This window comes from Callithrix jacchus, chromosome 13 (assembly GCF_049354715.1).
Source record: "Callithrix jacchus isolate 240 chromosome 13, calJac240_pri, whole genome shotgun sequence".
NCBI classification, from domain to species: domain Eukaryota; kingdom Metazoa; phylum Chordata; class Mammalia; order Primates; family Cebidae; genus Callithrix; species Callithrix jacchus.
This window is the reverse complement of record NC_133514.1, coordinates 75,046,706-75,327,708: the sequence shown is the minus strand read 5'-3', so window position 1 is coordinate 75,327,708 and position 281,003 is coordinate 75,046,706. Positions and strand designations below refer to the sequence as shown.

The following is a 281,003-nucleotide window of genomic DNA, read 5'->3' as shown; positions in this document are numbered from 1 at the left end:
CCAGGCCTGTTGGTGTATGCCTATAGTCCCAGCTACTTGGGAGGCTGAGGCAGAAGAATGACTCAAACCCAGGAAGTGGAGGTTGCAGTGAGCCAAGGCTGCACCATTGCACTCCAGCCTGGGTGACAGAGTGAAACTCTATCTCAAAAAAAAACTTGTATTTTTTTCGACCATGGCTTTGAATATGCTAATATGTTCAACTCAATTTCACAAATATTTACTGAGTAATCCCAGGCCTTTGGGGTAATGGGAGCTGGGTTTCAGGTGAAGTTAGGTATGTAGGTATGTAAAGATGAATAAGAGCCTCAAGAATCCTAAAACCTAGTATCTTCCTATGAGTTCTAGAATATTTTTATACAAACATCTCATGCTTAAAGGAGAATTTGGCCAGGCAAGGTGGCTTATGCCTGTAATCCCAGAACTTTGGGAGGCTGAGATGGATGTATCACTTAAGCTCAGGAGTTCAAGACCAGCCTGGGCAACATGGTGAAAGCCCACCTCTACCAAAAATACAAAAAATTAGCTGGGCATGATGGTGTACACCTGTGGTCCTAGCTACTCAGGAGGCCGAGGTGCGAAGATTGCTTGAGCCTGGGAAGCAGAGGTTGCAGTGAGCCGAGATCACACCACTGCACTCTAACGTGGGTGACAGAGTGAGACCCCGTCTCAAAAATAAAAATAAAAGAACATGCCTCTCTTCACTTTGTATTTTCAATGTTCAAAGTGGAAACGAAGTCAGAGAAAGCTACACCGCAGTAGCAGAAGCCCATGCTAGTGGTACAGACTCCCCCAGCCCCCAAAACTGCCATGGTTCTAGTTTTCCTGGTTGTCTTCTCCATGGAAAAATTAGGAGAGCATCTGTTGCTCTGAGCTCAGAAACAAAAACGTGCTCTGCTGCTTTAAGAGATAGCATCCACAGAAGGCTGAAAATTAAACTAAACAGAGGGCTGCAGATTGTTCAAATTAGCCCACATGAAAGCCAGGGGAACAGCCAGTCATTTAACTGTTAAATTAGACTGTGGCTGCAGCTGATTTGAAAGTACAGATGACTGAATGGCAAGTGTTAATAAACCCAGGAAAAGGTGTAAAGTAAGCCACAGGGAAGCACGGGAATGCAAAGCAGATGGACAATTGGATTTCAACAGAAGGACAGAAACTGAATTTTTAGACTGAATTTTTTTAAAAGATAGCAATAACCTATATTTCCACAGATGCACTCTTTTTCTTTCTGAAAGATTTCCAAGTCCTTCTTTTTCCATTTACTGTCAAAAAGGAAGGGACAGGGGCTGCCAATAAAATGATTCAGATAAGAAATACCTGAGTAAGAATGTTGGATACTTACTATAAACCTCCAAAAGCATTGCATCACCTCATATGTTGTTACATACATAGGCATGCTATGAGATTCTAAACCCAAATACAGGCCAGTGAAATCAGTCAGTCAATTAGCATAGTCTCTTTTCAGTAGGTTGAGATATAAAAGAACTATTCTTTCACTGCCATTTTAAAATGAATGATCTAGGTGACAAGGCTTGCCATTTTAAGAACCAAAACTTGCCACTTTAAGAACTAAAACAAATGTATGAATAAAACTTTTTGTTGAATGGATATATTAATAAAATCTTGTTGAATAAATGGAGGAATGAGTGAATGAAATGGATTATGCAATTGCTTTCAGCAGTAGACACTGAAAATAATTTCTTGGTAACGTTGTAAACAAGTTATACTGCAGTCCCATCATACAAGAACAACCTTGAGAGCTCAAATGTGAGTTGCGATTACAGCTTCCCTTGGGTAGTTCTCATTTAGGGAATCGAACTTAATGGAGCAAGTCTAGAATGTCAGTGGGATTGGCCCAGCAGAAGACTGCCAGTGATGGTCACTGGGGCACCTACTGAGGGAACACTACCTGACAGGCAAATGATCATACCTCACAATTGTTAAAAGAGCAGTACCAGGTTCCTTGGAGATGAGGTGAAATTTTGCGTTCTGCACATCATTAGTGAGTCTGATATTTTTCCTCTAGGCAGCTTTCATGGACTCATATCTAAGTCTTAGGGAAACAGTGAAATGTAAGGGGAGAAGCAAAGAAATTACTCTTATATAAGCTCTCCATGCAATAGTGGTAATACCACTTTGAAGAAACAAGTTCTCTTCCATTTGTCACAAAAGCTAGCATCGTTTCAGGGAACACGGGACAGCTCCAGCATACCAGCTGCATCCAGCAGCACCCAGCTTCATCTAGGCTGTGGCCACCAACAGCAGCAGCACAAGCAGTAGTGACCCTCCACTGAAGGACACTCTCACGACAGCGATGTCCCTGGCACAATTGCAGCCTATCCACCGTGACACAGCTGCACTGCCAGATCTGTGGGCACTGGCCCCAGGAGAAGATGAGGCTATTGTTAGCTATTAAGGCTGACTGAGCACAGTATGTCAGACTCTGGGCTAAACTCTGGTGACACAGTGACAAATAAGATACACTTTGTGTCTGCCCTTGTGGCACTTGCATTTTGGAAAGGTCTTGGCAGGTGTCTTAGTTTCCTAGGGCTGCTGTAACAAAATGCTGCAAACCGGGTGGCTCACACAACAGGAATTTACTGTCTCTCAGTTCTGGGTGCCAGAAGACCAAGATTAAGGTGTTGAGATTAAGGGTTGGCTCCTTCTGAGGGTTGTGAGAATCTGTTCCATGCCTCTCACCCATGGTGCTTGCTTTAGTCTTTGGTGTCCCTTGGCATGCAGAAGCATCACCCTGATCTCTCCATCTTCACAGGTTCCCCTCGTCTGTGTCCCAATGCCTCCTTCTATAAGACACCACTCATATTAAATTAGGGCCCCACACTACTCTAGTATGACCTCATCTTAATTAATTAAATCTACAAAGACTATTTCCAAGTAAGGTCACATTCTGAGGTACTAGAGGCTAAGACTTCAGCATTTGAATTTGGGGAGACACAGTTATAGTAGAGAAAATTTTTTTATTTACCCTTCTGAGTTCTCAGCTGGGACCCCTGCAACAAAACACTGATTAACAGGAGAAAAACCAGCAGAAGTTTATGAACATGTATATTTCATATGTACATGGAAGAAAACAAGAACAGAATAACCCTCAGAGAGGTAGCTTAGAACTCCAACTTATATAGCATCTTCAACAAAGAATTAGTAAATTTTTAGAAAAGTGACACTGCAAAAAGAAAGGACATTAATTAAGTCTGTAAGTGCAGCAGTTGTGGGAAGGCAGCAATATGGGAAACTCATGGTAAATAGAGACTAATTAGTAAAGTTTGTTATGTAGATTTCTCTGGTGCCCTCCCCAGGCTGCTAAGGGTGTAACTTTCTCTGCAATGACCAACGTTTGCCCTTCCTGGTAGAGAGGGAAGGAGAGACACCTTTGTTAATTTATGTCCTGCTTTTAGACTAATAGGGGGAGGGCACAGAGCTCTTCTTGTATCTGCTTCTTCTGCACTGTCTTTAGCTCAAGATGATCCTTATACCAACGTGGCACATGTTGGGGTGGCATATTCTGCTTCATTCACTGTGCCACCCAAAAGAGCAGAGAAACACTGATAGGAGCTGAGCCACAGAAGGGAATGGTGGGCGTCACATGTAGCTGAGAGGACATGTTTTTGAACTTACGTGAAAAAACTCTAGAAATTTCAAAAACTATGATGGAGCCCTGGAGAGTGGTGGGTGGTCCCACAGAGCAGATGGAGGCAAAGGACAGAAAAACATTATTTAATACTCTAAAACCTCAATTTTACGGCCTAGGCTAAGGAAACATAAGTTCATATGTTATTCTGTTTTCACATATTTTTAAATGCTTAACCATCTGAACAGTTTCAAATTTGTCATGGCATATAGAGTAAGTATACATCTAATTAATTTTTCTCTCTCCTGATATCCACTTACCCCAATCATCTTTATTAAGCAATGACTCGAGAAGATTGTGCAGTGAGTTTTTATTGTATTATAGTTGTAAACCAAAAAGTTGTTGGACACAGATCTCAATTGATTTTGAGGTTTACTTTGCCAAAGCTGAGAACATGCCTGGGAAAAAGAAACACAAGTCACAGTAGGATCTGTAGCTTGTGCTTTTTCCAGTGAGGGTTTTGAGGACTCCAATATTTAAGGAGAAAGAGCAGGCAGAAAGGGAAAAAAGAAAGAAAAAAGGGAGAGAGCCAATAATGAAGCAAGTGGTCCCGTTCTTGTAAAGCTTTGATTAATGCTCACTGAATTCACATTTTACATGTGAAAAGAGAGGAGTGGGGGAAAGTCAATTAGACATTTGTTTCATAATTAGTAGATCTACATTTTAGGTAAGTGTGTGAAATTACAGCTCTTTGTTTAGAAACAAACAGAAGGCAGTTTGCGTGACCCAGTTCCCAAGCTTAACTTTTCACTTTGGCTTAGCCAGTTTGGGGTCCCGAGATTTTATTTTCCTTTCACATAGTTAAGAAAGCAACTGAAGCCCATTGCCCTATAATCAAATGATTATTCTAATCTATTATAAAACACATCTTAAGGTTCATAAAACTCTGTAAAAGGATGCTTTTCTAGTGTTATTTTGGAGGAGCTACAACGATACAGCAACACTGAACCATTTTAATAAAAGTTGAGAGTTAGATCACTAAAAGGAAAAAAAGGTCAAGCAAGCAACTCTGTCAGCCATATCCATCCAAGCCTTCCCTTCTGCCTGAGACTCCCAAAAAATTTGCTACAAGAAGTAGCAAATGAGAAAGTACTGGTTTGTTAGGACTGAGTTGGTGCCCAATAACCCCAGTGCAACCCTGTGATGAAGCTGAGCTGGAGCATGAACTGGGCCTGACAATCAAAGCCTGCTCCAAAATCCTGAGATCGTACCATTCTCCAGCTAGATTCAAGATCCAGAAACACACTGATCTGCGCCTTTAGACGTGTGTGTAGAGAAGACAGAAACCTGGCAGGCCCTGAGTTCTCTTAGCACCCTAGCGCATGAAAGCAGCTCAGACCCCGAGGCAGAGAGGCAGAGGCAAGTTGAGTGCCATAGCCTTTCTCTCCGGTTGTCATACTGCTTCAGTTTGGCCTTACATTCATTTTCTAATACATGTACAGTAGAATAGACTCCTCTGGTCAGTTTATCCTCTTTTAACCCAATGCTATACTGTTTTGGTTTTTATTACTTTTTAAAATGTTTCAAATTTGATAGAGCAATTTTACATAAATATATACATATTTATGATTTCATATGGAGTCCTTCAGTCTTCCACATGAGTATCAGATTGTCAAGTTCTATTTTCTGTTCTACTATATGTCAACTGGTGCATTAATGAAGCAAAAACCTGTGTGTCATATTTCATTAAGAATTACTGTCTTCTTTACTTAAAATTCTCGGCATGTATCTGTCCATTTCTTGTCCTTTATCTTTCATGTTAGGATTTTACAATTTCCTTAAATGTTGTGTGTCCTAAGTTAATTGTCAGTAATTCAATATTTGCACTAACAAAAAAAAGAAATCTTTTCTTATTAACTGGTGCATTAATGATGCAAAAACCTGTGTGTCATATTTCATTAAGAATTACTGTCTTCTTTACTTAAAATTCTCAGCATGTATCTGTCCATTTCTTGTCCTTTATCTTTCATGTTAGGATTTTACAATTTCCTTAAATGTTGTGTGTCCTAAGTTAATTGTCAGTAATTCAATATTTGCACTAAGAAAAAAAAGAAATCTTTTCATATTATTGTATATTTTAGCATTATGGCATTCACGTGTACAAATAATAAATCTCACAGATTTATTTTGTATATGCATTTAGGAAAATTTATTACCTCTGGTAATTTTTTATAGATCCCTTGGAATTTTCCAATGATAGACTCATAAAATCTATAAAAAGTACAATATTTCTTTATTTCATTTGTCATTATTTTTTCCTTCTCAACTATCATTAGAATTTTTGAATAATTAGGGTTTTTTTTCTGTCTGGGTATAATCTTTCTGTCTACTAAGTCTACCTGCTACATTAAGTAATTTTTTTATTTCTACAAATCTTAACATATGCTGTTTTTGAGATCCAGTGGGCCAGGCATGGTGGCATACACCTATAGTCCCAGCTTTTTCAGAGATTTAGGCAGGAGGATCACCTGAGCCCAGGAGTTCAAGGCCACAGTGCGCTATGTTTGTGCCTGTGAGTAGCCACTGCACTCCAGCCTGGGCAACATAGCAAGACCCTTTATCTGTTTAAAAAAAAATCACTTGGAAGGAGCAATTTGTGATTAAGCATAAGAAATTCAAGTCCTAAGTAGAGGAGCAGTTTTTCATTTCCTTTAATGAGTTAGGAAAATATCTCTAAAGAATATTTGGGGCACATCTCAGAAATCCCTAACTTTTGGGGGTCGTTAATTGTTTTCTCTTTCCCTGAAGTCTTCAAGAATAATGCAGCCTTGAGTGAGGGTTTGGGGGGAAAGCAAAAGGATGGGATTCTACTAGTCAGGGCTGACCGTGTCTAGTACCAGGGAGAAAGTTACTCTCCCAGCTCTAATCGTAATGCTCATGGGTTTTTCAAATAGAAAAGAGGATAGTGAGTCTAGTTCCACAGGCAGCTGGTTAAGGGATGGAATCTGCCTTCTAGCATAACTGCTTTAAAACACTATTTTATTCTTTTAAATATCATTTTTAAAAAATCATTCCAACATTAGTTATTTGTAGCTGACACAAAATACAGTGTCTTCTCAATCTTGATTTCCAAAGGCCATGTTTCCATCCCTCTCCTTGGCCACAGAGGTGAGTACTTGAGCCAAACTGACCCAATCATGACACCTCATCCCTAGCCACAAGAAATTGGCAAATAACTAAGTCAGGGCAAGCAAAATCTTTCCCCACAATGCTCCACAATGGAGCCGGGGGTAAAAAGAACCATGTCCTGTCTGTGGCAGAGCTGTTAGGACCTCAGTCTGGCACCACCTGCAGCCGCATCCCCTGCCACAGAGACAGAACTGGTTGGATAGGACAAAGCCATACACAGAGAGAGATGGAGGTGGGAGAGCAGAGGACAAGAGGAAATTCTGGCGGCATGCAAGTTTCTGATTCCTGTCATTCCTGGGGCCAGCTGGAACCGAGTTTCGAACTTCCAAGCTATTAAGTCCCCATCTGCTTAAGTTAACTTAAAATTTTTTATTTATAACCCAGAGTCTTGAAGGTGTTCCTAGATATTTTTTTCTCCCTTCTCTGGATTCCATTGGGATATCTATCATTAACCAACAGTGACTGCACTGTCTTTAAAGGCAGCTACAATTTCTCTCTCATTTCTTACATACTCTGCAGCTAAATATAAGGACTCTTGAGTTACGAATCTCCCTTAGTCTTCCCTACTCCCCACCTGGTAGTCAAATCCCAGCTCCAGCACTTATTAGCTGAAAGACCTAAGAACCTAATGGACACCGGGAGAAAGTGGTCTGTTTCGCTGGACCCTATTTAATGGGGATTCTTTCTTTTCTGTGGGCTGCTTTGTAGGTTGGCAATCACATAGCTTATGAACGTCACTAATCCAGGGGCTCCCGGTGCATTATCTCAAGTATACATTCCCATTTGGTCATTTGGAGCCATCACTCTTTAGCTTCCCTTTTCTTCACAACTCATAATGCATTGTCATTATAAATGATCCAAGAAGCTAAAGCCAGAAGAAAAAAATAACATACAGGCAGTGCCTGCCAAAAGACACAAATGGGAGGGAGACTCAGAGCAGAAAATGGATGTTTCTTGGGACTGTTAGAGCTTCCAAGGAGTTCTATTCTTTTCTTTTTTTGATGTTAACTTTTATTTCTTTTTTTTCTTTGAGAGAGAGATGAGGGTTTCACGATATTGGCCAGGATGGTCGTGAACTCCTGGCCTCATGTGATCTGCCAGCCTCAGCCTCCCAAAGTGCTAGGATTACTGGCATGAGCCACCATGCCCAGCCAGTACTATCTTTTTTATTTATTTTATTTTTCTTTCTTTCTTTTTGTTTTTAGAGGCAGTGTCTCTCTTGCTTAGGCTGGAGTGCAGTGGTATGATCACAGCTCACCACAGCCTCTAACTCCTGGGCTCAAGGGATCCTCCCACCTCAGCCTCCTGGGTGGCTGCAGTCACAGGCACACACCACCATGCCAAAAGATAGAATCTCTCTATGTTGCCCAGGCTGGTCTCAAACTCTTGGCCTCAAACAACCCTCCCACCTTGGCCTCCCAAAACGGTGGAATTACAAGCATAAGGCTTGGTGCCCAGCCAACTGCCTTTTTTATATTTACCCCAATATTGGCTTAGAAGCTTTCAGAAGAGACTATGAGAATTAATTCATGAAATACTACCAAACTGGAAACCAAGAATTCCCTCATGAGGAGGGTGCTGCTGTGGCTAAGGTTTACAGATAAGCCAGTGTTTGCTACTGACGGTACGGGAGCTGCCTAATCAGCTGATGCATTATCACCACCATCCTGACAATTCCACATATTTATTACATGCAATCATTTTCCAAGGCGCCATCTAAAATGAAATGTTTCATAATCCTAGCTGCTTTGAGGTGTACCAAATGACTGTCATTAAGGTTTATAACAACTGAGTCATCTTCCAGGAAGGGGAAACCTTTGCCCTCAAACTTTTCATCCAGAGAAGGTAAGTTCTTGAGAACATGGGATATATTTTGTTTTGCTTTGTTCGTTATACAATTATCAAAACAATGACAAAATATTAAATCTTTTTATTATGGTCATTAGAGGAAGAACACAAGAAAACCCCAAAAGAATAATATTTTAAAGTACTTGGGAAATGAAAATTTTAAAGCCTAGATAGCTAACTCAGCATAGTATCTAAGTTATAGACACTTGAGGCAGTTATATGAAAGATATAGAAATCAGATCCTTTAAAACAAATTCCCCTCACAGAATAGATGTTCTAATTGTAGTTGTTGGGAAAATATGTTAAAAATGTAATCATTTTTAAAATTTTTAAAGGGAAATGTTGTACTTCTCTTTCTCCTTCTCCTGTGTGTACCTTTCCTAGGCCCTAGGAGATCTGTTCAGGTACATATACATGTGTGGGTGGAACTGTAGCAGGAAGAGGACTTCAAGCTCTCCTTCTGGAAACTGCTAAGGCCATCAGCTCCTGGGCAGATAGGGCTTACTAAATTTTGAAACCTGGAAAGTAGGCTTAAGTCTTAGGGAGGTCAAAATCAGTTAAAAGCAGAGATAAGAAAAGGCCTTAGGTCAGAGGACTAATCCTTTTATTGGCAGGTCAAGTAAGCTCCCTAGCACAGCAGGCTGCTGAGTCTGAGGGACAGCTTTGTGGTCACAGTCAAACTGCAAATCAGATTTTTACCTCCATTCTCACACTTACTGTTCTAATTTCCTTTCCATTGGTTTTGGAGGTAGAGCATAGATTTGTTTGGGCTCTTTTGGTAATTTACCACCTTAAAGATCTCGATGTAGGTTCTGTATAAGTTGCAGTTAAAGAGGAGACAGGTTGCACCCTCTTCCCCTCCTGAGATATGATGGGACCTTCCTGCAGTGGCATGTGCTGCCTGGGGACCGTGTGGTGACCACACAGAGGGCATGACTTGATGGCTGGACTGACCGAATTCCAAACCTAGTGTTTCTCCTCTACCAAATAAGGATTAACAATGTCCTCTATCAGAAAAGACTGTTTGGAGGATTAAATAAGATCATATATAAAATACCTGACACAGAGGCTAGACCTGAGTACCGTGTCCCTTCCCCCAGAACCAAATTATTCCCTCTGAACAGGCAGTGATGATCTCTAAGATCCCAAAATTCATGCATAAGCACCTTCAGGGGTCTGTTTCCGCCTCCCAAAATAGTCTGAAATAAAATCTCACAGCTATTTAAATGGCCAGTGATTAACTATATCTTTCCAAAACTGCTTTTCCCAGTTTTGGAAAGATATAGTTGTGGGAATGCTGAAGAAACTTCTTGTAATCAGCAACTCTACAGATGGCATGCCCTTGATTTCTAATGTAAAATACATCTCACACTGGAGTTAATGTTATAGAAGCTTCTAATATGATGACTCTAGCAGTCAGACTTGACTTCAGTGGTGAAATTTGGTTTTATGTTAACACTGTAGATACCAAAAGATAATTGTCTTTCCTGCAGTCCACACAGTTGTTTAAATACAATTAGTGATACAAAAGATGATCTGAATGGATTTCTATTTTTTCCAGGGCCTAACTAGTGATATCAGTAGAAATGCAGGAACTTTAAGGCTGTTTTGAGCCCACAGATCAAATAAAGTTCGATCTCTCTCCAGTATTTAAGAAAATAGACTAATTCATAAATTTCCCCAGGTACCAATAGGCCCAAAAAAAGAGAATGAGTGTATATGCTTCCCTGAGTAATCAACTACTAGAGGATAATTTTGCCTATGAAATGTGATGTGGCAAAATTCTATGCAAAATGTAGAACTTTAAATTTGAAATAACACTATTAAATGCAGTCATAAAGTCTCTGTACAAAATTTAAAATAATGTGAAACATCCCAAATTAAAAATTCTTCAAGAAACCCATCATTTTAAAGCTAGTAGTCCACACGAATTGAAAACTAATTATCTTACCTCCATAAAGCAGTCCACTTTAGCGGGTTTCTACAAATATCTATTGTTCCCTGTCAGTCAAAACTGGTAGAACTCAATGGCTTCACAAACTTGCAATGAACCATCTAAGGCTAGAAGGGAACCAGATCTGGAGATTAGCAAAGCCAATCCCCTCTTTCTACGGCATTGAGACCTTCCATGGAGGAACCTATTTTCTGCTTTGAAATGATACTGAAAATTCCTCAACTCCCACTTGGGAAGCCGTTAATTATTACCTTAAAACATGTATCCCTTTTTTTTTTTTTTTTTTTTTTTTTGAGATGGAGTCTCGCTCTGTCACCAGGCTGGAGTACAGTGACACAGTCTCAGCTCACTGCAACCTCCATCTCCCGGGTTCAAACAATTCTCCTGCCTCAGCCCCAGTAGCTGGGCCTACAGGTGCATGCCACCACACCCAGCTAATTTTTTGTGTTTTTAGTAAAGACAGGGTTTCACCATGTTGGCCAGGATGGTCTCAATCTCCTGACCTCGTGATCCACCTGCATTGGCCTCCCAAAGTGCTGGGATTACAGGTATGAGCCACCGCACCTGGGCTAGGACATGTGTCCTAAATAATCACAGGGAACCATGGAAAAAGTAATCAAATGAAAGTCTCCTGTTACTACTATCATTGCAGGTACAGGGCCATGACAGACTGAGATGGTTCCATTTCCCCCTCTTACTTTAAAGATAACTGGATATGGGACGAGAGTGCTCCTATAATTGAAAAAGAGGAAACATTTGTTACCAATTATGTGTGACTCAGTAAACTGTTATATGCTCAAGTCATAATCTTTAAAAACAACTATAAAACAAAAATCCACATACTATCAAAAAACAAAGTCTGAAACTAACAAGTTACTAAAATTTGGACCAAATATAGCTATTTGATATTAATAAATGTCATTTGACTGAAGTGTATAGATACCTGCTCATTGGTTTGTCCTTATAATATATTCTTATACTATATATGAGTAATACGATTAAAATCCCATATAAGAAATTGACATTTTTTTCTTCTGTTGACCCTAGAGTAAAATATGAAATTCTCAAAAATTTACCTTGATCTCAATTTAAGAATTTTTTTTATTACAGAGCAGTAACAGTTTACCCATAACTTGGTGGTGTTAACCACCCAAGAGATCCATAGAACTTGTGGCTCAAATGGCCATGACTCTACATAGAAAATGATGATGAGATCAACCTTCAAAGGACTGACTTTTCTTAATCAGGATTTTTATTGTAAACTATTGTGAACACATACTGCAAGAAAAGCCACATATGCTGTTGCTTTTGCTAATCAGCTGCTTCTTAGTCCATTTTCACTCTGCTATAAAGAAATACCAGAGACTGGATAATTTATAAAGGAAAAAAGTTTAATTGACTAACAGTTCTAGATGGCTGGAGAGACCTCGTGAAACTTACAGTCATGATGGAAGGGAAAGCAGGCACATCTTACATGGCAGCAGGAGAGAGAGGAGAAAGCAAAGCAAGAGAGCCTCTTATAAAACCATCAGATCTCATGGCAGCTCACTATCAGGAGAACAGCATGGGGAAAACCGCCCACATAATCCATCACCTCTCTCCCTTGGCATGTGGGGATTACAGGTCCCTCCCTCCACACGTGAGGATTACAATTTGAGGTGAGATTTGGGTGGGAACACAGAGCCAAACTATATCACCTGTTGAAAAACTACTTTTATTTTTATTTTTTTGAGACGGAGTCTTGCTCTGTTGCCAGGCTGGAGTGCAGTGGCACAATCTCGGCTCACTGCAACTCCACCTCCTGGGTTCAAGCGATTCTTCTGCCTAGCCTCCCAAGTAGCTGGGACCACAGGCACGTGCCACCACACCCGGCTAATTTTTGTATTTTTAGTAGAGACGGGGTTTCACCATGTTGGCCAGGATGGTCTCAATTTCTTGACCTCATGATCCTCCCACCTCAGCCTCCCTAAGTGCTGGGTTCACAGGTGTGAGCCACTGTGCCTGGCCTTGAAAAACTACTTTTAATTAGTTCCCCCACCTCCTCCTCCTCCTCCCTTTCTTATTCTCCTGAGAATGATCTGTTTTTCTCTAAGGTTCTTCCTCCTGCTTTTTTACCACCACCCCCCTTCTGTCATCCTCTCATATTCCCTGTTCTAGCACTAGCCATTCTTACTTACACAGAGCTTATGATGTGCCAAGCACTGTTCTAAGCACTTTACATGTGTTATGTAATTTAATTCTTGCAATATTACAAGATGTGTATTTTCATGACTCATTATAGAGATGAGATAATTAAGGCGTACAGACATTAAATAACTTGTCTAAATGCACACAACTAGTGTGTGGCTGGGATTCAAACCCAAGCCATCTGGCTCCAGAGTCTGCACCTTCACCACCAGCATGTGGGCCATAATTATTCTTCTGTCACTAAAGTGACTTGCTGCAACTTCCTTTTATTGGAGTAACCACACGTCTGGGTTTGCTGGAGACAGGGAAAGTCTGCCGTCCACAGTTCTTTTTTTCTTTCTTTTTTTTGGACAAAGAGTTACTCTGTCACCCAGGCTGGAGTGCAGTGGCATGGCCTTGGCTCACTGAAGCCTCCATTTCCCAGGTTCAAGCGATTCTCCTGCCTCAGCCTCCCAAGTAGCTGGGACTACAGGCATGCACTACCACACCCAGCTAATTTTTGTATTTTTAGTAGAGACTGGATTTCGCCATGGTGGCCAGGCTGGTTTCAAACACCTGTCCTTAGGCAATCTGCCCACCATGGCCTCCCAAAGAGCTGGGATTACAGGCTCGAGGCACTGTGTCCAGCCCACAGTCATTTTGACATCACCTTTTTCACCCTCAAAATTGTTTCTGTTTAGATAATAAATTATATCACACTTTTAAAGCTACCTACTTTTCAGGCCAGGCACACCTGTAATCCCAGCACTTTGGGAGACCTAGGCAGGTGGATCACCTGAGGTCAGGAGTTCAAAACCAGCCTGACCAACATGGAGAAACCCATCTCTACTAAAAATAGAAAATTAGCTGACTATGGTGGCGCATGCCTGTGATCCCAGCTACTTGGGAGGCTGATGCAGGAGAATCGCTTGAACCCAGGAGGCAGAGGTTGCAGTGAGCCAAGATAGCGCCATTGCACTCCAACCTGGGCAACAAGAGCAAAACTCCGTCCAGAAAAAAAAAAATTACCTACTTTTCATATCTACCACTTGTTGAATGCCTGCAACATAACAAAAACTATGTACTTATTATTTTACTTAACATCATAGAAATTTCATGGTGCAGTGATTATTGTTCCCATTATATGACTGAGGAAATTGAGGCTCAGAGATATTAGGAAACCTCCCAAAATTGCAAAATAGTAATTACTGGCCCAGGATTGATATTTAAGTCTATGTGATGCAAAAGCTTATGGTCTTAACCACTACCCCCATATTGACCCCTTATGAAAGGCAAAATCATCTGAAATGTCACTAGCCAGGTAAAGAAAGGTCTACCATTACTGCCTGCATAGAATTCAACTAGGGCAGTTATTTTGGAAGGGTGGTTCACAGAGCCTGGCAACCTCTGAGATCCTTCTATGTGTTGTTAAGATTCAAAATATTTTCCTATTACTACTAAGATGTTATTTGCCTCTTTCACCGTGTTGACATTTGAACTCCTGGTGCAAAAGTAATAGTGAGCCCATGACAAGATGTTACTTCACAGCCATTAGGGTGGTTACAAGTTTTAAAAATAGAAAAGAAAATAATATTGGTAAGAATATGGTGAATTTGAACTCTCATACATTGATGGTGTGAATGTAAAATGGTTCAGCTGCTATGGGAAATAATTTCATGATTCTTGAAAAAGTTAACACAAAATTATTATACAGCCCAGCAATTCCACTCCTAGCTATACCCAAAATACTACGAACTACAGTACATACATAAATTGAACAGCTTAGAAAAAGTTGATCAGATTTTTGAAAAACAGCCACTATAACCTTCATGAAATATGAAATAGATAATTTGACTAGCCCTCTAACTATTTTTAAAAAGTTGAATTCGGGGAGGACTCAAGATGGCGCTGTGAGAACAACCCAGGATTGGAGCTCTCCTTGAATCTGCGGAGAGGTGAGTCAGAGCTGCATTTCCAGACTGATCTTTGTTGCCCACAGAACGGGGAAATTTCCAAGTATAAAGGAGACGTGGGACGCCTGGCAGTAACTCTGCCTGGCGAAGCCAGCAGCCGGGGTAGCGGCGGCCGGCCATACCCATCGCTCCCCATAGGGCGCGCTTGACCGGGTGCCCTGTTGAACCGGCAACCTGAGACTTGAGAGGGCTGGACTTGAGACTGAACGAGACTTGGACAGTGGGCCACCCCAGGGGATTGCAGGGACAGAGCGTTTGGGCTAGCCCAGTGGGATGAAAAAAACCACGATTTCAAATGATCCCCGTGCAGTCGGTCTGAGATGCTCTGTGGGGGAGGGGCGTCCACCATTACCGAGGCAACCCACCCCAACTGAGATACACGCCCACTGCTGACGCAGCCTGCTGTTGCCGAGGCAACCCACTACAAAGGAGAGACTCCACCTCAGGGCGTGGCGGAGACCACAGCAGAACAGCAGAGCCTGCCCCAACAGGGCGAGCCTCACAACAGCAGGGCAGAGCCTCGGCAGGCAAACAGTGGCTAGTCTGCCTCCTAGCTGGGCAGGACACCTCAATGAACATCCAAAAATAAAGCCCGAACCCCCCAACACAGAGCATTTGAGAAAAAAAGGGTTTTTTTAATGAGCTCTGTTGCAGCAGAATCAAACATAGCAGCCTAACAGCCCTGAATGAACAACAGAGATCACAGCTCAGCAATTGAGCTCCTATAAAGTATAGACTGTCTCTTCAAGCAGCTCCCTGACCCCTCTATATTCAAAAGACTGACATTAGGCAGCATCATCCTGGGACAAAGATAGCAGAAAAAGAAACTGGTAGCATCCCTCACTGTGCCACAGCTGCTAGAGGTGCACCCCAGACAAGCAGGGCCTGGAGTGGACCTCAGCAGTCGTACAGCAAAGGGGCTAGACTGGTAGAAGGAAAACCAAGTAACAGAAATACTTCATCATCAACAATCTGGGTGTCCACTTAGAGACCCAATCGAAAAGTCAGCAACTCTGCAGACGACAAGCAGATAAATCCACAAAGATGGGAAGAAACCAGCAAAAAAAGGAGGAAAACACCCAAAACCAGAACACCTCGCCTCCTAGAAAGGACCAAAACTACTCACCAGCAAGGGAACAAATCTGGACGGAGAATGACTGTGAAGAAATGACGGAATTAGACTTCAGAAGGTGGATAATGAGAAACTTTTGTGAGCTAAAAGAACATGTATTAAATCAATGCAAAGAAACTAAGGAACTTGAAAAAAGATATGAGGAAATGATAATAAGAATGGATAACTTAGAGAAGAATATGAATGAATTAAAGGAGCTAAAAAACACAATACGAGAACTTCGCAAAGCATGCACAAGTTTCAATAGCCGAATTGACCGAGCAGAAGAAAGAATATCTGAAGTCGAAGACCAACTCAATGAAATAAAACGAGAAACCAAGATCAGAGAAAAAAGCGCAAAAAGGAATGAACAAAGTCTCCAAGAAATGTGGGACTATGTGAAAAGACCTAACCTACGTTTGATAGGTGTACCAGAAGGGGACGAAGAGAATGAATCCCAGCTGGAAAATACTCTTCAGGACATCATCCAGGAAAATTTCCCCCACCTAGCAAGACAGGCCAACACTCAAATACAGGAAATACAGAGAACACCACAAAGATATTCCGCAAGAAGAGCAACCCCAAGGCACATAATCGTCAGATTCAACAAGGTTGAAATAAAGGAGAAAATACTAAGGGCAGCCAGAGAGAAAGGTCGGGTCACCCACAAAGGGAAGCCCATCAGACTCACAGCAGATCTCTCGGCAGAAACACTACAAGCCAGAAGAGAGTGGGGGCCAATATTCAACATTCCTAAAGAAAAGAACTTTCAACCCAGAATTTCATATCCAGCCAAACTGAGCTTCAGAAGTGAAGGAAAAATAAAATCCTTTGCGAACAAGCAACTACTCAGAGATTTTGTCACCACCAGGCCTGCTTTACAAGAGCTCCTGAAAGAGGCACTACACATAGAAAGGAACAACCAATAGCAGCCATTCCAAAATCACACTAAATGCTAAAGAGCATCAACATAATGAAGAATCTACAACAACTAACAGGCAAAACAGCCACTTAGCATCAAAATGGCAGTATCAAATTCACACATAACAATATTAACCCTAAATGTAAATGGACTAAATGCACCAATCAAAAGACACAGACTGGCAAATTGGATAAAAATCCAAAACCCATCACTGTGCTGTATCCAGGAAACCCATCTCACATGCAAGGATACACAAAGGCTCAAAATAAAGGGATGGAGGAAGATTTACCAAGCAAATGGAGAGCAAAAAAAAGCAGGAGTTGCAATTCTCATCTCTGATAAAATAGACTTTAAAGCAACAAAGATCAAAAAAGACAAAGAAGGCCATTACATAATGATAAAAGGATCGATACAACAAGAAGAGCTAACGATCCTGAACATATACGGACCCAATGTAGGAGCACCCAGATACATATGGCAAGATCTTAATGACTTACAAAGAGACTTAGACTCCCACACAATAATAGTGGGAGACTTTAACACTCCACTGTCAATATTAGACAGATCAACCAGATAGAAAATCAACAAGGATATCCAGGGCTTGAACTCAGACCTGGAGCAAGCAAACCTGATAGACATTTACAGAACTCTCCACCCCAAATCCACAGAATACACATTCTTCTCAGCACCACATCACACCTACTCTAAAATTGACCACATAATTGGAAGTAAAGCACTGCTCAACAAATGCAAAACAACTGAAATCATTACAAACAGCCTCTCAGACCATAGTGCAATCAAGTTAGAACTCAGAATACAGAAACCAACCCAGAACCGCACAGCTTCATGGAAACTGAACAACTGGCTCTTGAATGTTGACTGGGTAAACAATGAAATGAAGACAGAAATAAAGAAGTTCTTCGAAACCAATGAGAACGAAGACACAACGTGCCAGAACCTCTGGGACACATTTAAAGCAGTCTCTAGAGGAAAGTATATAGCAATAAGTGCCCATATGAGGAGAATGGAGAGATCCAAAATTGACACCCTATCGTCAAAATTGAAAGAGCTAGAGGAGCAAGATCAAAAAAACTCAAAACCCAGCAGAAGACAAGAAATAACTAAGATCAGAGCTGAACTGAAGGAGATTGAGACACGAAAAACCCTTCAAAAAATCAATAAATCCAAGAGCTGGTTTTTTGAAAAGATCAACAAAATAGACAGACCACTAGCCAGATTGATTAAAAATAAAAGAGAGAACAACCAAATAGATGCAATAAAAAATGATAAAGGGGAAATCACCACAGACTCCACAGAAATTCAAACCATCATCAGAGAATATTACAAACAACTCTATGCACATAAACTAGTAAACCTGGAAGAAATGGATAAATTCCTGGACTCCTGTGTCCTCCCAAGCCTAAATCAGGAGGAAGCTGAAACTATGAATAGACCAATAACAAGGTCAGAAGTCGAGGCAGCAATTAAGAGCCTACCACTCAAAAAAAGCCCAGGTCCAGACGGATTCACAGCCGAATTCTACCAGACACACAAAGAGGAGCTGGTACCATTCCTTCTAAAACTATTTCAAACAATACAAAAAGAGGGAAGCCTTCCCAAATCATTTTACGAGACCAACATCATTCTGATACCAAAACCCGGCAGAGACCCAACAAGAAAAGAAAACTTCAGGCCAATATCCATGATGAACATAGATGCAAAAATCTTCAATAAAATATTGGCAAGCCGACTGCAACAGCAAATCAAAAAACTTATTCATCATGATCAAGTAGGATTCATCCCGGGGATGCAAGGCTGGTTCAACATACGCAAGTCTGTCAACGTAATTCACCACATAAACAGAACCAAAAACAAAAACCACATGATTATCTCAATTGATGCAGAGAAGGCATTTGACAAAATTCAACAGCCCTTTATGCTAAAAACCCTCAAAAAACTCGGTATTGATGGAACGTATCTCAAAGTAATAAAAGCTATTTATGACAAACCAACAGCCAATATCATACTGAATGGGCAAAAACTGGAAGCATTCCCTTTGAAATCTGGCACTAGACAAGGATGCCCTCTCTCACCACTCCTATTCAATATAGTACTGGAAGTTCTAGCCAGAGCAATCAGGCAAGAAAAAGAAATAAAGGGTATTCAAATAGGAAAGGTGGAAGCCAAATTGTCTCTATTTGCAGATGACATGATAGTATACCTAGAAGACCCCATTGCCTCTGCCCCAAAATTCCTGAAACTGATAAGCAACTTCAGCAAAGTCTCAGGATATAAAATCAATATGCAAAAATCACAAGCATTCGTCTACACCAATAACAGACTTAAAGAAAGCCAAATCAAGAACGAACTACCATTCACAATTGCTACAAAAAGAATAAAATACCTTGGAATACAACTCAAAAGGAACGTAAGGGACCTCTTCAGGGAGAACTACAAACCACTGCTCAACGAAATCAGAGAGGACACAAACAGATGGAGATACATTCCGTGTTCATGGTTAGGAAGAATCAATATCATGAAAATGGCTATACTGCCCAAAGTAACTTACAGAATCAACGCTATCCGCATCAAGCTACCATCAACTTTCTTCACAGAACTGGAAAAAACCACCATGAACTTCATATGGAACCAAAAGAGAGCCCGCATAGCCAAGTCAATTCTAAGCAAAAAGAACACAGCAGGGGGCATCACACTACCGGATTTCAAACTATACTACAAGGCTACAGTAATCAAAACAGCATGATACTGGTACCAAAACAGAGATATAGACCAATGGAACAAAACAGAGACACCGGAGGCAACACAACATACATACAACTATACAATCTTTGATAAACCTGACAAAAACCAGCAATGGGGAAAGGATTCCCTGTTTAACAAATGGTGTTGGGAAAACTGGCTAGCCATGTGCAGAAAGCAGAAACTGGACCCCTTCCTGACACCTCACACTAAAATTAACTCCAGATGGATTAAAGACTTAAACATAAGACCTGGCACCATAAAAACCCTAGAAGGAAATCTAGGCAAAACTATCCAGGACATAGGAGTAGGCAAGGACTTCATGAACAAAACACCAAAAGCATTGGCAACAAAAGCCAAAATAGACAAATGGGACCTAATGAAACTCCACAGCTTCTGCACGGCAAAAGAAACAGTCACTAGAGTGAATCGGCAACCAACAGAATGGGAAAAAATTTTTGCAGTTTACCCATCTGACAAAGGGCTGATATCCAGAATTTACAAAGAACTCAAACAGATTTACAGGAAAAAAACAAACAAGCCCATTCAAAAGTGGGCAAAGGATATGAACAGACACTTTACGAAAGAAGACATATATGAGGCCAACATCATATGAAAAAATGCTCATCGTCACTGGTCATCAGAGAGATGCAAATCAAAACCACATTGAGATACCATCTCACGCCAGTTAGAATGGCGATCATTAAAAAATCTGGAGACAACAGATGCTGGAGAGGATGTGGAGAAAAAGGAACACTTTTACACTGTTGGTGGGAGTGTAAATTAGTTCAACCATTGTGGAAGAAAGTGTGGCGATTCCTCAAGGCCTTAGAAATAGAAATTCCATTTGACCCAGCAATCCCATTACTGGGTATATATCCAAAAGACTATAAATCGTTCTACTATAAGGACACATGTACACGAATGTTCATTGCAGCACTGTTTACAATAGCAAAGACCTGGAATCAACCCAAATGCCCACTGATAATAGACTGGATTGGAAAAATGTGGCACATATACACCATGGAATATTATGCAGCAATCAGAAATGATGAGTTTGTGTCGTTTGTAGGGACATGGATGAATCTGGAGAACATCATCCTCAGCAAACTGACACAAGAACAGAAAATGAAACACCGCATATTCTCACTCATAGGCGGGTGATGAAAAATGAGAACACATGGACATAGAAAGGGGAGTACTAAACACTGGGGTCTATTGGGGGGAAAAGAGGAGGGCCAGTGGGAGGGGTGGTGGGGAGGGATAGCCTGGGGAGAAATGCCAAATGTGGGTGAAGGGGAGAAGGAAAGCAAAGCACACTGCCATGTGCGTACCTACGCAACTGTCTTTCACGCTCTGCTCAGGTACCCCAAAACCTAAAATCCAATAAAAAATTTTTTAAAAAGTTGAATTCATAATTTTTAAACTTCCTGGAAAGAAATTCCAGGCCCAAATTGTTTTACTGAAAATTCCACTAAACATTTAAAGAATTAACATCAATTCTACACAATCTCTTCCCTCCCCCCACCCAAAAAATAGAAGAGAATGGAACATCTTCCTATTCATTTTAAAAAGCTAGTAGTATCCAGATATCAAAACCATGTAAAGACAGTACGAAAAAAGAAAACCTGACTGGGTGCAGTGGCTCACACCTGTAATCCCAGCACTTTGGGAGACAGAGGCAAGCAGATTCCTTGAGGCCAGGAGTTTGAGACCAGGCTGGCCAACATGGCAAAACCTCATCTCTACTAAAAATATGAAAATTAGCTGGGTGTGGTGGTGGGTGCCTGTAATCCCAGTTACTTGGGAGGCTGAGGCATAATAATTGCTTGAACCTGGAAGGCCGAGGTTACAGTGAGCCAAGATCATGCTATTGCACTCCAGCCTGGGTGACAAGAGTGAGATTCTGTCTCAAAAAAAGAAAAGAAAACCCAACAGACCAATATTCCCTTATGAATTTAGAGGCAAAAATCTTTAACAAAATGTAAACAAATATAATTCAGCAATATATAAAAAGAATCATACATCATGACCAAGTATGGTTTGTTCCAGGGAGTAAGAGGCGGGTTCAATATTCAGAATCAATCAATGTAGTCCACAGTATTAACAAGTTAAAGAAGAAAAATCTCATGATTATGTAGATTGATATAGAAAAAGCATTTAGCACAATTCTACATTCATTTATGATTTTAAAAAATCCAGAAAAATAGAAATGAAGAACTTTCTCAACTTGATAAAGTGCTTTTCCAAGACTAAGAACTAGGCAAGAATGTCCACTTTCATCACTCTATTTAGTATAATACTGGAAGTTCTGGTCCAACAGGCAAGAAAAGGAAAGACATACAGATTAGAAAACATAAAATAAAACTGTCCCTATTTGTGAATAGCATGATTGTCTAAGTATAAAAACAACTCAAAGAATCTACAAAAAAAAAACCTCCTAGAATTAAGTGAGCTCAGGACACAAGTTCAATATACAAAAATCAGTTACGTTACTGTATACTAGCAATAAGTACATGGGTACTTATGAGCATGATCAAAAGACGTGAAGAGATATTTCACTGAAGAGAATATACAGATGGGAAATAAGAAAATTTAAAATACGATAGCATTTATAATAGTTTCCCTGCTGGGCACGGTGGCTCACTCCTATAATACCAGCACTTTGGAAGGCAGAAGCAGCGGATCACCTGAGGTCAGAATTTTGAGATCAGCCTGGCCAACATGGTGAAACCACTGTCTCTACAAAAATACAAAATTATTAGCTGGGCGTGGTGGTGGGCACCCATGATACCAGCTACTTGAGAGGCTGAGGCAGGAGAATCACTTGAACCTGGAAGGCAGAGGTCGCAGTGAGCCACGATCACACCACTGCACTCCAGTCTGGGCGACAGAGTGAGACTCTGTCTCAAAATAAATAAATACTTACATATATAAATATAGTTTCTCCTAAAATGAGATACACAGATGTAAATCTAACAGAGCATGCACAGGACTTGTTGCTGAAACCTAGACAATGCTGAAGAAAGGAGTCAAAAACAAACATGAGAAAGAGAGAGAGAAACTAAGCTTATGGATTGGAAGACTCAACATAGTAAAGAGGTGTCAATTCTCCCAAAATTTATTTTCAGATTTAACTCAATTCTTGTCAAAATCTCAGCAAGAATTTTTTTCAGATAGAGACAAGATTATTCTGAAATTTATGTAGAAAGGCAAAGGAACTAGTATAACTAAAACAATTCTGAAAACAATAATAAAGTGGGAGAAATCAGCCTACCCAATTTCAAAACTTACAATATAGCTATAGTATATGTATGGTAATCAAGACTGTATGGTATTGGCAGAGAAAGACTATACAATCAAGACTAAATTGGAATCAAAAGTATGTGGTATTGGTGGAAGAATACATACATAGATTAATGAAATATAATAGCGAATCTAGAAATAGACCCACACAAATATGTCAAACAGAAATGCAAAAATAAATCAATAGAGGAAACATAGTTTTTCAAAAAATACTGCTGTAGGAATCACCCATAAGCCAAAAAAAAAAAAAAAATGAACCTTAACCTAAACCTCACACCTTATACAAAAATTACCTCAAAAGATATTACTGAATTAAATGTAAAACATAAAATTATAAAACTTTGTCTAAGCTGTAGGAGAAAATCCTCAGGATCTAGGGCTAGGCAGAGAGTTCTTAGGCTTTACACCAAAAGAACAATCCATTAAAAAGAAAAATTGATAATTGGATTTCATCAAAATTTAAAACTTTTGCTCTGCTAAACACCTCATTAAGAGAATAAAAGGTCAAGCTACAGAGAGGGAAAATGCATTTCTAAATGACATATCTGACAAAGGAATAGTATATAGAATATGTAAAACTCTCAAAATACAATAATATAAGAACAAAGAATCTTGGAGCTGGAAGCGGTGGCTCACAGCTGTAATCTCAGCTACTCAAGAGGCTGAGGTCAAGAACTGCTTGAACCAGGGGGGCTGAAGTTGCAGTGAGCCAAGATTGTGCCAGTGCACTCTAGCCTGGGCAATGGAGTGAGATGGTCTCAAAAAAAAAAAGAAAGAAAGAAAAAGAACAAAAAAGTCTGATTAGATGATTAGAGCATGAGCAAAAGACATGAAGAGGTAGATATTCCCTGAAGAGAATAGGCAGGTGGGAAACAAATAGGTTCAATATTTTCAGTTATTAGGAACTGCAAATGAAAACCACATGCCATCACCACATATTTATCAGAATGGCTAAAATTTTTTAAAAAGAGTGATGATAAGTGAAAAAAGTTCATCTAAAAATGCTACATAGCATATTGTCCCAATTCTGTGATATTCTAGAAAAGGCACATCTATGAAGACAGTCAGACTCAGTGGTTGCCAGTGATTGGTGGGTAGGGAAGGATGAATAGGCAGAGTACAGAGGTTTTTTTAGAAAAGTGAAACTATGTTGTATGACACTAGCATGGCAGATACAAGTCATTACACACTTGTCAAACCTATAGAATGTACAACTCCAGGAATGAGCCTAATGTAAATGATGGACTTTCAGTGATAATGATGTGTCAATGTTCATCAGTTGTAACAAACGGACCACTCTGGTGTAGGATGTTGATAGTGGGGGAGGCTGCATATCTGTGGGGACAGAGGTATACGTACCTTCTGTTCAATTTCATTGTGAATCTAAAACTGCTCTAAAAAAATAAACTCTATTTTTTTAAAAAATGACAACACCAAGAACTGGAGAAAATGAAGAAACTGGACCATGCATCTATTGCTGGTGAGAATGTAAAATGGTAGAGCACTCTGCAAGTCATGTTGGTAGTTTCTTTAAAAATGAAACATGCAATATACCAGAGAAATGAAGACTCAAAAACTTGTACACAAATATTTACAACAGTTTTATTTGTAATAGTCAAAAAGCTGGTAACAATCCAGATGTCCTTCAACAATGAATTATTCAACAAACTTTAATACAGCCATATCATGGACTACTATTCACCAATAAAAAGAAACAAACTACTGATAGGCACAATAACCTGGATGAATCTGCAAAGAATTATGTTGAGAGGACGGGGGTAGCAAATCCCAAAATGTTCCATACCGAATGGTTCTATTAATAGAATGTTTTAAAAATAACAAAATGATATCGAGAACATATTAATGGTTGCCAGAGGATAAACAGGAGGTGGGAACAAAAGGGAAATGGATGTGGCTCTATAAAGGCAACTTTAGGGATTCCTCTGGGGATGGAAATGTTCTGCGTCTTGATTGCATTAATGTCAATATCCTGATTATGTTATTGGAGTGTATATAGTTCTGCAAGATGTTACCATTAGGGGAAACTGAGTAGAGAGTAGAGGGGATCTCTCTGAATTATTTCTTATTACTGCATTTGACTACAATTATCTCAAAATAAAATTTGAATTTAAAAAATTGAGTAAAGTGTGCCTGATGCTGCCAGAAAGATGGAATTTGTTGCTAAGGATAAAATTGAATCTTTCAAACAAAAGTTAAAATTTTGGAAAATTTGTTTCTGCCACAATGAGCATAACAACTTCCCAAGACTTAAATGCTTTAAAATATTTGGGGGTTTTTAGTCATTTATTTATTTATTTGTTTGTTTGTTTATTTTGACACATGGTCTTGCTCTGTCACCCAGGCTGGAGTGCAGTGGTGTAATCACAGCTCACTGCAGCCTTGCCCTCCTGGGCCCAAGCAATCCTCCCACCTCAGCCTCCCAAGTAGCTGGGACCACAAGCATGTGCCAACATGCCCAGATAATTTTTTATATAGAGAGAGACAGAGTCTCCCTATGTTGTCCAGGTTGGTCTCAAACTCCTGGACTCAAGTGATCCACCTGCCTCAGCCTCCCAAAATGCTGGGGTTACAGGCATGAAAGACTTTAAAATGAAATCAGTAGTTCAAATAACTGATGTTTTCATACTGTATAATGAAATCTGTCAAATGTTCACTAACAGCTGCATAATTCAGTGAACCGATATCTTCTAAATGATCAATGAACAATGTTGCAAAATCATACATAGCTGAAAACCTCAAAATACAAGATAGACTAATGGATTTTACCGAATGGAATATAAAAGTTCATTGATACGGTTTCAGATTTTGATTGCAACTAACCTCTAAGTTATCATTGTCAACTTTTAACAAAAGTATTTCAAAAGAATATTCATATTTACCTGAAAAAGCTATTCAAATATGCCTCCCTTTTTCAAGTAAATATTTGTGTGAAGTTAGATAGTCTTTACATTCTTCAAACACATTAATATATCACAACAGAATAAATGCAAAAGCATCTATGAGAACTCAGCTGTCTGCTATTGAACTAGGCATTAGAGATTTTCCAAAATATGTAAATCAATGCCCCTTTCTTTGCTAAATATTCTCCTGTTTTGAAAAATGTAGCTATTTTTCATAAAAATATTTATGTTAGCCTATAAAGTGCTTATTATTCTTTTGTAATTAATAAATACATACTTTAAATTTTTCCTGGTTTGAATTTCTAATAAAGTATATATTTAAATCAATGAACTCATAAGCAAAAGCTCTTGGAGATCCTCAGTAATTTTTTTCTTTTTTTTTAATTTGTCAATACCTATTAATTAATTTATTTTTTTATTGCATTTTAGGTTTGGGGGTACATGTGAAGAACATGCAATATTGTTGCCTAGGTACACACATGGCAGTGCGATTTGCTGCCTTCCTCCCCATCACCTATATCTGGCATTTCTCCGCATGCTCTCTCCCCAACTCCCCACCCCACGCTGTCCCTCCCCTAGTTCCCTGCAACAGACCCCAGTGTGTGATGCTCCTCACCCTGTGTCAATGTGTCCTCATTGTTGAACACCTACCTATGAGTGAGAATATGCAGGGTTTGATTAGAACCTCAGTAATTTTTAAAGTGTAAAGACTCCTGAGATTTAAATTTTTGAGATGTGCTGCTCAAAGAGTGAAAGGTTTTCTTGCTGATTATAGTCATATGCTCAAATTCTAAACCAAGCTCATGTACCAAAGGGATTATATAAGAAAACAGAGAGTAGCCAGTTTTGGAGAAGAATGTATGTTGACAGAGTGGGGAGCTATCCCATTACCCTTCTCAATACTGGGAAAGGATAGCACTGAAATTGCTGCAATTCGGCATGAGGATCATTCCCATAGGGTGTTTCCTGGTTTCTAAGGAATCACTTGTGAGGACACCACACTTGGCCCCCACATGGAAGGAACAGTAATATGAAAAGCTACCTCTAACTGTTGCTTTACTTTTTTTTTTTTTTTGAGATTGAGTTTTGCTTTGTCACCCAGGCTGGAGTGCAGTAGTGGGATCTCAGCTCACTGCCACCTCTGCCTCCCGGTTCAATTCTCCTGCCTCAGCCTCCTGAGTAGCTGGGACTACAGGTGCCCACCACCATGGCCAGCTAATTTTTGTCTTTTTAGTAGAGATGGGCTTTCACCATCTTGGCCAAGACGGTCTTGTCCTGACCTCGTGATCTGCCTGCCTCTGTCTCCCAAAGTGCTGCGATTATAGGCATGAGACACTGTGCTCAGCTTGGTGTCCTTTTTTATAGACAATATTATTTATACTTCCTGAAGAGCCTGAATTGCTTTTCTCTCATTTAAAAGAAGGGTACACAAACAGCATTTCACCAATTGACTTTGATCAAAATAGTGATTTATGTAGTTTCAGCTATTTACAGAAAAGATCCCTTTTTAGAAGAATGAGGTGGTTGTAATATCGCTTAGGTGAAATCCATGATGAAGGATCCTTTTTAATTCCATTTGCTGGCCATATTGTGGAGTTAATCTTCAAAAACCATGCTCCTAAAAGGGGAAAGAACAATTGATGATTTAGTTTCTAAATTTAAAAACTGTTATTTAAATGAATCACAATAAAATGATCGAGTCTTTAAATGAAGTCCCCATCAGCAGTCCCCTGGCCTCTCTCTTAGCTGGCAAGTGGCTCCTGCTCCCAGTCTCCATTTAAAGCCCTAGCTTTTTGGGCCCACATTATTCAGATGCTAAAACATTAGGGTGAACACATACCTTGGCCTCAGCAAAAAGGTCATGCTGATTTAAGATCTAAATTACATCTGGGAGATATGTTATCAGTGACTTAACTGTACAAATGCTTAGCCCAAGATAATGTAAGTCAACTGCCTTGTCCTTGGGAATGTGTTTAAATGACCCAGACACAAAACAGTTCTGTTGTAACATTATGGAGTGTGTGTGTGTTTCCACTTAATATCCTCACCATGTCCCTGATATTCTCATGGTTTCCCTCCTTTATTGACTTAGCTTCCTTCTTTCTCTTCTCTTTGGGTTTTGTCATTTTTCTTTAACTCCTTCCAGTTTTACTTGCTAAGTTAGAGCCCTTATAACAGCTGTTACACTTCCCATTGTCAGGGAACTATCCTGGCAATCCCATCCATCCAGTTAACTTGTCCGCTCCTCCCCTGCCACTCTTCCACCTTCCCTGCACCAACTCCTGGCTCATCCTGCTGGCCCAGAGGACTGATCTTGCAGGCACATCTGCCATTAGGTTGACCTACCAGGCCAGTATTGGCTGATCTTTTCCTTTTAAGTCATAAAATAAGCTGAAAGCTCTCTTAAAACAAAACAACCTATTTACATTTTAAGTATTTTTCTAATAATTTGGTTAAGTAATTGATCTATTGCCTTATGATTAGCATAAAACATCTTACTGATGTTGAGGAAATAGGACAAAGATAATACAACCATTATCATGTAGCCTATGATAATACAATGATTTGCTTTCAGTTCATTATCATTGTCCATGTTTTGACTGACTTGGCAAAAAAATAATAATAATATCTTGATACTAGGCTGTCCCTTTTAAAAACTCATAACTTTAAATATAGTATGTCTTGAATAATCATTTTTCTTGAGAAAATATACTCTTGCTTCAGCCAATTGCAGTATTTTTATTTTTGGAGATATTCTAATTGGGCATCTTTTCTGACTAGATTCAGTAGCAATTTTAGAGACTCCAATTGGAATGAAATAGAACTGAAAGAATTTTAGGGCTTCACTTTGAAGTAATGTTCAGATTTTATGACACTTTCTCTGTGCTCTTTTGTGAGGAAGAATATGATTCTGCATGTAAAACTCCATGCTCTACTGCTGGAGTATGTAGTGGATGCCAGGGCCCTGCTGCTCAGTATTGCCCTTTGAATGAAGGCAGGATACAAAAATTGCCCTCCCCCAAAGACCATTGCCTTGCTCAATCTTATGCTCCCTCCTTGGAGGGAGCCCCAATCCAGTGATGTGGGAGTACAAAGACCTGCCTCTTAGACAGGACATGTCTAAGAGGGAGTCATCCCCACTCCAGAGCTCCCTGGCGGATGAGCTGAGCGCTTAGCTGCAACATCACAGTCCAACTTCACCCTCTGCCCAGGTCAGGCCAGCTCCCTTAGCCTATTATACATTTTCCAGGAGCCCTCCCCAATATACCTCCTGCATATAAATATCCATCTCAGAGTCAGCTTCCCAAGGGACCCACTAGAAACAAGGTAGTTTCAGGAGTCTATTAGCATTTTAGAGATTTTTTTAAGGCAAGACTTTTAAATCTTCTAGTTGAAAACTTGTCTTAGACTAAGTTATTCCACATGAAGCTAGAATTAACTGGAACCTTCTTTCATAAAAAATCTTCCCCAAACATGCCTGCATCCCCTTCCTACGGGCCTCAGCTCAGCACCACTACAAGGCCTTTAGAACAAAAACACTTGCAGGCCACCTCTCCCCTTTACCAGGAAGGTTTGAGCTTGCAGGCAAAATCTGTTGTGCCTTTGAAGTCACAGACCACCCCACACTCCAGAAAACAAAACCCACACAAACAACTGTACACAATGTTGGATACAATTCCAGGAGGATGATGAACCTCCATAAATCCCAATTTAAGAATCGTTGACAGTGAAAGTAATAGGAACTTTTAGCGTCTGAAATCAGTTGTCCCAGCACAGGAAATGAAGAGAAGACAGCAAGAACCAAAGTATAGCAAAAATGTCCTAATTCCTCTCCATATGATTTCACCAGTAGGTTGTGAACAATCAAACATCAGCCTAAACTTACATTTCGCAGAGTCGAATTAGCTGTATTTGAACTTATCTTTTTACGATATTTCTTCCTGGTGCAATAGACACTGACAAGAGTGACGATCAGCATCAAGGCAAACACAGCGACAGTAGATGAAACGGCAATAACGATGGTGTCTCGGGAGGAGCCTCTCTTTTCACACCTTTCTCCCATGTACCACCAGTCTTCCCCTGACCGGCACCTGACATTGAGAGAGTGACTCAGAGTTATGAGTTGATAACTAGCTCTGGAAATGTTTACCGTTAAAGACGTGGATCACCTTTAGTCTACTTGATCACCAATAGATCATTGCTATATGGTATTATTTTACCCACTCTGGACTGGAGTGAGACTAGTACCTAGAGCACAGGTAGAAGCAATGGAAAGAAAAAATGAAATTGCTTCTAAGCTGATACTAAAACAGCATCTCCAAGTTAGAAAAGGCCAATAGCACAGATAAAAGCGAAAGGTTAGTTCTCGGTGTCCCACGCCTGCCACCCTTCAGCTGCACATCTTGGCCAAGCGCTCCACTGAATGTCAGTATCTTCATCTAGAATATGGAGGCAGCTACACTTAAAATGACTGAACTGTTATGAGGACTTTTTCAGACAATTAGAATACAGTGCGCTTTTGTTTTTCATAAAAAATTTTTGTTGTCTATCACAAAGATAGTTCTTGTGGCTATCCAAAGCCCCAAAAGGAAAACGAAAAAAATAAATATTCTATGAATGGCTTTAAGATGAAAACTAACTGATTTCATTCATATGAACTATCAGAAGTACTCAATCCTATGTTACGGGAATAAAATTTCTAACCAAAGAATGGAGAGATCTCTTCCAAATGATTCTTACCTGCACTCAGCTTTGCCATCTCGAACAGTGCAGACACCATCATTTTCACAGGTGGTTTTTGAGCAGAGGTCTTGGATGCTTGAGTTTGGTGATAGCTGGATTTGTGTAAAACTGAGGTGAAGTGTTGGTGATGGCTGGATTTGTGTAGAATTGAGGTGAGATATGTCTAGGAATATGGGGAAGAGTGTGGATGGAAGTCAGCTTTTGTTTAATAAATGTTTGATCTTTAAGATTCTTTTTCTTTTTTCCTTTTTTTAGCAGTAGGATCTTGCCATGTTGCCCAGGCTGGTCTTGGCTCCTGGGCTCAGGCAGTCTTTCTACCTCGGCCTCCCAAAGTGCTGAGATGATAGGCATGAGCCACCATGGCCAGCCCAGTCTTAAGTTTCAAAATAGACTTAAGATTTTAGGCTTAAGATTTTAGGCTTCTGAGAAATTCAGGTAACCTTGAAGCACAGTCTAGCAACATTCATAGGCAGTGAGATAAGAACTAGGCAAAGGGAAACTGGACCAGCCTCCTGGCTCCAATTCAACCACGTGCTAGCCTGGGTCAGTATATGCCCCTGATACCAACCTTTAAAAGACAGATGAAGAAACCAAAACTCAGATATTTAAAGGAATTGAGGACATTGCCCAAGGTTACAGTAGAGCAAGTTGGTGGAGATTTGGAGCAAGACACAAAGTGCCCTGACAACCAGTGTTATGTTCTTTGCAGTATTTGTTATTGCTTCTCCTTGAAATCACCATGGTCAAAGAGAATTGATGCATATCTGATTTTTTTTCCCTCTGCTACACAAAATGTTTTCTCTCTTAACAAAAGTTATTTCTGAATAATTTTTCCAAGAGGTATCATCTAGATTTAGTCTAATGGACACTGGGTCAAAATTTTGTGGGTTTTAATTGCACCACCTTTCATCACAAACAAGAATCTGATTTACTGAGATGCAGCTGGGCCTTTTAAAATTCTGCCCTGCATAAAAAATGGCAACCACCAGCATTGCTGCAAAATGTATTTATCGGCTGCCACAAGTAAGAAATTTACCATTAATCTAACACTAGATTAATGTCATTTCTGCCAAGATATATATGTATAATTATATATAGCTTCTCATTTATATCTTGTCAAGATATATATATATATAATTATATATATTAATGTCATTTCTTCCAAGATATATATATGCATATATAGATAGATAGATGTATGTACATTTGAAACAGATAAGACACAGTCATTTCCAGTTTAATTTCATGTGCTTGTGTGGTATTTTTATTTTAGGAATCCAAGAGTATAATGGTTCTATTTTAACTTATTTCTAAAAAATTTCCCAACCTAAAGGTTTCTACTATAGCTTCATGTAGTGGTAATTAAATTCTTTATTCCACAATCCTCACTGTTCCAAATTAAATTATTTTCATATTGTTAATAATTCATATTCCCCCCAAATCCCACACATGCCCATTTTACCCACATCTCTGTATAATACACCTAAAAATGGAATGCAGAAAAACATGGATAAAAATCAATGGTCACAACAAAACTAGCTTACATAAAACTATTTTTATTGACATACCTTCCACTGTCAGTAGGATATAAACATCATTTCCTTTTATAAAATCTCTGCTTTTCAGCCTCTCATGGGTTATAAAGGCACTGGTTCCATAGCCCCTACCTCTTCTAAACTCAGTTCCATTAGGGAAAAAAGCCACTGCTCCCACTTTGGAAGGCCTGTCCCAAAAATAGTTTCCATTATCTGAAAAAGCAATTTATATTAATGGAGTGTGTTTAGCATCATCGTAGCTTTTGGTGGTAGGAAAGAACCGGCAATGTGAAACACAATTAGGATGGAACTCAAAATAATTAAATGATGCCATTGACCTGTGATGTATTTCCTGGCAAATCACTGAGGCTTGTTCATTTATACTGTCCTAGAGGAAATGAGATTGCCTGGCAGGGAGGACCACACTCTGGAATAAGAGTGGAGAGATACCAGAAGTTTCCTAGGTACCAGAGATATGATATTCCTGAGAATATCATGTCTCTACTTATTGGCCAGTATAGAAACCCTCCTATATATTAGAATAATTTCTTAGTAGCCTTCTGAGGCTACTAATAGAATCCTTTTAAGAAAGTTACAGAAGCAAAGGATTATTAAAATTAGAAATGTGATCATTGGTTTTCAGCGGGTTGCATCTTTTTGAGATGGGAAAGATGGGGAATGATGTCACGATTAGCAAGTCCTCTGTAACTTTTTACTAAAAAATTATGAAGCATTCTCACACCCTTCCCACCAACACTTTAATGCACCTGCTCAATATCTTCCTTCTGGTCAAAAACTATCCCCATTTCAAACGCTGAATTGTTTCAGACAATTCCAGTGGCGTGAACAAGGTAGCATGAGTTAGGAGAATCCAGCATGTGAGGGCCCCTCCACCGCAGGCCTTTCCGCAGCTTCCACAGCAAATCTGTGGGACTGTTACTACAGCCCTGGCTTTACAGCTGAGGGCACTGGGACCTTAGGAGATTATTTGCTCAAAGTCACATAGCTAATGAGAAGCAAACATTGGACTTGAATGTCAGACTTGAAAACCAACACTCCTTGCACAGAAGTGGAAATTTGGGGAGGGTCATCAAGTCTCAGGAATATAGTCAGTATCTTCTCTGTTTGTTGTGGGTCCTTGCTGACAGTTCTGATGAACTCTGTCTGAGAAACTCTGTCTACAATTCTTGAAACCTTTCCCCTAAATATCTGTTCTTAAGATTTGGGGCTCAAAATTCCCTAGTTAACTAAATGTGCAATCTCTCATTCCCAAAATTATCCATCCCTCCTAGAGCAATGATTGTTTATTAGCAATAAAGAAAATGAGTTACAAACCAGTGGTCATAAATGGATCCGTAGTTATACTCCGCTGATTGGACATACGCTGTCGAATGTCAGGATTTTGATCCAAAAGTGTCATTGTGGCTTGTTGCCAAGGACATGGCCACTCTAATTGATCATCATTGGCTCCAGAGATCAAGTGGAAATATATGCCTGCATTAGTCACATCAGTTAGATTTAAGAAAATCTGAAAGGCATAACCTTTAGAAGAGTAAAATGGAGGGCTATACAGAGTTCCATTTGGGCTGCCAATGAACTCTGTGAAATTCCTTATATGCCATGTATGATGAGGGCACCGTGTTTCCGAAAGATTGATGTCATCAATAGAGAGACCACCCAGTGATGCGCCAGAGCCTTTGCGTCCTTCAAACACCACTCTAAACTTCTTGGCCACTTGCAACGTTACGTGATAAAGTTGCCAGCTCCCAATGGGTATTTCTATAAAAAAGTCATTATTATTTCAAAGGCAAAGAACTTTAAATCATGCACATGTCAACATTCGATTTCTAGCCTTCTTAGACAAAGGATCATCCAAAACTGATTTATTTCTACAGATCAGAGGTATGATTTTTTCAAAACTCCAGCCTAGAATTATTTACTTTAAGGTGCTTCTGTGGTGTCAGACTGTTCTCTGGAATAGCTGAATGTTTGTCTAGCTGTTTCTCAAATAGATCACCCTTTCCTAGAGATGGGTGAGTTAACAACAATATCTAGCTCATGAGTATTTCATGCCCTATTCTATGAGTTACCTGCCATTCTCCATTAGTTAAACATTCAGCAAGCCCAACACTTGTAACACTTCTACCCAAGATTTCTGTGATACTCAGGCAAAGCCTTCTTTAAAATATTTATAATTTGATTGGAATACTTCCCTCACATGCAAAATATTCAGTCAACTTTTCGGTAATAGTAAACAAGAATTCACCAAACTCTAGAAAGCCCACATCCTGCAATCTACTCTTTAGATCACTTACCAGTGACTCAGCATTTTAAGCATTTATCTGATATTTGGTACTACCTCCTTTCTTCCCAACCTACATTTCCTCCCCAACTATTAGCCCATACCACTTGCTAGCAGCACACGATATACCATTTTGTCTGGTTTTCTTATATCACACACTAAAATAAGAAGCAGCAGGGGGTCAGGCGCAGTGGCTCACGCCTGTAATCCCAGCACTTTGGGAGGCCGAGGCGGGTGGATCACGAGGTCAAGAGATCGAGACCATCCTGGTCAACATGGTGAAACCCCGTCTCTACTAAAAATACGAAAAATTAGCTGGGCATGGTGGCGCATGCCTGTAATCCCAGCTACTCGGGAGGCTGAGGCAGGAGAATTGGCTGAACCCAGGAGGCGGAGGTTGCGGTGAGCTGAGATCCCGCCATTATTGCACTCCAGCCTGGGTAACAAGAATGAAACTCCGTCTCAAAAAAAAAAAAAGAAGCAGTATACTGAATAATCTGCAGAAGCCCTCAAATGGACAACAGCTGAGAAATTCATGTCTAACTAGTGGTTAACACAAAGTCTTAAAAATACGTTGGCACTTAATGTGAAACACAACTACTTGAAAGTAAGTTAGACATACCCAAATAACAGAAAATAAGCAAGCTTCTAAAGTGGCTTTTTGTGTTATTGTGTATCAATGACACACCTACAGATTGCTAATAGAAAGGATTCCCCTTCCAATCCTGGACAATTTTATATATTATAAACATATTATATCAATATTTGTATTAATTTCTATATAATACATAATATCTAATATAGTAATATATATATGGCTTATATATATATATGAGGCTTTTATGTATGCAATATATAATTTGTATTATAGTTATACGTTATATATTTATATTGTTACATAAATAATATATATGTATAATGTGTGTATATTCTTAGTGATATTAAGAACCTTACTGCTCATAGGTGTTCACAAAGAAAAATATCATCTGTATTTCATATTGTTTCTCATTGTTAAAAACAGGAGGAAAATGGCATACTATATTGCATAATATGTACCCAATTGTGGAACAAACTGAATTACTCAGTTCATTCAAGCCATGAGATGATTATGTGGAGTAGACAGTAATATATTTGCCAGCCCACAACCCCTCCCTTTCTCAGGCCACCCCCTTAAGAATCTACTAGCATAGGTAGTCAACATGGCTCTCCTCTCTGACACATCATTGGTATGAAGAGTGGGTACCCACTTCCCACTCATGAATTGCTCCAGAAGTTGTGTTTAACTTAAGTCGTAAGCATCCCAGTTCTTCACTGGATTTATTTTTTAAGATCGATAGTAGAGGAAGAGTCCTTTTTTCAGACTGGTAGCAAATTCGGTCAAATGTAAGCTAGGAAGTGAAAAAAACCAAAGTACCAGTCTTATAAACAAAGCATTCTGAGATAAAACAAGAGGTCTCCAGCAATGTTCAGAGACAGATCTATTAATAATTCTCCCTCAAGCCAGTGTCTCCCTCATCTGTCCCACAGGCTGTAACTAGCCTTCAGCCAAGAGCCCGTCCTATTTTGCCTAAGCTAGTTCACATTGTATTTTTATTGTATATTTTATTTTATTATTTTATCAGAGACAGTCATGATCTGTTGCACAGGCTGGAATGCAGTGGCGCAATCTCAGCTCACTGCCATCTCCACCTCCTGGGTTCAAGCCAGTCTCCTGCCTCAGCCTCCCAAGTACCTGAGACGACAGGCATGCATGCACCACCACACCCAGCTAATTTTTGTAACTTTTTAGTAGAGACAAGGTCTCCCTATATATTGACCAATCTGATCTGAAACTCTTGACCTCAGGTGATCGGCCTGCCTTGGACTCCCAAAGTGCTGGGATTACAGGCATGAACCACTGCACCCAGCCTTGTATTTTTATTATTCACCAAGAACTAACCTCCACAGTACCAGTGTTACATGACAGAGCACTCAGAAAGAATCTTCATTTTAGCTTCCTTGCCACAGCTTAAAACAAGAAGAATCTAGGTCTTAATTGAAGAGTAGTGACTCGGTAGCCCCTAACCTATAGTAAATGGTTGCATTAACTAAAGAAAAGACCTAAGACTGACTCACTTTAAACCCAAACAATAAAGATGTAGACACTGTACCTTTTATTTCTTCCACAAGGATTAAATTACCATCCACATTGTCTGCAGAATACTCCCTGGTGTAGATGTTCAGTTGATCACTTTCACTTCCACTGTTGTATAAGTAAAATTGCAAGCACTGAAATCCTCTTTTAGGGTACAGCGTTCTACTTTCTAGCACTGCTGTGTTCCCCACGTTTACAGAACTGGTATCAAAATGCATGAAGAAACCAGAACCTGTTAAAGAAAAGCAGAATTGATAGAAAACAGATACTGGGTATAGGAATGTGTGTTTGTTAGTGGTGGCAGCTAGATTCTTTACACAAGGCATAAGTAACATCCATATATAAATGGCAAGGGAGAAACAACAGAAGCCTAAGCTATATAACTGGCACTTACAAAAGCTAGCAGATTGACATAACATTATAAAACTTGAACCTCTCTATTATTTATAAAACGTTTACTTACAATAGTAGTTTTCCGTGGGCACTGATCCTTGCTTATCTTCATTTGCTATGAGCTATAACGATATAGCAAGTTTAAGTATCAAATGCTCATTTTTTTAAAAAGCCACTGTAAGGCTTCAGATCATGCCCAGACAGCAGGGCTAAAGGATAGAGTTTACACGGGACGCCTTTCCAGTGTCCACAGCCCTGGTCCAGCTCCAAGTGGGAAGAGCTACCATTGGAAAAGATGCTAAAGAAGGTTGTTCCCCCTCTGAGAATATAAAAAAGGAACATGGAAATTAAAGTCAAAAAAAGGGTTTGAAACTTGGGTAGGTAGTTGTAGTATCTGTGTCTCCCAAGGCTAATTCAACATGAACTTGTAGTCTTTCTGGAGAGGTGAACACATGCTGCAGACAGGAGCGAGAGTCCAGCCAGGAAACCAGGGCCTTGGCTGACCTGCCCCCACCCACCCTTTTTTTTAAAACACTTTCTAAACAGAAAAAAGTGAGAACCACCTGGTCTGGATTCTTCTTCCTTTCCTCCCTCCCTCCCTATCTACTTTCCTCTGGTCTAAGTAGGACCACTAGCCTCTATCCAAATGTGCATTTAAAAAGAAAAATAAAAGGAAAAGCACCTTTTTGCCATTAGAGGCCTCCAATTCCTGCCTAGATCATCTGAGCTATTAAGCACTTGCCCGAAGTTCTGACATCTAGTTTTACATATTTGTTGCCAGAATAAGCGAATAAGTAAAAATTTGGTGCTTGTAGCTAAATGACTACTTAATGCAGAACAAAACAAAGATGGAAAAGGATATGCATCTGAAGAAAATTAAATAAACTGTGCTTTTTAGATATTTTTGTAACAGGAGCATATAATCACATCCAGCTACAGTTCTGAAACAATAATTCACAGCCTAGTGCTGTCCACTTGAAAGAGTCTCTTGAATTCTGCAAACTTCTAGAAAACAAGAATACTGCCCCTGAGATTAGAGTTCGTTCAGGAGGCTCAGTCTGGTATACGCTCCTATGGGAACACACTGGTAAAGGCATCACAGAGCCCAGCTCTGACTTATGGAAAGAAAAATAAACTCAGGAAGGAAAAGCAAAGAAATTAACAATGTCTTTATAAGGTGTAAGTCCTACTTCTTAGTAGCAATCTAAAGAATAATTATTAATAATTCTGGTAGAAATCAGAGGTAAAATCCCAGTCTTTCATAGAGAAGTACATGGCTGTTGCCACTCAGTAGACAATCTAAGAGCATCTCACTCCTGTTACCTTGGCACTGGCCCATGTTGGAGTGATCGCTCTCTGGCCCCCTGGGAACCTGCGAAACCCGTTGCCAGTCAGCATTATCCCCTGAACTTTGGATCATACCACACACATTTTCCAGTTCAAAATTGCACGAGTCCATAAAACTCAAGGAGGAGGCTACAAAAGCAAAAAACAATTATTGACACTCATACAACATGATAATCTAAGTAATAGAAACTGAACTGATCACAATGTTAGAAATGCTAGGATGGTATTACAGGGGACACCTAGCGGATTCTGGGTGATGGTGGCTTAAAGATCACTCTTTACCTGCAGAACCCCTATGAAGAAAATAATTAATTCTGTAGATCTGAATAAGCTCCCTGCCCCAAGTCTTTTTACAAAAATTATGTGATTTGTAGAAACCTGAGTCTACACTCCCTTAGTTATTTGAATCATTAAACCACAATCCAGGTGATTTGATCCTGTTCATATTACAACTATACATATCATTTTAGCTAAGAAGTGTGAGTATCAATCTGATCCACATTTGAATTAGTAACAGCCTTAAAAACCTGCCTGAGGCATATTTCTACAGGACCCAATTTATTTTTAGATCTCAACAGCAGATGTGGTGAAAAGAAAAATGCTGCTTCCAAGTTGTAGATGGAGATCTGAGTGCTATTCTGTTTACTTCCTGAACATCACATTTCTATAATTTCAGAACCCCCACCAATGCTTGACAAAATGGCACAGATCATCATTTTTTCTACATAACAGAGGGAAATATAAGTCATTTCAAAGAACCTGTCACATACAGCAGTTATACAGTCGATTCAGTTTTAGGAGATCAGCGTCACTGAAATCCATTCGTTGTCCAATCACATCCTCGAAGTCTGAGATTCTTGTGACAATTGTTGGCTCTGTTCCATTTTGGAATGCAGTTTTGCTGTAGTGCATTACTGAAGTGTAATCATAGGCAACGTTCAGGGAATCTGTTACGTTGTCACTATAGGCGTTAAAATTGTGCTCTCTGCCTAAAGGATAAATAAAAAATATTTACTTGATGTTCACAAAATTTAGCTTATCTTACTCCAAGTATTGCTCACTTAGAAATGGAAAACATAATTAACACAAGCAATTTTTGCTACAACTAACAGCAGTTTCATTATTCCCATCTTACAATATAATATTCAAGCTTAGAACTGTGAGACCTTAGTCTAAGGCTGTAAGAACTGCTTGTGAAAAGGAGGATTCTAAAAAGTGTTGTTAACCAGCCTTGGCAACAAAGTGAGACCTCATCTCTAATAAATTGTTTAAAAATTAGCCAGGCATGGTGGGGCATGCCTGGAGACTCAGCTACTTAGGAGGCTGAGGTGGGAGGATTGCCTGAGCCTGGGAAGTTGAGGCTGCAGTGAGCCGTAATGCCACTGCACTCCAGCTGGGTGACAGAGTAAGATCCTGTCTCAAAAAAAAAAGTTGTTGAACCAGTCGGGGCATTGGTCAACAATGATGGGAGGCTGAGGATATTCACAGCAGATGAAGATGGGAGTAAGAAGACTTTGTAGGGATGGTGAGATGAAACTTGAGAATGATAACCTTCTAGTTACCCCAGAAAGGAGTCATTAGAAAGCACTGACGTGGTTATTGACTGACCATAATTCATGGTTACTGGAATATGTGCAGATGTATTTAAAGCGTGGTGAACCAGCCAGGCCAACATGTTGAAACTCCATCTCTATGAAAAATACAAAAATTAGCCAGGCATGGTGCCAGGCACTTGCAATCCCAGCTACCCAGGAGGCTGAGGCAGGAGAATCGTGCAGTGAGCTGAGATCGTGCCACTGCACTCCAGCCTGGGTGGAGATTCTGTCTCAAATAAAGAAATAAATAAAGCATAATGAATATAGTTAATAACAGTGTATTGTATATTTCAAAATTGCTAAAAGAAGGAATCTCAAATGTCTCATGATAAGTGAAGTGATGACTATGCTAATTAGCTTGTTTTAGTCATACCACATTATGTACACATGTTAAAATACCACTGTTCCCCATAAGTATATACAATTACAATTTGTCAATTTAAAATAATAATAAAAAACAAAAATAAATACATTTAGAGAAGATGCCAGACTATTTAGCATATACCAATGGGCAACTGATTCCAACTTGAAATGGAATGATTCTATGGGCACAGTGAGGTGGTTCTAATCTCCAAAATATAAAGATGTGTTATCAAATGTGGGCAAAAGTTTTGATTAAAATAAGACTTTGGGAATCCTAAAGAGTGTGGCTGTGGATTAAAGCTAAACACCGCTTTTTCTCAAGAAATCTTTTAGTTTGCTGCTATGCCTGACCCCATTCGAGATAACCAGAGGTGGGGGATGAAGAGCAAGAACTGTAATTTCAAGAACTGTGGTGTCAGGGGATCTTGTATAGGGCACTCCTCACAGTGCCTCGGACATAATAGCAATGCCCTTTCCTCTGCCTCACCCCATACAGGCAGGACAGATGAGGAAGCTGAGTGTCACTATGGAATGTGGAAAACATGAGCTCTAGTCAGACATGGTTATTAAGACTTTGTGACTTTGAACACAAAATCACCAACAGTTCAGGCTATTCAACTATTACTGAAAATTGTTCCATGAAACAATAAATCCAAATACTCCACAAGCTACTCTGTAAAAAGAAGAAAGAAGACCATGATCAAATCATTTTGGGAAATGCTCATTTTCTTAGAGATTTACAATTCCTGTCCACCTAATAAAGACTCTGAGCAGTATGGCAGGATAAATAAGTCTAATTTCTTTTAACCTAGATGCTATGGTTTGAATGTGTCCTCCTAAAAGCATGTATTGGAAACCTAATCCCCACTGTAACAGTGTTGGAGGTGGCGCCTAATGAGAGGTAATTAGTCGATGAGGGCTCTTTCTCATAAATGGATTAATCCCATTGCTGTAGGAGTAGGTTTGCTACTGCAGGACTGGATTCCTTGTAAAGACAGGTTTGGCCCTGTTTTTTCTCTCTGATTCTCCCTTGCCCTTCTGCCCACTGCCATGGTATGAGACACAGCAAGAAGGCCCTCATCAAATGTCCACCCCTTGATTTTGTACTTTCCCACCACCAGAACAATGAGGGATAAATTTCAGTTTTTTATAAATGACTCAGTCTGTAGTGTTTTGTTATAGCAGCGCAAGGTGGACTCAGACTTGAGGATTTGCCAAATTGGGCCACAGACCCCTTTCCACAGAACACTCATGAACATATTGTGGGACCGAATGTGCTTTAAGAACCACAAAACCACTTTCTAAGGGTATATCTACCTCATCTGAGTTCTGGAATACTGGTGCTCTAATAGCTCAGAATGAGTTAGAGCTGAATGGAATAAGACATCAAAACATCAAAGCCTTAAAATCGTTAACAGTTGCCACAGATGACAGAGGGGACACATGCTTAGAAATTCAGTCCTTAACTAAAAACGTAGGAAAACAAGAGAAATGTACCTGACAGAATTCTGTCCCACATTATCCTGACATAGTCATCCCGGTCAGAACGTGACTGCTCATGCCAGAATCCCAGAGCGTGGAGGAACTCATGTTGAACCGTTGCTATTCGGTCACAGTTCGCCCCGATGGAAAGTTCTTGCCTCCCAACTCGCCTATTTCCTACTGAAGACCAGCAGCTTACAGAAGAGTTTACAAGAAAGGAGGAAGAAGACGTTACAATTTGGGATCTCAGGACAGAATTCCCACTGCCTAGTCCACTTCATTATCCACCTAATCCTTTACTCTGCTATCTGAACACTGTGCATTTCTCTCTTAACACAGGTGATATAGTTTGGATAATTGTCCTTACTCAAATCTTATGTTGAATTGTAATCCCCAGTGCTGGAGGTGGGACCTGGTGGGAGGTATTTGGGTCATGAGGACAAATCCCTCAGGGCTTGGTGCTGTCTTCACAATCGTGACTTTTCATGAGATCTGGTCACTTAAAAATGTGTGGCACCTTCCCCTCCCCACTATCTCTCTGGCTCCTGCTTTTGCCATGTGACACACCTGCTCTACCTTCACCTTCCACCATGATTGTAAGCTCTGGAGGCCTCCCCAGAAGCTGAGCAGATGTCAACACCATGCTTCCTGTAAAACCTGCAGAGCTGTGAGCCAGTTAAACCTCTTTTCTGTACAAATTACCCAGTCTCTGGTATTTCTGTATAGCAATGCAAGAACCATCTAATATACCAGTTATTATATAATATGAAAAAAGCCTTACAGACCAGGTGATCTTTAAGGAAGTTCCCCTAATGCCAAATATTACATAGGAGCAAATCATCCCCCTAGTACTGGTTTTTCCTGTGAATTTCAAAGTTTTTGAGATCCTCCTGGGTGTGCCTGTGCCCATTAACAAGGGCTTTACAGGGACAGCAACCACTCAGAATTGCTGAGCTCAAGACAAATAATACTGTCGCCTTCTTAACTCAAGAAATGAGTGGTTAGGTTAAAGTAAATTTAAATACAGACATGGACATGCCTACATACCCATTTTTTTACTTGAAAGGGATAAACAGTATGTAAATTAGAAAGAGGCTGAAATTCACATGGTTGTGGGTCTGATGGCATGCAATCCCATCCACCTTCTCTAAACGTGGTTGTATGTATGAAAATATAATTTCTATGTCTACGAAAACTAGATCCAGTTGTCTTTTACTCTCCAGCCACTGGCAAAAAAGTCCCCACCCCTTCCTAAAGGTCAGAGCCTAGGACGATTGCTATAATGTAATGTCCCAGGCACTAGAGTTCTCCTTAGAAGCCTTAGAAGACTAAGTCTTCAACTTACCCACTGCCCTTGATCACTGATATATAGTTCGTTTCTCCAGTCCAAGGCTTAAAGTCAATACAGGTTTTTAGGCGATAGCGTTCAAATGCATTGAGGATAACTCCCTTAGCATTCATTTCTGAAGGAAGAAAACAAACAAAAATATACTTATTAATACAATCACCATTGAAAAATCTACCATGAAAGCAGGCCATGCAATATATTGCTTATCATGAGTTAGTTCCTTCATGAATGTTGGAGTCTTTCATTTTTACAAAAATTAAAGTTCATTATCCATTGAATATCATACACAGTATTGGCTTATCCTTCAGATTCCTTATTTGGCTTTATGTTTCTCTAGCACTCATTAATGGTGCATTACTAAACAATAAAAATGCATTTCTTTACCTCAGAGAACATATCCATTGTATCACAGGCAATCAAAATAAATAATCACTATCACATACTTCATCTGAGTAGCCATAATACGTATTTAAAGCCTCACAGCTGGGCTTTTAATCTGAGGATCTTGAGATGGGAAGGTCTATGAACACCCTGAAATGGTATGCAAAGTGTGTGTGTGTGTGTGTGTGTGTGTGTGTGTGTGTGTGTGTACATATCTACATATGCAAAGTGCATTTTCTAGAGAGAGCTTTCATGAGGTCTGCAAGTGAGTTCAGGGCCCAAAATATGGGTAAGAGCCAATGCTTTGGAGATAAGAATGATGTGGATATGGAGCTCAAAGAAGGCAGAGGCTTAGAAGAACCAACATGCAGGAAAATAAACTTGTGAGTGACCAGGAGGAAGGGGATATATCAGATGCACATGGAGAAGCATCTCATGGGCAAGGGTCTAGTAAAGTGAAAGATGGTATCCTGCCAGGAGGTGGGAGACAGTATGGCAGAGGGAAGAGTGCTTGGACTTTGGAGCCAGACACACCTGTTTTTCCCTATCTTCACCACTTACTTTTAACATAAACTTCGGCCATCAACCTTTGGAGTTTTGGTGTTATTATCAGTTCAGTGAGGAAATAAAATCAACTTTTCAGGGTATTGTGAATATAATAAGAGAAAGTAAAGGTGAAATTCCAAGTGAAATTAGCATCTGTCAGACGTTCATTTCCTTTCTCCCTTCTTGAGTAACCATTGCATAGACGTTCAAGGAAGATTACTTGGTATGCCTCTGTCAAGGCAGGTCTAAGAAGATCAAGAACAGGATTCACATAGGGAAGACCCTAAAATCCGTTAAGTTGTAAAAGGCACTAAGTTCAGACTTTTACAATACCACACAAATAATACACTATTACTATAAATAAGTTAAAAATTGATATGAATAAAAAGAAATTTAAAATCCTATCATTTTGCCTTTGAGTGCATATATCACATACATATATTAATATTTCTATTAAAAATAAAGTCAGCTACATAGCATTTTACCAACTGTTTTTTCTCTAAATACTATATCATCAAAATCTTTTTTCATCATTGAGTATTGTTTTTATCATTTTAAAGAATGGAGCATTAAAAATTGTATCCATTAGGCATTGGATCACAGGCAATCAAAATAAATTACCACCACATACTTAATCTGAGAAGCTACAATACTCATTTAAGTCCTCACAGCTGGGCTTATAATCTGAAGACCTCGAGATGGGAAGGTCTATGAACACCCTGAAAAAGTATGCAAAGTGTGAGTGTGTGTGTGTGTGTGTGTGTATCTACATATGGCTGTAGCATTCAAAATGTTCTGTCCTCTAAGTATCATATTTGGGTTATTATTTCAAATGTAATGTTTCCTTCAATTAAGGTATGATCATTCTGACCACCATATCACTGGTTTAAACAAAATGTAAAATGATAATACTAGTCTAGGTCACTTATCAATACTTAATGAAGATACTTTCTTCCCTGTGTTGAATTAATAAATAAAGTAACATGTGAAAGCTTGACAAACACTGAGGCCCTCAACCAAGATAAGATCTTTATTTTCCATATGCCTTTATTTACCAAAGGCCTTAGTTAACCTTACGTCATTGAGGCAGAAAGCTCCACTTGAAACCATGTCATAGAAATCCCCAGGCTTTGGAAAATGAGGCCAGTTGCTGGCAATCCTAGGGGTTTAGTAAGCAGCTGTTCCGGATTGTTTCTCCTTAGTAGGCCCTTCCAGTTTCTAGCAGCTTCCCCTTCATTTCCATCCCCAATTCTTTACCCTCAGCATCCCCCACTGCTTTTTCTTCCTTGGCACAAAGGCAAGGAATTATAACTTAGGCCCTGGAAAGAATAAATGTCTGTGAACACCTTTCAAGGAATTTGTATCTACAAGCCAGGTAACATCTGAAGTTCAGGCTCAAAGACTACAGCCCTACTGGTAGAATTTCACAGGTTGACCTACTAGAATCTGAGCAATAGGGCCTTCCAGACTCAACCCTTCATAGGTATTTACTTTTACTACCTGTAAGAGTGGCCTTACTTAGTAATTTTCTTAGTCTGAGTCATTTGAAGATGGTACACATTTCTGAAACGTAAGGATACTTTTCTTACATAGAAAATAAGTTGAATTCTACAACATTAAACAAAGGTATTTTTTAAACAAGAAATAATCAAAATCATATAATTTTTAAAAATGGGTCTATAAAAATTTGAAGTTTGATTCTAGTAAAAAGACCATACAATACAAAAACAAATGCAATAACATTAAGTGAACAAAATTAGAACAAAAAACTTAAGACATCATAGTTATAACTATGTAAAAATGTGCACAGTTTTTGGATAGTAGGATGTAGGCTGAATTTTTACCTAACATATTTCATACACACACACACACACACACACACACATGCTTACCAATTTATTTCAAAAATGTCATTAACTACATACAATATGCCAGAGACTATGGTAATCCTCCAGTTTGCTAGATGAAAAATAGCTCCTGTCCTCAAGGTATTCATTATGTTGTTATAATGTTGTTTAAAAAATAAATAAAGTTCATAAGTTTAGAGGGCTTTGGTTAAAATACATGGGGAAAAATGTCCTAAGAGATATATAAAATTAAAGCTCCCTAATCTTTCATGGAACATAATTAGAAGAATGAATTTTAAAATATATATATATATAGCTGGATGTGGTGGCTCACGCCTGTAATCCCAACGCTTTGGGAGGACAAGGCAGGTGGATTGCTTGAGTTCAGGAATTCAAGACCAGCCTGGGCAACATGGTGAAACTCCATCTCTACCAAAAATACAAAAAATAGCCAGGTATGGTGGCATGCACCTGTGGTCCCAGATACTTGGGAGGCTGAGGTGGGAGGATCACTTGAGCCTGGGAGGCACAGGTTGCAGTGAGCCAAGATCACACCACTGCACTCCAGCCTGGGTGACAGAGTGGGGAGGAAGGATGGAAGGAAGGAAGGAAGGAAGGAAGGAAGGAAGGAAGGAAGGAAGGAAGGAAGGAAGGGTTTAAAACAAAAGAACTTAAACATTTTTTAATCAAAACACTAAGCCAAAAAATATATATATTCAAAATGTTTCAGGTTCCTGATTCCAAAAGTCAATGAATGTCTTTCTTTCCTCATGTTCCATGTGCTCTTTATATCTTCCAACCCTGTTAACTACTCTTGCCTTGGCTTTCCCTACCCTACTGTTGGTTTTTCATCTATCTCTCTGGCCAATTCCCCTTCTTAATAACTTCCACCAGATGTTCCTTCTATATCAGTTTCAAAAAATGGCACTGAGTTTCATTCTTGACCATCATCTTACTTATTCCACATAACCTTCCAGGATAAATCAATAAAATTCAGTTATCTATGGAGCATCTGTTATAAGCAAGGCACTGTGTAAAATGCTCATCCATAACTATGGCTTCAACCATCTCTTACATCCTAATGACTCCGAAACATTTCTCAATCTTGAATGACCAGGTCGTATACCACACTTTATTTGGTATTGCCACCACAGTGACCCTGATGCATTTCAAATTCTGCATGTCAAAAACAAATTTCCACCATACTTCTCTGTCTCATGCTCCTCAAGGTCAAATTCTCCATGCTGGTTAAAGACATTACCACCTACTCAATTACCCAAACCTGAATCCCGGACTAGAATCTCTTTACCTAGGCCCACCTTCTTCTTGACCTCTTACAGTCAGTCACCAAATCTAACAAATGCCTCCTAAATAGCTTTTAGATTTATCTACTCTTGTCTGTCCCTATTGAGAGAGTCTTGGTTAGGAATCTCTTTATTCTGTCTCTGAATTTACTCAGTAGTCTTCTAGCTGGTCTCCCTACCTTCTTTTTACCTCACTAATGACACATCTTCTATACTTCAACCAGAGTGATTATTTTAAATGCAATTTTAACAATCTCACTGCCACAATAATACTTCTGGTGGTTTCATGTTATTAGTATACACAACAAGTTCTCTAACATAGGAAAGACCCAGGTCCTTCCCCATCTGGGTTCTGCCTACCTGCTCAACTTCCTACCTCCTCACTCTCAATCTAAATTCCAGCTCAGGGTTTTCTCCCTTCTCCAAGCCTTAGTGGATCATGGTCCATCTGGCTAAAGCACCTTCCCTTGCTATCAGAGGCCACACTAGCCCACATGGTGTGCCGATTAGAAAGAGGCACTACATCTGAGCAGGTGCTGCAGTTGCTGGCTGGCCAGATGAGTGAACAGCACTTTCACACAAGAAAATAAATGCCTCCTGGTGATCAGAAAGAACGTAAACCTGATATCAGCTCTACTTGTTTCCTGACCCGGCCACCTGAGAGCAGCATCTTGAAGCAGCTCTACATCATCAGTGGCATTCTCTTCATTCATTCCTTTCAGTCACAAAGACTTAGAGAATCTGAAAGCCAAGGTGGCATGATGGCACCAGCTTTAGGAGGCCATGTCAGTTGTATGGTATACAACTTACACAACCTTCATGTCAGTCCTGCAATCTAGTGCCATTTGCTTATAATGAATATGTTTTCTATCCAGGTTGAGTTTAATGCCCCTCCAATGTGCTCCCATAGCTTTGTGAACATATCACTAATCATAATGTTTATTCCATTCTATTATAATTCACTTGTTTTATGTGGATATCCACTGAAATGCATGATCTTTAAGGAAAATAGCAGGGTTTTCAAATACTGTATGTTCTCCTATAAGTGGAAGCTAAATATTACGTATACATGGATGTAAAAATAAGAACGACACTGGGGACTATAAGAAGGGGAAGGGAGGGAGGAAAGGGTTGGGGAAGCTACCCATTGGGTACTATGCTCAACTCCTGGGTGATGGGTTCATTTGTACCCCTAACCTCAACATCATGCAACACACTCATGTAACAAACCTGCACACGCATCCCCTAAATCTAAAATAAAATTGAAAATTTTAAAACCTATAGCAGGCCAGGTGCAGTGGCTCATACCTGTAATCCCAGCACTTTGGGAAGCTGAGGCAGGCGGATCACTTGAGGCCAGGAATTCGAGACCAGCCTGGCTGACATGGTGAAACCTCATCTTTACTAAAAATTCAAAAATTAGCCAGGTGTGGTAGCACATTCCTGTAATCCTAGCTCCTCAGGAAGCTGGGCAGGAGAATCACTGAAACCTGGGTGGTAGAGGCTGCAGTGAGCCTAGATTGTGCCACTGCACTCCAGCCTGAGATAATGCCACTGCATTCCAGAGCAATTCTCTGTCTCAAAATAATAATAATAATAATAATAATAAAATTAAATTAAATTAAAAATTGAAAAACTATAGCAGAATTTCTACCCAAACTTTTCCCAAATAGCAATTTCTAAACTAATCCTGGTCAGGGACATCATTGTCACTGGTCCACAGATAAAATGAAAACCATGTTTAGAGTTTTCCAACACAATTAAATTTCTTCTATAGATACCTGTCCTTAGTTTTGGATTTGATTCTTCTGACTTTTTAACATTTTAATACTAAACTAATAACATTATTTATTGTATGCAAAGAGGATGATAAAAGCTAGTGGGTTGTTATTGTTTAAGTTCCTGACCTGGCAAAATAAAATGTTGATAAAAGAATGCCAGTTCCTCAAGTTGTATTTAGTTAGTAATTTTACACATTGTCTCATATGTATAACTGATCATAGAGGAAACCTCAAAATAAAGACTGGTTCCCTGCACCTGTTTAACAAAGTATATGGAGCAGTGCACGTGGAGCTATGTGCCTGCCTGTGCCCCTCGCCTGCCTCCACTACATCATGAGTGAGTGCGCAGAGGCCCTGAGCCAGCAGGATGCAGTGCTGATGAGCACGTGGGTGATGGGCATCAAGCACCCCAACACCATCCAGGAAAACATGCACCTGGCCCTGCACTGCTTCATCAGCAGGCAGCTGTCCCTGGTCCTGAGCCTGCTGCATGGCGCCCGCTACCTCACACGACAGGTGCTACCTCATGTGCACTGCTTCGTACACTTTGTTAAACAGGTGCAGGGCCACACTGATGGGCTCACAGGGAGCCATTCTTTATTTTAAGGTTTACCCTATGATCAATTATATATATGAGAAAACTCATTTAAAAAAAAAAGACACCCGAGGTGGAGCTGCTGGACAACATCGGGTGGATACTGCACAGGGTGATGGCATACGACCTGTCACCATGCTTCCTGGACAGCATGTTGGCCGTCAGCACCACGTACCATGGGCCCGAGACCCTCAAGGTGGCCCTTGGTCACCACCTTGTCACCTGGGTCTGTGAGAGCAAAGCTGAGTTCTGGTTGGCCCTGCAGCACGAGAAGGAAGGCTGCACACCCTCCATAAGACCCACCTAAGTGAGGACCAGGGGAAGAAGACCAAGTACTTCAAGTGCCTGACCCAGCTGGCCATGGCCCTGCAGCACGCCATCAATGAGATCTACCTCGACGGCTCCAGCAACAACATCCCACCCCTCAACTTCACAGCCCCTGGCATGGCCAGCGTCTTGGAGCAGCTCAAAGGCATCAATGGCACCCTCTTCATTCCTCTCAGCCAAAAAGATTTGGAGAATCTGAATGCCAAGGTGGCATGGTGACACCAGCTCCAGGAGGCCAACAGAAACAGGGATAAGGCCGAGGAACCCGTGGCCACTGAGCCCGAGTCAGTGGGGGCACAAGAGAACCTGGGCTCCCAGCCCCTGACTTCCAAGGACCCTTCTTCCCTGAGCTTGTAGGGATACAAAGGGACACTCACCAGGAATCCAGAATCCAGGAGAAGGGGCGTACCTGCCGTCAGAAGAGGAAGCAAGTCTCTCTTCTTCCATGTTTTACCCCACCACACCCCCAGCATCCTCCCGGGACCCTGGCCTGGCATGCCTGCTCCCCTAAAGATGTTTTTGCACTGGTTCAATGAATATGTGACTCAGAGCCCCTCCCCCCCAAAAAAGACTGGCTCCTTAATCGTTATGTCCTCAGCATAACAGAGTAGGCTCTCCATAAATGTTGGTTGAACTAATTGCTATATTGGTCAAGATACTGTAAATATTTCAGACAGAATCGTTTAGGTTATTTTTATTGTTCATTTTGCTTATTTTTTAAAGTAAATGCACATAGCCACACAAAAGAGCAAACAAACAAAACCTTAAAGACTATATAAGCCCACCCTTTGAAACACTGTCATCATATTCTGTCAGAAATATACGTTAGTTATGGATACTCCAAGGTGCATACTAACCCAAGCTATCTTCTAGAACATATGGAATTGTATGAGGCCATCTATAATTTTCTCCAATGATGGAATTTCTAACCTGTGCCTGTCAAAAATAAATGGGAAAGGTCTAGTTAAACAAATAAGACAAAAACTTAGGAAACAATTAGTTAATCTAGAAATAAATGAAGTTTAAAGCTCTCTCAGCACAAATTGTGTGTGTTTGTGTGTGTGTGTAGCCCTACTTTTATCATAATATATAACAAAGTTTCTAGGAAGAAATTACTAATTTCTATCATTAATTTTGTCAATATAGTTGAAGAAGGAATAATGTAGAAAACAACTGGTGGAAATCTGAACTACAAATATTGGTAGATTTATAGGTTAGTACCTTACACTTAAAGATTAAAAATACGCAAGAAAAAAGTGATATCAATACCTTGATAATCTGGATCGCACAATATCAGAAAAAGTCACACATGAGCTGGGCCAAAGTTTTGAGAAATTTTTAAGGGATTTTAAACTGTATGCTAGAAAATGAATAATATTTTACTAATGTATTTACCCAGTCAATACATTGAATATTGTTCTAGAGAATAGAGGTTCCTTGGTAATAAAAGTATCTGGCTTCATGGAGCTTTTATCTAGTGGAGGAGAGAAAGAGTATGGGAAAAAAATGTTTAAAGGGGATAATAGGAAGGAAATTAGAAAGAGAGGTGTGAACAAGGGCACAGGGATGAGGGAGTATATGAGATGGAGTGATCAAGACAGACCTCTCTGAACGGATGACATTTAAGGGGAAATAGGAATCGCAAGAAAGAGCCAGCATCGAAAGGGGTCCTGGGAAGGTGGTTCAAGGCAGAGGGAACATTAGTTGCTCTGGTTCTGGGGTAGGAATATGCCTGGTATGTTTTGAATATGTATTGAGACAAGTAGCCTAATGAGTTAAGAGACAGTGTACCATGAGACTTGCCTACCATGAGATACTCACTGATAGACAAAGTGTCTCTTTTAAAAAAAAAAAAGAAAGAAAGAAAAGAAAAGCTTGCTGAGGCCAGAGTACTAGTTGAGGGATATTGGCCTCCTGCTACTTTAGAAAAAGAAAAAAAGAAAAAAGAAAAAAAAAGAGAGAGCATGGATGAGACAAGAGGAGAGGAAAAGAGAGGAGAGGGGTGGGAGGGGAGGGAAGCAGGAGCTAAGTGATGCTAGGCTTAGAGGGCTAGGGCTAAATCTGGAGATGATTCTAAACCCATAGGCAGCTATGGAAGAGTTTCAAGCCAGGAGGTGGAATGAAGTCATTGCCTGTTTGAAAAATGATTTTGCTGTAGGAGATGAGGGCAAGTAACAGGGTGGAAAAGATTATAGGGTAACAATATATGAAATAGAAAGACAAATTAGGAGGCTAATGGGAAAAGCCAGGCAAGAGATGATGGGACCTGAATTAGAGACAGAGAAAAGTGGATGATTTACACTGTGTGTTAGAGCTAGAAATGACAGAACTTGCTGACGGGCAGGATGGGAAGTGAAGGAGAAAGGAGAAGCAAAGGTGACTTTTAAAAGTTTTTATGTGTTCAGCTGAGTGGAGTCAGGGAGTGAGGATGACTTTACAAGGAGGGGAGAGTGGGGAGGGACAGTTTGGAGGCAAGATCAGAGTTTACCTGATCAGAGGCCATCTTAGGTTTGAGGTGTCTTGTAGACATTCAAATGGAGATGGCAAATTAGTGTTTGGATAAACCAGTCTGGAGCTCAGGGAAAGGAGAGGACCAGAGATAGGCCTTTGGAGTCACTGGCATGAGGATGACATTTAAATCCCTGGCCCAAGATGAGATCAAGAGAGAATAGAGATAGAACAGTAGGCTCAGGACTAAGCCTGGGACACTGTAGCTCTGTTTCCTGAGGGTGGGAGGACTGTGAGGGATGTTGGTGCTTATGATATAGGAAGTAAGGGACTGACTCAGGCCTGTGTTGGAAGAGCAGAATTTTAAAGGAAAAGATCTATTGGATAATTTCTAGGTCATATGGTGTACATATTTTAAATTATGATGGCTCTTGTCAAATTGTCTTCTCTTTTTTTCAAGTTTATATGCTGTCCAATGTAACAACATGTTATAAACACATTCCAAAACAAGCATCCCGATTTCTCTTTATCATCACTAAAAGGGATATTAAGTATTAAGTTTCTTAATCATTTTCAATCTAGTTGACAATAAATTATATCTTGCCTTTTAAAAAATAGTGCTTATTTCCATTCTATGAGAGAACGCTGAAAAAAAAATAGTGCTTTTATGATAGTGAACTTTTTAGTCCCCCTAATCTACGTGTAAGATACCTGTGTTTAACTGTATGGCATGATGACTTAGATGAGAATCAGCACTCTTTATGAATAGGTTTGGGAGGGTCTTTACTTGGCAACATTATTTTTAGCTAACGCCAGGGTAGAAGTCACAAAATCTATTCATTGTGGTAAAAAGCCTGATTCATTGAAGATGTTTACAAATTCAGTTTAATTTTGCTTCCACTAGATTGAATCTGTGAGGTCCTATTTTAAAATGAAAATGTCATATGGCTCGAATGAAAATCAGTCAAATCAATAAGACTAAGACCTATGTAATGAGTTATGGTGGCTTGAACCACACAGAAATCTGAGTAATGAAAGATGAAGACAAAATTGTATGCATTTCTTCTAGTATAATGCATTCATTGAATAAATGTGTCAACATGATTCTGTGCCCTTAGAGATAGTTGGACTTAACAAAATTCATGCTATCTAATCTTTCTCAGTTACTCTGAATTTGGCTTCCAGTAGTTAATGGAAGATTCTTCTTCACACTGTTTCAACTCACCCCATCTACTCTGATGTCACCCTCAAAAAGGTCCAGTCCCAAACCTAAGTGTGAAGATAAAAATTCATGTTAGCAAATTGGATTCAAACTCTCTGCTTAAGAGATGATGTAAAAAAAAGTCCACAAACCTTCATTGATATCGAATATGTCCTGGTCCATTCCACCATCTATGTCTTTGATAAAAACAGCAACAAAAAAACACATTCAACATCATGTTTATAAAAAGAGAAAATCTTTATCATTTACATAATCAGAACTAAGGGAGTGGAGTCTCTTTTTGCCCTCAGGTGACTACTAGATTCTGACTCAACATACATTGATTGATTGATTGATTGATCGATTGATTAAGAATCTCCTATGAGCCAGGTTGGGGTCTAAAGAGGTTTTGTGTATGTATTCTGTCCTATCCATATTTCTGGAATGTCAGATGACTTCAGGAATAAGAAATTGGTTGCTCAGTATATTATTCAGTGTAATTTGAAAGACTAGAGAACTAGAATAAATAGGAAACAAATGAATAAATTTGGTCAAATTAGCCCAATCTACTCATACATGTTTATCACTTGCTAGTAATATACCTTGGAACTTTCAAGCAAAATTTTTAAGTTAAACTGGAATTATTATTTTAAGTTGCAAAGGGATATATAATATAGCCAAACCTCTGAGTATGCAAGTGAATACTGAGTAGATTGTATCATTACGTCCATCCACAAAATAAAAAAATCAGTAATAACAAGCATTTATGGGATGTCGATGTGTTAGTCGCTGTTCTTGGCCTTTCCCATACCACCTTCTACTTTTCTGTTGGGTATATGAATCCTGGAACATGGACAATAAAATATCCCTTCGTAAATCAAAAGAATCCAGTGTCAGATCAAAGTTCAATGCAATTATGCATCAATTATGCATATGTAATTATGTATGATACTTGGCATTAAATATGTCCAAGGTTCTCTACAACCTAGAGCAAAACTCAAAATAGACTCACCAAAGTTTTCTGGAGTTGGCTGAGAAACAAACACATAAACAAAAGATATTATTATAATGCCTAAGAATGGCCTTCTTGGATTCAGTTTATATCTAACCATTTATTTTTTGTTTATTTTGTCATTAATATTATGGATTAATTTCTGACATGTATTTAGGATCGCTAAATTGAAGTCTAATATGACTTTTTGATCAAAAGGGCTTCTCATTTCATATGGAAAATGGAACTGCCTGTTAAATCAATTTGAAGGTGAAGGAAACAAGAAACCAACTTCAAAACTTGGGGAAGGAAGGTAGAATATAAGACTCTAGCTCTCAAATAAGTGCTCAGTTTATACATGATTTTCTAAAGCATTTATGGAGCAATGTTTGAAAAACCTAATAATTTATTCCCAATGTTGAAATAATATTGTAAATTTTTTTGAGATGGAGTCTCACTCTGTCACCTAGACTGGAGTGCAGTGGCACAATCTTGGCTCACTGCAACCTCCACCTGCCACGTTCAGGCAATTCTCCTGCCTCAGCCTCCCAAGTAGCTGGGACTACAGGTGTCTGCCACCACGCCCAGCTAATTTTTGTATTTTTAGTAGAGACACGGTTTCACAATGTTGGCCAGGCTGGACTCGAACTCCTGACCTCATGATCAGCTCCCCTAAGCCTCCCAAAGTGCTGGGATTACAGGCGTGAGCCACCGTGCCCAGCAATAATTTATAACAATACTTTAAAAATAAATTTTATTCAAAACTCATTAATCAGGTTAGTTACTTTACTTTCATGTGTCTCCCAGAATAATTCTGTCTTCAAAGACAACACCAAATATTTAAGAAAAAAACAATGGTTACATTTTGTGATTAATTTTTTTTCTGAAAATAGATTCTCCACAAATGGTCAATGAAATTCAGACTTCATGTCCAAAGGAGAAAAAAAAAAAGAAGCAAACCTGAGAAATGTCTTAGTGTGATTGAATAAAAAAGTTCATAGGACTGTCTGGGTTATGTTCCCAGTTCTACTAACTGAGATTAATTCAGTTCACCTTCCAGGCACTCAGACTATCTATAAAATATGGTCAGTTCCTGCTTTGCATGGGTATTGTGAGGGTTACAGGATATAATGTGAAAGAAAGCACGTTGTAAGCTGTAATAAATTGTCACAAAAGTGTAAAGTACAATTTTATTCAAATACAGCTTACATTTGTAAATACTAGAATCGTTTGGAGTGTTTAACAAAATGTGGGAATGAACTGGATGGTTGGGGTTACCATTATTTTTGACAGTAACAAGTGTTCTGCATGTTTCACACTGTAACAACACACAGACACACACTCATAGAGGAATGCCAGTGCACCTACAGAACAAAGTTATTAAGGATTTATTCCTAATTACAGTTTAACATGTATTTATCAGTATCTCTTGTTTGCAATGCCCTAGTTCCTATTCAGAGAATATCAGCCCAATATAATAATTTTTATTTTAAAATAACAACTGAAGATTTTCCACCAGCCATTTGAAACTTCATTTAAAACATTGGGTTGGGTTGTGACACAAACTACATGATAGAAAAGATTAGTCTCAATTGATGAAGAAGTAGAAGAGAAATACCATGTTACAAAACTTTACTGATGGTGCCTGTGACACCCATTCATGTCTCCAGTTACTGCACAGCAACCTGCATTTCATTCAGCAGTAAAAATGGTATGATTTTCAAAACTCACATTTATAATCTTATCAAAAGAAAAATTGTTACACAATGTGAAACTAAAAGGAAAATATAACCTTATGTCAACGTCTCTACTCTGGTGCGGCTATTTGTCACTCCCTATACCCTATTCACCCCTACTCTTCAAAAAGAAACACTATTTGAGATCAACACTCTGAGATGTATAAAAAGACAAAAAATTAACAAACCGTTGTTCTTTAACAATTAATATCAACTGTCCCAAAATTTTTAAATTCTTTTCTATATATTGTTTCCTTACCAAGCCAGAAATCATGAGAAGAGCATCCAAGAACAGAAACCAAGACAGATTCCATAAATCCATGTTGTAGCTTCCAGTTGCAAGTTGCTAACTGTGACCTACAGGGTTGAATTGACTTTTTTAAAGGCAAACATTATAACTTATAGCCTTTGATCTCAATGATCCATATTGCAGGCCAGCTTGATGCTGTAGTAATACCTCTAATCAAGGGATGAAAGTCCAAAATCTTTAACACAGCTCTGCAGAGTTGATTTGTTGGGTTGTTTCTGTTTCCTGTGTCAATAGTTAAGTGCCTGCCTGAGACTTGTTAATGAAATGCATTCTGTAATGTATATGTACTGGTCCCCAAAACTAGTAAAAACCACTTGAGCAAAAAATATATATATCAAATTAATTTTTAATGTTAATCTTATGAAACTCCTCCCTGCTCATATAGCCCCATGCTGTTTTATATATCCAGTTAATGTCCACTGCTTTTTATCATTCATTCATTTAATAAAATTTTATTAAGTGCCTATAATTTATTGAAGTATAAAATCCATTAATGTGCTAAAAATCAGACATACCCACTATTCAGATGTAGAATAGTAAGATAGCAATGTACCTCATTCCTAAAACTTCCCATCAAGCAAACACGGGTGGGACATGGGTCATAAAGGTAGGAATGGTCACCGATTTTCTAATAAAATAATGTTCACAATTCATCTCTTAATTCTTTCTCACTTCTTCCTCCTTTTCTTGGGATAATTTCTCTTTAGAAACAGCTTTCTCTCTCAGTTTCCATGGCTTCATATTTAACTTACTCATGATGCAGGATAATATTTTTCAAATCCTGATTTTTGGCCGCGGTGGCTCAGGTCTGTAATTCCAGCATTTTGGGAGGTTAAGGCAAGTGGATCACCTGAGATCAGGAGTTTGAGACCAGCCTGGCCAACACAACAAAACCCCATCTCACCTAAAAATACAAAAATTAGCTGGGCATGGTGGTGCATGTCTGTAATCCCAGCTACTCAGGAGGCTGGGGCAGGAGAATCACTTGAACCTGGAAGGCAGAGGTTGCAGTGAGCCAAGATCACACCACTGCACTCCAGCCTGAGCGACAGGTGCACTCCATCTCAAAAAAATAAAAAAACCTATTTTTTTATTTTTCCCTTCCCCTCTCCAGCTTAGCCTTCACCCCATTTTGTGCTAATAGGAAGGCTATCAAGAGACGTGTAGCTATCAGGGTTAAGAAAGAAAAAAAAAGAGAGAGACATGTAGCATAGACAAGGGATTTGAGAGGTTGCTTCTTGAGTACAAGCCAGCCCTTCCCACCCTATAAGGATAGGATGAGAGCTAAAAGGAAAAATTGAAAACTGCAGTTATAAATCAGTTCTTTACTTGATCCCTGAAATCCCCCAGATACATTGCAGGATCCAAAATTAAATGGGCTTGTTTCTTCACTAGAGCTACAAGGAAGCAAAGGGACTCTACAGAATAAGGCACATCTTGAAAAGAGGAGAATAACTCCTGAGGCCAAAGGAAGCAGAGAAGTATCAGAGAAAGCTGTCATGCCTGAAGGGCCATGTGGGTAGGAATAAGGATGTCTCCAAAGCAGGCTGCACAGAATCACAAATAAGGACAAGACAGAGGGACTGATGTTTCTGAGGATGCCTGTGAGGATAGATGACATCAGAGATCAGAAGGGATCTTCTCAATGTAGTGGGACTATTAACTAAGGGTAGGCACAACCTAAGATTAAAAATATGAATCCTGAATTGGCTGCAATTACGTTTTTGCCACCTATGTGAATGGGAACCTAAAATATTAATTATTATAACAGACAAGTGGAACAGAGTAGAGAACCCAGAGAAACCACGTGTCAAGAACTTACACTGGGGAAAGGACAGTCTCTTTAATAAATGGTGCTGAGAAACTGGATATCCATATATGGAAAAATAAAACTAGATCTCTGTCTTTCACCATATATAAAAATCAACCCCAAATGGATTAAAGATTTAAATGTAAGACCTGAAATTGTGAAACTATTCAATGAAAACATTGTAGAAATGCTCTAGGACATTGTTCTGGGCAAAGATTTTTGGGGGATAAGACCTCAAAAACACAGGCAACAAAGCAAAAAATAGACAAATGGGATTATATCAAGCCAAAAACCTTCTACATCTTAAAGGAAACACTCAACAAAGAGAAGAAACAACTCACAGAATGTGAGAAAATGTTTGCAAACTATCCATCTGACAAGGGATTAACAACTGTAATTAAATAAAGAACTGAAACAACTCAATACCGAAAAACAAATAATCTGATTTTTAAATGACCAAAAGACCTGAACAGACATTTCTCAAAAAAGTCATACAAATTGCTAATAGGTATATGAAAAAATGCTCAACACCACTAATCATCAGGGAAATGTAAATCAAAACCACAATGAGATATCATCTTACCTTAGTTAGAATGGTTATTACCAAAAGAACAAAAGATAAAAAATTCTAGAAAGGATATGGAGGAACAGGAAGGCTTGTACACTGTGAAAATGTAAAGTAGTAGAGATATTATGGAACACAGTATAAAGGTTCCTCAAAAAACTAAAAATAGGACCACCATATCATACAGCAGTTCCATTGCTGAGGATATATCCAAGAGAAAGGAAATCAGTACATTGAAGGGATATCTGCACTCCCATGTTTACTGCAGCATTATTTGCAATACCCAAGATATAGAATCAGCCTAAGTAGTTGTCAACATATGAATGGATAAAGAAAATGTGGTCTAGGCTGGGTGTGGTGGATCACGCCTGTAATCCAAGCACTTTGGAGGCCAAGGTGGGAGGACCACCTGAGGTCGGGAGTTCAAGACCAGCCTGACCAACATGGTGAAACCCCGTCTTTAAAAAAAAAAAAAAAGTAAAAAAAAAAAGAAAAGGTGTACCAGAAGGGGACGAAAAGAATGAATCCAAGCTGGAAAACACTCTTCAGGACATCATCCAGGAAAATTTCCCCACCTAGCAAGACAGGCCAACACTCAATTGCAGGAAATACAGAGAACACCACAAAGATATTCCGCAAGAAGAGCAACCCCAAGGCACATAATCGTCAGATTCAACAGGGTTGAAATAAAGGAGAGAATACTAAGGGCAGCCAGAGAGAAAGGTCAGGTCACCCACAAAGGGAAGCCCATCAGACTCACAGCAGATCTCTCGGCAGAAACACTACAAGCCAGAAGAGAGTGGGGGCCAATATTCAACATTCTTAAAGAAAAGAACTTTCAACCCAGAATTTCATATCCAGCCAAACTGAGCTTCAGAAGTGAAGGAAAAATAAAATCCTTTGCGAACAAGCAACTACTCAGAGATTTTGTCACCACCAGGCCTGCTTTACAAGAGCTCCTAAAAGAGGCACTACACATAGAAAGGATCAACCAGTACCAGCCATTCCAAAATCACAATGAATGCTAAAGAGCTTCAACATAATGAAGAATCTACAACAACTAACAGGCAAAACAGCCACTTAGCATCAAAATGGCAGTATCAAATTCACACATAACAATATTAACCCTAAATGTAAATGGACTAAATGCACCAATCAAAAGACACAGACTGGCAAATTGGATAAAAATCCAAAACCCATCAGTGTGCTGTATCCAGGAAACCCATCTCACATGCAAGGATACACAAAGGCTCAAAATAAAGGGATGGAGGAAGATTTACCAAGCTAATGGAAAGCAAAAAGAAGCAGGAGTTGCAATTCTCATCTCTGATAAAATAGACTTTAAAGCAACAAAGATCAAAAGAGACAAAGAAGGCCATTACATAATGGTAAAAGGATCGATACAACAAGAAGAGCTAACGATCCTGAACATATATGGACCCAATGTAGGAGCACCCAGATACATAAGGCAAGTTCTTAATGACTTACAAAGAGACTTAGACTCCCACACAATAATAGTGGGAGACTTCAACACTCCACTGTCAATACTAGACAGATCAACCAGATAGAAAATCAACAAGGATATCCAGGGCTTGAACTCAGACCTGGAGCAAGCAAACCTGATAGACATTTACAGAACTCTCCACCCCAAATCCACAGAACACACATTCTTCTCAGCACCACATCACAGCTACTCTAAAATTGACCACATAATTGGAAGTAAAGCACTGCTCAACAAATGCAGAACAACTGAAATCATAACAAACAGCCTCTCAGACCATAGTGCAATCAAGTTAGAACTCAGAATTCAGAAACCGACCCAGAACCGCACAGCTTCATGGAAACTGAACAACTGGCTCTTGAATGTTGACTGGGTAAACAACGAAATGAAGGCAGAAATAAAGAAGTTCTTCGAAACCAATGAGAACGAAGACACAACGTGCCAGAACCTCTGGGACACATTTAAAGCAGTCTCTAGAGGAAAGCATATAGCAATAAGTGCCCATATGAGGAGAATGGAGAGATCCAAAATTGACACCCTATCGTCAAAATTGAAAGAGCTAGAGGAGCAAGATCAAAAAAACTCAAAATCCAGCAGAAGACAAGAAATAACTAAGATCAGAGCTGAGCTGAAGGAGATTGAGACACGAAAAACCCTTCAAAAAATCAATAAATCCAAGAGCTGGTTTTTTGAAAAGATCAACAAAATAGACAGACCACTAGCCAGATTGATTAAAAATAAAAGAGAGAACAACCAAATAGATGCAATAAAAAATGATAAAGGGGAAATCACCACAGGTTCCACAGAAATTCAAACCATCATCAGAGAATATTACAAACAACTCTATGCGCATAAACTAGTAAACCTGGAAGAAATGGATAAATTCCTGGACTCCTGTGTCCTCCCAAGCCTAAACCAGGAGGAAGCTGAAACTATGAATAGACCAATAACAAGGTCTGAAGTTGAGGCAGCAATTAAGAGCCTACCACACAAAAAAAGCCCAGGTCCAGACGGGTTCACAGCCGAATTCTACCAGACACACAAGGAGGAGCTGGTACCATTCCTTCTAAAACTATTTCAAACAATCCAAAAAGAGGGAATCCTTTCCAAATCACTTTATGAGACCAACATCATCCTGATACCAAAACCCGGCAGAGACTCAACGAGAAAAGAAAACTTCAGGCCAATATCCATGATGAACATAGATGCAAAAATCTTCAATAAAATATTGGCAAGCTGATTGCAACAGCAAATCAAAAAACTTATTCATCATGATCAAGTAGGATTCATCCCAGGGATGCAAGGCTGGTTCAACATACACAAGTCTATCAACGTAATTCACCACATAAACAGAACCAAAAACAAAAACCACATGATTATCTCAATTGACGCAGAGAAGGCATTTGACAAAATTCAACAGCCCTTTATGCTAAAAACCCTCAATACACTCGGTATCGATGGAACGTATCTCAAAGTAATAAAAGCTATTTATGACAAACCAACAGCCAATATCATACTGAATGGGCAAAAACTGGAAGCATTCCCTTTAAAATCTGGCACTAGACAAGGATGCCCTCTCTCACCACTCCTATTCAATATAGTACTGGAAGTTCTAGCCAGAGCAATCAGGCAAGAAAAAGAAATAAAGGGTATTCAAATAGGAAAGGTGGAAGCCAAATTGTCTCTATTTGTTGACGACATGATAGTATACCTAGAAGACCCCATTGCCTCAGCCCAAAAACTCCTGAAACTGATAAGCAACTTCAGCAAAGTCTCAGGATATAAAATCAATGTGCAAAAATCACAAGCATTCATCTACACCAAGAATAGACTTAAAGAAAGACAAATCAAGAGCGAACTGCCATTCGCAATTGCTACAAAAAGAATAAAATACCTTGGAATACAACTCACAAGGAACGTAAGAGACCTCTACAAGGAGAACTACAAACCACTGCTCAGCGAAATCAGAGAGGACACAAACAGATGGAGAAACATTCCATGTTCATGGTTAGGAAGAATTAATATCGTGAAAATGGCTATACTGCCCAAAGTAATTTACAGAATCAACGCTATCACCATCAAGCTACCATTGACTTTCTTCACAGAACTGGAAAAAACCACCATGAACTTCTTATGGAACCAAAAGAGAGCCCGCATAGCCAAGTCAATTCTAAGCAAAAAGAACACAGTGGGGGGCATCACACTACCGGATTTCAAACTATACTACAAGGCTACAGTAATCAAAACAGCATGGTACTGGTACCAAAACAGAGATATAGACCAATGGAACAAAACAGAGGCACCGGAGGCAACACAACATACATACAACTATACAATCTTTGATAAACCTGACAAAAACCAGCAATGGGGAAAGGATTCCCTGTTTAACAAATGGTGTTGGGAAAACTGGCTAGCCATGTGCAGAAAGCAGAAACTGGACCCCTTCCTGACACCTTACACTAAAATTAACTCCAGATGGATTAAAGACTTAAACATAAGACCTGGCACCATAAAAACCCTAGAAGGAAATCTAGGCAAAACCATCCAGGACATAGGAGTAGGCAAGGACTTCATGAACAAAACACCAAAAGCATTGGCAACAAAAGCCAAAATAGACAAATGGGACCTAATGAAACTCCACAGCTTCTGCACGGCAAAAGAAACAGTCACTAGAGTGGATCGGCAACCAACAGAATGGGAAAAAATTTTCGCAGTCTACCCATCTGACAAAGGGCTGATATCCAGAATTTACAAAGAACTCAAACAGATTTACAGGAAAAAAACAAACAAGCCCATTCAAAAGTGGTCAAAGGATATGAACAGATACTTTACGAAAGAAGACATATATGAGGCCAACAATCATATGAAAAAATGCTCACCATCACTGGTCATCAGAGAGATGCAAATCAAAACCACATTGAGATACCATCTCACGCCAGTTAGAATGGCGATCATTAAAAAATCTGGAGACAACAGATGCTGGAGAGGATGTGGAGAAAAAGGAACACTTTTACACTGTTGGTGGGAGTGTAAATTAGTTCAACCATTGTGGAAGAAAGTGTGGCGATTCCTCAAGGCCTTAGAAATAGAAATTCCATTTGACCCAGCAATCCCATTACTGGGTATATATCCAAAGAAATATAAATCGTTCTACTATAAGGACACATGTACACGAATGTTCATTGCAGCACTGTTTACAATAGCAAAGACCTGGAATCAACCCAAATGCCCATTGATAATAGACTGGATTGGAAAAATGTGGCACATATACACCATGGAATATTATGCAGCAATCAGAAATGATGAGTTTGTGTCGTTTGTAGGGACATGGATGAATCTGGAAAACATCATCCTCAGCAAACTGACACAAGAACAGAAAATGAAACACCGCATATTCTCACTCAGGTGGGTGATGAAAAATGAGAACACATGGACACAGAAAGGGGAGTACTAAACACTGGGGTCTATTGGGGGGGAAAAGGGGAGGGCCAGTGGGAGGGGGAGGTGGGGTGGGATAGCCTGGGGAGAAATGCCAAATGTGGGTGAAGGGGAGAAGAAAAGCAAAGCACACTGCCATGTGTGTACCTACGCAACTGTCTTGCATGCTCTGCTCATGTACCCCAAAACCTATAATCCAATAAAAAATTAAAAAAAAAAAAAGAAAGAAAGAAAATGTGGTCTATATAAACAATGGAATATTATTCAACCATAAAGAATAAATCTTGTCATTTTCAGCAACATGAATGGAACTGGAGGTCATTAAGTGAAATAAGCCAGGAACAGAAAGACAAATATCAAATGTTCTTACTCATATCTGGGAACTAAAAAAATAAGATCTCATGGAAGTAGAAAGTAGATTGGTAGTTACCAGAGGCTAGGAAGGGAAGGGGAGGAGAAGGAGATGAAAAGAAGTTGGTTAATGGGTACAAAAGTACAGTTAGATTTAAAAGATGTTTTAGAGCTGGAGGACTGCTTGGGTCTAGGAGTTTGAGTCCAGCCTAAGCAACATAGCTAGATCCTGTCTCTAAAATAATAATAAAATAACAATTTTTAAAAAGCAAAAAAGAAATGTTTTAGTATTTGATAGTACAGTACGTAAATTGTAACTATTTATTATATATTTTTAAATAACAAGAAAAGATTACTTGAAATGTTCCCAACACAAAGAAAAAAGAAATGTTTGAACTGATGGATATCCTAATCACCCTGATTTGACTATTACACATCGTATGCAGGTATCAAGTCACGATATGTACCCTCAAAATAGTAACAATTATATATCAGTAAAAATTTTAAAAGGAAAAAAAGTATTATGGAAAATAAAAACAGGATGGGCACGATGGCTCAAGTATGTAATACCAGCACTTTGGGAGGCCATGGCAGGGCGGATCACTTGAGGTCAAGAGTTCAAGACCAGCCTGGCCAACATGGTGAAACCTCGTCTCTACTAAAAACATAAAAATTGGCCAGGTGCAGTGGCTTACACCTGTAATCCTAGCACTTTGGGAGGCCAAGATGGGTGGATACGAGGTCAGGAGATCAAAACCATCCTGGCTAACATGGTGAAACCCTGTCTCTACTGAAAATACAAAAAATTAGCCAGGTGTGGTGGCACATGCCTGTCATCTCAGCTACTTGGGAGGCTAAGGCAGGAGAATCACTTGAACCGGGTTGCAGTGAGCCGAGATTGCACCACTGCACTCCAGCCTGGGTGACAGACTGAGACTCTGTCTCAGAAACAAAACAAACAAACAAAAAAAGTATATATGCACACACACACACACACACACACACACACACACACACACACATATATATATATATATATAAACTGGCCACAGTGGCAGGTGCCTATAATCCCAGCTACTCATGAGGCTAAGACAGGAGAATTGTTTGCACCTGGGAGGTGGAGGTTGCAGTGAGCTGAGATCCCACGATTGCACTCCAAACTGGGTGAAAAGAGCGAAACTCCATCTCAAAAAAAAAAAAAGAGAGAGAAGAAGAAAGACACTGAGTTGTTTCTGTGAGCTAAGATTTGTAATTGAAACACCTGAGTGAATTCTCTGTGTTAATAAAGACAGTTCATTTTTGAAATTAGAGAAAGCGGAATCCAGAAGAACAGGAAGCAATCATTCCCAGGATGTTGGAGTCTGTTTTGAACCCTAATTACAGGACATGGGCAGAGCCTCACTAGGAATCTCATGAAAGCCATTGAGGCATGGCTGAAATCCAATTCCAAAACGTTTATTTTGCCTACAATAAACAGATATCTTTTATAGTTTGTTCTTTTCTGAGGTTGTCAGTGAAGCTCTGCTGTGGAAGCTACACTTGGCTAGTCTAACATACCTCCAGCTTCCGTCACTTGTATTCTGCCCCTAGGAAGCCTTTACAAGCTTCATCACGTCATTTGGAATCTGATCCCAGGAACCTGTCTTTGCCTTTGGTCATTGTCCACCACTGGTGTTCATTTCTCCCCAGGCAATATTATCAACAGGAAACCCAATACTGAGATGATAGGACTTATATACTGTTCTGAGTTCCCCTGGCACCATCAGGAAAGCATATTTCTCTTAGAAATTTGATTTTTAAAAAGTTTTTGTAAGTTATGTCATGAATTTCCCAATAGTAGCTCTTTATGAAATTTTGCAAACATTTCCCTAACATATTAGAAAGGTACATATATTTGAATTTCAATTCAATTCAATTCAATTGGAGCTCAGCCAACTAAGGGGCAGAAGGGCTCATAAGACATCTTCCCAAGACATCTGCATTGCCTGGTATTGAGTAGACTAAATCACATATCTTATGCAGATCTTCCAAGTCCTTCCCCTAAATTACCATCTTTTACCCCATTTTTCAAAATTGTAGTATGTTACTATATTAGTCAACGTTTACCAAAGAAACAGAACCAATAAGATGTGTGTATAGATTGGCTTGGCTCAGACGATTGTGGACACTATTAAGTCCAAAATCTGCAGAGTAGGCAGCAGGTTAAAGACCCAGGCAGGAGTTGATGTTGCAGCTAGGGTTCCATGGCAGTTTGCTTCTTCTTTCTCTAGAGACCTAGAAGAAGAAAATGAAACTCTTTTCTTGGCTTTCAACCATTTGGATGAGCCCTCCCCACATTTGGATGGAGAGTAATCTAAACATTAATCTCATCATTAGGAAAAAAAAATACATTCACAATTATGTTTAGACTGCTGTTTGACCAAACATCTGGGTAGCATAGCCTAGCCAAGTTGACACATAAAATTAATCATCACAGTTACCTTTTCTTGCTGCTTTTCTTGTGTTTCCCAAGGATTGGATCGTGTGTAACTGACACTAACTTGGTTTAAAAAGTCATTCATGGGATTTCCAGTTTCCAGTCTGGCATGTAAGAAGTCACCACTCTGCCGTAACAGTAAGTAAAAATGTGAACAAACTGAAAAATCACCAGTTCTTCTTAGATTTATAAAAGAGGTTTGGTTAGAGGACAAACTGCCGCTGCTGAAGTGGGAGATGAACAGGTGAATACACAACAGAATCACAACAGAGCAGAAACTGCCGTAGGCAACCATCCCTGGGTTAAGGAAACCTAAGTATAACTGACAAGTTCCTGGAGGGTCAATGTGGACAAATCTGAGTGATAAAAACTCCAAGGGAAGCTGTCATGGGGAAGGGGAGGGCAGCATGCTTTTCCAAGTTTTACCTCCAGGAGCTGCATTGGGTCTTCACAGTGAACAGTAGAGAAAAATTCCCTCATGATTACATCAAGGGCAGAGGAAAGAAACTATTTTGAAAACCATAAAAGCACTATGTTCTTCTTAACAAGGAGAATCTAGTTAACCACAGCCTCACCTGCTGGGGTTTTATCAGAGCCTACTTAGCTGAGGGAAGGAAAACGCCCAATTCCATCTGACTCTACCCTTCCATGTGGAGGAACTACCCAACTCCAGTCCACTGTAGCCATCCTGACCCACCTATGGGGGTGGGGTGGGAGGTCTGAGAAGCACATGTGGAGTTCACGGTCCAGAGGCACAGGCTTACTAAAACACTGAGACCTAATCATAAGAGTATAGAGTACTCCCCCTCCCCCCCACACCTTACCAACACATTAATAAAGACCTAGTTACAGCAATTCCTTTTACCTGGTACATTATGTCCAGCTATCAAGAAAAAATATATATACAAGACATACTCAAAAGCACAAACACAGTATGAAGAGACAAAGCAACAGAACAAGACTCAAATATGGCAGAGATGTTGAAATTATCGACCAGAAATGTAAAACAACTATAATTGATATGCTAAGGGTTCTAATAGGTAAAGTAGACAGCATGCAAGGGGACATGGGTAATATAAGCAGAGAGATGGAAATTCTAAGAAAGAACCAAAAAGAAATGCTAGAAATAAAAAACACTGTAACAGAAATGAAGGATCCCTTTGAGAGATTTATTAGTAGACTGGACACAGCTGAAAGGAATTTCACAGCTGGAGGCTATCTCAACAGAAACCTCCAAAACTGAAAAGAGAGAAAAAAAACACTGAGGCAAAAAAAACAAATCAGAATAATCCAAGAACTATGGGCCAACTACAAAAGATATAACATACACATAATGAGAACATCAGAGAAGAAGAAAAAGAGAAATGAACAGAAGAAATATGTGCATCAGTGACTCATAATTTCCCCCCAAGTTAGTGTCAAAGACCATCCAGGAAGCTTGGAGAATACCAAGCAGAATAAATGCCAAAAATCGACACCCGAACACATCATTTTCAAATAAGAGAAAATCAAAGTTAATTTTTAAAAATCCTGAAAGAAGACAGAGGGAAAAGAACATCTTACCTATATAGAAACAAAGATAAGGATTACATTAGAATTCTCAGAAATTATGCAAGCAGAGAGAGAGAGTGAAGAAATATTTTAAGTGTTCAGAGAAAACAAAAATACTAGCCAAGAATTCTTTACTTTAGGAAATTATCCTTCAAAAGTGAAGGAGAAATAAAAGCTTTCTTGAACAAACAAAAATTGGTGAGATTTTTTGCCACTAAACCTGCCTTGCAAGCAATGTTAAGAGAAGCTCTTTAGAAAGAAAATAATATAGATCAGAAACTCAGATCTACATAAAGAAAGAAACAGCAAGGGAGAAGAGATAAGTGAAAGTAAGATACAACCTTTCATTTTACATATTCTTAATTGATCTAATAGATAACAGTTTGCTCAAAAAATAGTATCACAGTGCATTTGATTATATATGCACATATACATGTCTATATATGTTTTTATATAAGTGAAATGAATAACAGCAATGATATAAGGATCGGGAGGAGGAACTGGGATTATTTTGTTACTGTAAGGTGCTCACGCTGCCCATGAAGTCATATAGTTTTATTTGAAAGCAGAGTTGGATTAGTTGTAAATGTATACTGCACACTGTAGGACGCCACTAAAAAAAGTTTATAAGGCAGTACAACTGATATGCTAAGAAATGAGAGAAAATTCAAATCATATAAAATGCTCGACAAAAGCCACAAAAGGCAGAAAAGAGTGAAAGATAAAAATAGAAACATAGAAAAGGGCAACAAATAGAAAACAGTATATGGTAGATATTAATCCAAATATATAATCACTTAAAATATCAATGGCCAAGGCGCAATGGCTCATTCCTGTAATCCCAGCACTTTGGGAGGGCAAGGCAGGTGGATCACAAGGTCAGGAGATCAAGACCATCTGGCTAACATGGTGAAACCTCGTCTCTACTAAAAATACAAAAAAACTAGCCAGATGTGGTGGTACGCACCTGTATCCCAGCTACTCGGAGGCTGAGGCAGGAGAATCACTTGAACCTGGGAGGTGGAGGTTGCAGTGAGCCAAGATCACACCACTGCACTCCAGCCTGGGTGACAGTGCAAGACTCCATCTCAAAAAAAAAAAAAAAAAAAAAATCAGTGGCCTAAATGCACCAATAAAAAAACACAGATCGTCCCAGTAGATCAAAAAACAAGACCCACTTATATGTTGTCTATAAGAAATCACCTTTTTTTTTCTGAGACAGGGTCTTGTTCTGTCACCCAGGCCAAAGTGCAGTGGCACGATCACAGCTTACTGCAGCCTCAAACTTTTGGGCTCAAGTAATCCTCTTGCCTCAGCCTCCCAAGTAGCTGGGATTACAGGCATGCGCCACCACACCCAGCTAATTTTTTATTTTTATTTTTGTAGAGACAGGGTCCCACTATGTTGCCTTGGCTGGTCTCCAACTCCTGGGTTCGTGCAATCCCCACCCTCAGCCTTGCAAAGTGCTAGGATTACACGTATGAGATACTACATCTGGCCAAGAAACTCGCTTTAAATATAAAGACACAAAAAGATGCAAAGGGATAAAGCATGTCAAACCCAACTATGTATAAAAAGAACTATACACCACAAACAAGTGGGATTTACCTAGATATGCAATGCTGGTTCAACATTCAAAACACTCTTGCAAAAACTCTTGAAACTTAACAATAAGAAAACAACAACCAATTAAAATATGGGCCAAAGACCTTAACAGATACCTCACCAAAGAAGATATACGGATGGTGAAGAAGCATATAAAAAGATGCCCTGCATCATATGCCATCCAGGAAATGAAAATCAAAACAATAACGAGATACCATCACAAACCTAATTAGAATGGCCGAAATCCAAAACACTGACAACACCAAAAGCTGAGGAGGATGTGGAGCAACAAGAACTCTTTTATTGCTGGTAGGAAAGCAAAATGGTACAGCCACTTTGGAAGACAGTTTGGCAGTTTTTTACAAAACTAAACATAGGCTTATTATGCTCTGGTTTCTCGTCAGAGCATATAAATCTTTCACCTCTTAAATATATCCTTACCATATGATTCAGCATTTGTGTTCCTTGGTATTTACCCAAAGGAGTTGGAAACCTATGGCCACACAAAAACCTGCACATGAATGATTGTAGCAGCTTTATTCCTAATTACCAAAACTTAAAAGTGACAAATATATACTTGAGTAGGTGAGTGGATAAATAAACTGTCACCTCCAAACAATGGAATGTTATTCTGCACTAAAAAGTAATGAGCTAGCAGGCTATGAAAAGCCATGGAGAAAACTTAAGTGTATATTTCTAAGTGAAAGAAGCCAATCTGAAAAGGCTACACACTGTGTGATTCCAACTACATCACATCTGGAAAAGGCTAAATTAAGAAAACACTGACAAGTTCAGCGATTGCCAAGGAGTAGAGAACAGGAAGGAATGAATAGGCAGAGCATAAAGGATTTTTAGAAGAGTGAAACTATTCTGTACATAGCAGTTGTGAATACATGTCTGTATACATTTGTCAAAATAAAATGTACAAAACCAAGCGTGAACCCTAATGTAAATTATGAACTCTGGGTGAGAAAGATGTGTCAATGCAGGTTCCAAATGTACCGCACTTGTTGGGGATGTTGATATGGGGAAGCCATGCATCTGTTAAAGGAGAGGGTATATGAGATATTTCTGTACCCTCCACCCAACTTTGCCATGAATCTAAAATAAAGTCTCTAAAAAATAAAGTCCAAGAAAAAAAATTTAATCTGAGAAACAAAAGCCATTCAGTATTTTAACGAAAACACGTAAGCTCAATGTATCAGGTGTATGTGTTATAGACCCCTGATATAGGATCACCAAGATTCAATTAATCAAGTTTAACCACTAGCAGGTGGCATCTTCTGTGTACCCAACACTGTGCATCATCTTGCTTCTGCTCTACTGCACTGAGTTTTTGTTTTGTTTTGGTTTACAGTGTGTGCCTTCTGAGGAAACTACTAGAATGACAAACATTTCCCAAAGGATGTAAATGACAGTATCTGAGTGCAACAACAGAAAGAGGCCAAAAAGTAAACAGGGCCACACACTCAGTACGAGATGACGCTGTTGCCTTGGAGACTCCACTACAACGTGTTCTTGAAGTGGGAGGAGGTCAGTGGCACTGTTTAAGCATTCGCTGTACCTCGAAGTAGAAAATGTCCTGCACAAAAGCAAAAAAAAAAAAGGTGAATGAAGCATGGTTTTCTTTCTTTCTTCTCTGGGCTTCAGCTTTTAACTCACAGCAACACTCAACCTGGACCACTTTAACTACAAAAATTATTAGGAAAGAAAAGATTGAATGTATGGTTCATTTTACTGTAGTGTAAGTGAATAGAAAACGTTCCTAAATATTCAGCTCTATGGGTTTGGCTTCTGTCCCTTCCTCTCATTTGTGCACTCCTCTGTCATAGCCAATAACTTATAGTGACAGTCCCCAAACTTTTTTGACTTGACAGCCCTTTTCATTCTAAAAAATAGTTGAATAATAAAATAAAATAAATTTTAGTTTGAGTTTAAATTTTATTACCAATTTACAATTTTGACCTCATTAGAAATTAAAACACAAAAATTTTAAATATTTATGAATCCATTTAAAAGCAATTGTAATCCTATGATGCATTAACATATATAGCAAATTAGTGAAAAATGGAGTACATATTCAAAAACAAAAATAATGAGAAAGATGGCATTGTTTTACACTTTTGCAAATCTCTTAATGTCTGACTTAATTGAAGACAAGTAGCTTCTCACAGCTGCTTCTGCATTCAATCCATTGCAACATGGTGGCATGATTAAAGTATATGAAAATGTAATGACACTACCTCAGTGCAACAACAAAAAGACGCCAAAAAGTAAACAGGGTCAACACACTTAGTACAAGACAACGCAGTTGCCTTGGAGACTCAACTACAAGGTGTTCCTAAAGTGGGAGGGGGTCAATGGCATTGTTTAAGCATTTGCTGTACCTTGCAGTAGAAAATATCCTGCAAGGGATGGGGTGTAGGGCAAAAAGCAAAAAAGAAAAGAAAATATCCTGCACAAAAGCAAAAAAAAATAAAAAATAAAAAAACTTGTGACTCACCCTTGGGTAGATGGGTAAATGGATGACAGCATCTCCTGTCCTGTGCTCAGTCGGACTTCAAAGAGAAATGTAGTTGAAAAAGGGAGGAATACTTTAGTAGCCTTTTAGATAATTGTGGCTGTTCTACTTAAGTACTACACCCAAACTCAACAAGCTGTAGTTTCTTAAACTACATCAATGAACTTTCCATATTCTGTTATATTTAAGTTTATTTCTTATGCTGTTAAATTCAAATCTATTGGTCTACCTACATTTGAATGGATCCTTTAGCTTTGCATGATTTTCTAACATCATTTTTTAGAAAATCTGGGTTCACTGAATTATGCAGATCTTCCAAATGTTGACACATTTAGTTATACTTTATCAGATAAATCACTTTGTTAATATCACCACCAATCTCACCAGAAAACTTTAGAAGTATCTGGGAAACTGTCAAGTTCACAGTAGCAGATACAAGTTTTCCAAAATTCCAACTTTCTCTTGAAAGCTTAATTTTAATCATTGCCAATAAATACCATCAATTGATTTCCTGGATGTTTTAGGCTCACTCCATTCACTTGAGACAGAGTCCCACTCTGTCGTCCAGGCTGGTGGCACGATCTCAGCTCACTGCAACCTCTGCCTCCCAGGTTCAAACAATTCTCCTGCCTCAGCCTCCCAAGTAGCTGGGACTAAAGTCTCACACCACCACGCCCAGCTAACTTTTGTATTTTTAGTAGAGATGGGGTTTCACCATGTTGGCCAGGATGGTCTCAATCTCTTGACCTTGTAATCTGCCCACCTTGGCCTCCCAAACTGCTGGGATTACAGGCATGAGCCACCACGCCTGTCCCCTCTACTTTCTTATGTTTTATATATAAAACATAAGAAGTAATAAAAGGACAGGATTAGCATATTAAATTATATTATTAAGCAAATATTATAATTATATTGTTAAATAAATATTTTATATAGAATAAAAAACAGGATTAGTATATTAAATTATATATGTTATAAAAATTATACATGTAAAATAAATACCTGGAACATATACCAAACACTACAGTATGGACCAGAGACATGTATGTAAGGAAGTTCATGTACAAGGGAATTGTTAGAGAAAACTAAAGTGTTCTTTAATTAATATATTCATGCAATCATTCAAAAATATTTATGGAGAGCCACAGCCTTGTGCCCTGTGCTAGATAATGGGGACATATAAACAATTGTCATGATCCCTGCTCTTAAATAGTTTACAGGGGCACAGGCATTGTTAGACTGTGAAGGCTTCGTCTGATCAGTTATAAGAAAGGTATCCACGAAATACCAAGATCAAGCAGTGAAATACTTGCTCATAGTCTATATCTGGACCTCAGAAGCCAATTTAAAAGGGAAGATGGACTCTTGGGTCAGTCCAAGTAGAGAAGAGAACAGAGAGCCTAGTTTGGGCAGGGTTTACTGAGTCACCAAAGGGCCTGATGGCCTGAGTGGGAGAGAGGGGGCCACACCATTCTAAACTGCAAACTGTGCACTTGGATGGGGAAGTGGGTCAAGGTGAGAGTGTCACGAGTACTGGGTTTTCAGATCCTCACCATGGTGGTGAGAAGAAGCTGCTTCCCCTACATGTACACTGTGGCAACCCTAGGTCTATGAAAATACTCAGCTGCTCAATGACTGAAGACTTCTGCTTTGACAGCTGCTGCTGCATGTGCTGGGCCTTGGTTGTTGACTTTGCTCCATGTGGCCAGAAGGGCCAGGTGAGCATGGAGTGGGTGATGTGACTCACTGAAGGTTTTGGTTAGAATAAAAGGGAAAGAAAAACATTTGCTTTCCAGTTCAAATGTCTTAATTTAAACCACAGATAAGTGTTTCCATAGAGTCAGCTACCAGATGAGAATTCTGAAGGGGGATACCAAGGCCCACAACACAAAAGAACAGCATCGCACAGAAGCAGAATATTAGGTTATCATTTTTTAGTGACAAAACAAACAGGAAGTGCAAGCTTCTGTTCTATCTTCATCTGAGAGAGGAAAGAGGAAAAACAAAGAGATGCAATAAACAATATTGGAAATCATGACCACACTTACATGTGGGATAGGCAATTTTACCAGCAGTATTAGACATTCCAGGTCTGAGGACCAGAAGCCAAGAATAACCACCAGTTTTCACAAATTGGCCCAAAAACTGCATAGTGCAATGACTTGATTTGCTTCAGTTATGCTAGAAACATCTGAGGATGGCTTTATCGTACTCAATCCTTTGCACTAATATAGATATTTCTCACTATGAGGTTATGAAAAAGGGGAGAATTTGAAAAGAGAGGTAAGTTACACTTTTATACCTTTATGGCATGGGCTCATTACTGGATGGATGGATGGATGGATGGATGGGAAGGTGGGTTAGTGAGTGGTTTAGTGTGAAGTATGAACTTTAGAGTACATAAATTTTACAGTGAAATTAAAAGCTTCCAAGGTAGGGTGCCTCAGGAGAGCTTTGTGGGGCCATTTGGTGAGAGAATAGGAGGCACACTTGAGAGTCATAATGTTGGCCTTGAAGAGGAGATTAGAAATCCTGTGTAAATGTCTAATACTCTGTATCAGCAAAGTCACTTACTTTCTGTTCCACTGGTAATACATCAGGAGAATTCAAGACAGTGTTTCTGGGGGCTGAGAGATCCATAGACTCTGCTTCAGAATCTCAGCCTTGAGAGTCATGTGGTAGCTATAATTCTCTCACCATAATAACTCACTATAGTGGGGATGTTCTTCACCTCCGTTGATTTTAATTTGGGGCCCACAGCCATAGACAGAAATCACAGGTTTTGAGAATCAAATAGAAAAAAAAAAGTCACCTTAATTTCATTAGCTTGTAATTAAAGTGTAACATTTCTCTCCATTGTGAAAATAGACATCTATATCCTTACCACCCTGAATCCACCCAATCTCATTTGATTTCAGAAGCTAAGAAGGGTCAGTCCCAGTTAGTATTTGAATGAGAACCAGCCTGGGAATACTGGGTGCTGTAGGCTTCAAAAATAGATAGCTAGATAGATGGATGGATGGATAGATAGACAGATATACATACATACATATGTAGATACATACATACATAGAAGTTAGAGAAAGAGAGAGATGACAGTTTTAAAAAGAAAATAGGCAACAAGTTATATTCATGGTATAAGTGCCTGTGACTTTGTCATAAATAGAAATGTAAAGTATTTTCATATCAGATTACACTAAGAACCTATATCTCAAAATAGTGTGTATACTCATTGCTACTTTGAAATTACCATAGTTCTTAAGCCCACAGCTAGATCTTATCATTTAATAGCTTAAAAAAGAAATGTGTGTATTACTGTATCACAGATTTATTCTTTTTGCTAACAGTATTTCAATAAGAATTGATTTCCTCTGTAATCCTATGTATATTTTATTTGCACTTTTTAAAACACTGTTCTGAGAAGGGATCCATGAGCTTCATTAGACTAGCAAGGCCATGGCTCAAAAATGTTAGAATGGGAGCTGTCTCTCAATTGTCCCCGCTGTCCCTGCATAGACATTGCACTGAATTCTCATGAAGGGACAGGCAGTTTTTTAATGACATTTCCAGGAAGCAGCCCAAACCATCAAGTCAGAGGACTGTCAGCAAGCTGTTTTATCCATTAGGAACCATAGAAACAGGGCCTAGGGCCAATGAGCTCGAACAATGCTGTCTACAAACATGCTTGAGACAGACCTAGGGGAAAAATTATTTGCTACTAACTGAAAAAACTACAGATGTGAAATAAATAAATGTCTAATTAAACATTCTACCAAATGATATGTCAAACTCATCTGTCATTAAATTTAATATTCGTAAATATTTTTGCATTTTAAAAAAATGACATATCAGATTGTCTCACTTTGTAAGAAGCCTGAAGTTAAGATGAGTATGAAGAAAGACTATAAAAGAGTAAAAGTTACTCATAGTCAAATATTTTCAAAGGCAGAATTATAAAAATATGCCCAATATTATAGGAAGAAGAACCTATTTATGTGATGTAGAATGTCTGCATTTTAATGTTTGGCAAGGTGTGAGGTGGGCTCCAAAACAAGACAGGGAAGGGGGTTAGGTCTTCTCAGGTCTCAAAATCATGCTGACTACAAGTTTTGACTTGTCTCGGGCGGGCGCAGTGGCTTGTGCCTGTAATCCCAGCACTTTGAGAGGCTGAGGCACATGGATCACCTGAGGGTAGGGAGTTCAAGACCAGCCTGACCAACATGGAGAAACCCCATCTCTACTAAAAACACAAAAAAATTAGCCAGGTGTGGTGTTTCATGCCTGTAATCGCAGCTACTCGAGAGGCTGGGGCAGGAGAATCACTTGAACCCAGGAGGCAGAGGTTTCGGTGAACTGAGTGCCATTGCACTCTAGCCTGGGCAACAAGAGTGAAACTCCATCTCAAAAAAAAAAGTTGTGACTTGTCCTCTTGGCTCCTGTAAAGAGCACAGTCTCAGAGTTTAGGCCTTGGGAAGATTTCCAGCATTTACATACCTTTACCCTTCCTCTCATGGGCTTCTCAATCCTCCCGCTGCCATCCAGAAGCCCTCACTTTCAGCCTCACTGCCCTTCCCAGGGCACTTCACTCTGAGAAAATAAGCCCCAGTTTAGTGAAAAGTCAGGCATGTGGCTCGCTTCTGTAATCCCAGCACTTTGGGAGGCCAAGATGGGAAGATCGCTTGAGCCCAGGAGTTCAAGACCAGTCTGGAGAACATAGTGAGACCCTGTCTCTACATATCAAAAATTAAAAGAAGAAGAAACATTTGAAAAGTATTTGAAATTTGATACATTTATTTAAAGGCACCAAAGAAGACAGGGAAAAATCAGAATGTTAATATTCTTTGTCACACTTAGACTAACATATAAGATTTGTGTAAACAAAATTGTCCCAAGCCTGGACTTGGAAAAAACCTCTTCCTGGGAAGAAATTAGCATTCCTGATAAAACTCATGAGCCATTTTCTAAGGAGTTGTTTGTTTTGTTTGTTTGTTTGAGACCAAGTCTCACTCTGTCACCCAGGCTGGGGTGCAGTAGTGCAATCTCGGCTCACTGCAGTCTGCGCCTCCCAGATTCATGTGATTCTCCTGCCTCCGTGTCCGGAGTAGCTGGGATTACAGGCACCTGCCACCATGCTCTGGTTTTTTGGGTTTTTTGTTGTTGTTGTTGTTGTATTTTTAGTAGAGATGGGGTTTCCCCATGTTGGCCAGGCTGATCTCAAACTCCTGACAGATGATCCACCCACCTCTGCCTCCCAGAGTGCTGGGATTATGGGTGTGAGCCACTCCCATTAATGCCTAGCAGAAAAATGTTGAGAGACAAGGGGGCAGAGTGGTCAGGAACCAGCCATGTCAGCCGAGGATGCCATTCTAAAACGGCTTGAACTTGATCCTAAAAAAGATGGGAAGCCTCTGAAGTTTTTAAGTAGGAAACTGTCTCGATCAGGTGTTCCTTTTAGGTTGATTACTCTGCTGTCTGTTTAGCTAATGGATTCCAAAGGTTAAGATCATGACAATGATATGGTTCGGCTGTGTCCCCACCCACATCTTATCTTGAATTGTAGTTCCCATAATCTTCGAAACTTTGAAACAGGTGGAGATAATTGAATCATGGGGGCAGCTTCCCCCATCCTGTTCCTGTAATAGTGAATGAGTTCTTGCAAGATCTGATGGTTTTATAAGGGGCCTCCCCCTTCACTAGGTACTCATTTCTCTCTCCTGCTGCCAAGTAGAAAAGGATGTGTTTGCTTCCCTTTCTGCTGTGATGGTAAGTTTCCTGAGGCCTCCCAAGCCCTCTGGAACTGTGAGTCAATTAAACTTCTTTCCTTTATAGGTTTCCCAGTCTTGGGCAGTTCCTTACAGCAGCATGATACAGATGGAATGCAGAGAGACCGTTTAGGATAGAGTTACATAAGAAGGAGGTTCTCCAGAAATATCTAGGAATAGGAGCCAAATTGTAAAAGTTTAAGGGAGGAATTGATGGAAAGAAAAGAGAGTTATCAGCACTGTCCTCAAGATTTAGGATTTGGGTGGTGAGAGAAAGGAGAAAGGTAGGATAGTAACTAAGGGACCAGCAGGTTCTAACAACGCTTAGACCTAGCCTTGGCCATGCTGGCGGCAAAGCAGGAGCCAGTGGAGACAGGGGAGAGGAGAAGACAAAAGGGAGGTCTGGGGAGGGTGGGGAGGAGCGGAGCAGGGAAGGGGCGGGGCACAGCCCAAGATCCATCTATTTGACTTAACAAAAAGGTGAAAGGGGCTAACTTGGGGAATGGGCTAGTGCCATGCACCACACAAGCCTCATACTCAGCCCTTATGTTCTTGTCTTTACCAGTTCCTGGAAGGTGATTCTAAAAGGATAATATGCCTAGTAAAAAGGACAAATCAACTTATTGCCCTAGAAAGCTCATAATTTTCCATTCAACTTAATTCCTGTAATTATTTTATGCAGGTGGTGGTCTCAGTCCTGGAGATGAGGCAGTAAACTAAACAGATAAAGCCCCTGCCCTCGTGGAGCTTACATGGCCATGGGAGAGAAGACAATTACCAATTAGTTACCACGGAGCACAATGTAAGGGAGTCATAAGTGCAGGGAAGAAATAGAACTCAAGGAAAGGAGGTAGAGAGGCTGAGGAGGGGAATTATTTTATATGATGTAATCAGAGGAGGACGCTCCAGACAGATGACATTTTTCTTAGACCAGAAGAGCATAATTTAGTCAATGGTGGGCATAGTAATCAAAGTTCCAGGATTGGCCTCACTTCTACCTGGGACATGACTTCTTATTAAATGTTATATCCCTATTGTATGTTTCTATTAAATGTCACTTTCTGGGAGAAAAAAAAAAGAACCTTTCAGGATTAGAAATCCTATAAAATACAACCTTCTAAGAAAATAAGTAAAAGAAATCCAGGCTAGTTATCAATTATACAGTGGCATTTCCCAACTAAAGATTTATTTGGGCCTCAAATCAACCTTCCCTTAATCACAAATATGACTTGTTTCATTATAAACTGCTACTTAATATTTATTTCTGGTTCCAAAACCAGAATTTTGGAGAACTAAAGGATACAGTTGGTATCATAATAATTTCAATTTCTGAAACATTTCCATGGAAAACAATGGGGAAAAACTAAGAAAAGCCTGAAATGAATAGCTGGAATGTCTAAAATGTTTTAAATGTCTTTGTAATGTAATTGTTGATCAAACATCTTCAAGTGCAGAGCACTGACCTGGGCACCAAGGGTAAGAGTTTTTAACAGCCCTGTCCCTAAGATTCCACTGCCAGCCTTGGCACAGGGCTCACACCTGTAATTCCAGCACTTTGGGAGGCCAAGGTAGGCAGGTCACTTGAGGTCAGGAGTTCAAAACCAGCCTGGCCAACATGGTGAAACTTCATCTCCACTAAAAATATAAAAATTAGCCATATGTGGTGGCACACACCTGTAATCTCAGCTACTCCAAAGGCTGAGGCAGGAGAATTGCTTGAGTGCTGGAGGCAGAGGTTACAGTAAGCTGAGATCGTAACACTACTCTAGCGTGGGTAACAGAGTGAGATTCTGTCTCGAAAACAAAACAAAACTATAACTCGATCAAGACAGTTGAAGGTGAGCAAAAAAAAAAAAAAGAAAGAAAACAAAACAAAACAAAAACAACCACCAAAAAAAAAAAAAAAAAAAAAAAAAAGATCCCACTGCCAAAAGGCCAAAAGGGATGGCTGTTGTAAAAATAAATCACATCCCATGGCTACAACAGAACATGGCCAAAGTGTTTGAGAATATAACATCCAGAGAAAATAGTGTGTCTCAGAGAATATCCGATGTAACTTTCCTACTTGCTCTGTAAAGCAGACACTTCTCAATCTCTTTCTTAACCATCCATTATGCTCCCTTTAGCTCTATTGAATATTGCTTCATTTTAGAAACTCTCTCTGTCCTGCTTATCCTGAAACCTTTCTCCCTTTTTCTCTAACCTGGCTGAGTTCAGCCAGATTCTTTTTATGGTCTTTTTCTTTTTATAGTCTTTTTATAATTAAGACCATATTCTTTTTATGATCTCAGAAGCTAGCAAAATATCTGATATATGGTAGGTACTCAACAAATATTTCCTGAACTAAACCAAACCAGGTCACACTTTGACAAAGCTCCAAGAATTCTTACTCAGGTTCTTCCTCTGCCAGACCCAGGGTTCTATTCTTGCCACATCTTCCCACACTACATTCATTTACTCAGTAAATATATGTGGAATGGCTATGAAGTGCCAAGATCTGCCCTGATATGATAGAAATCTACAGGAAAGTCTTCTTTAAAAAAAAAAAAAAAATTGGGCTGGGCGCAGTGGCTCGCACCTATAATCCCAGCACTTTGGGAGGCTGAAGTGGGTGGATCACTTGAGGCCAGGAGTTCGAAACCCGCCTGGCCTACGTGGTGAAACCCTGTCTCTACTAAAAATACAAAATTAGCCAGTGGAGCACACCTGTAATCCCAGCTGCTTGGGAGGCTGAGGCATGAGAATTGCTTGAACCGAGGAGGTAGGAGTTGCTGTGACCTGAGATGGCACTATTTTTTTTCTTTATTTTTTTTATTTTTCTGAGATGGCACTATTGCACTCCAGTCTGGGCGACAGATTGAGACTCTGTCTCAAAAAATAAATATAATTTAAAAAAAACAATATTAACATATATAGAGGCTACCATAAAGAAGCTACTCTACATGCTTATTTTTTGAGATCAAATGTACTTGATAAACTTAATGTTATGATTATATAAAAGGAAAAAAAAAAGATCTGGTCTGAGAGCCAAGAAAACAGGTAAAAATCCCTGCTTTGACAGAATTTGCATTTCAAAGTAGAACACAGATAACTAAAACACAGAGCATGGGAGAAGGTGCTAAGAGGTGTGGGGGAAAAAAATAATGTATTAGGATTTGACCAGAGAAATGAGACCATTAAGAGGTCTTCACAGTGGTGGGCTGGAACTGGCTAGGACTGGCCTGAAAGAGCTATTAGCATCTTCTGTTTCCTCCCCATTCAGTGATGTCACATTGGTGGCTTGAAATTGACCATGTGGGAATATTTATACCAGGGAAATGGACAAATACTACAAATTAGGGTGCTTTTTCTTTTTCCAGGAAGCTTTTTGTTAAACTTTTATTCACATACCACACACAAAACATGGAATAGTGTATTATAGGGCCTTATTATATGGATTTGCCCTTATGCAAATGTGGGTGCTGATTAAACAGTCCATATGGTGGCTGTTGCTTCTACGTCAGGCACTGGTACCTGAAATCAACAGAGCAGGTAGTCAGGAAGGGAAGATGGACCTAAAGTAAGGGAAACAAGATGGAACCTATGCAGCTGAGTGGGAAACCAAGAGGATTAACTAGAATTCTATGGATTTCTCACCATCTCTAAGCCTCCAACTTTGGTGATAATGGAGGGTAGGAGGAGGAGTATTGAGGGAGAAGCTGGCCTCCTTCACCGTGGAGCTAAACACATCCCTCACCTAAGAGTCTGAAAAATTAAAGGAAGATCCAGTTAAAGCTAGAGGAGTTGTCAAGGGTCCAGCCACTGCCCTGTGCCAGGCAGGCAAGCCACCAGGTAGCAACAATGCCCTCAGCTGCACAAGTGCTTTGCACCCTATGCCAGTCTTCTGAGTGTAAAACAAGATGATATTTCCTTCAACTCTGCCTTCTAAGCCTGTGAGACACATGTCTGTGGCCTATGTGACTTCGGAGCTCTCCAGGGAAGAGAATCTGGGAATTATAACTCCAGTCTAGCTGAGTTAGCACAGTACTCATCCACCATAAGGTTAAGAGAGGGAATAAGGAGTGTCAGGGGAGGGGTAGAAATATTCACTGGGATTGTCAGGGAAGGACTTACCAACAAGGTGACATCTGAGTAATCGTGTGAAGGAAGTGAGGGAGCAAGCTCTGGGGATTTTTATGGGAAGAGAGTTCCAGTCATAGGAGATGGCAAATACAAGGCCCTGAGTTTTGACACAACCAACATGTTCAAAGAACAGCAGGGATAACAGTGTGGCTGGAGGGAGTGAATGAAGAAAGTAGCAAGAGGGACGTCAAATTGTTTAGGGAGCAAGGTAGACAGAGGGAAAGGCTTATAGGACATTCCAAGACTCTGTCTCCTACTCACTGTGGCGTAAGGATCCACTGGATGATTTTGAGCAGGGGAATAAACAAGAGCAAATGATTCTTGGCAGGATGATTCTGGCTGCTCTATTGGGAATACATTGAAAGATAGGCAAATGCGGATTATGAGGTTATTGCAGAAATCCACAGGGGAACTGAGGACAGCTTAGACCAGGGGAGCAGCAGTGGGGATGATACAAAGAGGTGGGATCCCGGGAATGTGTTGAAGGTGGAGTCTGTAGAAATTTGGACCAAATATGGAGTATCAGAAAAAAACTGGGATCCAAGATGAATCCAAGTTTTAGAGCTGAGCAACTTTAATGATAACATTACTATTAAACAAACTTGGAAAAACATAAGGACACCTAAGCTTGGGTGGGATTGGAGGAGATCAGGAGTTCAGTTTAGTCAAACTGAGTTTGAATTTTCTCTTATGACATCCTATTTTGGGGGAAGCATAAAAAAATTAAAAAAGAATTTTCTCTTAGACACCAAATTTGAGATGAAAATTGGATCTATGAAGGGATAGGTAGAGGCTAAAGATACAAATTTGGGAGTAACAGCGTGCAGTGAGATGCTGCCACAAGATTGGATGAGATCACCCAGGCATTAACAGAAGAGAAGAGGTAAAAGGACTGGTCCCTAGAATACCAGGTACCTTAGGTACAAGGACTGGTCACCACTCAAAGTTCAGGAACATGAGGAGGAACAAGCAAAAAAAACTAAGGGAGTGAGCAGAGAGATAAGAAAAGAACCAAGAGCTTAGTAGCCTCCGACTCAAGGGAGGAGTTGATCAGCTGAGTCAGGGTGCTGCAGAAAGTCAAATTAGACAGGAACTGAGAGCCGATTGTTGGATTTAGCAAAATGGAGGTCTTCGGCTACCTTGTTAAGGATAATTTAGACAGACTAGAAGCAGTAAAAGCCATATCAGCATGAGTTCACGTGAGAATGGAATAGAGAAGTTAGAGACGATGAGTACAGATGATTTTTGTGAGGTGTAAAAGGAAGGACAAAAATAGAACATGAGCTAGAAGGCAGAATGGGGCCAAGAGTTCTGGTTGTGGTTTTGTTCAAATTGGGAGAAATAATAATATGTTTGTATACTGATAGGAATGATCCACAGAGAGGTTCAATTTTATGAAGGACAGAGGGAGAGGACAATTGCTGAAACAATGTTATTGTAGTAGGTGAAAGAGAATGAGATCTATGACACTGGAGGGGTTGCACTGTGAGAAAAGTTACTTACATCCATAGAAGACCAAGAACTTGAGGTCTGCAGATTGAGGTGGGTAGGTAGGTTGGTGTCAGGGTAGGGAGATTATGAAAGTTCTCTTACTATTTCTAACCTCTCATTTCTACATAAATATGGTAAAAGTATCAACTGAATAGGGTTTTGGGAGAATTAAGTCAGTTAATACATACAAACACATAGGAGGGGTGTAGTAAATGTTAACAACTATTAGATATTATTACATTAGTCTGGGTGATTGAATCTGTTCTCATGGTTTCCATGACCTCCTATCCTTATGCTTCACATTCAAAATCAATTCCTCCTAGACATGTCTCAAAATCAGCTCATTTAGAACTCAACTCACTCTGTTCCTCTCTTGGAAAATCTGTCTCCTGCAAGCTTGTATCGGTCAATAGCTCCTCCCTCTACCTGGGTACATCAACAGGAACACCTGAGTTTTCCGGATCTCATCCTGTCCTTCATATTCACACCTAAGCCATATCAAGCATGGCTCATTTTTCCTCCTCAACATGTTGGAAACCCCCATCTCTCTTCCCCACCCACCAGCCCTACCACATTATCCTTTCAGACTCTCAGCATGTCTCTCTTCTGGGCTTCAGTTTCCTAACAAGCTGCTTCTGCCAATGTGGCCCCCTCTTCCATATGTACAGTGGTCTGTCCAAAATGCAAGACACAATGCCACTTTCTGGGTTCATCCCTTCAGCGGTAGCCTACATGCTGCAAGAGTAAATGCAATCTAGACATCATGGCACTGGAGGCTTTCCATCTGTATTTACAACTTTGGCTAGTTGTAGCTCTCTTGTCCTCTTCAAACTTGTACTCAATATGCCAATCATACAAGGTGTTTACAGCTTCTTTGTACAGCTACATCCCCCAAACTGTTTTGTTTTGAGACAGAGTCTGACTCTGTCACCCAGGCTGGAGTGAAGTAGTGTGATCACAGCTCACTGCAGCCTTGACCTCCTGGGCACAAGAGATCATCCTGTATCAGCCTCCCAAGTAATTGGAATCACAGTTGTGCACCACCATACCCAGCTAATTTTTTTTTAAGAAATGAAGTTTCTCTGTGTTGCCCAGGCTGGCCTCAAACTCCTGAGCTCAAGGAATCCTCCTACCTCAACCTCCCAAAGTGCTGGGAGCCCAGCCCCTCAAGTTGTTTAGTGCCACCAAGCTAATGCCTAGTTATCCTTTAACTCTTGGCTTAGGTACCATCTCCTCTGGGAATTCTCCCTGACTTCCAGCTTGAGCCATGTGCCCTTCCTCAGGCTCTCACAATATCACATCCAAAACCCAGCACATGAGGGCTCCATGACTTAAGTGACATATATGAACTACATTTAAGTGATTAAACCATGTTAGATGACATCTTGAAGTCCTTTCCAGTACTATGATGTTACAACAGATATTTCTCTTTTGGTAACAGTTTTATTTAGATATAATATGCATACCATATAAATCAGCCTTTTGACATGTACAATGAAGAGTGGCTTTTAGTATATTCACAACATTAACCATCACCACAACAATTTTAGAGCATTTCATTACAACCCTCCCAAATCCTTCTACCATTTAGCAGTCCCTCCCACTTTCTTCACAACCTCTCCAGTGCTATGCAGCCCTAATCTACTGTCTGTCTCTAAGGATTTGCCTATTGTGGACATTTCATTTAAATAGAATCATACAATATATGGTCTTTTGTATCTAGTGCATTTCACTTAGCATAATGTTTTCAAGATCCGTCTATCTCGTAGCATATATCAGTACTTCATTTTTTTGCTAGATAATATTCCATTGTATGATACGCCACATTTTATTTCTTCATCAGTTGATGGACTTTCAGGTGGATTTCAATGTTTGGGTATTGTGAATAATGCTATTATGAATATTCTCATGCAAGTTTTTGTGTGAATACATGTTTTCATTTCTCTTGGCTGTATATCTAAGAGTACAATTACTGCGTCATATTGAAATTCCATGTTTAAACTTTTGACTACAGCAAATATATTTTTGTTAGCTAAATGAAACTGTGTATACCTGAGTGAAATTTACATTGTTTTTTAAGACCAGGCCTCACTATGTTGCCCAGGCTGGTCTCAAGCTACTGGGCTTTTGATCCTCCCACCTCAGCCTCAGTGGCTGAGACTACAGGCACGCTCCACCAGACCCAGCCCATTTGTCTTTACAGAAGGTTTGTGCTGCAGTTGGCTAGCAATCCTCGTAGAGATAACTTTTGATTCGGGTTAGCTGGTTCTCTGAAGGGCCGCCATGCATAGCAAACCACTGCCCAACTGACTGCAAAGAGCCCCTTTCAAAAGCAAGGCCCTTGGCACTTTAGGTGGGGTTTGCTTCTAAATAAAGTCATTAGTCATTCTCCTCTTCATTCATCATCCACTCCCCACCTACATCTTTAAAAATCAGTCTACTTATGAGAAGTGTGGGCCATTATTTGTACTTTGTTCATAAAAAAATATTTAAACAGAAAACAAAAATATTACATGAGATTTGTACTTCTGTCATTTTCTTATATGATAAATCTTCTGGCTATCATGTGAATATTTATATATGTACAGTAGCTACAGGTTGTATTTTATGGCATTTTTTTGGTTTGTTTTGAGACAGGGTCTTGCTGTGTTACCCAGGCTGGAGTGCAGTGGCATAATCATGGCTCACTGCAGCTGTGATCTCTAGGGCTCAAGCAATCCTCCCACCTCAGCCTCCCCAGTAACCAGGACTATGGGCGCACCACTATGCCAGGTAATTTTTTTTTATTTTGATTTTTTTGTAGAGACAGTGTCTCACTATGTTGTCCAAACTGGTCTCAAACTCCTAATATCAGGTGATCCTTCTGCCTCAGCCTCCCAAAGCACTGGGATTGCAGGTATGAGCTGCTGTTCCCAACTTGTCTGGATGACTTTTAGAAAACAAAATAAAATAACACTTAAGTCTCTAATTATACCCATACCAATAGAACCTGCATAATCTTTCAAAGGCTTAGCCTCCACCAGATCATTACCCTGTTCAAAGACCTGCAGTGCCTTTGGGGTAAAGGACAGACTCTTGAAGGACAGACTCCCCAGTGTCCTCAGGATCTGTCACCTCTGCATCTCAGGCTTATCTCCCCCTCCACACCCTCCTGAACTTCTGCTCAGGAGACCCTGTTCTCTGTTTGCAACTCTCTCCTGAACACACCCTCCTGAGCTTCTGCCCCAAGAATGCTTCCCCCTCCTGTTATTATGTAGGTATGATTCACCTTCCAAAGTCCAGGCCATGCTAATCCCTTCCTTGATGCCTTCCTCCTTCCTCTGAACATCTACAGCATTTATTTTTGCCATATGTTGTTGAACGTGTATTGATAGATATGTTATCATTTTCCAGTAAGTTGTAAGTTCCTAGAGACAAGATTATATCACACCCTTTGCCCTATATCCATAGCTTTTATCCTACTGCTGGTAGGGAAAAAATAGGATTTTATTAAAATATAATTTTGATTTGTTAGAAATTTAACAAAAATTGCTGTTAAAAGAAAGTCACTAAGGTTGGGGGGAACACACACACACACAAAAAAAAATTTAACAAAAGCTACATTTTAGGTAGTATCTAGGTGGTTTACTATAAATAACATTTCCTATTTTTAAAATTAATACATTTATTTATTTTTTCCATTAAAAAAATAAGTTCCCTGACTGGGAAATGAATCCAGGCCTTGGCAGTGAAAGCCCTGAATCCTAGTCACTAGACCACCAGGAAATAACATTTCTTTTTAATTACTTCAGTAATTTCTCACATTCATGTGTTTCAGTGCTTAGCTTTGGGACTTCTTATTGGGTAGGTTAATTTTTGTTTTTTTGAAGACGGAGTCTCACTCTTTCGTCAGGCTGGAATGCAATGGTATGATATCGGCTCACTGCAACCTTCGACTCTCTGGCTCAAGCTATTCTCCTGCCTCACCCTCCTAAGTAGCTGGGATTACAGGTATGTGCCACCATGCCCAGCTAATTTTGTATTTTTAGTAGAGACAGGGTTTCATCATGTTGGCCAGGATGGTCTCAATCTCCTAACCTCGTGATCCACCCACATTAGCCTCCCCAAGTGCTGGGATTACAGGCATGAGGCACTGCGCCTGGCTCTTATGGGTAGGTTAAATTTATAACCAATCTTTATTAAATGCCTACTCAGGGCAAGGTATGGAAATGTGATCATTCAGACAAGATGTTGACTCTATGATATTTGCCTTCTAGAAACCTAAAGTTTCATAATTATGTTATAAAAACTGGTGTTCAAATCACTAGAAAGATATGTAGACATGGTGACAGCATGAATCAAAACAAGGAAGAAGACTGGGTGCAGTGCCTCACTCCTGTAATCCCAACACTTTGGAAAGCCGAGACAGGTGGATCACCTAGGTCAGGAGTTCGAGACCAGCCTGGCCAACAAGGTGAAACCCTGTCTCTACTAAAAATACAAAAAAATTAACCAGGTGTGGTGGTGGGCACCTGTAATCCCAGCTACTCAGGAGGCTGAGGCAGGAGAATTGCTTGAACCCAGGGGGCGGAGGTTGCAGTGAGCTGAGATCAAGCTACTGCCCTCCAGCCTGGGCAACAGAGCAAGACTCCGTTTCAAGATAAAATAAATAATAAAAACACAAAAATTAGGGCAGGGCAAGGTGGCTCACACCTGTAATCCCAGCATTTTCAGAGGCCGAGGTGGGTAGATCACCTGAGGTCAGGAGTTCAAGACCAGGCTGACCAACATGGTGAAACCCTGTCTTTACTAAAAATACAAAAATTAGCCAGGTATGATGGCATGTGCCTGCAGTCCCAGCTACTCAGGAGCTGAAGCACAAGAATCACTTGAACCCAGGAAGTGGAGATTGCAGTGACCCAAAATTGAGCTACTGCACTCCAGCTTGGGCAACAGAGCAAGACTCAGACTCAAAAAAAAAAAAAAATTAGCTGTGTTTTGTGGTTTATACTTGTAATTCCAGCTACTTGGGAGGCTAAGGCAGGAGAATGGCTTGAACATGGGAGGTGGAGGTTGCAGTGAACAGAGGTCACGCCATTGTACTACAGCCTGGGCAGCAGAGTGAGGCTCCATCTCAATAAAAGAAAAAAAAATAGGTAAGGGACCCTGAATTTTATGAACCCCTGAGTAAAATGGTTTGCTCTGAGAAGTGGCAGAGAGGTGGGCATTCTCTTCTCTTTTGCCCCTTTGTGATCTTCTACATTGTGCTGAAATATTCCTCTGCTACTGTGCCCACACCTTCTATTTTCCAAGATACATATTCTGTTTCCCTTCAGTTCAGCAGACATATATTGAGCACCTACTATTTCAAAGGCATGGTAGAAAGCACTGGTTTTCTGATTCATCAATTAATGTGAAATTATAACATAAAATAAATCTATATAGTCTATAATATATGGATTTCTATATGTATATTTTTATAAGCAGAATAGAGTAGCAATTTATAAGAAAGTGAAGTTCTAAAGCAAATATGTTACACGAAACCCAATGAAAGTAAAAGTATTCTTAAGAAGTCCTGGCCAGCACAGTGGCTCACGCCTGTAATCCCGGCACTTTGGGAGGCCAAGGCAGGTGGATCACCTGAAGTCAGGAGTTTGAGACCAGCCTAGCCAACATGGTGAAACCCCATCTCTACCAAAACAATATATAAAAATTAGCTGGGCATTGTGGCAGGCACCTGTAATCCCACCTACTCAGGAGGCTGAGGCAGGAGAATCTCTTGAACCTGTGAGGCAGAGGTTGCAGTGAGCTGAGATCACGACACTGCACTCCAGCCTGGGCAACAAGAACAAAACTTCATCTCAAAAAAAAAAAAAAAAAAAAAAGTTCTTAGCCTATAAAAGCATCCCATAAGAGGTAGGAAGTCCGTGGGGCCACCTCAGGAAACAGCCAGCTTTCTGGGGTTAACGCTTCTTAAGACTGAGACTCACGAATTGTGAAATTGAGAGTCTTTCCTGTGTATATGCACTTAAGTGTGTGTGCCTGTGTTTTTTTCTAGAGCAGACAATATTTTAAAGATGTACACAGCAAGTACAATAAATCACGGTCTCTTTCTTTTTTTCTCGGTTCTAATTGCCCCAATAAACCCACTCTCCACTCTCCAGCCAGCTGTATTCCCCGCTGTTGGGTCTTTGAATAGGGATGCATAATGTCACAGTTCTAAGCTGCCACCTTGTGGCTGTCCCACGTATGTGTTTTAAGCAGCCTCTTCGACATGCCGCTTGCCTAGTTACACTAATTTGATGCGGTTCCTTTTGCCTTCTGCGTTTTGTGCTTCCTTCCCCAGAGTTGCTAGTTGTCCTGTCATAGAGTCACAAAACTGGATTAAAATACTTGACATCATTTGGGATAAGAAGTGTACTAAGGGCTTAAAATCATGGCAGAGTTGCACATTGCTTTGGACTTAGTAGACACAATTATATTTTTCTCCCAAAATACTTTGTAATCTTCATTTTAAAGCCCCAGTATCAAAAAAGCAACAACACATTCCTTCCCCAAGCCTTTATTGAGCACCTATTAGCCACAGCCTTTGTGAGTTCCCAGCCTCATGATGCAACATGTAAGGCCATATGGCAATTGCAAATAATGCAGGTGGATCTTTGTACAATGGGGGCCTGGGAAAGAACTCTAGAATCTATCTGAAGGAGTCAGCAATGTCTTCACAGAAGAGTCCAGGCCGAAGCTTAAGCCTGCAGGTCAGAGGACCAAGGTTGGAGACAGGTTAGACATCTCAGACAGAAGGAAAAGAACACTATTTTGGTGAGGAAGTCACACATCATTCTGGGATTTGATCCCCAGAGCTTTGCCAGCCCTAACAGCACTCCAGGTGCTTTTAAGAATATGTTTACGCCAGGCACAGTGGCTCACACCTGCAATCCCAGTGCTTTGGGAGGCCAAGACAGGAAGCCCACTTGAGCCCAGGAGTCTGAGACCAGCCTAGGCAATATAGTAAGACCCTGTCTCTATTAAAAATTTAAAAAATTGGCCAGGCATAGTAGCACATTTCTGTAGTCTCAGCTACTTGGGACGCTGAGGCGAGAGGATGGCTGAAGCCCAGGAGTTTTAGGCTGCTGTGAGCTATGAATGAGCCACTGCGCTCCAGCCTGGGCAATAGAGTGGGACTTTGTGTTTCAAGTTTTTTTAAATAATGTATTTAAACATTCTTAAGAGAACCCCTCCCTTTTTACTCAAATAAAATATACTGAACCATAAGGACTTTCTGTATTACAGTTTGACCAACTACTGCATTACCCAATATTTTTGTTCTCTTCCCTTAATAGAGTTTTTCCATTTCACAATTATTCTAAAGCAATACATAGGGATTTTCACAGCCCGTTCACCCTTGAAGCTGATCTGCAAATTGGCTGACACTGTTGTCTCCAAGAAGCCACTGAAAAAATGCACTTTTGGTACCTAGTAGTGGAGGGAAAAGGAGAGGAAAGGTCCTGTTTTCTCTTGTCTCAACAGTACATACTCACAAATTAGCTCACAGAGGGATAACTTATGGGCAGCAAACTCTTAGGAGCCTTAGAAATTATAAGGGGGCCACACATTGTAGCAAGTGTTATCTGCATAGTAATAAATAACATCCTGTCTGGGCAAGGTGGCTCACACCTGTAATCCCAGCATTTTGGGAGGCTGAGGTAGGTGGATCACCTGATGTCAGGAGTTTGAGACCAGCCTGGCCAACATGGTGAAACGCTGTCTCTGCTAAAACTACAAAAATTGGCCAGGCATGGTGGTGGGCACCTGTAATCCCAGCTCTTCAGGAGGCTGAGGCAGTAGAATCACTTGAACCTGGGAGGTGGAGGCTGCAGTGAGCCAAGATGGTACCACTGCACTCCAACCTGAGCGACATATTTTTTTGTCACAAAAAAATAAAAAATAAATAACATCCCACAAAAATAGGAAATATGGTCCAAATGTACCTAAAGGTTGGGTGATTAATAAATTATAAATCCATTTAGAGTTGTTAGTGGAGTCATAGGACTGTATATTTGCCCAAATGTTAAAAATCAGCTACTCTGAGACTTTCTTCTTTTTTTTTCTTTTAAAGACGGGATTTCACCATGTTGGTTAGGCTGGTCTTTTTTTTTTTTAATTTTTTATTGGATTTTAGGTTTTGGGGTACATGAGCAGAGCATGCAAGACAGTTGCGTAGGTACACACATGGCAGTGTGCTTTGCTTTTCTTCTCCCCTTCACCCACATTTGGCATTTCTCCCCAGGCTATCCCTCCCCACCTCCCCCTCCCACTGGCCCTCCCCTTTTCCCCCCAATAGACCCCAGTGTTTAGTACTCCCCTTTCTATGTCCATGTGTTCTCATTTTTCATCACCCACCTATGAGTGAGAATATGCGGTGTTTCATTTTCTGTTCTTGTGTCAGTTTGCTGAGGATGATGTTCTCCAGATTCATCCATGTCCCTACAAACGACACAAACTCATCATTTCTGATTGCTGCATAATATTCCATGGTGACACCTTACACCCAAATTAACTCCAGATGGATTAAAGACTTAAACATAAGACCTGGCACCATAAAAACCCTAGAAGGAAATCTAGGCAAAACTATCCAGGACATAGGAGTAGGCAAGGACTTCATGAACAAAACACCAAAAGCATTGGCAACAAAAGCCAAAATAGACAAATGGGACCTAACGAAACTCCACAGCTTCTGCACGGCAAAAGAAACAGTCACTAGAGTGGATCGGCAACCAACAGAATGGGAAAAAATTTTTGCAGTTTACCCATCTGACAAAGGGCTGATATCCAGAATTTACAAAGAACTCAAACAGATTTACAGGAAAAAAACAAACAAGCCCATTCAAAAGTGGGTAAAGGATATGAACAGATACTTTACGAAAGAAGACATATATGAGGCCAACAATCATATGAAAAAATGCTCATCGTCACTGGTCATCAGAGAGATGCAAATCAAAACCACATTGAGGTTAGGCTGGTCTTAAACTCCCGACCTCAGGTGATCCCCCCACCATGGCCTCCAAAGTGCTTGGATTACAGGCGTGAGCCACCATGCCCAGCCTACTCTGAGCTTTCCACGGAAGACGATTAAAAAAAAAAAAAAAATCAGCTACTCATGTAGAGAGGTCTCAGAAATTTATTGAGCTTCAAAATTTTACCATGCTGGACAAGACTGGAAGCACTAGTTTAGTTTTGTACAACATTTTTGTCTAGTTAAAGCCTCCTTTTCCCTCAGATCTGGTTTTAACTGAGATCTTTTCTGTGACCTCCCGACATAATCAAATTGTGCTATTATGTGCTCTCATGGCATCATAGCACTTAACACAGCTGGAGTTTTCAAGTTGAGTGTGGATATAGAATGCTCTCTCCCGCTACTGTAAAATGTCATACAGGCAGGGCTTATGTCTTTCTGCTAAATATTGTCTGTCTAGGGTTCAGCACAGTTTCTAGAACACACTAATAACTCATTCAATGAATAAGTACAATAAGCTAAAAGGTCCTGTGTCCCAGTCCTGGGAGATAAATCTAGGGATGACATGTCAAAGTAAACCATCTAAAGGTCTTGATAGCTGGTAGATCTCTACAGAGACCTAGACCCAGAAGTAGGTCTCCTAGGAAGGAGACCTAGATATGTAGAAGAAGGGAAATGTGGAGTTCATAAACTTATACCGTTTGACAGCAAAAATCAAGGGCAATTCCACATTTTATGGACAGCTCTGTGTGTTAGAGCTTTAGATTAGGAACTATGTAGTAGATTCAAGTTCTGGAACTACCTACCATCAATATGACATATAACCTTGGAGTAGACATCTAACTTTATCTACCATGAATTAGATTCTTGATATGTAAAATGGAGATGATATCTGCCCTATCTACATCATTGTGAAAATCAGACAAAATGATGGACCCAAAAGTACAGTGAAATTATAGAGTATTTGATAAATGTAAGGGGGGCATTTTTTTTCTAAATACAATTAAGTCCTCACTTAACATCATCAATAAATTCTTAGAAACTTCAACTTTAAGCAAAACAAAATATTTAAAAACCAATTTTACCATAGGCAAATTGACATAAACAATAGTTTCTTGTGACAAAGTTCTGGTCACAAAAACATCACCAACTTCTAAATAAAGACCCAAAACACTTCTAATATTACACATTGAAATAAATGTGAGGTATACCTACCTTTAAGAAAGATTAATAAAAACAAGTAATATAAGTATCCAACTTTTGGTGAATCGGTGAGTGATGGGGGTTGCAGTAGCTGTTGATTAAATCAAGGAATAAGTGGTTGCAAAGCAGAAAATATCGGAGCACTTCCTACCACCAAGCAGCTCAAAAACAATCACAAACGTGGCAGGCTCATTATGCACTTTTATCTTGCATTGTTTATTTTCACACATGTATTAGTCTGTTCTCACGCTGCTATAAAGAATTGCCTGGCCAGGCATGGTGGCTCATGCCTGTAATCCAAGCAACTTTAGAGGCCAAGGCAGGAGGATCACCTGAGGTTGGGAGTTCAAGACCAGCCTGACCAACATGGTGAAACCCCGTCTTAAAAAAATAATAATAATAATTTAATTTAAAAAAAAAAAAAACTGCCCAAGACTGGGCAATTTATAAAGGCAAGAGGCTTAATTGACTCACAGTTCCACAGGGCTGGGGAGGCCTCAGGAAACTTACAATTATATCAGAAGGGAAAGCAAGCGCATCCTTCTTCACAGGGCAGCAGGAAGAAGTGCCAAAGGGGGAAGCCCCTCATAAAACCCATCCGATCTCATGAGAACTCACTATCACAAGAACAGGATGGGGGAACTGCCCCCATGATTTAATTATCACCACCTGGTCCTGTCCTTGATATGTGGGGATTATTACAATCCAAGGTGAGATTTAGGCGGGGACACAGTCAAATCATATCAGTGCAGTCACATGATTTTTATATATCTTGTGAATTTTTTTTACTATCATATGTATTCATTCCTTTATTCATTTTTCATGCTCTTATTTCTGTTCTGGCTCACATATGGCTGGATTCTCTTCCAGAAGCTTGGGGTGCAAGGTGGGAACCAACCGTGGAGTGAATGTCATTCCATCACAGGACACACTCATAAATACCCACATACTCACTCCAAGGGGGACCACGTAGAAACACCAATTAACCTAATGTGTACAGCTTTGAGATTTGGGAGGAAACTAGAGTATTCAAAGAAAACCCACACAGACATGAGGAGGATGCGGAAACCATACACAGATGGTAGTCCCCATTGGGAATCCATTTTTTCAACATTACAACAAAACCATGTTAACAAAGTCATGGTATTTGAAGCCCTGCTATACTTCATTTTTATTATTCTCCTCTTCAGCTTCTCATAATTTATAAAACATTCTTTATCTTTCCTTTCTAAACCTTCAGTTTTTTCCCATTTCTCTATTTTGTGTGTGTGTGTTTGTGTGTGTGTGTGTGTGTGTGTGTGTGTGTGTGTGCTGCATGATCACAGCTCACTGCAGCCTCAACCTCCTGGGCTAAAGCAATCCTCCCACCTTAGCCTCCTGAAAAGCTAGGAAGCTAGGACCACAGGCACATATCACCATACCTGGCTAATTTTTTAAAAATTTTGTCTGAACAGTGTTTGAGGGGGATTCTCACACAAAAAGAAATTTGTAAAGACAGGATCTTGCCATGTTGCCCAGGCTGCTTTAGTTTCTATAGTTTTTCTGAATATTGTCTACCTGTTAACTGTCATCAATTATGCATCTTAATAATGACCTAAAATGAACCCAATTTCTCAATGGTCCCATAAAGACTATTCATTTTAATGCTTAGTAGCTCAGTGAAAAAAAAAAAAGAAAGAAAATATGCCATCAAAGAAGTAAAAGGAAAAAGAATGAAAAGGAATGAAGACCACCCACAAGATATAGAAAATTAGCTCAAAATATCAAATCTAAGGATTTTTGGCATTCAAGAGGGAGCTGAACACAAGCAAGAGATAGAAAGCTTATTCAAATAAATAAGAGAAAACTCTCATGGTAACCACAGTACAAAAACCTATAATAGATTTACTAAAAACAGGGCGTGGTGGCTCATGCCTGTAAATCTAAGCACTTTGGAGGCCAAGGTGGGTGGATCACCTGAGGTCAGGAGTTCAAGACCAGCCTGACCAACATGGTGAAACCCCGTCTTAAAAAAAAAAATTTACTAAAAATAAAATACAAAAAATTAAAATATACTACCAGAGAGAATCACTTAGCCACAAAGAAAGAAAATAAGTAAGGAAAAGGGGAAGAGAGGAATCTTAACCAGAAAACAAGCAATGAAATGGCAGTTATAAACCCCTATTTATCAATAATAGTGCTGAATGTGAATGGTCTAAAATAAAGGGTGTAGAGTGCCTGCATAGATAAAGGAATATATAGATATCCAGGTACAGGAAAGCCTTAGAACAAATCTATTGATTTAACCCATATAAGACTAACCCAAGGCATATAACAATCCAAATCTCAAAGGTCAAAGGCAAAGAAAGGATCTAAAAGCAGCAAAAGGAAAGGAGCAAATAACATACAAAGGAGCTCCAATTCATCAACAGACCTCTAACAGAAATCACACAGGCCAGGAGGGAATGGAATGAAATTTTCAAAGTGCTCAAATTAAAAAAAAACAACATTATTGCATAAAGCAAAATTTCTCATTCAAATATGAAGAAGAAATAAAGTCTTTTCTAGACAAACAAAAGTTGCCAGAATTGATTAACACCAGACCCATCATGCAAGAAATGCTAAAGGAAGCTCTTCAATCTGCAAGGAAAACAAAAACACACTAATATGACAAAGGAAACATTTCAAGGCATAAACCATGTTAAAATTAAGTACACAAACAAACCCAGAATGCTTTATTAGTGAGTTTGTGGTGTGCAATCCACTCAGAACTCTATTATGAAGCCCAAAAGATAAATATATTCAAAAACAATAATAGCTACAGCAACCTGTTAAGAGATAGGTAATATAAAAATATATAAATTGAGACAAATAAATCAAAATGGAGGAGGGGATAGAGTTTAAGAACAGAATTATGTGTATGTGCTTTTCTTGGCCTTTGTTTGCTTCTATTTTTTTATTTGTAACCTCAGATAAGTTATCAACTCTTTAAAATAACTTGTTACATTTTCTGTAAGCCTCATGGTAACCACAGTACAAAAACCTATAATAGATTTACTAAAAATAAAATACAAAAATTAAAACATGCTACTAGAGAGAATCGCTTAGCCACAAAGAAAGAAAAGGAAGGAAAAGGGGAAGAGAGGAGTCTCAAAACAACCAGAAAACAAGCAACAAAACTGCAGTTAAAAGCCCCTGTGTATTAATAATAGCGTCGAATGTGAATGGTGTAAATTCTCCAATTAAAGGGTATAAAGTGCCTGCATGGATAAAGAAACATGACCCAACTACATTCTGCCTTCAAGAAACCCACTTTACCTAGAAAGACATACACAGATTGAAACTGAAAGGGTGAAAAAATATGTTCCATGCATTACAAACCCAAAAAGAGCAGGAATAGCAATTATACCAGATAAAATCAGATGAAATACTTACATGACACAAATCAAATACTACAAAAAAAAAAAGACAAAGAAGGTTACTATTTAATGACAAAGGGGTCAGTTCAGCAAGAGAATATAACAGTTATAAATATTTATGCCAACTAACACCAGAGCCTCCAGGTATATAAAGCAAACACTAATAGATCTAAAGGAAGGGCCAGCCATAGTGGCTCATGCATGTAATTCAACACTTTGGGAGGCAGAGGTGGGAGGATTGCTTGAGGCCAAGAGAGTTCAAGAGCAGCTTGGGCTGAGCATGGTGGCATGTATGTGCCTATAAATCCTAGCAACTTGGGAGGCTCAGGTGGGAAGATCACTTGAGCCCAGGAGTTTGAGGCTGCAGTTAGCTATGATCATGCTACTGCACAACAGCCTGGGTGACAGAGCAAGACCCTGTCTCAAAAAATAAGAAACAGATCTAAAGGGAGAGATAAACTGCAATATAACAATAGTAGGGAACTTTAATACCCAATCTCTGTAATGGACAGACCATCCACATTATCTACAAAGAACCAGTGGAGTTAAACTTCACACTAGATCTAATAGGCCTAACTAATGTTTACAGAACATTTCACTCAATGGCTGCAGAATACAGGAATATTCTCCAGAATAGATCATCTTTTAGGCCACAAAACAACAAATTTTTAAAAATACAGATCTTGTCAAGTATCTCTTCTGATCACAGTGGAATAAAACTAGAAACCAATAACAAAAGGAACCTTGGAAAATCCACAAAAACATGGGAATTAAATAACATGCTACTGAACAACCAATGGGTCAATGAAAAAATTAAGAAGAAAATTAAAAATTTTCTTGAAACAAAAGAAAATGGAAATACCACATACCAAAATCTGTGAGATATGGAAAAAGTAGTACTAAGGAGGTAAGATTACAGCAATAAATGCCTATCTTAAAAAAAAATAGAGGCTGGACGCGGTGGCTCATGCCTTGAATCCCAACACTTTGGGAGGTGGAGGCAGGAAGATCACCTGAGGTCAGGAGTTCAAGACCAGCCTGACCAAAAAGGAGAAACCCCATCTCAACTAAAGATACAAAATTAGATAGGTGCGGTGGCATATGCCTGTAACCCCAGCTACTTGGGAGACTGAGGCAGGAGAATCACTTGAACCTGGGAGGCAGAGGTTACAGTGAGCCAAGATCACACCACTGCACTCCAGCCTGGGCAACAAAAGCAAAACTCCGTCTTAAAAACAAAAAGGTAGAAGACTTCAAATAAATAACAGTGCACCTCAAGGAACTAGAAAAGCAAGAGCAAACCAAACCTAAAAGTAGAAGTAATAAAGATCAGAGCAGAATAAATGAAATTGACACTAAAGAAAATACAGAAGGTCAACAAAACAAAAAGTTGTTTTCTGAAGATAAGCAAAATCAATGAACCTTTAGCTAGACTAAAAAAAAGAGAGAAGATCCAAATAAACAAAATCAGAAACAAAAAAGGGGACATAACAACTGAGAACTCAGAAATAGAATCATTAGAGACTATTATGAACAACTATATGCCAACAATTGAAAAGCCTAGAAGAAATGAATAAATTCCTGGACACATATATAACTTATCAAGAATGAATCAAGTAGAAATAGAAAACTTCAACAAACCAATAACAAGTAATAAGACTGGCCCGGCGCAGTGGCTCACAACTGTAATCTCAGCACTTTGGGAGGCCGAGGCGGGTGGATGACTTGGGGTCAGCAGTTCAAGACCAGCCTGGCTAACATGATAAAACCCCATCTGTACTAAAAATACAAAAAAAAAAAAAAATTAACTAGGCATGGTGACATGTGCCTGCAATCCCAGCTACTCCGGAAGCTGAAGAATGAGAATCACTTGAACCCAGAAGGTGGAGGTTGCAGTGAGCCAAGATCATGCCACCACACTCCAGCCTGGGTGACACAGTAAAACTCTGTCTCAAAAAGAATTAAAAAATAAAATTTTGACCCTTAAGTACAAGTCTTTTTTTACTATTCTGGAAAACAAAATGGGAAAGACACACAAAGCACATTTCCTGCATAAGGAGATACAATGGTTGTCTCAAGAAAATATGCTTGTGCAAATTATATTGAGTTAGGAGCTCAACCAACTTGTTTTATCTCATGGCATGGCCACTTTTACTTAAAAGAGTGACTGGCAAAATATTTAGATGTGCGTATTTGGAGGGAGGAAATCATCATGACACTTCAAGGCAACAACCATTTGTCGTCAAAGATAAAATTTGAGATTTTAAGCAAAAATCACAATTTTGTAAGCTTCCTGGCTTCCCAATTTTTAAAGACTGATGAGATCAATGGTGATATTAAAATAATTGCTATAGGCCGGGCATGGTGGCTCACGCCTATAATCCCAGCACTTTGGGAGGCCGAGGTGAGTGGATCACGAGGTCAAGAGATCGAGACCATCCTGGTCAACGAGGTGAAACCCTGTCTCTACTAAAAATACAAAAATTAGCTGGGTATGGTGGTGCGTGCCTGTAGTCCCAGCTACTCGGGAGGCTGAGGCAGGAGAATTGCTTGAACCCAGAAGGCGGAGGTTGCAGTGAGCCAAGATCGTGCCATCGCACTCCAGTCTGGGTAACAACAGCGAAACTCCGTCTCAAAAAAAAAAAAATTGCTATAGTATAAAAAGTGAGTCAATATTTAGAAGATCTCCATAACTCAGTGCACCATCTTTTGACCGACCACTACATAATGCTATGCAATCATGCTAAAAGATTCATTCAAATACAAGATCTATGGATTTTCCTGTTAAGTGTACACAAAGTTTGATATGGTTCAGATTAAAACCAACTTTTAAGAAGTTACTATTTGTTCAGGAGGTTGTGGTTTTGATGTAGTATGTAAGAATATCCAGCCAACCCTCTTTTCTTTTAAAGAGATGGGGTTTCACCATGTTGGCCAGGATGGTCTCGATCTCCTGACCTTGCGATCTGCCTGCCTCAGCCTCCCAAAGTGCTGGGATTACAGGTGTGAGCCACTGGGCCCAGCCCCAGCCAACATTTTCTGGAATTTTTTTGGTTGTCTTTTGTTGTTGTTTTGTTTAAGACAGGGTTTTGCTCCGTCACCCAGGTTGGAGACTAAGTAGCACAATCATAGTTGACTGCAACCTTGACCTCACTGGGCTCAAGAGAACCTCCCACTTCAGCCACCTTAGGTAGCTGGGACTACAGGCACACACCACCATACCCATTTAATTTTTGTATATTTTTTGTAGAGACAAGGTCTTATCACATTACTCAGACTGGTTTCAAACTCCTGAGCGCAAACCATTTGCTCACCTCGGTTCCCAAAGTGCTGGGATTACAGGTGTAAACCACCATTCTGGGCCTGTTATCTTTTTTTAAAGGTTACTAAAATATTCCTGCCTCTTCCAACAACATTATCTGTATAAGATTAGATTATCTTCATATCCTTCAAGCAAAATAACCTACAATAGATTCAATGCCAATGCAGATATGAACAACCTAGCTGTCTTCCCTTAATCTAGACATTTGAGAGATCTACTGAATATTTTTGCAAGTTATTCTCCATTACAAATGTTAATGAGTAGCAACCAGAATCATCAAAACCAGACTGTCTGGTCCAAGAAAGTAGGCTCAGTTGTTTTAATGCTTGGTCTTCTGGTAAAGATCTATCCAAACCCCTTCTGTATATCTGCTGCAACCTCTTTGTTTCTATTGGTGGCTTCAGACCCTATCCCAGAAAAGAGTCTTTAAATACTTATTAAAATCTCATACTTCCCATTATTTGAAGGAGCCTAGCAAAAAATAAAATAGAAAAATGTTATGCTTACAAAAAATGCCTTGAAAAGAAAACATCCAGGCTGAGGCAGGTGACTGGTGACTCATGTCTATAATTCCTGCTCTTTGGGAGGCCAGGGTGGGCAGATTACCTGAGGTCAGGAGTTTGAGACCAGCGTGGCCAACATGTCAAAACCCCATCTCTACTAAAATACAAAAATTACCTAGGTGTGGTGGCATGTGCCCGTAATCCTAGCTACTCAGGAGGCTCAGGCAGGAGAATCGCTTGAACCTGGGAGGCAGGGGTTGAAGTGAGCCAAAGTCACGCCACTGTACTCCAGACTGGGCAATGGAGCAAGACTCCATCTCAAAAAATGTAAAACAAAAATCCATCCAGGCCCGGCATGATGGCTCACGCCTGTAATCCCTGCACTGTGGGAAGCCAAGGCAGGCAGATCACTTAGGGCCAGGAGTTTGAGACCAGCCTGACCAACATGGTGAAACCCATCTCTACTAAGAATATAAAAATTAGCTGAGTGTGGAGGTACACGCCTGTAATCCCAGCTACTCAGGAGGCTGAGGCAGGAGAATCACTTGAACCAGGATTTGGAGGTTGCAGTGAGCAGAGACTGCACCACTGCAGAGACTGCACCAGCCTGAGTAATAGTGAAACACTGTCTGAAAAAAAAAAAAAAAAAAAAGATAAAACATCCCATACACAGCTCATGGAAAGTCAGGTAAGAGCAGCGGAAGGCCATATGGCTACTCTTCACTTCCTTCCTGTTATAAGGGGAAGACCAGCCTGTTTTGTTTTTACATACATTTGGCATCCCTAGGTGCCAACATACACAAAATAATCACTTGTAATACATTTAATAAAACTTTTACAAATATTAAAATGTAACTTTAGAAGACTAAGCTTTTCTGTTCTGGACAAAAGACAAGTCACTGCTGCTGTAAACACAAGAAAAAAAAAACAAAACAAAAATCTCAAAACGTTATAAAAGCCAGACATAAACTAGTATTTACTCTGTGCTTCCACTTACCACAAATCCATGTGTGGTACTAGAAGTTACATAGTGATAGTAGTTAGCTGTGACTGGAAGTAGAAACAAGAGGATTTAAGGAGATTCTAGTAATGTTTTTTCTTGATCTGAGCATGGATTATTACTTCAGGTTTTTGTTCACTTTGTGCACTTTCAGTAACATGTACCATTATTGCCCATTTAGACAAATATGAAATCTCCCTCACATCCTATTGTCTCCCTCTGTTTCCTCCACCAAATGGCTGACTCATCTGATTACCAGTCTTCCATATTTATTCCCCTGCCTTGCTTGTCTTAAATTCTACAGTACATCTTTCACTATTACAATCTTAAGAATTCCTGTTTTTTTGTTTTGTTTTGTTCAGACTCTTACTCTGTCACCCAGGCTGGAGTTCAGTGGTATAGTAATGGCTCACTGCAGCCTCAACCTCCCCAGTTCAAGCCATCCTCCCACCTCAGCCTTCTGAATAGCTGGCACTACAGGTACACACCACCACACCAGCCCAATTTCTTGATTACTTGTAGAGATGGGGGTATATGTTGCCCAGGCTGGAAGAATTCGTTGTACAGGACATTGTACAATATAGTTTAAATGGTTAGTCAATAAAGTACATAACATAATACACCCATTTTACTCACCTTGGGGGAAGAATGAAGCATATTTCATCTTTCTCAATCCCAGGACAGGACCACTGCTGTTCAAGTGGGGAGACAGGCTGTAACACCCATTTTCCTTAGATTCCTGTATCCCTTTTTTGTTAAATTGAGAAATGCCAAGTGTATGATCCTGTATCCATCTTTAATTCACCTTTCTTCCCCATCTTTCTTCAAAACTGTATGGCACAGAGAATTACATTACACACTAAGTGGTATCATGGAATGAGAGCTTTACTTTTATGTCTGAATTTTATAATATGTGTATTTATGTTTTCTGGGTCACACCTTTTCTACATAGTACGCTAAAAAGTCACGTTTCTACAAAGGGTTTGAGTAGCAGCTGTAAGGAGTTTCTGTAAAAGTTATGATGTACTGAAGATAATTAATACTTACCAAGCAGCCCGTAGGTATATGACAATACATTTGGCAATATAGTCTTATAACCCTGATATCTTACTTAAAAGTAATTTCTCCATATTAAAGTGTCTATTAAGCAACTCTATTGCTATTAAAAAATTCTGCCTAGCTGCTAACAGGGCTTGAAAATCTCGTTACATGGACACTTCATAAAATTGTTTCATAAAGTGATTAACATTTGAAATGGATAAAATAGGTTTATAAAGTTAAATCTGACATATAGCACCAGTATGTGGTAGCTTTTTCATATCCCTTTTTTAAATGCAAAATAATGGGTTATCTCCTACATGTCTTTCAGGGTGAGTTATGAGAGTTAAATGTTTGCCTACAGACAAAATTTTAATTAGACACACAAGTAGGAGAAAACCACTTTTAATTGAAAAATAAAGCAATACATCTCAAATAAGACTGTTTAACAACATAAACTGTAATTTGTTGAAATAGTTTTCCTAAGTGGTACTGTGAAATTAAGGTATTGGAATATCAATACAGTTTCCCTCCTTTAATCCTGATTCAGCTATAAGCAATATTAAAAATAAGAACTTCTCCCCGTAAATTTAATTTCCATAAATTAAATCTGTAAAGTCTATCCCTATTCCCAACTCACTAACAAAAGGAGGAGAAATTTTAAACAATCATTTCCATATTGAGAAATTCCCAGATAAAAGCAAATAGAGTCAGTATTTTCCTTATGAAAAAGCTGATATGTGAGACACACAAGACTACCAGTGATACTTAACTCATTCACAAAACTTCAAAATACAATTCTATCAAGATGACCTCTACTACAATTTTCCTTTAAAGAAGTTCCCAAATCCCAGAATGGTTTAACTTAACATATTGGATGTATTAAACTGTGAAAGAAACTATGAAAGTTATTGCTTTAAACTGGAAAAAACTATGGTCTTAAAAAGAGCTTGTTTTGAAAATTACACCCATGTAACTGCAGAGAAAATGCTCAAGCACATACATAGTAAACATCACCCTATAAAATGACAAAACAAAGGCATATGTTCATTAAGACATATGGCTTTTTTTGTGGTTATTATAATCCATAAATAAAGTCATTACTGTTTGATTGAAAAAGGTTTTTACAAAACTCCACTTCCAAAATTAACATTTTTATTAAATCAAGTTAAAAAAATGTTCAGTGTAAAAAAGTCAAGAAGGGTTTTAACAAAACCAAAATATACCTTTTTTATACAATATGTATATATTAGCAGCAAACTACTTCTGAAATTCTTTTATGTTCTTTTAGTAATTTTAAAGAGAGCATAAACAATTTATTATTAGTATGGAATGTCAGTGAATCTACTTTTCGTCCTTTATTCTGTGATTTGGGCCTTCTACAAAATATGATTCTCATTAATGAATACTAAGAACAAACCCAGTTTTGACTAAAAAGTAGTGAAACAGAATGGTTGGTAGAATCTTTCTCACTACATCACAGTCACACATTATATTTGAGAATAACAAATGAGCACCATATAAACAGGTAATTGTGTGTGTGTAAACTCAACTTTTAAGGTGTAATAGCAGCCAACTAGATCATTTAGCAATGTGACTGTTATTTTGTAAAAATTTGGTGATATACAAAATTTTAACAAATCAGGTAAACACTTCAACCCCCTATTGCTTGTCCATTTAAAAAATCCTTAATAGAAATTCTATATATAACCTGACAAACTGCATACACACATATATGTGTATGTATGCATACATATAACATCTTTAGCTTTGAATAAATTTCTAAACTAAGATGAAGCCAAATCTCTCATTTGTATCTTGTAGAATACAGTAATACAGTATCACCAACTGAAAATTTCTAATAAAAGTTTCAACTTAATCAGAAATACTGGCTATTGAAAATTCTGAGGCTAATGAGCTGTTATTCAGCTTAGCAAACTTATAAATCAGTCAAAGTAAGACTGAAATTACCAAATGCCCATGAGAGAAATAAATTTTTCTGTTCGTATTTCCTTCTAATAACAAAAACAAAATATCTTTACAAGCTTTCGCTTTTTAAAGAATTAAAATTATTACAGAACTCTCACTAGTCTTCAAAAAATAGTAAATGTTATATAAATACAATTTTCTTATAGTTGAATTTTTCAGCTAGAATCTGCATTTTAAAAATTTCCTTTGGATTATTCCATTTAGCACTTCAAGTTTCTACTCTGCAACTCTAATAACTGGCTCAGATTTGTTAGGTTTATATCAATCACATTGTTCAAAATTTGCTACTGTGTGTTATCTGTGTACAATAATAAAGTAAATGGGAGGAATGCACCAAATTTCAAAAGCAACATAATGAAAAATTCAAGAATATTTAGTATTACAAAAAGATAAAGTACAACAGGGATTCTCTTTCACCGTTACATTAGTGAAATATCTTTTTTTATGCTTTTAAAGCTAATGTCATAACTTTCATTTTTTAACTTATCAAGAGGATGAAGTTTTTAGAAGCCTCGCCTTTATTTTCAATCAAAACCTAAAACGACTGAATTACTTTTATTAATATACACATCAAGCAACTGAAACGGTGACTTCATATAGTTTTCCCTTAAAGATGGCACTTGCAGGTACAAAGATGCAGAGATGTCTTCAGCCTTCAGATGTTTACTTGAAAAGATTCTTCAACAGCAGTTTGATACTGGGTTTCTTCATCTAGCTGAAGATTCTAAAAACAGTAACATTACATGTCAACAGAAAAAACAAACATACTCAACTACTCAATATTTTGCCCAATACATTAGATATCTTGATACACATTACACACACTTAGGTCAGTTATGTACAACATACATAATGGTATCTTTTAAAATACAAGATTTGAATATCTGAAATTTAATAAAAAATTAAGTTCAGTTGTAAATGTTCAGGAATAACAAACAATAGAGAGATCAGTAGGGAACAAAATCTGAGCTGTTATAATGCCTTCTAAGTGACTAATAAAAACTGCGGTTAATTGTAAAGCTAGAAAGAACGATCCAAGATGGCTGATCGCTAACATCTCGGGATTGCAGCTCACAGTGAAAGGGCAGAGAAGGAGAGGACACCACACTTTCAAATTTTTGTCGCTCACGGAGCATAAGATTCCCAATGGAGGAGCCCCACGGGTCACCAGCGCGACTCTTGTGGCCAGCGCAGCGGTTTTGCCGGCACCTCAGTGCAGCAGCTCTTGGTGCAGAGTAAACAGGACTGGTTCCCCTTCTGACCAACGTTTGGAGCTCCGGGAAGGCACAGTCGCCTATTACGGACTCAAGAAGGAAGCCAGACTGGAGATTCCCGGGCAGAAAAGCACCATCAGTCTTAACGCCGCTGTTTTGGCCGGCACAGCGGGTTGCTCATATTTCGGCCCTGGGAATTCTTGGACGTACACTCAGAGACCTAATTTGAAAGTTGGTAATTACAAAGATGATAGGTGGATAAATTTACAATGATGGGAAGAAACCAGTGTAAAAAGGTTGAGAATACTCAAACTCAGAATGCCTCTCCCTCTAAAGAGGATCACAGTTCCTCATCAACAAGGGAACAAGGCTTGATGGAGAGAATGAATGCATCCCATTAACAGAATCAGGCTTCAGAACATGGATAATAAGAAACTTCTGTGAGTTAAAAGAACATGTTGTAGCCCAATGTAAAGAAACTAAGAACTTTGAAAAAAGGTTTGACGAAATCCTAATGAGAACAGACAATTTAGAGAGGAATATAAGTGAATTAATGGAACTGAAGAATACAATATGGGAACTCCGAGAAGTATGCACAGGTTTAAACACTCAAATTGATCAAGCAGAAGAAAGGATATCAGAGGTCGAAGACCAACTTAATGAAATAAAACGAGAAGACAAAAATAGAGAAAAAAGGATAAAAAGGAATGAGCAAAGTCTCCAAGAAATATGGGACTATGTGAAAAGACCTAATTTACGTTTGATAAGTGTACCTGAATGCGATGGAGAGAATGAATCCAAGCTGGAAAATATTCTTCAGGATATTATTCAGGAAAATTTTCCTAACCTAGCAAAGCAGGACAATATTCAACCCCAGGTAATACAGAGAACACCACAAAGATATTCTCAAGAAGAGCAACCCCAAGGCACATAGTCGTTAGATTCACCAGGGTTGAAACGAAGGGGAAAATACTAAGGGCTCAGAGAGAAAGGTCAGGTTACCCACAAAGGGAAGCCTATCAGACTTACAGCAGATCTCTCAGCAGAAACTCTACAAGCCAGAAGAGAGTGGGGGCCAATATTCAACATCCTTAAAGAACAGAACTTTCAGCCCAGAATTTCATATCCAGACAAACTAAGCTTCACAACTGAAGGAAAAATAAAATCTTTTATGAACAAACAAGTACTCAGATTTTAATACCACCAGGCCTGCTTTACAAGAGCTTCTGAAAGAAGCATTATACATAGAAAGGAACAACCAGTATTAGCCTTTCTAAAAATATACCAAAAAGTAAAGAGCATCAACATAAAGAATTTACATCAACGAATGGATAAAACAGCCAGTTAACATCAAATGGCAGTAATCCTAAATTTAAATCGACTAAATCCCCCAATCAAAAGATACAGTCAAAACCCAACGGTATGCTATATCCAGACCCATTTCACATGCAAGGATACACAAAGACTCAAAGGGATGGAGAAAGATTTACCAACCAAATGGAGAGCAAAAATAAATAAATAAATAAAAAGCAGGAGTTGCAATTCTCACATCTGATAAAATACATTTTAAAGCAACAAAGATATAGTGGTAAAAGGATCAATGCAACAATAAGAGCTAACGATCCTGACACCCAGATACATAAGACCTATAAAGAGACTTAGACTCAACGAGACAGAAAATTAATAAGGATATCCAGGACTTGAACTCAGATCTGGAACAAGTAAACTTAATAAATATTTATAGAGCTCTCCACTTTAAATACACAAAATATACATTTTTGTAAATACCACATCACACCTACTCAGAGGTTTAAATGAAATATTGATTGGCCATTATTAATACCCATTTTTTAGAATAAAGCAACATTTCCGTTCTCTCTCCCTCTTTTTCTTCCTTTCTTCCTCTCCCTTCACTCCTTTTTTCTTTCATTCTCTCAAAAAAAAAAGAAAAGTAAAGACACACTTCTAAATAACCAGTGGATCAAAGGAGAACTCAAAAGGGAAATCAGAAAATACTTGGAGATATATGAAAATGAAGATAAAACACTACAATCTTATGGAATCCAGTGAAAGCAGGGCTTAGAGGACAATTTATAGCTGTAAATGTTTATATCAAGAAGGAAAAAAATAAATCAATAGCTAACCTTCCACTTAAAGACACTAGATAAAGAAGAGCAAACTAAATCTAAAGCAAGCAAAACGAAGAAAATACAAGATTAAAATAAAAATTAATGAAATAGAGAATAAAAGTCAATAGAGAAAATCAATGAAATAAAAAACTGGTTACTTGAAGAAAATCCAACAAAACTGACAATCCTATAGTGAGATTGGCCAAGAAAATGAGAAAATTCACATTACTAGCATCAGAAATAAGAGATATTACTTCTGACCTTGACAGAAGGAATACTATGACAGCAACTGCACATCAACAAACTAAATGACTTAGATAACATGGAAGATTTCTAGAAAGATATAAACTACCAAAACTAATTTAAGAAAATATCAAAAGTCTAAAAAGAACTATAATAATCAATGAGATTGAATAGTTAAGCAAAAATCTACCCATAAAATAAAGCCCTGTATCAAATGATTTCACCACTGAAATTTTTTTTTAATTAACACCAATTCTTTACAAACTTCCCCCAAAAAGAGGAGGGAATACTTTCAAAAAAAAAGAAAACAAAAAAAAAAAAATTGTAAAGCTGGGTAAGCATGTGCCTGTAGTTACAGCTATTCAGGAAGCTAAGGCAGAAGACAGTTTGAGACTGAGTTTGAGGTCAGCCTAGGCAACACAGGGAGACCCTGTCTCTTCAAAAAATAAAGATAAAAAATGAAAAATACAACTGAAGTTAATCATCACACACAATCATAAATGTGTCATCTCTAGAAAATAATGCCAAATATCTGACAGTAAACTGATTTTAAGAAAATATGCATTTATTGAATTATGAGTTGAATAATAAATTCTCTTTTTTTTTTTGTGATGGTGTTTGGCTCTCACCCATGCTGAAGTGCAGTGGGGCAATCTTGGCTCACCACAACCTCCACCTCCCAGTCTCAAGTGATTCTCATGCCTCACCTCCTGAGTAGCTGGGATTACAGGCACCTACCACCACACCCAGCTGATTTTTGTATAATTAGTAGAGACATGGTTTCGCCATGTTGGCCAGGCTGGTCTCAAACTCTTGACCTCAGGTGATCCGCCTGCCTCGGCCTCCCAAAATGCTGGGATTACAGGTGTGAGCCATCGCATCCAGCCAAGTAATAAATTGTTAACTATAACATGAAGTTATAAAACTTATCCTTAATTTTAAAGACTGTATTTGCTATCAATTTTATGCCCCATGAGTTTTGCTTTAAAGGCCTCAATTTGGCAATCTCAAATAATTTGATGACCTACTTCTCTATGGCAAGGAAAAACAATTTGACAATTAGATCAAAAGTGGTTTACAAATCTTTGTGTTTCCAAATACATTTGTCTAGACATAGAAATCTGTCTCACAATGAGAATTTAATAATAATCTAAAACTACTTCTTAAAATTGCTAAAACAATAAAGCACACCTAAATTTTACATATATTTTAATTATTTTGAAATAGGCTAAATAATGCAAATTCTAAAAAATTTTAAAACCATTTAACAAGAATGATGTAATTCCAACAATGGAAGGCAGACAAAAATGTAGATTTTGTTCATATCACTGTGCTTACCTAAACTGGAAAACAAATAGCCATTCTTTATCAGGACTAATTTTAAATAGGGTTTTTGATTAAACTAAAGTTGAATAATATGCAATTTCAGAATTAATTAAGTTTTCACCTAATTAAAAAACTATATCACACACATTTGGAAGTAGAAATTAATCTATTTTGCTTTACGAATTCATTTTTACATTATATAACTTCCCTTACACTCTTAAATATTCTCCTTTGTAACCTGGCTTTGCCTGATAACTAAGCTTCCTCATTTTTAAAAAGGATGTATCTTACATTTTAGATGTGAGAAATCTAAGATTTCTAGCATAGATACAAGCAACTTACACTACATGAGAAATATATCCTCCATATGTTCTACCAATTTCACTTTTCTTGTAGGTACAATTTTCTCTTAAATCTAGACAGTATATTCATGTAAATCATCATTTTGTTAATCTAGGTGCTTGCTGTTCCACTGTTAACTCTCTCTCTAGTACAGAGAGAGAGTTAATAAATAAACTCAATTTTTACCGTTTCTACAAGCTAAAGTTCACCAATATTATTAAAAACCAAAGAACTTGCACTAAATCCATCAAGTAAGACAAAATAGCTTGCCACAAAATTCAAAGTTAGATTCCAAAAAGTTACTTAACTTGAATAGTTAAACGGTACTTTCCTAATCTTGAAGAATTCACTTACCACAAATTCTCCATAATCAAACTGATGTCTTTGATTTAGATGACTAACAAAATTTCTAGTTATCTGGCGAGGATCTCCCCAAGGAAGAGACACACAAATGGGACATGTCTATAAGAAACAGATTGTTTTAAACAAAAAATAAGAAAAACAAAATATAATACAATTGAGAGTATTAAAATAACACAGACGTACATTACCAAAAACACCTATGTGAGAAATTTTTTTTTTTTTAAGATGGGGTTTCACCATGTTGGTCAGGCTGGTCTTGAACTCCTGACCTTAGGTGATCCACCCACCTTGGCCTCCAAAGTGCTTGGATTACAGGCGTGAGCCACCACGCCCAGCCGAGAAGCATTTTTAAAAGCCAAATTCCATTACTAGATAATTTCCCAATCAATTACTTTAAATAAATGACATTAACACAGTAAGAGAGATCTTAGGACATTCTATTCCTTAAATCTCTCTGTTTTTTTAATCCCACCTGTGGTATTTCAGGATATTCCTTAAATCTCTTATTACACAAATGTTTCAACAGAAACAGCACATCTAGCTTTTAATAATACTAACTGTAATGACAGTTATCACTGGCTGCCTGCAACATACCCAATATATTATCTCATTTTGATCTGTACAATAATCATATAATTATTATGAGCTTTATTTCATTTATAAGTAAAATAAAAATGAAGTAAACTGGAAAATTAAATATTAGTTTTTCATTATTTTTAATTTATTTTTTTGAGACAGAGTCTCGCAGGCTGGAATGCAGTGGCAGGATCTCGGCTCACTTCAACCTCCACCTCCCAGGTTCAAGCAATTCTCCTGCCTCAGCCTTCCAAGTAGCTGGTACTACAGGCGCATGCCACCACGCCCAGCTAATCTTTGAATTTTTAGTAGAGGTGGGGTTTCACTATGTTGACCAGGACGGTCTCGATCTCTTGACCTCATGATCCGCCTGCTCAGCCTCCCAAAGTGCTGGGATTCCAGGCGTGAGCCAATGTACCTGGTTTCATTTTTTAAAAATAGAGACAAGGTCTCGCTGTTGTCTAGGCTGGGTCTCAAACTCCTAGGCTCAAGCAATCCTCGCACCTTGGCCTCCCAAAGTGCTGAGATTAAAGGCGTGTGCCACCATACCCAGCCATATCCTTAATTTTAAATGAAATACATCTTAAAAAGTGAATGTAAGGCCGGGCGAGGTGGCTCACGCCTATAATCCCAGCACTTTGGGAGACCAAGGCGGGCAGATCACGAGGTCAAGAGATCGAGACCATCCTGGTCAACATGGTGAAACACTGTCTCTACTAAAAATACAAAAATTAGCTGGGCATAGTGGTGCATGTCTGTAGTCCCAGCTACTCAGGAGGCTAAGGCAGGAGAATTGCTTGAACCCAGGAAGCAGAGGTTGCAGTGAGCCGAGACTGCGCCATTGCAATTGCACTCCAGCCTGGGCAATAAGAGCAAAACTCCGTCTCAAAAAAAAATGTGAATGTCTTACATAACTAAAATCACAGACACACAAACACACACACACACACTTTAGTAACTGAACTCTGGCCAAAGTATGACATATCAAATATTATGCAGAAATGAGTAAGAATTTGGTAATCTAATATAAAAGTAAATAAAATCTTTTTTTTAATATCTTAAATTTTTTTTTTATAAATAAAGACGGGGTTTCACCATGTTGGTCAGGCTGATCTTGAACTCCCGACCTCAGGTGATCCGCCCGCCTTGGCCTCCAGAGTACTTGGATTACAGGCATGAGCCACCACGCCTGGCCAATAAAATCTTAAATATGAGAGAGATTTCCCAGAGACTTCTTTGGCATTGTACTTGTTTATTAAGTATAACTGAACCCATTCTATGTGGTATGTGAGAGTTTAAGGTCATCCTTAAGGGTTACTGAAGCATATTCTTTTTTTTTTTTTTAAATAGACAGGGTCTCACCATGTTGGCCAGGTTGGTCTCAAACTCCTGAGGTCAAGTGATCCCCCAACCTCGGCCGCCCAAAGGGCTGGAATTATAGCTGTGAGCCATTGTACCTGGTCTTGAAGCATATTCTTTCACAACTTTTCCTAGCATATTCAATAAAATAGCTTAGAAATATCTATAGTTCTTATTGATAACATTTCTCTTCCTATTTTTCCTTCCGAAAACAATATTTATATAACAAAATGTTCAGCTGAAAGGGAAATCTCTCCCAGCTCAGTTTCTCCTGTTCCATTCATTTCAAATAACTTACCTGTGAAACGCTTCTAGGATCATTAAATATTGGAATACTGCATTCTGTTCTTTCTCCCTCATTATCAAAAAGCTCTCACCATTTTCTTTTTCTTTTTTTTTTTTTGAGACAGGGTTTCACCATGTTAGCCAGGCTGGTCTCAAACTCCTGACCTCAAGTGATCCGCCTGCCTCTGCCTCCCAAAGTGCTGGGATTACAGGCGTGCACCACGGCACCCGGCCTGCTCTCACCGTTTTCTTACATAACCTCAAAATGTTATGAAAAATATGCACGCATCAAAAAACAAAGTCTGAGTCTTTTCTTTCCTTGCTTTATGTATTCACATACTAGATTCTGCAAGAATACAATAAAAATACCTACTGACTTCATTCTGACTTATAGGTATTTTCACCTAAAGCAATCTACCTGACTAGATCCACTTGTCTGCCATCTACAGAGCAAGAAACTGAGGCCCCAACAGATAGGTTCCGCTACTACTCAGGAATGAGTTCCCAGTTCATCTTTCATTACTTCACTCTTCTCCAGACTATGCTATATTACTTCACACTATACATCTCCCTTTTTATAATGAGACTGTGCTATATTATCTCACAATATGCATCTCTCTTTTTATAATGAGATATTTAATTATTTTAAATATCTCATTTTGCATCACAGTCATAAATCCTTTGTTGACAAAAATCTACCTTACTGATAATGTCCCAACCACATATAAATCAACTACTTTCCCTTGTACACATGAAGTGAAATAAATGGAACACCATGTTTTAATCTAAGCAGAAGACATTAAACAGATGTACTTACCACAGGAATTATCTGAAATAGGTGATTACTGTTACAGTGATCCAGTAAACGCTGCCTGGTAAAATTTGATTCTTGACACAGGGGACACTTAAAAGTGGGATGACCAGAAGAACTGTGGAACAATTTTAAGTGAAACATCCTTATTGCAAAATCATAACATAAAATAATGCTCTCCTATTTTTTGAGGAATCACTATAAATTTTTTTTAAAGTTAGAGTTATTAGACTATTCAAAGAGTCTCTCATTTTGAACATACGTTCAGCAAATGATGCATTACAGAGGTTCCCAATCTCATTTTACAGTACTCTTGGTGTCCTCAGTACTATTTTTTCATGGTGCCTCTAGGCCAAAACAAAAAACCAAAAACCTAGCTGGCTCCATTTATTATGTAGTTAGGTACAAACTTAATTGTAGTCGTTTGTGTGATGCCAATAGCTTTCATTATAAGTTCACTGAAAATTTTAAATATTCTGTGATGTTCTACATTTTGCAAACCTTATTATCTAGGAACTTAAAACTTCTGAAAGACTCCCATCAATATCATCTCTAAAATATACCAGGCCCTAGGAATCCAACATCCAGAATTCAAAGGAAAAGCAAAAAACAAAAGCACTGATCACGTGAATGAAATACTCAAAAACACTGAGGATCAACAGATTTTTTTTTTCTTTTTGCAACAGAGTCTCATTGTTGCCAGGCTTAAGTGCAGTGGTGCGATCTCGGCTCACTGCAACCCCCACCACCTCCATGGTTCAAGCGATTCTCCTGCCCAAGCCTCCTGAGTAATTGGGATTACAGGCATGTGCCACCATGCCCACCTAATTTTTGTATTTTTAGTAGAGACAGGGTTTCACCATGTTGGCCAGGCTAGCCTCGAAACTGAGTTCTAATACTTCTGAATTTCAGGAAAGGACAGTTCAACATGGACAACTTTACCTGTATCATGTATGGAAGAAACCTGACCACTGTGAAAGAGAACAGCTAAACTGTTTTAATCTAATGTGATTCTTAAAAGCAGTAACTGCATTTTCTATTTCTAAACTGCTAACTTCAAACACCACGCCTAGTGATTTAACTGAAATTTTTTAAAAAGCTTAATTTACAGCCAGGGGTGATGGCTCACACCTGTAATCCCAGCACTTTGGGACGCCAAAGCGGGTAGACCATCTGAGGTCAGGAATTTGAGACCAGCCTGGCTAACATGGTGAAACCCCATCTCCACTAAAAATACAAAAATTATCCGGGCATGGTGGCAGGCACCTGTAATCCCAGATACTCAGAAGGCTGAAGCAGGATAATCACTTGAACCTAGGAGGCAGAGGTTGCAGTGAGCTGAGATCGTACCACAGCACTCCAGCCTGGGCAACAAAGCAACACTTCGTCTCAAAAACAAGAAAAAAAAAAAAGAAAAAAAGAAAGTTTCATTTAAAACGGATTTGATAAAGTGATAAATATAATATTTTACTAAAGTGGCAGGATTTTTTAAAAGCTTACCTTGTATTCTCTTGGTAAGTTTCCGTGTTATCAGATGTAGATGTTTCACTCCTATTACTTAAGCACAGGGGAAAAAAGTTAATACCTCAAAGTAACGAAAACACATTAAAGGTTAATTATCTTGAACCATTAATGAAGAAGACTAGTCTGAATTTGTTTTAAAAGTCTGAACTTCGGTACTCCTTTTTCCTGTGGGTGCTTGAAAAACAAAATCTGAACATCAAATAGTTCTGAACTATGAAATAATTATGACATTAATTACTTTTAAATAAATTCACTGTTTACTACATTCTTATTCATGTTCTTTAAAATTAACTTATGCACAGTCACAGATGTATAGAGAATTATGCAGAATTACCTTAAGTCCCATTCCTCTATCTTTACATAGACTAGAGTAAGGTTGTAAATGCTAGGGTAGACTCAAGAATTTGTTAACTTTTTTATTTGAAATTAGGACATGGTTTAAGGTTATGACCTCCAAAGTGGAGTAATTTAAGAAAATATGTGACTATTCATCACGTTTATATCTTACTTCCAAAAAGAAAGAAAGCAGGCTTCACTAACATTTAATATACAGAACAACCTGACATCTCCACTTTTACCCTATACCAGAGTCATGTGTCATATGGAGTATCAGAGGAACCCTAAGTATTCCATACAGGGTTGTAGTCACTTGTGTGCTACAGAATTTAATCAATGTGATCAATTTTATTTATTTATTTTTTTGAGACAGAATCTAACTCTGTCGCCCAGGCTGGAGTGCAGTGGCGCAATCTTGGCTTGCTGCAACCTCCACCCTCCTGGATTCAAGCAATTTTTCTGTCTTACCCTCCGAAGTAGTTGAGATTACAGTCATGAGCCACCATGCTCAGCTGATTTTTGTATTTTTAGTAGAGATGGGGTTTCATCATGTTGGCCAGGCTGGTCTTGAACTCCTGAACTCAGGTGACTTGCCCACCTCAGCCTCCCAAAGTGTTGGGATTACAGGTGTGAGCCACCGAGCCTGGCCCAATGTGGTCAATTTTATAAAAGCAATGTTTTTCAATAGCAGAAATCTTTTTCTTTTTTTTTTTTTTTGAGACGGTCTCGCGCCAAGCTGGAATGCAGTGGTGGGATCTCGGCTCACTGCAACCTCCGCCTCTCAGGTTCAAGCAATCCTCCTGCCTCAGCCTCCTGAGTAGCTGGGACTACAGGTGCACGCCACCACGCCCAGCTAATTTTTGTATTTTTAGTAGTGACAGGGTTTCACCATGTTGGCCAGGATGGTCTTGATCTCTTGACCTCGTGATCTGCCTGCCTCGGCCTCCCAAAGTGCTGGGATTACAGGCATGAGACATCACGCCCAGCCTAATAGCAGAAATCTTAACACGGTAATAAAGATAGGTAGTGGCAAAAAAAATTGTACAACACAGGTTGGCTCTATATCTCAATGCCAGAGTTTAAAAAGCCAAACTTAAACTGGTTATTGATTTTTCCTTTATAAAAAGACAAGCAGTACTATATCATCTACTTAGCAGCTGGTCTTTCTTTTCTATTTATTTCAAAATAAATGTATATACAACAATGTGTACACAGCGAAAAGGCACCATTCCAATGACACCCAGTTATCTTCTATGATAATAACAATATTATCTCTCCATATATGGCCCAAGCAAGCAAGCAAACTTGGCTGTTAAGATACATAACCCAAATAGAAGACTATTAAACTACTATTTTCACCTTTCTGCAACTAAAAACTTGCTCTTTAAAATAAAGTCAAATTGGCAGGGCATGGTGGCTCGTGCCTATAATCCCAGCACTTTGGAAGGCCAAGGCTGGTGGATCACGAGGTCAGGAGTTCAAGACCAGCCTGGCCAAGATGTTGAAACCCCGTCTCTACTAAAACTACAAAAATTAGCTGGGTGGAGTGGCACGTGCCTGTAATCCCAGCTACTCAGGAGGCTGAGGCAGGAGAATTGCCTAAACCTAGGAGGTGGAGGTTGCGGTGAGCCAAGATCGCGCCATTGCACTCCAGCCTGGGTAACAAGAGCGAAACTCTATCTCAAAAAAAAAATAACAACTTGGCCAGACACTGTGGCTGACGCCTGTAATCCCAGCACTTTGGGAGGCTGAGGCGGGTGGATCACAAGGTCAAGAGATCGAGACCATCCTGGTCAACATGGTGAAACCCCGTCTCTACTAAAAATACAAAAAATTAGCTGGGCATGGTGGCACGTGCCTGTAATCCCAGCTACTCAGGAGGCTGAGGCAGGAGAATTGCCTAAACCTAGGAGGTGGAGGTTGCGGTGAGCCAAGATCGCGCCATTGCACTCCAGCCTGGGTAACAAGAGCGAAACTCTATCTCAAAAAAAAAATAACAACTTGGCCAGACACTGTGGCTGACGCCTGTAATCCCAGCACTTTGGGAGGCTGAGGCGGGTGGATCACAAGGTCAAGAGATCGAGACCATCCTGGTCAACATGGTGAAACCCCGTCTCTACTAAAAATACAAAAAATTAGCTGGGCATGGTGGCACGTGCCTGTAATACCAGCTACTCAGGAGGCTGAGGCAGGAGAAGTGCCTGAACCCAGGAGGCAGAGGTTGCGGTGAGCCGAGATCATGCCATTGCACTGCAGCCTGGGTAACAAGAGTGAAACTCCATCTCAAAAAATAAAAAATAAAATAACAGCTCATATCTATACATTTAAACTTGGTAGCAGATTTTCTATCCAGCTTTAAAAATCTTCTAAATTAATATAAACACTGGGTTTTGAAAATAAAATAAATACACTGGGTTTTGGATGTGCCCTTTTAAAATACTATAACAACTTCTGACTGGTTTATAGAACTATAATATTATCAGGGAAGATGAAAATTTCAGCAACACTCCTTTTTAAATTTAGAAAATAGGATTGAGTTTTTGTTTTGTTTTGAGACTAAGTTTCCCTCTTGTTGACCAGGCTAGAGTTCAATGGCTCAATCTTGGCTCACTGCAACCTCTTCCTCACAGGTTCAAATGATTCTCCTGCCTGAGCCTCCTGAGTAGCTGGGATTACAGGCATATGTCACCACGCCTGGCTAGTTTTGTATTTTTAGTAGGGAAGGGTTTCTCCATATTGGTCAGGCTGGTCTCGAACTCCTGACCTCAGTTGATCTGCCCACCTTGGCCTCCCAAAGTATTGATAATAAAGGCATAAGCCACCATGTCCAATAAGGATTGAAGTTTGTTTTTCTTTTTTAAATTATACTTTAAGTTCTGTGGTACATGGGCAGAATGCCCAGGTTTGTTACTTAGGTATACATGTGCTATGATGATTTGCTGCACCTATCAACCCATTATCTACATTAGGTACTTCTCCTAATGCTATCCCTCTCCTCGCCCCCCCCACCTCCAACAGACCCCAGTGTGTGATATTTCTCTCCTGTGTCCTCATTGTTCAACTCCTGCTTATGAGTGAGAACATGGTATATGCTTTTCTGTTCTTGTGTTAGTTTGCTGAGAATGATGGTTTCCAGCTTCATCCATGTCCCTGCAAAGGACATGAACTCATCCTTTTTTATGGCTGCAAAGTATTCCATGGTGTATATGTGCCACATTTTCTTTATCCAGTCTATCACTGATGGGCATTTGGGTTGGTTCCAAGTCTTTGTTATTGTGAACAGTGCTGCAATAAACATGTATGTGTATGAGTCTTTAAAGTGGAATGATTTATAATCCTTTGGGTATATACTCACTAATAGGATTTCTGGGTCAAATGGTATTTCTGGTTCTAGATCCTTGAGGAATGACCAGACTGTCTTCCACAATGGCCGAACTAATTTACACTCCCACCAACAGTATATAAGTGTTCCTGTTTCTCCACATCCTCTCCAGCATGTTGTTTCCTGACATTTTTATGATCGCCATTCTATCTGGCATGAGATGGTACCTCATTGTGGTTTTGATTTGCACTTCTCTAATGACCAGTGATGATGAGCTTTTTTTCATGTTTTTTGGTCATACTAATGTCTTCTGAAAAGTGTCTGTTCATATCATTCGCCAATGAAAATTTTTATCTTATGGCATACATCTTCCATTTGGATCTATATTTCTTTTTCCTTTTTTGAGACAGAGTCTTACTCTGTTACCCAGGCTGCAGTGCAGTGGCACTATCTTGGCTCACTGAAAACTCCATCTCCCAGGTTCAACTAATTCTCATGCCTTAGCTTCCCAATCAGCTGGGACTATAGGCGCATGCCACCATGCCTGGCTAATTTTTGTATTTTTAGTAGAGATGGTGTTTCACCATGTTGGCTGGGTTAGTCTCAAACTCCTGACCTCAAGTGAACTGCCCACCTCGGCCTCCCACATCGCTGTAATTACAGGGGTTGAGCCACTGCACCTGGCCTGGATCTGCGTTATTTTTTTGTGTTTTTAGTAGAGACAGGGTCTCACCATGTTAGCCAGGATGGTCTTAATCTCCTGACCTCGTGATCCGCCTGCCTCAGCCTCCCAAAGTGCTGGGATTACAGGCATGAGCCACCACACCCAGTCCTTTTTTTTTTTTTTAAGTCTTAAATTTATTTTGTTTGTTTGTTCTGTTTTGTTTTTAGACAGGGTCTCACTCTGTCATCCTGGAGTGCAATGGCGTGAACATGGCTCACTGTAGTCTCAACCTCTTGGGCACAAGCATTCCTTCTGCCTTATCCTTCCATGTAACTAGCACCACAGGAACATGCTACCACAACCATCTAATTTTTTTTTTTTTTTTTTTTGGTAGAGATGGGAGTGTCAATTTGTTGCACAGGCTGATCTCAAACTCCTGTGCTCAAGCAGTTCTCCCGCCTTGGCTTCCCAAAGTGCTGGGTTATAGGCGTTAGCTACCAGGCCTGGACAGAAATGTTCATTTTTATTTATTTACTTATGTATTTTTAGGCAGAGTTTTGCTCTTGTCACCCAGGCTGGATTGCAATGACATGATCTCGGTTTACTGCAACCTCCGCCTCCTGGGTTCAAGTGATTCTCCTGCCTCAGCCTCCCGAGTAGCTGGGATTACAAGTGGGATTACAGGGATTATACCACCATGCCCTGCTAATTTTTGTATTTTTAGTAGAGCTGGGGTTTTGCCATGCTGGTTAGGCTGGTCTCAAACTCCTGACCTCAGGTGATCCGCCTGCCTTAACCTCCCAAAGAGCTGGGATTATAGCCGTGAGCCACCACACCCAGCCTATTTTTATTTTTATTCTGTTTTTTTTGAGATGGAGTCTCACTCTGTCGCACAGGTTGGAGTGCAGTGCCATGATCTCGACTCACTGCAACCTCTGCCTCGTGGTTCAAGCAATTCTCCTGCCTCAGCCTCCTGAGTAGCTGGGAATACAGGCATGTGCCACCATGCCTGGCTCATTTTTGTATTTTTAGTAAAGTTTTGCCATGTTGGCCAGGCTGGTCTTGAACTCCTGACCTCAGGTGGATTACAGGTATGAACACTGGGATTACAGGTATGAACACTGTAACCGACCATAACAAGGCATTATTATCCAGACTACATGAAGAATGCCTATAAATAAGAAAAAGAACATTTTAATACTATGCCAGATTCCTTCATAGTTATTTAGCCACTTAAAATGTTGAACAACCTGGAGAGAAATTTATTAGGAACAATAAAAGACTGCTGGCAGCTGGGCGCAATAGCTCACGCCTGTAATCCCAGCACTTTGGGAGACTGAGGTGGAAGAATCAACCTGAGGTTGGAAGTTTGAGACAAGGCTGACCAACACGGAGAAACTCATCTCTACTAAAAATACAAAATTAGCCAAGTGTGGTGGTGCTTGCCTGTAATCCCAGCTACTCAGGAGGCTGAGGTAGGAAAATCACTTGAACCCAGGAGGTGGAGGTTGTAGCGAGCTGAGATCGCACCACTGTACTCCAGCCTGGGCAACAAGAATGAAACTCCATCTTAAAAAAAAGACTGCTGGCAATTTTCTTCTTTGTGAAGAGCTGTATTTGAAATAAACTGTATCAGCCTACTGATATCAAGTTATTAATATTTACAAAGAGTCCAGATTAGTAGGAACAGCCTGCAAACAGACCAAATGATTTCCAAGGAAAGTAAAATGGAAATGTCGTCTGTATCTTAATGATTACATTCATCTTCCCTCCTCCTCCCTACTTCCTGTGGCTAAAAAAAACAAAAAGATGCAATCTTATGTTAGAAGCAGAATTGTTATGAAATAGAAATGGCCTTAATTAAATTAGCACTACTATTTAAGTATTATGAGAAACTACCCCACACCAATGCAATACTTTTGCTAAAACATCCTCTAATATTTAGTCATTTATAGTAAACAGTACTTCTCAGAATGACATGAATGAAAGCACCAGATTATTTTAGATGGCTCAACTTAAAGTTATAGCTTATAGTTAGATATATGGAAAAAATAACAGTGTCTGTTTTACCAATCCCTGTATATTCAATAACATGTAGAGTGTGTCCTACACTTTAGAAGGTATAATAAATGTATACTGAATTACGGAAATGATCTATGCATTTACTTTGCAACTTATTTATTTTTTTTTTACTACTCAGGTACATACAAATGCCACTTTATGAATTTCCTTAGCCATGCTCTATTCAGCTCTCTTCTCCAGGTTCAGGTTATCTATTTCTTCCTCCTATTTCTTTCCACCTGCTTTCAGTAGACCCAGAACCCACCATTATTCCTTGTGGCTTCCTATACCCTACTTATATAGTGTACCTAGTACACTACTCTTTGAAAATAGTCGCATTACTCAATTCTCCTCAAATTGCATAATTAGAGCCCACTATCTGTTTCCTGCTCAGACCTTGAGCATACTATGGATCATATCTTATTTTACCTACTATTTAGAAAAAAATCACAGCACTCTCGGAGGCCACGGCGGGCAGATCACGAGGTCAAGAGATGAGACCATCCTGACCAACATGGTGAAACGCCATCTCTACTAAAAAATACAAAAATCAGCTGGGCATGTGGGGTACGCCTGTAGTCCCCGCTACTCGGGAGGCTAAGGCAGGAGAATTGCTTGAACCCAGGAGGCGGAGATTGCAGTGAGCCGAGATTGGGCCACTGCACTCCAGCCCGGAGCCTGGCAACAGAGTAAGACTCTGTCTCAAAAAAAAAAGGAAAAAAAAACGACAACAACATTTCTGGCTGGATGTGGTGGCTTACACCTGTAATCCCAACAATTTGGGAGGCTGAAGGCAGGTAGATCACCAGAGGTCAGGAATCAAAGACCAGCCTGGCCAACATGGTGAAACCCCATCTCTACAAAAATAGCCAGGCATGATGGTGGGCACCTATAATCCCAGCTACTAGGGAGGCTGAGGCAGAAGAATCACTTGAACTTGGGAGGCGGAGGTTGCAGTGAGTCGAGATCATGGCACTGCACTCCAACCTGTGCAACACAGTGAGACTCAAAAAAAATAGAATAAAAATAAAAATAGGCTGGGTGTGGTGGCTCACGGCTATAATCCCAGCACTTTGGGAGGCCAAGGCAGGCGGATCACCTGAGGTCAGGAGTTTGAGACCAGCCTAACCAGCATGGCAAAACCCCGTCTCTACTAAAAATACAAAAATTAGCAGGGCATGGTGGTGAGCACTTGTAATCCCAGCTACTCGGGAGGCTGAGGCAGGAGAATCACTTGAACCCAGGAGGCGGAGGTTGCAGTAAACCGAGAACATACCATTGCAATCCAGCCTGGGTGACAAGAGCAAAACTCTGCCTAAAAATACATAAGTAAATAAATAAAAATGAACATTTCTGTCCAGGCATGGTAGCTAACACCTATAACCCAGCACTTTGGGAAGCCAAGGCGGGAGAACTGCTTGAGCACAGGAGTTTGAGATCAGCCTGTGCAACAAATTGACACTCCCATCTCTACCAAAAAAAAAAAAAAATTAGATGGATGTGGTAGCATGTTCCTGTGGTGCTAGTTACATGGAAGGATAAGGCAGAAGGAATGCTTGTGCCCAAGAGGTTGAGACTACAGTGAGCCATTTCACGCCATTGCACTCCCAGATGATAGGGCGAGACCCTGTCTAAAAACAGAACAGAACAAACAAACAAACTAAATTTAAGACTAAAAAAAAAAAAAAAAAAGGACTGGGTGTGGTGGCTAACGCCTGTAATCCCAGCACTTTGGGAGGCTGAGGCAGGCGCATCATGAGATCAGGAGATCAAGACCATTCTGGCTAACATGGTGAGACCCTGTCTCTACTAAAAATACAAAAAAATTAGCCGGGGCATGTAGTCAGTCCCAGCTACTCAGGAGGCTGAGGCAGGAGAATCACTTGAACCCAGGAGGCAGAGGTTGCAGTGAGTCAAAATTGCACCACTGCACTCCAGCCTGGGCTACAGAGTGAGACTCTGTCCCAAAAAAGAAAAAAATCTTTTCCTTCCTTTGCCAATTTTCTTACTGATTAAACATCCATATACAAACTCAATTCCTTCATTGCAATCAGAAATCTGCATAGGATATTGAAATAAATAAGACTAAAAAGCTCATTCTAGGTAAGGAGAAAGGCTGAAATAAATAAATAAATACAATAAAGTTTAGAGGTCTAATTGCATGAAGAACAGTTCTACCAAGAAAATACTCTAGAGGTCAGGAAGGATTTTACCGAGTAGCTAACACTTGGTCTAAGTCTTTAAGAAGAAAAAAGTCAACCAGCTGGCAAAGTGCAGGTTGTGATATTACTGGTAAAAGTGTGGAGGTGAGGGAGTGATAGTGATGATGAAGAGGAAAAACTAACATTCACCAAAGTACTATTCAAGTTTCTTTGCCTGTATTAACTCACTTATTAACTTCAACCCAGTGAGGTCCTAATATTATCATCGCCTCTCATACATTTCCTTAAACAGATTAAGACAACTGAGGCAGTTTCTTGCCAATGTAATACAATCAGTAAGTGATAGCTGAAATTTTAACCCAACACTCCGGCTCCAAGCCTTCGTTTTTAACCACGGTCATATTATTTTTCAAGAATGGCAAAGATAACGGAAGAAAAAATTCAACATGGCTAAGGCACATGATGCAATGATGCAAGAAAAAGGCTATAAAAAGAGGGAAAGGGCCAGATCAGAAAGGGCTTTGGAATACGAAATTTTGTCTTTTATAGCTCATTAATATTACTTGGCCACAGATTGTAAAACAGATTAGAGGGTAACTACCAACTAGACTATTATAATAGTTTGAGTGAAAGATGAGGGCCTGAGGTAGGGAAGTGACAGATGAGGAATATTGCTATTAGGAATCAAGTATCTATGAGCAAGTGGATCTAAGCAATAAGAGGGAGGAAGGCCTGTCTGCTGACAAGAAAATTTGGTCATTAAAAGCAGTGATTACAGTCATGTATACTAAGAACTTCACTAAAACCTGGAGATATCCTCAACAAGACAAATGCCATCCCCTCAATTAAGAACAATCTATTGGGTAAAAAAGCAGATAGGAAATTACAATAAAGAAGTACAACAATAAGGAAAACACAGAAATGAAGAAACCCAGAAGGACTAAAAATAAACTACAAGAGCAACAAATTTCTTTTTTTTTTTTTTTTGAGACGGAGTTTCGCTCTTGTGACCCAGGCTGGAGTGCAATGGCGCAATCTCGGCTCACTGCAACCTCCGCCTCCTGGGTTCAGGCAATTCTCCTGCCTCAGCCTCCCGAGCAGCCGGGATAACAGGTACGCGCCACCATGCCCAGCTAAATTTTTTTTTGTATTTTTAGTAGAGACAGGGTTTCACCATGTTGACCAGGATGGTCTCGATCTCCTGACCTCGCGATCCACCCACCTCGGCCTCCCAAAGTGCTGGGATTACAGGAGTGAGCCACCGCGCCCGGCCCAAGGAGCAACAAATTTCAACCAAATTTCCTTGACACTAACAAGTCATATAAAATGAGAACCTGAAAAGTTTTTGCAGATTAGGCAATCTACAAATTACAATTACTACAGATTTTTATCAGAAAATCACGAAAGACCTTTACCAGAAATTTTCACTGAGCAGGGAAGACACCTAATATTGTATGATAAACATGAAGTGCTTAAGTGCAGTTAAGTTACTAAAAATTAGCAACATGTAAAATGAAAAGATACTAAAATAAAATCTCAGAGACTACTAACATACTATATATACTGTCTCCTGGGAACCTTTCTACAATAGTGGCAATATTGTCTTTCCTTACACAGTTATGTGTATCCCTACTATTGAAGTTTTTAAAAGTAACAATGCATTGTTTAGGGATATATGCATGGGTGATGATACATAAAGAAAAGCAAAGGAATGAATAATCTAAATAAGAGACTAGTGGTCGCATCTAGGAGTATAGGGTTCAAATGGGCAACAGCTCACATAGATTCTAAAATTCTGAAAAATGTTCTATTTCTTGACCTGGAACTGGATGTTTATCATTATTTTTTTAAACCACAAGTGCATTTTGGCCATTTGTCTGTGTAAAATACATTTCATAAAAATGTTTAATGTACATAAATCTAAGAGAAGATACAAATCAATCCAAATCTAGTTGTTTAATAGAATTGAGACTCAAATAGAACTGCATTGCACCTAGTTTCACTCTAACATGACATTTTAGAATAAATATTTCAAAATCTAAGTCTATCCCTTAGATAGCAAAGAAAAAAATAGGTTGTTTGCAAATACATTACTAACAAGAATTTTCTATAGTTTTCAAATCATTTCAGTTGCAAAATCAGTAAGAGAATAATCTCCAATTTATTTTTTATTCAAAAAAATACAGATTCTTAGAATGATTTTAAATAACATAAGCTTAAGTTCATAAAGTTCTGCCTGGAAACTGGAAAAAAAAAAAAAAGTTCATGAAGTTCATCTCCCAGATGAGATCTTATATGTGCCAAATAGACTTTGAAGGCAAATGCTGTAGTTCTGATACTTGGCAATTCACTTTAAAAACACATGCACACATACACACACACATCTCCCAAAATACTTTATCATAAAGTTCCCACATCAATTTCCATTTCAATTATGAAAATTCTCTATTTAGGAATAAGTATTGCTTACCTGTTCCCTACTGAATCTTGAGAGATCTGAAAGTTTGGAATGATAGAAGAAACACCATATTCATCCTGATACTTCTTACAAGATTTGTAATGATGTCTCATGCGATAGAATTTAATCTGTAAATTATTGATTAAAATGTGACTTTTAATTTAAAATAGAACTCATAAGATTTGAGATACTATCAAAAAGAAGAAAAAAATTAAAATAAGTAACTAAATACTCCATTTAAACAAGAGTTTGATTTTTTTTTTAATTATTTCATCCTTAAGCAGGAGTTAAAAATAGGTAATACATTTCTGTTCATTAAATGTAGAGATGGAGAAGAGTCCATCTGTCCATAAACTCACTACAAAAAATAGCAAATAACTTCATACTTGAAAAGACACTACTAGGCCGGGTGTGGTGGCTCATGCCTATAATCCAAGCACTTTGGAGGCCAAGGAGGATCACCTGAGGTCGGGAGTTCAAGACCAGCCTGACCAAGACGGTGAAACCCTGTCTTTAAATAAATAAAGAAAGAAAAGGCACTACTAGTACTAGACAAAAAAACTTAAAGTACTAAGATGATGCCAGATGCTATCAGGCATGTCTTATTATTTAACATCTGCAGCCTAGCACTTTAAAAAAAGTAAGTTTCTAGCTAAGCGTGGTGGCTCATATTTGTAATCCCAGCCCTTCGGGAGGTTAAGGCGGGTGGATTGCTTGTGTTCAGGGGTTTGAAATCAGCCTAAGCAACATGACAACACTCTGTTCATACCAAAAATACAAAAATTAGTGAGGTATAGTGTGCACCTGTAGTCTCAGCTACCTGAGGAGCTGAGGCAGGAGGATCCCTTAAAATCTGGAAAGTCAAGGCTGCAGTGAGCCGAGATTGTGCTACTGTACTCCTCCAGCCTAGGTGACGAAGTGAAACCCTGTCTCAAAAAAAGAAAAAAAAAAGAAAGAAAGAAAGAAAATTAAGTTCCCAGGTTAATAATTGGAACATTTTTCAGTTTCTCACTGAGAGGAACAGCCAAAATCCCTTAAGTGTGTTTTCTAGCTTCACTTCATCTCCCTGTCAGTTACACACTTTTTTCAAAAAGATGGAAAAGCAGATATGACTTGTGTGAATGCATGAAATAGCAACCAGTTTTGCTCACTGACTTCATTAGCTGTTAGAAAAAATGTTGGTGATAAATCTATACATATGGATATACTCAAAGCAAAACCGCCCCTCACTATTTTATTCCTTCTCCAAATGAGAGAATAACATCCAGATTAGAGAATTAATGCTGGTTATTTGTTAACATCTAATTTTCCTACATGTTCCTTAAAATTAACCAAATATTTTGTGATTTTTTTTTTTTTAAGACGGAGTTTTGCTCTTGTTGCCCAGTCTGAAGTGTAATGACGAGATCTTGGCTCACTGCAACCTCTGCCTCCTAGTTCAAGCAATTCTGCCTCAGCCTCTCAACTGGCTAGGATTATAGGCATGTGCCACCACACCTGGCTAATTTTTGTATTTTTTGTAGAGATGGGGTTTCCCCACATTGGTCAGACTGGTCTCGAACTCCTGACCTCAGGTGATCCACCCACCTCAGCCTCCCAAAGTGCTGGGATTATAAGCGTGAGTCACCATGCCCACCCCTTGTGATTTCTTTAATAGATAAACACATAAGTAAAGTAAGCAGCTAGAAAGTTCCTTAACTACATAAATACATGTGACCAAACTAGTAACATTTCTATGTGCAAAGCTGCAATAACGATGCTACCATGAGAAAAACTTAAGGGTTGAATTTGTACCAGAATGGGATTTAAAGAAGCTAAATGCCAGCTTGCTCATTTAGTTAATTTACTAAGTAATCAATGAGAAATTACTTTTAGAAAAATGCTATGCTAAATATGAAATTTGGTAATTTTTTTCAATCTCATTCCTCTATAAGTTTATAATCTAGTAAGATCTATAACCACAGTTTTTTTTGGCCTTTTCTATCCAATTCCCAATCTACCTTCCTTCTTTTCAAAACAGCACCCACCAAGAAAATTCAAACAAGAATTTCAGAGTAGAAACTTGGCTTCCAAAGAAGAGATATGTCACTTTTACTCTACCTGTTTTGCACAGCATCTGCAGCTACCAGAAAACTTCCTCATGATATTTTCAAGGTCTAAAGCCCGTTCGGGACATGCTCTCTCTCTTCTAGTCACATTTCCACGACATAGGGGACAATGTGCTCCGCTTTCCCTCATTGCAGTCAGGAAACATTTTCTACAGAAACTAAACCAAACATTGTGACACATTAATTACAGAAAAATATTACTCTTTTCATTGCTATAATTAACTACAAACAAGCGATTATGGATATGCATTCATGTTAAATAAGTTAGGCTACTCATATGCACGTAAATCTTAAAAGTTTAAGAACTGTATATGTATTTATCAGAGAGTAAGACTGATAGGCGGACTAGATGGGAATATTTTAAAAATTACACTCAAGTCTGCTTTACAACTTCTTAACACAGTATATGATAAATAAATACTAATATTACATATTAATAATATTACTAGAGGAAGCAAAGTACAAAGGAAGAACTGGATCCTGGCTCTGTCATTTAGTAGCTGTGTGATCTTAGGCAACACATTAACCCATACTGGATCTCCATTTCCTCCCCCTACAAAATAAAAGGATGAATGACAAGTTTTTGTCTCAAACTGATGTATATCAACATATTGTTCCAAAGACATAAACAGGTCTACGATAAAAGAGCACACGAACTGATTTGGGAAGTTCTAGGATAAAGTCAATAGATTTTACCCAAAGTTAGGTGTTTCTCAAAGTTATCTGCATGTTCATAGGTGTTACTCAAAGTTACTTGGTCAGGAAATAGGAAAATTTTCCAAACAGTGTGCAATGGAACATAATTTGAGAAATATTTAATACTTCCAGCTTTAAACATGTATAACCAACTTTCTAATTAGAATCAAACTAAAATCTTCTCTAGCCCCACCAAATACCTTATTTGATCATTCTGCTTTCAAAAGAACCAGTTAAACTACAGACATAACTATCTGGGATCTAAAATATGTATACATTTAATCCACTCTCCTGTAAACATGTACAAGTATTCCTCATCTATACCAACAAAAGTTGAGAGGTTATGGTGCAGTAAGAGATCACAGAACCTGAGTTTCCTAACTATGTAGCACTGTTAAACAAGTCAGTTTTCCCCCTCTAAAATGTTTCCTCCTTCATGAAATAATAAAAGTATCTACAATTGATTGGGCTGTTCAGAAAATTAAAATAGATAACACATATAAAATGTCTAGCCAGGTGTGGTGGCTCACACCTGTAATCCCAGCACTTTGGGAGGCTGAGGCAGGTGGATCACAAAGTCAGGAGATCAAGACTATCCTGGCCAACATGGTGAAACCCCTCTCTACTAAAAATACAAAAATTAGGTGGGCATGGTGGCATATGCCTGTAGTCCCAGCTACTTGGGAGGCTGAGGCAGGAGAATCGCTTGAACCTGATAGGCAAGAGGTTGCAGTGAGCAGAGATCGCGCAACTGCACTCAGCCTGGTGACAGAGTTAAAAAACAAAAACGTTTAATAAAGTATTTGTGATTGTCAGGAAAGTGCTAAAAAAATAGTAGCTAGTATCATTAAAGCAGCACTAGAAGTCATTACCAATTAAGACCATTAACCAAACTATAAGTCAGTGTGCAGTGGCTCATGCCTATAGTTCCAGTGCTTTGGGAGGTAAAGGCAGGAGAATGGCTTGAGGCAAGGACTTAAAGACCAGCTTGGGCAACACAGCAAGACCCTGTCTCTACAAAAAATAAAAACTAAAAAATTAGCTGGGTGTGGTAGCATGTACGTGCAGTCCCAGCTACTCAGGAGGCTAAGGTAAAGGATCACTTGAGCCCAGGAGGCCGAAGCAGAGCTATGAAGGTGCCACCCCATTCCAGCCTGGTGACAGAGCAATACCATCTCTCAAAAAACAATGATAATTAAAAATATTTACCATAACCAGAAACCAAAATAAAGCAAAGTAAATAAGAGACCAGTCAAACTAAAAACTAGTTTTATGGCTGGGCGTGGTGGCTCAAGCCTGTAATCCCAGCACTTCGGGAGGCCGAGGCTGGTGGATCATGAGCTCAAGATATCGAGACCATCCTGGTCAACATGGTGAAACCCCATCTCTACTAAAAATACAAAAAATTAGTTGGGCATGGTGGTGCGTGCCTGTAATCCCAGCTACTCAGGAGGCTGAGGCAGGAGAATTGCCTGAACCCAGGAGGCAGAGGTTGTGGTGAGCTGAGATCATACCATTGCACTCCAGCCTGGGTAACAAGAGTGAAACTCCTTCTAAAAAAAAAAACAAAAAACTAGTTTTATGTATTTGTTTTTTATTTTTTGAGACTCTGTCCCCCAGGCTAGAGTGTACTGGTGCCATCTTGGCTCACTGCAACCTCTGCCTCCCGGGCTCAAGCAATTTTCCTGCCTCAGCCTCCCCGGTAGGTGGAACTAGAGGCATGTACCACTGCAACGGCTAATTTTTGTACTTTTTGTAGAGATGGGATTTCACCAGTTGCCCAGGCTAGTCTTGGAACTCCTGAGCTCAAGTGATTCAGCCGTCTCGGCCTCCCAAAGTGTTGGGATTAGAGACATGAGCCATGGTGCCCAGCAAAACTAGTTTTAAAAATAGTAAAAATAACCAAAGCTGGGGACAGCAGCATATACCTGTAGTCTTAGCCACTTAGGAGGCTGAGGTGGGAGGGTCCCTTGAGCCAAAACATTCAAGGCCAGCCTGGGTGACACAGCATGACCCCTTCACTAAAAAAAATAGTAATAATAAAATAATGGGTTGGGCGCAGTGGCTCACACCCATAATCCCAGCACTTCGGGAGGCCAAAGCGAGCAGATCACTTGAGGCCGGGAGTTTGGGACCAGCCTGACCAACATGGAGAAACACCATATCTACTAATAATACGAAAACTAGCTGGGCATGGTGGCACATACCTATAATCCCAGCTACTTGGGAGGCTAAGGCAAGAGAATCACTTGAACCCAGGAGGCAGAGGTTGCAGTGAGCCGAGATCATGCCATTGCACTCCAGCCTGGGCAACAAGAGCGAAACTCCATCTCAAAAGAAATTAAAAAAATAAAAAATAATAAAACAATGGCCAGGTGCAGTGGCTCACACCTGTAATCCTGCAGTTTGAGAAGCTGAGTGGGGCAAATGGCTTGAGCTCACAAGACCAGCCTAGGCAACATGGGAAAACCCTGTCTCTACTAGGCTGGCGTGGTAGCGTATGCCCGTAGTCCCAGCTACTCGGGAGGCTGAGGTGGAAGATCACTTGAACCCAAGAGGCGGAGGTTGAGGTGAGCCAAAATCGCACCATTGTACTTCAACCTCAGCCAAAGGGAGACCCTGTCACAAAAAAACAAAGAAAATGGGCCGGGTACGGTGGCTCACGCCTGTAATCCCAGTACTTTGGGAGGCCAAGACGGGCGGATCACAAGGTCAAGAGATCAAGATCATCCTGGCCAACATAGTGAAACCCTGTCTCTACTAAAATATAAAAATTAGCTGGGCATGGGTGGCTCGCATCTGTAGTCCCAGCTACTCGGGAAGCTGAGGCAAGAGAACTGCTTGAACCCGGGAGGCGGAGGTTGCAGTGGCGCTCCAGCCTGGCGCCTGGCGACAGAGTAAGACTCTGTGTCAAAAAAAATAAATACAAAAATGAAAAAAGTGTGAAGTACCAAGAGTTAGGGAGGATATGAACCAACCTAAACTCACTGGATGCTATGGGAGTGTAAACTTTTACAACCATTCGGGAAACTGGGTGGCAGTATCTATTAGAGCCCATAAATTCCACTCTGAAGTATATACCCATCAAACCTATATATATAAAACCAGGGGCAGTGGGTTATGCCTGTAATCCCAGCACTTTCAGAGGCCAAGGTGGGAGCATTACTTGAGGCCAGGAGTTTGAGGCCAGCCTGAACAACATAGTGAGAATCTGCTCCTATAAAAAATTAAAAATTAAAATTAAATTTAAAAACTAGCTGGACATGGTGGTGCACGCCTGTAGTCCTAGCTACTTGGAAGACTAAAGCAGGAGGATTGCTTGAGCCCAGTGGGTCAAGGCTGCAGTGAGCTATGATCACTCCATTGCACTCCAGCCTGAGCAAGAGTGAGACTCTGTATCTATTAAAAAAAAAAAAATTTTAAAACTACATACATTATCAGAAAAAAATTTGCTAGAAAGTTCATAGCCATACTGTTTATAACAGCTCCAAACTGAAAACTATACATAGGTCCACCAACAGAAGAATGCATAATTAATTATGGTATATTCACAAAATGAAAACTACAATATGATGTATTGAGAATGAAAATGCTACAGCTACAAGCAACAATATGAATATAATGATATAATGTTGAGCTAAACAAGCCGGATTTTACAAACTTTATGATATTTCTATAGTGTACAAAAAGCAGTTAAACTATGTTAAAAGACAGGATAAAAGTATCCTGAAGGAGGTGGGATATGTTCCCTTGGAGAAGGGAATATTAGGGGAGCTTCTGGGATGCTCATGTTCTGCTGCTTGACATAGGTGCTAAATGGTTATTTGATATGGGTGTACTCAATTTGGGAAAATTCACTGAGCTATACATTTCTGACACGTCTCTATATGCATTTTATACTTAAATTTTTAAAAACTGGCCAGGCATGGTGGTCCACGCCTGTAATCCCGGCACTTTAGGAGACTGAGGCAGGTGGATCACCTGGGGTCAGGAGTTTGAGACCAGCCTGGCCAACGTGGCAAAACCCCATTTATACTAAAAAGACAAAAATTAGCCAGGCATGGTAGCAGGCACCCGTAATCCGAGTTACTCAGGAGGCTGGGGTAGGAGAATCAATTGAACCTGGGAGGCGGAGGCTGCAGTGAGCCGAGATCACACCACTACTCTCCAGCCAAAAAAAAAAAAAAAATTTGGAGTCCCTTTTAAACAAGGGTAGTTATATTAAAACTTAATTTAATATAACTTAATTTAAAAGATAATCTTAAAGATTATCTTCTAACTGGACTTTAAAAACCTGCTAAAATTTTAAAAATAATTACTAGAAAAAAAGGAAAGTGGGCCTGGTGCAGTGGCTCATGCCTGTAATCCCTAACACTTTGGGAGGCCGAGGCGACACACTGCCTGAGCTCAGGAGTTCGAAACCAGCCTGGGCAACATGGTGAAACCCCATCTCTGCTAAAATACAAAAAAATTAGCCAGGTGTGGCAGCGCGCGCCTATAGTCCCAGCTACTTGGGAGGCTGAAGCAGGAGATTGCTTGAACCTGGGAGGTGGAGGTTGTAGTGAGCTGAGGTCGAGCCACTGCACTCCAGCCTGGGTGACACAGCGAAACTCCGTCTCCAAAAAAAAAAAAAAAGAACAAAAGGAAAGTGAATTAAACCAGAGACAGTTAACACATTGAGAGCCCTAATCCAGTGGCCCAATCAGCCACAGGAGACAGAAAGAGAAAATTATTTTTAAAGAAACAAAAAATGAAAGTGAGAGTGTGAGAGGAATTTCCAGAACTAAAAAAATATGTCAGCATAAGAGAGACAAGTGAATGACCTGTACAATAAATTTAAAAGTCGCAACCAGATAGATCACTGGAAAATTTCAAATAATGATTTTCAACTTCTAATATCTTCCAGAGAGGAAGTAAAAATAGATCACCTACTAAGGAAAGAGAATAAGATTAGCATCAAACTCATGAGCAATAACAAATGACAAAACAATTGAATGATGTGTTCAAAGGTCTGAGGAGAAATGATTTGTAACCTAGAACTTTTATCTTCTGGATACTAAATCAATTGTTTTATATACTTAAGGCATTTCTGATATAATGTTATATATGAAACACTGAAAAACTTCACATCCTGCATACCTGCACACTAAAACTTACAGGGCATATGGAAAAAAATGGTTGAAATAGACCACCTATGCAACCTTGTCAGCAGACTACTAACAAAATCCAAACAGTCCTAATAAAAATATGAACAAATCTGAAAAGGTATATTAAGTTCCTAATAAATACTTCACCCTAAAATTTTTTTAAAAGAAGAGGGGGATAAGTGGTTGAAGCTGGTAAATTATGGAAATAAATTTAAAATATACAAGGAAAGGAGAAAGATGCAATAGGTATTCCAAGAGAGAACTCATAGCCAAACTGAACTAAGAAGAATGAAGGCTGGGCACTTTGTGTCATAATTCTGTGGTTTGCTATATTCAGCTGTGTTTTAGTGTGCTTTGCTTCAGCTTCCATTTGTTGATAGACCAAAACAATGTTCACAAGGAAAAAATCATATATAAACTTATCTGTTCTGATATAATCTGTTGTAGCAAATAGAACAGACTACATCACTGTTCAGTCCATCATTTGTCTTGAACCTTGCTTGTGGTCTTCTGATAAGGAAATTTAACTTTTAGTGTCACCTTTTCCTAAAATTATGGTTTGTGCTTTTGCAGTCTTAAGAAGTCCCCACTTCAAGATCAGAGATATTCCCCATTTCCTTCTTAAGTTTAAGCTTTGCTCATTACATTTAAGTTCTTAATCCACCTGGAAATATTTTCATGTATAGTACACAGCAGAGATTCTACATGTAAGGCTATTGCCCAAATATTGCTATCTTACTAATCAAAGCCACCTTTCCTCATTGATTTGCAGTGTCACATCTATCAAAGATAAAAATTCCAAAATATGTCTGGAACTATTTCTGAACTTTGTAACATGTTCTAGTCAATTATCTACTGCTGAATGAATATCATACAATTTGGCGGGACGTGGTGGCTCATGCCTGTAATCCCAGAACTTTGGGAGGCTGAGGTGGGCAGATCAACTGAGGTCAAGAGTTCAAGACCAGCATGGCCAACATGGTGAAACGTGTCTCTACTAAAAATACAAAACTTGGCTGGGCAAGGTGGCAGGTGCCTGTAATCCCAGCTACTCAGGAGGCTGAGGTAGGAGAATTGCCTGAACCCAGGAGGTGGAGGTTGTGGTGAGCCTAGATCGCGCCATTGCACTCTAGCCTGGGTAACAAGAGGGAAACTCCGTCTCAAAAAAAAAAAAAAAAGCATATGATTTTTTGTTTTTATTTTGTATTTTTATACTTTAAATTCAATAATATTTTCACAGGAAAATCAAATAATTCAACCATACTATTTTAATTACTATAGTTTCATAATGCATCATTGTATCTGATAGGGTCTCTCTATGTTCTTCTTTTTCAAATATTTTCTTAGTTATTCATGGTCATTAACTCTTGATTAGAATTTTTTAATCGATATTTTAATCAATTTTTCAAGTTATACCAAAAAATCATGTTGGGACTTCACCAGAACTATAATGTTTAGAATTGTCTGGAGAGAACTGACACCTTAAATTTATGAAATCTTTCTAACCATAAATGTCATGTTCTCTTCTGCTTTTCAATAAAGTTTTGTAATTTTTTCTAAGAAGCTGTATATATTTTTGTTTAGTCCAAGGAACTTTATAATTTTGTTGCTATTGTAAGTGGGTTTTTTCTTCTATTACATTTTTTATCTGATTATTGTTGGTATATAGTTATGTTGTTTATTTTTGTCTGTTCTGGCATCAAACCTCTCTGTACTCTTATTCCAATAATTTGGCAATTGTTTCTCTTGGGTTTTTTTGGAGGGGACAGAGTTTCACTCTGGTTGCCCAGGCTGGAGTGCAATGGTGCAATCTTGGCTCACTGCAACCTCTACCTCCCAGGTTCAAGTGATTCTCCTGCCTCAGCCTCCCGAGTAGCTGCGATTACAGACACATGCCACCACACCTGGCTAATTTTTTGGTATTTTTAGTAGAGACGGGGTTTCACCATGTTGGCCAGGCTGGTCTTGAACTCCTGACTTCGAGCCCATCTTGGCTTCCCAAGGTGCTGGGAATATAGGCGTGAGCCACCTCGCCTGGCCTCTCGTTTTTAATCAACAAATTATCACAATTTTATCTCTTCCTTTTTCATCTTTGTGTATCTTATTTCTTCTTTTCTTACTGAATTGTCTAAACCCTGAAATACAGTGTTAAATGTCAGAGGTGATGCAGACATCTTTGACTAGTTCCTAACTAGAAAAGCACCTAAAGTTTACAACTAGGTATATTTGCTATAGACTCTACGGGAGCCGCCCGTAATGAGGCTTTTTTAAAAAAAGGTTTAGGCCAGACCCAGTGGCTCGTGCCTGTAATCTTAGCACTTTGGGAGGCCGAGGTGGGGGAAATCACTTGATCTCAGGAGTTGGAGACCACCCTGGCTAACATGGTGAAACCCCGTCTCTACACAAAAATAAAAAATTAGCCAGGCATGGTGGCATATGCCTGTAATCCCAACTATTCAGGAGGCTAAGACACAAGAATCGTTTGAACCCAGGAGGCAGAGGATGCAGTGAGCCAAGATCAGGCCAGTGCACTCCAGCATGGGCAACAGAACTAGACTATCTCAAAAAATGTATAGTTGTTTAGCCTATTCCTAATTTGCTATAAAGTTTCAAAAAGCTCAACATGTATTCTTGTCTAAAAATAATTTTTTTTAATGATCAAAATGGATAATAAAAATATTTTATTAATTGGAGAATTGCTGTTTATTGATTGTGTTCCTTGAAGGACATCCTCTTTTTTTCTGATTAAACATAAAAATGTTTAATCAAATTCTCAATGAGGCCAGGTGCAGTGGCTCACACCTATAATCTCAACACTTTGGGAGGCTGAGGGAGGAGGATCACTTGAGCCTGGGTTCAAGAACAGCCTGGACAACATAGTAAGATTTCCTCATGTCTACAAAAGTTTTAAAAATTAGTGAGGTGTGGTAGTATGCACCTATAGTCTTGGCTACTCGGGAGACCAAGGCAGTAGGATTTCTTAATTCCAGAAGTTCAAAGCTACAGTAAACTATTACTATGATCACACTACTGTACTCCAGTTTGGGCAACAGAGTTAAAACATGTCAAAAAATGAAAGCGAAATGCTGACTGAATTTTTACTAAAAAGGAGAAACAAAGCCAACAATTTCTATTCAGCATTTACTTTAAAAACTATTGACACACAACAAATGAAATGGTCTGGACTACCCCCTCTAAAAATATATATATGTATGCAAATATATATATATTTACATATGCAATGGCCATTTTATACACACACAACACACACTCACACACATACACACACATATAATGGCCGTAAAAACAAAGCAAATATTTAAAGGCATAAAAATACAGAAAAGCAAAAAATCACTTTAGATGACAAAATTATTTTGTTAGAAAATTCCAAATTGGCCAAGTGCAGCAGCTCACACCTGTAATCCCAGCTACTCGGGAGGCTGAGGCAAGAAAATCGCTTGAACCTGGGAGACAGAGGCTTCTGTGAGCCGAGATAGCACCACTGCACTCCAGCCCGGGTGATGGACCAAGACTCTTTCTCAGCCCAGAGCAGTGGCTCACGCCTGTAATCCCAGCGCTTTGGGAGGCCGAGGCAGATGGATCACAAGGTCAGGAGTTCAAACCTGCCTGCCAAGATGTTGAAACCCCATCTCTACTAAAAATACAAAAATTAGCTGGGCGCGGTGGCACGTACCTGTAATCCCAGCTACTTAGGAGTTGGAGGCAAGAGAATCGCTTGAACCTGGGAAGTGGAGGTTGCAGTGAGCCGAGATCTCACCATTGCACTCCAGCTGGGGTGACAGAGTGAGACTCTGTCTCAAAAAAAAAAAAAAAAAAGACTCTTTCTCGAAAAAAAAAAAAAAAAAAAAAAAAAAGAAAAAGAAAATCCCATGTGATAAATCAGGTGACAAACTGTACAATACAAACTCTTCAAATATTAATTGCATTACTACAGACTAGTGATATTATGAAAAATATTCATGGCTGGGCACGGTGGCTCACACCTGTAAATCCCAGCACTTTGGGAGGCCAAGGCAGGCGGATCACAAGGCTAGGAGTTCAAGACCAGTCTAGCCAATATAGTGAAACCCTGTCTCTACTAAAAATATAAAAATTAGCCAGGCATGGTGGCATGCGCCTGTAGTCCCAGCTACTTGGGAGGCTGAGACAGGAGAATCACTTGAACCCGGGAGGCAAAGGCTGCAGTGAGCCAAGATCGGGCCACTGCACTCCAGCCTGGGCAACAGGGTTAGATTCCATCTCAAAAAAAAAAAAAAAAATTCATTTAAGAAACTAAAAAAAGGCTGGGTGCTATAGCTCATGCCTGTAATACCAGCACTTTGGGAGGTCAAAGCAAGAGGATCACTTGAGGCCAGGAGTTTGACGATAGCTTGAGTAACATAGCGAGACCTCCTCTCTAACAAAAAAAGAAAAAAGAAAAAAAATCAGCCAGGCATGGTGGTACATGCCTCTAGTCCCAGCTACTTGGGAGGCTGAGGCAGGAGGATCACTTGAGACTGGAAGGCTGAGGCTGCAGGAAGTGGTGATTATTTTTTTTAAACATTTTTATGCTATTTTATGCTTTTTTTTTTTTTTTAAATAAAGATGGGGTTTCACCATGATGGCCAGGCTGGTCTTGACCTCCTGACCTCAGGTGATCCACCCACCTCGACCTCCCAAAGTGCTAGGATTACTGGTGTGAGTGACTGCACCTGGCCTATTATGTGTTATTTTTAAGCATTTTTATGCTATCTTAATACAGTTCATAATGGTATCTAGAAATCACATTAAAATGTTTTTATTTAGTTGCTAGCAACTAAATAAATGCCCCTATACTCCAGCTTAGGCAACAGAGTTAGCTCCTGCCTCAAAACAAACAAGTAAAAATGTAATATGGAAAAATGTATGCGGCCTTGCTAGCAACTAAATAAATGCCCCTGTACTCCAGCCTAGGCAACAGAGTTAGATCCTGTCTCAAAACAAACAAGCAAAAATGTAAAATAGAAAATACATGCAGCCTTGCTAGCAACTAAATAAATATATTTTAATGTGATTTCTAGACACCATTATGAACTGTATTAAAATAGCATTAAAATGCTTAAAAAAATAAAACTGGCAAAAATGATGGATTACAAACATACTTTTATAGTACTAATGGTAGATGCTGCCTTTATAAAGCTTGCAGTCTAACCAATGAAACAGACATTGGTCAAATCATCTGATTCCAAAAATGTTATGATTACAAACTGTGATAGGAGGTACAAAGAATGGCTGGGTGCAGTGGCTCATGCCTGTAATCCCAGCACTTTGGGAGTCAGAGGTGGGTGGATCATTTGAGGTCAGAAGTTCTAGATCAGCCTGACCAACATAGTGAAACACCATCTCTACTAAAAATACAAAAAAATTAGCCAGGTGTGGTGGCACATGCCTGTAGTTCCAGCTACTAGGGAGGCTGAGGCAGAAGAATCTCTTGAACTAGTGGAGTGGAGGTTGCAGAGCCAAGATTGCACCACTGCACTCCAGCCTGGCAACAGAGAGAGACAGTGTCTCAAAAAAATAAAATAAAATAGAGGTACAAAGAAAGTTATTCAAGTCTTTTATCTCCAATTTTACTGTTCTTTCCCCTGTACCAGGAAGCATGTTTCTTTAGACATAAAACGGCTTATTCTCATCTCACTTTGGGCTGGAATGGATGAATTTGCTAGAACTTATTTCAAAACAAAGCAAAAGTGAAAAGGAAAAAAGGTACAAATTAAGAATTACTAAAACTAATTTTCATGTTTCTGAAAAGGCCCGTATCTTCAGGATAGGGCATTACCCTTTACCAACCAAAAAGGTTTGCTTCACATTTCTCTCAACTTTAAACTAATAGATGCTAGGTGAATTTCCATTACACATTCTCTCAACAAAAGGCTGATCAACAAATATTGAGAGAGGAAAAATAATATTCCCACTCATGATGCTCCCAATTTCGGTATAAATTAAATAATTTAAAATCTGCCACTTAGTCTATCTGTCTTCCTAGTCTATAATCGAGATCATTTCCCAAAATAACTTAAAAAAAGAAATCAGAGGTTTTAAACTAGTCTTCAAGATTTAAAATTAAGTCAATCTTTTGTTATATAATTAAATTGCACAGACTTTAGGAAAGAAAATTATTTTAAAATATATACTTAGAGCATAACTACTCAAGTAACAAGATACCAATAAAGCTGTTAAAATTACAAAAAGCTAGGTGCCATGGCACTCACCTGTAGTCCCAGCTACTCAGGACGCCCAGGTAGGAGGACTGCTTGAGACCAGCCTGGGCAACATAGCAAGACCCCATCTCTTAAAAAATTTAAACTATAAGAAACATGTTGTCAGGTGCAATGGATCACACCGGTAATCCTAGCACTTTGGGAGGCCAAGGCAGGTGGATCACTTGAGGTCAGGAGTTCAAAACCAGCCTGGCCAACATGGTGAAACCCCGTCTCTACTGAAAACACAAAAAATTAGAGGGGCATGGTGGTGCATGCCTGTAATCCCAGCTACTTAGGAGACTGAGGCAGGAGAATCACTTGAATCCAGGAGGCAGAGGTTGTAGTGAGCCAAGAACACGCCACTGCACTCCTGCCTGGGCAACGAAGTGAGGCTCTGTCTCAAAAATAATTGATTTAAAATGTTTTAAAAATTAATTATTAAAAAAAGTAAATATGAATTGAAAACTCAGGAACTGGATAGTTCAAGTAGGACAAATAGGAAATTACACAAATTTGTGCTTAACAAGAAGTAGAAGCTCACTTTAAAAGATGCCTCCTTACAGAGAGGCCTAAAAGCAAAAACAGATTAGATTTCCATTTTTAGGAGTTTAGCAAAGAATCAAACATGTTATTACATGTAATTTTATTGCAAAAGTAGCTCATTTCTGCCATGTACAGCAATTATTTCTGGCCAAGTGCGGTGGCTCACACCTGTAATCCCAGCACTTTGGGAGGCCAAGGCGTACAGATCACAAGTTCGACACCAGCCTGACCAACATGGTGAAACCCCGTCTCTACTAAAAATATAAAAACTAGCCAGGTGTGGTGGCGCGTGCCTGTAATCCCAGCTATTTAGGAGGCTGAGGCAGGAGAATTGCTTGAATACAGGAGGCAGATGTTGCAGTGAGCCGAGATTGCGCCACTGCACTCCAGCATGGGCAAGAGCAAGACTCCGTCCCTTAAAAAAAAAAAAAAATGGAAGAACTGAGGTTTCCAAGAGCTTTTGAAGATTATAGAATAAAATACCAAAAGAGACAAACACCTTACTCTTATGCCAGTCTATACTTTCTTCTGAAACCTTGCTTTGACTACCTGCTCAAGCTTCATATTAATTTGTGTTAACATGTTTTCCAAAATATTACATCTGTCAGGTATGGAGGCTCATGCCTGTAATCCCAGCACTTTGGGAAGCTGAGGTGGGAGGATGCCTTGCACCCAGGAGTTAGAGTCCAGGTTGGCCAACAAAGCAAGACCCGTCTCTACAAAAAAATTTTTTATTTTTATTTTTTTAGTGAAAGGGAGGTGGAAGCTTCCAGAAATGAAGCAAGAAGCTGCCTTTATGTCTTTAGGAGGAGGCCAAAAAAACTACCTAGGGAAATAGTGACACTAATAATTCTCCTCCCATAAAAGATCACTTTTACTCTTATTTGTTTTTATTAAAAAACAAATTATCTTTTTTTTTTTAAAGAAAGAAAAGGAGAGAAAGAGAGGAAGAAAGAGGAAGAAAAAGAGGGAGAGAGAACAGGAATATTGCTTTATTCTAAAAATGGGTATTAATAATGCCCGATCAATATTTTGTGTATTTAAAGTGGAGAATGTATATTTTGTGTATTTAAAGTGGAGAGCTATATAAATATTCATTGTTTACTTGTTCCGGATCTGAGTTCAAAATTTTTAAATAGCCAGGCATAGTAGTGCACACCTGTAGTCCCAGCTACTTGGGAGGTTGAGGTGGGAAGATCTCTTGAGCCTGGGAGGTCCAGCCTGCAGTGAGCTATGATCATGCCACTGCACTCCTTGCAACAGAGCAAGACCCTATTTCAAAAAAAAAAAAAAAATTACATCTGACCACTCTAAAGCATCTGACAATGATGACTGTTTCCTTAACAGTCATTAGGATATGATTTGAATCCTCAGTTTCCACTCTCACTTTATTCCTGGTTTTCTTCCTATCCTTCTGTTCATTCCTGTCAGGCTGCAATTTTATCCACTCAATATTTAAATAAGTATTCTCCAATACTTTGCTCTATCTGGGTGCTCTTCGATCTTTCAAATTATCTATCTAACCCGATATCTACATCAACAACCACAGCTTTAGCTCCATGTATTCCAGATCTACATATGGTATATACACTTAGCTACTGAACACACAGTCATCAAATCTTACATGATGTCCTTAAAATGTCAGGAGTCTCCCTACTCCATTCCTACTATCATTTCCTTAGTTCAGGTTCTAATCATTTCTCTCCCTGACACATCAATGAATGACCTCTTCACTAGTCTCATCACTACCAAGCTGAAAACCCTGATATGAAGGTAAACTTTCTAAAAATGAAATGTGACCATCCTGCTCCCCTGCCAAAAATTACTCACTAGGTCTTGTATTATTCATTAGGTTATCTAATTTTTAATAGGTTTTCAGGAAAACATTCAAATTAGCTTACACAGGTAAGTTCCTGCCAGTAACTCTAAGCTTCATCTCCACTATACTGTCTTTGGCTCCAGCCAAACTTCAAAGGCCAGCTCACGTGCATCCTCTGTACGTTCCCTGACTCTGGCATGTCCCACAAATCCTGAATCCAAACTCTGACCTAAGGCATTACTTCATCTAGGAAGTCATGCCTACCCTTTAGGCTAATTTAGATACCTGCTCCAGATGCTCACATAAAATCCTTCTGTATCAATCACTTATTTATAGGTCTCTCCAGTGGCTATTAAGTCTCCAGGGAAACAGTACTTAGTAGTCACTGCACCAGACAAGCAGAAAGCATTCAACAACTGCAGTATCAGGGAATGAATGGGGATTAAATGGGAATTTATATTTTAGTAATGTTATTCTAATGATAATGAACTTGTTCCTTTAACTAGGATAGTCAGTTGTCAAATCCTTTCCAGTCACTGAAATAGCAATAAAAATTTTTCATTTTCTGGCCGGGCATGGTGGCCCACACCTGTAATCCAAGCACTTTGGAGGCCAAGGTGGACGGGTCACCTGAGGTCGGAAGTTCAAGACCAGCCTGACCAACATGGTGAAACCCCATCTTTATTAAAAAAAAAAAATAAAATAAATTTTTTTTCCATTTTCTAACTGATCCACAGTAACCCAAAGCCCTTATCACTTCAACTCTCTATTCATGAATCAAAAATTGATCTTGTAGCCAAATATAAATTTCCTTAAAGGCATAGGTCTGTCCTTTGTGAAGAAGGTAGGGCAAATGACATACATAACTATGTTACTTAAAAAATAGGTCAGGTGCCGTACCTCATGCCTGTAATCCTGGCACTTTGGGAGGCCAAGGTGGGAGGAGGATTTGAGCCCAGGAGTTCAAGATCTACCTGGGCAACATAGTGAGACCCTGTCTCTATGAAAAAGAAAATAAAATTAGCAGGCATGGTAGCATGCTCCTGTAGTCCCAGCACCTTGAGAGGCTGAGGCTCGAGGATTGCTTGAACGTGAGAAGTCAAGGCTGCAATGAACTGTGGTCACACCACTGCACTCCACCCTGGACAACAGAGCAGTAATTTAAAATTCTCTCCATTTCCCCACTAAACTCCTTCCAACTGATTAAGAGCAATAATTTAAAATTATTATTACAACAGAGCAATAATTTAAAATCCAACTGATTAAGAGCAATAATTTAAAATTATTATTACAACAGAGCAATAATTTAGAACTCTCCATTTCCCCACTAAACTCCTTCCAACTGATTAAGATCCTGTTCCTTTAAAATTTTACACAAAATTATGATTACAACAGAGCAATAATTTAAAATTCTCTCCACTTCCCCACTAAACGCCTTCCAACTGATTAAGATCCTGTTCCTTCACTACCACCTCTTCCAAATAAAACTTTTTCTCCCTCTGCCTATTCTTTAATTCATTTTTCAGGCAGAACTGTCTAAGCACGACTAGTTGATCTGAAAAAGGTCCTGAATTGAAAACAATCATCTCCAATATTCTCCCAATCTTGAGGTCAAACCAAATTATAGTCCTTGATCTAAAATGTCCCAAAAAGGAAGTGGACTAGAGCAATCTACATGGAATTTTGGAGAGTGCTAAAAAATTACAATGAGGTCCATGAGGTCAATGACCCAAAGGATAATTAGAATGATTTTATCCAAAAAAGACCTGCTTTGTATATGTACAGTTAGCAGCTATTACAACTTCCTCTCACCTTGCCCTCCTCCCTCCCTTTTATCTACCCACTGCCAACACAGCACTTAAATTTTTTTTAAATATTGGAAAGGGACCAAGTTGTGATAATAGTTATAGATTAACAGTGTTGAAAGATTTATATATCATGCCCTAGACATCGCCAGATCTTTTTTTTTCATGTCATATGGGTAATGTGCTGACCCTGTAACAAGGTTTGAGGGTGGCACATCTCACACATGCCTGTGAACGAACACTCAATCATCACACTAATGAACTACAAAAGGACCCCTCAAAATATTTCTCTAAGAATCTGTTTTTGCTGCACAAAATAATGTCATTCATCTCCCTTAAAGAGTGAAAACATAAACTGGCATAATTTCTATCATGAAAATCCACACCCTCTTGACTCACACAACCAGCACAAAATAGGAATAAAGTAGACAGTGCAGTTAAGATTGGGAGACAAAATGAGGAGTTGGTATCAAGAAAAAAACTAGAGTAAGGGCATTTGCAATTAAGAACCAAAAATTCAATCCCTCCTTTACAAAATTATAGTCTCACCTCAAAAAAACAAAAAGTGGAAGGAGAATGAAATCCATTTAGGTTAGTCAACTTTTTGGTTGTTTGAAAGCACATGTAACTTTCAAACCTGAAAATAAAAATTTCCAGGCCCCACCTGCCTGAAAATTCTTTTGTAAGTTTGGAATGGACCTTGGGAATTGGTATGTTTACTTAAAAAGTTCCCCGGGGACTCTGATCATCAGTCAGGTCAGAAGGGCTACACACCTTTTTAAGAAGGGCTCTCTTCCACCTTTACTGACACCCTAGCCGTCCATAGAATTTTATCCAAGTTCTTATAAATATGCCTGTCAATCAAATGCATGAGTTATCTCAGCCAACCCCTTTGTGTTCTTCCCCCACCCTGGGTAGCATCTCATTTTCGGTCCGCTCCTCCTAACATAAGTCTTCCTTTCTCCTCTCCACCCCTGTAGTAGCCAAGTAGTAAGCGGAAAGGTAAAACAAAGGGGAACGATCATTTGAATGCCGAAAATCCTGTTAGTTTCAACAGACAGGAGGAAACAACTCATTCAAGATCCCTCTAACACACAGTGGACTGGAAACGGAACAAAACGCTCCCGAGGGTGTTCCGTGAAGCAGGGTTGAGGGGAAGTTACACACACAAGAGCTCTCGGACCGAGGGGACGGAGCAAGGTTCTGAAAGAGGAAACTCGAAAGCAGGACAAGTGGAGGCGCGGGCGAGCGGGCCCACGCCGGCATCGCCGGCCGCTTATGACACTCGACACCTCAGCCTTCACCCGGGTTGCTAAGAAACAAAAAGGCACCACGTTCCCTGCAATTCCTCCCGGGCCCGGCGGAGACGACAGGGGCCTCCGGGGCCTGAGGAAGCCGCAGGGAACGAACCGCCTGGCCACTGCCCCGGCGGCGCGAAAGCCAGATAGAGCGGGAGTTCGGGCTGAGGAACCGGGCGCTGGGAGCGGGCCCCGAGACTCGGGAGGAGGGCGGCCCCGGGCTCTGAGAGGCGGGCGGCCCCGGGCTCTGAGAGGCGGGGAACGGGACTTCGGGGGCCAGTGACTCTAGGGCAGGCCGCAGCGGCCTCAGTGCCCTCCAGGCGGCAGCCGGGGTTCCCGAGTCGGAGGTCGGGCCTAAACGACCACCGGGCTCTGCAAGGGGGAAGGGGCGTCTACTCACACGTGCTGACAGGCCGCAGTCCGTACGGGCGTTTTGAGCACCTCCTGACAGACTGGGCAGTAGAAATCATCCTCGGTGTAGGAAGTGGCCGCGGAGAGCTCTTCGGCCATGGCGGGAGGCTGGGGGAACAAGGCGATGGCGATGGCTGCAGCGGCCGAGGTGACGGTGGCGGCCCAGAGCCCGACTCCCAGCGAGAATCCGGAGGGGGGAGGGGATCGCGTCAGGATGCGACCCGCGCCAGGAAGGGGGCGGGGCCCTGGGCAGGGCAGGGCGAACGCAAAGACGCGACTGCGGCTCGCGCAGGGCCAGAGGCGGCCCCCTCACAGGCTCCTCTCACAGCGGGCTGGATGGGGGCGGTGCTTGGCGGGAGGCCGGGCTCCAAGTATGCTGGGAGCCCGCCCCGCTCGTCCCTCACCCGGTCCACAGGCCGCGGCCTCACGCCCCAGGCCACGCCGTTACCGGGCTCCGGCCTCCAGCTGACGCTCCGCCCTCAGCTCTAGTCTCCTCCTGCGGCCTCCCTTTTCACCGCTTTTCCGTCACTTCTCACTCAGACCCCGAGCCCGACTTAAGCGGCTTCCTCCCCGCCTCTTTCTCGTCCCCGGCCGCTCCTCACCCCGCCCCTTTCTCCTCCCCCCGCCGCTCCCCGCCCGGCCTCCCGGCATCCCCGCCCCTCCACGCCTCAGCTTTGGAGACCTTTCCTTAGGAGCCCCCGAGAGGCGCTGTGGACTGAGCTGCTTTACCTTCGCGTGTTAGTAGAGAGGCGGCCCTGCAGTTTCCTCGGGCTTCCTGTCTGGCCGTCGCTATCTTCGCAGCCGAGGCCCCGGGGCAAATGGAGGGCGGCGTACGCTGTGCTCATCTGCCCCAATCTGGCTCATGGTGCACCGGGATCCCACCGCCCCCGCCAGCAGCTCTCCAGTGGCATCGTTCTGCCTGCAGCCTACACAGCCGTCACCGAACGCGGGAGCACCGGTGCAGACGGGGCGTGGTGGGGAGCGCGGCCTCCCTACGGCACGTGGCGTCTTCCGCGGGTTGTGACAAAAGCAGCTGGGCGTCCGCAGTGTTACCTGCGTTTCCCCTCCCCGCCTCCCTAGACCCGGAACCCCAGTCACCTCTTGTGCCAAATACATTGGGCTTTTCAGGAAGTTTTCCTCAATATTCAAGATTTAGTCCTTACTATTTGCCCTGCCAGAATGTCTTGATCTTCTCAAGATGTGGTATAAACAAATATTTTTGGGGGGAATTCTTTGGGAGCAGGATTAAAGTTTCCTTGAGAGGTTGTCCACTTTCTCCCTTAACACAGCGTGACAGATGCTTAAATGCAGTCGCAGATGCAGTCTTCTACCCACACCTCTGGGGTTTTTTTTCTCTTTTTTAGCTTTGAAGAGAAATGTATGGACGTGGATTTTCACCAAGGTTACTCACTAATTTAATTGTTTTTATTTATTTTATTTATTTATTTATTTATTTATTTTTTGAGACGGAGTCTCGCTCTGTTGCCAGGCTGGAGTGAAGTAGCGCTATCTCCGCTCACTGTAAACTCCGCCTCCAGGGTTCAAGCCAGTCTCCTCCCTCAGCTCCCGAGTAGCTGGGACCATAGCCGTGTGCCACCAGGACCCGCTAATATTTGTATTTTTATATACACCTTTGAGAGGCCAAGGTGGGGGTGTCACTTGAGATCAGAAGTTTGAGACTAGCCTGGACAACATAATGAAACCCCGTCTCTACTAAAAATACAAAAAATTAGCTGGGCATGGTGGCGCGTGCCTGTAATCCCAGCTACTCAGGAGGCTGAGGCAAGAGAATTGCCTGAACCCAGGAGGCAGACGTTGCAGTGAGCCGAAATCGAGCCATTGCGCTCCAGCCTGGGTAACAAGAGCGAAACTCCGTCTCAAAAAAAAAAAAAAGAATTAGCCGGGCTTGATGATGCGCGCCAATAATCACAGCTACTTGAGCCTGAGGCACGAGAATCGCTTGAATCTGGGAGGTGGAGGTTGCAGTGAGCCGCGATCGTGCCACTGCACTCCAGCCTGGGCAATAGAACAAGACTCAGTCTCCAAAAAAAAAAAAAAAAAGAGGGAGAGAGAAAAGATACATCTATAAGGTGGGATCACAATGACGTGAAAGAAGCTAAGGAAAATCTGGAACATTATACAGCATATTCAATTAGCTTCAGAGAAAAAAAGGTTTTATTACCATCCTTTGTTAAAACCCTCCACCAAGGTCTAAATGAATAAATAGAAGCCATTCAAGGGACTAGTTAAATCAATTCTGCCATTTATTGTCTATGTTGACATTGGCACTGTTAGGTGTTAGGCAGATGTCATGAACTTTGCTCTCAACTAGTTTACATTATTACATGTCTATCAAAATGAGAGAGAAAAATTGGTGTTTGCCAAAGTATTAAATTTTGCATTAAGCAATGGCTATGATGATGATAGGAAATTGAATGATTGGAAATGTATGGATTTAACAGAAAACTTTATGGAGGAAATGAGTTTTAATGTACAGCTCAAACACAGTGATTCCTAGAATAATAATTACTTGTCCAATGAATAGCTAATTCCCTCTACCAAACTACATTTTGTGTTTTTGTTACTTTTCCTCCTTAACAGTAAGCACAGTGGAAGCAAGACAGGAAAGCTAACACTAGCTTCAGATTTCCCGGAAGGAGGAAGAGCACATGACGAGAGGGGCAGCTAATAGCAGTAGTCCAGGTGCTTTTCAAATTCACTTATATAGTGTTCCTTTGGGCCGGGCACGATGGCTCACGCCTGTAATCCCAAAACTTTGGGAGGCCTAGGTGGGCAGATCACAAGGTCAGGAGTTTGAGATCAGCCTGGCCAAATGGTGAAACCCCGTCTCTACTAAAAATACAAAAATTAACTGGGTGTGGTGGCAGGTGCCCGTAGTCACAGCTACTTGGGACGCTGAGGCAGGAGAATCGCTTGAATCCAGGAGACAGAGGTTACAGTAAGCCAAGATGGTGCCACTGCACTCCAGCCTGGGCAACAAAGTGAGACTCCATCTCAAAAAATAAAAATAGGCCGGGTGCTGTGGCTCACATGAGGCCTGTAATCCTAGAACTTTGGGAGGCTGAGGTGGGTGGATCACCTGAGGTCAGGAGTTCAAGACCAGCTTGGCCATCATGGTGAAACCCCATCTTAAAAATAAATAAATAAATAAAATTTTTAAAAAATAATAAATAAATAAAATGGTTCTTTGACTTCAAATTTTCCTTTTTTCTTTTGAGACAGAATCTCACTGTGTCACCCAGGCTGGAATGCAGTGGCATGATCTCAGTTCACTGCAACCTCCACCTCCCAGGTTCAAGCAACTCTCCCGCCTCAGCCTCCCAAGTAGCTGAGATTAGAGGCATGCATCACCACACCAGGCTAATTTTTGTATTATTAGTAGACACCGGGTTTCACCATGTTGGCCAGGCTAGTCTTGAACTCCTGGCCTCAAGCAATCCTCCCACCTCGGCCTCCCAAAGTACTGAGATTATAGGTGTGAGCCAGCACGTCTGGCCTACATTTTACTTTTTTAATAATTCCACTCATTTCATTCATTCTTGCCATTTAGGGAGCAAAATACATTTTCTGTATAATACTTTATTGACTGGGACTATCTAACCTTAACATTAATTTTGTCTTCCAGCTGAGGAACAAACAAAAAATAAATAAAAAATAAAAAAATTTTGTGGCTGTCATTCTTTTCTGCAAGAGCAGCTTTACTCATGTCTAACTCATCTAAACATATTTATATCACTCCCTCATATATTCTAAGAAGTCATTTGGTATACATGTAAGCATATAGCTGGCAATATGTGGAAATCCATCAAAAATTTGGATGTAAGAAAAATATAGATACCCTTGAAAAGTTAAGCTCAAACAAAATTACAATTACCAAATGAATAATCTTCTGTCTTGGCAACATTTCAGGTGGAAAACTACTCAATATTTTTTTTTGTTTGGTTTGTTTTTTTGTTGTCTCTTTCTTTTTTATTGCATTTTAGGTTTGGGGGTACATGTGAAGAATATGCAAGATAGTTGCATAGGTACACACCTGGCAGTGTGATTTGCTGCCTTCCTCCCCTTCACCTATATCTGGCATTTCTCCCCATGCTATCGCTCCCCAACTCCCCACCCCCCGCTGTCCCTCCCCTATTCCCAACAGACCCCAGTGTGTAGTGCTCCCCTCCCTGTTTCCATGTGTTCTCATTGTTCAACACCCACCTAGGAGTAAGAACATGTGGTATTTCATTTTCTGTTCTTGTGTCGGTTTGCTGAGAATGATGTTCTCCAGGTTCATCCATGTCCCTACAAAGGACACGAACTCATCGTTTTGATTGCTGCATAATATTCCATGGTGTATATGTGCCACATTTTCCCTATACACTCTATCATCAATGGGCATTTGGGTTGACTCCAGGTCTTTGCTATTGTAAACAGTGCTGCCATGAACATTCGTGTGCATGTGTCCTTTCAGTAGAACGATTTATAACCCTTTGGATATATACCCAGTAATGAAATTGCTGGGTCAAATGGAATTTCTATTTCTAGGTCTTTGAGGAATCGCCACACTGTCTTCCAAAATGGTTGAACTAATTTACACTCCCACCAGCAGTGTAAAAGTGTTCTTATTTCTCCACATCCTCTCCAGCATCTGTTGTCTCCAGTTTTTAATGATCACCATTCTAATTGGCATGAGATGGTATCTCAATGTAGTTTTGATTTGCATTTCTGTAATGACCAGTGATGATGAGCATTTTTTCATATGTTTGTTGGCCTCATGTATGTCTTCTTTCATAAAGTGTCTGTTCATATCCTTTGCCCACTTTTGAATGGGCTTGTTTGTGTTTTTCTTGTAAATTTGTTTTAGTTCTTTGTAAATTCTGGATATCAGCCCTTTGTCAGATGGGTAAACTGCAAATATTTTTTCCCATTCTGTTGGTTAACGATTCACTCTAATGACTGTTTCTTTTGCCGTGCAGAAGCTGTGGAGTTTGATTAGGTCCCATTTGTCTATTTTGGCTTTTGTTGCCAGTGCTTTTGGTGTTTTGGTCATGAAGTCCTTGCCTACTCCTATGTCCTGAATGGTTTTGCCTAGATTTTCTTCTAGGGTTTTTATGGTGTTAGGTCTTATGTTTAAGTCTTTAATCCATCTGGAGTTAATTTTAATGTAAGGTGTCAGGAAGGGGTCTAGTTTCTGCTTTCCGCAGGTGGCTAGCCAGTTTTCCCAACACCATTTATTAAACAGGGAATCCTTTCCCCATTGCTTGTTTTTGTCAGGTTTATCAAAGACTGTATGGTTGTAGATATGTTGTGTTGCCTCCGATGCCTCTGTTCTGTTCCATTGGTCTATATCTCCGTTTTGGAACCAGTACCATGCTGTTTTGATTACTGTAGCCTTGTAGTATAGATTGAAGTCCAGTAGTGTGATGCCTCCTGCTGTGTTCTTTTTACTTGGAATTAACTTGGCTATGTGGGCTCTCTTTTGGTACCATATGAAGTTTAAGGTGGTTTTTTCCAGTTCTGTGAAGAAGGTCATTGGTAGCTTGATAGCAATAACGTTGAATCTGTAAATTACTTTGGGCAGTATGGCCATTTTCACAGTATTGATTCTTCCTAACCATGAACATGGAATGTTTCTCCATCTGTTTGTGTCCTCTCTGATTTTGTTGAGCAGTGGTTTGTAGTTCTCCTTGAAGAGGTCCTTTACGTTCCTTGTTAGTTGTATTCCTAGGTATTTTATTCTCTTTGTAGCAATTGGGAATGGCAGTTCGTTCTTGATTTGGCTTTCTTTAAGTCTGTTATTGGTGTAGAGGAATGCTTGTGATTTTTGCACATTGATTTTGTATCCTGAGACTTTGCCGAAGTTGCTTATCAGTTTTAGGAGATTCTGGGCTGAGACAATGGGGTCTTCTAGATATACTATTATGTTGTCTGCAAATAGAGATAATTTGGCTTCCTCCTTTCCTCTTTGAATACCCTTTATTTCTTTTTCTTGCCTGATTGCTCTGGCTAGAACTTCCGGTACTATTTTGAATAGGAGTGGTGAGAGAGGGCATCCTTGTCTAGTGCCAGATTTCAAAGGGAATGCTTCCAGTTTTTGCCCATTCAGTAGGATATTGGCTGTTGGTTTGGCTTTTATTATTTTGAGATTCGTTCCATTGATACCGAGTTTATTGAGGATTTTTTAGCATAAAGGGCTGTTGAGTTTTGCAAACACCTTCTCTGTATCAATTGAGATAATCATGTGGTTTTTGTTTTTGGTTCTGTTTATGTGGTGAATTATGTTTATAGACTTGCGTATGTTGAACCAGCCTTGCATCCCCGGGATGAATCATACTTGATCATGGTGGATAAGCTTTTTGATGTGCTGTTGCAATCAGCTTGCCAGTATTTTATTGAAGATTTTTGCATCTATGATCATCATGGATATTGGCCTGAAGTTTTCTTTTCTTGTTGAGTCTCTGCTGGGTTTTGGTATCAGGATGATGTTGGTTTTATAAAATGATTTGGGAAGGATTCCCTCCTTTCGGATTATTTGGAATAGTTTCAGGAGGAATGGTAACAGTTCCTCTTTGTGTGTCCGGTAGAATTTGGCTGTGAACCCATCTGGACCTGGGCTTTTTTTGTGTGGTAGGCTTTAATTGCGGCCTCAACTTCAGATCTTGCTATTGGTCTATTCATGGTTTCAACTTCTTCCTGGTTTAGACTTGGGAAGACACAAGTGTCCAGGAATTTATCCATTTCTTCCAGGTTTACTAGTTAATGTGCATAGAGTTGTTTGTAATATTCTCTGATGATGGTTTGAATTTCTGTGGGATCTGTGGTGATTTCCCCTTTATTGTTTGTTATTGCATCTATTTGGTTATTCTCTCTTTTCTTTTTTATTAATCTGGCTAGTGGTCTATTTTGTTGATCTTTTCAAAAAACCAGCTCTTGGATTTATTGATTTTTTGAAGGGTTTTTCATGGCTCTATCTCCTTCAGTTCTGCTCTGATCTTAGTTATTTCTTGTCTTCTGCTAGGTTTTGAGTTTTCTTGATCTTGCTCCTCTAGCTCTTTCAATTTTGACGATAAGGTGTCAGTTTTGGATCTCTCCACTCTTCTCATGTGGGCACTTATTGCTATATATTTTCCTCTAGAGACTGCTTTAAATGTGTCCCAGAGATTCTGGTATGTTGTGTCTTCATTCTTGGTGGTTTCGAAGAACTTCTTTATTTCTGCCTTCATTTCATTGTTTATCCAGTCAACATTCAAGAGCCAGTTGTTCAGTTTCCATGAAGCTGTGCAGTTCTGAATTAGTTTCTGAATTCTGAGTTCTAACTTGATTGCACTGTGGTCACAAAGACTGTTTGTTATGATTTCCATTTTTTTACATTTGCTGAGGAGTGATTTACTTCCAATTATGTGGTCAATTTTAGAGTAGGTTTGATGTGGTGCTGAGAAGAATGTATATTCTGTGGATTTGGGGTGGAGAGTTCTGTAAATGTCTATCAAGTTTGCTTGTTCTAGGTCTCAGTTCAAGTCCTGGATATGCTTGTTAATTTTCTGTCTGGTTGATCTGTCTAGTATTGACAGTGAAGTGTTAGAGTCTCCCACTATTATTGTGTGGGAGTCTAAGTCTCTTTGTAACTCGTTAAGAACTTGCCTTATGTATCTGGGTGCTCTTGTATTGGGTCCACATATATTTAGGATCGTTAGCTCTTCTTGTTGTATCGATCCTTTTACCACTATGTAATGTCCTTCTTTGTCTCTTTTGATCTTTGTTGCTTTAAGTCTATTTTATCAGAGACGAGAATTGGAACTCCTGCTTTTTTTTTTTTTGCTCTTCATTTGCTTGGTAAATCTTCCTCCATCCCTTTATTTTCAGCCTTTGTGTATCCTTGCATGTGAGATGGGTTTCCTGGATACAGCACACCAATGGGTTTTGGCTTTTTGTCCAATTTGCCAGTCTATGTCTTTTGATTGTTGCATTTAGCCCATTTACATTTAGGGTTAATATTGTTATGTGTGAATTTGATACTGCCATTTTGATGCTAGCTGGCTCTTTTACCCGTTAGTTGATGCAGATTCTTCATTTTGTTGATACTGTTTACCATTTGGCATGTTTTTGGAGTGGCTGGTACTGATTGTTCCTTTCTATGTGTAGTGCCTCTTTCAGGAGCTCTTGTAAAGCAGGCCTGGTGGTGACAAAATCTCTGAGTACTTGCTTGTTCACAAAGGACTTTATTTTTCCTTCACTTACGAAGCTTACTTTGGCTGGATATGAAATTCTGGGTTGAAAGTTCTTTTCTTTAAGGATGTTGAATCAAGTGGCTTGAATCTTACAAGCCACTCTCTTCTGGCTTGTAGGGTTTCTGCTGAGAGATCTGCTGTGAGTCTGATGTGCTTCCCTTTGTGGGTAACCCGACCTTTCTCTCTGGCTGCCCTTAGCATTTTCTCCTTCATTTCAACCCTGGTGAATCTGACGATTATGTGCCTTGGGGTTGCTCTTCTTGAGGAATATCTTTGTGGTGTTCTCCGTATTTCCTAGACTTGAATATTGGCCTGCCTTGCTAGGTTGGGGAAATTTTCCTGGATAATGTCCTGAAGAGTATTTTCCAGCTTGGATTCATTCTCTTCGTCACATTCAGGTACACTTACCAAACGTAGATTAGGTCTCTTCACAAAGTCCCACATTTTTTGGAGACTGTGTTCATTCCTTTTTGCACTTTTTTCTCTAATCTTGCCTTCTTGTTTTATTTCATTGAGTTGATCTTCGACCTCTGATATCCTTTCTTCTGCTTGGTCAATTCAGCTATGGAAGCTTGTGCCTGCTTCGTGAAGTTCTCGTGTTGTGTTTTTCTGCTCCATCAATTCACTCATATTTCTCTCTAAGATGTCCATTCTTGTTATCATTTCGTCAAATCTTTTTTCAAAGTTCTTAGTTTCTTTGCATTGAGTTAGAACATGTTCTTTTAGCTCACGGAAGTTTCTCATTACCCACCTTCTGAAGTCTGATTCTATCATTTCATCACACTCATTCTCCATCCAGCTTTGTTTCGCTGGTGAGGAGTTGTGATCCCTTGTAGGGGGAGAGGTGTTCTGGTTTCAGGTGTTTTCCTCCTTTTTGCACTGGTTTCTTCCCATCTTTGTGGATTTATCCACCTGTCATCTGTGTAGTTGCTGATTTTCAGATTGGGTCTCTGAGTGGACATCGAGATTGTTGATGATGAAGTTATTTCTGTTTCTTAGTTTTCCTTCTAACAGTCTGGCCCCTCTGCTATAGGACTGCTGAGGTCCACTCCAGGCTCTGCTTGCCTGGGGATCACCTGCAGCAGCAGTAGGTTGCTACCAGTTTCTTCTTCTGCTATCTTTGTCCCAGAATGATGCCCACCCAATGTCAGTCTGATCAGTCCTTTGTGAGGTGACTCTTTAGATATATGGGGGTCAGGGAGCTACTTGAGGAGACAGTCTGTTCTTTATAGGAGCTCAAGTACTGAGCTGTGAGCTTTGTTGTTCATTCAGAGTTGCTAGGCAGGTACGTTTAAGTCTGCTGCAGCAGAACTCATAAACCCCCTTTTTTTCCCCAGGTGCTCTGTCCCGGGGAGTTAGGGCTTTTTTTATGAGTATCCATTGTGCTGCTGCCTTTTTTTTTTCAGGGCTGCCTTGCCCAGCAAGGAGGCAGCCTAGTCACTGTCTGCTTGCAGAGGCTTTGCTGAGCTACTGTGGGCTCCCTGCTGCTGCCCTGTGAACTTCCCTGCAGTCCTGTTTATATAGGTGTGGTTAGAACTACCTCAGCAATGGTGGCCCGCCTCTGTAATGGTGGACTCTCTCTGTCATGGCGGGTTGCGTAGGCAACAGCAGACTGCCTCAGCAATGGCAGACTATCTCCCTAGAGGTGGAGTGCCTTGGTGATGGCGGATGCCCCTCCCCCACCGAGCTGCACTGTCCCGGGTTCAGCTTTGCTTGCTGTGAAACTCTCAACCCCAACTGTTTCCAATTGCTGGGTTTTTTTTCTTTGTTTTTGTGGGGGTGGGACCCACCAAGCCTGATCACCTGATTCCCTGTCTCAGAGCCTTTTTTTTTTTAAATTGAATGGTTGACTCTCTCCCAGGTGTTCCAGTAGCCTGCTGAAAGGACACTGGGATCTGTATGATTTCCCATGCAGTGACCCACTGCGCCAGCTGAAACAACGGCGCTGCCCAGGAATCTCCTGGCCTGGCTCCCTGTTTCAGACCCATTTAATCAGATGAATTGGTGAATCTGCCTTCTCAGAGCTCCAATTGCCAGCTTAAAAAGGCAACCAGACTAGTGTATTTTGTATGGATAGCCGCCACGCCGGGGCACCATCAAAACAGCCACGCAGGCCAAAACAGCTGCACTGGCGACCCATGGAGTTCCTCTGCCTGGGAATCTCCTGGTCTGTGGACAATAAAGATCTGTCTGGAAATGCGGCGTCCACTCACCCTCTGCGCTTTCACTGGGAACTGCAATCCTGAGCTGCTCCTAAAGGCCCATCCAAAACTACTCTATATTTTTATAGGAATGTCATAGATTTACTCAAAATGCATCCAGCTGTGTAAATCAAATGTCCTCAGCCTTTGAACAGTAGGAGGAAAAACACTAGATGTTAGACCAATTTAGTAAACTGTCTTGCAATAATTTACACAGTTCCTTTAAGTTTATGTTAAACCAGGCTGGGTGTGGTAGCTCATGCCTATAATCCCAGCACTTTGGGAGGCTAAGGTGGGTGGATCATGAGGTCAAGAGATCGAGACCATCCTGGTACACAAGGTGAAACCCCTTCTCTACTAAAAATATAAAAATTAGCTGGGCATGATGGCGTGCGCCTGTAGTCCCAGCTACTCGGGAGGCTGAGGCAGGAGAATTGCTTGAACCCAGGAGGTGGAGGTTGCGGTGAGCCAAGATCGTGCCCTTGCACTCCAGTCTAGGTAACAACAGTGAAACTCCGTCTTAAAAAAAAAAAAAAAAAAGTTCAGGTTAAACCAGCCAGTCCCTCTCAGTCTGCTGCCCTCAAAATGGCATTTGGAAGGAAGGAAGGGAGGATGACAGGTATTAGACATGAACTCAAGACACTATAGGGGTATCTGGGTTCTCAAATCTGCAAGTTCTCTTTTACATTTTTGCTGGATCTTTTCCTTCCTTCTTTCCTTCCTTCCTTCCTTCCTTCCTTCCTTCCTTCCTTCCTTCCTTCCTTCCTTCTGTCTTCCTTCCTTTCTTCCCCCTCCCTCCCTCTCTCCCTTTCTGCCTTTCTTCTTTCCTTCCTTCCTTCTTTCTTTCTTTCTTATTTCTTTTTTCTTTTTTTTTCTTTTTGTGATGGAGTTTCGCTTCTGTTACCCAGGCTGGAGTGCAATGACGCAATCTAGGCCTCCTGGGTTCAGGCAATTCCCCTGCCTCAGCCTCCTGAGTAGCTGGGAGTACAGGCACACGCCACCATGCGCAGCTAATTTTTTTGTATATTTTTAGTAGAGACAGGGTTTTGCCATGTTGACCAGGATGGTCTCTATCTATCGACCTCGTGATCCACCCGCCTCAGCCTCCCAAAGTGCTGGGATCACAGGCTTGAGCCACCGTGCCCGGCCCTCTTATTTCTTTCTCTTTCCTTTCTTCTTTCCAGAGTTTCGACGTTACTCAGGCTGGAATGCAAAGGCATGATCTCTGCCTCTGTACATCGAAACTCCTGGGCATCAATGGCAAACTCTGCCTCTCAGGTTCAAGCGATTCTCCTGCCTCAGCCATCTTACATGCATGCACCACCACACCTGGCTAAATTTTGGTATTTTTAGTAGAGACAGGGTTTCTCCTTGTTGATCAGACTGGTCTCAAACTCCAGACCTTAGGTAATCTGCCCGCCTTGGCTTCCCAAAGTGCTGGGATTACAGGTGTGAGCCACCATGCCCAGCCTGGATTTTTCTTTAGGAAGACTAATTTTCACTGCTCCTTGAGAAGCAATGTGTCCTGGGTATTCTGTTGCTGAAACTTGCTGATGAAGACAACTCATACCTGTCTCAGCTGGGCCAAGGCCATAAGGTATGTCCTAGCTTCACCAACACTGTAAAACCTTCTGATCTTTGCCACGATCATCTTCTGAGGGATCTGTGGGGATCGCTCCCATGTGAGGCCCCTAGGAAATGGGCCTCGCCATACGGTGAGCTTGAGTCCGGACACAGATCCCCGGCTGGGGGAGTTGAGCTGAGGGAAAGCAGGAACCGAGAGAGGGACTATGCTATTCAAAATAATTAACAGACATTACTTTATGGATATGAGGACTTGGGAGGCATTGTGTCCACTTTCGGCTCCTTGTGGTTTATTGCTTGATTGTGTTCATTTTGGACCTTTGTTACTTTCATTGTAAAATATTAACTTAAGTATTTACACTTGGTAACTTACTTACTGTAACTTAAGTATGTTGATCTGGGGTAAACAACATTAATTTCAGAAAAGTATATAATGGAACATATTGCAAAAATAAAATTGCTGCTTGGACATAGCCTAAGCCAGCCCTCCAGACTCTGCTTTTCTCTTTTCTTTCACTTCTGTGCACTCTCTCCCTCAGGTTGAATGAGACATCTATGTTGGCAGTCTTGGGGACTCCCACAGGTCAGTAGCCCCCTGGCAGACGTGCCGGACCCTGACAATCTTCTAATTCCTTGACCCTCAACATGGCAGGTTCCTTAGCAGGCCCTCGGCTCTCAACACAACTACTGTTTATGACAGCCTTTGTGGTTGTCCCTCTGGTTGTGAACAGCCTATAAGGCCATGTGCTTCCAGGGCTCCTGCCCTCAGCACACACTTCACCCCCTCTAACACAACTTTCTCCTCCAGAATGAATCCCCTACTTTGTCTCTTCTCCTACAGTCTCTTGGATTAGAAGGAATGGACTTTTCCCCTTGCCACTTATTGCTGATTGGGTACTCTAAAACTCTCCAGTCAAGGCCATGCATGGTGGTGCATGCCTGTAATCCCAGCACTCTGGGAGGCCGAGGTGGATGGATCACTTGAGGTCAGGAGTTCGTGACCAGGCTGACCAACATGGTGAAACCCGTCTCTACTAAAGTGACAAAAATTAACAGGGTGTGGTGTGCCTGCCTGTAGTCCCAGATACTCTGGAGGCAGAGGTTGCAGTGAGCTGAGATTGTACCACTGCAGTCCAGCTTACTCCAGAGGCTGAGTTGGAAGGATTGCTTGAGCCAGGAAGGTCGAGGCTGCAGTGAGCCATGATTGCTCCACTGCACTCCAGCCTCAGCAAAAGAGAAACTGTCTCAAAAAAAAAAAAAAAAAAAAACCAAAAATTCACAAATATCTAGGTGCAGTGGTGTGTACCTATAGTCCCAGCTACTCAAGAGGCTGAGGCAGGAGGATTACTCGAGCCCAGGAGGCCTCCCTAGGTAACATAGCAAGAGCTTGTCTCTTAACAAAAACCAGAAACAGACAAATATATTCCCCCATCTAGATGTCTCTGTGTCTGTATGCACTACACGAAACTGCTGCAAGCAGGATAAAACTGCAAAGAGCCAGCCGTGAAGAGATAAGCCAATGTGCTGAAGGTGGCAGAGCTAAAAGATAGAAAGAATATATAGGTTCTTGATGTATTAACAGTTGAGCCATTCAATTACTCTAGTCAACCCTGAAACTGCCCTGCCTCCTGTCTGTTAATCAAGACATTAAAGGCCTTCTAGTTTGAGCCATTCTCAGTGGTTCTTCAGTTATTTGTAGCTGAAAGTATCTGACCGAGGCATTTGTTCACAATCAGATCCTTTTCCGCATCTGTTTTCCTGTTCTGCTCTGTGTTATTGGAGCTGACTCTCATAAACTGTTTCCCAGTTTCACTCGCCAGCTGACTTCTGGCTATATTCAGCCAATGGGAGGCACCAATGAGAGATCAGGAAGGAAGGAAGGATGAAATCAAGTTATTTCTCCCTCTCTCTTTTTTTTGAGACGGAGTTTCGTTCGTGTTGCCCAGGCTGGAGTGCAATGGCGCAATCTCGGCTCACTACAACCTTCACCCTCGAGGTTCAAGTGATTCTCTTGCCTCAGCCTCCCAAGTAGCTGGGATTAGAGGTGCCCACCACCTGGCTAATTTTTGTGTTTTTAGTAGAGATGGAGTTTCACCATGTTGGCCAGGCTGGTCTCGAACTCCAGACCTCAGGTGATTCACCTGCCTCAGCCTCTCAAACTGCTGGAATTACCGGTGTGAGCCACCACGCCCGGCTCTCTCTCTCTCTCCCTCTCTCTCTCTCTCTCTCTCTCTCTCTCTCTCTCTCTCTCTCTCTCTCTCTCTGTCTCTCTCTCTGCTTCTGTCAGTGGCTTTGTTTCTTCCGCGGTTTCAGCTTCTATGAGACTGCACTTCCCTCAGTGGTCCCACTTCCCGCTGGTCCAGCCCTGCCTTTTCTCAATGCCTTGTGTATTTATTTGCTTCACTGTCACACTTGGTCTTTCAGCTCTTTCAATGTCTTTGTAACTAGTTTTCCATATTAAACATCCTTTACTAAACCACCCATTGCAAGCTCCGCTTTCCTAATTGGCCCCTGTCCCATTTTCCTAGCTGAATCAACACTTCAGAAGGAGAGGGGAGGCAAGTGAGAAAGAAATATGGCAAAGTGGTTCTTCCTTCACAAGGAGAAGAAATTGGGTTACTTTTCATTGTGAGTTTAAATTCTCTCCTCATACCTTTACAAAGTAGCTCAAAAGGAAATTCAAAAGTGAGATTAAATTAACTATAGAAAATGAAGGAATTTACTCTTTTTGAATTCACCCCAATTTGAGACAGTTACATTTCAACTTCTTCATCAATGTCATTATGAATGTGAATTTTCTTAACATTTAATTTCATATCATCTGTATTTATGTATTATACAACTTCCATTTTTAATGTTTCTATGAGTAGCCCCAGTAGCCCTGTTTATCCTGTGGAATCTGGCCTCTGTGTTACATTTGATTAGAATAGAGGTGAATATAATCACAGCCTGTGACAGCCGTACTCTCCCAAGACTGTGGAACTGACATTATGATATTCTAATCAGTCTCTATCAAATCCCTTAACTTGGAAGGCATGTTAACACAAGAGCTGTGGGGCAGCCACCCTCTCCCTTGCCCAAAAACAGAAATCAGTCAGTAGAAAGAGAACAAACCAACAATGAATGAAACAGACATTCTGAATGCAGCTAAAGTCACTTCACTGAATAAGCTATGCTGTCCTAGGAGGCAGAGCCCTAGATTAGACCAGTAACGGTAGATAGATTTCAACAAATCAACTCACATTTCAAGTTTTCTTTGACGATGTAGTTGTGTTGTTGTTGTTTTGGAAACAGGGTCTTGCTCTATACTGCAGGCTGGAATGCAGTGGTGCGATCTCGGCTCACTACAACCTCAGCCTCCCAGGTTCAAGCAATTCTCCTGCCTCAGCCTCCCAAGTAGCTGAGATTTGTATTTTTAGTAGAGACAGGGTTTCACCATGTTGGTCAGGCTGGTCTCCAGCTCCTGACCCCAGGTGATCCACCTGCCTCAGCCTCCCAACGTGCTGGAATTATAGGCGTGAGCCAGGGTGCTTCCAATTGTTGTTTTTTAATCTTTGAGAGAAACATGTAAATCTGAAGTTAAAAGTAAGATCTTTCTCTGTTTCTTGCTCTCTTTTCTCTCCCTTTATCCCTTTCTTTTCCTTACACTTCCTCCCTCCCACCTTCCTCTTTTTTGTCTTTGTTTTTCCTTAACTCAACATTTGTTTTTGAGACAGTCTCACTCTGTCACCCAGGTTGGAGTGCAGTGGCATGATATCAGCTCACTGCAACCTCCGCCTCCTGGGTTCAAGCGATTCTCCTGCCTCAGCCTCCCGAGTAGCTGGGACTACAGGTGCATGCCACCATGCCCGGCTATTTTTTTTTTTTTTTGTATTTTTAGTAGAATTGGGGTTTCACTGTGTTAGTCAGGATGGTCTTGATCTCCTCACCTCATGATCCACCTGCCTCGGCCTCCCAAAGTGCTGGGATTACAGGCGTGAGCCGCCATGCCCAGCCTCCACATTTCTTTTTTCCAAGACAGGGTCTCACTCTGTTGCCCAGGCTGGAGTACTGTGGCACTATCATAGTTCACTGCAGCTTCAAATTCCCAGGCTCAGGCAATCCTCCTACCTCTGCCTCCTGAGTAGTGAGAGCTATAGGCACACATCATCACGCTCAGCTAATTTTTGTATTTTTTGTAGAGATGAGGTTTCGTCATGTTGCCCAGGCTGGTCTCAAACTCCTGAGCTCAAGCAATCTGCCTACCTCAGCCTCCCAAAGTGCTGGGATTATAGGCATGAGCCACTGTTAGGAACTAGCCCAACCCTGTCATGGGTGCCCTTAGTCCTGGTGATGATGAGGGATTGGGAAAGGGAAATAAAGACAGAGACACAAGAGTAGAAGTTACAGCGTGGGTCCAGGGGACCAACGCAAGCGTGGAAAACACGTTGGCCCAGAGCTCTGGGCTCCAAACACTTTTATTACCGTGCACAATCTCATTGATTTTATGGGCGTGGAAGGGGAGGGTGAAGGTGTAGGTAAGATAGCCTGGTGGAGAGCACTTGAGATCCTTCTAAGACAAGCTAAACTAGTACTCTGAGTTTATCACCGATTATTAGGGTGCGGCTGCATCAGAAGTATAGGGGATGAGGAGCCACCTCGTCTGACCACTCCCAATGCATCAAGGGGCTTTTATCTCCTGAGGATATAGAGCAATTAAATCACTCCATATTCTGAGAACCTAGGCAGAGCCTGAGGCGCTCAGTGATCTTTGCCTTGCAAGGCTTTTCTCCTCCTTGCCAGCTCGCATCTGCAAAGACTCTCCCAGATCTTGTGAGCAGAGGTGGCCTCCTTTCTCAGAGATCTTTGCATAAGCTTTCTTTACAAGGCCCTCATGCAGACTCCATGTTGAGAAGGCATTTGTGGGACCAGAGGAGTATTCCCTGCTCTGCAACCACCCCGAGGTGTTGCCCGGTGTTACTGTGCTCTCGGATGGTCTTTACCTTAGGCCTCCTGTTGCTGCTTGATTTCTAATTAACTGCACCAATAATATCGTTTATTTCGGTGTATAAACTTCAGTGCACTGTGAGCCAATCAAGCTTATAATTATTTAGCTAGAATTAACATAGGCCTCCCACTGGCCATCTTGACCCACATTGTGGTGTAGGCACCTGGCCTACTCCACATTCATTAACATCCTCTGGGCATTGTTCTGCCCTGTCTTCCTTGCCAGGACAGAGGTAACTATAACAAGATTAATTCCAGTATCACACTGGAGGCAAAAGCCTGACACCAGTTTTAAAAAGCAAGCAAAGCTTACATTTTAGGGAAACAGAAGAACCATCCGGCACATGTATAAGCCCTTCTTTCTGTACATGAAGTTCAATTATTCCAGCCTTGCCCCTCAATACATAGGCAGTTATTTTCTCAAAAAGAGGCAATCCAAAGTCCTTTCCAGCAGCAATGTCACAATGTCATGAGACCACTATTTTTCCAGTTCAGTATCTCCAAATAATTTACTTTTCCCTTTACTTGGTCTTAATCTGGTCCAATTTTGAGATCTCATGATACTGCAACCTTAGACCAAACAAGAACTGTAATTCCTATCAACCACCTGTTAGGTATCACAATGGAGAGCAAATAAAACTACAATAAACTTCCATTTAGAACATGGAAAAAGGGGAAGAAACCACAGGACATATACCATCTGTTGCTGGACAGAATTAATAAAGCAAAGCGGAGAACCATAGCATCTCATGAGCATGATTTGGTTAACTTTGCAATAGTGAGAGATCTATTGTTAGTAAATTTAGTTGCTCTGTTATTGCCTTCTGAGATCATTTCTATTGTCAAGGGTGCATATAAAAGGACATTAGAGGAGACTACCCTGTTTGGGGAAAGACATTGGGTATATCTCACTTGCAATTCACTTTTTGTTAAAGGTATTGGAGTCCACAAATGCCCTGAGGACTTGAGGGTCTCCTAGGAACTGGAACATTGGTTTTAATGCATCACAGGCCTGTTATACAGATTATGTTTTTCTGGTGCTATAATTCTAATAAAAACTTTGTCACCTGTCCATTAGTTTTATTTTAGGGGAAATTCCTAATATCAAACACCAAAAATGTCAGGTCAGCAGGGCTGCTAAATTGAAGAGCCAAGGCTGGCCTACACCCATAGAGTTTCCGTTTGTTATCAGCAACTCTGGGGCAATATATATCCCAGTACGCTCTGTTTGACAAACTTTATATCAGGAACAGCCTGAAGACTGGCTGGGCTGGCAGAGAGGTCTTCTCTATTCCCTAAAATATTGCCTGGTGATCTGAATTCATGGCATCCTGAATCTTTGCTCCCAGGTTGCAGACCTCAAACTTGGCCCAAATAAACTCTATTTATATTTAAATAGACATATAAATACAAATATAATATATTTGATGTGTGTGCATGTATATGTGTGTGTGTATATATATATGTAAATATATATAGCAGTCCAATGTATTTTGTACTGGTAGTGACATCCTATTTGATTTGCCAGGAGGGAAGCCAATGTGAGGTTCTCTAATGTAGCTCAGGGAGCCAAGATTCCCCAAACTCTCCATTCCATTCATTCCTTCCCACTCCAGTTGCCAGGATCTCAAACTTTCCCAGTAAGCATGTTAAACTTACATACAGAAGTGGAAGTGAATCAAAGAACTTGACTTCTGTACCTCAGTCCATCAAATGATTACTTTCTTCATCTGGACCTCCACATTCTCAATTCCAAACTTCTTTTTTCTACTCACACCCACAAAAATCATCATGTAAGAATATAAATTTCTGGTTGTACCTTATTGAAAGTACTCAGAAAAAATCAGCACAATCTAATTTATCAATCTAGGTATAATCAGGTGAGAGAAACCACTACAATAATTTGAATAGAGAATGTTTAATATAAAAAATTTTAAATTATAATAGATTTTATAGGCTGAATTGTATCCTTTTCTCTCCCCAAATTCCTATGTCGAAGTTCTAACCTCAGTACCTTAGAATGTGACTTTTTGTGGAGGTAGCGCCTTTTAAAAAGTAATTAAGTTAAAGTGGGGGTGATACTCTAACTGTTAACTCACAAATATCTAAGAGGTGGTACAACTACTGCAAATGGTGAGGGAAACAAGCAAACGATGCTCTGTGCTTTAAGCTTCATCCAAAGTCTGGAGAGAGACCAGTGGGTGAAAAAAAATAGCAACACAGAGTAGAGTTGTTGTCTCTATATTTAAATACTTTATTTTTGAAACCCCAGGAGCTTTGCCAGTAAGATGACATTTCTTCTTTCCTTAATTTCACTGACAGTTATAATTTCCCAAACTGGATGTCATAGAACTATATACACCATGGTATTTGCTTAAAATTTTTTCGTTTGTTGTTTTTTCCTTAAATTGTGTTTAAAAAAGACAAAACATGAAATATACCATTCTGACCTTTCTTAAGTGTATAAGACAGTAGTGTTATCTACAGTCACCTTTTTAGGCAACAGATCTCTAAAACTTTTTATCTTGCAGAACTGAACTCTATACCCATTGAATATCAACTCCCTTTTCTACTTTCAACTATCATTCTACTTTCTATTTCTGAGTTTGATCACTTTACTGAGGTTTATTTTTTTCTTTTTTTTTTTTGAGATGGAGTCTCCATCTGTCACCCAGGCTGGAGGGCAGTGGTGCGATCTTGGCTCACCGCAATCTCCGCCTCCCGGGTTTAAGTGATTCTCCTGCCTCAGCCTCCTGAGTAGCTGAGATTACAGGCACATGCCACCATGCCCGGCTAATTTTTGTATTTTCAGTACAGATGGGGTTTCACCATGTTGGTCAGGCTGGTCTTGAACTGCTGATCTCAGGTGATCCACCCGCCTTGACTCCCAAAGTGCTGGGATTATAGGCACCAGCCACTGCACCTGGCCCTATTTTTTAAATTAGAAAGTTACTGTTTCTTTCTTTAAGGTAGTTTTAAAACTAGAATGCTTCAAAGTCAAAATTTCTGAAGGACACTTCCTTGAAACACTGTCAAAGGACAGTATGATTTTCTTATAAGACTTTGACCTTCTTGCATACATTATTAAGAATGTTTCAAGGGGACAAAGTAAAATACCCTTAGAGGTATATGAAAACATAGTGGATAGGCCAGGCATGGTGGCTCACACTCATAATCCTAGCACTTTAGGTGGCTGAGGTGTGAGGTGGACGGTTCACCTGAGGTCAGGAGTTTGAGACCAGCCTGGCCAACTTGGTGAAACCCTGTCTCTACTAAAAATACAAAAATAAGCCAGCTGTGGTGGTGTGTGTCTGTAGTCCCAGCTACTCGGGAAACTGAGGCAGGAGAATCGCTTGAAACTGGAGAGGGAGGTTGCAGCGAGCTGAGATTGTGCCAGTGCACTCCAGCCTGGGAGACAAAATGAGACTCTACCTCAAAAAAAAAAAAAAGGGCCGGGCGCCGCGGCTCACGCCTAGAATCCCAGCACTTTGGGAGGCCGAGGTGGGTGGATCACAAGGTCAAGAGATCGAGACCATCCTGGTCAACAAGGTGAAACTCCATCTCTACTAAAAATACAAAAATTAGTTGGGCATGGTGGTGCGCGCCTGTAGTCCCAGCTACTCGGGAGGCTGAGGCAGGAGAATTGCTTGAACCCAGGAGGCAGAGGTTGGGGTGAGCCGACATCGCGCTGTTGCACTCCACCCTGGGTAACAAGAACGAAACTCCGTCTCAAAAAAAAAAAAGAAAAGAAATAGTGAAAAGGATTGCTCTCTGAAAATTAAAACTAACTAAAGCAAAGTTTAAATATAGTAATTTAGAGACAAAAATTTCTTCCCAAGCTGACTTGACAGTAAACTGAATAATATATATTTTTTCTTTTTTTTAGAGATGTGGTCTCACTCTGTTGCCCAGGTTGGAGTGTAATGGCATGATCATAGCTCATTGTGGCCTTGAACTCCTGGGCTTATACAATCCTCATGCATCAGCCTCCCAAGAAAGAAGTTGGAACTACAGGCACATGCCACCATGCCCAGCTATGAATGATGTATTCACTGATCTTTTGTTCTTATTTTTAAGCTATCTCTTACAGGAAGGATATTCACCTAATGACAGTGACAATGAAAAGTGCCACTATTTAACGGTTATTAGACTTCCTTTTTTGGGGGAGGGGGGCTCAGCAACATGGAGTTATTAGACTTTCTTACGTCCTACTTTTTTTGTCATTATGAATGGTGTTGCAATAAATTTCATCCTACATATAGATTCCATTTTAGATTACAATGCTAGGAAATATTTCCAGATGTAGAATTACTGGACCAAGAGGTAAGATATCACTAACAACTTACTTTGAAATCTGTAAGTTGTTGGGCACTATGGAGTGTGCCTTTAGTCCCAGCTACTCGGGAGGCTGAGGTGGGAGGATCGCTTGAGCCCAGGAGTTCTGGGCTGTAGTGTGCTATGCTGATTGGGTGTCCGCACTAAGTTTGGCATCAATGTGGTGACTTCCCAGGAGTGGGAGACCACTAGGTTGCCTAAGGAAGGGTGAACCGACCCAGGTCGGAAAGGGAGCAGGTCAAAACTCCCATGCTGATCAGTAGTGGGATCACGCCTGTAAATAGCCACTGCACTCCAGCCTGGGCAACAATGAGACCTTTGACCTCTAATTAAAAAAAAAAAAAAAAAAGAAATAGGTAAGTTATACCACTATCACCAGCCCAATATGCCAATTTCACCACATTGTCCTTTCATGGGGGATTATTAACAGAGAAATTTTGCTAATAGGCTGAATCAAAAAACATTTACTGAAGGCTGGGCCCGGTGGCTCATGCCTGTAATTTCAGCACTTTGGGAGGCTGAGGTGGGAGGGTCACTTCAGCCCAATAGTTTGCAACCAGTTTAGGCAACATAGTGGGACCCCATCTCTACAAAAAATTTTTAAAAATTATCTAGATGTGGTGGTGTGTGCCTAGAGTCCCAGCTACTTGGGAGGCTGAGGTGGGAGGATTGCTTGCACCTGAAAAGTCAAGGCTGCCATGTCACACTACTGCACTCCAGCCTGGCTGAGCGGGTGAAACCATGTCTCAAAAAAACAAAAAATTACTGGCCAGGCGGGGTGTCTCAAGCCTGTAATCCCAGCACTTGCAAAGGCCGAGGCAGGCAGATCACAAAGTCAGGAGTTCGAGACCAGCCTGGCCAACATGGTGAAACCCTGTCTCTACTAAAAATACAAATATTAGCTGGGCATGGTGGCGGATGTCTGTAATCCCAGCTACTCAGGAGGCTGAGGCAGGAGAATTGCTTGAACACAGAAAGTAGAGGTTGCGGTGAGCCAAGATCGTGCCATTGTACTCCAACCTGGGCAATGAGCAAAACTGTCTCAAAAAAAAAGAATTATTAGAGGTCACACAATGTAAGACATTATGCTAAGAGAGAAAAAGTGGTACCTGAGTATAGGGTTCAAGTTAATATATTTGATTACGAGTAATATTAGGATATTTTTCTTCTTTCAAAAATGGGGTTTTGTGGCCAGGCGAGGTGGCTTATGCCTATAATCCCAGCACTTTGGGAAGCTGAAATGAGCAGATCACTTAAGGCCAGGAGTTCCAGACCAGCCTGGCCTACATGGTGAAACACTGTCCCTGCTAAAATACAAAAATTAGCTGGTCGAGGTGGTACGTACCTGTAATCCTAGCTACTTGGGAGGCTAAGGCAGGAGAATCACTTGAACGCAGAGGCAGAGGTTGCATTGAGCTGAGATCGCACCACTGCACTGGTGACACAGCCTGGGTGACAGAGCGAGACTCCTTCTCAAAAAAAAAGTGGGGAGGGCTTACTATGTTACCCAGGCTGGAATGCAGTGGCTATTCACATGCACTATCATAGTGCACTATAGCCTCAAACTCCTGAACACCTGGGCTTAAGCAATTCTCCTGCTTCATGATGGATGTTTTATATGTGTGTTATCATCACACACTGATGATGTATATGTGTGTATATCATCAGTAGCTCTCATGATAGATTAGACAGTTAGCTGAAATATTTACCAAGTACCTGCCATGTGCCATTGTTTTAGATGTTGGAGAATTTAGTGGTGAATACTTGCAATCAAAAATTTATATTCTAGAGAGAGGAAATAACCAATAAAAATGAAAATAAATGCATAACATAACCTCCCATTCTAGTACAGGTATGAAGAAATTACAATAGAACTATAGGCAAATTTGGTGGAGTAGTGACTTTGGCTGGAACTACAAGGGAATTCCTTTAGGAGAAGATGGCATTTGAGATGAGAGTTGAATGATTTAGAAGGTAGTCATGTCACACTTCCAGGGAAGACCTTTTCAATCAGAAGGAATAGAAAGTGCCAAGATGCAGGACCCACTGTAAATTTAATGTGTTTAATAAACCTAACAAAATTCAGGTGAGGTCTTCCTAAAAAATAAAAAAAATTTTTTTTTTTTGAGACAGAGTTTCGCTCTTGTTACCCAGGCTGGAGTGCAATGGCTCGATCTCGGCTCACAGCAACCTCCGCCTCCTGGGTTCAAGCAATTCTCCTGCCTCAGCCTCCTGAGTAGCTGGGACTACAGGCGTGCACCACCATGCCCAGGGGTTTCACCTTGTTGACCAGGATGGTCTCGATCTTTTGACCTCGTGATCCACCCACCTCGGCCTCCCAAAGTGCTGGGACTACAAGCGTGAGCCACCGCGCCTGGTTCACGCCTGTAGTCTTAATAAAAAAAAAATTTTAAGTAAATAAACCTAACAATCAGAGTGGCCCAAGTGTAAGGATCAAGGGAAAGAGTGGAGTGAGATGAAGTTTGGAGAGGTAGGCAGGGACCAGGTTGTGAAGGACTTTGAAGGGCATGGAAAGGCCTTTAGCATTTATTCTCATAATAATGGAGTCCAGGTGTGTTGGCTCACACCTGTGATCCCAACACTTTGAGAAGCTAAAGCAAGAAAATGGCTGGAGTCCAAGAGTTAGAGACCAGCCTGGGCAACATAGTGAGATCTCCATTCCTACAAAAATTTAAAAAATTAGTCCAGCATGGTAGTGCATGCCTGTGATCCCAGCTACTAAGGAGGGTGAGGTGGGAGGATGGCTTGGGCCCAAAAGGTCAAGGTTGCAGTAAGCTGTAATCATACCACTGCACTCAGCCTGGAAGACAGAACAAGACCCTATTTCAAAAAAAATAGCCTCTTTTGACCATCTTTCCATGTCACCACAATGGTGTGCATGAATGTCCTGGCTGATGATCTCAAGAGCATCAACAATGCCAAAAAGAGAGGCAAACACTAGGTTCTTATTGGGCTGTTCTCCAAAGTCATCGTCCCGTTTCTAACTGTGATAATGAAGCATGGTTACATTGGAGAGTTTGAAATTATTGATAATCACAGAGCAGGCAAAATTGTGAACCCCACAGACAGGCTGAACAAGTGTGGAGTGATTAGCCCCAGATTTGATGTGCAACTCAAAGATCTAGAAAAATGGCAGCATAATCTGCTCCCATCTCGCCAGTTTGGTTTCATTGTACTGACAACCTCAGCTGGCATCATGGACCATGAAGAGGCACCTGTACCTCTTCTTGTTAAAAATCCAAAAATTAATATGCTCGTGACATGTGGATATGCAGGGTAGCTACAGCCATTCAAAACTTAGTATGGATTTAGCAGGGGGAAGAATCTATCTACATCTTACCTTTTAAATTTCAGTGAAGCTTCTTGCCAGCAGAATAAATAACAATTCCATAGTGCTCAGTATTACATTGACGAAATCAGAATTTCTAAGCCTTGGCACTCTTGCCATTTTGGGCAGGATAATTCTTTGTTGTGAGGAGCTGTCTTGCACACTGTAGAATGTTGAACAGCATCCCTGACCTCTATCTAGATCCCAAGCCACTAGCACACCTGAGCCCTGTTAGGACAACCCAAAATGTGTCTAGACATTGCCAATGTTGGCTGAAAGACAAAATTACCCCCAGCTGAAAATTACTGCCTAAATGAATGTATACTTCATTCATGTGATAGATATTGCTCAATGATGAAAAATTTAAAAGCATTATTAGGTTTGCATAAAAAAATAACCAAGGTTAATGTTTAAGAATAGACACAGTAGGGATTTTAATAAAAACAATGGTCCTGCCATTTTTTTTATTTCTCATAGCAATACATACTTACAGAAGGAAAATAATTGTACATTTAAAATTCTGATCATTACACTAATTTTTTGTAGTTGAATAATAAAAGAATGAATCTTTTAGTGACTTTATAAAATACCTTCAATGTGTGAAAATACAAATTATGATATAATAAACATTCAATAACTGGAGTAAGTTCACTTCCAAATGAGAGACACTTGGCACCCGGTAACAGTAATGAAATGCAACATCATTGAAGACAGTGTCTCTAAGGAGCTCTACCTGGAATCATATCTTTACTGTAGACTTACAATCAATTCAATCTTTCAACTTACATTTTAAAAATTTAGCTTTAGGCTGGGCGCGGTGGCTCAGGCCTGTAATCCAAGCACTTTGGAGGCCAAGGTGGGTGGATCACCTGAGGTTGGGAGTTCAAGACCAGCCTGACTAACATGGTGAAACCCGTCTTTAAAAAACAAACAAACAAACGAACAAGAATTTAGTTTTAGAAGAATAACATGTGAATCAGTTTTTCTCTAATAAAGCCTCCAAAAAGTTGTATACTGAGGGACTATAAAGAGAGTGAAACTTTTCTGTTGGTAACCAACATCTTCAAATATTGGTTTTCAGCAACAAATTATAAATATCTTTTTATAAAAGGCCAAAGGCACAGTGAAACAATGAGTATTTGTACTTCGCCATTTTAGAACTCAAAATAATTCAGAATACAAAATAATCCAGGCGACCAGCACCTAATCTGTCCTGTAGGAGGCAAAATTATCATAAGAGGAACCCAGGCACAGGAGTCAGAATTGTGGTATTGAAGTTAGTGACAGATGCCTTAAAACTTTATGCAAAACGCAATTTTTAAATTTTTTCAACTTTTATAGATTAAAGGTGTCTTTTGTATTGCTCTGAATTAACAAAGGTTTGTCTGCACGGTCAACACCAATCTTATGTTTTCATTTCTTAGGGGCTAGACTTATAGTCTGAAAATAATTTTTCTTTTTATAATTATTTCCGAAAAATTCCTCTCCTTTTTCTCTTGTTTCCTAACAGCTTTTGCTTTATTTTTATTTATATTTAATTATTTATGTTTTTGGAGACAGAGTCTTGCTCTGTTGCCCAGGCTGGAGTGCCGTGGTGTGATCATAGCTCACTGCAGCGTTGACCTCTTAGACTCAAGTGATCCTCCCATCTCAGTCTCCCCAGTAGCTGAGACTAAAGGTATGCATTATGTCCAGCTTTTTTTTTTTTTAAGAGAAGTTTTACTATACTGCCCAGAGTCTTAAACTCCTGGGCTCATGTGACTGTCCCACCTCAGCGCCCCACAGTGCTGGGATTATAGGTGTGAGCCACTGTAACCAGTCAGGTTTTGCTTTATTGTATAATCCATCTAAATTGAAGAAAGAGAGATTGTGCAATTAAAAATCAGTTGTTACTTTTTAGCAGCTGTGAAAAGCAAACTTAAAACCCATATCTAAAAGGGAGGATATGAGGCCCACTACATTTCATTCAGCTTTACATTTTCCCAATTATTTGTACTGGATGGAAAAACTGTAACAAGACCTTTAAAATGTTACGATAACTTACAGAAAATTACACCATGATTATGACTATGCTTATATGTAAAGGAACAAAGAAGTTTATAAATGATTACAATTAAAAAGCAAACTCTAGTCAAACAACATTTTATCCTCAGGAATTGATATAATTCATTTTCATGGCTTCTTTGCTTCGTTTCAAGATGGAGATACTAATCTATGTCCTGGATTCATAATTAAAGGGTCAGATATGAGAAACAGTCAGAGCCATCAAATAAAAACTGGGGCAGGCTGGGCCGGTGGCTCACACCTGTAATCCCAGCCCTTTGGGAGGCCGAGGTGGGCAGATCACAATGTCAAGAGATCAAGGCCATCCTGGCCAACAGGGTGAAACTCTGCCTCTACTAAAAATACAAAAATTAGCTGGGCATGTTGGTGCATGCCTGTGGGATGCACCAACTACTTGGGAGGCTGAGGCAGGAGAATCACTTGAACCCAGCAGATGGACGTTGCAGTGAGCCGAGATTGTGCCATTGAACTCCAACCTGGGCAAAAAGAGAAAGAATCTGTCTAAAAAAAAAATTGGGGGAGAATGGAAAAAGCAAATAAAAAACTTTTTAATTGTTTCAATTACCATATTGGTTGTGGTTGTATTTGTATTGTTATTCTGAGACAGTTGCAAGTGTAGGGTAAATAAAAGAAATGAATAATTATGAGAGGTTCTTATTCCATCATGCCTCCTGTTCTTGAAAACCAGGACTCCTAGTAAATAAGAATAGAGATATAGTTGTAACAAAACGATTAGATAAAAATTCTGTAGGTTGGGCAGGGTGGCTCACGCCTGTAATCTCAGCACTTTGGGAGGCTGAGGTGGGCGGATCATGAGGTCAAGAGTTTGAGACCAGCCTGGCTATCACGGTGAAACCCTGTCTCTACTAAAAATATAAAAAATAGCTGGGTGCAGTGGCGCACACCTGTAATCCCAGCAGTTTGAGAGACTGAGGCTGGTGGATCACCTGAGGTCAGGAGTTCAAGACCAGCTTGACCAATATGATGAAACTTTCTCTCTACTAAAAATACAAAAATTAGCTGGGCATGGTAGATGCACCTGTAGTCCCACCTACCTGGGAGGCTGAGACAGGAGAATTGCTTGAACTGGGGAGGCAGAGGTTGCAGTGAGTTGAGATCATACCACTGCACTATAGCCTGGGCAACAGAGTGAGACTCTGTCTCAAAAAAAAAAAAAAAGAGAGAGAGAAAAAGAAAAAAAAACAACACACCATGTCTTACAGTCTTGCCAAAAAGACTGAACCTGAGTCTTCTCATATTCAATGTGCCTGAATCTGAGCCATTTGCCAATATCCAGAGGACAAGGGAATGTGCTGAATGGTGCCTTCAATGTGAAATCAGCAAAATACAGATTATGGGAAACTCTTTTATGTCCTAAAGTCAGGTTCTTCCCAGATAAATTTTAAAGAGCTGGAAAGAAGGAGGAACTTAAAGATTTAAAAAGAGAGGTAAAATAAAAGATACATCTAATAACAAATTTAAATTCATAATACTAAAATATAGAGGTGCATTTAGGTGTGACAGCAATAATCAAATGCAACAAGTGATTACTGTTGAAGTCAGTCTAGTGGTTCCTTTTGTGGGTTGTAATTGTGACTGGATACAAAAAGTACATGTGGAGTGAGTGGCTGAGTCCTAAAAGCGTATTTCCTTCCAATAATGCATTCAGCTATAAATTTTGTGTCTGGTTTTCAGTACTCTTATTTTATAATTTTTTAAAATGTTACAATCAAAAAAGAAATCAAAGCCCTTAGGGTTTCCTATATACTATAAAGTATGCATGCAAATACTTCTGTAAATATCATCTGACGGCTTTTAAGAAATAGCCTATATTACAGAGATATTTCTAAATAGCTACAAATATTTGAAAAACACTAAATTCTTATGTATTCATAGTTATAAAACATCAAAGAATTAAGTATACTTTTCTAACACAAAATTTATTTTGTTACAGTATTATGTAATACAATTTGGTTAAATGGGCTTTCTTTCTTTCTTTTTTTTTTTTTTTGAGACAGAGTCTAGCTCTGTCACCCAGGCTGGAGTGCAGTGGTGCAATCTTGGCTCACTGCAATCTCTGCCTTCTGGGTTCAAGAGATTCTCTTGCCTCAGCCTCCCGAGTAGGTGGGATTACAGGTACCTGACACCATGCCCAGCTAATTTTTTAATTTTTAGTAGAGATGGAGTTTCACTGTGTTGGCCAGTCTGGTCACAAACTCCTGACCTCATTATCCACCCACTTCGGCCTCTAAAAGTACTGGGATTACAAGCATGAGCCACAGCACCCAGCCTAAATGGACTTTCTTGACTTCCAAAATTTTCCTTTCTAACTCCCATACAAGATTATTAATGTTATTCTATTAGAGATCAGAACAAGAGCATTAGAGCAGAGTTCGTATTTTTTTGAATGTCTGTACTTTGTTTCACTTTTTTTTTTTTTACATAGAACAAAGATTAGTTACCGTGCCTAACCATGATGGGAGTTATTAATATGTAGCATTAGATACTGAGTGTTATCTAATTTGCAAACCAAGATCCTACTTGCCTACCCTGTGTCTTCTCCATATAATAATGACTGATGCAGACAATTTTTTGTTGTTAAATGTGTAAAAATCTCAAGAACGTAAAACCGATTTAAGCCATCAAAATTAAAGCAGTTTTAAAATGCACTATAACAATAAACATGGACAAACATATAACTGTGTTGTTCATTTTTGCCCATCAAGCATTGACAGCTTCCAATTTTTTCAAGCAGCGTCTTAAATGGTGCGATTCAGTGGTCCCTTTTCCCTTCCTTTTAATAAAATTATGTGGTGTTTGAGTGATTCACATATTCAAGAAGTGACTGATCTAAGACTCTTCGGATAAGAGCTTCCTCAATTATATTAAAATCCTACAATAAAGAAAAATAATTAGAAGTTTTAGATTCAATAGTATTTCAGAAACTGGAGGATGAAGGTCAAGGCAACACCCTCATTTTGCAGGGAACTAAACTTAGGAGACTTGTCCGAGGTTCCACAAAGCCTGTCATAGAACCCAAGACTTTTGCTTTGGGGCCAATGAATTTTCTACTTCACTTTGCTGTCTATGTATTAACTAGTCACTGTTATACTAAAACGTCTTGATTGGAAATTTGAAGTTTTTATCTGATGTAATAGAAGTATTTAGTCAACATTACAAATCCTGGTCGGAGTGTTATGTTCCACACAAACCTGTAAAATGGAGCAATGTTCAGGCATCCCCGCAGGCTTCACCAAGGCCAGCAGTACTACTGAATAGCTATTTTGGAAGAAAACGTTAAAAACAAAACTTTCTCCTTGCCTCTCTATGTGTCAAAGTGGAATTCATAACTTATGTCAGCACATTCTATAAGCAAAACAAAAGCCATTAAGAATACTATCCTCTGTAATCCCTCTCCTCTCCCATAATAAGAAAAAGAGAAATCTCTATTCAAAGTCCATTCTGCAACATTCTAAAAACAAACAAACAAACAAACAAAAAACCCCACAAAAATCCAAAGAAAAGCCATAAAGCCCAGTAGAGCACAAGGTTTGGTCTTGATATTGGCTTGTTCTTAGGTGATTTAGTTAACCTTTGAGCTTCAGATATTTCAGTTAAATTAAGATAACAATACGGTATTCACTTTTCACGGAAGTTGCTGCAAGGAATGAAATGTGATATGTACATAGAGTACTTGGCTTAGAATATAGTAGCCCTGTAAGCAAAAAAATAAAAACAAAAAACACTACTTCAGGCTCACTTTCATACCCAAGAATATAGCTGTGAGTGGCTAGAAAGTATTCTTATCAAAGTGGCTTCATCCTGACTAGCTCTGGATCATGCTTTGTCTGAAAGATCTTGAGAATAGGCTGAAGATGATTAGCCAGAAGAGGCATAAAATCCACCTGGCTTTTAGAACATCTCATAGAGCTAAGATAAAGAGAAACCTCTTTGTATTACCAGAGAGAACACAAAGACCAGAACCAAGTTCTGTTGAGGCCGGTGTGCTGTATAGGCCACAAAAGACATGCTTAGAAATATGGAGTGGAGAATTTAAAGTCTCTGTCATGTTCCTTGTTCAGTTCCTCAAGTGGTCCTAACAATTCCACTCCCATCCCATCTCCAACTTGCCTAACATCTGCTCCTGAACTATGCAAATCACTTTATATACATTAGCTCATTTAATCCTCAAAAGAGTTTTGGGAGTAGGTGCTTTTAATCTCCTCCCTTAACCAATGGACAAACTGAGTTTCAGAGGTTAAATACCTTCTACAAGGTCACACAGGTGACAGAGCTATTGCTTAGTTTAGAGTCCACATACGGTGGCTCAAGCCTGTAATCCCAGCACTTTGAGAGGTCGGGGATGGCAGATCACAAAGTCAGGAGTTCAAGACAAGCCTGGCCAACATGGTGAAACCCTGTCTCTACCAAAAATACAAAAAAAATTAGCTGGGCATAGTGGCGCAAACCTATAAGGGTAGCACCCTGCTACTTGGGAGGTTGAGGCAGGAGAATTGCTGAACCCAGGAGGCAGAAGTTGCCGTGAGCAGAGATCAGGCCACTGAACTTCAGCCTTGATGACAGAGCAAGACTCTGTCAAGGGGGGAAAAAAAAAAAACTAGTTTAGAAACAGAGGTCCCAGCATCCTATCTGGATAATAATAATAGGCAGATCGAAAACATGGAGAAAATTCTTAAATGATGATTTCCAATCATTATCAAATTTTATCTTGACATTGCATTTCATTTTTTATGTAATTTCATCTCAGCTAATAAGCTCTCGATTTAATAATAATTATTACTATGTATAGGAATAGACTAGAGTAAAAACTAATTTAAAAACTAAGTCTGGCCAGGCACGGTGGCTCACGCCTGTAATCCCAGCACTTTGAGAGGCTGAGGTGGGTGGATCACAAGGTCAGGAGTTCAAGACTAGCCTGGCCAAATGGTGAAACTCCTTCCCTAATAAAAATAGAGAAAAATGCACCATGTGGTAGTGCATGTCTATAATCCCAGCTGCTTGGGAGGCTGAGGTAGGAGAATTGCATAAACCTGGGAGGCGGAGGTTACAGTGAGCCAAGATTGTGCCACTGCACTCTAGCCTGAGCGACAGAGTGAGACTCTGTCTCAAAAAAAACAAAAAACAAAAAACTAAGTCTAACACTTTATTATACAACTATTGCGATTTTCCGGATTTAGAAAATTACAATGAAAATAACCTCATCTAGGATCCAGGGAAAACATTCTCTTTTTTTTTTTTTTTTTTTTTGAGATGGAATCTCACTGTCACCCAGGCTAAATTGCAGTGGTGCAATCTTGGCTCACTACAATCTCCGCATCCCTGGTTCAAGGGATTCTCCTGCTTCAGTCTTCCAAGTAGCTGGGACTACAGGTGTGTGCCACTATGCCCAACTGATTTTTTGTACTTTTAGTAGAGATGGGGTTTCACCATGTCAGCCAGGGTGGTCTCCATCTCTTGATCTCATGATCTGCTCACCTCGGGCAGATCCCAAAGTGCTGGGATTACATGCGTGAGCCACTGAAACTGGCCTAATTTTTTTATTTTTAGTAGAGATAGGATTTCACCACATTGGCCAGGCTGGTCTCAAACTCTTGACCTTAAGTCCCAAAGCGTTGGGATTACAGGCGTGAGCCACTGTGCTGGGTCAAAACATTCTATTTTCATGATTTCCTACTTAAGGCTAAAACGCAACACTCTAACTATACACACATTATTTCCTCCATAATTTTATTCACTTGGATTAGAAAGGTAAGCTCAACACAAACACCATAAAAACATAATGTAAAAATAAGAAAATATACTTACTATGAAATCGTCATAAAACAAAGTGTGACTAACTTGCAGATGTCTTATTAAACTGCCACTGAAGCTGGTTGGATTCTCATCAGGTATTAAACGGCAAAGTGGACAGAACTGGAAACAAAAAAGACCAGGGGTTCAATAAAGAATTTAAAATAGTTACCAGTGCCAAAATTAAAAGCAACAGGTAACCATTCAGAAACTCTCAACTTTATTAATCCATTAGCTACACCTCAGTATTATGTTATAAAATTACATATACATCAAAGTAACATTAAGCAAATAAAATTACATTTATTTCTTCATATGCATACATAACAATATAACTGTTTCATAGTCATCAATTTATTATTTAAACAATATTACGGTTACTAGATGTACTATAATTTACTTAATTAGTTTGCCTACCTCTTGGAACACTTGTTTTGTATGTGGATATTTTGTTATCACAAATGAGAATAACTATAGTGTTTACCTTTTAGGGGATTAGTTCCTTAGGAGAAATGGCCAGAAATGGCAATTACCAGGTCAACAGTTATGAATATCAGCCAGGAGTGGTGGCTTGCGCCTGTAATCCCAGCACTTTGGGAGGCCAATGAAGGTGGATTACTTGAGGCCAGGAATTCAGGACTAGCATAGCCAACATGGTGAAACCCTATTTCTACTAAAAATCCAAAAATTAGTCGGATGTGGTGGCACATACCTGTTATCCCAAATACTTGGGAGGCTGAGACAGGAAGATTGCTTTAAAAAAAGATTTTACCAGGTTTTTCCTGTACTTGTATTTGTGTGTGTGTGTGTGTGTGTGTGTGTGATATAGTTTGAAAATTTGTCCCTGCCCAAATCTCAGGTTGAAATGGTGGCTCAGGCCTGTCATCCCAGCACTTTCGGAGGCAGATCACTTGAGGCCAGGAGTTCGTGACCAGCCTGGCCAACATGGCGAAGCCCCATCTCCACTAAAAAGACAAAAAAATTTAGCCAGGTATGGTGGCAGGCACCTGTAATCCCAGCTACTTGGGTGGCTGAGGCATCAGCTCTGTCTCAAAAAAAAAAAAAGAAAAGAAAAAGAAAAAGATTTCACCAGGTTTTGCCTGTACTCATATTCTCTCTCTCTCTCTCTCTCTCTCTCTCTCTCTCTCTCTCTCTCTCTCTCTCTCTCTGTGTGTGTGTGTGTGTGTGTGATATATATTTTGGAAATTTGTCCCTGCCCAAATCTCACGTGGAAAGTAATCCCCGGGCGAAGGCTCAGGCCTGTCATCCCAGCACTTTGGGAGGAGGATCACTTGAGGTCAGGAGCTGGTGACTAGCCTGGCCAACATGACGAAATCTATCTCTACTAAAAAGACAAAAAAAAAAAAAATTAGCTGGGCATGGTGGTGCATGCCTGTAGTCTCAGCTACTCCTGAAGTTGGGAGGCAGAGGTTGAAGTGAGCCAAGATCATGCCACTGCACTCTGGCCTGGATGACAGATTAACACTCTTGTCTCAAACAAACAAACAAACAAAAAAAAACAACGGACCTAGAAGATGAATTAAAAAAAAAAGATACTAACCCAATCTGTCACTACAAAAGAAGCCAGTGTATTGCTATCCTTTATTTCCTTCTCTCTCCCTAACTTCTGATCCATTCCCCATATTATTATTTGACTATTTCAAGAAGCTTATATAAATAGAATTATATAATATTTAACCTTTAAGATTGGCTTTTTCCATTGAGCATGACTTTGAGATCCATCTGAGTTGCTGGGTATATCAATAGTTCCCTCCTTATCACTGAGTAATATTTCATGGTATGGATGTCCCACCATCTGCTTATCCATCTAGTTTTTAAAGGGCATTTAGGTTGTTTCCAGTTTTTGGTTGCTACAGATAAAGCTGCAATAAATATTTGTGTATAAATGTCTGTGTAAACATAATTTTCATTTCTCTAGGATAAATTTTCAGGAGTTTGCTTGGTTATATGGTAAGTATACGTTTAACTTTGTAAAAAACTGCCAAACTGTTTTCCAGAGTGGCTGTACTATTTTACATTCTCACCAGCAATGTATAAATTATTTAGTTTTTCCTTATTTTCCCCAATATTTGGTGTTGTCCAAATTTTTTTATGTTAGCCATTTTGATAAATGTGCAGTGGTATTTCACCATGGTTTTAATTTGCACTTCCATGATGGCTAATATAAACAACGCTTTGTAACTCTTTTTTTTTGAGACGGAGTCTTGCTCTGTAGCCCAGGCTGGAGTGCAATGGCGCAATCTCGGCTCACTGCAACCTCCAGCCCCCGGGTTCAAGCAATTCTCCTACCTCAGCAGCTGGGACTACAGCTGTGTTCCACTGTACCCAGCTAATTTTTTTCATTTTTAGTAGAGATGGGGTTTCACCATGTTGGCCAGGATGGTCTCAATATTCTGACCTCATGATCCACCTGCCTTGGCCTCCCAAAGTACTGGGATTACAGGCATGAGCCATGGTGCCTGGCAGCAGATGCTTTCAATAGTATACAAAGTGCCATATTCAAGATGTGAACAGGCAACTGTTCAAGACTTGTAAAGGGAATTACTAATTTTGCCCAGGGGTTCGGAAAGGCTTCAGCATAGTTGCTGGTAACTGAAGTGGGTCTTGAAGAATGAGCCAGCCAGGCCAGCAGGGAGGACCATTACAGCAGAAGAATCAATGAAGGAAAAGGCAGTAAATCCTAAAAGAAAAAGGCCTACTGAGGGCAATAGAAAAAGCTCACTGTAACTGGAGGTAGGGCAAGTTGGGGAAGTGGTGTGGGATGAGCTTGGAATGATAAGTTGGGACCAGTTCTGCTCCTCATTTATTCAAGCACCTGCCATGGTTTCAGTAGACTTGATGCAAAGAGTCAGAGGTACAGAGATGCCAATTACCTTGATCCCTACCATCAAGGAGCTGATTCGAGTCTAGTGAAGAAGATAAATACAGAAAACCTGGAATTTTAAGCAAAGAAGTTTTTTGTTTTGTTTCATTTTGTTTTTGAAACAGGATCTCATTTTGTTGCCCAGGCTGGTCTTGAACTCCCAGACTCCAGCGATTCTCCCACCTCAGCCTCCTGAGTAGCTAGGATTACAGGTGCAAGCCATTGTGCCCAGCTTGAGTTTTTGTTGTTAGTCTGACATTAATAGGGAACTAATGGAGTCTTCAGTCTCTGGTGTACATGAAATTTAATTGTGTGACCAAAGACACATCTGTCAGAAGGACATTGCAAAACAATGGGCTGAAGTCTGTATTCGTGGAAAAACTTCTTTTGTTATTTAAATTGGGAGATTCAACTTGAGGGAGGAGAGAGTAAGAATAGGAAGGAGAAAGAAATGGTAGGCGAGAGACAGACTGATGGTTACCTAAGTACCTAAGTATTGACCTACACTCAATTACTCAGTGTTGTCCATTTCTTTCTTTTTCAATACAGAGTCTTGCTCTGTTGCCCAGGCTGGAGTGCAGTGGCACAGTCTCGGCTCACTACAACCTCCGCCTTCTGGGTTCAAGCGATTCTCCTGCCTCAGCCTCCTGGGCAGCTGGGATTACAGGCACTTGCCACCACCCTGGCTAATTTTTTGTATTTTTAGTAGGGAGGGGCTAAATGTTGGCCAGGCTGGTCTCAAACTCCTGACCTCATGATCTGCCTGCCTGGGCCTCCCAAAGTGCTTGGATTATAGGCATGAGCCACCATGCCCAACCTAATGTTGTCTATTTCTTTTTTTTTTTGGTCAGAAAAGAGAGCCAATGTGTGTGTTTTATAACCAAGAAACAGAAAAAGGAAAGACAGTTTCTCTCTACCAACTTTTTGGTATTCTCTATATCTGATAACATAACATTTATGGGACACTAATTGCCCAATTCAGGTCAATTTTATTGTTCTTCTCATGAAAATTCCTTCTAGAATCTTGTCACACATTTACTTTCTTTTTTTTTTTTTAATGGATTGGAGGTTTCAGTGGGACGGGAGAATCACAAGGAATCAGGTGTTCAGAGGAATGTATTGAGTAGAGGTGAGGAACTAGGATGTTGAAAAGTAAAAAAAGGAGAGAAGGAGAGGGAAAAAGAGGAAGAAAAAGAGGGAGAGAGAACAGGAATATTGCTTCATTCTAAAAATGGGTATTTATAATGGCCGATCAATATTTTGTGTATTTAAAATGGAGAACTCTATAAATATTTATTGAGTTTACTTGTTCCAGATCTGAGGTGAAGTCCTGGATATCCTTATTAATTTTCTGTCTCGTTGAGTCTAAATCTCGTTATGGGTCTTATGTATCTGGGTATTAAGATATCTTATTGTTGCATTGATCCTTTTACCACTGTATCTTTGTTGCTTTGAAATCTATTTTATCAAATGCGAGAATTGCAACTCCTGCTTTTTGTTTATTTATTTATTTTTGCTCTCCATTTGGTTGGTAAATTTTTCTCCAACCCTTTGTTTTGAGTCTTTGTGTATCTTTGGATATACCGTTAGGTTTTGGCTGTATCTTTTGATTGGGGGATTTAGTCGATTTAAATTTAGGGTTACTGCCATTTGATGTTAACTGGCTATTTTATCCATTCATTGATGTAAATTCTTCTTTATGTTGATGCTGTTTACTTTTTGGTATATTTTTAGAAAGGCTAATACTGGTTGTTCCTTTCTATGTATAATGCTTCTTTCAGAAGTTTTTGTAAAGCAGGCCTGGTGGTAATAAAATCTCTGAGTACTTGCTTGTTCATAAAAGATTTTATTTTTTCTTCAATTGTGAAGCTTAGTTTGGCAGGATATGAGATTCTAGGCTGAAAGTTCTGTTCTTTAAGTATATTGAATATTGGCCCCCACTCTCTTCTGGCATGTAGGGTTTCCGCTGAGAGATCTGCTGTAAGTCTAATAGGCTTCCCTTTATGGGTAACCTGGCCTTTCTCTCTGGCTGCCCTTAGTATTTTCTCCATTTCAATCCTGGTGAATCTAACGATTATGTGCCTTGGGGTTGCTCTTCTTGAGGAATATCTTTGTGGTGTTCTCTGTATTACCTGGGGTTGAATAGTGTCCTGCTTTGCTAGATTGGGAAAATTTTCTGGATAATATCCTGAAAAGTATTTTGCAGCTTGGATTCATTCTCTCCATCACATTCAGGTACACTAATCAAACATAGATTGGGTCTTTTCACATAGTCCCATATTTCTTGGAGACTTTGCTCATTCCTTTTCATCCTTTTTTCTCTATTCTTGTCTTGTCGTTTTATTTCATTAAGTTGGTCTTTGACCTCTGATATCCTTTCTTCTGCTTGATCCATTCTGCTATTTAAACTTGTGCATATTTCACTAAGTTCTCGTGTTGTATTTTTCAACTCCGTTAGTTCATTTATATTCCTCTCTATATTGTCTATTCTTTTCAGCATTTCGTCTAACCTTTTTTCAAAGTTCTTAGTTTCTTTACATTGGGTTAGAACAAGTTCTTTTAATTCCCAGAGGTTTCTTATCATCCACCTTCTGAAGCCTACTTCAGATAATGGAACACAGTCCTTTTCCATCAGGGCTTGTTCTGTTGCTGATGAGGAACTGCGATCCCCTGTAGAGGGAGAGGGGTTCTGATTTTGGGTATGCTCGGCTTTCTTAGGCTGGTTTTTTCCCTTTATTATACATTTATCCATCTGTCGTCTTTTCCCTTTATTATAAATTTATCCATCTGTCGTCTATTTCTTTTTTTTTTTTTCTTTTTAACATTTTAAATTTTTTTTTTAAGACAGGGTTTCACCATGTTGGTCAGGCTGGTCTTGAACTCCCGACTTCAGGTGATCCGCCTGCCTTGGCCTCCAAAGTGCTTGGATTACAGGTGTAAGCCACCATGCCCGGCCTAATGCTGTCTATTTCTTCACATCAGCTCATCCTTTATTACTTGTCTCTACTCAATGCTCTTATATTAAGAGCCAACAACTGTACAGTGTACATTCAAAAGATGCTGGCTTCATCTCTCTATGGACTTTTTCTGATGGTGAATGCAATGGGCAAATAATAGCTATCATATTAGAAGCTACTACCAACGTCAGATAATTGAAAACTGTTTCTAAGATTAGCCTCCCACTTACCAGACATGGTGATATTATCATGTCCTGGTGCTCCCACCAAACCCCCAATGATGACAGGTCTTTAGTGGATGAGCTGACAGGTCTTTAGTGGATGAGCTTACAGCTCATTCACTGTGCAGGCCAGCGTGTCAGAGATGGGACATCTGCCTAGGCAAAGATTTCTGGAGTAACAACCCATAAGAAGAGGCAACCAAAGGAAAAATGGACAAATGGAATCACATCAAAAAGTTTCAGCACAGCAAAGGAAATAATCAATAAAGTGAAGAGACAACCCACAGAATGGGAGGAAATATTTGCAAACTCCTCATCTGACAAGGGATTAATAACCAGAATATATAAAGAGCTCAAACAACTCTACAGGAAAAGAAATTAATTATCCAATTCTAAAATAGGCAAAAGATTTAAATAGATATTTCTCAAAAGAAGACATATAAATGGAAAATAGGCCTATGAAAAAGTGCTTAGCATCACTGATGATCAGAGAAATGCAAATCAAAACTACAATAAGATATCATGTTACCACAGGTAAAACGGTTTGTATCCAAAAGTCAGGCAATAAACAAACGCTGACTAGGATGTGAAGAAAAGGGAACCTTCATACGTGCGTGGTAGGAATGTAAATTGGCACAACCACTATGGAGAAGAGTTTGGAGGTTCCTCAAAAAAACTGAAAATCAAACTATCATATGATCCAGCAATCCCACTGCCAGGTATAGACCCAAAGGAAAGGTAACCAATATATTCAAGAAATATCTGCACTCCCATTTTTATTGCAGTGCTATTAAGAATAGTCAGGATTTGAGAGAAATCTAAGTGTCCAGAACAGATAAGTGGATAAAGAAAACGTGGTACATATACACAATGGAGTACCATTTAGTCATAAAAATGAATGAGATTTTGTCATTTGGAACAACATGGATGGAAGTGGAGGACATATGTTAAGTGAAATAAACCTAGTACAGAAAGACCAACTTCACACATCCTCATTTATCTGTGGGAGCTAGAAATTAAATCAATTGAACTCATGGAGATAGAGGGTACAATGATGGTTACCAGAGCCTGGGAAGGGTAGTGGGAATTGGGGGAAGTGGGCATGGTTACACAAATATAATTAGACAGAATGTATAAGATTTCACATTTTATAGCACAACAAGGTGATGACAGTCAATAATAATGTATTGTACATTTAAAAGTAAGAGTATAAGCCAGGCATAGGTGGCTCACGCCTGTAATCCCAGCACTTCGGGAGGCCAAGGTGGGTGGATCACCCGAAGTCAGGAGTTCAAGATCAGCCTGACCAATGTGGAGAAACCCTGTCTCTACTAAAAATACAAAAATTAGCTGGGCATGGTGGTATGCACCTGTAGTCTCGGCTACTCAGGAGGCCAAGACAGGAGAATTGCTTGAACCCAGGAAGCAGAAGGTGCAGTGAGCTGAGATTACACCACTGCATTCCAGCCTGGGCAACAAGAGTGAAACTCCATCTCAGGAAAAAAAAAAGTCATTTGGAGAAGTATTTTTCTGAGAATCGTTATTAGGACAGAAGTATGACTTAATCATAAAAAAGCCAGTACAGTACTAAATGATGGACAGTACAAATAATATTCAATTATCCAGAATAATGGTTGATGTTTCCTCTGTTCCACGTTTACTGACCATTCTCGGAGCACTGTGTTCTATTTTAAGTGCTGAGTAAGGGAAACATCAATAAACTACAATAGACACAGAAGGGAAATTAAGATGTTGAAAGGTCTAGAAACAAAATCGTTGTAATAACTGGGTTACCATTCTGGAAAACTTCAAGCACTCACACAGTAAGTCATTTATCACCTTGAGAAGGAGGCTGCATTATGTTACCTCTGAGGACCTTTTTCTCTACGTCGTGTAAAAACTTTTATTTGCTCAATACTATAAACAGCCCAAGTATATTGTAGAATAGAAATGCTGTTATATGTCTATTATGTATAAGCTTGGGGAAGAGAGGTGAGGGAGAATGTTTGTAATTTTTTGCTATGTAAAAAAATCACTGTTGGCATGAAGCCAAGGGCATTGAGGTTTTTTTTGCACTGGTTCTCATCTTTCCATTGTAATCCACAAGAATTGGAAAAACTTCCCACTCCTTTTGCTCTTTGTTTTTTGAGATGGAGTTTCACTCTTGTTGCCCAAGCTGGAGTGCAATGGTGCGATCTCAGCTCACTGCAACCTCCGCCTCCCAAGTTCAAGTGATTCTCCTGCCTCAGCGTCCTGAGAAGCTGGGATTACAGGCATGCACCACCACGTCTGACCATTTTTTCTTGTATTTTTAGTAGAGACAGGGTTTCTCCATGTTGGTCAGGCTGGTCTTGACCTTGAACTCTTGACCTCAGGTGATCTGCTCATCTTGGCCTCCCAAAGTGCTGGGATTACAGGCATAAGCCATTGGGCCAGGCCAGTCCTTTTGCTCTTTATTCATATGTGTCATTTTCTCAGAGCTTTGTAGGACAATTTTAGAACAGTCTAGATGTACAAGGAGTCAGTACCTCAAGTCTGTTCACTTTACAGAAAGTCTATAAAATCTCTCCTTCTTCCTACATGATCCACTTACTTTCTTTTTCTTTTCTTTCTTTTTTTTTTTTTTTTTTTAAGAGATGGGGTTTCACCATCTTGGCCAGGCTGGTCTTGAACTCCTGACCTCATGATCTACCCATCTCAGCCTCCCAAAGTGCTGGGATTACTGGCATGAGCCACTGCGCCCGGCCACTTACTTTCATTTTCAGGAATGGTGAAGAGAGTAAGAGTCCTTACAAATTCCAGGGGAAAAAAAAGCCCTACATGATGTTAAAAATAAAAGTGTCTTTCACAAAAGCAGACAGAAAGAATAATAGATTTCTTAAGTTTCTTAACATTAAGATTTAAAAATATTTTTTAATTTTTTTCTTAATAATCCCCACAAGTGTCAAGGGAGAGACTGGGTATAGGTAATTGAATAATGGGGCAGTTTCCCCCATGCTGTTCTCATGATAGTGAGTTCTCACAACATCTGATGGTTTTGTAAGTGTTTGGTAGTTCCTCCTGCATTCATTCTCTCTGCTTGTGAAAAAGGTGCCTTGCTTCCTGTTTGTCTTCTGTCATAATTTCTGAGGCCACCCCAGCTATGTGAGTCAATTAAACAATTCCTGAGGCCACCCCAGTACTGTGAGTCAATTAAATCTCTTTCCTTTCTAAATTACCCAGTCTTGGGCAGTTCTTTATAGCAGTGTGAGAACGAACTAATACAGGGAGCAAGATGTTGGAACAGTAAAAACAAAGTAAAATAACTTGGTCTAATTCTTTTGTTTGTTTTTTAGAGACATGGTCTCCTTTTGTTGCCCAGGCTAGAGTGCAGTGGTGCCATCATACTGCAGCCTCAAACTCCTGGGCTCAAGGGATCTTCCCATCTCAGCCTTCCTAGTAGCTGAGATTACAGGTGTGCATCACCATGTCCAGCTAATTTTGTTGTTGTTGCTGTCATAGAGATACAGTCTTGCTCTGTTGCCCAGGCTGGCCTCAAACTCGGGCTCAAACAATCCTCCCATCTTGGTCTCCCAAAGTGCTAGGATTACAGGTGTAAGCCATTGCACGTAGCCTAAATTCTTGCTATGTTAGCTTGCATAAGATTTGGCATATAATAGAAGTTCAAATTCAATTTTTCATATCTAAAGTAGGAATAAAATATGTACTTTGGGCCAGGCATGGTGGCTCACGCCTGTAATCCCAGCACTTAGGGATGCCAAGGCCAGCGGATCACCAGAGGTCGGGAGTTTGAGACCAGCCTGACCAACATGGAGAAATCCTGTCTCTATTAAAACTACAAAATTAGCAAGGTGTGATGGTACATGCCTGTAATCCCAGCAACTCAGGAGGCTGATGCAGAAGAATCGCTTGAACCCAGGAGGTGGAGATTGCAGTGAGTGCAGATCGCACCATTGCACTCCAGCCAACAAGAGTGAAACTCTGTCTCAAAAAATATGTGTGTGTGTGTGTGTGTGTGTGTGTGTGTGTGTGTATACTTTGCAGATTAGATAATATACAGTTTATTCAAATTTTCTTCTTCATTACAATAAAGGATCCTAGGGCAAGAACAAATCATATTTATCTTATTTCCTTATGCCTAGCACCTAGCATAACTTGACACACAGTAGACACCTCATAAATAAAGAATTCCATTTTAGGATAAAGATTTCTGGTACTTTTCTTTCTCTTCTGATGGACTTTTGCTAGGTGTTTGTTTGTTTGTTTTTTCCAAATGTCTTCTACTTCCCACCAGTTCCTATAACAGAGTACTTGGGCAGGTCAAAAATGGGAGAGGAATAGTTGATACACAGAATCAGATGAGAGTTCTTTTTCAATTATATACCATCCTTCCCTGACTCTGATACAACCAGATTTTCTCCCCAGAAGAGTTCTCACCACTCTCATATATCACTATTACTTATGGGAAAATAAGAATGATCTCATTCAGTATTATAATTTTTAGGTGTGCTAGGACAGAGAAAAGATTAGGAATCACCAATGTAAGGGCTTCTGAGAATACATAAAACATACAGGCCAGGTGCGGTGGCTCACACCAGTAATCCCAGCACTTTGGGAGACCACAGCAGGAGGATCATCTGAGGTCAGGAGTTTGAGACCAGCTTGGTCAACACGGTGAAACCCCGTCTCTACTAAAAGTACAAAAATTAGCTGGGTGTGGCGGATGCCTGTAATCCCACCTATTTGGGAGGCGGAGGCAGGAGAATTGCTTGAACCTGGAAGTCGAAGGTTGTACCGAGACCATGCCATTGCCCACTCCAGCCTGGTCAACAAGAGCGAAACTCCATCTCAAAAAAAAAAAAAAAAAAGTACAAACATCTTCACAGGATTATAAGAGCTTTGATCATCAGGATCATAGGTGAGAACATCTAACATGGGTGCATTAAGATACATTTCCTAAAGTCTCTAACACTAAACACCAAAGACACAGAAATGGATTTGATACTGATTCGTGGTTACATGGAGTCAAATATCCCGTCTCCTTGCTAATCTTTCTGAACTGGTCCTTATCAGGGTTTTCAAAAAGATACCCCACCCTTATCCCATTAAAAATAAAGGTAATATTGCGGACAGATCATAACCAACAGGGTAGGTGGCTTTCCAGTTCTCCTATTTTTTTTTTAAAGACAGGGTTTTACTTCCATTACCCAGGCTGGAGTGCAATGATGTGATCTTGGCTCACTGCAGCCTCAACCTCCTGCACTCAAGTGATCCTCCTGCCTTCTACAGGCTCACACCACTATGCCCAGCTAATTTTTTGTATCTTTTTCTAGAGACAGGATTTCACCATGTTGGTCAGGCTGGTCTCAAACTCCTGACCTCCTGACTATAAGTAAACCGTCTGCTTTGGCCTTCCAAAGTGCTGGGATTACAGGCATGAACCACCATACCTAGCCAGTTCTCCTAATCTTGATAGTTTTTCCCCATTTTTGTATTGTTATAGGGAATCCCTAAAAGAATATCATACTCAGTACAGGTCTGACAGCTCTTGCTGTGAATGCCATATATTTTCTGCTATAAAACTTGAATTCCATTTCTAAAGTCTGTACATGGTTGATTTAATATTTAATATAAAACAAATGTATCAGAACTTAATTTTTTTCTGGTACCCTTTTCTTTTCTTTTTTTTTTTTGAGACGGAGTTTTGCTGTTGTTACCCAGACTGGAGTGCAATGGCACAATCTCAGCTCACCGCAACTTCTGCCTTCTGGGTTCAAGCAATTCTCCTGCCTCAGCTTCCCAAGCAGCTGGGGCTACAGGCATGCACCACCATGCCCAGTTAATTTTTTTTTTTTGTATTTTTAGTAGAGACGGGGTTTCACCTCGTTGACCAGGATGGTCTCGATCTCTTGACCTCATGATCCACCCGCCTCAGCCTCCCAAAGTGCTGGGATTATAGGCGTGAGCCATGGCGCCCGGCCTCTGGTACCCTTTTCTTAGGTTCTAATAGCATAGATGCATGAACACCATACTTTACTGTTGAGGGCTTTCAGTTGCCAAATACAATGGATGCAATCTAATATCTGTGATTCTTAGTGAACAGCATCTTCTATCAAGTTCTTCTGAAGTCAGAAGATGAATTCTAGAAGTAAAAGTGTAAAAGAGCTGGAAGACAGTGGGCTCATGCTACAGCCATCCCAAGATGCAAATAATTCAGTCCTTAGGAATTTCTATGATAATAGCCATTCCACTCTATCTGTGACTTAGATTAACTTCCACAGCAACTCAGCTGATTAAAGAACACTTTCAATATGATGGCAAGTGCCATTTGAGGAGGTAATTAAAGGTTACTCAATCCAATACCCAAAGGAAAAAAAAGGAATATGCACTGAAAATATTCACTGGCAAATATGTAATTAAAATCAAGGTACAAGATTGCATACCTAATTTAATAGGAGTCTGAAAGCAAATCTATTAGAGATTTTTCTTCCTTCCAGAATTATTATGCACATAGACCTCCACTGTTGCATCAAGTCACAGATATTCTACGTACTCATGGAAATTAACTGCTATGGGGAGGAGCAGCGCAGGATGTAGTCACCACAGTTTACACTTCACACTGAAAGTCCTGTCTCTTCCTTAAGGAATGAGCCCCCAGCGTAGTAGAAAATACAGAACTCATTGGAACCTTTGAATCAGGGTGAATAGAATCATGTCTTTCTTTACTATCCTTTTTCCATATCACTACATCCTGCTGTGTGCTAGGCACTCTGCCAAGAACTGGGCATGCAATGTTGAACAAAGGACTTAGATCCCATGACTCCATAGGCCTCATAAATTAGAGGGAGAGACAGACATGAAATGAATATGCAATTATAAGTTGCGGTAAAGACTGAAAGATAGAGAGGAGAAAGGCAAAAGCTGAAATTAATGTGACTGTAAGGGAGGACTTCTTTGAGGAAGTAAAATTTAAGCTGAGCTCTGAAGGATAAGTAAGAGCCAACTAGTGAAAGAAAGAGCACTTTGAGGCCGGGCACAGTGGCTCACGCCTATAGTCCCAGCACTTTGGGAGGCCGAAGTGGGTGGATTGCTTGAGCTCAGGAGTTCAAAACTGGCCTGGGAAACATAATGGCAAGACCCCAATGTCTCTTCAAAAAGAAAAAGCACTCTGGACAGAGAGAATAGCTAAAAAAGCATGGTTCTTGCTAAAACATCTTCCCTTTACAGAATAAAAGACCACATTTCTCTCTAAAGTGGTCTCGTTAATATTATTTATCTACATTTAAGGAAAAAGAAAAAAGTGGTCTCATAATTCAGTCTAAAGCATGCTGTTTGTGTCATCTGCCTCCTTTGAGTCTAATATTCCAGAAATAGAATTATTTTTAAAAAAATGACTGAGCTTAGTCATTTTTTAAAAAATAATTCTTAGTCATTTTTCAGGCTCAGTGCTTTCAGAAGCCGAGGTGGGAGGATCGCTTGAAGCCAGAAATTTGAGACCAGCCTGGGCAACATAGCAAGATCTTATCTCTACCAAAAAAAAAAAAAGAATTATCCTGGTGTGGTGGTGCACACCTGCAGTCTCAGCTACTTGGGAGGCTGAGATGAGGATCACTTGACCTCAGGAGTTCAAGGTTACAGTGAGCTATTACTGCACAGTGCAGTCTGGCCTGGGTGACGGAGTGAGACTCTGTCTCCAAATATTTAAAAATGGCAGAATATAACAATATAGTTACTGCCTGACAAAAAGGAGTTACTGGCTCTTAAGGCTGCATATAAGAAAAGTCAAAACCCTCTGATGTTTTTAACAACTATGTCATTCTTGAACAGCTCAGAAAGAAAAGATTGGTTATCTTGTGGTTTGATCTCTGAGTTATCTAATTATTTTTGGTAGTCCGAAGAATCATTTGCCCAAATCTCTAACTGCCAGGAAACCTCTTACGTGAAGTAAGTCAGATGATGTCACTGATCTTATCTGCTTACAAAACCAATAATCCAGTCCTTTAAAGCAATAATTCCTAGTTAACTTCAACACCCATCCAGAAACAGCATTTGACTCAGCCCTCCTTGCCCATACCATGTATCTGTCACCTGCCTTTTCCTAACCATGGGGTAAATCATGACTTCTGGTGGCTTTAGATCCTTCAGAATGACATGGTCTTGAGTTTCTGCTCAAGACTGAAACACTAACACAGGACACCTGAAGGTCTTCTGTTCCAGTTACTACCTCTAGCCCTAGGTTATTACAGAACCTTGGATTTCTGAGCAACCTGCTCCTGTTTCAAATCCATGATAGCATCCTGGTCTTTATGGTGAAAACCACTTTACTTCCCCATCCTCCTCCTCCCCACCACCCTCGGACTACCACCACCACCCCATGTGGGTTCTCTAACTGTGAGAGTACATCACTTCCTCTGAGAAATCTTGTCTAGGCCTAATTTTCTAGGATTGAAAACGTGTAGTGAACCTCCACTACCATCACCACCCTCTTCTATTTATGGAGTGAGCACCAGGTAGCAGAATGCTTACTTTATTCTATGCCAACTCATTTACTACCTACAAAAAAAAAAGGCGTGAATGTCATCACTACCCCCATTTTACAAATGATGAAACAGTGGCAGAGAGAATTTAGTAGACTTCCTGGGATTAGAACCAAGCCTAACCCCTTTAAAGACTAGGATTTAACTACAAAATTCCATAGGCAGTCGAACCCACTGTTCCCAATTTGTTTCCCTGCTTAGGTCAGCTGTGTTTAATGACCTTGAAGACCTATAAAATCATGAAGGACCTAGCTTCCCGGGCCACTTTCAATCTGGGCCAAACTGAGCAGCACATGGACTGCATTTCTACTGGAGCAGGTACACGGTACCATAGAACTGACCAGAATGTGGCCTGCCCCAGATTGCTGCTTAGATGCAGCCTAAGACCACAGTCTAGAGTGCCTGGCATTCTTCCAGCCAGAGCAGCACCTTACATACTAATGGTCAGGGTTCAACCTTCTTCATAAAGTTGCTAGAAGACAAAGTACTTAGTAAACTCAGTTATAGTAGTCACTATGATTCCATCCTTATGCTTTCTTCTAACTTCCTCTAGCTCCCCAGGGTCCTATTGTGAAAGAACTCTCTAGCCCAGTTCCTCCTACAGAGCAACTTGAGCAGGAAGAGCCTATGACCATCTTCTCTGCTCCTTCAACACCTAACAAGCTCCTACGTACCATTTCAATTGCCAAATTCCTGGGCCATTAAGATCAATAACAACTATCTCTCCATGCTTTTCTCTTGAACTTGCTATAGACCCCAGGGGTTTCCCACACAGCCCTGGAGCTAGATTACTGTATTCAAATTCTGTCTTTGTTACTTAACAGCTGTGTGACCTTGTATGACAGACTTAACCTCTCTGAGCCTGTTAATCATTTTTAAAATGGGGATAATCATCAAGCCTATCTCATAGGATTGCTGTGAGAGGATTTGCTGTGTCTCTACCTTTTTTTTTTTTTTTGAGATGGGCTTTTGCTCTTATTGCCCAGGCTAGAGAGCAATGGCACAATCTCAGCTCACTGCAACTGCCACCTCCCAGGTTCAAGTGATTCTCCTGCCTCAGCCTCCTGAGTAGCTGGGATTACATGTGCCCCCCGCCACCATGCAAAGCTAACATTTTTTATTTTTGTATATTTAGTAGAGATGGGGATTTCACCATGTTGGTCAGACTGGTCTTGAACTCCTGACCTCAGGTGATCCACCTGTCTTGGTCTCCCAAAGTGCTGGGATTACAGGTGTGAGCCACTGTGCCTGGCTTGACACAGGTTCTTGTTCTGTCACCCAGGCTGGAGTGCAGTGGCACAATCCTGGTTCACTGTAACCTCTGTGCCCTCAAGCTCAAATAATCCTCCCACCTCAGCCTCCCAAGTAGCTGGGACTGAAGGTGCATGCCACCATGCCTTTCTAATTTTTGTATTTTTAGTAGTAGAGATGGGGTTTCACCATGTTGGTCAGGTAGGTCTCAAACTCCTGGCCTCAAGTAATCACTCCATCTTGTCCTCCCAAAGTGCTGGATTACAGGTGTGAGCCACCACATCCGGCTGTATCCATCTTTCCATCTCTTTATTCTCTAATATCTATCTATTATCTATCTATCTACCTGTCTAATATACTTATAATTCAATCTCATCCACTTTCTGAAAGGATTTTATGGAAAAAACTCTAAAACTAAAAAAACCCCTAAAAACTCATATTTAAAAAAAACACACACATTTGTGTATATATTAAATAAAACTACATACTATGTAAAATAATCCTCAAAGTATCATTTTATATTTGTTCAGCCAGGGTAATTAAAAATAAATGTTCCCAATTATGGTCAGATTAAGGTAAAAGTGGTTTACTCACAGATTGCTGACACAAATATAAATTGACTCAGAACTTTTTGGAAAGCACTTTAAAAGTACATTTCAAAAGGTATTAAAAAATCTCCAGCTGGGCACAGTGGCTCACGCCTGTAATCCTAGCACTTTGGGAGGCTGAGGTGGGTGGATGACCTGACGTCAGGAGTTCAAGACCAGCCTGGCCATCATGGTGAAACCCCATCTTTAAAAAAAAAAAAAAAGAAAAAATCTCTAGCCAGGCACAGTGGCTCATGCCTATAATCCCTGCACTTTGAGAGGCCAAGAGGGGTGGATCACCTGAGGTCAGGAGTTCGAGACCAGCCTGGCCAACATGATGAAACCCCTTCTTTACTAAAAACACAAAAAATTAGCTGGATGTGGTGGCACCCAACTATAATCCCAACTATTGAGGAGGCTGAGGAAGGAGAATTGCTTGAACACAGGAGGAGGAGGTTGCAGTGAATCGAGATCGTGCCATTGCACTCCAGCCTGGGCAACAAGAGGAAACTCTGTCTCAAAAAAAATAAAAAATAAAAGTAATAAAAATAAATAAAAGTAAAATAAATAGCCTAAGTAAACAATAATGTATCCACTTTGCCTTACCTAACAACTCTACCAAAATAAAAATTATAAAAGCCACTCTGCAAAGGAGAACTAAAATGCCAGGCTGAAAAGAAAAAAACAGGATTTGCAATGAATCTAGGAAATGATAAGCAATATGTACATTTACTATGCAAACATATGGATAACTATTAACTGAATAAAACAACACATCAATGAAGATGAATGACTACTTTTTGTTTCCAGTATATTGTCATAATAACACTATTTGCATTATTTTAAAATGTCTGAAACATAGGCTATAACCATAGTTAGTGTACTAAACTTAGATTTTTTTTTTTTTTTTTTGAGACAGAGCCTTGCTTTGTTTTACTGGCTGGAGTGCAGTGGTGCCACCTTGGCTCACTGCAACCTCCGCCTCCCAGGTTCAAGCGATTCTTCCACCTCAGTCACTAGTAGCTGGGATTACAGACACCCACCAATGCTCCCAGCTAATTTTTGCATTTTTAGTAGAGATGGGGTTTCACCATACTGGCCAGGCTGATAAACTTAGATCTTAACTGTGCATTCTGGATCATTTTTGTTGATTATGCCCATGATTACCTGTTAGAGATAATGTGTAATTTCATAAATGAGTGATTGCACATTAGTCATTCTTATCAGTTTCAACAACACTTTTTTTTTCTTTCTTTCTGAGATAGAGTTTTGCTCTGTTGCCCAGGCTGGAGTGCGGTGGTGCGATTTCGGCTCACTGCAACCTCCACCTCCCAGGTTCAAGTGATTCTCCTGCCTCAGCTTCCCGAGTAGCTGGGACTACAGGCATGTGCCACCACATCCAGCTAATTTTTGGTATTTTTAGTTCAAACTAGGTTTCACTGTGTTAGCCAGAGTGGTCTCAATCTCCTGACCCCATGATGCACCTGCCTCAGCTTCCCAAAGTGCTGGGACTACAGGCATGAGCCACCACCCCTGGCTCAACTCAACACTTTCACATACTGTAAACAGTCACAGAGTTACCATAACCTTAACATAAATTATTATCCTTATAATGTATCTATAAATAGAAATCCATTAAATGGCTTTTCTAATGTGTCCAGAATTCAGACATTGATGTAATACATGTAACAAAAATCCTTACCACAGGCCTTCGTTCAGATCTGTGATGAGTAATACAATGATCCAGCAATCTGTCTTCATCCAGTTCCCTCTGACAAAAGGGACATACACACCTGGAAATAACAGAATACAAATATTACTAAAATGGTTGGCAACTAGATAGTAGTCACTTTCTTTTCCTTTTTTTTTTTTTTTTTTTTTCTTGAGACATTGTCTTGCTCTGTGGTGCAGGCTGGAGTGTAGTGGTACAATTTTGGCTCACTGCCACCTCAACCTCCCAGATTCAAGGAATCCTTCTGCCTCAGCCTCCCAAGTAGTTAGGATTACAGGCCCCCCCCCCCGACCACACCAGGCTAATCTTTGGATTTTTATTTTTAGTAGAGACAGGATTTCGCCATGTTGGCCAGGCTAGTCTGAAATTCCTGGCCTGGAGAGATCCACCCACCTTAGCCTCCCAAAGTGCTGGGATTACAGGCATGAGCCACCACATCCAGCCCATAGTATTCACTTAACTAAAGATTAAAAAGCAGAATGTAGGTGGGGATATAGTCTCTAGACCTATTTGTTTATCTGATTTGACAGTGTTTTTCCCAAACTGTTAACACTGTTGGTGCCTACATTTTTTTCTCATGAGAAATGTAAATGTGTGTCCTCACAGGGACAGGGCTGAAAAACATGACCATACACATGAAACAGATGATTCTTTTTGGGAGAGAAGTGCAATCTGAGCATGCATTAACTGAGAAACTGAGGATTGCAGCACACAATTGTCTTTAGATTACCTTTTTCTTCCTCCCTTTCCAAATTCACATAACATTTAGATGGGGTGTTATTTGTTTTCCAACTTCACTAGCATATAACTACATGCGTCAACCTATGTTGTTAGTTTCCAGTGAAGAATGAAAAGTGACCTGCAGTCTGGGCAAGATGGCTGACGGCCATAATCTCGGCACTTTGGGAAGCCAAGGTGGGCAGATCGCTTGAGCTCAGGAGTTTGAGACCAGCCTGGGAAACATGGTAAAACCTCTATTAAAAGTACAAAAAATTAGTGTGGTGGCACACACCTGTGATCTGAGCTACTTGGGAGGCTGAGACAAGAGGATCACTTGAGCCCAGGAAGTGGAGGTCACAGTGAGCTGAGATTGCATCATTGCACTCCAGCCTGGGTGATAGAGCAAGACTCCCTCTCAGGAAAAAAAAAAAAAAAAAAAAAAGAAAGAAAAGAAAAAGAAAAGTGACCTGCAGCTACCTTGTTAAATCCTTATGTACACTTAGGAATATTTGTCCCTTATCTGTGCTGTCCAAGATGTGTCCACTGGGCACTTGAAATATGGCTAGTCCAAATTCAGATATATAGCCAAGTGCAGTGGCTCATGACTGTAATCCCAGCACTTTGGGAAGCTGAGGTGGGTGAATCACCTGAGGTCAGGAGTTCGAGACCAGCGTGGCCAACATGGTGAAATTCCTTCTCTACTAAAAATAAAACAAAGTTTGCTGGGCATGGTGGCAGGTGCCTGTAATCCCAGCTACTCAGGAGGCTGAGGCAGGAGAATCACTTGAACCCAGGAGGTGGAGCTTACAGTAAACTGGGATCGTACCATTGCACTCCAGCCTGGGCAACAAGAGTGAAACTCTGTCTCAAAAAACAAAAAAAAAAATTGGATACACTGGATGTATAATATACACATTGAATTTTGAGGGTTTAGTGTAAAGAGAAAAAAATAATGTAAAATATCTTGATAATTTTTATACCAATTACATGTTTAAATGATAATATTCTGGCAATATTAGGTTAGATAAAATATAATGAAAGGTAATTTAAATTTTATCTTCTTATTTTTTTAAATGTCACTACTAGAAAATTTATAATTACATGTGATTTACAGTAGATTTCTATCGGACAATACTGCCTTAAGTTCTTAAGGACGATATGGAGTCTTGGAGTTGTTTGCTCACTTTCTATTACAGGTGTAGCTTCCTGTCCGCCCCAAAACTTGTTCTTTGGACAAGCTCCACATGTAAGAATTTTTTAAAATTTGAATTATGTGGTAAATTCTTCTGTAAAGCAAATATTTTTAGCATAAATGCAAATATTAATTTATCTCATAAAATTGATTAATCAATAACCCTCCCCATTTTCTATTAATTATTTATTATTTAATTCTAATCAGTAGAAGAAATTAAGATTCAAATTAGCTTTCACGTATTTTTAAATTTTCATAAGAGCTGTCCACCTTGCAATCAAACCCATACACTTTCTCAACCTATTTGTAATCCTTCCTTCCTATTGGTCATTGTGGTCAATATAACAGGATTCATACACTGTTTATAGCTAAAATACTCATTTAAAATTTATAATGTCAGGGTATAAAGCTAATCTTAGAATAACAGGCACTTTTACAAGGCACTCTCTAGTAAAACAAAAGGAATGGGGTGATTGTTTAGACTCTAAGGTTTAGAAGTGTAAGCTATATTTTGAGTATATTTTCTAAAAATGAGCAGAGCTAACATTTTTCTTTGAGAGAGAGAGATTATACCCAAAGCATATACCAATATTGGATGCATGAATCCGCAGGCAGATTAACGGCTGGAAAGACAGCAATGCTAGAGAGCACAAATCACTTTTTTTGGTTAGTAGGGGCAGATTACAAACTTTAGAATTACTCGATGCAGCTAAGTTACCTTTCTCATCAATAGAGTAATGACCTAGATTTATTTATTTATTTATTTCTCTCTCTCTCTCTCTCTCTCTCTCTCTCTCTCTCTCTCTCTCTCTCTCTCTCTTTCGTTCTTTCTTTCTTTCTTTCTTTTTTGAGACAGAGTCTTGCTCTGCCACCCAGGCTGGAGTGCAGCGGCCAGATCTCAGCTCACTGCAGCCTCTGCCTCCCTGGATCAAGCAAGTCATGTGCCTCAGCCTCTGGAATAGCTGGGATTACAGGTGTGCTTCACCACGCCCAGCTATGTTTTGTATTTTTAGTAGAGATGAGGCTTTGCCATGTTGCCCAGGCTGGTCTCAAACTCCTGACCTCAAGTGATCTGCCCGCCTCAGCCTCCCAAAGTGCTGGAATTGCAGATGTGAGCCACCGTGCCCTGCCAGTGCTTCTTTTTCTTTTTTTTTTTAAAGAATAAAATAGGCCGGGCACGGTGGCTCACGCCTATAATCCCAGCACTTTGGGAGGCCGAGGCGGGTGGATCACGAGGTCAAGAGATCGAGACCATCCTGTTCAACAAGGTGAAACCCTGTCTCTACTAAAAATACAAAAATTAGCTGGGCATGGTGGTGCGCGCTTGTAGTCCCAGCTACTCGGCAGGCTGAGGCAGGAGAATTACTTGAACCCAGGAGGCGGAGGTTGCGGTGAGCCGAGATCGTGCCATTGCACTCCAGTTTGGGTAACAATCAGCAAAACTCCGTCTCAAAAAAATAAAATAAAATAAAATAGTTAATGATTAATATCCTCCATTACGTCTACCAGCTACCTCCATCCTTCCCCTACCCCCATACAAGATTACCTATCAAAAAGGCAAAGGATTCAGGATGTCTGCCCAGCCTGTTTTCCTCTTGTATACTGAGATGCTGCTGTCTATCTTCTCAAGAGAAACAAGCAAAATGATAAGGAATGAGCTGGTGAAATCAGCAGTGATGACAGACGATGGATCATCCCAAAGATGACCTATTTCAGGAATCTATCAGAAAACAAAGACTAGCAGAAATGTAACAGTTCTGCATTCTATTTCTGGATCTGTGTTAACCAAACTTGTTTGAGGAAGTTGCCCCAATCTCTTCAACGTGTGGTTGGTTTCCCTCAAGAAATTTTTAGAGTAGAGAGTGCAAAATTCTTTGACAATGATTGCTATCAACAAATGATGACCAGTACCAGATATCATAGTTAAGAACCTAAACAAAAATGTAAATATTTTCATAATAAGAATGTTAAAGTTTTCAGCTCATTTAATTATTTATAAATATATCAATTTTGGCATTAAACTATATTGTATTCAAACAAACCTTGCTGCTGTCTCCCCAAGTTCTTGTAGTGGTCCATACTTATCTATGTACTTCTGACAAGTCCGAATATGTGCCCTCATTTCACTGAGGCAAACCTATATAAAAACAAATTCAAAATAAACTCACTGTTAAAAAAGGGGACTCAATGAAAGCTTATGCAATGCACCCTTTTAACTTTCAAATAAGGTCGTATTGTGGGATCAATTGACTAAATAGACGCATTCATGACACCAGTATCACCAAAAGTTAAGGCATTATCCAGAATACTACTATTTTCGATCTCTCCAACACTTAGAAGACCCAACTGTTAAGTTCTTGAATTTGGTTTTTCTTAAAAGCATATACAATTTTTAAAGTAGATAGGTGTGTAGTAACTTAGATTTACTTCTTTTGCATGCCATTACATAAACAGGTTTTAGAAAGAAGGAAGTGAGGGGAAAAAAAACGGGTGAAGAAAAAGAGCACAAGAGCGAGGAAAGAAGAAACAATTTAAGATGGAAAAAGAGACAGAAAGAAGAAACAGAGAGATAAGAAGAATAAATGGATAAATTTTAGAGGTGGCTATACTAAGTTAAATGAAACACTGTGCCTTAGGGAAAGATATAAATACCATGGTTTTATAGCACACCCAATAATATGACACGAATTCACAATACACAGTATACTTAGTGGTGCCATTAAGAGCAAACATAAAAGACAGCTCTTGCAGTCCGTTTTTATCAATGTAGAATAAAGAGCCCTTGTTCTTTCAGATATACATTCAGAGATCCCAACCATGAGGGATCTGTTGCTAACATAACACATTCCACTAAATGTTTCATTAGAAACTCTTGATAAGATCTTGTGCTAAAGGAAGCTTTGTACAGCTGTGGTAAGGTGGCCGACCCACTCTGCTTCATTTTGCCCAAACTACGGAAGTTAAACCTCAAACATGAAATCTGCCATGTTGAGGAAACAGTTATAATTGTTTAACAAAAGGCAAAAATAAAAGCAAGTGAAAAAGTAAGAACAAAACCCTTGCGTTACCAATATCCACCTAAAAGATATAAAAAAAAAAACTAGGATTGAGCTAAATAAACTGTCTTAAACAAATGTATTTGACAATCTTTAACATCCAACTTTGCACATTAGCATTCTCTCATGTCTTTATGACTTTTGCTAGTAAAAAGTTCTATTTGTATTCTTTGTTCAACAAAGATAAGCATTAGTCATGAAAATTAACAAGCTGTGGACTATCTACCGACAAATGAATTGATCAATTCATAGTCTAGACACAAAATTAACTGAGACATTATAAGAAATGGCAGAAGAAACACAATCCATTGTGCCTGTTCTAACGTGGCTTTTAATCTAACAGAGGAAAAAGGATGTGTAGACAAGTATAAAAGAAATTGTTTGATATAGGGGCTGGGTGTGGTGGCTCACACCTGTGATCCCAGCACTTTGGGAGGCTAAAGTGTGTGGATCACCTAAGGTTAGGAGTTCAAGACCAGCCTGACCAACATGGTGAAACCCCCTCTCTACTAAAAATACAAAAATTAGTGGGGTGTGGTGGTGCGCACCTGTAGTCCCAGGTACCTGGGAGGCTGAGACAGGAGAATTGCTTGAACCCGGGAGGCGGAGGTTGCAGGGAGCTGAGATCACACCACTGCACTCCAGCCTGGGCAACAGAGCGAGACTCCATCTAAAATAAAAAAATATTTGATATAGTGAACTGGAATACTAAGACAAGGCCTCAAGGAATGGATCTGGCCTGGACTCTGAAGGATAGGGAGAGTGCAAAATGGGTATAGAAGGAATGGGGAGCATTCCTAGAAAGAGGGGTAACACAGAAAGGAAAAGACAGGATATAAGACGTATCTCAAGGCTAGACACAGTGGCTTATGCTTATAATCCTAGCACTTTGGGAAGCTGAAGTGGACAGATCATCTGAGGTCAGGAGTTCAAGACCAGCCTGGCCAATGTGGTGAAATCCCGTTGGTAAAGTACAAAAATTAGCTGTGCAAAGTGGTGCACGCCTGTAGTCTCCACTACTCGGGAGGCTGAGGCACGAGATCACTTAAACCCAGGAGGCGGAGGTTGCAGTGAGCCAACATTATACTCCACTGCACTCCATCCTGGCAACACAGTGAGACTCTGTCTCAAAAAAAAAAAAAAAGTATCTCAAATAAAAAATCAAAATCTTTGTGATTTAACAGATAATGGGGGAGGGGAAAGTGGTGAAAAAAAGAGGATTTCCACACAGGATAATTGAGAGAATCCTCTTGTTTCTGACAGACACAAAGGTGGGATCAAGAACTGGATGATGAAAGAATATGATGAGTTTCAGTTTGATTTTGTGTATGATTTTTTTTTTTTGAGACGGAATTTTGCTCTTGTTACCAGGGCTGGAGTGCAATGGAGCAATCTGGGCTCACTGCAACCTCTGCCTCCCAAGTTCAATCGATCCTCCTGCCTCAGCCTCCCAAGTAGCTGGGATTACAGGTGCCTGCCACCATGCCCATCAAATTTATTTTATTTTTTGTTTTTTTTTTTAGTAGAAATGGGGTTTCACCATGTTGGTCAGGCTGGTCTTGAACTCCTTACCTCAGGTGATCCACTCGTCTCAGCCTCCCAAAATGCTGGGATTACAGATGTGAACCGCCGCACCTGGCCTTGTGTATGAATCTTATGTGAAGACAAACTAAGTAAAAATAAGCAATGATCTATTATTAAGAATGTAAAAAGCCATTGATTTTGAGCACTTACTATATTCCAGACACTGTGTTAAAAGCCAAACATCAGGCTGGGCATGGTGGCTCATGCCTGTAATCCAAGCACTTTGGAGGCCAAGGCAGGTATATCACCTGAGGTCAGGAGTTCAAGACCAGCCTGACCAATATGGTGAAACCCTGTCTTTATTTTTTTTTTTTTAAAAAAAGAAACTTTGTCTCTATAAAAAATAATAAAAAATTTAAAAAGCCAATAATCAGTCATATATATCAATATATATTTAGCATTTATCTTTAAAATCACTCTCTAACATGAACATGAGCATGATCCTCTCCTCAGCTCCTCTTTTTTGTCGAGAGAGTCTTGCTGTGTTGCCTAGGCTGGAGTACAGTGGCGTAGTCACTGCAGCCTTGATCTCCTGGGCTCAAGCAATCTTCCTGCCTCAGTCTCCGAAGTGGTTGGGACTATACGCATGCACCACTATGCCCCAGCTCATTTTTTTGATTTTTAGTAGAAACACAGTCTCTTCCCAGGCTGATCTTGAACTCCTGAGCTCAAGCAATCCTCCTGCCTTGGCCTCCCAAAGTGCTGGGATTACAGGCATAAGCCACTGTACCAGACTCTTTCTCTTCATTTTGCAAAACGGTAAACAAATACTCAGATTAATAACTTACCCAAAATTACAAAGAGTAAGTGAGAGAATTAGAATCAGTTTGAGCTAAGAGGTCTAATTCCAAAAACCATGAACAAATTCTACAATCAGATATAAGGCTCTATAATCAAATCTAATAAATAGATATCTAACGAATAGGTTATTGAGTCTATAAATATTCAGGAATGCAATGAGCACTTAATATGTACCAGTCACTTTTCAAAGTGCTGGCTACACAGATTGTCAACAAATAGAGCCTTTACCTTCATGGCATTCAAATGGAATGAACGTAACTGACATTAAACAAAAAACAGCCCAAAAGCAGAATTATAAATGGTGATAAGCGGTGTATGGGAAAGCACAGGGTGCTGAGAGACAGTATGACAGGGCTAGAGTTTAGATGAATTATTAAGAAAGGTTCTCTAAAGAAATGTAGACGCTTAGTACACAATCCCTCTTTTTTTTTTTTTTTTTTTTTGAGACGAAGTCTCATTCTGCCACCTTGGGTGGAGTATAGTAGCATGATCTTGGCTCACTGCAACCTCCACCTCCTGGGTTCAAAAGATTCTTCTGCCTCAGCCTCATGAGTAGTTGGGATTACAGGCATTTGACACAATAGCTGGATAATTATGTATTTTTAGTAGAGATGAAGCTTCCCCATGCTGGCCAGGCTGGTCTCAAACTCCTGACCTCATGCTCTGCCCACTTCGCCCTCCCAAAGTGCTGGGATTACAGGCATGAGCCACGGTGCCTGGCCACAGTCCTTCTTTTGATTTTTAGACTGGTATTATCTAAATACTTTTCCAGTATCTTTCCTTGGTAGTTCCAAACTTAACATATCTAAACTTAACTCTGTGTTCTCCAAATTTGTTCCCCATATGAGCATCCTCATTTATTCACATCTGAATGCCTGGGAGGCATTTTTGACACTTTCCTCTCACTCAGCCCTACATCCAGTCAATTATCAATTTATTTCTATTCTATCTCCTAAATATACTTGAAACCTCTTACTGATAGTGGCAGGAGCCTGACAAATCCCTAGGTAGACAGGGGCGAGTCCTTGGTGAAACCTGACCTTCAGGCCAAAGACAGTTTAAAGCCTGAAAGCCAAGCTACAAGTTAAATCCATGGATGGGGTTGAGGACCTCTCTTCCCCTTTGGTGTGCTTTCCTCTGATTAATACTCACCTTTCACCTCTTTTACATATACCTACCCTTCCCTAACTGGTTTTTTTAAATATACTGTCATGCCCACCTTCGAATGCTGCCTTTGTTTTAGCCTCTTTTGCATACTCACAAAGCAATCAGCATGCACTCCCCCATTCTGAACCCATAAAACCCCTGGACCCAGCCATACTGGGAGAAAGAGACCACACAACTATCGGTGGGGAACCTCATGCCCCTTCTCTGCGGAGAGCTGAAAATTGCTTAATAAAACTCTTCTCCATCCTTCTCACCATTCAATTGTCAGCATAACCTCATTTTTCTTAGATGTGGGACAAGAACTTGGGAATCACCAAACACAGGTGGGCTGTGGTATGCCTGGACCAGATGTCTGCCAAGCCAGTGCATAAACCAGGCATGGTCTAGTGGGCAGAGTGGGTGGGGAGAGTCTCCTAGGCCAAGCAAGGCCTGGATGGGGTCATTGCTGGCTATGGAGGTCCCTGGCTAGCAAAGTAGGCAAGAATAATTCTGCATCATTATTCCACATCTAATGCTATCACCCTAATCCAGCTTCCTGACATCATAATAGCCACCTAACTGGTTTCACCAATTTCATTTTTGCCCTACTGCAAACCATTTTCTATGCATATGTTAGAGTCATATCTTAAAGATAAAAAAGCCTGTGCTGGGCATGGTGGCTCACGCCTGTGATCCCAGCACTTTGGGAGACCGAGGCAGGCAGATTGCCTGAGGTAAGGAGTTCAAGATCAGCCTGGCCAACATGATGAAACCCCATGTCTACTAAAAATACAAAAATTAGCCAGACACGGTGGTAGGCCCCTGTAATCCCAGCTACTAGAGAGTCTGAGACACGAGAATTGCTTGAACCCAGGAGACGGAGGTTGCAGTGAGCCAAGATCACACCACTGCACTTTAGCCTGGTAGAAATATGTCACCAGATTTGATAATAAAGCTGTTCATTGGTGGCCTGAAATAGAGTAGCAGAATTGGAGGACATATGATAGAGGGTTACTGGAGTAATAGGAAGAAGGAAAACAGAGGTGGTCAATAAGAGCACTTGTTTGACAAATTGGGGGTGATGGTAGGAGTTCAGGGTTTTTTGCAGAATATATATATATATATATATATATATATATATATATATATATATGAGGCCGGGTGAGGTGGCTCACACCTGTAATCCCAACACTTTGGGAGGCTGAGGCGGGTGGATCAAGAGGTCAAGAGATCGAGACCATTCTGGCCAACATGGTGAAACCCCATCTTTACTAAAAACACAAAAATTAGCCGGGCATGGTTGCACGTGCCTGTGGTCCCAGCTACTCGGGAGGCGGAGGTGGAAGTGAGCCAAGATTGCACCACTGCACTCCAGCCTGGTGACAGAGCAAGAGTCCATCTCAAAAAAAAAAAAAGTTGGCCGGGCATGGTGGCTCATGCCTGTAATCCAAGCACTTTGGAGGCCAAGGAGGCTGGATCGCCTGAGGTCAGGAGTTCAAGACCAACCTGACCAACATGGTGTAAAACCCCGTCTTGAAAAAAAAATTTTTTTTTTAAAGAGTGTGTGTGTGTGTGTGTGTGTGTGTGTGTGTATGAAACTGGAGGCTGGGTGAGATGGCTCACACCTATAATCCCAGCACTTTGGAAGCCACAGTGGGCAGATCACTTGAAGCCAGGTGTTTGAGACCAGCCTACCTAACACAGCAAAACCCTGTCTTTACTAAAAAGACAAAAAATTAGCCAGGCATGGTGGCCCATGCCTGTGGTCCCAGCTACTCAGGAGGCTGAGGTATGAGAATCACTTGAACCCATGAGGCAGAGGCTGCAGTGAGCCAAGATAGTACAACTACATTCCAGCCTGGGTGACAGAGCAAGACTCTGTGACAAGAAAGAAAAGAAAGTGAGGAGGCTGAAATAAAGCACTTTAGAAAAGGTGGGTACCAGGCCAGGGGTAGTGACTCGTGCCTTTAATCCCAGCACTCTGGGAGGCCGAGGCGGGCAGATCATGATGTCAGGAGATCTAGATCATCCTGGCTAATACGGTGAAATCCCATCTCTACTAAAAATACAAAAAACTAGCCAGACGTGGTAGCACACACCTATAGTCCCAGCTACTTGGGAGGCTGAGGCAGGAGAATCGCTTGAACCTGGGAGGTTGAGGTTGCAGTGAGCCGAGATCACGCCACTGCACTCCAGCCTGGATGACAGAGCCAGATACCGTCTCAAAAACAACAACAACAACAACAACAACAAAAAGCAGAAAAGAAAAGGTGGGTAGTACCATGGGGTCAGAAGCAGAGGTGAAATGATAACTTTCTCAGGGACTTAAGCTGGTAGCCATGAACATAGGCGGGTCACATACCAGGGTGTTACACTCAGTGCAGTTCTTAAACTCTGATTTCATCCTTTTGGCTACATCAGTTGCTGGAACGCCTCCTGAAGGAAGATATGCCCGGCAATAAGGACAAGTCCACTTGTTGTTCTTTAGACTGGTAGCAATACAGGAACGGCAGAATCTACTCCAAACAAACCAAAAATACATCACTTTCCTTGAAAGGTATAAGGAGCCACCATTGTGTGTTCATTTGTGTAAACTGTAATTTAATGGCACCTTATACTCCATGAGCCGTACTACCAAATTACAGGTCCGCTTGCCCCCTACACCTCCCAATTGCTTACCTTCCCAGCAAGACTTCTTTGGAATCACACATTCTCATCACATGCACTTTCACGCATTTCAAGAAAAGTAAGAATTCAAAGTAGGTGAAATAGCTTTCCTATAGACTAAGTTTAAATGATAATTTAAAGAATGTCTAGATTGAATTTTACCTCAATTTCTTGAGAAAATATGTCTTTCTTCTGTGGCATTTTGTATGTTACATAAGAAAGTAGCAGTAAGTCAAGGAAGTAAAAATACCAGACACATTATAATTCTTATAAAACCATTTCCTCCCTCCCTCCCTCCCTCCCCTCCTCTCTTGCTCTCCTCCCCTCCACCTTTCCTCCCTCCTCTCCTCTCTCCCCCACCTCCTTCCTTCTCTCCTTCTTCACCTTCCTTCCTTCCTTCCTTCCTTCCTTCCTTCCTTCCTTCCTTCCTTCCTTCCTTCCTTCCTTCCTTCCTTCTTTCCTTCCTCCCTCCCTCCCTCCCTCTCTTTTCTCTCTCTTTCTCTCCCTCCCTCTCTCCCCACCTCTGTTTCTTTTTCTTTCTTTCAAGACCCAGGGTCTCGCTGTGTTTCTTAGGCTGGATTCAAACTCCTGGGCTCAAGAGATCTTCCCTGCTTAGCGTCCCAAATGGCTTGGACTATAGGTGCAAGCACCACACCCAGCATCAAATAAATTTTAAAGTCATCCCCAGATATAGAAAATTAGCTAATTAAAATGACCACTAATAGGAATGTCCTCCAAGTCAAGAAATATGTTCTCTGATTTATTTAAAGGAGCTCATTATGAAACCTTAACATAATCAACATTTCCAGAAAATTCTGACCTATTTATAGGGATTGTTGAAGGCTCCATGAACACAGAAAAAAATGAGCATTTAGGTAATTTATACACATCAGCATGACCTAATGCCTCTTAAACTACTCAGCACATAATATCTATTTGGGTGTATTAATACATGTCAAAAGTCAGTTAAGTATATGATACTGAAAAGTTCTTATATCATAAGCATACAGTTCAATGAAATTTCAAAACCAAACAATTTCTCACCTCCTGTTTCCTTTCCAGCCACAATTCTTTTTTGTTGTCGTTGTTTTGTTTTGTTTTGGCTTTTTGAGATGGAGTCTTGCTCTTGTTGCCCAAGCTGGAGTGCAGTGACACAATCTCAGCTCATTGCAACCTCTGTCTCCTGGGTTCAAGCAATTCTCCTGCCTCAGCCGGAGTAGCGGGGACTACAGGCACCCATCACCATGGCTGGTCAATATTTTGTATTTTTAGTAGAGATGGGGTTTCACCATGTTGGTCAGGTTGGTTTCGAACTCCTGACTTCAGGTGATCCACTTGCCTCAGCCTCCCAAAGTGCTGGGATTACAGGTGTGAGCCATGTGCCCAGCCTCCAGACACAATTCTAACCCCTCCAAGGTAATCATTGACTTTTTTCTTCATGTATTTTAACATATAAAAATTATAATATACTTATCAAACATGGTACCAGTCTATAGACTGCAGCTTTCACATCCCTGCTTACTATCCTTGGTGGTGTTAATCACTGACTTGTAATAACAAAGATTGCCTGTTTCTGTATGTTTTATAAATGGAATCCTCTAATATGTATTCTTTGTCTCCTTTTCAATATTATGGTTAAAAGATTCACCCATATTGTTGTCCGTAGTTGAGATTGCCCATTCTAATTTTGTGAAGTCTGTTGTATGAATACACCCAAATTTATCTATCATTCTATTGTTAATGGGCATTTAGGTAGTATTTAAATACTTGCTCATGATAAACTTTAGTAATGGGCAGTTCTAAATCATTCTTTTCTTTCAATTCCTATTTATATTAGTCAATATCAATTTTTTTCTCTTTGTTTTTTATTTCTTATTATGTTTGAATTTGGTTTGGATCATGATTGATTCGTAAAAGTATTTTCTGCATCTGTTTTCAAATTAGCGTAAGCACACACAGGATGCTCACTTGTGCAGTGATTTGGACATCTACTTGTTGTTTATACCTGGCCAGCAGCCATCCTCTTTCTTGTAATAGCATCCTGCTTTTGCTCTGCAGAAACCATACCTCTTACATTACATGTAGTCTTAGTGGAACCTCAATCAAGGTGCCTAGCAACTCCTGCCGAAGGCGTGAGCACCTGGCAAGCCAAGTCAAGCATAGACCCTATCTCTAGAAGTCGAATACTGCACAGTGACATATGAATGATTCAGTAGCAACTAGATGGAACATTTCTCCTTTTACTTAGAACGCCATATATGCCTTTGTTCCTACCCCTTCCTTCTAGCTATTTTTCTTCTTCTTTTTTTTTTTTCTTAATGGAGTTTTGCTCTGTTGCCCAGGTGCAATCTTGGCTCACTGCAACCTCCACCTCCCAGGTTCAAGAGATTTTCCTGCCTCAGCCTCCCGAGTAGTTGAGATTGCAGGTGTGCACCACCACTACTGGCTAATTTTTAAAACACTTTTAGTAGAGATGGAGTTTCGCTGTGTTGGCCAGGCTGGTCTTGAACTCCTGACCACAAGTGATCTGCCTGCCCTGGCCTCCCAAAATGCTGGGATTACAGGCGTGAGCCACTGTGCCAGGCCAGTAATTTTTTATGTATAATTCCAAGCTTGATACACTGGTTCTCTACATAAATTTTTAAAAATACTTCCATATACCTTAATTCGTTTAACCTTAAACCCCCAAGTAAGATCATTATTTCCATTTATAGATAAGGAAACTGAGGCACATACAGGGTAGGTTCCTTCTGCAAGATTACATAAAGGAGCAGTGTGAAGAAGAGGCAAGAACAACTCCCAGACCAATTATAACCCAGGCGCTGTTGCATCTCTTAGTCAGGGACTATGTCCCGCTGTAGCTGCCGCCCTGCCCAAGAGAAAGATAGTGGATGCTAAGGAGATAACGCCAAGGTGAAGGACAAACCACAGAGAAGATCTGCAAGGTTGTCTGTTAAATCTGCTTCTCCAAAGCCAAGTCTAAGGAGGCCTTGCAAAGAAAGGAGAGAAGGTACCCAAAGGGAAAAGGGGAAGAACTGATGCTGGCAAGGAGGGGAATAACCCTGCATAGAATGCAGATGCCTAAACAGACCAGGTGAAGTGTGCATTTGTGATAACTATGTACTTGGTGACACTACAGTTTGAATACTATTTTTATCAAGTTTTATAAAAATGCAGAATTTGGTTTTCTTTTTTTTTTAAGGTATTTTGTTAGCACACAGTGCACTTCATTGTTGTTTTCTGGAGATCAGATGCCTGTCACTGTCACTAATAGACTGTCTTGAAGCTGGATTGATGTGGGAGAAACACCTTTCCCTTTTAGTTTTCTATGAGTGTGTGTTTGTGTGTGTATGCACGCGTGTGATGGAGTCTTGCTCTGTCTCCCAGGCTGGAGTGCAATGGCATGATCTCGGCTTACTGCAACCTCCACTTCTGGGATTCAAGCGGTAGCTGAAATTACAGGCATGCACCACCATGTGTGGTTAATTTTTGCATTTTTAGTAGAAAAGGGGTTTCACCATGTTGGCCAGGCTGGTCTTCCCTTCTACTTTTGAGAGGCTTCCTCTTGGCTCCCAGGAGGAGGGATTCCCTGACTTTGACAAACACAGACACTTTGGCACAAGAGCCTGTGGTATGGAAAAACAAATTTGTTTTTATGTCCTCTTCTCCCTTTCCATCTTCAGCATAAACTTAACTCCATTAAACCCAGACATCTGTTGGGGCCTGATCCCTATGAGTTGGTTACCAGTGTCAGGCAATCTGGACTTCCAGTGAGGCCACTGAGATGGGGTTCCTCAAAAGAGCAGTGGTTCAATTTCTAGATTGTGCATCTTCAGACAGATTCTGCCATTTTCACTTCACTTCCTGAAAGTCAGGGTCGGCTCATGTTAAGCAACATGCTAAATGTGAAATGTCAACCCTCACCCTAAACTTTCTGGTTCAGAGAATCAAATGAATATTCTATTTTTTTTGCCAGAGTCTTGCTCTGTCACCCAGGCTGGAGTGCAATGGTGCAATCTCAGCTCACTGCAGCTTCCACCTTCCAGGTTCCAGCGATTCTCCTGCCTCATCTCAGCCTCCCAAGTAGCTGGGATTACAGGTGTGTGTCACCACGCCTGGATAATTTTGTATTTTCAGTAGAGACAAGGTTTCGCCATGTTGGCCAGGCTGGTCTCAAACTCCTGACCTCAGGTGATCTGCCCATCTCAGCCTCCCAAAGCGCTGGGATTACAGGTGTGAGTCACCATGCCCCGCCCTCCATTGGGTTTTAAAGTGGCTTTATGTTTTGGTAGTCCATTGAAGAAGAGAGTTTGAAAGTCATTGTATACTGTTAATGATTGTCTACCCATGTCCTGCCTGAAATGCCATGACTGTTTATGGAAAGCATCTTTAATAAAGCTGGATAAAGTTTCGCTGGGGGGAAAAAAAATCACATAAAAGAAGGTGCTTGAGCTTGGCTGGGCACAGTGGTTCACATCTGTAATCCCAGCACTGGGGGAGGCCGAGGCGGGCGGATCACATGAGGTCAGGAGTTTGAGACCAGCCTGGCCGACATATAGTGAAACCCCATCTCTACTAAAAAAAAAAGAAAAAAACACAAAAATTAGCTGGGTGTGGTGGCACATACCTATAGTCCCAGCTACTTGGGAAGCTGAGGCAGGAGAATCTCTTGAACCTGGGAGGTGGAGGTTGCAGTAAGCCGAGATCATGCCACTGTACTGGGTGACAAAGCAAGACTCTATCTTGCAAAAAGAAAGAGAAAGAAATAAAGGAAGAAAGAAGAAAGAAAGAAAGAGAGAGAGAGAGAAAGAAACAAAGAAAAAGAAAGAGAGAAAGAGAAAGAGAGAGAGAAAGAGAAAGAAAGAAAGAGAAAGAGTGAGCTTGAACTTGGTTGGTCTTAAGCTGGGGTTTTTCGACCCAAATTTCAGTAACCTTTTACTCCACCACCACAGCTACCCCAGTTGGAAAGAGCAATATTTTAAATAAAGAAACCTAAGTCCTCTGCTATACATATTTTACTTCTTTCTATCTCAGCTGATTGTAAGTTCTAAGATACAATCTGACCTTGGAGGTCTCTGGGTCTCTAAGAACTGGTTCTCAAAGTGTAGTCTTGAATGAAATTTATGACAAATGGTTCAAATGCTTAACTCACAATTAACATTTCTAATAACAACATCTATTGTTCTGACATGAATTATTTGCTTACATTATTTAGAGGCAAGCAGATAACATTTTGTTTTTTATCAACTAGCAGTTTTCCCTTTTTTTGCCCACAATTCATTTGAGTTTTATGCCAACACAAGCAGAATACAAATACTGGTGCTGAGCCTATTGGGGACACTTGTATAGATTATCCTGTATTATCATTATTATTTTGAGATGGAGTCTTGCTCTCTCACCCAGACTGAAGTGCAGTGGTGCAATCTTGGCTCACTGCAACCTCCGCCTCCCAAGTTCAAGCAATTCTCCTGTCTCAGCCTCCTGAGTAGTTGGGACTGAGTACAGGTATGTGCCACCATGCCAGACTAATTTTTTGAATTTTTAGTAGAGACAGGGTTTCACCATGTTAACCAGGATGGTCTCGATCTGACCTTGTCATCTGCCTGCCTCAGCCTCTCAAAGTGCTGGGATTACAGGCCTGAGCCACTGCGCCCGGCCCTATCCCCTATTATTGTAGGCTCCTACAATAATTCAGAAAATGCTGCTGTGCTTTCTCCTCATTTTATTTATGGCAAACTGAGGTACAGAGAGGTGTAGCAATGTGCCAAATTTATGCAGCCAAAGACAATAGTTTCTGATCCTTAAACAGTTTGGGTAGGGCCTCAAATTTTTTAGCCTTTTCAAGAAACCTCAGTTCTTCCCAGTGACAAGTAGAAGCCACAAATATAAGACCATGAATGTGCCTGTATAATCAGGAGGCCTGATATAATGAACGTGTCTCCCCAGAGTTCAAGCATGAAAACTTGGTTCTTCTTGTGGTGGTATTGAGAGATGGAGCCTGCGGGAGGCATTTAGGTCTAGGGGTTCCATTGTGGTGAATGGATGAAATGCCATTATCACAGGAGTGGGCTGGTCATTGTGAAAGTGGCTTTTCTATAAAAGTAAATTTTCTGAGGTAGGAGGATCACTTGAGCCCAGGAGTTTGAGTCCAACCTCGGCAACACAGTGAGACCCCATCTCTAAAAAATAAAATAATAAAATAGGCCAGGTGCAGTGGCTCAGCCTATAATCCCAGCACTTTGGGAGGCCAAGGTGGGTAGATCACCTGAGGTTGGGAGTTCAAGACTAACCTAACCAACATGGAGAAACTCCGTCTCTACTAAAAATACAAAATTAGCCAGGCATGGTGGTGCATGCCTGTAATCCCAGCTACTTAGAAGGCTGAGGCAGGAGAATCACTTGAACCCAAGAGGCAGAGGTTGCAGTGAGCTGAGATCATGCTATTGCACTCCAGCCTGGGCAATAAGAGTGAAATTCTGTCTCAAATAAATAAATAAATAAATAAAATATAAGTGAGGTCTCTCATGTACATTTTCTCACTCTTCCTTCTTCCTTCTACTTTTCCACCAGGGGATGACCCTAGCCAGGTACCAGCACCGTGCTCTTGGACTTCCTAGCCTCCAGAACTGTGAGCTGAAAAAATTCTTTTCTTTATCAATTACCCAGTCTATGATATTTGATAAATACCCATTCCCATCATGACCTGAACTAGTGTTTCTGGTTTACTTTAGAATGTCCTTGGCTGAAAGGAAAGGTACATTCAGTTGGTTGGGCGCAGCGGGGTGGGGTGGGGCGGCCCTTAGAATTTTATTTTTGGTTTATATTGGGATTGCACATGTCCTTTAAGAATGAAAGCACTCGTGTATATTTCCGGATCAGTTTTAAATTCATCAGGAAGACTCTCAGACTCTATTTAGGAAACCACCAATTTGGTGCAGGCTTTCCTGCTCATACTTGACCACAAATTGAAGGTTGCAATCCATTTACCTGAAAGTGCTTCAGAATTATCCTAAACAGAGTTTTATTTTCTAAAAATTAGGTATATTCATAGCCAGGTGGGTGGCTCACACCTGTAATCCCAGCACTTTGGGAGGCAGAGGCGGATGGATCACCTGAGGTCTGGAGTTCGAGACCAGCCTGACCAACATGGTAAAATACTAAAAATACAAAATTAACTGGGCCAGCTACTCAGGAGGCAGGAGAATCACTTGAATCTGGGAGGCAGAGGTTGCAGTGAACCAAGATTGCACTACTACACTCCAGTCTGGGTGACAGAGCGAGACTCAAGTTCAAAAAATAAAATAAAATTAAAATTAGATACATTCTATGACTCAGAGCAGTTGTATCTGAGGCCAATGGAGACTTGGCTTTTTCTACCTTATAGTGTGCTCCAGTTCATTTAGTTCTCTTCAGCTCATTCTCAACCTCTAGATGCTTTTTAGATAACTCGGTCTCCAGCCCTGATCTCCTTCCCCCAGTCTATTCCTTCAGAGCCTTTGGGATATTTCCATTTGGATATCTGCCTATCAGACTGCTGTACATTCAGCAGGCCCATTCACGAGTGCATTCCCTTCCTCCCATGCTAGCCTCTCTGACCCTGTTTATCCACCTACCTTCAAGCCCAGTGGTTGGCTTTGACATCTTTCTCCCTTGCATCTACTATTTTCAATCTGACAACAACTGTCTTTGAATATTTCCTTTAAATGTAAATCAGATTCTTTTTTTTTTTTTTTTTTTGAGGCAGGGTCTCATTCTGTCACCCAAACTGAAGTGCAGTGGTACAACCACTGCTCACATCAGCCTCCCCAGCTTAAGCGATCCTCCCACCTCACCCTCCTGAGTAGCTGGGACTACAGGTATGCACCACCATGCCCAGCTATTTTTTTAAATTTTCTGTAGAGACAAGGTCTCACTATGTTGCTCAGGCTGGTCTCAAACTCTTGGGTTTGGGCAATAGCACCTCCCCGCTCCCAAAGTGCTGAGATTACAGGCATGAGCCTCCACACTCAGGCTCCAGACTCCTTTTAAGTTCCATTTATATGACTCCAGGTTATCTGTTGGCTCTCACCCCAGCTCTCTGATAGGAGATAATGCAGCGGTGAGAAGGCTTTTCTCTCAAATCTATTTTTTACAACTGGTACAGCAATATGAATAAAGTCCATTTAAAATTATGAAACATTAAAGTGAAACTTCTTAAATTAAAGTCCAGCAAAGGAAAAAGAACTAAGTTAAAAGTAAGGCTATCTGGGACATCTTGAAAATGTCACAGATCAACCTTTCATGGCACAATTTTCTTCCAAAAGAAATACAGAGTTACCTGTTCCTGGGGGTTTTGTTTATGGAATGACTGAAGGAACTAGAAACTATGTTTGGAGCCTCTACTATGGGATACTTTTACATTTTTAATATTCATAAAAATGGCACTACTCACCCCATTTTAAAAATGAAGAAAATGGGATCCAAAGAGATTAAGCAACTTAGTGGTAAAGAAAATTGGCCAGGCAGGGTGGCTCACAACTGTAATCCCAGCATTTTGGGAGGCTGAGGCAGGCAGATCTCTTGAAGCCAAGAGTTCAAGACCAGCCTGGTCAAAATAGCAAAACCCATCTCTATTAAAAATACAAAAATTAGCCGGGGGTGGTGGGGCACACCTGTAGTCCCAGCTACTCAGGAGGCTGAGGCAAAAGAATCGCTTGAACCAGGGAGGTGAAGGTTGCAATGAGCTGCGATCATACCATAGCACTCCAGCCTGAACAACAGAGAAAGACTCCATCTCAAAAAAAAAAAGAAAGAAACTATATATTTTACCCCCCAAAATAATTCTTTGACATATTTCGAGTTAGCTATTGAGTGCAGAAAGGAAAAGCCCTGCAAAGCTGCATGTTGTGGAAGAGAGCTGTATGAGTAGAGGAAGCCTACATTGGTGAAATAAATAGCCAAACTTTCTCTGAGGTCTCCCTTGCCCCATCTAGGAGATTAACCAAGAGTATGAAACCTTTGAAGGTCTGACAAAGAAACTTACCATGGACGATTACCTAATCTTTCTGAGAGCTGCTACCTGTGAAGTTTCATCTATATAACAAGAACACCTTTGCCCCTTGTGTTTCTCTTTCCCTCTCATAACCTGTCTTGCCATTTTCCAATCCTCTATTCTTCCGTAACCTCAAGTATAAATGCATCAAGCACCTGGCCCTTTCTTTTAGTTTTCATATTTTGTATGACTCCCATGCCATATGCACATTAACAAATGCGTATGCTTTTATCCCATTAATCTGTTATCTGCTTGTTATATAGACTCAAAGTATCATATCTTCAGGGGAAAAATTTTTGGTGTTGTGATCAACACCAAAGGGATGAAGTCATTTTGTTCATTGCGGAGCCAGTGAATGGGATCTTGGAACAACAGATGAAAAGCCAGCAAAGAAAGGTAAACTTGTTTTTTTTTTTTTACCAAGTCAGTTCTGTCTGTAGTGCCTGGTCAAATGTTGATGGTATGAGTCTCTGTGTTTTACCCTTTCTAAATTTGGATCAACAGGGAAAATCATATAAATTATTTCTTGTATTGGTTTGAATCACTTTAAAAATAAACGAATTGGCTATATTTAAAAGAAAACTTTTTAGAGCTCACATCTTAAATCGCTATGAAAAGATACAGAAGGAATACAGGCTTAGGAACTCCCTCAGCAAGATTTTTGAAAAGCAGAGGCCGGGCGCAGTGGCTCATGCCTGTAATCCCAGCACTATGGGAGGCCGAGGCAGGCAGATCACGAGGTCAAGAGATCGAGACCATTCTGGCTAACATGGTGAAACCCTGTCTCTACTAAAAATACAAAAATTAGCTGGGTGTGATGGCACACGCCAGTAGTCCCAGCTACCCTGAGGCTGAAGGAGGAGAATTGCTTGAACCCAAGGAGGCAGAGGTTGCAGTGAGCAGAGACCGCACCACTGCACTCCAGACTAGCGACAAAAGAGACTCCTTCTCAAAAAAGAAAAGTAGAAATCAGGTTGAAAACAAAGTTAAAATCCTTTGTACTCAAACTGCATGCTTTAGATTCCTTGTGGGGTTCATTTAAAAAAAAAAAAAAAGACTCCATCCTGTAGTCTAGTGGTAAGGATTCTGCACTTTCACACCACAGCCTGGATTCAATTCCCTTTCAGGAAACAAGTCCCCAGGAGACATAAATCCTTAACTTAGGAGGGAATTTTTTTTAAACTTGTGAAAAATTAGTTTGAATTGTTTGTTTCCAATTTATATTTGTATGACTTCTTAACCTTTGGGGTGCCCATTTGTGTTGTAAGCCTCTTGTACAACTTTTGTTTTCCTCTGTCTTAAACCCTAAAGAATATGACCAGACAAAAATGTGGGTTGTACCTCATTTGAGGCTGGCAAAACTTTCCTTTCATTAAGCTGTTGTTGGGAATGATCTGGATTTTGAAAGGGTTGCAACTTCTGCTCCCTCTTAGAAAACTTTGGTTAAAGCCATCAAGAGCTTCTTGGTTTTAGTCTCAGATGTTCTTATTTGTTTTTATTTTGAATAATGTGTTAGGCATACCTTGGTTACAATGTTGGTTTATATTTAGAGTATAATAGTAACTTTTTCCCATTTATCTGCTTCCTCTACTGGGCCAGAGAGACATACCTTTTGCTACGGCTGTGAACCAAACAGGTGAGAAGAGGTGGGTACCACCCAGGCAAAGGGAAGGTCTGGATGCCACAGCTATCATTCTCTGTGCTCCCACAAAAGACTGGGTGCTCAGGTCGGCTGTGGTGGCTCACACCTGTAATCCCAGCACTTTGGGAGGCCATGGCAGGCAGATCATCTGAGGTCAGTAGTTTGAGAGCAGCCTGGCCAACATGGTAAAACCCATCTCTACAAAAATATAAAAATTAGGCGGGCGTGGTGGCATGCGCCTGTAGTCCCAGCTACTTGGTAAGCTGAGACGGGAGAACTGCTTGAAGCCGGGAGGTAGAGTTTACAGTGAGCCGAGATGGTGCCATTGTACTCCAGCCGGGCAACAGTGCCAGACTCTACCTAAAAAAAAATGGCTCTGTGGCCAACAGCCAGACAAATTAATAGCTGATATTCTCTCTTCTCTTTCAAATCCTGTTTCTCTCATGGGAACTTCTTAGTCAACTAGATCTTTGTTTCTTTTCCTTTTTTTTATGTTTCAAATTTTAACATGTATTTTATTATTATTATACTTTAAGTCGTGGGGTACATGTGCAGAACGTGCAGGTTTGTTATGTCGGTATACACATTTCATGGTGGTTTGCTGCATCCATCCCCCTGTCATCTACATTAGGCATTTCTTCTAATGCTATCCCTCCTCAATCCTCCCACCCCCTGCTAGCCCTCCCCTAGCCCCCCACCCTGCAACAGGCCCCAGTGTGTGCTGTTCCCCTCCCTGTGTCCACATGTTCTCATTGTTCAACACCCACTTATGAGTGAGAACACATGGTATTTGTTTTTCTGTTCTTTTGTCAGTTTGCTGAGAATGATGGTTTCCAGCTTCATCCATGTCCCTGTAAAGGACATGAACTCATCCTTTTTATGGCTGCATAGTATTCCATGATGTATATGTGCCACATTTACTTTATCCAGTGTATCACTGATGGGCATTTGGGTTTGTTCCAAGTCTTTGCTATTGTAAACAGTGCCACAATAAACATACATGTGCATGTGTCTTTATAATAGAATGATTTATGATCCTTTGGGTATATATACCCAGTAATGGGATTGCTGTGCCAAATGGTATTTTTATTTCTAGATCTTTGAGGAATCGCCACACTGTCTTCCACAATGGTTGAATTAATTTACACTCCCACCAACAGTGTAAAAGCATTCTTATTTCTCTGCATCCTCTCCAACATATGCTGTCTCCTGACTTTTTTAATGATCGCCATTCTAACTGGCATGACATGGTATCTCAATGTGGTTTTGATTTGCATTTCTGTAATGAACAGTGATGATGAGCTTTTTTTTTCATGTTTTTTGGCTGCATAATAAATGTCTTCTTTTTTTTTTTTTCTTTTTAGAGATGGGGTGTCACCATTTTGGCCAAGCTGGTCTCAAACTCCTGACCTCAGGCAATCTGCCCATCTTGGCCTCCCAAGGTGCTGGGATTACAGGTGTGAGCCACCATGCCCAGCTTGCATAAATGTCTTCTTTTGAAAAGTGTCTGTTCATACCCTTTCCCCACTTTTTGATGGGGTTTGTTTTTTCTCTTGTAAATTTGTTTAAGTTCTTTGTAGATTCTGGTTATTAGCTCTTTGTCAGATGAATAGATTGCAAAAATTTTTTCCCATTCCTTTGGTTGCTGGTTCACTCTATTGAGAGTTTCTTTTGCTGTGCAGAAGATCTTAAGTTTAATTAGATCCTATTTGTCTATTTTGGCTTTTGTTGTCATTGCTTTTGATGTTTTAGTCATGAAGTCCTTGCCTATCCTATGTCCTGAATGCTATTGAGTAGGTTTTGTTCTAGGGTTTTTATGATGTTAGGTCTTATAGTTAAATCTTTAATCCATCTGGAGTTCATTTTTGTATAAGGTGTAAGGAAGGAATCTAGTTTCAGCTTTCTGCATATGACTAGCCAGTTTTCCCAACACCATTTATTTAGACCTTTGTTTCTTCCTCAGACTCCTACTATAACTTTTTTGACTGAGGCGGGGTGGATAACCTGAGGTCAGGAGTTCAAGATCAGCCTGGCCAACATGGTGAAACCCCATCTCTCCTGAAAATACAAAAATTAGCTGGGCGTTGTGACAGGAACCTGTAATCTCAGCTACTCAGGAGGCTGAGGCAGGAGAATCGCTTGAACCAGGGAGGCAGAGGTTGTGGCGAGCCAAGATAGGCCATTGCCCTCCCGCCTGGGCGACAGAGTGAGACTCTGTCTCAAAAAAATAAATAGGCCAGGCGCGGTTGCACACACCGGTAATCTTAGCACTTTGGGAGGCCAAGGTGGGTGAATCACGAGGTCGAGAGATCGAGACCATTCTGACCAACATGGTGAAACCCCGTCTCTACTACAAATACAAAAATTAGCTGGGCGTGGTGGTGCCTGCCTGTAGTCCCAGCTACTCAGGAGGCTGCGGCAGGAGAATCACTTGAGCCCGGGAGGTAGAGGTTGCGGTAAGGCAAGATCACACCACTGCACTCCAGCCCCATAACAGAGTGAAACTCCATCTCCAAAAACAAACAAACAAAAAAATCACCAGGCTTTTTTTGGAGGCACCCCCTTATCTGGACCTAGGAAATTATTAACTGAAAGTCTGACACCTGTGAAGGGCTGACAGAGCAACTTAACACAGTCATGCCTATTCTTTCTCAGAGCTGTTTATCTATCAAGTTTCATCAGCATAACTAGACCACCTTTGTCCCAGCCCCTTCTTTCTCTCTCCCTCCCGTAACCATGTTCCAAGCCCCTATTCTGTGGTAACCTCAAGATGGTATAAAAGCATCAAACAAAGCCGGGCGTGGTGGCTCACCCCTATAATCCCAGCTCTTTGGGAGGCTGAGGCGGGTGGATCACGAGGTCAACAGATCGAGACCATCCTGGTCAACATGGTGAAACCCCGTCTCTACTAAAAATACAAAAATTAGCTGGGCATGGTGGCACATGCCTGTAGTCCCAGCTACTCGGGAGGCTGAGGCAGGAGAATTGCTTGAACCCAGGAGGCGGAGGTTGCAGTGAGCCGAGATCGTGCCATTGCACTTCAGTCTGGGTAACAACAGTGAAACTCCGTCTCAAAAAAAAAAAAAAAAGCATCAAGCACTGGCCCTTTCTTTCAGTTTTCACATTTGGCATGACTCCCGTGCCCGTATGCACATTAATACATTTGTAGTCCTTTCCCCCTTGTTAATCTACTAGCAGTTTGTTTCATAGACTCAAGTGATCAAACCTTTAGGGGAAAAAAATCAAATTCAAATTTCCTTACAGTGATCACACAGCTGGCTAGTGGCAGAGCTGAATTTCAAATCCAGCTCTCTGTAAGGGCCAGTTTCCACTGCACCACAATGCAACTTATAAAGTGCTCTGTGCATATTTATTCAAGGTACTGTTGTTATTATTAAACTTGTTTGACTTGAAGTAGGTTTACAAACAAAAATCAGCATAAACAACCTAGTTCATTACATTTGAAAATGTAGCTTCAATATGAGATCATAAAATAGAGAAGGTTCATTTGCATTTCTTTGTTTTCCAACTTAATTTCAGCGGAAAAGAGTAATTCGTTTAGAATGTACAAATGGTATTAACAACACTCACAATCTCTACTGCAGTAAGGACTCTGGTTAACAGCTATAAAGTGGAAGGGACCCAAGTAAGTTTGCCAAAAGGAGGAATATGGAAATTCTGCCCACAGCCAGAACAATGAACATAGATTTGCCAAAACAAAGAACAGTGAAGCAAGGAAAGGCAGTTTGCTCAGCCCTTATTATACTATTTTACGACTTTTTTTTTTCAGTTGCTAGTTTTCTATTCACTTGAACAAAGAAAAAGATTAAACAAAAAATTCAACATTTTGCAAATTTATATTATCCTTTAGTAGAAGGAAAAACACTGTTAACGGTAAATTATAATGTTCAAAGTCCAAACCGGGAAAACAGTCTCCAGTCAGATTGAACAGCAAAGCCTTCTATTCCAAAAAGAATCTTCAAAACGCCCACTGTTTCTGTTTTGTACTACGTTGAAGTTTTAATGCTAATAATTATTAAATTTAAATGGAGGTATCTTTAGGTTGTTACTGCACTAAACTAATCAATGTACTTTGACTCACATAGCACATTTTGGCTTCCAGATTGGTCTGTGGATATCATGTTACTACATCTGGACAGCTGAGCAACAACATCAATAACCAGAAAGGAGGGTAAATTTAAGCCTCGAATTTTACGAACAAGGCTGAAACAACAGGCCTTGAGAATACAGCCATGAAATAATGCCCAAAGCACTCTTTATACATTGCACAGGTTGCACACTTTTCTCCCTGGCTCACAGACGGGCAGTGGTGAACACTGCTTTTCAGATACAAAGATATAGGTAATAAGGACCACCTAAGTACTTTCAAAACTTTTTTTGTTTATTTTTTGAAGCAAAGTCTTGCCAGGGTGGAGTGCAATGGTGCCATCTCAGCTCACTGCAACTTCTTCCTCCCAGGTTCAAGCAATTCTCCTGCCTCAGCCTCCTGAATAGCTGGGATTACAGGTGTAGGTCACCATGCCTGGCTAATTTTTATATTTTTAGTAAAGACGAGGTTTCACCATGTTGGCCAGGCTGGTCTTGAATTCCTGACCTCAGGTGATCCATCCACCTCAGCCTCCCAAAGTGCTAGGATTACAGGTGTGAGCCACCACTACAGGCCTCAAAACTTTTGAATGCAAATGCACATGTTTTTAAGGACTACCCAAATCCTTTCAAAAGTGGTTCTCGAAAACATATTGTGCACTTGCATCCATAATATGCTATTTCTTTCTTCCTGCTAAGCCAAAAGCTGTACAAGCCAATGTGGTATCGCACAGGGCTTCATCATACTATAGTCAGTCTTCAAAGGACATTAAGTAGGCTTCCGCTCCTGATCTGTGCACCCGCACGCGCGCACACACACACAGACACACACACACACACACACGTGTATCCGTGAACAAAATTCAAGACAAACAGTGAAGGCTGGGAGCAGTGGCTCATTCCTTTAACCCCAGCACTTTGGGAGGCTGAGGCGGGTGGATCAATTGAGGTCAGGAGACCAGCCTGGCCGGCATGGTGAAACCACATCTCTACTCCAAATACAAAAACTATCTGGTTGTGGTGACACACGCCTGTAATACCAGCTACTAGGGAGCCTGAGGCAGGAGAATCACTTGAGCCGGGGAGGCAAAGGTTGCAGTGAGCCGAGATCGCGCCACTGCACTCCAGCCTGGGCAACAGAGCCACACTATGTCTCAGGAAAAAAAAAAGAAAAAAAGCAAACAGAGAACACAACATTAAGGATGTGCCAAATTTATATCCGGACTTTGTTTTTAAACGCTTCTTAGAAACGACAGGGCTTTGCACCAACTGCGAGTTTTAGCTAAATACTGCTCGGTTTCGAGAAAGTTATTTTACTCTGTAATTTCTGCGGGTTTGGAGAGACGGGGAGTAAAGCAGGTAGTCTGCCACCTCCTGTCACGCTGTGGCTGGGTAGTGAAGGATTGCATTCAGGGGCTTGCGGCTAACGTCCAAGCCCCACCCTAGCAGGTTGTTAAACTCTAACGACTGTGGAAAGTCACTCGGAAGCTCCAGTTTGACTTGCTCTTTGAGAGGCTGGGTGTCTGTTTTGGGAAAGGGTAGCAGGGGTGGGGGTGGAAGGACACTTGGCACAAATCCTTGTTTGCTTAAGACGAGTCTCTGTGGGCATTCTGGGAACACGTGCACAGCTGCAGCAAAACAAAACGGACCCAGGTTTCTGGGGCAGAGGGAAGCGCAGCCCGTTCCACCGAGTTCAGCGGGATAACTGCGCTTAGCGGGAGCCCTTGCCTTGTAGCGGGCGCTGGTTTTCTTTCTGTGCCCGGGCGGTCGCTGGTTCTCCAGCCAGGAGCACCCTCCCTCGTTGGCCAGCCCTGGCGCTGGGTGGGACCCGTGCCTGGATCCCTGGAGCTCCGCACCTGGGCTTCGGGAGGAGACAGCGCAAGGGGGCTAAAGGGCCCGCTCGTTTCTGTCTTCTCCTCCCGAAGTCCCGTGTCACCTACCGACTGGCGTTTTCCTTGTGGCCCCGCACCCGACGGGTCCAGGTTTCTCCCTGCAGCAGTTCCTAAGGCGCTGTCTTCCGTCCCCCTTCTTCCCCCTACCAAGCCCTCAGCTTCCCCACATCGACCTCCGCAGGGATGGGCGCGAACCCGGCTCCCCTGGCACTTACACGTGGCCACAGCGGGTCCGGACAGGCCGGTGTAACACCTCAAGGCATACGGAGCAGTCGAAGGACGTGACGGGCAACTCCGGGTCCCCCCTGTGCTCCAGGGCCCGCGGGGTGGCAGAGGCGGGCGCCGACTTGCCGCTGTCGCTGCTCAGCACAGAGCCCATCGCTGTGCCTCTCGCTCGCCCGGACAGCTGCCAAGCGCTCAGTGCCTGCTGCAAGGTTGTTTTGTTGCCGTGCGCTGGAGGAAGGAAGTCCCAGCCCAGCTGCGATCGCCGCCTCCCAGCGCACCCAGTTCGCGCAGCCCAGAAGCAGCCTCAGCCGCTGCGCCCAACCCTGGTCTAGGGCAGGGCGAGTGCGCGGCGGCGGGGCTGAAATCTGCAGGCTGCCGGGGTTGAGGCGCGGAGGCGGAGGCGGAGGCGGAGGCGGCGGCCGCCGGGTGCTCGCTGCACTGTCTTGTGGTATTGGGAGGATTGAAACCTGAAACCTCAACTGCAGAAAAGAGGATTGAGGCAGTAGTAAACCTTCCAAGCTGTCACCCACACAACCTCTTTCCCCACAGTCAGAAGTTAAGGGCGGGCGTGGCCATGCTTAATGCTGATCAGAGAACAGCCGCTTGAAAGGTGATGGATAGGACCATCCTCCACGGTTGAAATCACAATAAGCTGCAAAGATGGCCTATGATCTATGACTGGGCGTCTCCTAAGACTGTGCTATCAATACTTTGTCATCCAGTCAATAGTCCATCAATGGAGAGATAGCACGGGCAGTGGAAAGAGTTCTGGAGATTTGGATTCCAATCCTGCCTCTCGTACAGAGTCTAGTGCTAAACGCTGCCATCTCCAGTTTCCTCTGCGGCTCAGGATTTCCTCTGTTGTTTGTACTCTCCCCACCCCGCCCTTTAAACTTGATCAGCTGCGCTCAGTGACCCCGGCCTGTAATCCCAGCACTTTGGAAGTCCGAGGCGGTTGGATCGCTTGTGGTCAGAGTTCGAGATCAACCTGGCCAACGTGGTAGAACTCCGTCTCTACTAATAATATAAAAAGTCGCCGGGCATTAATTCACACGTTTTACGAAGACTTATTTAGTGCCCACTGCATGCCAGACCCTGTTCTGATGATAAAGACACAATTGTCAACAAGCAAATAAAACCCCAGTTCTCACAGAACTTACTTTAAAAAACAAAAACAAAACTTTATTTTGAGATAATTGTAGATTTGCGTAGAGTTGCAAAAATAGCACATAGTATATAATACACATATACAATAATACATAACACATGGGATATAATAACATATAATACATACATGTACTTAACAGCCCATAAATTTCACCCAGTTTACCCCAGACTTTACTTTTTATTATTATTATTATTATAATACTTTAAATTCTGGGATACATGTGCAGAATGTGCAGTCTTGTTACATAGGCATACACGTGCCATGATGGTTTGCTGCACACATCAATCCATCATCTACATTAGGTATTTCTCCTAATGCTATCCCTACCCAGCCCCTCACCCTCCAACAGGCCCTGGTGTGTGATGTTCCGTTCTCACTGTTCAACTCCCACTTATGAGTGAGAACAAGTGGTGTTTGGTTTTCTGTTTCTGTGTTAGTTTGCCAAGAATGATGGCTTCCAGTTTCATCCATGTCCCTGCAAAGGGCATGAACTCATCCTTTTTTATGGCTGCATAATATTCCACGGTGGATTTGGGCTACATTTTCTTTATACAGTCTATCACTGATGGGTATTTGGATTGCTTTCAAGTCTTTGCTATGGTGAACAGTGCTGCAATAAACATACATGTGCATGTGTTTTTATAGTATAATGATTTATAATCCTTTGGGTATATACCCAGTAATGGAATTGTTGGTTCTAGATCCTTGAGGAATTGCCACACTCACACTTTACTTTTGATTAAGAGATATAGGCCGGGTACTGTGGCTCACACCTGTAATCTCAGCACTTTGGGAGGCTGAGGTGAGAGATCATTTGATCACAGGAGCCAATATCATGCTACTGCACTCCATCCTGTGCAACAGAGCAAGATCCTGTCTCAAAAAACAAACCAAGCTGGGGCAGTTGCTCACGCCTGTAATCCTAGCACTTTGGGAGGCCGAGGAGGGCAGATCATATGAAGTCAGTATGAGACCAGCCTGACCAACATGGTAAAACCCTGTCTCTACTAAAAATACAAAAGTTAGCTGGGTGTGAGCTACTTGGGAGGCTGAGGCACAAGTATCGCTTGAACCTGGGAGATGGAGGCTGTAGTGAGTTGAGATCATACCACTGCACTCCAGTGTGAGTGACAGAGTCAAATGACAACAACAATGACAACAAAACCCCAAAAACAAACAAAAGGAAGATCTAAGTAATCAATCAATAAATTTATTTATTAATAAATGAATAAATAAAATTTTGTTCATTAATAAATGAACAAAATCATTTCAGGTAATCAGAACCACAAAGAAGATAAAACAGTGAATGACAATGGGGAGAAGGATAAGCTCAGAGAAGACTTTTTGGATGAAGTGACATTTGAGCAAAGCCATGAATAATGAGAAGAAATGAGCCATTCATAGATTTAGGGAAAAGCGTGGCAAGCATTGGGAACAGCGAATGAGGCAGGATCAAAGGAAAGAAAGATTTGTGGGGCTGGAGCATCAGGTCGTGGGGGCTGGGGGGTATGGTGAGGAGATAAGATGAAATGATAGCTATTTTCAAAAGGAAATTAAAATCCTCTTTTCATCCCACTTATGCCTCAACTCCTGCCCCATATCCCCTTCAAGGCCAAATCTCTTGATCTGATTCTGCACATTTTGTCATCATTTCTCAATTATTCACTTCTTATTCAGTCTCGTCTGGGTTCTGAACCAACATCTCCACCTCCATCTGTCGAAAAACTGCTTTATTATCGGTGTCACTGGTGACGTTCATGTGACTAATTCCAATAGATTCTTTTCAGCTACGTTTTTGCTTGACCCCTTGACTGTGTTTGTCAGTGCTGACCATTCCCTCCTGGAAACGCTTTGACTTCCCTTCTTTCTTGCTGGCTGTTGTTTCTCTGCCTTCTTTGCTGGAGTCTCTTTCTCCACTGGCTCTGGGCTGGAGAGCCTAGGATTCTGTCTTAGGACCTTTTCCCTTCTCATTTCTCTTTCTTTCTCTTAAAAATCACATAGGTTCTGTTATACTTTTGTTCCAAAGACTTTCACATCTTTATCTCCACCCCAGGCCATTCAAATGCTCAACAGCCTAATAGCTTACATGATAGACATTTGACATAGACATCCTCAGCCCAATGTGTCTAATAATGAACTCATTACAGTAGCCACCACCTCTCCTCCTCCAGTGGTTGTGTTAGCAAATGGTACTATGATCCACTTTATATCTCAGTCTAGACACCTGGAAGTCATCCTTGATTTCTTCTTCTTCCTCATTCACATCGAATCAATCACAATCACAATTCTGCCTCCAATATGAATCTCAGTAGTTTTATTTTGTTTTTGAGACAGAGTCTCTCTCTGTTGCCCAGGCTGGAGTGCAGTATCACCACCTTAGCTCACTGCAACGTCTGCCTCCTGGATTCAAACGATTGTCCTGCCTCAGCCTCCCGAGTACCTGGGACTACAGGCATGCACCACCATACCTGGCTAATTTTTTTGTGTTTTTAGTAGAGACGGGTTACACCATGTTGGCCAGGTTGGTCTCGAACTCCTCAGCTCATGATCTGCCTGCCTTGGCCTCCCAAAATGCTGGGATTACAGGCATGAGCCACCGCACTCATTTTCTTCTATTTCCATAGCCACTGCTTATTTTAAATCACTGCATTGTCTTGAGTGACTTATGGCAATAGTTCCTAACTGCTCTACCTGCACCATCATTGCCACTCTCCAGTTTATTATCCACATGGCAACTAAAGTGATCTTTTGAAAAGCAAACATCTTGTGTCACCCCATGCACAAAGTCCTTTAATAGCTCTCCTAATCCTTAGGATTAAATTCTAAATCCTTAATATTATCTAAAAAGTCCTGCAAGACCTTACTCTTAAATAACTATAATCAGTTAAGATACCTTTGCTGGTAGGAAACAGAAATTCAACTAAAAGTGCCTCATTCAATAAGGATACTTATTACCGCCTGGCTTGGTGGTCCACACCTGTAATCTCAACACTTTGGGAGACCGAGGCGGGCAGATCACTTGACATCAGGAGTTTGAGACCAGCCTGGCCAACATGGTGAAACCCCTTCTCTACCAAAAATAGAAAAATTAGTTGGGTGTGGTGGCACGCACTTGTAATCCTGGCTACTCAGGAGGCTGAGGTAGGAGAATTGCTTGACCCTGGCAGGTGGAGGTTGCAGTGAGCCAAGATTGCACCACTGCACTCCAGCCTGGGTCAACGGATCAAGACTCTGTCTCAAAAAAAAAAAAAAGGTATTTATTATTTGAATATGGTAAATTAGTCCAGGGGCAAACAGTTCCAGCGATGGCTCAGCAGCTCAACGATGTCCTCAAAGCCTCAGCCCCTTGCCACCCTCAGCGTGTCTCCCTTACGGCTGAAACAGTCTCCTCTATACACAATCTCCAAAAACAAAAAGGAAAGGGTAAGATTTTAGCTCTCCTAGAGGCCTTTTAGCTCTCCTAGAGGCCTTTTCTGCAGACTTCCCTTCCTATCTCATTGGTTAAAACTGGACACAATTGCCATCCTAGATCAGTCACTAGCAAAAGAGAATGGAAACACTCTGATTGGCTTAAATTCATTATTTATTCCATAGGGCCTGGCACTTCAGCTCTCTGAAACAACATAAATAGGGTTCTTATACCAAGAAAGGATATGAAACAACCGGATAGACTAACAGTAAGGTCTCCCAAAATAACTATTTGGGGTCTTAGCTGCTATCACTCTCCTCCTATTTTTCATGCTACTAAATCTCTCTACTTATTTGAATTCCTTGAGTGTGTTATCTCTGACCTCAAGGTCTTTATCCATGCTATCATTTTTCTCTTGGTCTTAACACTTCCTATCCAACATTCTTCCGTTCTGATCCAAATTTCGGATCTTAGTTTGGATACATTCCCTTCCTTCCTCTCTCCCTCCCTCTCTCTTTCTCTCTCTCTCTTTCTTTCTTTCTCTTTTTCTTTCTTTCTTCCTTCTTTCTTTTTTTTTTTTTCTTTAGTAGAGACGGGGTTTTACCATGTTGGCCAGGATGGTCTCGATCTCTTGACCTCGTGATCTGCCCACCTCAGCCTCCCAAAGTGCTGGGATTACAGGCATGAGCCACCACGTCCGGCCTCTTTCTTTTGTTTTTCTTTTTCTTTCTTTCTCTCTCTCTTTCTTTCTTTCTTCTTTTTTTTTTTTTTTAGTAGAGACGGGGTTTCACCATGTTGGCCAGGATGGTCTCGATCTCTTGACCTCGTGATCTGCCCACCTCGGCCTCCCAAAGTGCTGGGATTATAGGCGTGAGCCACCACGTCTGGCCTCTTTCTTTCTTTCATCTTTCTTTTTCTTTCTTTCTTCCCTCCCTCCCTCCTTCCTTCCTTCCTTCTTTCCTTCCTTCCTTCCTTCTCTTGCTCTGCTGTCCAGGCTGGAGTGCACTGGTGCCATCACAGCTCACTGCTGCAGCCTCTACCTTATGGGCTCAAACAGTCCTCCCACCTCAGCTTTCTGAGTAGCTGGGACCACAGTCATGTGCGGCCACACTCAGCTAACGTTTATATTTTTTGTACAGATACTGTCCTGATATGCTGCCCAAACTGATTGTAAACTCCTGAGCTCAAGCAATTTTCCTGCCTTGGTCTCTAGAAGTACTGGGATTATAGGCATGAGCCACCATGCCTGGCCTTGGAAACCTTTCTACATTGCATTCATTTCATACTATCTTCTTAGTTTTTCATAGCCTGCTATATTTGCCTTCCAATTTATTCTGTTTGTGGCTACTCTCAGGGCTAGAGGTAAGAAATGTGAATGACCTGGCATGTAAGAGGTGACAAATATATTCATATTTATAGTTGTCTTTCAATAATAATCTCACAAGGTGAATATTACTATTCCCATTTTATATGCTTAGATTATTTAACTTAGCAAAAGTCACATAGGAAATACGAGGCAGAACCAGATATTAATTCTAGATTGTCTTTTATTTTTAAAAATCTATGCATTTTTTCACTAAGGCACTGCTGTAGAGATGAGAAGCATGAAAAATCTTAGAAAATAATAAAACAGTATTATACAAAATGAGGCAGCCAAATGGGATCTGGATCAAAGCATCTGATATAATAACACTCTTTCGTGGAAACCAGGTCTTGCCAGGCCCGGTGGCTCATGCCTATAATCCCAGCACTTTGAGAGGACAAGGTGGGCAGATCACCTGAGGTCAGGAGTTCAAGACCAGCCTGGCCAACATGGGTGAAACCGTGTCTCTACTAATAATACAAAAAAATTAACCAGGTGTGGTGGCGCACGACTGTAATCTCAGGTACTCAAGAGGCTGAGGCAGGAGAATTGCTTGAACCTGGGATGCAGAGGTTGCAGTGAGCTGAGGCTGTGCCACTGCACTTCAGCCTGGCGACAGAGCAAGACTCTGTCTAATAAATAAATAAATAAGTAAAAAGCAAGGCAGCTTTATAACTCACCTAAAGAAAGCCCTCAGATTTGTTTTGTTTTGTTTTTTTGAGATGGCGTTTCACTCTTGTTGGCTGAAAGCTGGAGTGCAATGACTTGATCTTGGCTCACTGAAACCTCCGCCTTCTGGGGTCAAGCGATACTCCTGCTTTAGCCTCCCAAGAAGCTGGGATTACAGACGTGCGCCACCACGCCTGGCTAATTGTTTTTATTTTTAGTAGAGACGGGTTTCACTATGTTGGCCAGGCTGGTCTGGAACTACTGACCTTGTGATCCATCTGCATTGGCCTTCCAAAGTGCTGAGAAACAGGTGTGAGCCACCACACCCGGCCTGAGATATATTATTAAGTGAAAAAAGCGAAATACACAACTGTATTTATTGTATACTATCACTGATTTTTTGAAAGATTATACATGTGCACACACACATAGGTATAAGTGTTCATGTATATGTATAATATATATAGATGCACAATATGTATATACAGTTTATGCATATTGATATTTTTGAAAAGATACACAAGAAATTAGTAACTGGTTGTTGCTAGGGATGGAAATTGATTCCTGGAGAACAGGAATGAAAGAAAGACTTTAATATATGATCTTCTGGGCATCTTGAAATTTGTACTGTTTCTATGCAGTGTCAAGTCAAATATTAACAAATAAAAATTAATAATTATAACCAGGCATAGTGGTATGTGCCTGCAATCCCAGCTACTCAGCTGGCTAAGGCTAGAGTGTTGCTGAACTGAAACGGCCTTTGCAAAATTGTGTCTGAGACAGTAAAAGAGATCTAACTTACTTGATTCCATCTTGCTTCTAACCTCCAAGCTATCTTTGTTCATTCCTAGGCAAAGGCTGAACTAACTTTGGGAGAAACTTAGTTTACAGTTTATAGTTTAAAGCAAAGTCAGTAACATCCTATTCCCAAAGCAGACCTCCTTGCCTGAGGACTAAAGTGCCTTTGTAGCCCCAAGTTTAGAAATCATGGTTTAGGAGTCATGCAGCTGGAGGCTACAAGATTCTGACCCTTCCCAAACTGCTTCTAAAATGAGTGCTTGCGATATTTTGTAGACCCCGCACTTGATGGATCAGTTGGCACTACCCAGATCAATAAACTGGCTCATCTGATCCCACACAGGAACTGACTCAGTGCAAGAAGACAGCTTTGACTACATATGATTTCATGTCTGACCAATCAGCCCTCCTGGCTCACTGGCCTCTCCTCCCCACCACCAAATTGTCCTTAAAGACTCTGCTCCAGGGGAGACTGATTTGAGTAATAATAAAACTCTGGTCTCCCACATAGCTGGCTCTGTATGAATTACTCTTTCTCTGTTGCAATTCTCCTGTCTTGATGAATCTGCTCTGTCTAGGAAGAGGGCAGGGTGAACCCCTTGGGCAGTTACAAAACCAGGCCTGTTTTGCTCACATCACAGTAAGCCAACCATGGACATGCTGAGTTTTGTAATGAATAAAAGATTTATTTATGTATGTGGCCAAGCAAGGAGATGAGAGAAGAGGCCTCAAATCCGCCTCCTCAAACATGGAGTTTAGGGATATTTATGGGATAGAAGAGCAGGGTGGTTTAAGGCCTGGGGAAAGATAATTAGGTATAACAAAAAGTGAGATAATCAGTGTTCTATAGAAGTGTAGTCTCGATTTTTGGCTCTTCATAGGACACATGTTCAAAAAATGGCAGCATTTTTAGTAGAGACAAGGTCTCACTATGTTGCCTAGGCTGTTCTCAAACTCCTGGGCTCAAGCTATCTTCCTGTCCCTGTCTCCCAAAGTGCTCGGATTACAGGCATGAGCCAATGCACTTAGCCTAACAAACATAACTTTTGATAGCACTTAACTATGTATCAGGTATTATTCCAAGTTCTTTATATGTGTTAACTCATTTAATCATCACCATAACTCTATGAAATAGGCATCTAATATTATCATCCTGCTTTTTCTAGAGAAACCAGAAGGGCAGTCTAAAAACTTGCCACAGATTACATTTAAGATAAAAAGCAGAGCTGAGTTGAACCCAGGAATTCTAGCTCTCAATGTCAATGAACTTAACCTGCATGTAATATTGATCTTCTTCTATTCTGGGGCTAGCATGGAAATATTTCCAAGACACTGTTAACTAAAAAGAGATGTTACTGAAGAATGCAAAAATCAGGCCAGGCACCGTGGCTTATACCTGTAATCCCAGCACTTTGGGAGGCCAAGCCTGGAAGATCACGAGGTCAGGAGTTCAAGACTAGCCTGGCCAACATGGTGTAACCCTGTCTCTACTAAAATTACAAAAATTAGCCGGGCATGGTGGCGGGAGCCTGTGATCCCAGCTACTAGGGAGGCTGAGGCAGGAGAATTGCTTGAACCCAGGAGATGGAGGTTGCAGTGAGCCAAGATTGCACCACAGCACTCCAGCCTGGGCAACAGACCCAGACACCATCTCAAAACAAAGAACAAAAAACAAAAAAAAAGACTGTGGACAGCAGGCTTTGCTTGTTTTTGGCAAACCTGGAAGTATATTTATTCCTTTTGCAATTCCTTACATTCTTAACCTTAACATTAAATTACAGATTAATTTGGAAAGAACTGCCATCTTTATAGTGCTGAGTCCATAAACATGGTATATCTCTCTATTTAAGTGCTCCTTCAAATTCTTCATTTTTTGTTTTGTTTTGAGATAGGGTTTCACTCCTGTCTTCCAGGCTAGAGAGCAGTGGTGTAATCTCAACTCACTGCAACCTCTACCTCCTGGATTCAAGCGATTCTCCTGCCTCAGCCTCCCAAGTAGCTGGGGTTACAGGCACCTGCTGCCATGCCCAGCTAATTTTTGCATTTTTAGTAGAGAAGGGTTTCACCATGTTGACCAGACTGGTTTTGAACTCCTGACCTCAGGTGATCTGCTAGCCTCGGCCTCCCAAAGTGCTGGGATTACAGGCGTGAACCACCACGCCCAGCCACATATACTTCTTATAGAGAAAAAAGATTCTATATTTCTCACTGAGGGAAGTCAATGCCTACACATCCAAAGTCTCAGCTGTTTCTCTTGGTGAGTGTCCTTGGCAAGTTTTTCTTTGGTCTTAGTTTCCCCACCTGAAAAAACACAGTGTTCACCTACAGAATTGTTGTGAGAGGTTAAATGCAATAGCAATTGAATCCTTGAGTCATTGCCTGGTAGATGATGTTAAATAAGTATTGTTCTCTCTCTGACTTCAATCATTCTGAAAATATTTAATAAAAGTCTAATTTGTGTTAAACACCTCATTAGACACTGAGGGCACAGTCCGGAGCAAGGCCCCAAGGAGTGAGCGGCTATTGTTTTTGGCTGCCAAGTATCTCTTCACCTTCTTCTGTAACAGCACCACACACCCTTCCTTTGGGAGAATTGTTCTTTCATCAAGCCAGTATTCAACAGATACCAGTTTGATTGATTACTAAGAATCACACATATACATGTGTATGTTTCAGTGATACGACAATGACTTTGTTGAGGCTGTCACTGATGGTTTCTGCATTTTATCCTTCATGGCCCTCCTCTGGAAGGGGTAGGAGTTCCTATTGCTGTGATCTGCAGCTTCCCTAGGGTCTGCCCTTCCTAAGCATAATTGAAATACTTCTTTTTTATCTCTTAGCTATGCAGCATCTTACCAATACTTTCTTCAGATTTGCATTCTGTTGCCTGCAACCAAACTGACACATTTATCCTGTCCTCAAGACTTTCACGGCCTATTAGGTGATACATACAGAAAAATAGCCCTTGCACTTATAATTCAATATGGTAAGACTGATGATACAGATCTACTCAGAGAAAGAGCAGCCATGTTAACTTAGTTCAGGGAATGTAATGAAGGGGAGGGAGAAAGAAAGAACATTCCAGATAGCGGGGCCTAGAAATAAAAGAAAGGAAGGGAGGCAATGAAGGAAGAAGGAAATAAGTAAGGAGGGAATGGAGGAGTATTCCAGATAGAGAGGACCTGGTCAGCACAGACAAGGAGACCAGAAGCAGCAAGCTGTTTGGAGAGACTGCAAATGGTTCCTTGTTGCTGGAATTTTAAGCACACAGCAGGCAGTGGGGAGAGAAAAAAACTGGAGACCTAGGTAGAGAAGTCATGAAAGATGTATTGGACAGGTTAAAAACTTTCAACTTGCTTCTGTGGCTTTGTGGAGCCAATTAAGAGTTTAGGTAGGAGAGGGACAAAACCACACTTACAATTTTGACAAGTCATTCAGTTTGAGTCAAGGGTTCTCAAACTTTATCTTGCATCAATCACCTGAGGAGCTTGTTAAAATGGCCCCATTGTGAGATATTTCAATTCAGTGGGTTGGGGTGAGCTTGCAAAAGCAACATTTTTTAACAGTACCTGGCTGATTCTACTGTAGGGGTCTGCAGACCATTCTTTGAGATACACAGCTCTACATGATGGACCACAGCAGACTCCGCAGGTTACTTTGACAGCAGGAGGGATGTCAGATGGCAGGAGGGAGTCACTCACATTTATTCTAGTGTCTTCTGCCCACAAATCTGCCTCCTCACTACTGGATGACATTACACTGGTTAAAAATCCTGGCACTGAAACATAGATAGTGCTACAGTTAATAAGATAATTTTTAAAAAATTCTTATCTATAAACCTACTGAGTAATAAAGTTTCAAGGTTTTCTACAGAAATACAAACATCGGAGATACGATCTTGAATAGCATACCTCCTCAGTTAGAAGCATTATTTGATGGTAAAGGCACCATCTCTTAAAGCCAGAAGGACATCATCACAACTAAAATTCTGCTGAATGAAGGATTTATTTATTTATTTATTTATTTTTTTGAGACGGAGTCTCATTCTGTTGCCCAGGCTGGAGTGCAATGGTGCAATCTCAGCCCACTGCAACATCTGCCTCCCAGGTTCAAGCAATTCTCCTGTCTCAGCCTCCCAAGTAGCTGGGACTACAGGTGCCTGTGACCACACCCAGCTAATTTTTGTATTTTTAGTAAAGATGGGGTTTCACCATATTGGCCAGGCTGGTCTCAAACTCCTGGCCTTGTGATCCACCCATCTCCACCTCCCAGAGTGCTGGGATTGTAAATGTGAGCCACTGTGCCAGGCTGAATGAAGGATTTATGAGTTCACCCAGTTCACTTCAATCTTCTGCCTTGATTATGGCACAGTTGGCTTTTCAAACTTGTATATTGCCCTCAGTTTTTCTGCTAGCCAATCTCATTACTATTTGTTGCTACGCCCCCCAGATAGCATTTTGGAGGCAGCTGTTTTCTTGACATTCTGATCATTGCAGCTTATAACAACTGTGGGCAGTCACATTACAACTTATCTTCAAAGCATGCTGTCTGCTCCAGGAATAACTCAGTGAGTATTTCAGTAGCTGTCGGTTTGAATCAATGCCGCATTTGGGGTGTTCCAGTTCAATATATATGAAATCATGGCAACTTTAGAATGGGAAAGATCAAAAAGGGCATCTGACCCAATTCTCTAATTTTGCAGAGAAGCAAACTGAATCTCAATGAGGTGAAAGCATATTGTATCTGGAATATTATATCCTTTAACATTCAAGATGAATGAATTTGAAATAAAAATTAAGTAATTAAGTACAGTACTTAACACTGGTCTATTTAGAAGGGATATAACCTATCTGGTAAAGTAAAATCACGAATGGTAAAAACATAAAAAACAATAAACTATTTAAACAGTAGTTTAAAGCAAAATTGGGCTGGGTCTGGTGGCTCATGCCTGCAATCCCAACATTTTGGGAGGCTGAGGTGGGAGGATCGCTTGAGCCTGGGAGTCTGAGAACAGCCTGGGAAGCAGTGTGAGACCCTGTTTCTACAAAAATATTTTAAAATCAGCTGGGGCTAAGTTTGCAGCATGAGGCTGTAGCGAGCTGTGATGATGCCACTCTACTCCAGCCTGGGTGACAGAGTGAGACTGTCTAAAAATAAATAATAAATAAATAAAACAGAAGTAGAAGCCATATAACAAAGCAGTCCATGATTAATTGCAGAGAATTTTAAGATCTTTTTATAATTTTCTAAACTGCACAACAATTATATCAATAGTTTTCTATTGGACATTCTTCTATTACCTATACAACTAACCATCTTTTGTCATTTTGTCACAGAAGAATGTCAGTGTTTCAGACTTTACTTTCTTTTTTCTTTTTCTTTTTCTTTTTTTTTTTTTTTTGAAATGACGTCTCGCTCTGCTGCCCAGGCTGGAGTGCAGTGGTGCCATCTCAGCTCATTCACTGTAACCTCTGCCTCCTGGGCTCAAGCAGTTCTCCCTGCCTCAGCCTCCAAGTAGCAGGGATTACAGGTGCCCTTCACTACACTCACCTACAGACTTTATTTTCAAATAATGTGGTTGCTTCCTGTGCTGGCACTATAAGTAAATAATATAGATAAGTTATATATTTCACTTCAGGTAAGTAAAAATATATTTTATTGGTACATAATGAGTGTATATAAATATGTTCCCATTATGGAAAGCTCCTTTAAATTAGCAGAAAACAATAAAAATAACAACAGATCCTATTTTAATTGATGACTATGGACCATGCAGAATGTTAAGTGTAAAAATGTAATATATGTATATGTATATGTGTGTATGTGTCAGTGTTATAACAATTAAAACATGTATATATGCATATATACACATGTACATTTATATACATATATGTATACATTACATATGTGTATATAGTTTAATGTTTATAACAACACTTTCTTTTTTATACCCCTTTGTCAAATACAAAAAGAAGTTTCTCTTCAAAGTGTTTAGTTGGTTCCCTTGTTCTTTGTTCCCCACTTTCAAGGCCAGATTTCTTTATCCTGTGTGCCTCTCTGCCCTGGTTTCAGTAAACAACTGTTCCCACCAGTCCTAATCTACAGATCCACATCTGCTATTCAGTCTGTAAAATATCCCTCCAGCTGAAGGGCAATTCCTACTGAAACTGCACTTCCCTCCTCATTACACACACCCCTACACTCTTCAAGTTAGCCAAACGGGTTCAGCTTAGATTGTGCAGTCCAACTCCAGCCAATGGAGGCAGGACACAGCAGCAGGGACAAACTGTGTTAGAAATAAAAACTTCTTCCCTTCTTTGTTTAGTGTGCTCTTGTGACAACAGAAGTAACACCCTTCTGCAGAAGTAAATTTGCCTTGCTGAGAAATCCTTTGCTTCAGTGCTTGTTTCCTTTTTGACTCCGAGCTTTTAGTTCCAACACCCTTTTTCAAAATTGAGGCTCAGAGAGCTTGAGTAACTTACCTAAGGCCAAACAATCCCTCTGTGGTACCACAGAGTTTGATACTCATGTTTTAGACTCCTAAGTCTTTGCTTCTGACCAGTATGCAAGCATACATGTTCACAGTACCATTTTTTCTACTATACCATCAAATAGCTAGGTAGGAGTAAGTGTGTTCTGCTTATGTTGCTTGTTTTCTTTAATGTATTAAAAGTTCAGCACTCTGAATGTTTCAATCTAGAAATTATTATAATATATGGTGAAAACAGGTAGATTTGATTTTTTAAAAGACACAACATAGGTAACTTTAAATAACTTATAGTAGAAAAGATGACCCCAGAATACAGCAGATATACACTTTATTATTCCCATTTTATAAATGGAAAAATGTATACAAATAGGCCTTACACACCATTTATTTCTAGCCTATGCCTCCATAATTTGAAACACAGGGCATTTGAGAAATAGCTACATGGAAATGATGGTAGTAGTTAAATCCTAATAATCTAGAAATGGGACAAACAGCTAGTATATGGATTTTATGCAGAAATGTTTGTGAGGATTAGTGATAAGTACCTTTTGTACCTCAAACTAAGCAGATTCTCCTCCTTTTTTTTTTTTTTTTTTTTTAGTCAGACTCTCACTCTCTTGCCCAGGCTGGAGTGCAGTGGCCTGATCTTGGCTCACTGTAACCTCTGCATCCCAGGTTTCAAGTGGTTCTCCTGTTTCAGCCTCCCAAGTAGCTGGAATTACAGGTGCCTGCCACCACACCCAACTATTTTTGTATTTTTAGTAGAGACAGGGTTTCTCCCTACAGGTCAGGCTGGCCTTGAACTCCTGACCTCAAGTGATTTGCTCCCCTTGGCCTCCCAAAGTGGTGGGATTACAGGAGTGAGCCACTCTGCCCGGCCAAGCATATTACTTTTGTTGTTGTTGTTGAGAAGGAGTCTTGCTCTGTCGCCAGGCTAGCATGCAGTGGCACAATCTCAGCTCACTGAAACTTCCACCTTCTGGGTTCACGCGATTCTCCTGCCTCAGCCTCCCAAGTAGCTGGGATTACAGGCACACACCACCAAGCCCAGTGCTTATTACTTTAAGACTTCAACTATGATCATCAAAATAAAAGTACAGCAGGCCAGGTGCAGTGGCTCAAGCCTGTAATCCTAGCACTTTGAGAATCTGAGGCAGGTGTTTCGCCTGAGCTCAGTAGTTCAGCCTGGGCAACATAGTAAAACCCCATGTCTACTAAAAATACAAAAAAATTAGCTGTGCATGGTGGCACACACCTGTATTTATAGCTACTTGAGGGGCTGAAACAAGAGAATTGCTTGAACCCAGGAAGCAGGGATTACAGTAAGCTGAGATTGCACCACTGCACTCCAACCTGGATGACAGAGCCAGATTCCATCTCAAAAAAAAAATAAATAAATAAATAAATGTATAGCATTTCTCAACTTCAGTGCAATAGACCAAAACAATAAATCATCACTGGTATCACAAGTTTATTGAAAGCACAATATCCAAGAGTATTAAATGATCTTAGGAAGAGAACTACCTTAAATCCATAAATCCTTCTTCAAGACACTGGAAATCCAGTATGATGACAATATGCCACAGTTGTTTTTTAGTTTACATCTATTGCTCTAATGAATTGCATTAGCCTGTTTTATTCTATTGATCTAATACAAAACTTACTTTCCTTCCAATATATTAATATTAAGGCAGTTACTATTAAAATGCCATTGTTGGCCAGTCATGGTGGCTCACACCTATAATCCCAACACATTGTGATGCCGAGGTGGGTGGATCACTTGAGTTCAGGATTTTGAGACCAGCCTGGCCAACATGGTGAAACCCTGTCTCTACTAAAATTACAAAAAAATTAGCTGGAGGTGGTGGCATACATGCCTGTTATCCCAGCCACTCAGGAGGCTGAGGCAGGAAAACTGCTCGAACATGGGAGGCGGAGGTTGTAGTGGGTCGAGATCACGCCACTGCACTTCAGCCTGGGTGACAGAGGGATATCCTGTCTCTAAATAAATAAATAAAATAAAAATAAAATGCCAGTGTTGCTGTGGTGAGTACCTTTGTGGTCAGGAGTACATGAATACAACCTGTCAAACTGGAAATGATTATTTTATTATTTTTATTTTTATTTATTTTTGAAACGAGTCTCGCTATGTCACCCAGGCTGGAGTGTAGTGCCATGATCTCGGCTCACTGCAACCTCTGTCTCCCGGGTTCAAGTGATTCTCCTGCCTCAGCCTCCTGAGTAGCTGGGATTACAGACATGCACCACCATGTTGGCGAGGCTGGACTTGAACTCCTGACCTCAGGTGATCTGCCTGCCTCAGTCTCCAAAGTGCTAGGATTACAGGCGTGAGCCACGAAGACAAGTTGATTAACTATTTTAACATGAGACTGATTCAAGATCATTCTACTTAAAGAAAAAGAAAGCAGTTTTAAGTTTGTCTTATATTTAACCTTCATATTCATAATTGCTGATGATAATACATAAATAAGCAAAATATTTCATGGCAATACTAGTTTATTCTATGTGTTTCAGGATACTCCAGCAGCACATATATGAAAACTGGAATAACACAAAAAATAGAATATTTTTTTTTTGAGATAGAGTTTCACTCTTGTTGCCCAGGCTGGAGTATAATGGCATGATCTCAGCTCACTGCAACCTCTGTCTCCCAGGTTCAAGTGATTTTCCAGCCTCAGCCTCCCAGGTAGCTGGGATTCCAGGCATGTGCCACCACACCAGGCTGATTTTGTATTTTTAGTAGAGATGAGGTTTCACCATGTTGGTCAGGCTGGTCTTGAATTCCCGACCTCAGGTGATCTACCCAACTTGGCCTCCCAAAGTGCTGGGATTATAAGTGTGAGCCACTGTGCTGGCAAAATTTTTTTAAATTAAAATTAAAAATTTAAAAACTAAAAAACAAAAAACTTAAAAGATTTTTTTCAGGGAAGCAGCTGGCCTCCATTGCCAAATGAAAATTAACAGCCAAGTTGGGTGTTGTTGCACCTGTAGTCCCAGCTACTCTGGAGGCTAAAAGGGGAGGACTGATTGAGCCAGGAGGATCAGTTGAGCCCAGGAGTCCAAGCTGTGGTGAACCATGATCATACCACTGCATTCCAGCCAAGGCAACAGAGCTAGACCCTATCGCAAACAAAGCAAAGCCAAACAAAAAGAGGCCAGGTGTGGTGGCTCATGCCTGTAATCCCAGAACTTTGGGAGGCTGATGTGGGCAGATCACTTGAGGTCAGGAGTTCAAGACCAGTCTGGCCAACAGGTAAAACCCTGTCTCTACTAAAAATACAAAAAGCCAGGTATGGCGGTTCATGCCTGTAATCCCAGCTACTTGGAAGGCTTAGGCAGGAGAATTGCTTTAACTTGTGAGGCAAAAGGTTGCAGTGAGCCAAGATGGCGCCACAGTACTCCAGCCTGGGCAAAAGAGCAAGACTCCATCTCCAAAAAAAAAAAAAAAAAGAGAGAGAGAGAGAATGAATAGCCAAAAGGCTGGTCAAAAATGGAAACAATAATAATCTATAGAGTAGCTGTAATACCAAGGGCATGCAGCTGTTAAGTGAAACAATTTTTATGTTAGGGTAACGTTTAGGGTTAATTCTACCCTAAACAAAAGACTTATAGAAATAAAAACTCAACAAAAATTTTAAACTGAACTACAGGGCTTCTGGCACACATAAGACCTAACTCAGAAATGATGGGTTTTTTACACAGCATAGCAATGCCCTTTTTCTAGCTTGTCTCTGTATTATCAAAGTGAATAAATGAAGAAAGAAAGAAAAAAAACTGATGATTCTAAGTCAGCAGTTGCAGAGGTAAGAGAAGAATCATTGTTTCCTTCACTTTAAGGCCCTGAGAGAGTTCTTCCTCAGGAAGCACAGTGGAAAAATCAATGCCAGATGGCTCTCAAGGAGATGCTGCTAATGGTTCTGCTATTGTTAAATCCCCTGTGGAGAAAATTCCCTCACAATTAATCAATCCAGCAATGCAGCTCTACAGACTTTCCATCTCAGGAACCACTGACCTCCATCGTAGGAAACCAGCCAGCTCAGTGTCACCCCACAGATGCCAGCAAAGACTATACCTTATGGTACCAATAATTTATAACTTGGTTCAGACAAAGCAGCAGACATATCCCCACCTTTCCACCTTTTATTTGTTGTTAAAATGGCATTTTAACCAACTGAGGAAACTTCATAAATAATACCAGCTAGGCTGGTGTATACAAGGCACTTATTATGTACCAGTATGGTGCTGAGCATATTACATCTATTAACTCATTGCATCCTTAACTTTTGGACAGGTATTGCTATCCTCATTTGAAGTTAAATAAGTTGCACAAGGCTATGCAAAGTTTTGGGTTTTTATCTGCTTATGTTTCCTTTTCTTTCTTTCTTTTTTTTTTTTTTTTTGAGATGGAGTCTTGCTGCATTATCCAGGCTGGAGTGCAGTGGCTTGATCTCGGCTCACTGCAACCTCTACCTCCCAGGTTCAAGTGATTCTCCTGTTTCAGCCTCCCCAATTGCTGGGATTACAGGTGCTCCTCTACCACACCTGGCTAATTTTTATATTTTTAAAAATTCATATATATATATATTTTTTTTTTTGAGACGGAATTTCTCTCTTGCTGCCCAGGCTGGATTGCATTGACACAATCTTGGCTCACCACAACCTCTGCCTCCTGGGTTCAAGCTAGTCTCTTGCCTCATCCTCTGAAGTAGCTGGGATTACAGGCATGTACCACCACATGGGGCTAATTTTGCATTTTTAGTAGAGACAGGGTTTTACCATGTTGGTCAAGCTGGTCTTGAACTCCTGACCTCAGGTAATCCGTCCCCCTTGGCCTCCCAGAATGCTGAGATTACTGCCATGGGCTACCTCACCTGGCCAATTTCTATATTTTTAGTAGAGATGGGGTTTCACCTTGTTGGCCAGGCTAGTCTCAAACTCCTGATCTCAAGGGATCCGCCCGCCTCAGCCTCCCAAAGTGCTGGGATTATAGGCGTGAGCCACCACACCCAGCATGCATTATGTTTTTTGTTCTGAAATACAAAATTTAACAGAATAACTTCATAAATAACATAACTTTGATAAATGCTTTCTTTTTCTCATATTCCCTTTCGTTGTTGTTCAAGTGAATGTGCTAAGAACTTTTCTCTGTATTGCTCTCCACACTTGCTCTATCTGTTTGGTACAGCAAGAGTGCCCACTTTCCTAGAAGCTGCCTTCAAACCGACACCCCTTTCCCAGCCACTGTTCATTCATTCAAGTGTGGCTACCTGACCTAACCTGGGCTCTTTGTTCCGTAGGAATTTCAAAATTCAGACAGAGAGATTTCAAAAGTTGGAGAGGAAGGGAGGAAGAGAGGGAGAGAAAATAAATCAGGCGCTCTCTGCATTAGCTGTAACACGGAAAATTCAAAAGCTGTGTGTAGTTATGTTCTTAATTGTGGACCGAAGAACAAAGAAAGCCTTTTGGCAGTAAGAAAAAGCCACTGCAAAAAGATAAAGAAAAAGGACTCTTGAATTCCTTACAATGTTTTAGGCTTTGGCTTATTCCAGAGGCCAAGCTGTGACTCTGTTCTTGGATTCCATGAAATGTCACAATTTTCCAAAAAGTTCCCTCTTTTGCTTAAGTTAGCCACAATTTACTTTTCTTACTTGCAATCAAAAGCATCCAAATTAATACTTTTTAAAATGCCCTAAGCATTTTCTCAGTGGTCTGGAGGGGAAAGGGTTGGAGTGAAGTCTGAAGATGCTCCTTCTCTCAGCAAGAAGGGGAGACAGTCCAAGTCACGCTGTCTTAAATGGTAAAGAGACTTAGTGATTCAGGATGCTATGAGTCAGAAGGAAGACCAGACTTCTGCAATGACTTAATCCAGGGACCATTTCCCTCCATGTCCACCTCATCCTTGGGCAAGTGGTGAGATAACTGCTTCCTATGAGTGCAAGGAAACTTTTCTGATGCTCCCCAACACATTTTCACTGGCCCTCTTTTTTTTTTCTTTTTCTGAGATAGAGTCTCGCTCTGCTACTCACCCTGGAGTGCAGAGGTGTGATTTTGGTGATTCTGCTGCCTCAGACCCTCCCACCATGCCTAGCTAATTTTTGTATTTTTAGTAGAGACAGGGTTTCACCATGTTGGCCAGGATGGTCTTGATCTTTTGACCTCATGATCCACCCACCTCAGCCTCCCAAAGTGTGGCTTTCCCTGAGGACAGGCATAATTTGGAGACAGGACAATTCCTAGAGTGGGACTTGGCTGTGGGCCATTAGCAGACCTCACTCCTGGCAGCTGGCAAGAATGAGTGCTTTGGTCATAAGCCCACTTACATGATTTTATTTTATTTTATTTTTATTTTTGAAATGGAGTTTCGCTTTTGTTGCCCAGGCTGGAGTGCAATGGCACGATCTTGGCTCACCTCCCAGGTTCAAATGATTCCCCTGCCTCAGCCTCCTGAGTAGCTGGAATTACAGGCATGCGCCACCATGCCTGGCTAATTTTTTGTATTTTTAGTAGAGACAGGATTCTCCATGTTGGCCAGGCTGGACTCGAACTCCCAACCTCAGGTGATCTGCCCGCCTTGGCCTCCCAACGTGCTGGGATTACAGGCATGAGCCACTGCCCCCAGACTACCCCACTTATGTGAGATGCATTCACCTAGGAGTCAACCCAAAGACCCATCAACTGTGGTATCAGCACCAAGCTCAGCAATCTGGGCATTGTGTTGTCATGTTTATCAGTCCTGGCTATTGCTTCTCAGAGAGATAACTTACCTCCCAATAACCTAGTACTCAAAGAACAAGATAATTGATTAAAAAGTTGGGAAATAGGCTGGGCACGGTGGGTCACGCCTATAATCCCAGCACTTTGAGAGGCTGAGGCAGGTGGATCATTTGAGGTCAGGAGTTTGAGACCAGCCTGGCCAACACAGAGAAACCCCGTCTCTTCTAAAAATAAGAAAATTAGCCAGGCATGGTGGCACATGCCCATAATCCCAGCTGCTCGGGAGGCTGAGACAGGAGAATCACTTGAACCTTGGAGGTGGAGGTTGCAGTGAGCCAAGATCCTGCCATTGCACTCCAGCCTTGGTGAGAGAATGAGACCCTGTCTCAAAAAAAAAAAAAAAAGCTGAAAAATGAAAGACTGGACAACAACATACACTGTCTACTGTTTCAGAACACATATCACATCCTGTTGGACAGGAACAGCAAGAGCTCTGTGCCATGCACAGGTGTGAAGCCCTTGATTAACCACACTGGCAATCTGAGCAGTACCCCTGAAATGATTGCTTTTGTATTTCCCTTATTGGAGTTTCTAGAAGATTCTCTTTTATCCCATGTCCTTGGCCATACTTGAGGTGAACATCAGCATAGATCCTCTTCTAATGGCAATATCTATTAAGCAACCTATTTCCTGATGACAGACTTTCCAGGTCATGGAGATTACCAGAGAATTAAATGGTCATAAGATGTTCAAAGTGATACTTTTCTTTTTTCTTTTTCTTGCTTTCTTTCTCTTTCTCTCTTTCTCTTTCTTTTTCTCTCTCTTTTCCTTCCTTCCTCTCTTTCTTTCCGTTCCTTCCTTTCCTTCTTTCTTCCTTTCTTTCCTTCTTTCTTTCTTGGAGTTTCACTCCTGTTGCCCAGGTTGGAGTACAATGGCGAGAACTCCACTCACCACAACTGCCGCCTCCCAGGTTCAAGCGATTCTCCTGCCTCAGCCTCCCAGGTAGCTGGGATTACAGGCATGTGCCACCACACATGGCTAATTTTATATTTTTAGTAAAGATGGAGTTTCTTCATGTTGGTCAGTCTGGTCTCAAACTCCCGACCTCAAATGATCCTCCCACCTTAGCTTCCCAAAGCTCTGGGATCACAGGCATAAGCCACCACGCCCTGTCCAAAGTGACACTTTCGAAAAGTCCTAACAAATTTATCTTATTAATCTGAACCGGGTCATACACAGTCTCAAAATAAGAATGGTCTAAATAACTCAGGCCTGGGATCCTGAAAAAATAATTAGGGAATGGGGTCAGGAGCGGTAGCTGACACCTGTAATCCCAGCACTTTGGGAGACTGAAGTGGGTGAATTACCTGAGGTCACAAGTTCGAGACCAGCCTGGCCAACATGGTGAAACCCCCGTCTCTATTAAAAATACAAAAATTAACTGGGCATGGTGGCAGAAGCCTGTAATCCCAGCTGTTTGGGAGGCTGAGGCAAGAGAATTGCTTGAACCTGGGAGGCAGAGGTTTCAGTGGGGCATGTTCACACCACTGCACTCCAGCCTGGGTGACAGAGTGAGACTCCGTCACAAATAATAATGATAATAATTGGGAACTAGAATAGGTTTATCTAATTGGGGCACATCCCTATAACTGTTTCCTGTTTCTCAATCATTTGGCTCAAACAATAGTAAATGAAGTAATGGATATTAAGGAATTATCTATACATTGCTCCCTTAGTGACTCAACTGTGTTGACTGGCTTTATGGGCAACATATATAAAACATGAATGAATTTGAAAAATTTTGCAGTATAATCTCCTCCAATTATACTCAAGAATATGAAATTGTACTTTCAGCCAAACAAATTGCTAAAGAGACATAATTTATTCTAGAATATATTTTAGAGATAAATGTTTAACAGGTGATTATTAGTGGCTGGGAAGGACAATTGACAAATTAATTTATTTGGCCTTACATTGCTTTTATAATGGTGGTTTATTGTTCATTTTACATTAGATGTTATGATTTTGCAATCATTAATGTCAAGGAATAAGTAAAAATGCAAAAAAGTCAATAAAAAATGCACAGTATTCATGATTAAGTAAAGTAGAGTGTTATGTCTGTTTCCTCAATTAGGAATTTGATCTCATTCAGCATTATAAATCTGACATTTTATCACAAGCTCTTAACCATGGTAGAAACGTGACCAAAGGCTGGACGCAGTGGCTCCAACCAGTAATCCCAGTTCTTTGGGAGGCCAAGGTGGACCAATCACTTGAGGCCAGGAATTTGAGACCAGCTTGGCCAACATGGTGAAAACTGTCTCAACTAAAAATGCAAAAATTTAGTCAGCCTTGGTGGCACGAGCCTGTAATCCTAGCTACTTGGGAGGCTGAGGCACGAGAATCACTTGAACATGGCAGGCAGAGGTTGTAGTGAGCTGAGATCATGCCACTCCACTCCAGCCTGGTAACAGAGTGAGATCCTGTCTCAAAAAAAGAAAAAAGAAAACAAAAGAAAAAGAAAGATTATTAATCGGCAAGTGGAAGTTCCTGGTAACTAGTTGCTCACAATTATTCCACATTTACTAATATTTAAACATTAACTCTTCAGGATGAAACTTTAATTTTTCTCATCTATCTATAAACCTAGCATAAACTGCAGAAATATAGTGAGTTGTTTTTTTTTTTTTTAAGATGGGGTTTCACCATGTGACCAGGGTGGTCTTGAACTCCTGACCTCAGGTGATCCACCCACCTCGGCCTCCCAAAGTGCTAGGATTACAGGAGTGAGCCACCTCGCCCAGCTATAGTGAGTTCTTGATAAATTAAATTACTAATATTAATATCAAAATCATCTTGTTAGCAAAATAAGTCTTCCAAATTAGTTGAAAGTGGTTGAAAACAATTTGCTTTTCTAAAATGTATAAATATTTATCATTTGTATTTATGTAGTGAAAATTGTTCTTTTTGGAAGTTAAAGTGAGTAAATTTTCCAATGCTTTATCTGTCTATAGAAGATATGCACACATATTAATCATCATCTTTCAGGGCCGGGTACAGTGGTTCATGCCTATAATTCCAGCATTTTGAGAGACCAAGGCAGATGGATCACTTGAGGTCAGGAGTTCAATACCAGCCTGGACAATGGGGCAAAACCTCTCTCTCTACTAAAAATACAAAAATTAGCCCAGTGTCATGGTGCACACCTGTAGTCCCAGCTACTCAGGAGGTTGAGACATGAGAATCACTTGAACTTGGGAGTCAGAAGTTGCAGTGAGCTGAGATCTTACCATTAAACTCTAGCCTGGGTGACAGAGCGAGACTCCATCTCAAATAAATAAATAAATAAATAAATAATCTTTCAAATTTCACTGATTCTCAACCCTGCAACCACTGATGAAGGATCTCTTCCACCCACTTCCAGTTTAACCATAAGTATTTCTGGGGGTTATCATGAGGTATCCCACATATACTTGCAAAAGAGTCTATTCCCATTGGGCACTATCACTGCTTCATATCACCCCTTTATTAGGCTCTACTACACTTTGCTGGGTGCTGCCACATCCTCTCACAGGGCTGCCTCACCTCTCTAACACCATGTTGTCTGCCCGGTGCCTCTACAATTTTCATAGTCCCCACTGTCTCTGTTTCTTACTACCACTGTTAAGAATATTTTCCCATATTAATACATATGATTCTATAAAATATTTTATTTTTATTTTTATTTTTTTTTATTTTTTTTTGAGACGGAGTTTTGCTCTTGTTACCTAGGCTGGAGTGCAATGGCGTGATCTCGGCTCACCGCAATCTCCGCCTCCTGGGTTCAGGCAATTCTCCTGCCTCAGCCTCCTTAGTAGTTGGGATTACAGGCACGCGCCACCATGCCCATCTAATTTTTTTTGTTTTTAGTAGAGACGGGGTTTCACCATGTTGACCAGGATGGTCTCGATCTCTTGACCTAGTGATCCACCCGCCTCGGCCTCCCAAAGTGATAAAATATTTTATTAGTTCATAGTATTACTTATTTGGACATCAAAATTTGTAGAATGTTATCATACATTTTAATGACATTTTGTTCCAGCACCATAATTGATTAAACCAATTCCCTATTACTGAATATTTGGTTATTTTCTTTTTTGCTCTTACAAATAAAGGTGCGACGAACATCCTTGTAGTCAAACCTTGCACATTTCCTTAATTTTTACTTTAGGATCATAATTGCTAATTTAATCTGTTTTACATGCTTCTTGGTAACAAGGAAATGATTTCATATGCCCTCAAGGACTGAATAGTTTTCAGAATTTGGAAGAGCAATTTGATAAAAATAGAAAACATTCACAATCATACCATGTATACCAGCTTAATTGCTAGCTACAACAATTCAAGGAAGAGCTTTCCAGTGGCCTAGGACAACTATTTTCCTGGCTACATTTGTTTTATTTAGAAACTGTTCACCATCAAGCAAACAATATGGTTTTGGAACAATTTTTAGATGTTTTCATTGCTTTGCTTTAAATATGTAATTAAGCCATTTGAGTATTTAAAAAGTACAACTGAATAAGATGAAATGAGTTCCTTTAATTTTACTATTTTCACCTGTTTCAATAATGTAAATGTTTAAATAGAAGTAGTGTTTGTATAAGGGCACGTTCCAGGGAAACCAATAATGGGAGCTCTAATGAGGGCAGAAAAGAATATAAGGAAGTTTCTAAAACAGAGCTGGCTGTTTGAGTTACTAGGACCATAGGATAACTCCTAGCTGAAATCTGGAAATTAGGAAGGGTACTACATCCTCAACACATATCAGTTTGCTTTGTTTCTTCTGCTAGTGTCTTGCCTGTCAACCAGAATGTAAACCTGGTTTGCCAGAGGCAAATCTCAGGCCAATTCTCTACCCCTTATTCCAGTCTTCTTTCTTTTTCAGAGACAGAGTCTCACCACAACCCTTACCAATAAAAGATTTCTAATAGATCTCCCAGTCATGATCACTACACTGAGTGACTTACAAATTAGGTCTCTACTTAAAATAATATTAATAGCTACCATTTATACATATGTATTACACACCAGACTAAGGTCTTTAATTATTAGGATTTATTCTCCCAATTACCCTGGGTTGCTATAATCTGCAAGTAACGTAAACCTGACTCAAATTCACGTAAACAATAAGAAATTGTATTGGTTCAGCCTGGTGCGGTGGCTCACACCTGTCATCCCAGCACTTTGGGAGGCCAAAGCAGGCAGATCACCTGAGCTTGGAAGTTCGAGACCAGCCTGACCAACATGGAGAAATCCCGCCTCTACTAAAAATATAAAATTAGCCAGGTGTGGTGGCACATACCTATAATCCCAGCTACTTGGAATGGTGAGGCATGACAATCACTTGAACCCAGGAGGCAGAGGTTGTGGTGAGCCGAGATCGCACCATTGCACTCCAGCCTGAGCAACAAGAGCAAAACTTGGTCTCAAAAAAAAAAGGAAAGAAATTGTATTGGCTCAAATAACAGGAAGTGCAATAATATTGCACTATTGACTTCAAGTATTATTTGATCAAGATTCTGTCTCCATTTATGTGCAATTCTGCCCAATTTTATATATCAGTTTTCTTCTGAAGTTGATTTCTCTGGTAGGGTAGAATGGGTGCTAATAACAGTTGGCTCTACCTCTGTGTTTTTTGATATATGAAATGAGAAAGAAACTTATGGTTTCCCTTAGAAGAGCAAGGAAAAACTTACCTAGCAGCCTCCATTAAGTCCCTTTTATTAGTCAGCTCAGGTTGACATAACAAAATACTATACATTGAGTGGTTTAAACAACAGAAATGTGTTTTCTTACAGTTCTGGAGGCTGGACGTCCAACAGCAGGATGCCGCCCTGGTAAGGTGAAGTGAGAACTCTCTTTCTGGCTTGGAAATGGCCTTCTCCTTGTGTCCTCACAAGGCAGAGAGAGAGAGCAAGCAAGTTCTCTGGTGTCTCTTTTCATAAGGACATTAATTACATCATAAAGGCCCCACACTTATGACCATCATAAAGGCCCCACCCTTATGAGCTAATCCAAACCTAATTTCCTCCAAAAGGCTCTATCTTCAGATAGCATCACATTGGAGGTTAGAGTTTCAACACAGGAATTTTGGGAGGGCACAGTCCAGTCCACTGCATTCTTCTGCATATTTCATTAGCCATCCCTGGACCAATCATTAGCAAGGAGAATGGGATTATCATGACAGGTTTAGATGGATCAGCTGAGGTGGAAAGGATTTGGGGGAGTCAACCACAAAATCTAACATAAAGTAGGTATATTTCACAATTTAGGAAACTGAATCTGAAAGATGTTAAGTGACCAGCGGAATGTCATACGTACAGCAAGTGGGAAAGCCAAGATCTAAACTCAACTGATGATAAAGCTCTTGTGTGATATGACACTAGCATTTCTTATTTTCTTTGCTAGTTTGCAGGTTATCTGTACCTTCGAGTTTTAGCCTACATTCTCTTTGATATCAGAAACCTTGCCCTTGCCCTTTCTTTCTTTTCTTTTCTCTCCTTCCTTCCTTCCTTCCTTCCTTCCTTCCTTCCTTCCTTCCTTCCTTCCTTCCTTCCTTCTTTCTTTTTCTTTCTTTCTTTCTTTCTTTTTGAGATGGAGTCTTGCTTTGTTGCCCAGGCTAGAGTGCAGTGGCAGAATCTTGGCTCACTGCAACCTCCACCTCCCTGGTTCAAGTGATTCTCCGGCCTCAGCCTCCCAAGCAGCTGGGGCTACAGGTGCGCACCACCACGCCCAGCTAATTTTTGTATATTTAGTAGAGAGGGGTTTCACCATATTGGACAGGCTAGTCTCAAACTCCTGACCTCATGATTCACCCACCTCCGCTCCCAAAGTGCTGGGATTACAAGCGTGAGCCACCACGCCCAGCCGCCCTTGCCTTTTCAACCTGAATGGGTACAACCTAGGACGCTGAGCTCCATGCCCTATCTCTGGCTCCAAACATGGAGGGCCAAGCTCAAACATAAAGAGTTCCAGTCAGGCGTAGTGGCTCATGCCTGTAATCCAAGCACTTTGGAGGCCAAGGCGGGCGGATCACCTGAGGTTGGGAGTTGAAGACCAGTCTGACCAACATGGTGAAACCCCATCTTTATTAAAAAAAAAAAAAAAAGAGTTCCTTACTACTCTTTCCACAAACTACTCCTTCCTTCACCTTTTAGGTGGAATGCCACCCTTTCACTTTCCTGAAATCTCTACTCCTATCAAATAGGGCTATTTGCAGAACTCCAAACATCTCTTCCATTATTAGACCTACCTGAGCTTGTTCACACTGTTCAACCTGACTGAAAGTCTCTGGTTTCTTCTTCTTCTTTTTTTTTTTTTTTTTTTTGACCCCCTTGGAAAAAACAGAAATGTTGATGATACATGTGGGTCTGAGCCTCTATGCTATTTACTGGCTGGGTAAACTAGGAAAAGTTGCTTAAACTCTCAGCATCTCAGTTTCCTCCTTTGTAGACTATGGATACGAATGCCTATTTCATAGGATTGTTCTGAGAAACAAGAATCCATATGTGAAAATGTTTGACAAATAGTAAGTAATAAATGGGTAGTTCTTCAAGACCTGATGTCCCAGCCTGGCATCGTGGCTAATGCCAGTAATCCCAGCACTTTGGGAGGCTGAGGCGGGTGGATCACCTGAGGTCGGGAGTTAAAGACCAGCCTGGCCAACATGGTGAAACCCCATCTCTACTGAAAATACAAAAATTAGCTGGGTATGGTATGCAGCTGTAATTCCAGCTACTTGGGAGGCTGAGGCAGGAGAATTGCTTGTGTCTGGGAAGCAGAGATTGCAGTGAGCCAAGATCACACCACCGCACTCCAGCCTGGGCAACCGAATGAGACTCTGTCTTTAAAAAAAAAACAAAAACTTGATATCCCATTTCCTGCAAAATAGTTTTATTATCTTCCTAACCTGAAGTGGTTACTCTTTTTCTTTGAACTCTCAAAAAAATTACAACTAACACAACTGGTTTGACTATTAACCAGGCATGAGTTTTTGATAACTCTTCTGTTGCTCTCTTGGACTACTATTTAAACCTTTTATAATTATTCAACTTTCCAATTAGATGATAAGCAACTTGCAACCTCTGTATAATGTAGCACAGTGTCTTGTCCATATGTTTGGAAAGAATACCCTGTGCATGACATCCTTTTCTTCAGGAACAGCTAATGCTATTTCAAATGTTAAATAAATAGATGTGATGCTCAATGATGCATCTGATAATAGAAATACTGACATAGGAAGACTAACTCCCCCTGCATTTTGGAGGATTGCAGGTGCCATTGTACTGAGTCCAGCTTGGCCATAGAGACTCCACCCAGGTGGCCCTGAAGGAATTGAGAAGCAGAAACCCAGAGAGAACAGCAAAGTGGGTCTCCCCAGGGGGCCAACAGCCTACCGAGCTGAGAGCCTCAGAGACTGACAGCATTCCAGGCTGAGGGCCTTGAGCATACTCTGACCCATGCAGTTATTCTCTCTGAACAGGTGATTATTATTAACAAATAGATGTTCGGAATTTTCTCATAACACAAATATATACCAAGTAGGCAGCTGGTGCCCACTTACCATTGATGACAGACAAACTAAAAAGTATTCTCCACAAGGGAGCCACAGGGGCAGGGTCAAATGTCCTGCACTTAAAGAATTGTTTTAACCGGTGTCTGATATTTATATATTGTCCTGCCATTTTAGAATGCCCCAAGTAGTTTTCTACTTGCAGTGGGGTGAAGCTAGGTTTTGCTTGCCATTGTTTTTCCTAGCAAGCAATGCATTCTATCATACGCTCAGCATTTCTCAGCAATCATACACTCAGCATTTCTCAACATCATTGTTAATAAGGACAAAGACCCTCATTGCTTTCTGCATGGGATATGGGTAGTACTGTCTCTGAGGTTCCTACTAACTACAAGGACAGCCTGCTTTGCCTACCCAGTGGTCCTGGGACATAGTTCCCACCTTGATTATTTCTTGCCCCAGTTTATAAAGCTGGCCTTTGCCTTGGAGCCCAAGTCCTAAGTAGGAGCCCACTTAGGACAAAAAAACATGTTTTTTGTCATTATATCAAGACAACAAGCATCATTCGGTACTGCCAGGCCCACTCTCCATACTTCTCCTGGCATGAGAGCTTTGCCTTGCATTTGCCTACCCTTTCTTGGGGCCTGAGAACCTGTCTTCGAAACCCAGGTGGTTGGTGAGTGGAAGTCACCAGCAACCCACAGATGTCCCAGACACTGATCGCCTTACCCGAGGACACTGTTCTTTGCCCTCCTGGCTGGACTTCATTGTCAGTTGAGTCAGACTCTCCCAACCCCTTCCTATGTGAGCCAGGGCCAAGTCCCAAGATGAGTGCCTGTTTTACTCTCAGAAAACAGTCATACTTCCCGCAATAGGGCAAGCACTGCTGTTCATCCGATCATCTGGTTAAAGTACAAGTAGTTCTCAAATAAGGGCACATAGGCACAGGGTGTTTTGCACTTACAGGCCTCTGCCATTACACTTCGTTATACTCTACAACACTCCCAACACAAAGTAGGTCATTGGGTCAGAATACTCAGGGAGTTCCAGCACATTGTAGTGCTGTCTTGGCTGTGATTCCAGCTGCCTTCCTCCCACCCGGTCTTTTCACCTGAGGGTCTTTCAGTCTCTTGGCCAACTCTTGGATTTGGGTTTCTCTGACTCCTACTTTCAGGCACTTGCTACAAAAATACTTTCCAAAACATCTCTGACTATCATTATAATTTTCCCTTTATTTAAAAACACTTTCCAGTGGGGCACAATGGCTCATGCCTGTAATCCTTGCGCTCTGGGAGGCTGAAGCAGGTGGATCAGCTGAGGTCAGGAGTTTGAGAGCAGCCTGGCCAACATGGTGAAACCCCGTCCCTACTAAAAATACAAAAAATTAGCTGTGCATGATGACACACTCCTGTAATCCCAGCTACTCAGGAGGCTGAGGCAGAAGAATTGCTTGAACCCAGGAGGCAGAGGTTGCATTGAGCCAAGATCACACCACTGCACTCCAGCCTGGGCAACAGAGCAAGAATCTGTCTAAAAAAAAACAAAAAACAAAAACACTTTCCCTACAAGGCCATGTTTAAATTGCACATTGACTCAAAGGGAAAGAATGTCAGTTACGTCACATAGAATGTCACTGCTATTGTTTTGTTTTTGAGATGGAGTCTCATTCTGTCTCCCAGGCTGGAGTGCAGTGGCATGATCTAGGCTCACTGCAAACTCCACCTCCAGGGTTCAAGCAACTCTTCAGAGTGGCTGGGATTACAGGCATGTGCCACCATGCCCAGCTAATTTTATAGGTTGTTTTTATTTCTTTTTTGTATTTTTAGTAGATACGGGGTTTCCCCATATTGGCCAGGCTGGTCACAAAAACTCCTGATCTGCCTCCTGATCAGTCATGTGTTCTGCCTCTTCTGCCTCCCAAAGTGCTGGGATTACAGGGGTGAGCCACTGCACCCATGCTTTTAGATTATCAGAATACCGATAACTTTAAACATCAGAGCTCTAGGGAATGGGGATGATTCCCTAGAATTATTTGCCAAAAAGCTATTAGTATAATTTATAATTTCTTTCCTGGAGGGCATGTCTGGTAAGTGGGAGGAAAAAAATAGAAGAGTCTAATTAAAAATCTTCCTTGGAGGCTGGCACAGTAGTTCATACCTGTAATCCCAGCACTTGGGGAGGCTGAGGCCGGCAGATCACCTGAGGCCAGGAGTTTGAGACCAGCCTGGCCAGCATGGCGAAATTCTGTCTTTATTAAAAGTACAAAAAATTAGCTGGGCATGGTGGCAGGCACCTGTACTCCCAGCTACTCAGTAGGCTGTGGTGGAAGAATTGCTTGAACCCGGAGGCGGATGTTGCAGTGAGCTGAGATCACACTACTGCACTCCAGTCTGGGTGACAAAGCAAGACTCCATCTCAAAAAAAAAAAAAAATCTTCCTTGGAGTGAGTTCAATCCCCTTTTCCTGGTCTGTATGTTTCTCTGGTGACCTCTGTATTTCTGGAAACTCAAATAAATTCAATACAACAAGCAGCTATTGAGGCCAACTTTATGCATAGTATTTTACTAGGTCCCGGTGATACCAAGAAGAATAAGACAATCCTGGCCTTCAAAACACCCAAAACTTTGTGGGCCCCTCAAGGAAAAATTATGCATTCCATAGGACATGTTTCCTGCCAGGCTGAGCATGGTGGCTCACGCCTGTAATCCCACCACTTTGGGAGGCTGAGGCAGGTGGATCACAAGGTCAGGAGTTCGAGACCATCCTGGCCAACATAGTGAAACCTCATTTCTACTAAAAATACAAAAACAACTGGGTATGGTGGCATGTGCCTGTAATCCCAGCTACTTGGGAGGCTGAGGCAGGAGAATCACTTGAACCCGGGAGGCAGAGTTTGTAGTGAGCCACGATTGCGCAACTGCACTCCAGCCTGAGCAACAGACCAAGACTCTCTCTCAAAAAAAAAAGAACATGTTGTCTGCCCCCATTCAGTCAAAATGTCAACCCAGCATGTTTTAAATTTATTTTAAATTAGACACACATACATTTTATTAGACAAGCAAAAGAACCACAGTAAAAGTGATCCACCACCCAAGTAAACCTATTGAAAGAGAATAAATGATACATGCCTCTTTCAAGGAAAGTCTCCTAGCAGGTTGCAAGTACATTCTAATTCTCCATGTCTTTGTAATCACCCAAGGGGTTCACCTTGTCTGCTGCCTAGATAGAACCAATTTATCATGACAGGGAAACTGCAAGAGAGAAAGAGTAATCCTCGCAGAGCCAGCTGTGTGGGAGACCAGAGGTTTTTTGTTTTTTTTTTTGAGACGGCGTTTCGCTGTTCCCAGACTGGAGTGCAATGGCATGATCTTGGCTCATGCAACCTCCACCTTCTGGGTTCCAGCAATTCTCCTGCCTCAGCCTCCCGAGTAGCTGGGACTACAGGCGCGCACCACCATGCCCAGCTAATTTTTGTATTTGTAGTAGAGACGGGGTTTCACCTTGTTGACCAGGATGGTCTCGATCTCTTGACCTAGTGATCCACCCGCCTCGGCCTCCCAAAGTGCTGGGATTATAGGCGTGAGCCACCGCACCTGGCTCAGAGTTTTATTATTACTTAAATCAGTCTCTCCAAGCACACAGGGAGCCGAGTTTTTAAGGACAACTTGGTGGGTGGGGGAAGCCATGAGCCAGGAGTGCTCATTGGTCAGGGATGAAATCATAGTGAGCCCAAGCCGTCTCTTAAGCTGAGTCAGTTCCTGGGTAGCGGGCCACAGATCAGATGAGCCAGTTTATCGATCTGGGTGGTAATAGCTGATTCATCAAGTGCAGGGTCTGCAAAATATCTCAAGCACTCATCTTAGTAGCAATTTAGGGAGGTGAAAATCTCATAGCCTTTGGCTGCATGACTCCTAAACCATAATTTCTAATCTTATGGCTAATGTTAGTCCTACGAAAACAATCTAGTCCCGAGGCAAGAAGGAAGCCTGCTTTGGGAAAGGGCTATCATCTTTGTTTTAAACTATAAACGGTTTCTCCCAGAGTTAGTTCAGCCTATGCCGAGGAATGAACAAGGATGCTAGAAGCAAGATGAGCCAGTGGTGGTGGTTCATTCCTGTAATCCCAGCACTTTGGGAGGCCGAGGTGGGCAGACCATGATGTCAGGAGTTCGAGACCAGCCTGGCCAATATGGTGAAACCCCGTCTCTACTAAAAATACAAAAATTGGCCCGGTGTGGTGGCATGCACCTGAGGCTGAGGCAGGACAATTGCTTGATCCCAGGAGGCAAAGGTTGCAGTGAGCCGAGATCACACCACTGCACTCCAGCCTGGGTAATAGAGACTCCATTTCAAAAAAGAAAAAAAGGAAAGAAAAGAAAAAAGACGCAAGATGGAGTCTGTTAAGTTCGATCTCTTTCGCTGTCTCAGTCATAATTTTGCAAAGGCGGTTTCATCTTCTAGAGATTTTCATGGTTGCTGAGTCTATGTATAAAGTAGCTTAAATAAAACAAGATTCTCATTTATCATAAATCCCAATGCTCAATCCACTTTCTGGAGTAGTGCATATCATGCATATGCATAATGCACTACCTCTTGCCCCCACATCTCTTTTAGGAGCCAGGGAAGAGTAGAATGGGTTATCACAGCTGTCTTTTTTTTTTTGGGACAAAATTACTGCAACCCTACCTCCTGGGTTTAAGCGATTCTCCTTTCTCAGCCTCCTAAGTAACTGGGATTATAGGCCCCACCACCACGCCCAGGTAGTATTTGTATTTTTTTTAGTATAGACGGGATTTCACCATGTTGGCATGCTGGTCTTGAACTCCTGACCTCAGGCGAACTGCCTGTCCTGGCCTCCCAAAGTGCTGGGATTACAGGCATAAGCCACTACACCTGGCCTTCATGGCTATCTTTATATAGCTGAAAAGGTTGCCACCTGCATGAGAAATGCACTCTGCTTTTATCCAAGGGCACAAGGGTCTGGGTACCACTAATGGGCATACTTAGAAGGAACATAAGGAAAACTTTCTAATTACCAAGATTTTCCTAAAAAAAGAATGAGATGTCTTTTTTTTTTTTTGAGACAGAGTTTCGCTCTTGTTACCCAGGCTGGAGTGCAATGGCGCAATCTTGGCTCACCGCAACCTCCGCCTCCTGGGTTCAGGCAATTCTCCTGCCTCAGCCTCCCGAGTAGCTGGGACTACAGGCGCACACCACCATGCCCAGCTAATTTTTTGTATTTTTAGTAGAAATGGGGTTTCACCATGTTGACCAGGATGGTCTCAATTTCTTGACCTTGTGATCCACCCGCCTCGGCCTCCCAAAGTGCTGGGATTACAGGCGTAAGCCACCGCGCTCGGCCAAGAATGAGATATCTTGAAAGGTTTTGATTTCTTCACTACTATAAACCTCTTAGAAGGGCTGCTCTAGGCCAGGCACAGTGACCCATGCCTGTAATCCCAGCACTTTGGGAGGCCAAAGCAGGTGGATTACCTGAGGTCAGAAGTTTGAGACCAGCCTGGCCAACATGGGGAAACCGCATCTTTACTAAAAATACAAAAAATTAGCTGGGTGTGGTGGTGCCTGCCTGTAATCTTAGTTACTTGGGAGGCTGAGGCAGGAGAATTGCTTGAACCAGGAGGCAGAGGTTACAGTGAACCTATTTACACCCATATTAGCCAAAGCAATTGTTTTTCTACTACAGGTTGTGACCTACTTATAGGACGTGAAATCCATTTAGTGTGTTTATTTACCCAGTATATATTAGAAAAACAGAAAAAAGAAAGGAAAGTAAAATATAAAACATGTATAACACATACATAAAAAGTAAGTCGGGCTGGGCACAGTGGCTCACGCCTGTAATCCCAGCACTTTGGGAGGCCAAGGCGGGTGGATCACGAGGTCAAGAGATCAAGATCATCCTGGTCAACATGGTGAAACCCCGTCTGTACTAAAAATACAAAAAAATTAGCTGGGCATGGTGGCGCATGCCTGTAATCCCAGCTACTCAGGAGGCTGAGGCAGGAGAATTGCCTGAACCCAGGAGACAGAGGTTGCGGTGAGCTGAGATCACGCCATTGCCCTCCAGCTTGGGTAACAAGAGCGAAACTCCATCTCAAAAAAAAAAAGAAGTAATATTTTATAAAACCTCTGTCTTAGTCTTACCTTTCCAAGTATGTGTGCACTGGTTTGCGATATAAAATCACAGTTTAAAAGCATACAAACAAACAAAGAAAAACCATTGTCCCCAAGTATATTCCCTTGGAAAATAAGTCCTGAAAATCAAAGTAGGCAGTTTATGGGTAAAATAAGTTTGGAAAGTCTAAGAACCAATTTGCCTTTTGGAGATTCAAAACTCATATTAGTATATTAAAGGCCTTATAAAGTCTTACAGTGAAGAAATCTGTTTAACTACACATTTTCCAAAGATTGACTGCAGAACTTTTTGCCGTATTCCAAGGATAACCTCTATTCACATGCCCCAGTACTGATGTTGAGGGAAGCCGCTTTCATCTGTGCCGTCACAGTCTCTGAATTCTACTGGCAAATTATAATCTCTGAGAGTGCTAATTTTTATCCCTGAGTTTGAACTACCACAGTCTAACCCAGATTATTAGCAAGAGGGAACAATGGTGCATGTGTGTAGAGAAGTATAGACCATTGATGGTAAGGAAATAACAGCACATGTCAATTTGCTCAGTCTTAGTCTGGTGTTTGAAATTAAGTTGCTCCACTATGGCTGGGCGTGGTGGCTCATGCCTGTATTCCCAGCACTTTGGGAGGCTGAGGCGGGTGGATCAAGAGGTTAGGAGATCGAGACAATCCTGGTCAACATGGCAAAACCCTGTCTGTAACTAAACCTCAAAAAACTAGCCAGGCGTGGTGGTGCATACCTGTAGTCCCAACTACTTGGGAGGCTGAGGCAGGGGAATTGCTTGAACCCAGGAGGCGGAGGTTGCAGTGAGCCGAGATAGCACCATTGCATTCCAGCTTGGTGACAAAACAAGACTTGTCTCAAAAAAAAAAAAAAAAAAATTGCTCCACTATGCTTTCTTTTGCTCTCTCATTTAAATTCCAGTTTCTTCCAAGACTTCTTCTCAAGCTTCCTCCAATCTGGGCATGTTAATGTGGAGCCAGAGTGCGAGATCCCAGGGTCTTTTTTTGATGATATTTGCTGCAGCTCCACCGCTGCTACATTAAGAGGACTGAAGTCCGAAGTCCTGGCTGGGTGCAGTGACTCGTGTCTATAATCCCAGCACTTTGGGAGGCTGAAGCTGGTGGATCACTTGAGTCCAGGAGTTTAATACCAGCCTTGGCAATATGGGGAGGATACCTTGTCTCTACAAAAACACAAAAATTTGCTAGGTTCACTCAAGTGTGGGCGACAGTCTCACACACACACACACACACACACACACACAGACACACCAGTCAAAGTCCTAACATCTAGGAATGACATGGTAACCATCTAGCTTGAGATATACCCCTGGAAAGTAAGTGAACTCCTCTATACCTCCAGTTCCCATACCTAAAATAAGGAAGTTGGACCCGATTTTGGAGATCTCCTCCTGCATCAATACTTGGACCTTTATCTGATGTTCTTGAACCTCCTTTCCTCATTCTCTTGGTTTTCCTCTCTTCCCCCTTTCTTGATTTACTTTCTTATTTTTATTTATTTTTTTTGAGACGGAGTCTTGCTCTGTCACCCAGGCTGGAGTGCAGTGGCCCTATCTCGGCTCACTGCAACCTCCACCTCCTGGGTTTTAAGCAATTCTCCTGCCCTCAGCCTCCTGAGCAGCTAGGATTACAGGCTCACACCACCACACCTGGCTAATTTTTGTATTTTTAGTAGAGATGGGATTTCACCATGTTGGTCAGGCTGGTCTTGAACTCCTGACCTCGTGATCTGCCTGCCTTGGCCTTCCAAAGTGCTGGGATTACAGGTGTGAGCCACCATGCCTGACCTCTTTATTTAGTTTCTGAAGTTTTTTTTGAGGATCTGCTCTTTATCAAGCATTATATCAACTGCTAGAGATACGATAGTGAACAAATCGTTTTATTTTATTATTTTATTTTTTTTTATAAAACTCCCAGGAGACAGAGTTGCGCTCTTGTTACCCAGGCTGGAGTGCAATGGCGCGATCTCGGCTCACTGCAACCTCCGTTTCCTGGGTTCAGGCAATTCTCCTGCCTCAGCCACCTGAGTAGTTGGGATTACAGGCACGTGCCACCATGCCCAGCTAATTTTTTGTATTTTTAGTACAGACGGGGTTTCACCATGTTGACCAGCATGGTCTTGATCTCTTGACCTCGTGATCCACCCGCCTCAGCCTCCCAAAGTGCTGGGATTACAGGCGTGAGACACTGCACCCGGCAACAACTCATTTTTGCATTCTGTTCCCAGTAATCACTTCTTTGGACAAAATGGTGATTCCTTTAGATTGGGTCATTCTTTTACATGATCACTATCATTATCACAGAAAACATTTCTCCATTTCAGAGAAACATGTAATCTGCTCAAAAAAGAGAATTTATGCCAGGCCCAGTGGCTCATGCCTATAATCCCAACAGTTTGGGAGGTCAAGGTGGGTGGATCATTTGAGGTCATGAGTTCAAAACCAGTCTGGCCAACATGGTGAAAACCCATCTCTATTGAAAAATACAAAAATTAGCTGGGCATGTTAGTGGGCACCTGTAATCCCAGCTACTTGAAAGGCTGAGACGGGAGAGTTGCTTGAACCTGGGAGGCAGAGATTGCAGGAAGCCAAAATCACACCACCACACTCCAGCCTGGGTGACAGAGCAAGACTCCATCTCAAGTAAATAAACAAACAAACAAATAAATAAATGACACATCTCAACACCAGAAAACAGATCATGCCAGTTTCCTGTTGGGGATGCTTCCCCAGATAACATTCCCCATTCCCTCTTAGAGAAAAAGCATGTTGCCAACATCCAGCAACAGCTGGCCAGTGTTCACTCTGTATTTATGCTTGGAGTAGGTCTTATCCAGTGGAATTCTGTTCAGGCAAGAATCACTTCTGAGCTGGTAAGTTAAAGTTGAGTTAAATGAAAGTAATAAGTGGGAGCTAAACATGGAATACACATGGACACAAAATAAGGAACCATAGACACTGGGGCCTACTTTAGGGGAGAGAATGGGAGGAGGGTGAGGATTGAAAAAGTGCCTGTCAGGTACCATGCTTATTACCTGGGTGATGTAATAATCTGTACTCCAAACCCCAAATCCCTGAGACATGCAATGTACCCCTATAATTAACCTGCATATGTACCTTTGACACTAAAATGAAAGTTTAAAAAAATAAAAACGAAAGTGGCTACTGATGCTAATGAAACTGATCCTTGAAAAAGGTGAAGTATCCATGTGAAACCAGTGTATCAAATATACTGAGAAGGCATATTTCTTTATACCTTAAAACTTTAGCCTCATATTCTGCAAGCTTGCATTTTTTTTTTTTTTTTTTTTTTTTGAGACGGAGTCTCACTCTGTCATCCAGGCTGGAGTGCAGTGGCGCAATCTCAGCTCACCGCAGCCTCCACCTCCTGAATTCAACCAATTCTCCTGCCTCAGCCTCCCGAGTAGCTGGGATTACAACATGTGCCACCATGCCCAGCTAATTTTTGTATTTTAGAGATGGGGTTTCACAACGTTGGCCAGGCTAGTCTTGAACTCCTGACCTCAAGTGATCTGCCCACCTCAGCCTCCCAAAGTGCTGGGATTATAGGCATAAGCCACAGAATTTGCCCTTTTTTTTTTTTTTTAAGAGACAGGGTCTTGCTGTAACACCCAGGCTATGGTACAGTGGCACATTATAGCTCATTGCAGCCTTGAACTCCTGGGCCGAAGCAATCCTCCCATCACAGTCGCCTGAATAGCTAGGACTACAGGTGCAAGCCACCACAACCGGTTAATTAAATTTTGTTTTTTTGCAGAGGCAGGGTCTCACTATGTTGCCCATCCTGGTAGACAACTAGCTTCAAGTAATCCTCTTGTCTCAGCTTTCCAAAGTCCTGGGATTCCAGGTGTGAGCTACAGGGCCTGGCCTTCTTTTTCAGGTTTTTTTAAAAACAAAAACAAAAATGTAACCAAGCAAAACATGCTGGCTTTTCTTTATTCTTTCTTTCTTTCTTTGGGTCTCACTCTGTTGACCAGGCTAGAGTGCAGTGGCATGATTATAACTCACTGCAACCTCGAACTGACTTCCTGGGCTCAAGCACTCCTCCTACCTTAGCTTCCTGAGTTTGTGGAACCACAGGTGCATGCCACCATGTCTGGCTAATTTTTAAATATTTTTAGAGAAAGGGGTCTCGCTATGTTGCCCAGACTGGTCTTGATTCCTGGGCTCATGTGATCCTCCCACATTGGCCTCCTAAAGTGCTGGGATTACAGGCATGAGCCATCATTCCCAGCCTGGCTTCTCATTTAACAACATTCAGAAATACTTTCGGATTTGCCAGCTACATGCATTCCAATAGCTGTAAAACTTTTTCTTTCCTTCTCTCTTCTTTTTTTTTTGAGATGGAGTTTTTCTCTTTTGCCTAGGCTGGAGTCCAATGGTGCAGTCTCGGCTCACTGCAACCTCCACCTTCAGGGTTCAAGTGATGCTCCTGCCTCAGCCTTCTGAATAGTTGGGATTACAGGCATGTACCACCATGCCTGGCTAATTTTTTATTTTCAGTAGAGACAAGGTTTCATCATGTTGATCAGACTGGTCTCAAACTCCTGATCTCAGGTGATCCACCCGCCTCAGGCCCCCAAAGTGTTGGGGTTACAGGCGTGAGCCACTACACCCAGCCAACTTTTTTTTCTTTAACTTCCTGTTTGTTAAATGATGTTATAAGAAGTATACTGTCAAGATGATACCACAGTTGCATTGTACTTTGTACTGGTCAGATCTCATTTGGAACTGCACATTCAATTCTAAGCATTGCATTTTTAGGGCAACACAGGCAAATAAAAATATTCTTATACAAGATGGGGGAAATGGAGAGGGAGTTTAAAATAACACACAAAGGAACATGCTAAAAAAGGTGTGTATTTTTGGACAAGAGAAGGGCAGATGATCAGGGCACACGAAAGTGGACTAGCTCTCTTCAACTGTGTCCAAAGAGACAGCATTCTCATTATACATAGCAATGGAAAGTAAAACCCAGATAAAGGTTAGAAGTCATGAGGAGGCATGTTTCAACTCAATCTAAGATCTAGATTAGATCTTTGCTTTGGTACTCAATGACTTCTACATTAGCAGTAAATAGGCTTAGACTAGACTACCCCATTGCTGGAATATTGAGCAATATTGAGTCTCACTCTGTCACTCAGGCTGGAGTGCAGTGGCACAATCTAGGCTCCCTGCAACCTTTGCCTCCTGGGTTCAAGCAATTCTCCCACCTCAGCCTCCTGAGTAGCTGGAACTACAGGTGCCTGCCACCACACCTCGCTAACTTTTGTATTTTTAGTAGAGACAGGGTTTCACCATATTGGCCAGGCTGGTCTCGAACTCCTAACCTCAAGTAATCCACCCATCTCAGCCTCCCAAAGTGCTGGGATTACAGGAACAAGCCACTTTGTCTGGCCTGTAACTTTTAATTCTATTTTGAATATTAGATTTTATATTCCTTCTTGATTTTTGGTCAATGAGAAACTCAGAATCTGATGAAAAATTAGGCCACAATTTGTGATTCTACAATACATTTTAAAAGCTTTAGCTTATATAATTTGATATAGAACCTAGGTATTTTATTGAAACTCTGTTACTCACTGCTCTTAACTGACAGCCAAGTTGTGCCTGATCTCATCCATTTTTCTAATGTATATTTCCAAGGATAAATAGTATAAAACATCTCAAAGCCTCAAGGACAGAGTTTGGAGATATAGATTACTTATGGAGCCAGAAATATAGCTTTTCAGCTTTTAAAAAATTGAAACTTCAAGAGTATTTTCTTAAAATAGATTGAGTTCAACTTGTCCTGCAATTTTCTGGGAGAAAACCTGTTATCGGTTTTCAGAGAATCATCGTGGGAAGCACTCTCTGACTTTCGGAAGTAGGATGGAAATCACATCCTATGTATGTTGCAGATATACAGCGGTTGGGCAGAGTGCCTCTAGAAAGTATTACGGATGTGCTGCTTTGAGTGAGGGATGAGTGTGAGGGTCACAGGATCCAGGCAATGAATACAGGGGGGTGGGGCAGGGAGGACAGAAGTAGGAGGATGCAGATCAGCAGAAGGGGATGGGGAAGACTGGCAGGTGTCACAGCAAGAGGTGGTTAGAACCTTCAGCAGAGCTGCTGAGATTTTGTACAGATGCATGCAAGGAGATTGTGGAAAAAGCAAGAGTCTCCTTTCCTTTCCAGAAGGGTACTTAGAAGGATGAAAGGAGAATTGTATACTCTCAGATTTCAATCCATTGATGTTGAAAATGGAGACACTTACAGATTCTGATGATGGTAATAATACTACTTTATATCTCAGGGCTATCTTATATTTTTCAAATTTTTTTCACATTTTGTGAGAACAAACATAAGATTGTGGCAATGTTAATATTTTCTTGAATTTTTTGAAGCCCCAAACCTGCTGGCTGACTGCCAAATTTAGCTTATCAATGTCATTTATAAGGTCAGCGAATTTAGTGGATGTTGATGATGATGTCTGCTTTTTACTCCTGCAATAATTAACACAAAGAGCATGTTCCCAACTTCACATTCTAGTCTACTGTGTAGTTTGAAAGATTAGAGTTAGTAGTTCTGTAGTGCAGAATATTGTCTGTTAAATGTGCACTCTGAATGAAGAGACCCCCTTAACAGGCTTTGTGTGAACAACAAGGTTGTTTATTCACCCAGGTGCTGGTGGGCTGAGTCCTAAAAGAGAGCCAGCGGAGGGCAGTAGGATAGGAGTTGGTTTTATAGGTTTGAGGTAGGCAGTGGAAAGTTACAGAGGTTACAGTTCAGGGCAGATTTTGCAAGCTGGGAGGGGGTCATAGGGTCTGGAGTCATGAGGTTGATCAAGATTGGTTACAAAGTCCAGTTGCCTTATCAGTTGAGGTGGGAATAAGGAACCATAGAAGAATGTCTCAAAGTTAATTAGGTGTTGAAGGAGTTGATCATTTCTTCTCCTTTTGTGGTTTTCTGTTGTGAACTGAACGCGAGCCTGGGAATCTCCTCCAGCGAGAGGGTCCCACACCTGGAAGAGAGCGCGCGCCGGAAAAAAAGGAGATAGAAAAGGCGAGGTCTGGAGGGCTACATGCGCTATGCTCATGCAGCAATTTTATTTTTGCAATGTGTTTCATTATATACTTTTCTGAAGTTAAAGTTGTTTACACCAGATTAACGTACTTAAGTTACAGTAAGCAAGTTACACCCAGTAAGTAAATTAAGCCCAGTAAGTAGGCTACGCCCAGTAAGTAGGTTACTTCCAGTAAGTAGGTTACACCCAATAGGTCAAGGTAAGTAGATTACAGTCACACCCTGTAAGCTATGGTAAGTAAGTTACAGTTATGTCCTGTAAATTACGGTAAGTAAGTTACCAAGTGTCCAAAATGAACACAATCAAGCAATAAACCATAAGAAGCCAAAAGTAGACACAATGCCTCCCAAGTCCTCATATCCATAAAGTAATGTCTGTTAATTATTTAGAATAACATAGTCCCTCTCTCGGTTCCTGCTTTCCCTCAGCTCAACTCCCCCAACCAGGGATCTGTGTCCAGGCTCAAGCTCACTGTATGGCGAGGCCCATTTTCTAGGGGCCTCACATGGAAGCAATCCCCACAGGTCTCCCTTAGTTTTCCAGTTACTTCAGACTTTCTAGTTCTAGGAACTCATCTGGAGTGTACATGCAGGTCACAGAAGTTAACATGCCATCCACAGTGTGGTCAATCAGCCTAAAAGACCTTGCACTGTTCAAAGAGACTTTGGTCAGGACACTCACTCAAATGCTTAAAAGCATGAAGGGTCCTGTATGCATTTTATATGTTTATTCCGGTTTATTCTAATAAACTTTATGTTAATATAGTTTTAGGTCTTGTGCAAATGATTCCTCAAACTAAAGCGGAAATGTTGACATTCTTTTTCAAATTAATAATTAATCGTTTTTGTTTTTTTTTTTTGAGATGGAGTTTCTCTCTTGTCATCCAGGCTGGAGTGCAGTGCTGCAATGTCGGCTCACTGCAACTTCTGCCCCCCAGGTTCAAGCAATTCTCCTTCCTCAGCCTCCTGAGTAGCTGGGATTATAGGCACCTGCCACCACACCCAGCTAATTTTTGTATTTTTAGTAGAGACAGGGTTTCACTGTGTTGGCCAGGCTGGTCTCAAATCCTGATCTCATTATCCACCCATCCAGCTTCTCAAAGTGCTGGGACTACAAGTGTGAGCCATGGTGCCCAGCCAGGGAGTTTAAAATCATACATGAAAGAATGTATCAAAGAAGGTGTGTATTTTTGGACAAGAGAAGGGTAGATTATCAGGGCACACAAAAGCTGGCTAACTCTCTTCAACTATGTCCAGACAGTGAGGGAATGTATTCTCTTCCCGGGTCCACAAGGGGGCGTGGTTTCAAAGACAAGAACTTCCCAGCTGCATGCTCGACCTGCCTTCTTTCACGTCTCTATCCAGAAGCTTAGAGGTCTTTGTTCCGGAAGATAGACTGTTCAGGTGAGCTCCCTTTGTCTAGAAAGCCCGAGAGAAGCTATGGGAGGACTGTGGGTCAAACAACAAATCAGATGTCAGAAATCAAAGATCAATCATTCCAGCGGAAGGTTAAAGAAATTCCTTTCATAGGTTAGAAAACTGGAATAGGGCGGGAATAACTCCCAGGATAAAAGTCCCCTTCTCTCTCATCCGTGCAGACTCCGTTTCTGGATCTCCTCTCTCAACAGTGTGGGAGCTCGCTTGCTCTCTCTCTATTTCTCATTTTCTCTCTCTGCCTAAATGAATCACTTTCTGCAAAACTCTTTGGGGTCCGATATATACTTAAACGAGCTCACCATACCCAGCAGGGTCCTCTCCCCCATTCTTGGGTGAGTGAGGGACCAAGGGCCTGGAAGCACACATCCTATTGGGGAGCTAAGCCTCCCCCAAGTCCCGCAATTATATATCACAATCTCATTATATATCACAATGGATATACATTAATGGCCACAAATTGATAGTCTTATAACTTAAGGTCTTTCTCTGAAAATGCCAACTCTATTATTTCTCAAATACATATTAAGAATTATATTCAGACCACTTAACAAGTATTTATTGAGGATACAGACAAATTACTAGTTAGGACATTATGAAGCATTGCGGCAACAGAAGGAATATAGTATATAATGGATAAGAGTATGAAGTTGGTCAGGCACCGTGGCTCACACTTGCAATCCCAATACTTTGAAAGGCTGAGGTAGGTGGACTGCTTGAGCCCCTGAGTTTGAGACCAGTCTGGACAACATGGTGAAACCTCGTCTCTACTAAAAAATACAATAGCTGGGTGTGGTGGTGTGTGCCTGTATTCCCAGCTACTTGGGAGGCTGAGGTGGGAGGATCGTGTGAGACCAGGATGTTGAGGCTGCAGTGAACTGGGATTGTACCATTGCACTTCAGCCTAGGAGACAGGGTCTTACCCTGCCACCAAAAAAAAAAAAAAAAAAAAAGAAAGAAAGAAAGAAACAGTAAGGAGTCAAGCCATGCTGTTTAAATTCTAACTCTGCCACTTACTATGTGGGATTTCTGAGGGAAGTCAGTTAATTTTGTGCCTTTGTTTCCTCGGTTGTGAATAATAATAAGATCTACCTCTGAGAACTGTTGTGAAGTTTCAATAAATCAATACACGTAGAACACTTTGATGTTGCTTGGCTTTAGGTAAACACTCTGTAAATGGCAGCTATCATTATTCAAGGATGTGTACTTGGAGTTCTATGAAGTAAATGAAAGTCTTTTATTTCTTTTTAAGTAAAGACGGGGTTTCACCATGTTGGTCAGGCTAGTCTTGAACTTCCAACCTCAGATGATCTGACCGCCTTGGCCTCCAAAGTGCTTGGATTACAGGTGTGAACCACGGTGCCAGCCGAAAGTCTTTTTTTTGAGATGAAGTTTTTGCCTTGCTGTCCAGGCTGGAGTGCAAATGGCATGATCTCTGCTGATGATAACCTCCGCTTCTTGGGTTAAGCACTTCTCCTGCCTCAGCCTCCCAAGTAGCTTGGATTATAGATGCATGCCACCACGCCCAGCTAATTTTTATATTTTTAATAGAAACAAGGTTTCACTACCAGGCTGGTCTTGAACTCTTAAACTCCACCCACCTCAGTCTCCCAAAATGCTAAGATTACAGGCATGAGTCACCACACCCTGCCAAGTTTTCTGAACTTACCATGGAGTTTGAAGAACAGGAAAAGAATTTTAGAACCTTAGATCTTTTTAGAAAGTATGCTTCTTACTGTTTTCAGAATTTTATTTCATTTTATTTTACCTTTTTTTTTTCCAGTCAGTGGGAAAACATTTAATGTGAGATTAAAGAAACAAGATTATTGATTGGGCGTGGTGGCTCATGCATGTAATCCCAGCACTTTGGGAGGTTGAGGCGGGCAGATCACCAGGTCAGGAGTTTTAGACCACCCTGGCCAACATGGTAAAACCCCCAACTCTACTAAAAATACAAAAAATAGCTGAGTGTGGTGGCAGGCACCTGTAATATCCGCTACTTTGGAAGCTGAGGCAAGAGAATCATTTGAACCTGGGAAGCAGAAGTTGCAGTGAGCTAAGATCTCGCCATTGCACTCCAGCCTGGGCAACAGGACAAGACTCTGTCTCAAAAAAATAAATAAAAATAAATAAATAAACAAGATTATCAAGAAAGAGCATTTGTTTCCCCCTGGCTACCAGAGTCAGTCAACTTTCCCCATTGTATGTGCAGCAGGACAACCCTTTGCTGCCAGACCGACCCACTCTGACAAGGAAGAAGACAAGACCTGCCTCTGCCCACTTTCTGCCCAGATGTACAGAATGAGACCCACAGAGCAGCAAAGGATATTAGAGACCCCTGAACCAGAGCAGCCTAGGGACTAAAAGTCCCTTTATGGCAGGGCATGGTGGCTTACGCCTGTAACCCCAGCACTTTGGGAGGCCAAGGTGAATAGATAACCTGAGATCAGGAGTTTGAGACCAGCCTGAGCAACATGGAGAAACCCTGTCTCTACTAAAAATACAAGAAATTAGCAAGGCATGGTGGCACATGCCTGTAATCTTAGCTACTTGGGAGGCTGAGGCAGGAGAATCCTCTGAACCTGGCAGGCAGAGGTTGTGGTGTGAGCCAAGATTGTGCCATTGCACTCCAGCCTGGGCAACAAGAGCAAAACTCTGTCTCAAAAAGAAAAAAAAGTTCCTTTATAACCAAAACTCAATCCAGACCAAGGACAATTTGCTTGGGGTGCCAAAGGCTTGGTACTGATGACAGATTCAAGTTCTGCAGTGGCCACCACTCCCTAAGCTCAGGGACACCCATCCCACCTGTCACCCATTGCTACTGCTCTGGCAAAGGGTGAAAAGCACTTCCATTACTCACAGCCATGGTAGGAGGCCAGGGACCCCGGCCTTGCCATACTCCTACTCCAAGTGGCTGGTGGAGAAGTTGGACTAGCTGGAGCCTTTCGCAAAGGTGATCTGGTTGCTGCCCATTCCAGTGGCAAGCCGGGCCATGCACTCTTTGTTTTTGATAGCCTGGGCCCTCACAGCCTTCATCTGTTCATCTTTGAGAAGGGCTTCCAATTGCTCTGACTTCTTATGCATGTTGATGCCCTGGTCCTTGCCATCTTGGTCAGTGTACTGAAGTCCTTCAGGGTCTGGATGGCGAAGATGTTCTCATGGCACTCCTGGGCCATGCGCTCAAAGCCTGTCTTGATGCGGTAGTCCAGCAGCATCTGCACCTTGTACACATGCTGCCAGTTCTTGCCATGGTCACTGAGCCACATCCACACCATGCTCGTGATCTCTGAGAAGATTACCACATGGTAGGTCACGTTGGCAATCTCGGTCATCAGACAGCTGGACAGACCCCACGAGTTATTGGAGGTGGCTTCCCAGACTTTGATTTCTGCCTCTGAGTAATTGTTCACAATGTTTTTCATCTGTTATCTGACAGACGAAGTCATTATTTTTCTTCGTTACACATTTGAAGCCCTTCAAAGAGAGAAACTTTCCTGTCCTTAGTAAGTGCATACTCTATGAAGGTTCAGTTTCCATAATCAAGCTGGAGCAAGATCCCTGAATGGTCATTTCCTCCTTTGGAGCCTCAGACCAAAAAAGCTGGAAGCCATGACTGGGCTCTGACCACATCTGTTACATGAGGCTCCTGTCCACAAGTTTGGTAACCTCCATCTGCCTCTTCACCAGTGAGCACCTAGCACTTAGCACTGTGCCTGACACAGAAATGAACACTAAAATCCTGGGAATCTCCACAGTGCTGTCTTTTTGCCTGGGAACAATTGACTGAAGGCTGGCAGCACCTAGGCAGCTTCAGGATGGGGCTGGTCACCAGAAAAACAAAGGCAGCACCAGTACCGGGAGGGGAGAGGGACTGAAGGTTAAGTTTATTACCAGTGGCCAATTATTTGGTCAATCATGTCTCCATAGTGAAGCCTCTATAAAAACACAAAAGGGGCCGTGCGCAGTGGCTCACACCTGTACTCCCAGCACTTTTGGAGGCCAAGGCGGGCAGATCACAAGGTCAGGTGTTGAAGACCAGCCTGGCCAACATGGTGAAACCCTGTCTCTACTAAAAATACAAAAAATTAGCTGGGCATGGTGGCACATGTCTGTAATCCCAGCTACTCTGGAGGCTGAGGCAGGAGAATCGTTTGAACCCAGGAGGTGGAGGTTGTGGTGAGTAGAGATCACGCCATTGCACTCTAGGCTGGGCAACAGAGCAAGACACCATCCAAAAAAGAAAAAGCACAAAAGGAAAGGTTCAGGAAGCTTCTGGATGGCTAAGTACATGAAGGTTCCTGAAGGGTGGCACCTAGGTATGGCATGGAAGCTCTGCACTCCTTCTCCCCAATACCTGATCTATGCATCTCTTCATCTGTATCCTTTTCAATATCCTCTGCTCCTCTCTGCCAGCGTGGGTGTGCTGCTGCAGCTGCTGGCAGTGCTGGGAAGGGAGCTACCTGAGTCCATAAGCTGTGGCCGGGGCGTCTGGCTCTGTTTTTAGAATTTTAAATCACTGGACAAATGTAAATATAATATTTAGGTATTTATCATCTTTTTTAAAAAAATTAGAGAAATTGGAGATATGTAGGTTAAGGTACTTGCCCAAGGAATGAATGAGGAAGATTGAATGAGGATTCCATCTTCTGATAGTCTGATAATCTCTAGAGCATTGCTTAAACATATAAACCATAATCTTCAAGCAAAAGTAAATAAATACCCAGAGCTTACTTTGGGTTACATGTTGTTAACACTTTTTGCCCTTTGGTGTCTTTATACACATAGTTTTAAATGGAAAGGGATTGATATGGTTTGGCTGTGTCCCCACCCAACTCTCATCTTGAACTGTAGTTCTCTTAATCGCCACGTGTGTGGAAGGGACGAGGTGGAGATAAATGATGCATGGGGATGGTTTCCCCCATTCTGTTCTCCTAGTAGTGAGTTAGTTCTCACAAGATCTGATGGTTTTTTGTTTTGTTTTGTTTTTGAGACGGGGTCTCACTCAGTAATCCAGACTGGAGTGAGTACCAGGAACTGAGGAATGTCAAGCTGGCCCTGGACATGAAGATTGCTACCTACAGGAAGCTGCTGGAGGGCGAGGAGAGTTGGCTGGAGTCTGGGATGCAGAAAAGGAATATCCAAACAAAGACCACCAGCAGCTATGCAGGTGGTCTGAGCTCGGCCTATGGGAGCCTCACAGGCCCCAGTCTCAGTTATGGCCTGGGCTCCAGCTTTGGCTCTGGCGTGGGCTCCAGCTCCTTCAGGTGCACCAGCTCTACCAGGGCTGTGGTTGTGTCAGAAGATTGAGACCCGCAGTGGGAAGCTGGTGTCCGAGTCCTCTGATGGCCTGCCCAAGTGAACAGCTGTGGTAGCCCCTCTCAGTCTGCCCTTCCTGCGGCTGCCCCACAACCCAGGAAGGAGGCCACTGTGCAGGGGAGCACAGGGAACCAAGACCCACCTGAGGCTCAGCCCTAGCCTTCAGTCCACCCCTGGGGATGCATGCCTCCAGCAGGTACAAAACAATTCAATAGCTTTTTTACCCTTTGTCCAAAATAAAACCTCAGCTAGCTCTGAAAAAAAAAAAAGAAAAAAGACTTTTTTACACTCTGAATGATCCAAACAGAAAATGTTATCATCATGAGAATACATCTTCATTTGCTTGTCTCTTGACTTCATTCTGCATTCTTTTTTCTATTGATTAGTTTTTATTTTTGTGGGTACATAAGTGTATATATTTACAGGGTACATGAGATGTTTTGATACAGGCATGCAATGTGACATAAGCACATCATGAAGAATGAGGTATCCTCTCCCTCAAACATTTATCCATTGAGTTGCAAGCAAACCAATTACACTATTTATTTATTTATTTAGAGATGAAGTCTCACTCTGTCACCCAGGCTGGAGTGCAGTGGCACAATCTTGGCTAACTGCAACCTCCGCCTCCCAGGTTCAAGTGATTCTCCTGCCTCAGCCTCCCGAGCAGCAGGGATTATAGGTGCCTGCCACCACACCTGGATAATTTTTTATATTTTTGGTAGAGACGGGTTTCACCTTGTTGGTCAGGCTGGTCTCGAACTCCTAACCTCAGGTGATCCACCTACCTTGGCCTCCCAAAGTGCTGGGATTACAGACGAGAACCACTGTGCCCCGGCTACACTCTTTACTTTAAAATGTACAGTTATGACCAGGCATAGTGGTGCACGCCTGTAATCCCAGCACTTTGAAAGGCCGAGGTGGGTGGACTACCTGGGGTCAGGAGCTTGTGACCAGCCTAACATGGTGACACCTCACCTCTACTAAATACAAAAAAATTAGCCAGGCGTGGTGGCTCATACCTGTAATCTGAGCTACTTGGGAGGCTGAGACAGGAGAATCACTATATTTGGGAGGCAGAGGTTGCAGTGAGCCAAGATCGCGCCATTGCACACTAGCCTGGACAACAAGAGCGAAACTCCATCTCAAAATAATAATAATAATAAATAAAATAAAATGTACAGTTATTAGTAGGGCGCGGTGGCTCATGCCTGTAATCTCAGCACTTTGGGAGGCTGAGGCAGGTGGATCACCTGAGGTCAGGAGTTTGAGACCAGCCTGACCAACATAGTGAAACCCTGTTTCTAATGAAAATACAAAAAATTAGCCTATAATCCCAACTACTTTTTGTATTGGGAGACTGAGGTAGGAGAAGCGCTTGAACCAGGGAGGCAAAGGTTGAAGTGAGCCAAGATTGTGCCATTGCACTCTAGCCTGGGGAACAAGAGCAAAACTGTCTTAAAAAAAAAAATAGTGGATGGCCACATGTGGTAGCTCATGCTGGCTCATGTCTGTAATGACAGCACTTTGGGAGGCCTAGGTGGGCAGATCATGAGGTCAGGAGATTGAGACCACCCTGACCAACATAGTAAAACCCTGTCTTAATAAAAAATACAAGAAATTAGCTGGGCACGGTGGCGTACACCTATAGTCCTAGCTACTCGGGAGGCTGAGGCAGGGGAATCACTTGAACCCGGGATGCAGAGGTTGCAGTGAGCCACGATAGTGCCACTGAACTTCAGCCTGGTGACAGAGCAAGACTCTGGTTCAAAAAAAAAAAAGGCCAGGAGCGGTGGTTCAGGTCTGTAATCCCAGCACTTTAGGAGGCCAAGGGGGGTGGATCATGAGGTCAAGAGATGGAGACCATCCTGGCCAACATGGTGAAACCCCGTCTCTACTAAAATATGAAAATTAGCTGGGCATGGTGGTGGGCACCTGTAATCCCAGCTACTTGGGAGGCTGAGGCAGGAGAATCGTTTGAACCTGGGAAGCAGAGGTTGCAGTGAGCCAAGATCCTGCCACTGCACTCCAACCTGGCAACAGAGCAAGACTCTACCTTAAAAAAAAAAAAAAAAAAAAAAAAGTGGAAATATCTGGTTGTGGTTGATCTATAGGAAGAAAATAAATAATAATTATTTTAAAAAAGAATGACCGACTCAGAGCTTCACATTTAAATGAATACAAGAAATCTAGCTCCAACTTTGTAAGCTTAAAGATAAAGAATGCTAGACTCACACCACGCGCAGTGGCTCACACTTGTAATCCTAGCATTTTGGGAGGCCAAGGTGGGCAGATTGCCTGAGCTCAGGAGTTCGAGACCAGCCTGACCAACATGGTGAAACCTGTTGCCGCTAAATACTAAAATACAAAAATTAGCCAGGTGTGACATGCACCTGTAATCCTAGCTACTGGGGAGGCTGAAGCAGGAGAATCGCTTGAACCCAGGAGGTGGAGGTTCCAGTGAGCTGAGATGGCGCCATGGAACTCCAGCTTGGGGGACAAGAGCCAAACTCCACCTCAAAAAAAAAAAAAAGTATATGAAACTGTAAGACCATTGGCATAGCATACACTTTATGGAATTCTTCTATTTAAGGAGAGAAACAGTCTCATCTTCAGTACTGGGAAAGAGGTCTTTAATTGCTTGTGGTATTGTTATTAATTTGTCCAGCAAGCATCCTCTCTTTCAGTGACAGACCCTTTCCTCTTGGCCTTGAAGGCTGGCACATGACCAAACCTGGCTAATCACAGCATCTCACTTTTACTGGACATGGTAAATTGTCCAAAGGGCATGTGATGCAAGCAGGGTCCAATGCCAAATGATTCAATAAAACAGAGAATGTGATATCCTAGACCCCATGGAAATACCTCTTGCTGGGTACCTCATTCCTAATAAAGTATGGTGGAGATCCCTAACTATTATTCCACATTTATTCTATTTCTTTTCATTTAGCAACAGAATCCTGGGGTCTATGTTTTCCAGCCTATTTTTGAGATAGATGTGTCCATGAGACTCATTGGGGCCAGTGGGATTGACGGAAGTCATTGAATGGCATTTCTATGATTTGACTTTAAATCATTAGACATGTACTTTTTTATTCTCTTTGCCCTGTTCCTACAGGCCAGAAAGCAGATGTGGCAGTGACTCACCTTTAATCTTGTAGAAGAGGATAACATTTCAGAAGATGGTAGACCAATGAGCTAGAAAGATATGTTCCTTATTGATTTTGTCTCCAATCACTCTAGAAAACCCTCTGTGATAACTCCCAAGTCCTTCTAATTTTGCAAGCAAGAAGTAGGTGCAGAAATCAAGAGAATGTTCTTCCTCTGTCTTTCTCATCTCTCTTAGGAGTGGCCTTGGAGGATATTGACTAAAGGATATCCTCCTAGCAAGCAGGACCGGAGGTAGATGAGTTTGACCATAAGATTCGTTCCATTGACTGGAGAATGAATTTTCGCTGTCCTTGTCCAGCAACCATTGTAAATTGACCTTCCTTTAAAATATGGTATTGAGATTGTCCTGTATTCTTCCACTGTTTCCTGGAGTTGTTTTAAGTTTGTTTTCTTTTTAAGGTCTGGACTGAGATGAAATGAGGTTGTTTTTGTTTAAAATGTAGTCATTTGTAATAGTACCATGAAGACCTAACCAAGAAGAGCACACACCCTCAAGAAATCCCTTGCTTTTTTGGCTACGCTGGTCTCCAACTCCTGACCTCAGTTGATTCATCCTCCTCGGCCTCCCAAAGTGCTGGGATTTCAGAGATTCTTTACAGATGCAATTACCCCTCCTCCAACAAAATGGCTTTGCAGGGACATTTCAAAAGATGGCGAAGAAATACATTTTGAGATAAAATACTTTGATATCCTTTATCTGTCATGTGATGTTATGCCAGAGTCAAGTTGGAAAGTAAACCACGTTATAGAAATTGACATAAAAACCCACCTGATAACATTTTATGGTTTGTAGAGTGTGACTCCATAGGCCCTTTAGATAGGAATTTGGAGAAGAGGGGAAAAAGGTCAGAGTTTAGTCTTCAGTCACATCTCTTTAAGGGGTTTCCTTAAAGGAGATGATACTGAGTTCAAACAGTACCTTGTCAAAAGAAAGAAGAGACCAGGATAGACTATGAAAGAAATGTATTTATACAGTGAAGTTACTCACTGGAAACACTGTGTGTGGATATGGTGTTAGATTGTGAAGTCAAGCTGGGTGTGGTGGCTCATACCTGCAATCCTAGTATTTTGGGAGGCTGAGGCAGAAGGATCACTAGAGCCCAGAAGTTTGAGGCCAGCCTGGGCAATATAGTGAGCCCTCATCTTTACACGTTTAAAAAAAAATTGCAAAGTCAATGCATAAGACAAAAACCCATTTAGGCTCAGCTATAAAAAGGAATGAAGTACTGATTCATGTTAGACATGGATAAACCTTGAAAACATATTGCCAAGTAATAGGTGGATGAAGGACACACATTGTATAACTTCACTTATATGAAATGTCCAGAATAGATAAATCTACACAGGCAAAAAGTAGATTAGTGATTGCCAGGGATTGGAGGTTGTGACAGGGTGAAGAATGATAAAAGCCTGTATCAGGCTTCTTTTTGGGATGAAAATGTTCTGGAATTAGATAGAAGTAATGGTTATACAACTTTCAAAATATATGGAAAACCACTGAATTGTATACTTATTTGCAAGGATAAATTTTATGGCTTGTGAATTATATCTCAGAAAAATTCATTTTGGCTAAATTACCCTTGAAAGTCCTTTTCAAAAAGTCTAATAAAGCTGTTTTTACTTTCTTTCTTTCTTTTTTTTTTTTTAATAGAGACAGGGTTTCACCATGTTGGCCAGGATGGTCTCAATTTCTTGACCTCATGATCTGCCTCCCAAAGTGCTGGGATTACAGGTGTGAGCCACCTTGCCCAGCCACTGTTTTTACTTTCAGCATAAAAAATCAATGGCCTTTGAAACTTTTTAGTTGAGTACTAAATAGTATGTTGAGTCCTGTTACAAAAAATGTGTCTCATAACTTGAGTCACATTCAATTATATGAGATACTCACATAAACGTAAGGAAGTGAATCAGAAGCAATGAAAAGGGATTATGTGTACCTGTAGGGATATGATAATAACTTCCAGATGTATATAGTTTTAAGGAAATAAATTTCCAGATCCCTACCTTGCATATGTTATCGCTTGCAAAAAGAAATTAAATTTTGGAAACCCAAACTGATTTAGCCAAAGGGGAAAGTCAAGTTGGGAACTGGGTCACCAAATCTGCCTCCCCCTTTTGGTTCCTAAATAAGATGGCTACCAGATGAAAACCTACATGTCTCCCCCATATTTTACAGACAAGAAAATTCCTAGCATGCTGCTAAAACTTCACCAAGCAATGCAAATTCATAGCTTATCTTTAGAGGTGGTCACCCCAGCTCACCAGAAACAAATGCATATCTGATTGTTCCTCTACCGCATTTTGTCTCTGTTATCTTAGGTAAAATGCAGATTCCCCACATTTTTCCTTTGCCCCTTTTATGTCATCTTATTTAAAAAATGCAGATTCACTGAGCCAAAGGCACAAATGACTATTTTCCCCTATCGCCCCTCTTAGATGAAAACTGTGTGCTTCTCAATATCTTCTTTAAATCTGGAACCCTCAAAATCATTTTCGAAAGGCATAGACCTGTTTCCCCGGCTCGTCCTTAACTTTGGCAAATACATCTCCTAAAGATGGATGGACACTCTTGTAAGTTAATTTGTAGCCAAGGTATGTCATTAATATGTCCTATTGTGCTTTCCTACCTCCCATTTATCAACTTACGTGAGAGACATACATCTTACTTGTCATAAATTATTACCATAGTAAAAACTTGAGGGTGTCAAAAAGTGGAAAAATTTGAGACGCTGAAGTTGGAGAAGACTCCTTTAATTAAAGCACCATAAAATCACCATAGAATGATTCATTTTTCCTTGCCTTATATTTTTGGCATGCAATACAGAAGAAACTCAAACAAGTGAGTGACAAATTAGTAAAATTCTTTTCATTCACTTCTACTTAAAAGGCACAAACCACTGACCGACCCCTCCCCTCTTAAACTATATTTGAAAAGTTAGGAATGAAAGCTGGTTATACATAGTTCATAAATACTGGCTTACCCTACCTCCACCACTAGGAAGTAAACATCCTAGCAGAGTGTAAAAAGGAAGAGGCCGTGGACGAACAACGCGGACATTTGCAGGCACACCTTTTCCCTGCGACCGACAAAAATGCAGCAGCGCAATTACACTCCAGTGAACTGCAGCACTCACAACGCACACATTCTGTTCAATGGATGAGTCCATATAAAGTGAAAGTCCGCTTCTAAAAGCATGGGTGTATTTAAAGGATACATAGTCTGTTCAAGTCCGCTTCAGAGAAACCCCAAGCACTTCCAAGAGATCCACACCCTCTACCCGGAGCAGGTGCAAAACCCGCTGCTCCGCCGGCAAGCGTAGGAACCCACGCGACAAACAGCTTCAGTTGCCCATAGCAGCCAGGATGAGAGCCTTAGGGACGTGAAATAGGCCGGGCCTGCGTGGAAAGTGAGTGTGCGCCTCCATCTCTGTGACAGCACCCGTCGCGAGGTCCCGCTAGCCGCTTGCGAGTCGCTCTTAGCTTTGCTCTGTCAAGTGGGAGCCTGAGATCCC

The 281,003-nt window shown here is 40.9% G+C and overlaps 3 protein-coding genes, 1 long non-coding RNA gene, 1 other non-coding gene and 2 pseudogenes across 12 annotated transcripts; 2 read left to right on the top strand and 5 right to left on the bottom strand.

Moving 5' to 3' along the window:
• Positions 1-27,186: 27,186 nt before the first annotated feature.
• Positions 27,187-56,492, bottom strand: MEP1B (meprin A subunit beta). Its single transcript, XM_002757186.6, has 15 exons — positions 56,398-56,492; positions 54,424-54,442; positions 53,564-53,608; positions 53,436-53,479; positions 50,620-50,698; positions 42,979-43,096; positions 41,649-41,827; positions 38,964-39,182; positions 38,170-38,322; positions 36,470-36,685; positions 33,353-33,796; positions 32,051-32,230; positions 30,480-30,645; positions 29,626-29,830; positions 27,187-27,357 (listed from the first exon to the last, which is right to left on the bottom strand). The coding sequence occupies exons 1-15, from the start codon at positions 56,458-56,460 to the stop codon at positions 27,343-27,345; spliced, it is 2,145 nt and encodes a 714-aa protein (XP_002757232.1). The 5' UTR covers positions 56,461-56,492; the 3' UTR covers positions 27,187-27,342.
• Positions 48,701-50,626, top strand: LOC108588086 (clustered mitochondria protein homolog; annotated as a pseudogene).
• A 21,473-nt stretch (positions 56,493-77,965) lies between the features above and the next one.
• On the top strand, positions 77,966-113,785 carry LOC128929467 (uncharacterized). 2 transcript variants are annotated; one of them, XR_013525836.1, is made up of 3 exons: positions 77,966-78,029; positions 86,279-86,413; positions 113,049-113,785. It is a non-coding gene; the product is annotated as an uncharacterized LOC128929467 (long non-coding RNA). The 2 variants fall into 2 exon arrangements; XR_008476040.2 differs by lacking the exon at positions 113,049-113,785 and adding an exon at positions 88,644-98,087.
• RNF138 (ring finger protein 138) lies at positions 103,487-147,296 on the bottom strand. 6 transcript variants are annotated; one of them, XM_035270816.3, is made up of 8 exons: positions 147,060-147,296; positions 146,320-146,438; positions 128,362-128,527; positions 126,274-126,389; positions 115,235-115,291; positions 113,741-113,852; positions 110,695-110,802; positions 103,487-105,810 (listed from the first exon to the last, which is right to left on the bottom strand). In XM_035270816.3, the coding sequence occupies exons 2-8, from the start codon at positions 146,427-146,429 to the stop codon at positions 105,742-105,744; spliced, it is 738 nt and encodes a 245-aa protein (XP_035126707.1). In that variant the 5' UTR covers positions 146,430-146,438; positions 147,060-147,296; the 3' UTR covers positions 103,487-105,741. The 6 variants fall into 6 exon arrangements, with proteins under 6 accessions (XP_035126707.1, XP_078204081.1, XP_078204080.1 ...); XM_078347955.1 differs by having other exon boundaries at positions 115,235-115,285; XM_078347954.1 differs by lacking the exon at positions 147,060-147,296 and having other exon boundaries at positions 146,320-146,519.
• On the bottom strand, positions 144,788-144,895 carry LOC118147075 (small nucleolar RNA U13). Its single transcript, XR_004733245.1, has one exon. It is a non-coding gene; the product is annotated as a small nucleolar RNA U13 (small nucleolar RNA).
• A 24,155-nt stretch (positions 147,297-171,451) lies between the features above and the next one.
• RNF125 (ring finger protein 125) lies at positions 171,452-225,316 on the bottom strand. 2 transcript variants are annotated; one of them, XM_002757155.6, is made up of 6 exons: positions 225,117-225,316; positions 207,925-208,078; positions 201,018-201,112; positions 197,034-197,124; positions 178,910-179,017; positions 171,452-175,976 (listed from the first exon to the last, which is right to left on the bottom strand). In XM_002757155.6, exons 1-6 carry the CDS (start codon positions 225,278-225,280, stop codon positions 175,890-175,892), a joined length of 699 nt encoding a protein of 232 aa, XP_002757201.1. In that variant the 5' UTR covers positions 225,281-225,316; the 3' UTR covers positions 171,452-175,889. The 2 variants fall into 2 exon arrangements, with proteins under 2 accessions (XP_002757201.1, XP_035126706.1); XM_035270815.3 differs by having other exon boundaries at positions 178,943-179,017.
• A 46,544-nt stretch (positions 225,317-271,860) lies between these two features.
• LOC128929385 (epsin-2 pseudogene) lies at positions 271,861-272,450 on the bottom strand (annotated as a pseudogene).
• Positions 272,451-281,003: the final 8,553 nt, after the last annotated feature.

Bases quoted from the DNA above. Each gene is read 5' to 3' on its own strand.
- RNF125 (XM_002757155.6), bottom strand. From the start codon at position 225,280: ATGGGCTCTGTGCTGAGCAGCGACAGCGGCAAGTCGGCGCCCGCCTCT. The intron at 201,113-207,924 runs GTATGTGACCCG...GTTTTTATATAG, and splicing joins GCACTGAGTGTAACACCCTG to GTTTGCCTCAGTGAAATGAG. The intron at 175,977-178,909 runs GTAAGTATATTT...TCTTTATTGTAG, and splicing joins TGTTTTATGACGATTTCATA to GATTTTAATATAATTGAGGA.
- RNF138 (XM_035270816.3), bottom strand. From the start codon at position 146,429: ATGGCCGAAGAGCTCTCCGCGGCCACTTCCTACACCGAGGATGATTTC. The intron at 115,292-126,273 runs GTAAGCAATACT...CCTGTGCTTAAG, and splicing joins CAAGATTCAGTAGGGAACAG to TAATAGGAGTGAAACATCTA. The intron at 113,853-115,234 runs GTAAGCTTTTAA...ATTGTTCCACAG, and splicing joins ACTTACCAAGAGAATACAAG to TTCTTCTGGTCATCCCACTT.
- MEP1B (XM_002757186.6), bottom strand. From the start codon at position 56,460: ATGGATTTATGGAATCTGTCTTGGTTTCTGTTCTTGGATGCTCTTCTC. The intron at 39,183-41,648 runs GTACATTTCTCT...TTTATCCTTTAG, and splicing joins GTGGGACAGAATTCTGTCAG to GCAGAGAGCACAATTTTAAC. The intron at 33,797-36,469 runs GTACAGTGTCTA...ACTTTTTTATAG, and splicing joins CCTTGTGGAAGAAATAAAAG to AAATACCCATTGGGAGCTGG.